At 45.9% G+C, this 255,521-nt stretch overlaps 6 protein-coding genes and 1 long non-coding RNA gene across 13 annotated transcripts; 6 read left to right on the top strand and 1 right to left on the bottom strand.

Moving 5' to 3' along the window:
- Nucleotides 1–13,235: 13,235 nt before the first annotated feature.
- Nucleotides 13,236–38,837, top strand: FXYD1 (FXYD domain containing ion transport regulator 1). 3 transcript variants are annotated; one of them, XM_083751193.1, is made up of 8 exons: nucleotides 13,236–13,788; nucleotides 27,902–27,966; nucleotides 28,781–28,825; nucleotides 29,984–30,058; nucleotides 31,997–32,033; nucleotides 34,103–34,152; nucleotides 35,260–35,298; nucleotides 36,403–38,837. In XM_083751193.1, the coding sequence occupies exons 2-7, from the start codon at nucleotides 27,909–27,911 to the stop codon at nucleotides 35,280–35,282; spliced, it is 288 nt and encodes a 95-aa protein (XP_083607319.1). In that variant the 5' UTR covers nucleotides 13,236–13,788; nucleotides 27,902–27,908; the 3' UTR covers nucleotides 35,283–35,298; nucleotides 36,403–38,837. The 3 variants fall into 3 exon arrangements, with proteins under 3 accessions (XP_083607319.1, XP_083607321.1, XP_083607320.1); XM_083751195.1 differs by lacking the exon at nucleotides 13,236–13,788 and adding an exon at nucleotides 21,096–21,373; XM_083751194.1 differs by lacking the exon at nucleotides 13,236–13,788 and adding an exon at nucleotides 21,109–21,270.
- Nucleotides 38,838–50,054: 11,217 nt separating this feature from the next.
- On the top strand, nucleotides 50,055–52,709 carry LOC310850088. The gene is made up of 3 exons (XR_014567213.1): nucleotides 50,055–51,238; nucleotides 51,329–51,416; nucleotides 51,689–52,709. It is a non-coding gene; the product is annotated as an uncharacterized lncRNA (long non-coding RNA).
- Nucleotides 52,710–53,511: 802 nt separating this feature from the next.
- Nucleotides 53,512–72,305, top strand: LOC310850077 (FXYD domain-containing ion transport regulator 7-like). Of its 2 annotated transcripts, none has more exons than XM_083751188.1 (6): nucleotides 53,512–53,701; nucleotides 67,148–67,180; nucleotides 67,571–67,645; nucleotides 69,841–69,874; nucleotides 70,017–70,051; nucleotides 71,493–72,305. In XM_083751188.1, exons 1-6 carry the CDS (start codon nucleotides 53,674–53,676, stop codon nucleotides 71,510–71,512), a joined length of 225 nt encoding a protein of 74 aa, XP_083607314.1. In that variant the 5' UTR covers nucleotides 53,512–53,673; the 3' UTR covers nucleotides 71,513–72,305. The 2 variants fall into 2 exon arrangements, with proteins under 2 accessions (XP_083607314.1, XP_083607313.1); XM_083751187.1 differs by lacking the exon at nucleotides 53,512–53,701 and adding an exon at nucleotides 61,613–62,475.
- An 11,273-nt stretch (nucleotides 72,306–83,578) lies between these two features.
- Nucleotides 83,579–100,952, top strand: LOC310850074 (uncharacterized protein). Of its 4 annotated transcripts, none has more exons than XM_083751183.1 (10): nucleotides 83,579–83,826; nucleotides 86,556–86,613; nucleotides 89,894–89,971; nucleotides 94,370–94,444; nucleotides 95,838–95,915; nucleotides 96,050–96,097; nucleotides 96,875–96,916; nucleotides 98,507–98,581; nucleotides 99,639–99,684; nucleotides 100,611–100,952. In XM_083751183.1, exons 1-10 carry the CDS (start codon nucleotides 83,779–83,781, stop codon nucleotides 100,633–100,635), a joined length of 573 nt encoding a protein of 190 aa, XP_083607309.1. In that variant the 5' UTR covers nucleotides 83,579–83,778; the 3' UTR covers nucleotides 100,636–100,952. The 4 variants fall into 4 exon arrangements, with proteins under 4 accessions (XP_083607309.1, XP_083607308.1, XP_083607307.1 ...); XM_083751182.1 differs by having other exon boundaries at nucleotides 83,589–83,826; nucleotides 94,373–94,444; nucleotides 95,841–95,915; XM_083751181.1 differs by having other exon boundaries at nucleotides 83,591–83,826; nucleotides 94,373–94,444.
- A 6,055-nt stretch (nucleotides 100,953–107,007) lies between these two features.
- LOC310850528 (uncharacterized protein) lies at nucleotides 107,008–150,179 on the top strand. The gene is made up of 11 exons (XM_083752049.1): nucleotides 107,008–107,244; nucleotides 109,418–109,534; nucleotides 111,208–111,264; nucleotides 112,425–112,598; nucleotides 113,038–113,157; nucleotides 122,364–122,507; nucleotides 126,569–126,685; nucleotides 127,570–127,626; nucleotides 129,124–129,303; nucleotides 149,548–149,667; nucleotides 149,930–150,179. The coding sequence occupies exons 1-11, from the start codon at nucleotides 107,035–107,037 to the stop codon at nucleotides 150,008–150,010; spliced, it is 1,377 nt and encodes a 458-aa protein (XP_083608175.1). The 5' UTR covers nucleotides 107,008–107,034; the 3' UTR covers nucleotides 150,011–150,179.
- Nucleotides 150,180–154,554: 4,375 nt separating this feature from the next.
- Nucleotides 154,555–164,905, bottom strand: LOC310850069 (sushi, nidogen and EGF-like domain-containing protein 1). Its single transcript, XM_083751175.1, has 7 exons — nucleotides 164,753–164,905; nucleotides 162,703–162,738; nucleotides 162,033–162,163; nucleotides 161,205–161,486; nucleotides 160,483–160,620; nucleotides 155,738–155,907; nucleotides 154,555–154,708 (listed from the first exon to the last, which is right to left on the bottom strand). Exons 1-7 carry the CDS (start codon nucleotides 164,787–164,789, stop codon nucleotides 154,705–154,707), a joined length of 798 nt encoding a protein of 265 aa, XP_083607301.1. The 5' UTR covers nucleotides 164,790–164,905; the 3' UTR covers nucleotides 154,555–154,704.
- A 19,260-nt stretch (nucleotides 164,906–184,165) lies between these two features.
- LOC310850527 (IgGFc-binding protein-like) lies at nucleotides 184,166–246,608 on the top strand. Its single transcript, XM_083752048.1, has 23 exons — nucleotides 184,166–184,440; nucleotides 186,508–186,561; nucleotides 195,729–196,967; nucleotides 198,447–199,060; nucleotides 199,805–200,366; nucleotides 201,610–202,205; nucleotides 202,884–203,454; nucleotides 204,205–204,404; nucleotides 204,636–205,016; nucleotides 206,005–206,283; nucleotides 214,023–214,369; nucleotides 220,100–220,194; nucleotides 221,818–221,868; nucleotides 222,426–223,652; nucleotides 224,874–225,086; nucleotides 226,044–226,244; nucleotides 228,131–228,744; nucleotides 236,203–236,764; nucleotides 238,342–238,949; nucleotides 239,610–240,180; nucleotides 240,731–240,933; nucleotides 242,079–242,465; nucleotides 246,008–246,608. The coding sequence occupies exons 2-23, from the start codon at nucleotides 186,510–186,512 to the stop codon at nucleotides 246,287–246,289; spliced, it is 9,855 nt and encodes a 3,284-aa protein (XP_083608174.1). The 5' UTR covers nucleotides 184,166–184,440; nucleotides 186,508–186,509; the 3' UTR covers nucleotides 246,290–246,608.
- Nucleotides 246,609–255,521: the final 8,913 nt, after the last annotated feature.

Raw genomic sequence — 255,521 nt, 5'->3', positions numbered from 1 at the left:
ATGTTTAGCAGAAATGTTCTAGTGTGTTCTAGGTAGGGATGGGTGTGAATATATCAATTTTGGATTCTCTCTCTCCCCCCCCCCCCAGTCTTCAGGTCACCACATTTCTGCATCAGTTTGCATTTTGAAAATCCTCATGATAATTTCTCAGTATTTTAGTGCAAATTTCTCCTAATGTATTCATTTTTGAAAGCAGTTTGTGTGTGTTCTATTTTCTTAGGAGCCAACTCCTAGGGGCCAAGGTCCCTTTGCCCCCCACCAATAAAATATTTGAGCCCCCGCTCCAAGTTGATGGGCACTGCCATTCAAATGATGGGTATTCACAGCATCTTGTGATTCATTATTTGGGATGGGGTAACCAGGGCTCCCCAATATTTTATTCAAGTTGGCACCCCTGTCTATTTTCACGATTATATACAGTTTTATGCATCTTTCTCCTATTGTATGCATTTTTCTATACAAAGAAGTGCAAATATTAAACAATGGCTGTGTTTTGGTTTGCATTTTGTTTTGGAAAGTGCAAATTACGTAGGTTTGCACTAAAATTCAAACTGAACCAAATTCCACCTCCTATCCCTCGTTCTTAGTGATTCAAATAGGGGTAGCAGTAGGACAGATTTCACAGTTAATGTATACAGAAATGGTGCATATATGGAAAAACAGTTAAAACAACACAAAATAATATGTATGCATGTATGTGCTGTATGTATGTAAGTAACTAATTATGTATGTATGTATATTTAAAACAACAACACATACATATATAAATTAAATTCAAATATTTGTATCCAATGCTACTCAAGATACATACATTGAAATTATTGTATATGACTAACTTAGGACCATTCATTTCACTGAGTAGAACTCAAGTTGGGTAAAGGTAAAGGTAAAGGTACCCCTGCCCGTATGGGCCAGTCTTGACAGACTCTGGGGTTGTGCGCCCATCTCACTCAAGAGGCCAGGGGCCAGCGCTGTCCGGAGACACTTCCGGGTCACGTGGCCAGCGTGACATCGCTGCTCTGGCGAGCCAGAGCCGCACACGGAAACGCCGTTTACCTTCCCGCTGGTAAGCGGTCCCTAAACTGAATTTGGGACTTCCACTGAACTATGCTCACTTCATGAACTAATGCCAACTAATGGAAGAAGCATCTTGGGAGTTTATTGGAAACCTGGTGGAATAGAGAAAATTAGCAGGGTATTGTTATAGCTGAATATAGACTCTACCGAAATATCCAAGTGCATTGAGGGTGGTTTAGCTCTATATGTCAAAGAGGGCATAGGGTTCGATGATCTAGAAAATATATGAGGAATAAACACCTTTGCTTTGGCAGTTAGCTCAGCTGGTTAGTGGTGTTGATAATGCAAAGGTCATAGGATTATTCTTCGTAGCCGAGCAAGATTGTCTTCCATAAACACGGTTTTAACGATGAGTCCGTAAGTGACTGTGGAGGTCAATTCTGGATCCACATGTCCTTCCACAGTGGGGACATAGGTTTCCAGGCAGGAGTTGATTATGATGTGGATTTGCCAAGTACGCCTTCCTCTTAGCACATTTCTCCCTTGCGTCCTGAGTTCGAGTGTCTTCAAAGCCCATGGCACCTTTGGTAAAAGCTGTTCTCCAATTGGAGTGCTCACAGGCAAGTGTTTCTCAATTGTTGGTGTTTATACCACATTGATCGTACTGTTCTATAATCACTGTGGGAACTACAGAATCACAGGAAAGGGAAAGAAACTATGCAAAGCACAGAAGCGTCACTTCTTTTTTTTACCCCGTCTGATCAGCCCAACCTCTTCAGGCTTCTGAAATTTTGCAGGCATGAGGACTAGAAACCTGCACTCTTCTCAAGACTGAGCCAAAGCAAGTGTCACCCCTTCACTTCCCAGTGCATTTCCCCATCACATTCATTACAGCAAAAAGGCCAATATTTGGAGAAGAAGCAGCTTTGTTGTGCAAGACTTCCCAAGCAACTGTTATTGCATAACATGAATTAGCTGGTATCTGATTGAATCCAACCCGAAAACAGTGACAGTCTGGAAGCCCCCGGATGATTTTTCCTGGTGCAGGGAGGCCCTCTGCTGGTGCTGCTTTCTCATTGAGGAAGATCTTTGTGTCAGTTCCGCAGAACAGAACTCATGGCAAGATCTGTGAATAACCATCATCCTGGAAGCAGCACACAAGTCTAGGTTCTCTTGAAGCTTCCAGCCATTGGAAAGGACCACAGCTCAGGGTGAAGCACATGTTTTGGTGGTTTGATCCTTAATATTTCCAGGCAGATGACCCTCAGAGTCTATTCCAACTCTACAGTTCTATGATTCTCTCTGTTGTTCGCCAGCGTGAAACAATACTGGGATTGACAAATAGACTGACCTGACCTAAGACAACTTCCTATTTTAATATGGCTAGCTCAATTTAAAAAAAAATCAAGTGTGTGCTCCAGAATCCTTTGTTATGATTAGGGATGGAGGGGAAGTTTGATTTAGTTTGTATTTAGAAATGCACTTACTAAATTCACATTTTCTGAAACAATATGCGAATGAAAACCTAGTCATCTTTCAAAATTCATGCTTCTCTGAATTTTGCAGTGCAGTTCTTCAACAAAGTAATGCATGCTAAAATGCATATGCTGGGGTGAAGTCTGCATAAAATTGCACTGCAAAAATGTGCGTGTTAGGCAGGTATGCATGCAAACATGCATACGTTAGGGGGGAATGCACTAAAACATAGGCATGTTTTTGTTTTACATTGCAAACTGATGTGGAAAAGTGGAGAACTGAACTGAAGGTTTAAAAGATGAGAAACCGAAGGGCCTGAATTTGAGATTTACCCATTCCCTACGCAGAACAACCTTGTGAGGTCAGTTAGTCTGAGCGATTGTGATTGGTCAGAAGTGGCTCATTGGGTGGGGTGAAGTTACTATGCTGTGAAGTTACTATGCTAGCTTCCCAACAGGTGGGCCACTGTTGCTCCCAGGGAGGGGATGGGTGGCAGGGAAGCCAGCATGGTGCAAACACACCAATCTGCCTGCAACAGCCATCCATCTGTGGATAAACTAGTTTAGCAGCTCCAGCCCACCCTGCCCCATCTGACAAGCCACTTCTGATCCAATTTATCCTCAGAGCTATTTGGGGAGTCCAACCCCACTCTCTCCAGTCGGAGTCTGGCAGCCTAGACACTACAGTATGGCTTTCATTGAGAGAGTTTTCGACATGGACATGTTTCTCTCCCTGTGCGTGAAACTGTTTATTTACAAACTTAGGAAAGAAATGTGGTTGGCAAGGAGTCCCGAAGCAAAATCACTGCAGACCTCGGCATACAAGAAACATCCTGGATGCTCAACTTTTTTGTGTGTGGGTTTTTTCCTGCTTTTAGAATGTTTTCTGTGCTCTTGCAAGTCCTCGGGCCCCTTCTAAAATGCAGGGATCTTGTAGGCAATGGTGACATCAGGGTAAAATTATGGGTCCACTCAGCAGAATGAGTGAGGGGATTCTTAAACTCAGCCATGCTGGCTTGTCACAGTTTGAGAAGTAAGCAGAGCCATCTGCATTGCCAACTGAAGAGGTGGCTCTCTATAGAGACATGAAGTCCAACATTTAAGGAAACTCCTTTTTAAGTCTTGAGGGCCACGTTCTCTTCTGGGCAACTTTCTGGAGGCCACATGTCAGCAGTGGGTGGGCAAACACAGGCAGAGGAATGAATGTAAATATTACTTTTGTACAGCAGGCTAGTTCCTATGCACACCCCCTCCTTGTCCTCCAGCAAGCAAGCAAGCAAGCAAAAGGCATTACTGAGAGCTCAGGGACACATTCCAGCCAGGCAAAAGCACTCAGGGACAGGGTGAAGGAAGGCCAGTGAGGGTTGTGGCCCCAGGAGAGGGGGTATGACTGGGGCAAGGATGTACCCTGGAGAAAGGCCTGAGGTCCAGATAGAGAGGCATGGAGGGCCACATCTGGGCCCCTGCACCTGAAGTTCTCCATCCCTCCTTATTTTATTTTTAAATAACTTTTTTATTCAAAATTAAAACAAAACATATTATCCAGAAACATATCATCCTTATTTTCCCCCCATTTTTCCTCCCTCCCCCCACCCCCCCCCCCACAAATCCCACCCCCGGCTTCCCTCAGTTCCAGTCTTTGATTTCTCTAAAAATGCTGTTTTCTGCATGTTACACAGTTGTATAGATCCTCAAACTATTTAGCTGCTTATTATCAATAAAAAGTTCGGGAATGTTTATTCAAAACCAGCCAAGGAGTCCAGTTCACTTTGTTGTGTCTTCAAATACTTTGTAAAGGGTTCCCATGATTCTTTAAAGTCAGTTATCCTTGTCCTGTAGCTTGTATGTCAGTTTGCCAGTTCTGCATAGTCCATCAATTTTTCTTGCCATGATTTTTTGGTTGGAGGTTCTTCAGTCTTCCATCCTTGTGCTTTTAAAACTCTCGCGGCCATTGTCGCATACATGAAGATGTTTTTCAGCTTTTTTGGCAGATCTTTCCCTACAATCCCTAATAAAAATTCTTCAGGTTTTTTAACAAATGTTAAATGGAACATTTTCTTCAATTCGTTGTATATCATTTCCCAAATTTTTTAAATTACCTCACAATCCCACCACATATGATAAAATATCCCCTCCTTTTCCTTACACTTCCAACATATATTTGAACTAGTTATGTACATTTTCCCTAACTGCACTGGTGTTGTGCACCAGTCCATCCCTCCTTAGAACTGTCTCACTCCGCCTCTGTTTTAGCTAAAATGTTTAGTTAGTGTCTCTTTGTTGAACTCCCATCCAAAACGACTGTCTGTGTCTGATTCCCAGCTTGCCTGCTGCTCTGAAGTTTTGGCATCTTAGGACAGGTCCAAGACAGGCTACTTTACCCTTCAATAGCCCCCCCCTTTTGTCAAAATACATGAGAGCTGCTCTTTGAGAAACCTGGCGAGTCCTGCAGGGTCGATGCCCTCTCTCCATCTCCCAGGAGTCTCCGGCAAGCTCCAACAAGCTCTAATAGTTTCCACTCCCCCGATGCGCCGGCCTTTTGGCTCTCTCTCACCACCACCCCTCCATCCCAAATGCCAAGCTGTAAAGCACAGCGCGGATCCCGGGCCCTCCCCCCTCCCCCGACTTGCACAATGGGTCCAGCTGTTTGGCCAAGTTCCCTAAGAGCTGGGATTCCCGCCCAGGCCTCGGCATTTCCCTTCACACAGCGCTGCTTTGTTCTTCCAAAGTCTTCTCGGGAGGGGATGGAGAAGACCTGGACTTAAAGAGCAGCTGTTTAGAATGAGGCAAAAGCAAAGCGAGGGCAAAGGAGGTTGCCGCTGGAGGGGGGGGCAATTGCTCAGGATGAATGCAGGTTATAACCAAAGGCACCTGCCTTCTTACAGTGCTTTACTGGCTCCCAGTGGAATACAGGGTCAGGTTTAAGGTGCTGGTTTTGACCTTTAAAGCCCTGTACGGCCTAGGACCCACGTACCTACGGGACCGCCTTTCCTGGTGTGCCCCGCGGAGGACCTTAAGGTCCACAAATGACAACATTTTGGAGGTCCCAGGTCGCAAGGTGGTTAGATTGGTCTCAACTAGGGCCAGGGCCTTTTCAGTACTGGCCCCGACTTGGTGGAACGCTCTGTCACAAGAAACTTGGGCCCTTCGGGACTTGACATCTTTCCGCAGGGCCGGCAAGACAGAGCTGCTCCACCTGGCCTTTGGTTTGGACTCAGTCTGACCCTTATGTTTCCCTCCCCTTATGGTCTTGATTTATCGGCTACTTTAAAAATGAGGCTGCATTTTAAATTGCATTTTAACCTGTGTTTTAAAGTGCCCCCCCATTATGTTTTTACTGTGATTTTGTTGGTGTTAGCTGCCCTGAGGTCAGCTCTGGCCGAGGAGGGCATAAATAAATAAATATTATTATTATTATTATTATTATTATTATTACTACTACTACTACTATTATTTGCAAGTCCAGCGGATGGCCCTGGCTGCCAGCTTCTTCCTCCTTAGACTCAGTGTTGCCCTTGCAGAACTGAACAGGCAGTGGAAGGATGGGGGCAAAAATAGAATGATTTGACATTGGCCTTTGCTCTGCCTGTTATTGGCTCTGACGCCACCTACTGTTGGCCTCCCTGTTTTGCACCCAGTAGTGTAGCAGCCAAGTTTCTCCTGAGTAATGCAGAATGGAAGAGGGAAGTGTTTTCAAAGATTCTGATGATTGATGCCACTGTGAGCCCCTTATGAGTGTCTGTGGGGAGGGGCGAAGACTGATCCATTAGAGTGAATAGGATACTGCCCCCCCATCAGCCTTAGCCAGCCCCTACCTGGTTCAGGAGGTGACATTGCCTGTCTTCTTACTCCTTCTTAGTCTGAGTGCTGTCCTTGGGGAAATAACTTGGGAGAAACCAAGTTAGACCTGAAGTCCCCCCATGTGTGGGAAACTGCAAAAGAAAAGTGGCTGGCTGCCTGAATTAAAAAATAGCACAGGGGGTTTGACTTAGTCTTCAGCCAAAACAGCTCCCAGCAGAGTTCAAAGCAAAGATCTGTGCAGCATTTGCAAAGTGTGGGAAATACAGATTGCCAAACCATGAGATGTGTCCCACTTACCATTTTCTCCCCCATCCTCTACCCCTCTCGGAGTGAATAGACCACAAACTTTGGTAAGTTTAAATGCTTTACTTACAGTTATTGCAGGTCTCACTCATGCACGGTTCAATGCTACAGCAGAAAGAACACAGGCAAGGAGGAAGATGGGGGCAAAGTTATAATTAGTTGGCACTGCCTGTTATTGGCTCTGGCTTTGCCTACTGTTGGGCCTCCATTCCTTCTGCCCTGCCAGCTCCAATGGGTATCATGCCACCACTGTCTCAGTGAGTTAGCAGAGAAGAATTTGAGGGGTTACTGATTTGTGGGATACATTTGCCAGGAGTACCTTCTGCATTGCCTCAGGCATGTAATGGACTTGGAGTCAGCAATTGGCATCCCTTGGGTCAAATCTGCCCTCTTCCCAAGTGCCAATCCACCCAAAACTATTTGCTGCCTGATGCAAGGGACAGGGTGGCCCTTCCTCATTTCCATTGATATAAAATGCACAGTGCTCTGGTTAGAAGAGTGCTGTTCAACCTTGAGTCCCCAGGTGATGTAGGACTGCCCCTCTCATCGTCCCCAGCCAACTTAACTAACAACATCTAGGGACCCAAGGCTGAATAATGCTGGCTTGTTCTGCATGCCTGTCTTTGTGGGTAGGTACAACCATCCAGTCAGCACTCAGAAGAACTTGTAGTGCCTGGAACAAGAATTGCATTCTGAAATTGCTGTCCAAAGGAGTGAAGGAAGAAGACGACAAATTTTTGGTGACCTTGCAACGCTGCTGAAACAATGGCGCTCTCTCTCTCTCTCTCTCTCTCTCTCACTCACACACACACACATGCACACACAGAAAGACAGCATGGGGAAAAGCAAAGTTTAGAAAATGAAATGTCTAGCTCTTCCAAACAAACAGACACAGTCTAAGCTGGGCTATCTTTGAGTCACAAGCAGAAAATCGAAATCCACCTCCTAGTGGTTAAAATAAAAGCAATATACTAAACTGACCTTCGCCCACCAAATGTTTTTGACTACAACTCCCATCAACACCACCCACTTTCCGGTGCCAATGGTTGTAGTGCTGTGTCTCTCCATCGCCTTTAGCCCTTTCTGCAAAAGCTCACTGCGAACATCTACCACATCTTTCCCTGCCAATTGTGTGTTGCAACTGGGAGCATCTGAATCAGCAAAGGCAGCTTGAGTAGAAACATCATCTTTATCACAAACATTCTACCCAGCCTGGACAATTTTACTGCTTGCAAGGGTTGCAAGTTGCGACAGACCCCAAAACAGGCCCCTAAAAAATGGCTCTGCCATAGAACATGTGTTCCATACAGGAGAAGTCTGTGCTGCAAGCGATGTCTGTTTGTGTGGTATCTTCCCAAGAACCATCGAAAACTTGGAACCAAGTATGAGAGAGCCATTCCGGGTTACCAACTGTCAGATCAGCCTTTGCAGTTATGCCTTTGTATGTTTTGTCATTTATGTTTTCTGGTGGCCTCATAACATAGTCCTGTTGCAAAGATTTAGCAGTACTTAAGCACAGATTGTTCCAGAGAATCTAGTTGCAGGAATGGAGAAATACAGTGTACATTAAATAATGTAATCATGCTACTATCCTGTACTGGTGCTTTGAGCGTGTCTGCTTGAATGATGGATGAAAGGGAGGCAGGTTCTCCCACGCATTTGTGTCACAGCACAGAAATAGCGAGCGTTCCCAGGTTTTCGACTGGCCCTGCTTCAGTGCCTTTGCCCACATCCTGACACTCAGAAATTCAGAAGGTGACTCTTTTCTTATGAGTTCTTTTTCATGTCAGGAAAAGTTCCACATGCTAAGTTTCTACGGACTTTGTTGTTGTTGTTTAGTCATTTAGTCGTGTCCGACTCTTCGTGACCCCATGGACCAGAGCACGCCAGGCACTTCTGTCTTCCACTGCCTCCCACAGTTTGGTCAGACTCATGCTGGTAGCTTCGAGAACACTGTCCAACCATCTCATCCTCTGTCGTCCCCTTCTCCTTGTGCCCTCAATCTTTCCCAACATCAGGGTCTTTTCCAGGGAGTCTTCTCTTCCCACGAGGTGGCCCAAGTATTGGAGCCCCAGCTTCAGGATCCGTCCTTCTAGTGAGCACTCAGGGCTGATTTCCTTAAGAATGGAGAGGTTTGATCTTCTTGCAGTCCATGGGACTCTTAAGAGTCCTCTCCAGCACCAAAATTCAAAAGCATCAATTCTTTGGCGATCAGCCTTCTTTATGGTCCAGCTCTCACTTCCATACATCACTACTGGGAAAACCATAGCTTTTACTATACAGACCTTTGTTGGCAAGGTGATGTCTCTACTTCTACGGACTAGGCTGCCCTTAAAGAGACAGCAGAACTACTGGTGGCAGGCGGGGGAAGTTGGAGACTCTAGAAGTAACTCCAGCAAATTCTCTACAACTGTTCCTGAAGACAATGCATCTTTAGAGACTCAGCCTCCATCTCCTGGAAAGACCTTTTAGGGTCCCATTGCTGGAAATCGGTTGCCCCCTACTGGTAATTTGTCAAATCACCCAGTAGACGTGAGTGTAAGTTGAGTGGTTGAGGTGCATAACTGGTCTTTGTGCACATTCACCAGGCCTTGTGGCGAATGTGCACACAATCCTTCATTGAACAGGGAATTGTGCACATTTCCCAGTCAATATGAATTCACCTCCCCTCTTCCTGCTGCTCTGTGGGAGCTGGGAGGGTATGTTGTAGGCAAGAGACAGCAGAGGGGACACAGAGTCCGAGGACTCAGTTAGTTGGTTGGTTAGATTGCACACTTTTATTATTATTTTATTATTATTTATTGAATTTATATACCACCCTATACATGGAGGTCTCAGGGTGGCTCATAGAGCAAAACCAGAACAGAAAACCACAATATATATTTATTATAATATTTATTATTATTAATCAAAATATATAATCAAAATAAAAAAAAACACAATAACCCCCCTTCTGAATAAGAGAAATAAAAAAGGCATGGAGACCATACATACTGACTTGAGAATGTGCATATTGCCCACAGAATGTGCAGAAATGTGCATCCCCCAAGGCCTGTTGGCTGTTGGAGATTATGCATATTGGCCAGGGAATGTATAAAAGTTAATTGATTTATGCATAATTCCAAAGGCCTGTTGGAGATTATGTGTATTGACCGCGAAATATGCACAATAGCTGGTTGTTATGCACATTACTGCTCAACTTACATTCCTCTCTTTACAGATACAAAATATATGATATGTACAGGATATCTACTGAATGTTGTGCAGTCCTTATGAGAGAAAGGCTGGCCTTTTCTGAAGCTGTGTTAATTTTCCTTTCCAGAGCTAATTTACTTTCCCAGTCCGCCACTATAATAGCAGCTAAGACTGTGTCTGCATGCTTGACACAGAAGTTAAAAGACTCACATCCTGATAAGCTTGGTACATTTCTTCACCCATCCCCCACTGCTTTCCCTGCAGATAAATTTAAACATGTGTCAAAAGAAATGAATGCTCACATTTGATGTGGGAATCTGATAAGCTGCAGAGCACTCTTCGATATGTGCTTGTTAATTGGTAGGCTATTTAGCCTGATGCCCAGCTCATGATCAAGGTCACTTGATGCATATTACAAATTAGCCCTTGAACACTGTTTATCCCTGCTGTCATGCTAACCATCAGTGGGGCTAAAGGGTGTTTTTAAAAGGCCAATCCCCACCTGCATCTTTCAGCATCTTAATGACTGTGAGTAGGGACTTGGTGTACAACACCAGCTTAAAATGCAACTTTGTTGTTGTTTAGTCGTTTAGTTATGTCCGACTCTTCATGACTCCATGGACCAGAGCACGCCAGGCACTCCTGTCTTCCACTGCCTCCCGCAGTTTGGTCAAACTCATGCTGGTAGCTTCAAGAACACTGTCCAACTATCTTGTCCTCTGTCGTCCCCTTCTTCTTGAGCAGTGGCGTAGCGTGGGGGGTGCAGGGGGGCCCGGCCGCACCGGGCGCAACATCTGGGGGTTAGGGTTAGGGGGCGCAAATCCATGGGTTAGGGGGCGCAAATCCATGGGTTAGGGGGCGCAAATTACTTGCCTTGCCCCGGGTGCTGACAACCCACGCTACGCCACTGTTCTTGAGCCCTCAATCTTTCCCAACGTCAGGGTCTTTTCCAGGGAGTCTTCTCTTCTCATGAGGTGGGCCAAAGTATTGGAGCCCCAGCTTCAGGATCTGTCCTTCCAGTGAGTACTCAGGGCTGATTTCCTTAAAAGTGGATAGGTTTGATCTTCTTGCAGTCCATGGGACTCTCAAGAGTCTCCTCCAGCACCAAAATTCAAAAGCATCAATTCTTTGGCGATCAGCCTTCTTTATGGTCCAGCTCTCACTTTCATACATCACTACTGGAAAAACCATAGCTTTAACTATACGGCTCTTTGTTGGCAAGGTGATGTATCTGTTTTTTAAGATACTGTCTAGGTTTGTCATTGCTTTCCTCCCAAGAAAAATGCAGCTTAGGTTGCTAAATTGACTCAGAGAGGGTCTGTTCTTTTAAGACTCTATGCCCCATAAAAATCTTGCTCTGAGACAGGGGTTTCCCTATCTTGGGTCTCCAGCTGTTTTTGGACTGCAATTCCCATCATCCCTGAACACTGGTTCTGCTAGCTAGGGATGATGGGAGTTGTAGTCTAACAACTGGAAGAGAACGATGTTTGGAAAACCCTGTCTGGGACTTTTCCTGCCATGGAAACAGGTGATACCTATAGCAGAGATGGGGAGCAGCTAGATGATGTTAGGAGTCTAGCTTCCATCATACCCAACCAGCAGAGCTATTGGTCAGGGGTCATGGGAGTTGTAGTCCACCCACATCTGGAGGGCTCTGCGTTCCTCACCCCTCACAGATATGCAACTCTTATGTGACCTTTTTTCCTCAAGCTGTTTTGCATCCATGCCAATGTAGGCGGGGGCAATTTTTGGCACTTAAACACTCACACAGGTAGGTCAATTGACCTCAGGTTTCGTTAGCCCAATAAAGAAGTTCGCCATCTCAGCCGTTTCGCGACTTCCAGCGAGGCTGCAATGCAATTGTATCGATGACCCTGCCTCCCGAGTAAACATGGCAAGGATCCGGAGCACAGAACAATGCGGTGGGTTATCAAACTGCGGTTTATCAGTGTTCAGATTTTTACTTTGATCGCGTGGGTGGAGGGAAGGGAACGTGCAGACGTGGCGCTCCAAGTAACGTCTGAATAGTGCCGAGTAGCGTGTTGGCCTTGCGTGTAGCGGTCGCAATGTCGCATTTAAATAGCCCGGAACAGCTGTCTAACTCCTAACCCACAATAATACTACAACCAGACTTAACACGGACACTGGCACCAGAGCCTGCAATAAACCCAGATGCCAACTTTGCTGCCACATACACCCGGACAACACCATTACTGGCCCCAACAACATCACACATACCATCTCGGGACTATTTAATTGCTCATCGTCTAACATTGTGTATGCCATTAAATGCCAACAGTGTCCTTCAGCTCTCTATATTGGACAAACAGGCCAAACCTTACGCCAAAGGATAAACGGACATAAATCTGACATCAGGAATCACAAGACAGAGAAACCAGTAGGAGAACACGTCAATCTCCCAGGACATTCTATACAAGATCTCAAAGTAGCTGTTCTATTACAAAGGAATTTCAGAAATAGACTGGAAAGAGAAGCTGCTGAATTGCAACTTATTACCAAACTTAAAACCATGGAGAGACCTGGTCTGAACAAAGACATTGGATTCTTATCTCATTATACATGACAAAGCCATTTTTCACCTTCTCACCCCTTGCTTTTTCCTGTAAGACCTATTGCAGTCGTTAAGAGTCGTCAACAGGCTCATCACAGCTATCTGCCAATCACCCATTCCCACCACCCTTTTGAGTAATACCCCTCCCCACCTTCTCACTATATAGAAGGGTCTGGTGACTTCTGTTTCAGTGTATCTGAAGAAGTGTGCATGCACACGAAAGCTCATACCAAGAACTAACTTAGTTGGTCTTTAAGGTGCTACTGGAAGGAATTTTTTTATTTTGAGCTGTCTGTATATTGGCCGTGTGAATAGGCGCTCGCTTCTGTGCGCTCTAAACTCTGGAATGAAAGAGCTGCCAAGTGGCGTTCAGAGTCCAAGAATGCGTGTTAGTGAGTTCATATAAAAGCTTGCCCAGAAAGTAAGGCGTGGCCCGATACGTATGTTGCTTTTCTTCAATGCATTTATTTATTATGACATTTATATCCCCACTATTCCTCTAAGAAATTCACTTTGACATATGTCGTTCTGTCCCCATCCATCGTTCCTCACAACAACCCTGCGATGTAAGTTAGGTTGAGAGGCGGTGATAGGCCTAAGATCATCCAAGTGATCTTCGTGGAAATTTCATAGAATAATAGAATTGTAAAGTTGGAAGGGACCTTAAGGGTAATCCAGTTCAACCCCCTGCAATTTGATCCCGGACTTCCCAGCGTTGCTATGCGCGCACGCGCACACCAACCCACGAGGACACACCACCGTGTAGTTACCGAGGGTGGGCAAAGTCTGCAGGAATGCGAGAAAGCAAAGAAAAAGGACGATCGTGGGATGAGTGGGTGGGGGGCGGCCAGAAAAAAACGTGATTAAGGGGGCGGGGCGTGTGTGCCCGACAGAGAGGAGCGTCCACGCATTCCTCAGAGTCACTTTTCAGAAACACGCGTAAAAAAACGAGGGGAAGAGAAATCGACGCCTGCCATGAACGGTCTTCGGCACGGATCTCATTCACTACACGCGTGTCCGCGCGCGTCAAGCAGCCACACGCCCGGATCTGCCGCGTGCGCCATCCACACGCAACTGCAAGGCGCGCTAGCTGTGCGCGCACGCCAACACGACGGCAGCCTGCCAGCCTCCCTTTTTCTCCTCCGGCCTTTTCCTCCGGCTGCTGACCCCCGGCCGGCCCCGCCGAGCTCCGCGCCCCGCCCAGGCCCCGCCGGCCCCCGCAGCGCCTCCCACACCCACCCGGGTTCGCGCCGGCGACGAGGCTGCTTTCCGACGCTCGGCAAGGGAAGCGCGCCAAGGTCGGGACCACCGATCGGGCCCGGAACCGCGTGGCAAGCAGCGGGGACGGGTAGGAAGAGGTGGGGGCGACAGAAAGCAACCGGTGTTTGTGTGCGTCTCTGAACTTCTGGGAAAGCGCTTTGCCAAGTAAGTTCAAGGCAACGGTCTGCTGTTGTGGGTTGATTTCGAGGTGGGTGCGATCCGGAGTGAACAGAGACGCCAGAATCTGGATAAGGGGCACGAAATCGCCTCCTTTTGGAGGTCGGGTTTCTTTTTGTGCGTGACTTTGCCTCCTGGAAAGTGCTAATACTGGTGGTCACCCGTCATTAGTTCACTATTAAATCTAAGTTGGGAGCTACTAGCAAAGTCAGCTCCAGGTTTTTGGAGGGCAGGATACCCTCCATGGTCCCACTCCTCTTGGTGAGTCTTTCCCCTCACTGTGGCAGGTCTAGGGGGCTCTTGTTAGTGTGCTAGGGTCTGGGGTGGGGTGGGGGTGGGGCTCTGACCTTTGCCAACTTAAGAAGAGTGGAAGCAGACGAGCTGGCCCTCTAGTTCTGTGTTGTCCACACTGATTGACAGCTGTTTCTCCAGGGTTTCAATCTGGAGAATTCCCCAACCCCTAACTTGCAGAAGCCACGGATTGGACCTGGAACCTTCTGCACTCAAAGCAGATGTTCTACAACTGAGCCAGGACTCTTCTCCTTGACGTTGCTGCCCCTGGTTATTGCGGTCCTTTACCTCCTGGTATGCGTGCCTCTCGGTGCTCAGTTGACGGGGCAAATAAACAGTTTTCCTTCCCCAAGCCCCATGAAACAGCTGGATAATGTGGAAGAGCGTGTGCCTGGGTTTCTCTGCATTAGTTGTGGTCTCTGAAAATTTAACAGCGTACGAAGGAGGCCGTCCTCCTGCAAAGGTCATCGGGGTGATCTTGAAATCTGCGGGAAAGACCCGCTATTTTGGAATAATCCCAGGGGTTTGGGAGGATAACTCCGAAGAGCCGCATGACTCTTATTAGAAAAGCTTCTGTGTCTCCCCCAGTGGTGCAAACAGGCACATGTTCAACAGGGGAAACCTCTCCCTCCCCCCACATCACGTTATTGGCAGGGAAGGCTTCTCCTGTTGAAGTTTTGCATGCCGCTCAGTTTGAAAAAGAGACAGGAGCCTAGGTGCTGGCGGTGGAGGTGGCTGGCAGGCAACCCTAAGTGGGAAAGGCTTGGAAATATTTCCAGAGGAAGGTGGTTGAATGGGAGGCTTGTGTTAGGTGAGCATGGCAAGTGACCCGATCGACTCATGTTGACTAGAAATATTTGCTTGGCTTCAAGGGACAAAGAATGGCCCATTTCTTTGACTGCCTTTAGCAACATTCCTAAGGGAAACGCTCTGGGCTTGTGAGAATGCTGCGTTAGTGTTTTGCAAATTACAGAATTTCTTCATGGAACTTGGTGTGCTGAGATGGCCCGGAAGGGGGCGTTAGGCAAATGGATGGAGGGTGTGTCTTATGAAGGGCTACATGCAAACTGCCAGGTCAAAGGCAGCCTGCCTCTTAAGGATGAGTTGCTGGGGAAGGGGCTTAATGCTGTCGTGTCTGGCTGGCCACTGGGGGAAATGCAGGAAGTTGCCTTCTTATACCATCTAGCTGACACCCAGCAGGAGTTTTTTCCCCAGCCTTACCTGGAGATGCCAGGGATTTACCCTGAGACCTTTTGCAGGCAAAGGAGCTGCTCAACTGCTGAAGTACAGCCTTTCTAGGATGCTGTTCGAACTAATCCCCCAAGGGCTCTTCTTATGTGCTCTGTGGTTCTCATTTCTACCAGCCTGTTTGTTACACTCAGGAATGATTGCAGTCCAAATAATCTGGAGAGCACCATAATAGCATAAGTCTTCTTCTCTGGCGATTGCTTGTAGCCGAGTAAGATTGTCTTCCATAAACACGGTTTTAACAATGAGTCCGTAAGTGACTGTGGAGGCCAATTCTGGACCCACACGTCCTTCCATAGTGGGGACATTGGTTCCCAGGCGGGAGTTGCTCACAGTGTGGATTTGCCAAGCCTTCCTCTTAGCACGTTTCTCCCTTGCATCCTGAGTTCGAGTGTCTTCAAAGTCCATGACCCCTTTGGTAAAGTCTGTACTACAACTGAATCGCTCGCAGGCCAGTGTTTCCCAGTTGTCGGTGTTTATACTACATTTGTTTAGATTTGCCTTGAGATTTGCCTTTAAACCCCTTTTGTTGACCACCAGCATTACGATTTCCATTTTTAAGTTCGGAATAGAGTAGTTGCTTTGGAAGACGATAATCAGGCATCTGCACAATGTAAGTAGAACCTGCAGGATCAGGCTAATGGTTCTGAAAACCCTAGCTTCTTGTTCTTGGCCAACCAGATGCCTCTGAGATGCCTGCACCAGGCAGCGGAAGTTGGTGGAGGTGTTTCTGAGCCAGATGGATCAAGGCACTGGCTCCACGTAGCACACGTTCCCCTTGTTCGGTTTTTCCATCTGTAGAAGGGGAACAATAGCAACTTACCGTATTTTTTGCACCATAACACTCACTTTTTTCCTCCTAGAAAGTAAGGGGAAATGTCTGTGCGTGCTATGGAGGAAATGCCTACAGGTGGCATGCCTACGGATTTTCCTCCTCTAAAAACTACGTGCGTGTTATGGTCGGGTGTGTGTTATAGAGCGAAAAATATGGTACTTTTCAGGGGGTTTTTTATTGTGAGCGAAAATCACAGTACAATTTTTAAAGTGCTTGTCTATGTTCTAAAAGGTTGCATGCTAGTGGACCTATCTTCTACCTTTAGCCTGGTGTCTTTAGCCAAGTCCGGGAAATTTCCTAGTTTCCTAATCTCTGCAGGCAGGAACAAGAAAAATCTTAGTCTTTTTAATTACTTTAACATACGAGACCAACTTGGAGGAGACGGTGTAATTAATTACCCCTTTCCTACTAGATCTTCCTTGTACGTTAAGCATATCCTCCTTCACCAGAGGTGAAGGGGCATGAACTAACTGAGTCTAGGAATACAATTCTGTGGTTTTAACTCCTTCATGCATTAACTAGCCCTAGGCTTGCTATTTATATTTGACTGCAATTTCCCACAGTTGTTGTTAGCTATTTATTTATTTATATACCGCTGAGTTGCCAAAAAGGCTTCTAACCACTTTACAAGTATAAACGGCAACAAATATATCCAGACGTGTTTAAAATGCACAATAATGCAATTTCATCCAAAAGTTGAAGACATTTGTTATTAAAAATGTAAGACAAGTTCATCAAAAAGTTATAACTATTAAAACAGTAAAAATAATAATTAAACAATATAACACTACTGACGTGGGTTTTAAAGTTTTATAATTTGCCCGAGTTTTTAATGTTCTGCTTCTTTTTTTAAAATGCAGCCACCTGTCATTTTAAATGGATAGTTTTAATTGTGAGCCGCTCTGACAACCCTTCTCAGGATCAAGGCCAGGGTGCAATGCATGGAGATATTAACTGCTGCTCCCCACCCACAAACCCAAGACAATCGTCTCCAGGCCTGTGAGTTTTGTGCAAATGGAGAACAGACTTGCGGCAAAGGTGGAATGCTGTTGCTACTTATCGTCTTTGGAAGGGCTTGGTACTGAAATGAACCCAAGCAGAGCTGTGAAGCTGGATGCCATGGGGGTCGAGTATGGGGGATATTTATAACTCCAGCATCCTGCTAGCCTGGGTATATTTAGACAGAGCTGCCAAACAACAAGTCAGGGGAGATGGCTTGGCCAAAGGGCTTAACTGAACTCCCGTGTGCTACACCCAAGAGGAATTTTTCTTGCTGGGTCGCTTCTTCCCCTGCCTCTCGCAGTTTTGTTGTCGTTGTTGTTTAGTCATGTCCGACTCTTCGTGACCCCATGGACCAGAGCACGCCAGGCACTCCTGTCTTCCACTGCCTCCCGCAGTTTGGTCAAACTCACATTGGTAGCTTTGAGAACACTGTCCAACCATCTCGTCCTCTGTCTTCCCCTTCTCCTTGTGCCCTCAATCTTTCCCAACATCAGGGTCTTTTCCAGGGAGTCTTCTCTTCTCATGAAGTGGCCCAAGTATTGGAGCCTCAGCTTCAGGATCTGTCCTTCCAGTGAGCATTCAGGGCTGATTTCCTTCAGAATGGATAGGTTTCATCTTTTTGAAGTCCATGGGACTCTCAAGAGTCTCCTCCAGCACCATAATTCAAAAGCATCAATTCTTTGGCAATCAGCCTTCTTTATGGTCCAGCTCTCACAATACTAACCTACAAAAGCGATGAGCCAATGAATGGCCGAGTCCTAGGCCGAAACCAAACCTCCCTTTCTGTCTGTATCTCCTAAGCATCCCCATCCTGCTTCACACGAGACAACAGTGTGATGCAGCAGCAAAAAAATGCTAATGCCATTCTAGGCAGCATCAGCAAAAGTATAGTGCCCAAGTCAAGGGAAGTCATAGTACCACTCTGTCCTGCCTTGGGCAGACCACACCTGGAATACTTACTGTGTCCAGTTCTGGGTGTTGCAATTTAAGAAGGCTATTGACAAGCTGGAACATGTGCAGAGGAGGGCAATTGAGATGACCAAGGGTCTCGAAACCAAGCCTTATGAGGAACAGTTGAAGGAGCTGAGTATTTAGCCTAGAAAAGAGGAGACTGAAAGGAGATAGGATAGCCATTTTCAAATATATACAAGGCTGTTGCGTGGAAGATGGAGCAAGCAGCTTGTTTTCTCTTGCTCCAGAGGGTAGTACCTGAACCAATGGCTTCAAGTTACAAGAAAAGAGATTCCCTCATTGCAGGGGGTTGGACAAAAAGACCTTGGCCTGTTCCCAACAGGTAATGTTGCGGTGGGGGGGGGCATAGACAGCTTGGCCTTATAGAGTCGGTGTCCCTGGCTGCCTTCATTATTCTCCCTTACTGCTGGAATTTAGATTTCCAGCTTCTTGGGGCAGAGATCTGTCTTCCTTTCGCTCCTTTGTTTTGAGTATATTAAAGTGAAGTAAGGTTGGAGAACCTTTGGCTTTTATCTCTGACCATTGGCCTTGCTGCATGCTGGGAGTTAATCCATATCAGGAAAGCCGTATGCTCCCCATTCCAAGTGCAAAGAGACGTGCATTGATGTTTCCACCAAAAATAATGATAAAAGGATGCCTCTCAGCGGGTTCTGGGGCCATTTTTTTTTGGTTTCTGATACCCAATGTACCAACCTGGATCAAACCACTGACCCAATAGCCCCATACAGCAAAAAGTCTAGTTAACTATGCTAGGGAACAGACAAACTGCAGTCTACATTAAATGTGTAGTCTGCTGTTGTGTATTTTCTTCTTCTTAAGATAGCAGGCGTGTGTGTTTGCGTGAGATAAGGATAAGAAGCAACGGAGTGGGCGGGCGGGGTGAGTTAACTAGCACGCAGAGAAAGGGTTAAACCTTTGCACTCCCCATTCCCAGTCCTACCCCTCCCATCCCACTCCTGCCTTGGAAATCAAAGGCAGCCTAGGGGAGAGACAGTGTGGTGTAGTGGTTAGAGGGCCAGACTAGGACCTGGGAGACCGGGGTTCAAATTGCCATTTGGCCAGTATTATTTATTAAATTTATATACCACCCTTAATCCGAAGATCACAGGATGGTTTACAGTATATAAACACAAAAATATATAGCATAATAAAACAATAACACACACATCCTATACTTAGTTTTAAAAGCCATAGATTAATTAGTCAAAGGCATGGGTGAAGAAGACTGTTTTAACCTGGTGCCTAAAGATATGTAGAGAATGTGCCAGTTGAGCCTCCTTGGGGAGAGCATTCCACAAACAGGGAGCCACTGCAGAAAAGGCCCCGTTCTCATGTTGCCGCTCTCCAGATGAAGCTCACTTGGGCCAGTCACTGCCTCTCAGCCCAACCTACCTTGCAGGGTTGTTGTGGGAATTAAATAGGGAGGGGAAAACCATGTGCACTGCCTTGATCTCCTTGGAGGAAAAGGTGGGATATAAATGCGATAAATTATATGCAGGGGTTTAGCCTCAAGTGCATCCCCTCCAGGTAAGTCTGCAAAAGGGAAGAGAGGTGCTTCATTCTCTCTCCAAAGAGCGTGGCATCAGTTTGTGTGGGCAATCTAGCTAGTTAAAAGGAATGAATCATGAGTCACGGCAAAGCTTGCAGGCAGCCCCGCAGAGGGGAAAACAAAAGGGCTGGTTTCATTTCAAGGTTTCCAAACCTGATGTACCCTTGGTTAACAGATTGTCCTCGGCAGAATGTCAGATTCAGTCAGTTGCAACATTAAAGAACAATAATACTGCATTGGCGCAGGTATTTTGATGTCCTTGTAGCTTGCTTTCCTGTGGTATATATTCTCAAAACACACACACACACACACACACAGTATACAAATGCATGAATTGTAGGGCCACTCTCTTCTGTAGACCTGCAAGGGAAAGGTAAAGGTAAAGGGACCCCTGACCATTAGGTCCAGTCATGGCCGACTCTGGGGTTGCGGCGCTCATCTTGTTTTATTGGCCGAGGGAGCCGGCGTATAGCTTCCGGGTCATGTGGCCAGCATGGCTAAGCTGCTTCTGGCAAACCAGAGCAGCTCACGGAAACGCTGTTTTACCTTCCCGCTGGAGCGGAACCTATTTATCTACTTGCACTTTGACGTGCTTTCGAACTGCTAGGTTGGCAGGAGCTGGGACCGAACAATGGGAGCTCACCCTGTGGTGGGGAATCGAACCGCCCACCTTCCGATCTGCAAGCCCTAGGCTCAGTGGTTTAGACCACAGCTCCACCCACATTCCCATAGTGGGGTTCAAAATTGGCTGCCAGAGGCATACTGTTTCTCCTGTTGCCCAGTAGCATTGCTAGCCCGGCTGGAGGCAACCCCAGCGGCCAACTCGCTTTCTTCCAGGAATGTGTTCCCTGCTGGGGTGCAGTTACTGAGCAAAGGGAGCTTGGATTTCGAACCTTCTGATCGGCAAGTCCTAGGCTCTGTGGTTTAACCCACAGCGCCACCCGCATCCTGACCTGCTTGGTAGTCCGTCCCATAGTTTGGGGGTGGCAGTCTAGCCTGATCCAACTCCTTCTCCCTCTATGGCTGAGTGCATCCCATACATATAAAGCACATTGCTTTCCCCAAAGCAGGGCTTTTGGGACTACAACTCCCATCATCCTTAGCTAACAGGACCAGTGGTCAGGGATGATGGGAACTGTAGTCCAAAAACAGCCAGAGACTAGTGTTTCAGAAACCCTGGCCCAAAGCATCCTGGGAACCACGGTTTGTTAAGGGTTCTGGGAACTGTATTTCTGTGAAGGGCAAACTACAGTTCCCAGGCTTTTTAAAAGCCATGTGATTTTAAGTGAATGGTGCATGCACAGCCGGGTTGCCTCCTCTGCTGTGCTGCCTGTGGGTTTTTTTCTTTTCTTTCGCACCTTCTGGTCAGCAGCACACGCTGCTGTTCCCCTGCAGCCTTTGTCCTGGAGCCAAGGCAGACTTAATTTAGCTCCCCTAATCTTTCCCTCTCTGCCACTAGCCAGTACCTTCCTTTTTTTTAAAAAAAAAGAAGTTTGTTCCTTTCCCTCAGCTCCAACCAGTCCTTATCTCCTCCTGAAAGGCCAGGGAGGCCCAGCAGTACGGATCCTGAGGGGTAGGTGCGAGGGGCTGCACGGGGCAGGTAGCGAAGCAATTTCCCCACTCTTTATCTGGGGAAAGGAGACCACACGACCCCAAGGGCACTGCTGTTGAGCAGGGTGAGTTTCCTGCGAGGGTGAGCCTATGGGTGGGATAATATAACACCCTTGCGTGCCAGAACCCAGCAGAATGGGCACCTCTCTGCAGAGGAACAGGGACAGCTGTGTCAGGGGCTGTAATGGAGCTGTCAACCGAGTGGTTTTGTAGGCTTTTTGGAATGGGGCAAGGCAGAATCAGGGGGCAAGTGTTTTTCTCTATTGTGTAGCAATGCTTGGAAAGCCAGTTTTTTTTTAACAAAATGCAGTTCCCAGGTTTCTGTGGTGGGGCAAGCCATGTGTTTTTAATGTGCTTTAAACATACGTTGTGATTTTTCACATTGACGGAATATGCAGAAATGGCAAGTTTATCTAGCGAAATCAGAAATCAAGATGAGGTAGAATTCAAGGAGGATTGGAGAAAGTTTGTAGATTTTTTTTTTAAAAAAACCTATTGTACACATGCTAAAACGCAAGCGGCTTTAGAGTAAAAACAGCAGTAAAATACAGATTTGAAAATACTGTGGAAAAGGTAAGATATGGAATAACTAGCATGCAGCATAAATTAGAAAAATATGATTGTACATTGGCAAATGTTGCTTCAACTTTCTCTTTGAAATATATAAATAAAATCTTATGGAAACAAAAAAATGAAATAAACCTTTGGTGTGGATGTGACATGCTCCCATGATGATGTCTAGCCTCACCCTGTGAAGGTCCGGCCGTCCTTGCTGCATTTAAAGCAGCCTTGCAAAGAACCCTGGGAACTACAGTTCCCAACGCCCTTGCTAATTTAAAGTTGCCAGGATTCTTTGTGGGGAGGGAAAGGGGCTTTAAGGGTACAGGCTTGTGTTCAACATAGTGCTAAGATTCTGCCAGCAAAAAGGTTGCGCGACGGAATCTCCTCCCCCTCACGCACCCCCTTGGCACTGGTGGGCATGCAGCCCCCAAGGAAAGGTCTGATCCAGTTGAGGTACAGTCAGTGTTAACTGGATCCACCAGTGGGTATGAGGGGGCTCTTTTCTCTCTCTGCCCCCTTTCCTCTGAAACTCAGCACTGCAATGCTGAGATTGTCCAAGGCGTTTGGGTGCTTGAACCCGAAATTGTCTGCATCATGCTCCCATCAGGGCAAATTAACAATAATGCAATTGGCTTCATTAATGGCAACAGATTGGCACATGCATCGGACCTCCTGTTTTTGCAGCCCCTCTGGCCCGCCGGATATTAGGGGGTGGCAAAGCTTGAGAAGGTGCAAGATGGTGACAGCAGTCACAAAATTAAAAGATGCCTGCCTCTTGGGAGAAAAGCAATGTCAAATCTAGACAGCATCCTAAAAAGCAGCGACATCACCTTGTCAACAAAGGTCCGTATAGTTAAAGCTATGGTTTTCCCAGAAGTGATGTATGGAAGTGAGAGCTGGACCATAAAGAAGGCTGATCGCCGAAGAAATGATGCTTTTGAATTATGGTGCTGGAGGAGACTCTTGAGAGTCCCATGGACTGCAAGAAGATCAAACCTCTCCATTCTTAAGGAAATCAGCTCTGAGTGCTCACTAGAAGGACAGATCCTGAAGCTCAGGCTCCAACTTGGGCCACTTCATGAGAAGAGAAGACTCCCTGGAAAAGACCCTGATGTTGGGAAAGATTGAGGGCACAAGGAGAAGGGAATGACAGAGGACGAGATGGTTGGACAGTGTTCTCGAAGCTACCAGCATGAGTTTGACCAAACTGCAGGAGGCAGTGGAAGACAGGAGTGCCTGGCGTGCTCTGGTCCATGGGGTCACGAAGAGTCGCACACGACTAAACAACACCAAAAAGCTTGGCAGAATAACCTACATAAATATTGGGCTCCTGCAGATCTGTTTCTTGAGCATTTATGTGGATTCGCTTGCGCACAGCTTACACAGAGGTTAGGCAATATCTAGCTTTAATTTTTATATATATCTTATTGCTTTTATACTCCCCCTTTCCTCCGAGGAGCTCAGGGTGGTGCGCATGGTTATCTCCTGTCTCCATTTTTAACTTCACAACAACCCTGTGAGGTTGTTTAGGTTGGGAGACTGTGGCTGGCCCCAGATCACCTAGCGAGCATCAGGTCTGCCTGGGGATTTGAACCCTGGTCTCCCTGTTGCTTTCCTAACCACAAAAAAGGTTTGTTGTCCGCCCTGCTCCACCTAGGATTTGTAGTTGCAGAACAACAGCTAGGCACTTTTACCCACTGGAATTCTGCAAGCCTAAATTTCTTTCTGTGCCCGAATCCCTCCCGCAAAACACAGGCAGCCCAGAGGCGACAGATGTATTGCCCCCATAAAAAAGTTAAAGGGACCCCTGACCATTAGGTCCAGTCGCAAACGACTCTGGGGTTGCAGCGCTCATCTTGCTTTACTGACCAAGGAAGCCGACGTTTGGCCGCAGATAGTTTTTTCCGGGTCATGTGGCCAGCATGACTAAGCCGCTTCTGGCGAAACCAGAGCAGCGCACGGAAACACCATTTACCTTCCCGCTGGAGTGGTACCTATTTATCTACTTGCACTTTGACGTGCTTTCGAACTGCTAGGTTGGCAGGAGCTGGGACCGAACAATGGGAGCTCACCCCGCGGCGGGGATTCGAACCGCCCATCTTCCGATCTGCAAGCCCTAGGCTCAGTGGTTTAGACCACAGCTCCACCCGCGTCCCTATTGCCCCCATAGTGGGGTTCAAAATTGACTGCCACAGGCATACTGTTTCTCCTGTTGCCCAGTAGCATTGCTAGCCCGGCTGGAGGCAACCCCAGCCGCCAACTCGCTTTCTTCCAGGAATGTGCTCCCTGCTGGGGTGCAGTTACTGAGCAGCAGGGAAAGGCAGGCGGGTGTTGCTTTGCAGCTACAGCAACAAACAATAGGGTGTGTGTGTGTGGGAAATTAAGGCTACAAGGAACCGACAAAAGAACATTCAGGCAGCTCCAAACCTGGCCGTCCCTGGATTGTCCAGCCAGCCTAACCGTCTGCGTCCCCCCCCCCATTTCAATCTCCCCAGCATGGAGAGAAGCTTTTGTACCCTTGTCCAATGGCTCTCAAAATTACGAGCTGCCTGGGCAGGCCCAAACATCTCCTGCACATTCCACAAGGCTTTGGCGACACTCTGCTCCCTGCCAGAGCCTGGCTTCCACATTTTTGGTCTTGTGCCGTGGTTGTGAGGTCCCCAGCGTCGTCCTAGCAGAGGAGGAGGTCCCCTGCTTCTTTGCAGCACCTCCCATGCTCATTGATTGACAGGTGGTTGACAGGTCCCTGCTTCTACCCACACCACCTCTCTCAGTCGATGCCGGCATCTTTGCCTAGCTGCAAATCCGGCTGATTCCAGAAGGAAGTGTTGTAGCTCGGTGGCAGAGCAAGTGCAAACACGTGGCACAGTACCTTGAAAACCCATTTTTTTGAGAGCAAAGTGGTACCTAATGTTAAGAGCAGCTCCAAATGTGTGCGCTGGGGCGTTCTTTGTTGCACCGAGAAATCTCAGAGAGCCAGTCTGGTGTAGTGGTTAAGAGCGGTGGACTCGTAATCTGGGGAACCGGGTTCGCGTCTCCGCTCCTCCACATGCAGCTGCTGGGTGACCTTGGGCCAGTCACACTTCTTTGAAGTCTCTCAGCCCCACTCACCTCACAGAGTGTTTGTTGTGGGGGAGGAAGGGAAAGGGGAATGTTAGCCGCTTTGAGACTCCTTCGGGTAGTGATAAAGCGGGATATCAAATCCAAAACTCTTCAAATCCAAACTCTCTTCTCTCTTGGCTGATGTTTGCAGCTGGAAGCGTGGCCTTTCTGGCAGAGAGTGAGCCAAGGCATGGGAGTGTTCCTATTCCCCTTTCCTGCTCGGTTAGTGATAGCAGCAGCCAAACATACAAGCCAGAAGGATGTTTGTGGAAAGGATCTGTTTGTCTGAGCACTATGGGGCTGGGGTAGGAAGCGAGGAAGTAGGGGCCGGCCTCCCTCCCAGGCAATTGGGTGTGTGCCTTCCAGCATTAGTCCGATGGTGGTGGTTGTTTTTGAACCGGTGCCTAGCAGCGAAGGCACGTGATGAGTGCCGACGCAAATTGAGGCAAATGGGACCTCTGAGGAACGGGTGGGGGAGAGGGGTACAAAATGGAGTACAGTGGTATCTCGGGTTACATATGCTTCAGGTTACATATGTTTCAGGTTACAGACTCCGCTAACCCAGAAATATTACCTCAGGTTAAGAACTTTGCTTCAGGATGAGAACAGAAATCGCACAGCGGCGGTGCAGCGGCAGCAGGAGGCCCCATTAGCTGAAGTGGTGCTTCAGGTTAAGAACAGTTTCAGGTTAAGAACAGACCTCCAGAACGAATTGCCGTATTTTTCGCCCTATAGGACGCACTTTCCCCCCTCCAAAAATGAAGGGGAAATGTGCGTTCGTCCTATGGGGCGAATGCAGGCTTCTGCTGAAGCCTGGAGAGCGAGAGGGGTCAGTGCGCACCGACCCCTCTCGCTCTCCAGGCTTCAGGAAGCTTTCCGCAAGCCTTGGGAGCTGATCTCCCGAGCCTTGCGGAGAGCTGCCTGCATCCCGAAGCCTGGGGTGCGCTGTGCAGTGTGCCCTGGGCTTCGGGCAGCTCTCCGCAAGCCGGGGGAGACCGGCGCGACTTCCCGCCGGGCTCCCTAGGCTTGCGGATAGCAGCCTGTTTTGGGGGCTGGGGTTGGGGGAAGCTCGGGCTTCCCTTGCCCCAGCCCCGCGCCGGGGGGGGGGGAAATAATTTTTTTTATTTATCCCCCCCCCAAAGAAAACTAGGTGCGCCCTATGGGCTGGTGCGCCCTATGGGGCGAAAAATACGGTAAGTACTTAACCTGAGGTACCAGTGTATCCTGGAACAGGGCTGAGCAGGTTGGAGGCCTGATATATACTGCAGCATTTTGTTGCAAGCCTCAGTTGTTTTCCGTAAGTGCCTCTTCGGCCATGGGCACTTGCAAACAGAGACTCTGAATTTTAGCTGAATTCTCCCTCTTGTTAAATGCACTTTGATCCGCATGTTCTGGTTAAGAGCACGACAGGACCTTTCTCTGCCGGAAGGTTGCGAGCTTAATTGCCTGCCAGGGCAGGCAGATGGGAAACCCTGAAATGTCCCTGAGCACCCGAGAGACAGGTTATCATTTGCAAACATTGCAAAGCAGTTTTCGGTGGCTGCAAAAAAGCCTATTGCCATAGTTACAGGCCTTTGCCCTCCCTTCCACAGGGCCACTGAGGCCATTTCAGGATGTGAAATAATGGGTCCAGCCCCAGCTGTTTGAGGAACCATTTCCTCTCCTCTCCCAGTCCATTTCCCTTTCCACCTGGCTGATCTGAACCCCCCTCCCAAACCGCCCCTCTCCCCACAGCCGTCTTGCTGACACTTCTCAGCCATCTTTTGTTTCCTGCTTGCGTTTTGAGGGATGTTCTCTAATTCTGGAACATTTCTCAGCAAAGCTCTATTTTTAACCGTACCCCCCTGGCTCCCGGTGGACTTGCTGTTTACTTTTCCGTCTTTAAGAGAAGCCGACTTTGTGTTCTCTCAGGGTTCCTGCTTGTTCAGTGGGAACTCCCCAACAGGCTGCGTTCTTTCTTCAGGGCAATGCCGAGTGAGGTGGGAAACGTTACCTGTTGAATTTCTGTTGGTTGCCTCAGATTGGTGCGTCCCTTGACAGTGCAGGAACCCTCTCAAGAGGGAAAGGCAACTACCTTGCTGAGCACTGCTGTTGGGAGAAAAGGGTGGAGGAGGGAGAAGGGGGAATGAAGAGAGGAAATGCCCTGAAGAAGAACATGTCTGAAAAGGTGGAATTTGTAGCTCATGGCAGCTGTTTTTAGTGGAAAAACAGGATAGGGGAGAAAGGTTTAGCCCCTTCCTCTTGCACTGGGATCCAGACGGACCCCAATAGGGTTCTCTTTGCATGCTGGGGCTAAGTACAGTGGTACCTCGGGTTAAGAATTTAATTCTGTTCTTAACCTGAAACTGTTCTTAACCTGAGGTACCACTTTAGCTAATGGGAACTCCTGCTGCTGCCACTCAATTTCTGTTCTCATCCTGAAGCAAAGTCCTTAACCCGAGGTACTATTTCTGGATTAGTGGAGTCTGTAACCTGAAGCATCCGTAACCTGAAGCGCCTGTAACCCAAGGTACCACTGTACACTTTTTAGAAAGTGTGCTTAACACAATGTGTAGTTGGACCCCGTAGTACAGAACCTCAGGGCTAAATGCAACCTTCCAGGACTCTCTGTGTGGTCCTCAGTCTCTCTCCAGGCAACGCCCCCTTTCACCAGGCCACACCCCCTTTCCCTCCAGGCTGCACACCTCACCAGCCTTGCTTTGTGCTCTTCCTGGGAGTTTTTGCCTTGCTGGAATGCGTCCTTGAATTCTTATAATCCTTTCTTGCCTGGATGGTGGGCAGATCGAACCCCAGAATCATAGAATTGGAAGGGACCCCAAGGGTCATCTAGTCCAACCCTTTCAATGCAGGAATCTTAGCTAAAGCATATTACATCCTGCACATTGCTCAAGCCAGGAATCTGACTATTCGTTGCTTTTATATCTCCCCAGAACAGTCATGGAGTTGTGGTTCCTTCTGCCTCTGTGTGGGATCTTGATAGGATCTGCAGTAGCAGGTAAGCTTGGGGGGGGGGCAGGGGAGGAGGAGAAACGGCTGAGAACGTCTGCTGACATTTGGGCATTTTGTACTCTGCGCAAAAAGAAAATCCAGTTCAAAAATGTACTGCACCTTATAGTAAAAAAGGATCTTGGTGAGCCAAGGTGGTGTAGCGGTTAAAATCTTGGACTAGGACCTGGGAGACCAGGGCTCAAATCCACACTCACTGGGCATACCTGTCAACTTTTTCCTTTTCTTATTCAGCATAAGGGAATTTCCCTTAAAAAAAGAAAAACGTTGACAGCTATGTCACTGGGTGACCTTGGTCTAGTCACTGCCTCTCAGCCTACTTCACAGGATTGTTGTGGGGATGAAATGGGGAAGGGGAAAACCATATACACTACCTCAAACCTCTTGTGGGGGGTGGGGGTGGCAGAAGGTAGGACAAAAATATAATAAATCAAATAAATAAACTTGAACTTGCCAGTACGTGCTTGAATGTCACCCAAAAATAGCAGGTGTCTGAAAGGGCCCCTTATATATTCAAGCCTTTTCAGTGTTGTTTTTGTTGTTATTTCTTAATTTATGTGCTGCTTAGTTGCCAGGTAGGATTGGAAATGCAATTTAAAGAGGAGGAACAGTGGGGTATAAATAAAAATAAATAATAAAAACAAAACATTTCCCCCCAAATCGGGTTTATCAAGATTATAATGCTAAGTTGTTTAGTATAAAGTGATTGATTAATGGGGGCGGGGGGGGGGAGGGAAGATTTAAGGATAACCGTATTATTAATCTCCTCTCTCTATGTGTGTGTGTTTGTTTGCCTCTTTCAGAACCACCACAACCCAAGGACATTCCACACGACCCATTCAATTATGGTGAGCCAGTTGTTACTATCTGGGGTCAGGATATAGATGGCAAGGGCAGAGACCCCCTAACAGACTTTTGGAAACAAAAAATGTGTTGTCCAATCTCCTCGTTTTTGAAATTAAAAAAACTACAACTTTAAAAGAGGTGCGGATGACTCTGACTTGGAGCGCAGCACTGATGCAAAGGAGAGGGCTTTTTGTGTTTTTTAACCTTCTGTCACCACCTGTGGAGGCTATTTTCCTCAGCCTCTGTCTCCCTTGCTTCCCACAGTGGAGACCCATCCATTTGAGCAAGTGGGGCACTGCCTCACCAAGACCAGTCTGTCCCCAGCCAGCCCTCACATGTCTGCCTACCTCTGGCTGTCAGCTTCCTATTCCTTATTCTCAGTGCTGGCCTTCTAGGACTCAGCAGGGAGGAGGAAACCTGTGCCACATTTACACCGTGCCTTAAAAGTGCTGTGATACTGCTTTAAACAGTCGTCTCTCTCTCTCCCCCCCCCCCCGAACTCTGGGAGCTGTTCTGAGAGTTCTTAGGAGACCCAGAGTGGTTTCGCAGTCAATCCCTCTCCACAGGGAACTGTGGTAATTGAAGCTCTGCGAGGAGAATGGGGCCTCCTTTCCTTAGTTGGCGTTTGCTATCATTGGCTTGGGGATGTGGATCTAAACCACTAAGCCTAGGGCTTGCCGATCGGAAATGGAGTGAATTCCCATTGTTCGGTCCCACCTAGCAGTTCGAAAGCACATAAAAGTACAAGTAGATAAATAGGTACCGCTCTGGCGGGAAGGTAAACGGTGTTTCCGTGCGCTGCTCTGGTTCGCCAGAAGCGGCTTAGTCATGCTAGCCACATGACCTGGAAGCTGTCTGAGGACAAACGCTGGCTCCTTCGGCCTACAGAGCGAGATGCACGCCGCAACCCCAGAGCCGTCTGCGACTGGACCGAACAGTCAGGGGTAACTTTAGCTATCATTGGCTTGAGAGCTCCGCCTATGGTTTGGGCTACCAGAATTTTGCCCTACCCATCCCGATGGGCACCAGCTGTTACTGATCCGGAGAGCAACGGGTTGGGGAACACTGATGCAAAGCATCACAAGAGCATCCCCTCATTCCAAGTCAGGGATGTGTTCCCAGCTGGAAATGACCACTTCTTCCTTCTCCTTCCTTCTCAGATTACCACTCACTGAGAATTGGGGGGCTGATTTTTGCTGTCGTCCTGTTCCTGCTTGGCATTCTCATTGTGCTCAGTGAGTAGATTCTCTCCTTTTCTCTCCCCCCCCCACACCGCATTTCCCTGCCTTATAATGAGCCAAGCTGAGCCATGGCACCTGCTGAATTTCCCCAACATTGCGACTGCAGAAGCTGCAGGTGTGGGGAGGAAGGGCTCCTTTCACACACCTGTTTAGTTGAGGGCTGATCACTCAGGGCGAAAGGGACACTGCCTCACCAACTCTCAGCTTGCCCTCTGCCAGACCCAACTTTGCTGTCTTACTTACATCCAGCATACATGGTATTACTGGCTATCCTTGTCCTCAATCTCAGTGTCATAGGAGTCATCAGGGAAGCGGGTGTGGACAAAACTAGAATTAGCGTGCTCTGGTGCCACCTACTGTTGACCTCCCTGCCTCCTGCCTCGCCAGTTCCAAATGGGAACCAGCCACCACTGTCCAGTTGTTATTTTTTTCTCCTCTTAAGGCCCACACAGCGGGGCTCAGTTGCACACCCTGTCTCAGATACCGGATACAGTGGTACCTCAGGTTACAGACGCTTCAGGTTCCAGACTTCGCTAACCCAGAAATAGTGCTTCAGGTTAAGAACTTTGCTTCAGGATGAGAACAGAAATTGTGCTCCGGCGGCATGGCAGCAGTAGAAGGCCCCATTAGCTAAAGTGGTGCTTCAGGTTAAGAACAGTTTCAGGTTAAGTACGGACCTCCGGAACGAATTAAGTACTTAACCCGAGGTACCACTGTACTTGTACCTTTTCTTTCGAGGAGTGAAAAGCAGCTGGTGGGGACGGGGTAGGAGGGGGGAAACTACTGAAGGGAAATGGATCAAGGAGCCCATGTGGACGTATGGCTCAGTCAGTAGAGCATGAGACTCTTAATATCAGGGTTGTGGGTTTGAGGCTCACATTGGGGAAAAATAAAAATAAAAATCCCGCATTGCAGGTGGTTGGACTTGATGACCCTTGTGGTCCCTTCCAACTCTAGAATTCTATGATTTTATATATGAAGCTGTCTTTTACAGAGTCAGGCATTTGGTCTGCCTTGTCCACGATTGCTTCCTCTGACTGGAAGTGGCTCTACAGGGACCCCAGCAGATGTCTTTCCCATCGCTCACATCCCTGGAGACACCGGGGATTGAATTTGGGGCCTTTCACAGGCAAAGTTACGTGCTCTGCCAAAACTTTCTACTGCCACCTTCTGGTGGTCTTCTGCAGCATGTTAACAACACATGCAGCTGCTAAGTGTCACCAGGCTTGTAGATAAATTGGAGCCTCTGAGATACAGGAGGGTGTGTTGGCATACTTGGGGGAATCTTGAGGTTTGCAAAAGGAAAACACACCAAGGGAAAACCCGAAGGGGAGGAATCTTCTCCAACCAAAAGAGCAACCCAATGAAAGCTGCTTGTGTCCTCAGAATGCCGTTGAGAGGATGTTTGGAATGGAGTTTTCGGGAGGAGGGCATGGCTGGCTGGAACCCCAAGCAGCCGCACTCTGTGCAACATTTTGTTGCAGGTCTCACTTGTAGTCTCTGAGCCCCATGTGGACCTCAGGCTGTTGATCTATTTAGCTCAAGACTGGCTGGCTTCAGTGCTCTTAAGTTTAGTCTTTCCCATCCTATCTTTAGATATTTTGTGGATTGGAGTTGGGACTGTCTCTATGCATTCTGCCACTGACCTGCGGGCTCCCTCTAATGTAAGATTACCAGATTTTTTTCAATGAATCTGGGGACACTTATCAACTTCAATGGATTTTGTATGGGGACTGATGTGTAAATCCCGGGACTGTCCCGGGGAAACGGGGATGTCTGGTAACCTTAAATTAGAGTGAGCTGCTTTCTCTTCCAACCACTGGGCAACACTCCCTTCCCAAAAGAATGCTGGCAATCCCAGAGTCTTTGCTTCTCGTCTGTCCGCGTACTGATTTTCTTTCACTGTTTGGGATTTCTGTCTCTCTTTCCCAGGTCGACGTTGTCGCTGCAAGTTCAACCAGCAACAGAGGTAATGCCTTTCTCCTGAAAAGCTTAAATGGGTGAGCTAGGATGGAGGGGCTATTATATACGGCAGATGCAGACAGGTGACCTAGCAAGGAGAGAAAAAAGTAGCACACTCAAATTATGAGTCTTGGAGAATGTGACATTATAACCTGAACAGGACAACAGCGCCCTCTAGAGCATCTGTGATCAGACCATTCCTCCGGAAGTCTGCAACAAACTGATATCCTGTCTTCTATTCTTCAGTATGCATTCTGAGGTTGATAATCATTTATTGCAGTACCTCATCTAATCAAAAACAGCTAAGCCTTCTTATAATATAAGTTTTAATGAATCATCAAGGAGGTGGAATCAACCTCTAAAGAAATTCTGATTGGCAAAATATACTTTATCTCATGTGCCAGTAGTCTGTTATGCAAATAGGCCCAAAACCGATCTGCCTGTGTGAACAAACAGGCTTTGCGCTCTGTCTTTGTCTTCTTGGAACCATCCAATCAGGAGGCCAAAGATATTCTCTCGTTCAGAAATTCTCTTCTATAAGGAACTTTGGACATGCTCTGAAATCCAAGACTTTGCTTAAGCAGGTAAAATGTAACTAGGTCAGGCTGATTTTTCTTTTTCTTTGCAAGTCTTGTGTATGATTTTGTTGCCTTCCCTTTATTAAATATTTGTATACCACTTCTCATTAAAACAGTACCAAGGTGTACAGTAAAACAGTTTGGTACAAAACAACCAGAAGTACAATCGGAAAAAGATCTTCCCACACACCCTTTCCTCCAGATAAAAACTATTTACACTTGGACATTTGGCTTCACTCATTTCCAAAAGCTTCCCCATGTGCTAAGACTGCACAGTTGTTAAGCTACCTCCTTTGTTTTCTTAAGGAGCTTTCACAAGATTTTGTTTATTTATTTCTTTATATATATATTTATAGCCGGCACTTTCATAAAAACATATCCAGGTGGTATGCAACATATAAGGATAAAATCAGCCAAAAGCATCCATAAATACATCAGTAAAACATAGTGATTGCTTAAAAAGAGATGGTTCGTGACAATATAGTTTTCAAAAGACATCTTAAAGAAGGAAGGGATGGTTCCTGCCGAACTCTAGTGGCAGGGAGTTCCGCAGGGCAGGGCATAACCCCACTCAAGGCTCAGTCCCTAGTTTAGACCAACCCAACCTTAGCAGCATTGGGAACCAGCCAGAAGTCATCCATCAGACAGTCTTAGTGGTTGAGGTGGACCAAAAGGAATCAGGCAGTCCTTAAGGTATTTGGACCTCAAGTTGTTTAGGGCTTTATGAATGAACACAAGTAACTTGAATCTGGCCTGGTAGCAAGACAGCAAATTGTTAAACTTGGGGCTTTGGAAAAGTAAATGCAAACTTCTCCTTCCCTGCCAGTGGCATAGCGTGGGTTGCCAGCACTCCGGGCTACCTGGAGGAGCGAGGGTGAGAAGGAGGGAAACAGACAAAGACAGAGAACGCATGCGCATTCAGCTGCCTAACAGCATCAGCGGCACCCAAGAGATTGCAGCTGTAGAGATAAGAAAAGAAGAGTCGTTCCATTGCCCGGACAGGTTCTCATGGAGAGGCTGTTTTCAACAGAGCCCAGCAATGGAATCGCGTAACTGTATTGAGACAGCACCAGGTGTTGAAATTTGGCGGCCTTAACAATTTTGCACCCGGAGCAGTCACCCCACGCTACGCCACTGCTCCCCCACAACAATAGTTGGGTTGGAAGGAGGGGTCCTTGGCAGTAGGAGTCAGACCACCAGCCCTCCAAACAGCAGAGCAGAGCCTGTCACAATCCAAAACACGGGTAGTCAACCCTTTTGGGACCCATGGAAATGTGAATAAATCCATAGTTGGCAAGGCTCATTGGCTCGCATCACCTTAATTAACCATTTCTATGGGTGCCCTGAGTAGTTATTTTATCTGTCAACAGGAGGAGCTATTGCTTTGCTCTTGTACAAAACACCGTGGTTTTTAAAAAACAGAAATCGCTGCAGGATATGAAGAGAGCAAGGCATTTTTGTTAAGTGCAGCATGACAAATTTTTTTTTCTATTTACAGGACGGGTGAACCTGACGAGGAGGAGGGGCCCCTGCGCAGCTCGATTCGGCGTAAGATTCAGCCTAATTGAGTTATCCTTCACGTTCCCCTGCTGCGCCCTTCTTTTCCTCATATTTGAGGACTAGAAACTATAAAAAGAAAACTGAGGAGCTCAGCCTTGTGCCTACGTCAGATTTATTCATTTCATTAAAAACTTTTAATTTGTTTATTTCGTAAAAATTATACACTGCTTGATTGCAAAAACAAAACAAAAGCTTTTGCAGTCATACCTCGGGTTGAATACGCTTCGAGTTGAGCGTGTTCGAGTTGTGCTCCATGGCAACCCAGAAGTAACGGAGCGCGTTACTTCCGGGTTTCGCCGCTTGCGCATGCGCAGACGCTCAAAATGACGTCATGCGCATGCGCAGAAGCGGCGAAAAGCGACGCGCGAGTGTGCAGACGTGCTGTCACTAGTTACGTTTACCTCTAGATGCGAACAGGGCTCCGGTAGGATTTCTAGGTGCGTTGGAATAGATTGGCAAGGACTCCTGGCTCAGGTGATTAACAATAGCAACCAGGATATGACTTTGCCCACCTTAATTGAGCGGCTGAAATAAAGAAAGGACTTTTGTGTGGTAGGACTGTGTGTTCAACCTGCGTCCCATCTACACCACACATTTAAAGCAGTATCATACCACTTTAAACACCTATGGCCTCCCCCAAAGAATCCTGGGAGCTGTAGTTTGTTAAGGGTGCTGAGGGCTGTTAGGAGACCCCCTATTCACCTCACAGAGCAGCAGTTTCCAGAGTGGATTAACAATCAATTCTTCTTTGGGAGAAGAACTTTGGGAATTGTACCTCTTTGACAGGATCCAGCCAGGCAAAAAAAACTTGAGGCACAAAGAAAGGCCTGTGAGGAGGCTGTGGCCTGAGGAGGGCCAGACTGAGATGTCTGGAGGGCCTCATTCCATCCCCAGACCTCAGGTTCCCCACCCCTCTGCTAGATCCTGTGCTATGGGGGAGAATGTGTTTTGGGACTGCTTTGATTTGTCGTATAACAGGACACACTGCTGGGGCAAACTGTTCCTGCCTGGGGTGGATTAGGGAAAGAAAGCTTAAAGCCTTTTAGGGAAACAACCGCTTTTTAAAAACTGTCTCTTTCTGACTCTCCTTGCTAGGTTTATCCACAAGGATGAGATAGAAGAAGCCTGAAACTGGTGAGTTACATATACCGCATGACTGGGGAGATGGACCGCTGGTTGGGACAGACTGGTTGGGCTCCGGGTCCCGCTAGCATGCTCTGAAAATCAAGTCAACAGCTTTGCTCATAGTTTACACTATATTGAAATTGAAAGTGATGATAGAACTTTCCAGTGAACACTACTGAATGGGCAGTGTGTCACAGTGGTTAGACTTTGGGCCTAGGACCTGCGTGGCCAGGGTTCAATCCAGGGGTATTGTGGGAAACGCTGAATGGCGGCTCGTACACCCTGCCAATAATGCTGATTGGAACACTAGAGGGGTTAAAGAGGGGGCTGTGGGGCAGCCATCAGTAGGGCAGGGTCTGCTGGACCCCTGGCAGCCGGTGGAGGCTCATCCATTGGGGTGAATGGGCATTCCCTTGCCAAGCTCAATCAACTCAGCCTGCCTGCCTTCTTACTTCCAGCCAGGGGTTGGCACTACCTACCATCTTCCTGCCCCCTATCCTCAGCAGGGAAGAGGCCAATGGAGAGAAAATAATAATTAGTTGCCTCTGCCAGACATTGTCTCTAGCGCCACCTACTGTCAGTCTCCCTGCCTTAAAACCTACCAGTTCTAAGAGGCACCGGCCAACAACTACTTGGAGCTGCCCAGGAATCCTGGGTGCCAACTCTGGGCCTGGCAGAGGCAGTCCTTGAGGTACCCAGGACCTGAGCTGCCCAGGGCTTTTAAAGTTGAACCCTGTCCCTTTTAATTTAGCCAGGCACCTCCAGGCTTGCAATTACAGAGAGGCCTGGAAGGCAAGTACACAAGAAGCTGCCTTTTCCTAAGTCAGCAGCTCTCCAGGATTCAGGCAAGAGTCTCTCCCAGACCTATCTGGCGCTGATGGGATTCACCTTGAGACCTTCTGCATGCCAAACACATGCTCTCCTACTGAGCTACAGTCCTTTCTTCTAAATTGACTGTGGGACACCTCACAGAGCAGTATGTCGTGGAGAACCATCTGGAGAAACTGTGACCTTATCGAGGCTTTTGGGGGGGCATCTGTTGGCCTTCTGCCTTTCTGGATTTATTTTGAACTTAACTCCTTCTGCGCCTGACTTTTCTTTTTCTCCTCCCAGGCTGCTCCTGACATGTCGTTCCCCCCATGATCCAGAGTGTTCCTGTCTCTGCACTGCACACAGCCCTCGCCTCCCTGCTCCCCAGCAAGCCGCCTGCCTGTTGCACCAAACCTGGCAAAATGCCAGGCCTGCTGTCTTTGTGGTGATCCCAGCCTAACTTGGAAGTGCTTAGCTTGCTGCGAGACTCTGAGACAAAGGGGTTGTCGTCCGGCACATTTGGCTCAAGCTTAGTCCTCATCCTAGGCGATGGGGGGTACTAAATCTGCCTTCCTGGTGCTCAAACGGTTACGATGAGACTTCCCAAGAGCGGTGGTAGAAATGCTTTTCAGACATATCTATGCATAAAGGATGTCAGCTCTGTCCTTGAAAAGAAAACAGAAGGGGTGTTCTTCTTCCAGAGAAGCTAGGAGCTCATCCAAAGTGGGGGGTTGCTTCCTTGGCCTTCCAGATTGTCACTTGATGCAATCTCAGTTACTCAGTGCAAGTGCGGAGTGCAAGGCAGCCTTTTCTGACTTGGTGCGTTCCAGATCTCGTTGGACTCCCAATTCCCATCAAACCTGGCCAGCGTGCCCAATGGCCAGAGAGGAAGGGAGTTGCAGTCCCGACGACAATTGGATGGCACTGTTTTGGGGAAAGCTGAAGGCGAACACTGTCTCCAGAAGTTGTTGACACCTGTCTGTCTCAAGAGACAATGGAGTGCGCCTCGGTGGGTGAAGTCTAATTGCTGTGTTTGGAGCACCAGAGTGACTTCCCTGGGGCGCAAGCCTGGGCAGTGTGTATGGAGGTCCCGAGCTGCCCAGATGGCAAGACCCCTCTCTCAGCCTTGCTGATGTGGCCCAAAGGAAAGCAGAGCAATGTTTTTGACAGCAGCTTGGCTGTAGGAGTTGCTGGACGGAGGCGTCCAAGGCACCACCCAACCACCTTGAGAACTGCAGATTTGTGTAGGGTTTACTCCTTAGGCTAGTTTTCTACTGAAGATATCCCTCAAGGCAGCAGAGGTCTAGGATCTGAGTCTTCCTTCTCCTAGATGATGAGGAGCCCCATTTGCCCCTCACTTCCCTCTGCAGGATGTTCAGAAATCGCCTTCTTGACCATTGGGCCCACTATTGGTCTCATCCACTCCATCTGCTGGAGCCTATCTTCATATACAAGGGAGGTCCTTAACTCATCAAGGGCTTGAGACCCATCGGCTACCCTTGCCTGGTTTAGCCCGGCCACTTTAAGCCACTTACCAGAGTGTGGCTGCTGTCATATGCTGACAGCTTCTAGGAGCCACAGGTGTGAGAGCTGAGTGCAGGGTGGGGCCCGAAGCTGAACAAACTACCCCAGAAGGAGTACAATGTGTCCCCCATCAGAGGTACTACCCCTCTCCTAACACCCCACCCCACCCCCAGGAAGAGGGTGATGAATAATGCAGCCCTAACCGTGAGGCTCCCTAAACAGGATTTTGCAATTCCCCCAGAGCCTATTTGTTGTATTTAGCAGCTGCAGCCACAAGACGTAGCGGGGAATGTTCATTTTGTTCCTGTCTGGTGGAGTGCGAGTTCCCAGCCCTGCCAAATGCACAATAATACACTCTTATAAATGGGAAGGGAGTATGAGATCTTTCTTTTTTTTATGAGAGTAAATTGAGGCCTTTCTTTCTTGAACAAAAAATAGTGACAGTTTCGACAGGAAGAAGAAGTTCTGGCCTTATTACAAGCTTGCTTTTTTGCCAAGAACTTCCTACAGTCAGTGCAGAGTATCCAGCTGTTGGGCTCAGCAAGCTGGCTGGGTCTAACCAACTAGGGATGCAGAAGCCGTAGCCCTTCCAGATGTGATAGGACTCTCAACTCAATTGCCTATGGTAACTGGCTGATGGGAGTCCAGCACCAAATTAGAGGACCACGGCTTCCCCATCCTTAGCCTAAATCTTTGCCTGTGGCATAGCAATGCAAACTGGCTCTGAAAATCCAGACCAGAACTGGAAATCTACTCCCAAGTGCCGATGCTTCAAATAATAAAACCTGGAGGCAGAAAGCAATTCCCGCCTTTGCCCTGAGTGTTGGGTGTGTAGGATGCAATAAATGAGTGTGTACGCTAGTTCTCCTGTTATACTGCCTTCACCTGCTTGGAAAAATGACTCTCAGTTATAGGCTAACCTTGCTGCGTGTGGTATCATTTGAGGTTACCTGTATTCTGTCGCAGTGTGGTTTCTTTCCAGCAGAGGGCAGTGCCATAACATCCACCTGCTTCTGTTCTGTCTAGGCTGCGTAGGAGGAGCAGGTGTGGGTGGCACCTGTCAAAGCTTAATGCCTGATGCTCTTTGTGCTGCTGGCCCTTAGGAAAGCTCTCCACTGAGCCCCGTTCCCCTGGTTTCGCTGACCCCGTTCTGTGTTTCTGACCTTTTATGTCTGCCAAGTCTCTTCCACGACATTAAAATGCTACTTTCTCCAGCTGCGGTGAAATGTCAGACTTTGCTCTCTGTGTGTGTCTGTGTGCTTGTGCATGAACGAGCTTGAGAGCAGTAAGACAGGGGTGGTATTTTCGGGAATTTCCACACACAAACTCCCAGGTGCCTTGATCGGACTTAGAACTATCTCCTTCACCAAATAACAGCTGTGGAGGGATTGGAGGAGAGCTCCACATTTCCCCATTGTGAGTTTAATTGCCTTAGCTTCCCCTAAGGCAGGAGTGACTTGCCACCTAGGCTGGGGGCCTAATCCAGCTCCTGCAACAATTCCACCCCCACCCCCTCAATTTCGACAGCAGCAACAAAAATACAGTCATACCTCTGGTTACAGATGCTTCAGGTTGTGTTTTTTCAGGTTACGGATGCGCTGAAACCCAGAAGTACCAGAACGGGTTACTTCCGGGTTTCGGCGGTCGTGCATGCGCAGAAGTGCTAAATCACACTTTGCTCATGCACAGAAGCACCGAATCACAACCCGCGGTGCTGCGGGTTGCAAATGCTGCGGGTTGCAAACATGCCTCCCGCACGGACCACGTTCGTGACCTGAGCGTCCACTGTAATATAAATTAGGGTTCACAGGCTGGATAGCTCAGTCGGTAGAGCATGAGACTTGATCCTAGGGTCATGGATTTGAGCCCCACATTAGCTAAAAGGTTCCTAGATTGCAGGGGGTGGACTAGATGACATTTGTGGCCCCTTCCAGCTCTACAATTCTCTGCTTCTATGAGTGCCATCATAGGACTGCAAGTCACCCCCACTGTGGTCATCACATTGATCATTTGATGAACAATAACCCTGCTCCTCTGCCGACCAGAGCCCCTGTTTTGCATGCAGAATTTTTCTGGCTCATTCCTCACCTACTCCAAGCAAGGCTAGGTGAGACACCCTATGTGAAAAGCTGGAAAGTTTCTGCTAGGCGCTGTAGATGGTGCTGAGCTAGATGGACCAGTTGTCCCTGACTCAGTATAGCGTGACTTCTGTCTTCCAGAATCACAGAACTGTAGAATTAGAAGGGACCCCCAAGGACCATCTAGTCCGTTCCTCTGAAACACAGGAATCTTTTTGTCTAAAGTGGGATTTGAACCCATGCCCCTGAGATGAAGAGGCTCATACCAACAGAGCTTTCACAGGTCCTGTTCTTCCTTTGGATCAGCTGAGGATGGGCTTATTGGGGGAAAAGAAATGCCTAGCTGTGTTTTGAGCTGGTAATGTGCACATAGCCTTAGTTAAAAGCACGACCTGCTGAGAAAGAGTCAGTGTTTTTTGTGTGTAAGGAAAGAGTGCCCTAGGTTCAGAACCAAGTATTGTCTTGGTTATCTGCACCATCTATGGACTCCAGTTCCAAAGGAGCCTGCTATATTCAGATGACAGATTGTTTCCGTGTAAAAAACACTGAGCCTCACAGACGTGCATCTGTTGTGTGCCCCCTACTTCCATGAGCCATAAGAAGTTTTGGGGGAAGCTCCACTTCCTTTATCTCTTCCCAAGCTTTCGCTCGCTACCTGCCTTCCACACTTGTGTGTGCACTGACGCACACCAACTTCCTCGGCTGGAATGGCATCACCTTTGCTGAGGCCCGTTGGGTATCTCATTCAAAAACGCGGAGAGAGCCTCAGCAGGCAGGAGACCATCTCTAAACCATGAGCTCTCGTTGACAAAACCTCAGCTGGTCGTGTGGGACTATTCACCAGCAATCTGCAAGGCACAAATGTGACAGGTCCAGGCCACAAGTGCCTGCAAGTAAGGAATTGTTTGATGCCACCTCCCTCATACTGATGCCCTCTTGATGTTTCTGACTACAATTCCCATCAACCCAAGCCAGCATGGCGATGGGAGCTGTAGTTGCAGACAAGTAGAGAGCACCAGGATGGGGAAGGCAGGAGTCCTACATGAGCTTGCACACAAGGCTTGATGGTTGACAGGGAGACGGTTTCATCAAACAGCCACACGTCTTACATGAAAATCAAAACTGTTTTCTTCTCTGCCTTCCACTTGTCCCTCTAGGCCTTGCTCAGGGACTGGCGCAAGTCCCCAAAGTCTTAAATAAGCTGCCCCTCGGGGGCTCCCTGTACAGCTTCCTTGAACGCTGCTTTGTCTCTGTGACTTGAGTGGAAAATAACAAAAATCTCCAGGGGAATGTAAGGTTTCCATTTCCCCGGGGCTCGGATCTCCAAAGCTGGGTTTCAGCTTCCAAAGAGGTAATCATGTTAATCTGCCACAGCAGAAACAACAGAGGTTTTTGATGCCTGAAAAGCTAATAGATTAGGTGTGGCAAAGCTGCTGTGGATCTAACTCCATCATTAAGCCAATATAAAGCATTGTCCTCAGCTGTGTATGTGTATACAGGCGTCCCCCATTTATGTGGGGGCTACGTTCTGGGTCTACATGCATTAGGAAAATTGGGCAAGTGGGGAGCAGCCTCTGAAAAAACCTCTCAATGCCCATTTTGCCCCCCCCCTGCTCCCCTGCTCTCTCCTGCTCTCTCTCTCTCTCTCTCTCTCTCTCCACACAACTCTCTCTTCAACTAGAGTTGAAGCTAGCTGGAGGATGCGCAGGAAAACACCTGCTGCACTACTGCTCATGTCAGCTGCTAGGTGGGGAGGCTGAGCAGCCTAAACAAAGCCTCTCTGCACTTCAGGTCTCTGCACTCCGCCCTTACTAAAGCTCTTTTCAGGGTCTGGGGAGGGTCTCCTCTCAAGCCATGAGGACTCTCCAGCTGTCTCCTGCCATTTCCTGGTTTGATTCTATCTATTTCCAGGCGCTGCGTGTATATGTGGTTGCATGTGAATTAATTGCGTGTAAGTGGGGGACGCCTGTGTATAAGAGTTGGATCAGGCCAACGGCCTAAATAGTCTCACATCTTGTTCTCATAGTGACCAATCGGATGCTTCTGTGAAGCCTACAAAGCAGGACATGAGCATAACAGCACTCGCATGGAATCACAGAACCATAGAGTTGGAAGGGACCCCAAGGGCCATCTAGATCGACCCCCTGCAATGCAGGAATCTCGGCTAAAGCATCCATGACAGGTGGCCACCCAACCTTTGCTCCCAACTCTCTCCAATTGTGATTCCCGACAACTGGCCTTCAGAAGCATCCTGAATGTAGAACATAATTATCACGACTAGTGGCCACTGCTAACCTCATCCCTCTTAAATTTGTCTACTCTTCTAAAGCCATGCAAGCTGGTTTCCATCACGGTTCCTTGTGGGATCAAATCCCACAGTGTGAAGAAGCTAATTCTTTCATCAGTCCTAGAATCATAGAATTGTAGAGTTGGACGGGACCCTGTGGGTCATCTAGACCAACCCCCTGTGATGCAGAAATGAGCTTCTGAAGCTTCCAATGTGCAGCTTCAATGGATGTCCACCATACAGGTCCTCCACCCCTCTTTGACTTCCTCTTTCATCCCCCACTTGAGTTATTTCCGTGGCAACTTCCAAGGTAGGCACCTGAACGGCTTGTCTCGTGGTTGACTCTGAAGAGACCTCTCTTTCAGGCACTCCCTGTCCTAGATCCCAGGTAGTCTCTTCTGAAAAAAGTAACTTAATTAACACAACATCAGACTTGGCCAGTTCGAAGCAGCCTGATCCTTTCCATCAACAGCTTCTCATCAGTAGCCTTACCTGAAAGATAACCTCTCTTTGCTTGCTCTGCTCTTGGCCATCACGTGGCTTTTGGGAACAAGGTGTCGCCTGTAAATTTGGTGTTACTGAAGGTCAGTATACTCCAGTCACCTGTCCCTTACTGGGCTTCCTTTTTGGAGTGCCTAGAAAGTGCCTGGATTTATGAAGGGCACGGCTGGGACATTTACAATGCAGCACAGGCAACTCCCCGTTTACGTATGCTCAAGGCTTGTGCAACCGTGCATGTGTGCATCGCCACAAAAGTGGCACAAAAAGAGGCAAAAACAGCCCAAAATGGCACATTTTTGCGAAAATGGCACAAAAACTGCATCTAGCAATCCCACAAGCCTTTGCAAATGCAATCCCATGAGCCTTTGAAGCCTGTGGAGACTTGGAATTTGAGCAAGGAGGTTTAGAGGGTGCGGTTGTGGTGGAGTTTGGTGGATTTTAAAAATAAAATTCAAGGGTTTTTCAAGGGTCTAGAGCAGGCGTAGGCAACCTAAGGCCCATGGGCCAGATGTGGCCCAATCGCCTTCTCAATCCAGCCCGCGGACTGTCCAGGAATCAGCATGTTTTTGCATGAGAAGAATGTGTGCTTTTATTTAAAATGCATCTCTGGGTTATTTGTGGGGCATAGGAATTCATGTTTTCTCTCCAAAATATAGTTCGGCCCACCACATGGTCTGAGGGACGGTGGACCGGCCCATGGCTGAAAAAGGTTGTTGACCTTTTTCAATGGTGTTCCCAACATACACTATTTCACTTAAACACATGGTGCCTTGGAATGCAACCCCCATGTAAATAGGGAGTTGCCTGTACTAAGCATGTTAACCCATAAGTAGCGCCCACAGCATGCAGGAACACAGAAGCTGTCTTATACAGAGTCAGAGACTGGTCCATCTGGCTCAGTATTGTCTACATGCAATGGCACTGGTTCTCCAGGGTTTCCAGCAGGAGATATTTCCAGCCCTACCTAGAGATGCTAGCCTGGATCTAGCCTGTGACCACCCACATAAGAACCTTTTGCAAAAATTAGGGGAAGAGGAGAAAGAAGAAGTCCCAGCAAAAGAAGAATGGATATGGAATACAGTGGTACCTTGGTTTACGAACTTAATCCGTTCCTGAAGTCCGTTCTTAAACCAAAGCGTTCTTAAACCAAGGCGTGCTTTCCCATAGCAGTGGCGGCCTCATTTTACAAATGGAACACACTCAGCTGGAAGCAAAACATGTTCTCATTCCAAGGAACAGTTCACAAACCAAAACACCAGCTTTTTTAATCCAAGATGTTCACAAACTAAGCTGTTCTTAAACCAAGGTACGACTGTATGCAGAAACAGTGAAACATACCGGGGGGGGGGGGGGAGAAATCAAGACAACAAACTTTTTATAAAAAAAGAATGGAAATGGTTTATTGAATATTTACAAACAGATTGTAAACAGAAAAGAACATTGGCAGGATTATTGTAATAATCTGCAGTTTTACACAAGTATATATTTAAAGTAGATGAATAAATGAGCAAATTAAGTTGATTTGGATATGCAGAAAATATTAAAAATAAATTTAAGGAACCGCAGAAAGAGGGGGAAGGAAGTCAAGTTTTGAAATGTTAAAATGATTGTAAAATTACTGAAATGTATAAAACTGAAAATCATAAATAAAAACTTTAAAACAACAACAACACACTATATACACACAGAGAAGGGGCAAGGGGCAAGCGATTTGGGGCCCGTTGCAGCTTTCCCCTCTTTGGTTTTCTTGAAATTGACGGAAATAATTCAGAGACCTGCTTTGCTCTCTGCTGCCGTCCCTGCGCAAACTCAGGGCACAGTTTGCTTAGGCTGACTCTTTAGGTTCGAACGGCCCTGGAAATGCATTACACCAAGGATGATTGATTGCTTATTCAGTGGTCTCCGGGGACCATCACCAAATGGCCCAGCACAAATGAATCACATCACCGAAGCCTCATATATTCATATGGAGTCAGTGCATCCCAGTGGCTGCATCAAAGCTATTCATAGCCCACGACGTGAGGGCAATGGCAGTGACTGAACACGTTCAATGGGCCAGAGGACTCTTATGCAAATCGAATGAAGAGATCACAGACATTTGGGCACCCTTTCTGACACATATGCCAACACTCATCAGCAGATGGATTTCTCCAAAACCAAACACCGTGAGTGTATACTTGGACGACAAAGACACAATCATAACAGCTGGGGTTTGTGCTAGAGATGGAGAAATTTGATTTCGCGTTTAAACCCGAACTTCTCAAATCCGCTCTTTCTGAAACAAGATGAGAATCTAAACACAGCTAGCCTTTGAAAGCCGCCTATCCGAATTTTGCGATGCAGTTCTCCAGCCAGTGTTTTCAAAAACACATCTATTTGGGGAAAGTGTGATTTTAAAAAGGAATATAACGTGCTAAGATGTGTTATATTGGGATTTCATTGCTTGTACAAATTTGTACATTTGTCAGAGCTGTGTACAAAATTTATGAGGAGAAATGCACACTAACAGGATGGTGAATTTTCATGAGGGTTTTTAAAATAAATGCAGATTCCTACACAAACTGAATTTAAGACTGAAAAAAAGAGAAACAGAGAGAATTGAAAATTACAGCTCCTTCCATCCTTATTTATACCTACCATAAAAGGGGAGTTGTAAGATACTGCTACATGCCCTGTGTGGACAAGAGGAGACAAGTGGCATAAACACTCCTAGTGTGCTACAAATCAAGGCCTTTCCAATGTGGTACCCTGCAGATGTTGCTGGACTCCAACTCCCATCAGCCCCAGCTGCAATGGCCATTTGTTTGTGTAGTCCACTGACATCCTTGCAGCAGATCCACTGCCCTGCATCTCCAGAGACAGTCACTCTGAACCCAAATATTTCCATGGAATTGGGGAGAGGCATCCCTTTTTATGACGCAGGTGGCGCTGTGGGTTAAAGCCTCAGCGCCTAGGACTTGCCGATCGAAAGATTGGCGGTTCGAATCCCTGCGGCGGGGTGCGCTCCCGCTGCTCGGTCCCAGCGCCTGCCAACCTAGCAGTTCGAAAGCACCTCCGGGTGCAAGTAGATAAATAGGGACCGCTTACCAGCAGGAAGGTAAACGGCGTTTCCGTGTGCGGCTCTGGCTCGCCAGAGCAGCGATGTCACGCTGGCCACGTGACCCGGAAGTGTCTCCGGACAGCGCTGGCCCCTGGCCTCTTGAGTGAGATGGGCGCACAACCCCAGAGTCTGTCAAGACTGGCCCGTACGGGCAGGGGTACCTTTACCTTTATCCCTTTTTATCCATTGCTATTAGCCATGATGGGTTGTGTGGGTGGCGCTGTGGTCTAAACCACTGAGCCTCTTGGGCTTGCCGATCAGAAGGTCGGCGGTTCGAATCCCCATGATGTGGTGAGCTCCCGTTGCTCAGTCCCAGCTCCTGCCAACCTAGCAGTTCAAAACCACGCCAAAAATTGCAAGTAGATAAATAGGTTCCACTCCAGCGGGAAGGTAAACGGCGTTTCCATGCGCTGCTCTCTGGTTTCCATCATGGTTGCACCAGAAGCGGCTACGTCATGCTGGCCACAAGACCCAGAAAAACTGTCTGTGGACAAACGCCAGCTCCCTCGGGCTGTAAAGCGAGATGAACGCCACAAGCCTAGAGTCGTCTGCGACTGGACTTAACTGTCAGGAGTCCTTTACCTTTACCGTTAACTTATTAGCCATGATGGCTATGAACTACTTACAGTGAATACCAGTTGCTGGGTTGACAAACTATTGCCACCGTGATCCTGCTTGCAGACTTCCTGTAGACATCTGGTTGGTCCCTATGATAACAGGATGCTCAACAAAAGGGGCTTTTTGGCCTGATGGGGCAGGCTGTTCTTATGTTCTTATGCAATGTGAACATGCAATCAGATTATTTAAAAAAGGGAAACTGAGGCCATGGTGCTGATAACACTCAAGGTTGCAGGTTCAATCCCTGTATGGACCAGCTGCATATTCCTGTATTGCAGGGGGTTGGACTAGATGATCCTCAGGGTCCCTTCCAACGCTACAGTGCTATGATTCTATGATTCTATGAGGCTCCTGTTCCATCCACAGTCTTCAATCTGTAAACGCTCCTAAAAAGGTAAAGGGACCCCTGACCATTAGGTCCAGTCATGGCCAACTCTGGGGTTGCGGCTCTCATCTCACTTTATTGGCTGAGCCAGCATGACTAAGCCCCTTCTGGCGAACCAGAGCAGCACAAGGAAACACCATTTACCTTCCCGCTGGAATGGTACCTATTTATCTACTTGCACTTTGACATGCTTTTGAACTGCTAGGTTGGCAGGAGCAGGGACCGAGCAACGGGAGCTCACCCCGTCGCAGGGATTCAAACCACCGACCTTCTGATCGGCAAGTCCTAGGCTCTGTGGTTTAACCCACAGCGCCACCCGTGTCCCTGTAAACGCTCTTCGTAGGGTGTAAATTCCACTGAACACGGTGGGGCTTATTTCTGAGCGACTGTGCTCAGGATGGCACAGCGAGTATCTAATGCCATTTGGCAGGTTGCAGCCAATATGCTCTGGAAATGTAAGAAACTCTTTGTGTCTGATTTTTGAAACCTTACTCAAAAGCGTAAGAACAAAAGGTACTGTGAGTCAGTCAACGGCAGCTTTCTCTGTGCTTCTGTTATCATGAAAAGAGACCTGCTGGATCAGGCCCCAAACCCATCAACTCCAGAACTCTGCTCTCATAGTGGGCAACCAAATGTCTATGGGAAGTCTGCAAGTGGGTCACAAAGCGGCTTACATGCAATAAATAACAACAGAACAGAACATCACAGTTACAACATAGATCATATAAAATACCGTATTTTTTGCTCTATAAGACACACCAGACCACAAGACGCACCTAGTTTTTGGAGGAGGAAAACAAGAAAAAAAATATCTGAATCTCAGAAGCCAGAACAGCAAGAGGGATCACTGAGCAGTGAAAGCAGCAATCCCTCTTGCTGTTCTGGCTTCTGGGATAGCTGCACAGCCTGCATTCGCTCCATAAGATGCACACACATTTCCCCTTACTTTTTAGGAGGGAAAAAGTGAGTCATAGAGCAAAAAACACGGTAATTATCAAATCATCAGTAAAATAATCACCTTCTTTGACAAAAAAAAGGCTAAACAGCACAACTACAAGAAAAATCATATTATAAAATTCACAAAGCATTGTAGCACTCTACAAAACAATATTAACAACATTAACAAACTAACAACCAAAAACAAACTAAGCCCTGCTGAATTCATATACACCCTCTCGCCACCCCCATGACTCATGGTCTTCCACTCAGTTCATCAAAAGACCCATTCACATGGAATCTTTCACCCAACATGGGGCTCAAGCCCATGACGCTGAGATGAAGAGTCTCGTGCTCTACCGACGGAGCTATGGAGCTAAATCAGCTATGGTCTGATTCAATATCAGCCATGCAGCACACTGTCCCTTTAAATCACATTCAAAGCACATGCTTTCCCTCAAAGAATTCTGGGAACTGGAGTTTACCCCTCATAGAGTTACAATTCCCAGCAACCCTTTAAAAACTACAATGCCCAGAATTCTTTGAAGGAAAGGGGAAAGTGTGTGCACTCCTTTGAACAGTAAGCACTTATCAGTAACAGAATAGGCTGCTGGGGCAGGTTGCGACTGTAAAGAGAAAGGCTTGCGACAGACATTATCTATTGGGGATAATGTGTCTTGCTGCCTTCGGGGAGTTGATGGGATTAGAGAGCCTAATGGGCTGTGCTCCAGCAGCGCTGTCATTCTTATGAGCTTGTGATCTTCTGTTTTGTGTTTTTATGAGGCTTGTCAATAGAGCGAGCTGGATGAGAAAAGCGATTCCATCAACACTATGTGTACTTGACCTTGGGCAAGATGGCTCAGCAAAATGTTAATTAGTTCTTGCATAAAACTAATTCCGCCTTAAATCACAGACTGGCTTCATTAGGGGATGGAAAGACTTAACGAGGAACGGGGACGGCTGTGAGCCACATGCGACCTCGTTTCCCATGACTCAAGGAGTCTCGTTAGAATCCTGAAAGTCTCGACATATCCTCCCAATAGATAATAATGGTTTAAAAAGGGTTTTAGCCCCCCATGGCTTCACAAATAGTTTAGTAATGTGATGGACCAAGAGGTAAAAAGACTTAGCAGCCAGAAAGGCAAGTTGTTGTTTTTTCCAAATGTAAGCTCCTCAGGGCAGGGGCCTGTCATGTTGTTCCTCTTTAAAGCACTTGTACACATTGGTGGTTCTATATAAATGGTAAATAAACATAATAAACAACAAATAAAAATATCTGATGAATTGGCATTTGATTTCGACACCCGCGTCTCAAAAGTTGATATGGTACAATGAAAGCAAGGAGAACTGCAATGCTATTTAAACATGTATTTGGGAGGGGAGTAATTGGGTGGTTTTTGTTTTTATTCTTATTATGTATTTTGTGTTTTTATATTGTGATTTTATGCTGTAACTACCCTGAGACCTGTGGGTATAGGGTGGTATGCAAATTTTAATAATAATAATAATAATAATAATAATAATAATAATAATAATGGCAGCAGGCTCTGCTGAACCCCCTGGACTTATGTATGCAGTGGGGCATCAATGGGGAATGTGTGGCCCTGCAGATGTTTCCGGGCTACAGCTTTCTTGCTATGTTATGCATTTTTGTGTTTTTATATTGTAAACTGCCCTGTGATCCTTGGAGGGAGGGTGGTATAGAAATTTAATAAATACATAAATACATTTTTAAAAATTGGCCATGCTGGATGCAGATCATGGGGGCTTGAGTACAAAAGTTCTGCTCCCCTGCTTGGACTCCATATAAGGCATCTTCCTATTTTCCTAACCTCTGGCTTTAGCAAGGCTGCAATGTAAGCTACTGCTTTTGTCACTAGCATCTGTTGCTTAGACCACTTTTCCCCTCTGCGCCTGCCCCCCTGCCTACCACTGGAATATGCCCTGAATGAGGGCATGTGGCTTCCTGGCTGAAAAATATATTTTCCCCCACCCCTAAGTAGACGGAGGTTATGGGATCCTGAATGGTACCACTTCAGAGGGGAGAGAGAGGGTGGGGAGAGCTGTTTGACTAGGTCTACCCCAGTGGTAGCTGGTGCTCATTGTGACTGGTAGGGCAGAAAGCAGGTATCCAAACAGTAGGTGGAGCCAGAGCCAGCTGACAGGCAGAGCCAAAGGATTACAGTGGTACCTTGGTTCTCAAATGCCTTGGTACTCAAACGCCTTGGTTCTCAAACACCAAAAACCTAGAAGTAAGTGTTCTGGTTTCTGAGTGTATTTCAGAAGCCAAATGTCCGATGCGGCTGTCAGCTACTGTTTGTGGGGCACCTTCACCAATCAGAAGCTGCGCTTTGGTTTTCGAAGATTTCGAAAGTCAAATGGACTTCCAGAACGGATTAAGTTTGGCGCTTTTGTTTTTGCTATTTATTTTGCGTTTTTGTTTTTGAGGCTTTTTCGGTTAATTTGTTTTTGTGCCTGTCCTATGTGGAACCCAATTCAGCTACTGACTGATTGATTGTGTGACTGCGGAAATGGATAAAAGCCCCCCATCCAAACAATGACTATCATCAGTGCAGGAGGGAAAAAGACAATACTGTCTTATTTATTTTATAGTACAGTACATTGATCATTGCTTTCATTTTATGGGTCAATGGTCTTGTTAGATAGTAAAATTCATGTTAAATTGCTGTTTTAGGGGTTGTTTTTAAAAGTCTGGATAGCATTAATCTGTTTTGCATTACTTTCTATGGGAAAGCGCGCCTTGGTTTTGGAGCACTTTGGTTTTGGAACGGACCTCTGTAATGGATTAAGTTTGAGAACCAAAGTACCACTGTAATACTTTTGTCCCCTGTTCTTTTCTGTTGTGTTCTACCAGGGCTGAGACTGAGGACTGGTTGTCAGTAGGAAGGAAGGCAGAAGTTGTTGAAGGCAATGCCCCAGTTGTCTTGATGTACCATCTCCCACTAGTCTATCCTCCATCCATTTGGCCAACCCCCTTTAAAAATAAGTTGTGCTATAGCAAAGGTACCATCAGGGCAGGACTTTCAGCCAGATGTCCAGCAGAATGAGGAGGAAGGCCCCCCAACTCAGTTAATCTGGGATAGTTCAGACAGTAGAGCACAAGACTTTTAATCTCAGGGTCATGGGTTTGAGCCCCATGCTGGGCAAAAGATTCCTGTGTTGCAGAGGGTTGGACTAGATGACCCTCGTGGTCCCTTTCGACCCTACGATTCTATCGCCAAAGGGCTGGTTTGCTACATTTGGAAAGGAATGAAGCAACATCACTATCCCTCCTTCAAAAAGATGTCTTCTTCCCATAAAGCCCAGAGACTAAATATACCTAAGCGCTCCACTGCAGCCAGTACCCATCACATTGTAGTCATGCGACCCCTCGTTCTCTAAGCTAGTTATGTTCTCTGTTAAAGAAGCCCTTTCTTTCGCTGCTGGTTCTAATCATCCTGACTTTGTTTCCTTTGAGAGAGTGAATGGTTTTTTAAATTCTTTCTCCCTTGTGGTAACAGAAAGCTGGATCTCGCTGCTCATAGCATAGATCTTCCCCCCACTCTAGTCTACAGCTTTGTGCATTTATCGGTGCTATCCTGCAAAAACCACCAATGGAAGCCACCAACCGCAACAGGGTTTTAATTTTCCCAAGCCCTGCAGGCTCTTTAGCTGCAGGGCGCCTCCAGACTGCCAGACCAGAACATTAGGTTTGCGCAGTTAAAAGTGGATTAAAGCACTCTCTTGCCTTGGATAAATAAATCAGCTTCTTTCTCTTCTTTTAAATGGACCTTCTGCAGGTTGGAAAGTGACATGGAAACGCCTTGAAAAGGGTGGGACGAATGAATGAGAGAGGAAGGCATGCAATCTGTCTGCAAACAAATCAGGGTAATAAATAAAGATCAGACTCTGGCTGCATTCACATGGCAGGTTATTCCATTTTGCCGATGTTTCCCTGTTAATTCTGCGTTACAGTTTAGCTTTCACGCAACATAAAAGACACTTCCGAAAATATAGCAGAATGTAGCACAAGTTGGGTGCTCCTTTCCATGTTATTTGCTTCCAGAATATTTGCACATAACATTGAAATGAGCCTGCCTCTATCTCTGCCTGCCTTTGCATCTCTCTCATAATATTGCTTCCTTTCTGGCTCTCCAGAGGGTGTGCAAACCCTGAATTCTCCTGACTCTCCCAGCCCTTGTCTCAAGCTTCTCTTATTGGCCTCCTTCTTCATGGAGGTAAGACTTTCCACTGTCAGATTTGCTTCACCAATCCAGTCTAGACTTTGCTCTCGACTGCACTTTTCTGTTTAGAAAAATAGCAAGAGAAAGCAATGATAGAAGTCTACAAAATCAGGCACCGTGTGGAGAAAGTGGATTATAATACCAGAGCTTGGGGCCGTCCAAGGAAGTTGAATCTTGGACGATTCGGAACAGACAAAAGAAGGTCTTTCTTCACACAGCATAGAGTTAAAATTTGGAATTTGCTGCCACAAGAGGTGGTGATGGACACTGGCTTGGATGGCTTGAAGGAAGAACTAAATTCATGGAAGTTAAGACTATTAAGGGCTGACATCCAGAATTCAGAAGTGGATACCAGCAATTGCAGGAGAAGAGGAGGAGGAGGAGGAGTTTGGATTTGATATCCCACTTTATCACTACCCAAAGGAGTCTCAAAGCGGCTAACATTCTCCTTTTCCCTTCCTCCCCCACAAAAAACACTCTGTGAGGTGAGTGAGGCTGAGAGATTTCAGAGAAGTGTGACTGGCCCAAGGTCACCCAGCAGCTGCTTGTGGAGGAGCAGGGAAGCGAACCCAGTTCACCAGATTACGAGTCTACCGCTCTTAACCACTGCACCACACTGGACGCAAGAGGTGCTGTTGCATTCAGGTCCAGCTTGTGGACTTCATATGGGCATCTGGTTGCCCACAGTGAGAACAGGATGCTGAACTAGATGGGCCCCTGGCCTGATCCTGCAGCACCCTTCTTTTCTTCTTTCTCTCTTGCAGACCCCTTCCCCTTTCATGCTGCCACAATGTGAGAAAAAGAGAGCACTGGGCCTCCAGCCACCCTGCTGTTTAACACTCCCAGTCCACCTTGCTTCCTTTCAGTCCAGCTGGAAGCATCATAGCATTAAAAAAAACAACGGCACCAGTCACACCCTGCCGGCTCTCACACTTTTTGTGCTACAGATAGGTAGCCGTGTTGGTCTGCCATAGTCAAAACAAAACAAATTCCTTCCAGTAGCACCTTAAAGACCAACTAAGTTAGTTCTTGGTATGAGCTTTCGTGTGCATGCAAGAAGTGTGCATGCACACGAAAGCTCATACCAAGAACTAACTTAGTTGGTCTTTAAGGTGCTACTGGAAGGAATGTTTTTTGTTTTGACTTTTTGTGCTGTTGATGTACCTGGATGTGGTCATGGAGAATTGTGTTCTTTTTCCCTATTAACGTTGACCTTGCATTTGCTTGTATTATTTCATTCTAATATTAAATTTGATCCGTTGACTTTGCCTTACGTACTTGTTTTCAGTTGCGCAGTGCATTTTTGAAGGATTTTTTTATTTTAAAAATCAGAAATAAATAAAAAGTAGCTGATGTCTCTTGTGAACTGCTTTGGACACTGAGGGAAAGTGGCATATCCGTTAAACGAATAAAGGCTTTAAAAAAGTTATTTGTCGTCCCCCCCCCCCACCACTCAAACCCTTTAAACCAGTGGCTACCACTACATCTTGTTTGGGGGTGGGGGAGAAGAGGAGGTGTGATTTTTGGGAGCTGGGAACTTGTGTGTGTGTGTGTGTGTGTGTGTGTGTGTGTGTCTAGGAACCACATGCAGGATTCCTGGGTTCTCTTTCCTAAGGGTCCTGGGATGGAGCGCGTGGGGCGGTAAGAAGCAAGTCCAAGGTCTGAGGTTTCCACCTCCTCCTTCCTCGATTCCTTCCACTTTCCACTGGCCCCTCCCTCCCCACGTGGAACGAAGGGGGGGGGAGGAAGAGAGGGGGAAAACACCCGCCAGCCCCGCATCTTCACGCCAGTCTTAGCGCTTCTCCCTCCCAGCTGGGCTGTGCCGCATTCGCTCTTGGCTACGGATCGGACCCGCGAAGAGGAGCAGCTGCGTCACCGCATCGACCACCACCACCACCACCATGGCTACCCCCCCGACGCCCCTGCATGGTGAGATTCGCCCCCCTCCCACCTCCGGGGAGACGGGGCAAGGGCTGGGTGAGGGGGGCTTCCGAGCGGGGCACCCCACAAGCTCATCTAGTCCAGCCCCCAATCTCCCAGCTTTGCCCAAGACTAGATATTGCGGGGCAGGAGGAAGCCTTCTTGGAAATCAGAGGCAATGAGTTTTCTGGGTTGGGGGGTAGTTTAGCTATTTGCCTGCCACATTACTATTTTTTGAGGGAGCCCGAGTTTTAGCCACCCGCTTCCTTCCAGAAGCAGAGAAAAATTGGAGGAGTGGGGCGCTGATGGGAGACCCCGCACAAAACCCACTGCTTTGCGCGTGCAAAAAAGGAAGCCCCGCTTGGTTCAAACGAGACTCGCTTCTCCGGGCAAAAACGAACCGGCAGATTTCCTTTGAAGGAGCCGGGAATGCGGAGCTGGTGCTCCTGCTCCGGAATGGCTCCGGAGTCGCTCCGGAGCGGACGGAAGAACTTCCGATTTGCGTGTCGAAAACTGCGCTAACCCTGGCTGCACTGAACTGCCCCGCTCCCCCCTTTCCCTGCAATTCCTTACATCAGGAGGGAGGAGTGTGTGTGTGTGTGTGTGTGTGTGTGTGTGTGTGTGTGTGTGTGTTGCTGGGTGGAGTGGGGCGGGCAGCGCTTGTGCTTCTGCAACTTTGAGGCACCGGGGAGCAGCTGCGATGGGGAGACGGTCCCACGGAATGAACTCCGCGGGGGCTGCAGGACCATCCCCAGGAAACCTTGGCTGGCTTGGGGTTGTTGGCAGTTTGTTGGGAACCGGCAGGTGCTCCGTGTGCGAGCGAGCACCTTTTGCCCTGGCATTTCTCTCTGTGTGGCTGTTGCTTAACTGGAGACTGCAGAGGCAGGTGTTAAGCTGTTGCCTTCCTGCTTGCTTGCTTGCTTGCTTGCTTGCTTCCTCGCCTCTCCTCCTCTTCTCCCCCCCCCCCCCGCAGAATTCCCCAGGGAGGAGTCGCTGCAGGGGCTAAATATGTGAGCTCTGTGTGTGTGTTTGCAGTCACATAGCATGTTGCCCGGCTCACTGCAGTCCTGGGAAGCCTGAAGTCATCAGCTTCTGCAGCTGCTGTTTGACTGACAGCACGGGGAGGACCAGGATGCTGCCCAGCGGCAGCGGCGGCAGCCTCTGTGCATCAAGGGGGTTGGATGCTTGGATGGAATGTGCAACTTTGCAGAAGCAGGGATGCTGCGGTTGTTTTGATGGCGGGGGTTGGCAGCGGGGTGGGAGAGGAAGAGTTTGTGCAGAGCTCTGAATGCCCAGTCAGTTGTGCTTGTGTGCTGTGTACACAGTGTACATGCCCTGTTTACTTTTCCCGGCTTCGACAGTGTTGAGAGCTGCTTGTGGTGCAGAGGAGTGTGTGTGTGTGTGTGTGAGAGAGAGAGAGAGAGAGAGAGAGAGATCGATTCTTTGCAGAAATTGTTGTAGATGATATCACTCACATCTATGATGCTTCATACCATATCAGACTGTTTGTCCACCCAGTCCAGTAAACTGACCAGCAGCAGATCTCCAAGATCTCAGACAGAGGGTCCCCTGCCCCACTGCCTGACCCTTTTTAACTGGTAATATTGGAATCCGAACTCAGGACTTTCTGAATGCAAAGCATTGGCTCCCTGCCTGAACTTTGGCCCCTCCAGCCCACACATGCTAAGATTCACTTCTTCGGACACAATGCCAAACCGTGGTTAGAGAACCTTTGCCATAGTTTCCCTGTGAAACCCACACAGAGAAACCGTGTTGCGTGGACCAGAATCAGAAACCATGGTTTGTAATGGGTTTTTAAACTATGATTTGCAGTAACTGTAGCTTGGTGTGGCATCTGAATGGATGAATTGCAATTACAGTTGCTGTTCCACCTCCAAGGGCTGGTACACCCAGAAAAGAGAGTGCTGAGCAGACAGAAAAAGGAAAGCAAGCGAGCCACTCTGAACCACGGTTTGCCTGCTGTACGTTTGAAAACACAAGCTGGTTGGGGATCTAAGTGATGGCTGGTGCAAACCATGGTTTGGCATGAAGTCTGAAGAGACACAGCCTTCTTGACATCTCACTCTCCCTAATTTACATCCATTACATTGATGTGCCTGGATAGCTCATTTAAATGGAGTATCCCCTCTATATAAAAGTTGTCTCGGTTAGGATGCAATTGTAGACAGGAGCAAAAACAGATGCTTATCCTCTTGGCTTAATTGTATAAATGATGTTGTCCTGGGTGTGTTAGGGTGCATGCTTGAGCTGATTCTATGAATGCCATGTTACCATTGTGTGTGTGAAGTTTCAGGCTAGGTGCAGATGGTGTGATTGTGTGTGTATGCTGTACCATCTGCTAGTTTTGTGTGCGTGCATGAATGGCATTTTCTCCTGGGTGTGCATGTTGTATTGAGTGGGTGTTTGCAAGAGCGCGAGATCTGCAATTCTGGGCATTTGAGTGCATGGCCATGGTATCTAAGTTTGTCCTGTACATTTGGGGCCTGGTAGTGATGGATGTTCCTAGTTCCCATGAGGAATCAGGAAGGCAATTGGCAGGTAAACATACATAGGAGTTAGGTGCTAAGGATGAGACAACAATTGACAATAGGGGCATGAATACATTCCATCTCCCCATTGAACACCCCACACCACATACTCCATTTGTCTGCCAGCCACGCTGTCACCTAGTGGTCACACATATGGTATTACATGTGCTGTGCATGTACATGCATAAGGTTCTTCTACTCAATTGAGTAGGGAGTAGCAGTAGTAACAACAACAACAACAACAACAACAACAACAACAACAAATATTTTCTGGGTTGCCCCAGCCACCCTGAGCAGCTTCCAACACATAGAAAACATTAAACCTTCACAACCTCCCTATACAGGGCTGCTTTCAGGTGTCTTCTAAATGTTGTATAGGGTTGGAGTACCCTTAAGGAAACCTACAAGCCCCACTGCGGAGTTCCTCCAATTTCAGCTAAATCATACCCCCTCAATAGATTTCTAAAAACAGAAGCTGAAATGGCCGTCGAAAAGGCTAAGGGGGACAGGCTCTCTCCCTGCAATTGAAGCACTGCCTATTTTTGGACGATATGCCTGGATTTCTGGTTCTCCAGTTTTAGGACTCCCTTCCCTGGTTCTTTTCATTACCAATCATCTTGGTTTTAAGACAAGAAAATGTTACCAGTACGTATCTTGTTTTATTGGTCTTAAAGCTTGCAACTGAATCAATGCAGTAGGCAGAGTCCATGGGGAATAGTTACTTCCATCGTCTGCAAAAAACAACCACAACCTCCCGTATATACATTTCCCCCCGCAAATGTGGATAGTTATTCTGGAATATTTTGCAGACTGTGTTTTAAGTATTAAATTATGGTTTATGCTGAGTATTATCTGGCTCCCTAATCAAATCTAAGCTCTTTTCATTTGCTTGATCCAGTTTGTAGCTGTTAAGGCTGTTGCAGCTGTGGACATGCGTGGTTCGTAGTGATGTTGAATGCTTGACCATTGGGGTGACAGGCTGGTGGGGTCAAGAGCACACTATCTCTCCTTCTCCATACATTCATTTAACACGGGGGGGGGGGGCATGTGCATAGAGCTAACTTAGAATGTGTAGATTGTTGCTGGAGGGTCTATGTAGCCCTTGGGGAAAGACCATATCTAAGTGGTAGAGGATCTGCTTCAAATGCAGGAGGTTTCAGGTTTAGTCCCCAGTATTTCCAGGTAGAAGAGGCTCCCTGCTTGAAATCCTGGAGAGCTGCTGCCAGTCAGTGTAGACCAGGGGTAGGCAACCTAAGGCCCAGGGGCTGGATGCAGCTCAATTGCCTTCTCAATCTGACCCATGGATGGTTCGGGAATCAGCGTGTTTTTACACGAGTAGAATGTGTCCTTTTGTTTAAAATGCATCTCTGGTTTATTTGTGGGGTCTACCTGCTGTTTTTACATGAGCAGCATGTGTGCTTTTATTTAAAATGCATCCATGGGTTATTTATGGGGCATAGGAAATCGTTCATCCCCCCCCCCCATATAATCCGGCCCATCACATGGTCTGGAGGATGGTGGACCGACCCACGGCTGAAAAAGGTTGCTGACCCCTGAGCTAAACGGAACAGTGGCATCACTCTGTAGAAGGCAGCTTCCTATTCCCCCCCTCCATGTGAATCAACAACCTGCAGTTTCATAAATGGATGTTCGCCAGGTACGAAGCAGGGGAACAAGCCTCTATTACACATAATGCTCAAAATGTGTGCAACCATCTCCCCTGTTTGAAGTGTGGTTGTAATACACTCTGGAAATGTGACCCTGTGGCAGGATATGTTGGTGAATAAGGCGTTGCTTGGGAGGGACTTCTGTACCAGCCGCCAGTCTGCAGGCGTTCTAGGAAAGGTGTACGTCTGTTTACTAGGGAAGGCGAGAATACAGGGTGTGCTTTTGTGTGTGTTCGTGCATGCATGCATGCATCCAGCAGTCTGCAACAGTTCCCCTCCTCCTCATCGTGATGGAACTGCCCTCTCTGCCCAGGCCAAGGTGATGTGCTTTCCTGCACGCAGGCTGGGAAGTTGGAGGGAGTCAGGAAAGGTTATTGTTTGCTATATGCATCGATCCCAGCCACAGAGGTTATGTGGCTGCTTAGTAACTTAGCTGCTCAGGGCCATTTGCAGTAGCAAACTTAAGTTTGTGTACTCTGCAGCAGTCAACAGGGAGATCCAGACAATCGCAGCTCCTTGCCAAGTGTGCTTGTATGATGAAAAAGTTTGTTGCATTCAGTGCTGGATTTACGTATAAGCTAAACAAGCCATAGTCTAGGGCCCCACCCTCCATGGGCCCCCCAAAAAAATTAAAGGAAAAAACAACCTGGATGTACATCTCCAAAATATAAGATAAAAAACAAATAAAATAAAACCTACATACATCAATAGTGTTTTGTGTTGTGTAGGCTCCTATGATGTAAGTAATAGGCCCCTCCTGCTAGCTGCTCCCTAGCCTGGTTTGCTCATTTCTATATCAATTACTTTGATAAAATACATATTTTGTTATGTGCAAATGGCTTTAGATACCTATTAGGTCCATAAATTACCATATAGCATATATTCAACACAAGAAACAGCGACAATTTGTTGTTGACAAAGGACAGCTGGACACATAAAGGGCCCAATTACCTTCAGTAGCTCAGGGCCTCATCAAACCTAAATCCGGCCCTGGTTGCATTCATTCTTTAGATGTTTAGGTGTACGCTTACAGCAATTTGCTCAGGGCTAAAATAAATATACCCGGCACAGTAGTCCCTAAATGGCTTGTGATAAGCACCTACCAGATTCCTGAATATGAGCACTGGCTGTTTGTTACTTACCTGCACATCTGTTTGCATTTTTCATGTATGCCCTGCTAGAAGTGTGGTTGCTGTTTGTCCATTGGTAAAGTCCTCTCCCCACCCCAAACCAGTAAGTTAAATAAATACTGTATCCCCTTTTGGAACTCATGCATTCCCAGGCTACCTATCCTTTGAAAATCACTTGTGTAACGTTTGAGAAAGCCTTTCCCCTCTCAGCCTCTAGGAGGAAGCTTCCCTTGGCAAGTTTGGACAGCTGCAAAACCGTACAGCCATAGATTTACCCACATATTTGTTTGCTTGATAGATGATAGATAGATAGATAGATATAGATAGATATAGATAGATAGATAGATAGATAGATAGATAGATAGATAGATATAGATAGATGATAGATAGATATAGATAGATAGATGATAGATATAGATAGATATAGATAGATATACTTCCCTTCATCAAAAGATCTCAGGGCAGCTCACAAGATAACAATACAAGATAAGAGCAAAAAGAAATAGTTAAAACAGAAGCAACAAAACAACTTAGCCAGATGGGTGGGGTATAAATAATATAATCATCATCGTCATCATCATCATTATTAATAACCCCACCTCGCACAAACACATTTAGAAGGCTGCAGAATATTACTCAGCCAAAGGCCTGGTTGAAGAGGAATGTTTTTGCCTGGTGCCTTAAAATATATATAATGAAGATGCCTCATGAACCTCCCTGGGGAGAGCTTGCCACAAACGGGGAGCCACTGCAGAAAAGGCCAATTCTTGTGTTGTTGCCAGCCTCAGAACCTCTCATAGAGGAGGTACATGAAAAAGGGCCTCAGATTTACTAGGGAAAACAGGTAGGAAGTAAATTCCATGTGAATTCAGATACCCACGGGTGCACTAACCTCCTTAGGGAATACTCTCCTGGGGTATTATTCACAGAATCACATGTATTGTTGGTTTTTAACCAACAAGTTACTGAATGTGGAAACATTTAGGCTGCAGTCCTGGGCACATTTACTTGGGGGGTGAACTCAGTGGGGTTTATTTCTGATTATAGGCTTGGAATGTGTAGGGCTGAACTGCTAGGTTTGTTTCTGCAGTCATCAATAGCCACTGAATACAGTACGTAATTTGAATTCAGGTGGGGGGGAGGGCATTCTCAGCCACCTTGATTTTGTGGTCAAACAGAATGGTTTAAAGGATATTAAAGATTTCAGAAATCTGTGGTAGTTGATCATGAGGACATGTCTTGTGACACCAACAGAGACTTCCTCTGATATTTCTGCTGCTATTTTTCACCAGCAGAGAAACCTAAGAGCTGTCACTTATGTGTAGTGCTGGATGTTTGCATATTCATGAGAAGTGGCTGCTATTTGTGCCCGATGGAGAATTATTTGAGGTGAAAAGCTCCATTGTTTGCTGAAAGGCTCCTGACAAATAGAGGGACCTATTGGACGAGTGTGCAAGTTTTTAACTGTGTGACAGAACTCTTCGATTTGCGTGCTGAAGAGTTCTGTGTCACCTTGAAGCTTGAGTCCTCCTATGCACCTAGAGCCCAATCTCCCAAAATCTGTTCCATAGCTGATCCTCTCCAGAACCTATCCAGTAAAAACTGGCTGTCTTGCTCATACCATGATAAATGAGACAGTTCCTCCATCAAAGCTCTTGCCTGCCTATCCACAATTTTAAGGAGATACTACTTTGCAGAATAATATTGGTGACTCATAATTAATGTATTACTTCTCATTTGAAGTATTTTACAGTCCTTATCTCACTGAGCCTCATAAGAAGCCTGTAGGCTCCTGCTTTATTACTTCCATTTCAGAGATGGAGAAGTCAAGTTAAACCATAGTGAGTTGTCTAGGACCACCCTCTGAGCCCATTGACGACTTTGCATTAGAGTAACAGATGAAATGAAATTCACACAAATTTGGAATTCATTAACACCTCCATATTCAGATTTGATTTTTTTAAAAAAGTTCAGACGATCCAGTTTTGCTTCTGAAATTCAAATGATTATGATATTTAAAAGAACATGAACTAATTTTTGTAGGTGAGTTTTAAGGCAATATTAAGTATTCTTGCAAAAGTCAACATCTCTGCACCTTAAAAACTAAGTATCCAACAGTCTCCATAGCTGGATGTAGTGAAAAACAATCTGATGGGCAGGTTTTATAAACAAATTCAGATTAGAATCTGCTGGAGACTAAAGTCCTCTCCAACATTTGTTTCTGCTCCACAACGAACCTTTAAACAGTATTTGCAATAGCAACAATAATAAGACTCATCACCATCACCCAAAGCTAGTTCCCATGCACAGGACAGACTTGTGATCAGAGCTTAATTTTTAAAGAGGGGCCAGACTAAAATATGGACTACACATGTAAACTGGTTTCAAGCTTAGCTGTCATGATTACCAACCAATAACTCTGGAACTATAATGTGAAGACGCATTGGGGCCCCTAAAAGGGGGTTCTTTGCACACTCACAAAACTGCAATTCCCAGAATCCTACATTAGTCACTGCTTAGTTACTGCTACATTAGTTACTACATTAGTTACTGCTCAGTTTAGATTTGTAGTGTGCAAATTGTGTCTGAAATCATACCACGCCCCCGCCAACTTGGAACTCTTCTACTTAAGCCTAGATGGCAGGCTGAGTCACTGATGAGGAAAAGGCACTCTGCACATGCTTAGGCCACTGATCTTAATTGCATTTCTAGGGCCGAGCTCTGGCATCCTGAGAACAGGCTCTGTGACTTAATTACTGGAGCCGTTTAGCCCAGAATGAAACTGCCTGTGGTCAACGCACCACTAATGCTTATTCTATCAGAGCAGATATTGTTGCCTATTAAGAGTTCCTGCCTCAGGCAGTTTTCAAATGCAGAAGTACCTTTCCAAAGGCTCACAGTCCTTAACCTACCACTGGCATTATCCTGGGCCCCTGCCCAGCAAGAATCTGCCAGCCAAAGAAATGCTGTTTTACTTCAAGGACTTCTGAGGGGCTGGCCTGGAGCCACACACACCCCACCTCCACCTTCCAACCCCGAATCCCAAATTCTGAACAGGGTCAGCACTTTAAACAGAATTCCTAGGCATCTTCAGCACTGCAGAGCATCAGCCTCATAGGCTGCTTTGATTTTGGTGGGCAGACGAGGACATTCTCAGCCTGATTGTGGCAGGAGGTGTTGTGGGGAGAAGGAGAGAGAGAAAGAAATGCTTCTCCATTTAATAAGCATCTCTGCGAAGCGCCTCTCCCTTTATCTCTGCGGCTGCCCTGGTTATTGCTGTCTGCAGGGTGTTTCCCTGGCCGGCTTCCAGAACTTTCTGGGAAACCTGCTGACTCAGCGGTGGGGGAGCTGGACCCACAGGCCAGCCTCCTGTCTGGCCCCTTGGATTCCTGGACAGGCTGCAGGGGCTACAGGAGGGGCAGGGGGAAGCAGGAAGGGTGAGAGATGGGACTCTTGGGAGTGCAAGAGGGGATCTGAGGACACGGGTGGTCGTTTTCATTCGCCAGCCCTCCACTGGCAGGGCAGTTGTGGGTTTAAAAAAACGAGGGGTGCTTGTTTCGTGGTGGGGAGCAGGAGGAGTCCCAGCCAGGAAAGTTTCCCGTCGACAGCTGGCAAGGCGCCAGCTGCGTGGCTCCCCAAGCGAGCATCCTGTCTCCTCAGCTGCCCCCTCCTAGCCCTGGCAGCGGATTAAGACACTGCGCCCGGCTATGCGGTGTCCTGTCTCCATGGCAACTCCCCATCCCCTGCATTGGAGTTTGCATTATTCATCCGCAGTCCCTGCGCTGCAGCAGCAACCGCCCTCAATCTTGCATCAAGCACTTTGGAGCCCTCTCCATACCTATATTCTGCAGATAGGTTTGGGGGGGGGGAGGGGGGAGGGGGGAGAGAGAAGGAATCACTTATGCAGGTGACCGGGATGGGTAGGGTGGGTTTGTTTAATAAGAGGTAGGGGCACTAGGAAGCAGGCCTTTCTCCCAATAACCCAGAATGATGGAGCCGAGACCTGCTCTTAGAGGAGGGGCATAGGTGGCATTTTGACTTAGGGGGGCAGTGGGAGGGGGCACTTTTGAGAATGGGGGAAGGGAGCAAGTGAAAACTGGTGTGCGTGTGTGCTGTTAACTCTCGATTTTAACATCACTTCCAGCCGTAGCAGAGAAAGCTGCCTGCTGCCTGAAGTATAAATATATATCGGGAGAAGTTGCAGCAGCTGGTATTTTCTCTTTTGGTGTTGCTCCTAAAAGACATAGCAGTTCCATTTGGAAATCGGGGGCATATCAGGTTTTGCACCAAAAGGGATGGATAGAGGGAGAGGTTGATGGTGCAGAGAATTGGGGAGGGTTTTTATGGGGGGGGAAAAATGTGGTCAAATGCCATTCCGTGTGTGAGGTGAGTGGCCTTTACAAAAAGGTGGAAGAGATGTCAGAGTGGGCAGGTGTGTATATTTGTGTAGCTGGGTTATCTTTGGCTATGCAGATGATTTTTTAAAAAATGTATTAATTTATCCCACTTTTTCCTCGAAGGAGCTCAAGATGGCCCAGGTGCTTCTTTTGCCTCCCCGTTCCATCCTCACAACAACCCTGTGAGGTAGGCTGGGCTGAGAGACAGTGACTCGCTAAAGCTCACCCAGGGAGCTTCATGGGTGAATGGGGCTTCGAATCCAAATTTCCCAGATCCTAGTCCAACACTCTAACCATTGCACCACACTGTCTTCCCAAGGATTTTCTCAAGTTGAGGGGTGTTTGACCCCTGTATGGGTTGTAAGAAGCTGGAGGATATGGGAGAGCTGCATCAGTCTGCCTTTCCTGCAAATATGGCTGAAATTACATCAAGCGGCCAAGACACCATTGGTGGTGAGGAGAATGAACACCATCCCAATGTGATGTGTCTAGACCTCTGTTGGCCAAACACCTGTGGGATGTCATGTTCGCTGGAAATGTGTTTGAAGTCATAACCTCTGGCCTAGAACCTCTTCCACTGAAGCCTAGATGGATGGCTGTGTGTAATTCGTTACTGGTGAGGGAAAGGTACTCTGTATATGCCCAGAGTCACTCTTGATGGTGTTCCTTGTTCTATGGCCCTGGCATTCTGAAAATAGCCTCTGTGGCTAATTGCTGGTGCAACTTAGATTTGCCCTCTATGTGGAATGTGATCCACCACACTCCCCATCACCATCCCCATCACCTCCCCATCACTTGCAAGGAGCTGTCAACGATGTTCCTCACAGGCAGAGAGGTCTCCCCCATCACCTGCTGGTAAATCCTTTTAACTGGCGATAGCAGGGATTGATCCTGTGGCCTTCTGCCTTCAATGCAGGTGCCTTGACACAGAGTTAAAAGGATCCACCATTGCCTGTAAGCACCCCAGACTCCCTGATGAGTCAGTGTCACTCTGTCCTGTTTTGACAGTACTGCTTGAATCATTATCAGGGCATGTCTACAACGCAAAATTTAAACCAATTTGAAACTGGTTTTACTCTCCAAGTCTCTTCTGAAGGATCATGGGAACTGGCATTTTTGGAAGATACTGGGAAGTTTGCATTAAGAGAGACCAGACCCTTCGCCAGAACAAGAGTTCACAGAGTTCCTTAGTCGGGAACTTCAGCCACTAAAGAGGTTTAGAAACTGGTTTAAGTATATAGGCTCTGCATACCCAGAACACCAAAGGGCAGGAACCTATAAGGGCCTTCATGATCCACTGAAAGTAAGATTAGATTAGATGGCAGGTTGCAGTACTGTTGGATCTCCCATCTTTGCCTTCTTCAAGGGACCACTTGCACAACAAGCAAAACGCTTTCTGTACCATTCAAGAAAGAGGTACTCTTTTGCAAGATTTATTTCCCTCCAATTGCACACCTTTTGGGGGACTGCACAAGACCAGAAGCACATTCCCAGCTCAGAGGCAGCATCCAGAATTGCATTGTTAAAAGATGCTACCCGATGTGGATGAAGACCACTGTTTGGAGAACTAGGGCCTGCCCTTCCAATAGATGCCAAGATATAGTCTGAAGGAATGTGGGCCCACCGCCTTACTGAAGTTAGACAGGTCCAAGTCTGGTTCATTTCTGGAAGGGTTCAATGATGGAAGAAACACAATACATCATTGTAAAGAAATGAACACAAATAAATAAATTTAGGAAGATTAAGGCAGTTGCCTTAAATTGTAGGCAATACTAAAGGATGTCAAACTGCCAGCTATTCACTTTTTTTTTTTTTACCATGGGGAGGGGACACCATTTGAATTTTCCAATCAGGTATCAAAACATCTTAGGATCAGAAGCAAAGCACTCCCAACCAGAGTTGCTATATATGCATGCAGAGGCAGGCACTTAATGGTCAATTCTTAGGAAAAAATGTGTTCTTCATTCTACAATGGCAGAAATCCCATCCTGGCCTGGAAGCAGCAGTAGGTGTCAATTCATACCTGCTATCTTTAAAAGGTTGAAAGCAGCTGCAGTCGCTGCACCTCTCAACCCACTGCCCATTGGTCCCACTACCTCCCCTCCTTTCCCACTTACTGTATCAAGGACAACTCATATTTTTGCTGAATAACAGGTAGGGTAGAAGAGCTTAGTGAGTGGAGGACCATGGTCAAAAACCCAGCTATTATATCATCACTCATTGCTTTAGATCTTATGAAGTTAGAAGAATGATACCTGGCAATCCTATTTGAACCCACTCATGCCACGCTCGAATCCTGTCTTGATCTACACAAGGCAGTAAAGCAGATTAGTTGTTAACACCACCAGGGAGAGCTCTTAGGAAGCAATTTGCTCCAACAGCACCAAGGAGAGCTCCCAGTGACAAGGTGTGGAAGGGGCCCTTTGAGCTTCTTTCTCCAGTCCACTCCTTTTGAAGAACAGGGGTGGGGCAAATGCACTCCTCCAAGCCTCTTTCTCTGGTCCTTGGGACTCTCCCCATGCCACACTCTCTCTCCAGGACAGATACCTCACCAGCCCTACTTTGCACCTTCCTTGGATGCTTTTGCCTGTCTGGAATTTGTCCTTAAGCTTTGATCCTGCCTCTTTCTTGCCTGGATGAAAGAGAAGAGTGTGTGCATGTGCGTATAGGAAGTAGTCTACTATTCCAAGGTAACATGCACATTCACCCACGTTTAACGCTCCACCCACGTTTGCCTCTGGCCTCTCCTACCACTGTCCCGGAAGGCAATGAGAACTTTGGCCTGAAAAATGTTCCCAAGCCCTGAACTAGGGTGAGGTAGTGTGGGAGTCAGTTTGTTCCACAAGCCCAGGGCAAATTGCTTGTGAGAGTCCTGGTTCTGGTTCTACGACACCTGATTTAGATGTAGCGATGACCACCAAGCGTGATGGTTTTCAAAGAGGATTAGACAAATTCATGGATGGTGAGGCCATCAGTGTCTACTAGACATTCTGGCTATGTTCTGCCTTTACTGCTGGAGGCAGCATTCCCAAATCACAAGTGGGGAGGGGGCTACTACATTCATATCCTGCTTGGGGGCTTCCACAGGCATCTGGTTGGCCACTGTGAGAACAGGATGCTAGACTAAATGGGCCTTTGGCCTGACCCAGCAGGTCTCTTCTTATGTGGGTTCCTGCCTGGTAGCTTTGGGTTTCAGCACCTTCTTAAGCACCAGCCAGGATCCTGGTGCAGCTCCTTGGGCAGTGATGCTTTAGCCTCCAACTCAGTGTCCTGGTCAATGCTGGACTCTCACTTCATGGCACATCCTGTATCAAATGGTTTGAAGGGAACCAGTGGCTTCAGATTCACCAGATTGTGCTCCCTAAACTGAGAAATGTAGAAGGATCATCATGGAAGGCTTAGAGGATACTTAGAAGAAGCTAGGCAATAACCTTTAACATCTCTCTTAAATAAGAACAGGACAGCAACAGGAAATGCATGGCAATACCCAGGTACAACTAAGCCCAGCGCCACCTAGTGACTAATGAGTATAATGACACTATCCACATAGTGGATGCAGGAATGAACTATACAACATTTATTTAAGCCATTCTTTTGTAGTGAACCATATTGGGTACGACATTACCCAAGACAATGATTTACCAGCCAATGAAATGAAATGTGCAATAGGCCTGGTTGCTCACTGTACTCTCACTCTCTGTTTTCTCCCCAGATAACAGCAGCCACATGGATCCCTTCACCTATGGTGAGTAATGTTGTAGAAATGCAGCACAGTCGCTGGGTCTGAGGGTTGTGTCATACCCAAAGTAGACCCACTGAAATTACTGAGCATGGCTAACTTGGGTCCACTATTGTCAATGGGATCTGCTCTGAGAAGAATTTACCTGAAGATCCTTTTGCCCCACATGAGAAGGAAGAGATATTGTAGGGAGTTGGCTGCCCCTCGGGGGTCCCTTTCAACTCTAGGTGGGGGCGGTGTTAAGATGTTGGGCTGCAAGGGTGGCAGTGATTGGGTTTTACAGGGAGAGGCGGGGCATGTCTCTGGGTGGCAGATATGGCATCTAAGGCATCTTGGTTTGGGTGCTTGGGTGACCATGAACATCGTACATTCTTACCGGCTCCATTATCCTTCCAGACTATGATACGCTGCGCACGGTGGGACTGGTCTTGGCCATCGTCATGTTTGTGCTGGGAATCTTGATAGCACTGAGTGAGTCACTTCTTTTTTTATTGATGTATGCTTCCTTTATTCCTCTCTTGGCTCCTACACTGGCCTCCCTGTCTGGTTCCCTCAGCTCCCAGTTCTGATATTTTACTTGGGTCCAATATGTGCCCTATTATACAGACAAACCACCCAAATGCAGATACCTGTATTAGCCAAAGGAATCAGCAGCTACTGAAGAATCTGTCCTTCCTTCCTTCCTTCCTTCCTTCCTTCCTTCCTTCCTTCCTTCCTTCCTTCCTTCCTTCCTGTCTATAAGGTTCTAGTCCTTAAAGTTGCTCAACAAATAAAATGCAGAAGTAACTCTCAGGAAACTTTTGATGCCAGAGGTGCCAGGATTAGGGGCCCACAATAGCTCTCTGCTCATCCCCTCCAGTGACTAGTAGAAGCAACATAAATGAGATGCCACAGTGATGCAGTGGCTAGCACATTGAACTCTGACCAACATCCATATCCCTGTTCAGCCACAAAGCTCACTGGTTGATTTTTGACCAGTCATGGGAAGGTACCTTATATCAAGTCAAGACTCTTATGCATTCCAGGGTTGTCTCCCTTGGTTGGAAGCAGCTCTCCAGAAACTCATGGAGATGTCTTTCCCATCTCCTGTTACTTGATCTTTTAAAGTAGATATACTGGAGATTGAATGTTGGGACCTTCAGTCATCAAGGCATGAGCTGTTCCACTGAACCGATGGTGTTGGTCCTTGTCATGGCCCTTCCCTCATAACTCACAGGGTTGTTGTTGTTGTGTGGTGAATCCCCAGCAATACTCTAAGCTTCATGGAAGAAGGGTGGGGCACACACGATAGATAAAATAATGTAACAAGCAAATTTAGTCATATTCTGCATCATGCTTATACATAACAACTTAAGAAGAGCTTTGCTGGGTCAGACCAAAGGTCCAACATTCTGTTCTTACAATAGCCAACCAGATGCCTATGGGAAACCTGCTTTTGGGACACGAGTGCAAAGAATTCAGCTTTTCTGGACACTTATTATTTTCATCCCAGAGCATAGACAATCTTATCCATTGTGAGATACAGAAATGCAAGTTACAGCTGTATGCGATGGGCCTGGAGCAGTGACTTCTCAACTTCCAGGGCAAATAGCAGCTTCAGGGGGGTTTCATTGGGAGGGAAAGGGTTAACCAAGGGATCTCCCTAGGTATATGTGGAAGGTGTATATATACATTTGTCACTGAAGCCATCCAGAGGAGCTCTGTTAGTTACAGACCCCTGACTGGCCTTACCTAGATGTCAGCCATTTAGTTTCTCCTCCAGTAGTGATTGAGGAAGATCGTTTTAGGCTGACAGGCCTTTGCAGCCATTAAAGACATTATTGATTACCCAATCACCTTAATGATTATTTTGTACTGTATTTAAATAGCGTTTTACGTTTTATTGTCGAGCAATACCCTGATATTTTATGACACAGCTGTAATCTTTTCATAAACAAACAAAATATGAAAAGGGAAATACTTTTTATTAGCAGCTTGTTAAGGACCTGTGTGACCTTTCAGGACTGTGCTGAATATTGAAGTGGCAGTCGAAAGAGTGGCAGCGGTGGAGGAAGGAAGGAAACTGGGATAATGAGAGAAGAGTTAATTGCCTTGCTAAAGCCCTTATTAGTTTTATCTAGACAAGGTGATAGATGGTGGGCGGGGGGGGGGGGTGATGCATGCTGTAAAGTTAACAAGCTAGTTTGCCTACATTGTGCACAGATCTTTCAGGAGTGAAAAAGGGTACCCTTCCCCTTTCTCATTATCAAGACACTCACCCACCTTTCACTATAGAGCTACAAAATGCCCAAGTTCAGCTCATCTGAATGCTCCAGTCCTAAATCAGAGACACATTTCACTACAAAGTACAGCTGAGGCCAATGGGCGTACCGTGTGGTGTGGTGTTGTTGTTTTTTTTGGGGGGTGGTCCTTTCCTCCACTCTAGACTATGCTATCCTCATGCTGAGAGCTCTGAACAGCACTACATGGCTCCTTTTCCAGCTGGGCAGCAGCCCTGAATAAGAGGGTGAGGTTACGCTGCAACCTTTTGTTACAGGCCCCAGTAGTATTTTTATTTATTTATGAATGACACTTCGTCCCACCAGATAGCAAGACAGGATCGTTGTTGCAGCCTCCCAGCCCTTCCCTTCCATTCATACTTTGCTCTTTTTTTCCTCCTGCTGCAGGTAAAAAGTTCAAGTGCAAAAAAACTGACCCCAGGTAGGTGCTTCCTGACCACTTTCTCTCTTGTCTTCATCCCTGACCTGAACTCTGCAACGCCCCCCACTTGACCTCCCTCCTCAAACATTGTGCCCTTCATCCCTATTCACTTGTTCCCTTTTCTGTGTCTTCATCTCTGCAGCCTGTCGGACCCCAGGGCATCGGGCAAGACTCCTAGTAAGTGTGATGTGGCCTTGGGAGGGAGGGAGGGAGGGAGGCAGAGGGCAAGTGGTATCTCATGGGCCTGTTTGTGTGTGTAGCCTTGTGCAAACTTAACAGGCAACACAACCTCTCTCTCTCTATTTTCAATCGACTTAAAACCAGACCAGGGGTCAGTGGTGGCTGGTGCATTGGGACTGGTACGGTAGGCAGTACGGAGGCCAACAGTAGGGGGCGCCAGAGACACCAACAGGTGAAGCCAGAGCCAATGACAAGCGAAGCCAACTAATTCTCGTTTTATCCTCATCTTCTTCCTTGTTGAGTTCTACAAATGCAACACTGAGACCATACCTTCCAGCACGGCATGGCCCAAATCTGGGACGTCATCTTCTGGGTCTCGAGCGAGTCACGTGACCTGCGTGAGATTGCAGCCCCCCTCCCAAAGCACTGTTTTCCAGCACAGCACCCAAAAACATGAGTTTTGGGGTGCCTTGAAATGCAAATTTCTGTGCGCCATGCCCCAAAATGGTGCAGCCTGAAATAGGGTGAGATCATGATGGCCATCTGGGCCTCTCGTAAAAAGAAAAGGGATGTCCTGTTTTTTCCAGGACAGTTGACGGGTATGTGAGACTAAGGAGGAGGAAGCTGACAGCCAGAGCCCTTCCCTGAACTCGGGACTGGGTGCCAAGGCAGGCAGAAGGGGGCTGTCTGAGGGGCAGACTGAGGTTGGCAGGGCAGTACTTCATATGTATGCCCTAACAGACCAGCCTCCACTGCCAGGGGTCCACCTGAACCGCCATATTTTACCCATAAGTGAGGTCACGTTTATTAGACATTCATTCTGATTTCTTCCCAGAGAGGTTAGACAACGTTGCTTCAAAAGCAGCCATTACCTCAGTTTCCAGCACATCCCTTTCCTTACTGCGAAAATAAATTAATAAAAATAAATATTTTGGGGGGAGGGGGAATGGGCCCTGTTGCAAAAGAGGGCCGAATCCATTTCAGTGGTGCAAGCTGGATTTGCCAGGATGCGGTCGGACCCCCGTAAGAACAGCTACCGCCTCAAACTGCCCAGGGTGTTTCGAAAACAGCCCCCTTCCCGCCGATCTGAGTTTGTGCACATGCGAAGGTGCCTGCTTCTCTGCCCCCTTCACCTTCTCCTTACGGAGGCATTGAGGAAATTGCAAGAGGGAGGGCGGCTTGAAGCTCCCACACCTGAGGTAACCTCCCGCCCACCTTCCGTTACCATGGAGTTTGCTGACGTCGGAGGGGATGCTGAGGACTCTATGGTGACGCCATGGCAACGGAGAGCACGATTCCTGCAGCAGCTGGGAAGCCTACAGGGAGACATTGTTTGCCAGGGCTCCCGAATGCTAGGATTCGCTTCTCTCCATCTTGCCACGGCCACTGCCACTCTTCTCTCAGACTCTCCCTCTCTCCTTCTTCTTCTCTCTTCCAGCTCCAGCCGGTGGTGTGTAGGTGCCCTCGCCAATCTCTGTTGCTCCCGACTGGCTGGGGGATGAACTGCGCCCAGGAACATTTCTCCTGAGACCTTGGCACCTTGGCACCGACTGCCCGGGAGGGGGAGGGGCTCTCCGTTCTATCCTCGACAAGGGAGGGGCAATTTTATAACCAGTTAGCTCTTGCGCTTCCATTGCATGACGGGGGCGGGCACCTGGGCGGGGTTGGGGGTGCTACACAGGCCATGAGGTAGCAAAGTCCCTCTGCCTGTCTATTTCAGCTGGCACCCACCCCGCTGGGGGCTGCTACCCATAACCCCTCAAACAGGGTCCCTTTAAACTGCAATAACGCTGCCTGCTGCCACCCTCTGGGAAACACCCACCCCACCCCATGCCATGCCCCCCCAGCGATGCCCCCTTGCTTCTGGGCATATTAACCCCCCCATAGCTGCTGCTGCTTTGCTTTCTGTGCCTCCCGCTACGCTGTGAGAAAAAAAAGAAGTCCAATGACCACGATAGCCACAAGGGGGACGGGGATTCTACCCAAGAGCCAATCTGCCCCAGTGCTAGAAACTAGGACGCTTTTTTGGGGGTGGGGTGGTGGTGTTGGGCCACCTGTGAAGCCAAGGATAGGGCCAGCCGAAGGAATAAAAAGGAGTGAGGGAGGGCTTGCTTTTGTGGCATACACTCCACTTCCCCCAGGGGGCGCTGCTCACAGCTTCTTCTTGCTGTACCATCCACATCTCCGTGTCTCTCATCCAAGCATGGAGCAAACTTTGACCAATCAATAAACGTGGGTTGTTTTTTTCTAACTAGACTCGCTTGCTTTGTTTTGTTTGTTGTTACCCTAATGGGCTCAAAAGTTCCATCTCACCACTGGGTAGCTCAGTGGGGTAGAGCATGGTGCCGATAACACCAAGGTTGCAGGTTTGATTCCCCGTGTGGGACAAATGCATATTCCTGCATTGCAGGGGGGTTAGACTTAGATGATCCTCAAGTTCCTTCCCAACTCTACAAGTCTATGATTCCAAGCTGTCTTGGGATCTGCAATTCTGAACTTGCAGGATAAGGGGCAGGAGTTGGCTCTAAAAGAGCTGGACTCTAAAAGAGCTGAACTCTACCCCTCTTTTTTTTACTGATCTTCCACTCCTGCGAGAAGTGAGGTTACAGGGAACCAGGCAGGGGGCCTTCTCAGTAGTGGCGCCTGCCCTGTGGAACGCCCTCCCACCGAATGTCAAGGAAATAAACAACTACCTGACTTTTAGAAGACATCTGAAGGAAGCCCTGTTTAGGGAAGTTTTTAATGTCTGGTGTTTTATTCTGTTTTTAATCTCTGTTGGGAGCCACCCAGAATGGCTGGGGAAACCCAGCCAGATGGGCGGGGCATTAATAATAATAATAATAATAATAATAATAATAATAATAATGCACTAGAACTAAGGAATAAGCTACACTCCAGGTTGTAGGCAGCTAAGTTCTATGTGGAGTGCACTCATAGAAATTAATGGACGTAAATTTCTCATGCTAATTAATCCCAGTGGGCCTATTGTTGGAAACAATCCTTTGTATTAAATGTGGAGTTGCACTTATGATGCCTTTTAAAATGGTGGCTTTGGGAGGGGCTGATTAGGGTCAGGCAGAAAAGGTAAAGTACCCCTGGATGGTTAAGTCCAGTCAAAGGTTGCGGCGCTCATCTCACTTTCAGGTGTCGGAGCCGGCATTTGTCCGCAGACAGTTTTCCGGGTCGTGTGGCCAGCATGACTAACCTGCTTCTGGTGCAATGGAACACCGTGACAAGTGCCAGAGCTCACAGAAACACTGTTTACCTTCCCGCCGCAGTGGTACTTATTTATCTACTTGCACTCGCATGGCTTTAAACTGCTAGGTTGGCAGAAGTAACAGGAGCTCATCCCGTTGCGTGGATTTGAACCACAGATCTTCCGACCGGAATCAAGGCCATGAGAAGGGATGTGTTAATTTGATGAAAAACTGCCCCCCACTTCTCAAAGCTGCTACTTGCCATGTGTGGAGGGGAAGCTGCAATTGGCCCCAAATGTGTCTTCCTTCCTGATACAGGTAAGAGCTGGTGGAGAAGGCAGATCTCAGCCCGAGAATGGAGAACGTTAAATAAAGTTACGGTGTGCCATGACAGCTGCTATTTTTGAAAAAATAAAATAAAATAAAAAACACAGCCCAGATATGTTAAATGCAATAATGCGTTTAATTGCAATGTTTAGTCAGGCCCTTCTGAAAAGAAAAGGCCTTGATCTTCTTATTGAGTTGCCTTCTTTTTGTTTTTGTTTTTCCGCTGGCTTTTAACACTGGCTTGGTCAGCAGAAACCAGCAGCTGAATGTGCTCCTCTCCACGGTGTGAAATGCTTCACCTGCCAACTGGCTGCATCTTAGGCTGCAGAAGAACAGCACAGGGGTTTTTGTATTTGCGGCCAGTTGGCAACCCTGGACCATCTAATCAGCGTTATTGTGGCGATGGGGGAGGCGGAAAAAACCCACCAGCGATTCTTGGAACGCTGGCGTCCTTAACTAAGGAAGGGATGAATGAGCAGCTGCCTGGGCCACGGCCTGGTAAATTGCCATGATCAGAAGAAAGAGGAACACAACACATACAGAAAGAGGCAAATTGAGAGGGTGCGTGTGGCTGCCGCGCTGCCAACAAGGGCCAATCCACACTTCCGCTTGTCTTGTGCCTAGAAAACAAGGATCTGAGCAGTTTCCTGCTTGTTCCGTACTTCCTAGGCACAGGTCTCTATGCAATTTGCCTAAAATAGAATAATAGAATTGTAGAGTCGGAAGGGACCCTTAGGGTCATCTAGTCCATCCCCTGCAATGCAGGAATATGCAGGGAGCGAACCTCCAAGCTTGGCGTTATCAGCACCATGCTCAGCACCAACTGAGTGGTTTTGCCTTTGCCCTGCCACTTTCCCACTGGAAACCTGCTCTTTAGTGCTAAATCAGAACAAACAGCAATCTGTGGGGAAACCCAATGGACATTTACTCCAGTTCAGCAAAAAAGAGCAGGTTTTCCCAGTGGGGAGGAGAGTAGTGGGGATGAGCCCTCAGTCTGTAAAAAAACCTGGATCCAGGGGCTGAGCCATGCCTCTAAATATATCCAGCGTTGTGGGGCCTCCTCCCCTGAGATTGCAAGAAAAATGTGGTGCTCTCTTTAGCGACCAGGGAAAACGCAGGGTCTCGCTTGCTTCCCTTTAGGTACCAAATTCCGACTATACTTGGGGCTTTATATGATGGGAAGTAATTCACAAATCCAATAAAGCTAATGCTCCATATTCTGAATGATCTCACCTGCTGAGCCAAGCGGAGAAACCCACGTTGTGAATGCAGCCGTGGCTGCCAAGATAACACGTAATTTTGGGGGAGTAGAAATATGAGATGCTGGTACACATATCTTGATAAAAGCGCCATGGGTGCCCACACACAAGAGTTGCCATGGGTAGCAAGAAAAGAAACAATGGTCTTCTGTACCGGTGAGGATCATCACATGCAAAGAAGCACCACGTAATTCTACCCTAATGCCATCGCAGGTGTCCAAGTTTTGCAAGCTCACATTGTGCAAAGGGGACTTTCCCAGACCCCTCCAAATGCCACTGCCTCTCAACCTAGCAACCCCATCCTCCCCATCAGCCTATAGTGAACCAGCAGGTCATTACCTAGCCAATCAGATTTGGCTGCAGGATGACCCTGAGGCCAAACAGAATTTGCCTCCTTTTTGAATTAGCTTTATTAGACCTGATTGGCTAGTCTTCCTTTCCCCACGCTGGTGCCCTCCAGCTGTTCTGGACCACAACTCCCACCAGCCTTAGCCAGCATCTGTTCTCTTGTTCTGAAGTGGGGAGCTATGGGGCAGTGGGGGCCCTCTCTGGTTTGGGGGACCATGGGCAGGAATGTCGTTTGGGTCCCCTTTAAACGTACGAAAATAAGACACGCATTAACATTTCACTTATTTCTATACAGGAAGTTAAAAGGAAAGTAGGGGTGATTGTATCACAATACGTTCCATCATGGTCAATTTTTTATTACAGCCAGGGTGGAGAATATCACTTAATGTACTCTGAATACATGAATGCAAGTCACGAAAAGAAGCAAGCTGTGACCTTTGCATGTGGTACTCGTACATAAACAGAAACAGCCCCCCCAAAAACCCAAACCTCTTAAAAAAGCATAGGAGGAGCATATGGTGAGTTGGTGATAACCAGTTCACTGATAAAAATTGCCATAGTGATTAATCCTATACGAGTACAGTGGTACCTCAGGTTACAGACGCTTCAGGTTACAGATGCTTCAGGTTAAATACTTCGCTAACCCAGAAATATTACCTTGGGTTAAAAACTTTGCTTCAGAATAAGAACAGAAATCGTGCACTGGAAGCGCAGCGGCAGCAGGAGGCCCCATTAGCTAAGTGGTGCTTCAGGTTAAGAACAGTTTCAGGTTAAGAATGGACCTCCGGAACGAATTAAGTACTTAACCCGAAGTACCACTGTAAATTCTCTAGTTCCCTATTTAATGAAACGAACTTTTTTGAGCCTTCTTGGAAGCAAAGCCCTCAGTCAAATCACTATGACCCAAACTTTCCCCAATTTTATGTTCAGCTGAAACCAATACTAATCCTACTAGACATTCTCGCAACATTTTGGAGGGCTGTTAGAGGCAGTCCTTTGCTTGAAGATCTCCTCCGTTTGAGGGCTGCCGAGCCCAAGACTAGTTTAAAAATAAGGAGCCACCCAAAGGGGAGCAGAAGGGTCTTTGAAGTTTCCCATCCTGGTCAACAGACCAAAGAGGCAGGTGCAAACGTCCCCTGGTGCCCCCCCTCGCTATGGCGGGATGCACTCTGCTTCTCGTGAAAGCACAGCCATTGTTTCTTAAATTTAAATATTTGCATGTAAATTACCACGTGCAGATATTATGCAAATGGGCACTCTCTTTTGTCCTTGTGGCTGGTGATTCAAATCCTCATAATTGGCCACCCTAAGCACATAGCGTCCCCTTTTCAGCTCAGCTGAGTTTTGGAAGAAGGAAAGCAGGCAGGGCTCTCTGTGTCCTTTCTGGGAAGACGTTCCAGGCTTAAGGAGAAGCAAGAAAAAATGGGCAGATTCTTGTGGGAGACTTCTGCATTAAAAAAAATAAATGATGCCACACATATGGCATCGACAGATGACCTGTTCAGTGAGCATTCATTCATCCAGACAAATTCATTCTGATTTGCTTGCTGGGTTTTTATACATCTTTCTGTTAATCCTGCGCTCAATGCATTTTTAGTGCATTTACCCATTGCTGTGCATTGCTGCACACTGCAGTTCTGTGCTGCTGTTTGGTTATTCTCACACGGGCTATGCCCGTTCTTTTTGTTTTCCTTGAACCATATTTTCATTTCATTTTTTCGAAACCTGTCCTGGGACCATTCAGCAAAGGGGAGGGCAGAGGCAAGAGTGGGCGGAGCAACAGATTAAAATGTCACCTTTGTACAGTAGGCAACTTTCTGTACACACACACACACACACACACACAGCTCTCTGCCTTCTATCCAGGCAAGCAAAAAGCATGGGGCACATTCCAGCCAGGCAAAAACACTCAAGGAGTGGCCTAAGCAGGGCCAGTGAGGGGTATGGCTTGGGGAGCATCCTGAGGGCCAGGTAGTGGGGCCTGGAGGGCCATATCTATCTCCTGGGCCTGAGGTCTTCACCCCTGCTGTGTCCCCAAATGCTTCCTGCCCCAGCGGCTTGCTGATCTCTGGTGCTGATACAGAAAGGGCTGCAGAAACTTCTGCCGCATCAGGGAAGGGGAGCGATCAAAGGTGCCCTCATAATACGTTTATACTCCCCAGAGCCGGCCCACTGATTAGGTAGGGTGAAGCACCCGTCTCAGGTGGTGGAAGTGCAAGTGTTTCACCTCAGGTGGAGAAATGGGATGGACCACCCCTCCCCATAGTAGTCCAGGAATAGGGATCAGATTCGGGGAGGAGGGGAATGTCTTCCTTGCTGTGATAAAGATTTGTTCCAGCTTTTAGCCACCAGAGGGCAGAACAACTCCAAAAAAGTTGGGAGTTACTCAGAACCTTATAAGAACACAACAAGGTGCCTTACACACCATCGTATTATTAAATGTGCTTTTAACTAAAGTGCTTATGAAGTTGTCATGTGTCTTCCGATAGCAAAAGCACCCAATCTGGATCACACCGCCCCCCCCCCCCACTGCTTTCCTGTGAATAATCAACACAAACCACTGTGGGCTCCCCCCTCTTCCAAACACTATCTGCTGCAAAAGAACCCATACCTTCAAAAGGGGGAGAGATTTTTAGTGGGAAAACAGCATGGGGAAAATGGCTAGTCCACTTAAATTCATGTGCTATAGGGCTTTGTTTCTTGTGCATTCATCCTGATTTCCTTGCACGAAGCTCACACAGAAATTATACAATTCCTGGTTCGTATTGGGCATTTGTTCTGACTTGTTTGTGGAGAGGTTACACATCAGGGAGCCTTCATTCTAATCAGCCTGCACAGTGTTTATATAGAATTCTAAATAATATAATTGTAGAATTGGAAGGGATCCTCAGAGTCATCTAGTCCAACCCCCTGCAATGAAGAAATCTCAGCTAAGAAGAAGAAGAGTTTGGATTTGATATCCCGCTTTATCACTACCCGAAGGAGTCTCAAAGCGGCTAACATTCTCTGTTCCCTTCCTCCCCCACAACAGACACCCTGTGAGGTGAGTGGGGCTGAGAGACTTCAGAGAAGTGTGCCTAGCCCAACGTCACCCAGCAGCTGCATGTGGGGGAGCAGGGAATCGAACCCAGTTCACCAGATTACGAGACTACCGCTCTTAACCACTACACCACACTGGCTCTCTAAAGCATCCATGACAGATGGCCATCCAACCTCTGCTTAAAAACCTCCAAGGAAGGAGAGGCCACAGTCTTCTGAGGGAGACCATTCCACTGTCAAAAGCTCTTACTGTCAGAAAGATATTCCTACCCTCCAGAGCAGGAGAAAACAAGCTTGCTTCATCCTCTATGTGGCAGGTACAGCGGTACCTCAGGTTACACACGCTTCAGGTTACAGACTCCGCTAACCCAGAAATAGTACCTCAGGTTAAGAAATTTGCTTCAGGATGAGAACAAAAATTGTGCTCCGGTGGCGTGGCAGCAGCAGGAGGTCCCATTAGCTAAAGTGGTGCTTCAGGTTAAGAACAGTTTCAGGTTAAGAACGGACCTCCGGAACGAATTAAGTACATAACCAGAGGTACTACTGTATCTAGCTTCATCCCTTGCTCATTGGTTGTGCGGGTAAAGTGCAAGCAAATTTTGAAACAGGGCACAGTAGCAGAACCTCCCGATGAAACCTGAAACAATTTAGGGAGAAAAGGGGAGCCTGTGATCAGTGGCAGACCTTGGCATCTCCAATTTCAGTGGCCTTTTCAGTGATCAACCTGTGGGTCCCCAGATGTTGTTGGACTACAACTCCCATCATGCCTGACCACTGGTCATGCTGGCTAGGAATGATGGGAGTTGTAGTCCAACAACATCTGGGGACCCACAGGTTGAGAAACACTGTGAGTGCTCCCGTAATTCCTGACCATTGTCTGCACTGTCTGGGGTTGATGGGAATTGGACTCCAGCAATATCTGGAGCATCCAGGTTCCCCTTCCATTTGCATCATCAAGAGAGTTTCAAATCAATCCAGTTGCCAAGAGGGTCCATTTCTCCGTTTCAAGGCAGGCTGGAAGATAGTGCACAAGTCATTTCTTTCTCTGGCCCTTTGTGCACTATGCACTTTAAAACACCACTTTAAACATTCCCGGCTTCCTTCTAAGATTCCTGGGCACCGTAGTTTGTGGCAGGTCCTGAGAGTTGTGAGGAGACCCCAGTCCCCACCTCCACTCCCCTGCCCAGCTACCATTCCCAGAGTGTGAAGACTATAGTACTCTCTTCCTCACAACTCTCATCACCCCTCACAAACTACAATTCCAATGATCCTTTGGGGGAAGTTGTCGATTGGATCAGGGCTTCCTAAACTTGCGTCGCCACCTGTTTTGGGACTACAATTCCCATCATCCACTGGTTCTGCTAGCTACGGATGATGGGAGTTGTAGTCCAAAAACAGCTGGAAACCCTGGTTTGGATCCTATCCCAAAAGATTCCCCAGCCAAGACGCACCAACCTGGGCGAGTGCCGATTTCTTGGAGCAAAAGGCACCCCCGCCGACCTTTTTCGACCGTCGTCTCCTCGCCCGAAATCCCACCGCAGAGGATCCTTCTCCGGGACAATCAGGAAGCCCAGAACTGGGAGAGCGAGTGATGGGTGGATCTCCTCCTCTGGAAGTCCCGGGACTAGGAGGAGCAATACGTGCAAAGTTCTTCTGCGCCATTGGAGCTCCCCGCGCAGATACGGGGGAGCGCTGCGGTGATGCAGCTTCCACATTCCCTTGTTTAAAGTCCTGGAACAAAGAGGAGGGGAAGCGGGAGAGAGAGATCATAACCTGCAACAGGGGTTCTGGCTTCCCAGCCGCGCTCTGAACCCATTGCAAGGACGGGAATCTCTCTCCTTTTCCAGTGCAACGCCTTTGGCGACCTGCACGGGCGCCGGAGGTTGAGATCTTTCTCCTCGCCTTTCAGTCGCCCCGGAGGAGCACGTGGCGCTGGCTGGAAATTTGAGATGTCCTGTTTTGCTCTCCTCCGCCCCCACGCTTCTTTCCTAGCCTCGGGCAGGAGCATCTATGCCTCCCCCCCCCCCCCGCTTTACAGCTTTGTTTATTGGGTTACTTCTTTTCAGCCAACACCAGATTCATGGGGTGCCGGAGTCTTTATTGCAGGGAGCGCGGGATTGTGGCCCGAAAAAGCGTTGCTAGACTACAATTCCCATCACCCCTGGTTATTGGCTTTGCTGGGTGAGGTTGCTGGGAGGGAGTTAGGGGCTCAGCAACAACGAGAGGGCAACAGGTACCCCAGCCCTGCTTTCCTGTTTTTAAAGCTGCCGCTACATGCTGTGCCTCATTTATATTTAGTTATTTAGCAGACTAGTATCCCACACATTTAGGCTATATAACAGCAACACGCATACACGGGCGTAGCGGGGGGGGGGGCAGAGAGATGCCCCCAATAATCAATAAGAATACATAACTAACTGAAGTTCTGCCTCCTCCCACAAAATCCTGGCTGCGCCCAAGCACACGCACACACACTCTGCCAAGGCAGTTCGCAACATACTGTATATAGATGACACACAGATGCAAATAAATCCGGGGGCTATTTTGCCCACGAGATGGCGTCCTTTCCCATTCTGTGCTCAAAAGCCAACCCAGCTCACAATTGCAGTGGCGACAGGACATCAGACTCCACTGCTTCGTTTTCAAGGGAACTTCTAACCCCATCTGCTCTTGAGGGCGGACTGACCCTGCAATCAATTGCTGACCCTGTCACTCGCACCCCCCTTGCTGCCGACCCCTTCCTCTCTCACCTGCTTGCTCCCCACTGCAAGCTGCTTGCATGCCCCTCCCCCTCATACCTTTGTTGTCTTCCGTCTCCTGCTCCTCTAGAGACACCGCACGGATCGCATGGACTGGAGCAGCCTGGGGAAGGTCACTGCGCGGTGTTGGATCAGGGCAGCCTACCAGAAGGTTCCCGGGTCTGTGTTGTGTCAGCTAGCTGCCAAACTGAGGGTTGCCTCTGTCAAATACACCTGTAGCGAGGTTTTGGGAAATGAGTCACAGCAGAGACTGCAGTGTCTTTATGATATATGGTTTATTTACACATTTCTACAACCTGTAGAATTAACCTGTAGAGTTAAAGCTATGGTTTTCCCAGTAGTGATGTATGGAAGTGTGACCTGGACCATAAAGAAGGCTGATTGCCAAAGAATTGATGCTTTTGAATTATGGTGCTGGAGGAGACTCTTGAGAGTCCTATGGACTGCAAGAAGATCAAACCTATCCATTCTGAAGGAAATCAGCCCTGAGTGCTCACTAGAAGGACAGATTGTGAAGTTGAGGCTCCAATACTTTGGCCACCTCATGACAAGAGAAGACTCCCTGGAAAAGACCCTGATGTTGGGAAAGATGGAGGGCACAAGGAGAAGGGGACAAGAGAGGATGAGATGGCTGGACAGTGTTCTCGAAGCTACCAGCATGAGTTTGACCAAACTGTGGCAGGCAGTGGAAGACAGGAGTGCCTGGCGTGTTCTGGTCCATGGGGTCACGAAGAGTCGGACACGACTAAATGACTAAACAACAACAACAACTTGAGCCTACAATGGCAGGGTTCACAGCATGAACACCTCAAGAGGTTCTGGCTTCTCCCATTGCCACAGCAGCCATGGTATTAAGCAGACCTCGGCTGTTGCTCTCAAACATTACTCTGCTTATTAACTCTGTTGCAAACTCCTAACTGCAATCCTAAAACTCTAAACTAAAACACTTGCAATGTCTTTTAAGCCAACTCTCAGTTGAGGGCGCACACTCCTTTGCAGATAAGATTTGCCCTTGATCCTTTGTGTTGTCCTAAAGGCTCATCCCCAGGCAATCGCTTCAAAAGGAAATTAGCCTGACTTAATTAGCTATTAAAACATGATGATTCCCTAGGATTAAAGAGGTGTCTGATGCACAGCTTAATATACAAGGGTCCATACCCTCCGATATTTCTCCAGTGAAAATAGGGATGTCCTATTTAATAATAATAGGGACACTGGTGGTGCTGTGGTCTAAACCACAGAGCCTAGGGCTTGCCGATCAGAAGGTCGGTGGTTCGAATCCCCATGATGGGGTGAGCTCCCGTTGTTCGGTCCCAGGTCCTGCCAACCTAGCAGTTCGAAAGCACCTCAAAGTGCAAGTAGATAAATAGGTACTGCTCTGGTGGGAAAGTAAATGGCATCTCCGTGCACTGCTCTGGTTTTGCCAGAAGCGGCTTAGTCATGCTGGCCACATGACCCGGAAGCTGTCTGCGGACAAACGCCAGCTCCCTCGGCCAGTAAAGCGAGATGAGCACCGCAACCCCAGAGTCGTCCATGACTAGATTTAATGGTCAAGGGTCCTTTACTTTTACCTTTTATATAATAATAATAATAGTAATATTAATAGGTCACCCATCTGACTGGGTTGCCCCAGCCAATCTGGGCAGCTTCCAACATACTGTATTTTTCTGTGTATAAGACTATATTTTCCCCACATTTCTAAAGTTTAAAATTGGGGGGTCGTCTTATACACGGAATGTAGCAATTAATTATTTCTTAGTTTGGGGCTCAAAAATAGGGGTTGTTTTATACACGGGGGCGTCTTATACACGGAAAAATATGGTACACATATAAAAATATAATAAAACATTAAACATTTAAAATCTTCCCTATACAGGACTGCCTTCAGATGTCTTCTAAAGGTTGTACTGTATAGTTATTATCTCCTTGGTTCAGGGGTTGCATAACGGCTTACCCTCCAACATTAAATAGGGACCTCTCAAGTGGGACATTCCAGGATAAAATCAGAAACCAGGACAGCTTCTATAAGTCCAGGACTGTCCCCGGAAAACAGGGACACTTGGAGGGTCTGCACATCTTGATTAGATTCTAACATGAGTCTGACACACAGCAGACCTTAGTTGAATTCTAACCCTAGCTTGATCAGGAATTCGCACCTACAAACTTATAGCAATACATAACTTGCTCAGTATTGCTTTCATTGCCTGACAGAGGATTTCAGCCATGGGCCTCTCCTGTCCTAGCTCTGCCAGAAGTTGCCGGGGACCAAACCTGGGACCTTTGTTACCTTTTCTATACTTTTCCTGCCATGAGTGTCCAACGCCCATTTCAAAAAAGAGAACCTAAGAATTTCTCTGCCAGGCTAACTGTTCTCAGTGTTCTCAAGTTCCTCTTTGAAACTTTCTGCCCCGCCAAGTTGGCACAATATTCTGGGCAAATTATGTGAATTAATGTCCGTGAAGGAGCCACGGCCTTTGTCTCACCGCTCTCCTAGCCGTGCAGAACAAAAAAAATAAAAATAAAAGTCTGGGTTGTGGTTTCTTTCGTTCCTCATTTGCTGCTCTGGGTTCGGTTACCGTGTCGTCATTTTACAGAGGAGCCTGTTACTTCTAAGGGAGTTCGCCATCAAAGTTTGAAACACACACACACACAAACACACACACCGATGGACTCAACGTATATATACCCACACACTCAGAAATGTAGGAACACGTGCTCATGACTCACACCGCTCCCCAGGGCCAGGAAGTGGCAAGAGGAGGAAATGACTATTGGGGCCTTTCGCTCGCTTGCAGATGCCCGGCAAACGGAACGCCTGGTGGACTGTAGCATCCGCCATGAAGGTAAGTGATTCCCCCCCCCCTCCAACTCTCCAGCATAGACCACCCAGCTCTCCTCTTTTTTTGTCATAAGAACCTTCTCTCCCCCTGCATCCTGTCTCTGGAGCAATTTGCCGGCCAGAAAAATTTTTCCTACCAGGGATTAACCCTTTGGGGTGTTGGAGATGCCAGAAAAACCAGACCCTCTGGCTCAGGGGAAATGAAAGCCACATGGCAAAAAAAACAGAGTCAGGAGGAAGGGAGATGGTCTCAGCGGTCAGCGAAAGGCTTGGGATATATAGTCCAGAATCCAGACAGGCAAGCAGACACCTTTTCCTAGTTTTCACCAGTTTGCCTTTTTCACTCCATCTTTGTTTGCATCTCAGGAAGGGTTTATTTATTTTTAAAAAAACTTCTTTGCTCTACGGACTTTGCCTTATATAGTTAGCAAGCTGCCTGCCTGTGTGGCCAGGGATGTTTGGCTTTCAAAGCCGTGGTTCTCAGAAGCAGAAGTTTGAGACCAGCCAGAAAGCATCAGACTTTTGGAGTTTTGGCATGTGTCCGTGCGTGACTGCCGGAGAGAAACAAGCAAACAAAAAAAGAATTAGGCTTCCCCAAGACAAAGCTGAAAGCGTGGGGAAGGTTGTCTGTTTCGGTGATGTTGGGACTACAGTGGATTGGAAAGGATCCAGGGGGAGAGGTTTCAAAAACAAACAGCCCAAGCCAGGCTTGGGACGCAGATGGAGTGAGAGCCCCCCCCCCCCGCTAGGTTTTTGGTAAACACCCAATAGGCTCCTCTGTAGGATGTTGGCGGGCTGACAGCTCAGAGCTGCCTCCTCAGACGGCTGCATCATGGCTTTCTCATCCTTTGGAGCAGCGTGAGCACAAGCCACAAGGTCTTCGGCAGTTGGAGTGAAAAAACTGTACCTTCCACTGAGGGGAAATGCCTGTATATTTCCAGCTCCACAGACGGGATGTTGAGAGGCCTCAAAACCTCAGCAGAGCTTCTGAATCTAAAACAGTGGCGGACAACATGTAGGGTTCTTTCTCTCCCTCTGGGTGTGGTGTTTGTGTTGTTGTTTTATTCCCTAAGGCCTTTTAATCAATTATTTTCAAAATAATGGACGTGTGCCGTGGCTCAGGACATTTCACTTGTATTTGGTGCTGCTGCAGTGAAATCTTAAAAACTGGGCAGGAGGGAGAGATAATTGAATTTGTTTATGCTGTTACAGGGGAATACATTTCCCCTATACTCTATGGCTGTTTTACTGAGAGATCTAAATTGCCGTTATCAATATAAATGTTAAAGTTTATATTGCTGAAGTTGCTAACGTTTATATTGATGTATCTAATTGTTATCAGTGCTGGTCTAAAATGTGAGGTTTTTTTTTTTAAAAAAAACGGTATCTTTTGTAATGGACGTTTATATTTGTGGGCTGTTGTGACGCACTTAGCAATTACAGTGGTACCTCGGGTTAAGTATTTACTTCATTCTGGAGGTCGGTTCTTAACCTGAAACTGTTCTTAACCTGAAGCACCACTTCAGGTGCTGCCATGCCACCAGAGCACGATTTCTGTTCTCATCCTGAAGCAAAGTTCTTAACCTGAAGCACTATTTCTGGGTTAGCGGAGTCTGTATCCTGAAGCATATGTAACCTGAAGCGTATGTAACCCGAGGTACCACTGTATCTTTGAAATATGAAGTGCTGTATAAATTAGCAGAGGAAAGAAATAACAATAAATCAGTTTTAAACACACACAAGATGGCATTTATTTGTTTAAAGAAACATATACTCTGCTTTTCACTTCATCTGGGTCTCAAAGCAGGTTGTACAGAATAAAAATGTAAGATCTACAAACTTCAAAACGTAGTTTAGAAGCGTTGGAGGAGCAAGCATCAGAACAACACTCATAGTGCAAAAACCTCCTGAAATGAAACAGTTCTAACTTGCTGCCTGAAAGATAGTGTGGACAATTCTAATGTGAAATTATGAATGTGTACACACTCTCCCTTTAAAGCCTGTTTGAAGCACTTTCTTTCCCTCAAAGATTTCTGGCCACTGTAGTTTGCTAAGGGGTGCTGGGATTGCAACTCTGTGACTACCGTAAACTACAGTGCTCAAAACTCTTTGAAGGAAAGTACATCTTCCAAAGTCATTTTATAGGTATAGAGAGTGCACAGCATAAGTTGCCTGTTAAGCCACTGCAACGCCCAGCGTTGTATCATTTCCCCCCCTGGTTGGTTGCTATATTTATCTCTGTTGTATGAAAAATAATGTGGCAGTTGATGTTAAGTTGGGGAAACGACAGAACCCTGAGTCTGATTCTATGGCTTAAAGAAGCTATGGCCAGCAGTGAAAATAATGAAAATAAATGGCAATTGATCTAGAGAAGGCTGTGTGCTTTTTATAGAATTAGATCCTGGTTCATTGGAATGCTAAATGCATAGTAGTAGTAGTAGCAGCAGCATTGAATCTTCTACAGTCCATCAATCAAGCCTCACCACAAGAGCAATGAACGCACGTGCCCAGACACATGCCTCTCAAACACTGGTATGGTTTCCTTGGCTTCTGTAAGGGTAATTGATTCAGCGTTTTGTTGGCTGAGGGATCTGTGTCTCGGTTCCAGCTGTGACTTTGTCCTGTTTTGGTTCACACCGTGGAGAAGTAGTTGCTACTCAGAGCATTCAGTGTTGGCTCTATGGGGCACAATCTGAACTAGGGTCATGATGGCTGAATTTGTGTCTTTTCCAGCTCTTTGTCTTTCTGCTGCTTGTCTGTGTGAGCCTCAGTGGTCCTGTGAATGCTCAAGGTAAGATTCTCCCTCTTCAGTGTGTTAGTCCAGGTGTGCATTCAAACTCCTGCCTCCATGACATTAACCAGTTGTGAGTTCACACCCCCAAAGTTCTCTATGAGCTGCAGTCTTTCCACCTTAGCACCTAGTGTCCTCTAGGTGTTTTGAACTGCAGTTCCCACCATCCCCAACTAGTATGGCCAAAGAAGAAGGGAGCTGTAGTTCAACATTATATGGAGGGCATCAGATTGGGGAAGGCTGCCCTAGCAGAAGTGCACAAGTCATCTGGAGTTATGGTTTAGCAAATCCATCATTTCTGCCCATTGCCTACATTGGTTGGGGCTTATGGGAGCTGAGGTCCAAAAGCACCTACAGAGCACCCCGTTGCCTACCCCTGGTCTGGAGACACAAGTGGCCTCCTAGAATATGGAAGACATCCTTTCCCACTTGGCCCATCAGCCAGCAGATTTCAACATTAGTGCCACCCCTATCTTTTGGAGACAAATGACTGGGACATTTGGGCAAACGTAGCGAAGAAATACTGTTGTGAAATATTTTCCCCTGCCAATTAAAAATAATTATCCTCAAATAAGGCAAAACATATGCCGGCATTTCCGAGAATCCAGAAATGCCATGGCGACTGTTTCTCAGCCCAGTCATCCCTTCCTGCATGTGCTGCGGAGGCAGAGCAACAGACCCTCCAGCTGCTTGGGCGCTTTCAGTCGCTGCAAATTGCAACAAGCTGCTTAAGGGAACTGCCAAGAGCGACGACTTCCTCTAAGCTTAGCTTCCATTATCTGAATGTGTCAATAAAGGTGCTCCAAGCTAGGTTTGGGCCTTGAAGTAGGCACTGCTCCTTCTGGAAGGACCTCCTCAGATGGTGCTCCTGGCGGTTTTCGAGTTCTGTAATCCAGGGTGAGGGAGAACAAAAGCTAATCTTCCCTCCCCTCCCCTTTTCATGAAGATTACCCACTCTAGATCCCACATCTTATTCTCCCCTGGTCTCCTCACTGGCCCAAATAGGACTCATTTAGCCAGCTAGCCCTGGTGATCATCTATTGTTTATTGGATGGATTCCCCCCCTAAATTGATTTTTGAATTCTGAATTTATTGTGATTCATGTTTTATACTGCATTTTATGCTGTTTTTTTGTTGCATCAATTAAGTGTTTTAAATTTGTTGTTAGCTGCCCTGAGCCCAGTTTTCTGAACTGGGAAGGGCAGGGTATAAATAAAAATTTATTTATTATTATTATTAAATAAATGACGTGTGAGAACAAATCATTAAAGTTCAGGGAATGCCAATTGTGGGGTGTAACATAACTGAAGCAGTCAAATACAACATTTCCTGTTTGCCCAGAATGGACACACAGGAGAATGTTGCTCCAGCCAGGAGGACTTCCTGTCACACCTGTGTGACCAGGTAGATGGGTGTGACCCTGGCAGACCCTATAAAAGGGCTAGTCACGTAGCCATCTTCCTCTTTTGGCTGTTTTGCTCCTTTGCTTCTCTTTTGCTCTTTTACCATCTTCTGCTGGCTCTTAGCCAGCAGCAAGTGGCTCATCCTTTCAGAAGATGTAAGCCACTAGGTGGAAAGTCTGAGGCCTAGCTCAGACTTCTTTTCTCTACAACTGTAAATGTAACTACAAGATAAAGCCTGCTTTCAGGACAATACTGTGAACTGAATGTAAGCAAACTTTACTGTTACCTTTAATGAAGACTGTTGTATTATTGTTTTAAGAGGGAAACATAAGAGGAAACTGACCAGGAACAACCCAGACTGGATTGCTTAACTCAAATGATTCTCACAAATCCATCAGCTAGCTTCCAGCAATGTGCAAGGGAACATGCTCTGCTACTTACTCACAAACGTGAGTGAGGAGAGATAATATTTAAACAACATATCTTCTCCTACCTTTCCTCAACATTCACACACCAATATGGTGCCCATCTGAAATTTGGGATTGCACCTCCCATCAGTGCCCACCACTGGCCATGTTGGCTGATGGGGATTGTAGTCCAAAAATGTTGGATACCCCTGTTTTAGTTCTTAAGTTTTATCTTGTAGCTGTTACTTTATGCTATTTTGAAACCAATCAAGCACCTTTATTTATTATTGTTGCAAAGTGTTTGCAGTGAGGAAAGCAGAGAGATATAGCAATGCCTTGCCATGTTCAATTGCATGGGCTGACTTGAAAACATTGCCGAAAAACACCTGGAGGGTCCAGACCATGGCTGGCTTCTGCCTAGAGAGCAGGGAGAAGCTGGATTCAGTTTGCAGGCAAACTTTTTTTTTTAATTTATTTTTATAAATAAATTTATTGATTTTCACCCAGTTATACATTTTAAACCAAATACAACATATTATACCTGTTTTGAACTTCCTTCAGCACCTCTGACAATCATCCGTATTTATACCTTTGATACACATTCCCTTTTTTCATATTGCCATTATTCCTCCTTACTCCCATTTTTTTTTTGATAAACAATACTTATTTGTATTTTTACAGTGCCTCTTGAAATCCCACTAACGTTGTATTTATATCACAAATGTTTTTCAGATAATCCACCAATTTTACCCAGTCCTCGATGAACTTTTGGTCTTTAGCAAACTTAACTGATTCATATTTTCTGAAACAATAAGGGAACCAAAACACAACCATCTTTCAAAATTCACATTTCTCTTGATTTTGCAACACAGTTTTCCAGCCAAGTATCATGTACAAAAATCTCAGCATAGAAGCCTGCTGGATGATACTGGACCAGTCACTTAGTCTACCTCACAAGGATGTTGCAAGGATAAAATGGAGTGCGGGGGTGGGGAAACCACTTCTGCGAGCTTCTTGCAGAAAGCCTGGGATAAACATGTACAAAATAAAGATTTTGCTGTTCATGCACGGAAAGGACTTCAACCCACTGCATTCTTGCTTTCATTCCAGCAAATGAAATGGATCTTGGGTTTGGATTTTGCTGAGAAGCATGCACTTTCAAACAAAAATTTGTGCATTTCCCTTTTGGTCGGTCATCAACAACTTGAAGTCTGAAAACCAGTCTTTGTTTTGTTGAACACAGCCATTGGCCCTTAAGACTTTAGATTTTACTTAAACTGATGTCAGCCAGTTGGTTGGACTCCAACTCCCATCATCCCTGACCTTTGACCATGCTGACTGTGGATGATGGGAGTTGGAATTGAACAACATCTGGAGGGACCCCAGATTCCCTAGCTATGCTGACACATCATCAGGCTATCTGTGCTTGCTCAGAAGGATATTTATGTGAGCTTGTGGCTTTGGTTTCAGGTACCTCATCCCCACTTGTGGGGCAGGAGGCAGATGGCAAGGATAGAACCACAACTGAGTCCTTTTTGCCTTCCACGGGTAAGTTTTGTTTGTTTAGTCATTTAGTTGTGTCTGACTCTTTGTGACCCCATGGACCAGAGCACGCCAGGCACTCCTGTCTTCCACTGCCTCCTGCAGTTTGGTCAGACTCACGTTGGTATCTTCGAGAACACTGTCCAACCATCTCATCCTCTGTCGCCCCCTTCTCCTTGTACCCTCCATCTTTCCCAACATCAGGGTCTTTTCCAGGGAGTCTTCTCTTGTCATGAGGTGGCCAAAGCATTGGAGCCTCAGCTTCAGGATCTGTCCTTCCAGCAAGCACTCAGGGCTATTTCCTGAAGAGTGGATAGGTTTGATAGGATAGGACAGTGAGTTTTACAGTTCTGCAAATGACTAGCCATACCTGAACCTTCCCAAAAGGCATGGTGATGCATTCACAATGCAGCCAAAAAAACAAACAAACAGCAAATCACTTTGCTGCCAACATCTGCCTGCCCCTTCAAAAGCACTTATGTTCTTTATTAGTTAAAGGTCAGCAGTATCAGTTTTGAACCCCCTGCCCCTGGGAGGGAAATAAAGCTAATGTAGTATGTGTGACTTTGAACAGAGAAAAATAGCAGGCAGGGCAAGGGTTAAAGGCTCCCTTCCGAAGCTCCTTCTCCATTCTAAATTCCCCTCTCCCAAAGCTGCTTTGCATGTTAAATAAATAAATAAATAAATAAATAAATAAATAAATGCAACCAACAATGGTGCAGTGTTGTAATTTTAGACTCTTGACTAAATAGTCTTCTGAGGATGACCTCCTCCTCCTCCTCTTCTTCTTCTTCTTCTTCTTCTTCTTCTTCTTCTTCTTCTTCTATTACATTTATTACCAGCCATTACAGTCCCATCATGTAAAAGCATAGATAAATAGATAAGGAGGAAGTGTAGGTGTTCGTTTCAAGGGTTAAGTTAGTTAATACTTTATATTAGAGCCGAAGGCAGGAAGGGGAGATGGTAAGTAATAAGAAACTTGACCTCCTTTACTGAGCACAGTAAGAAAAACTTGCTGTTCCCAAATACATACCATGGCTTTAGGAAGTATTGAAATGATTGACTATTTGGATTTTTCTGATTCACTGGGCAACATTTTTTTACTTTTTGAATGTTGTCTAGATTTCTACAACTGATTTAGGGTATTTTTGCACTGCTGAATCAGGAAATGGCATCCGTTTCTCTCCATCAGGTCAGGTTTTTGTGTTATGTTGATTTGAAAAAAATCAGATCTTGTGACAAAATTGATTACATTTTTGTGGCATTATCAGCTGATTTTTGTCGACACATATCATCCTAAATATGTTTTTAAGAGAAAAAATGTTTTTCCAGCAACATATATTGATTATCTGATAGAAACATCGATTACTGTAAACTGAATGGTGGGCATTGATAAAGGTAAGTACGCGTAAATTGCATGTTGATTCACCATTTTTCAGACTTCAGGGCTTGAACTTCCGTTTCTTGGAACTCCTGGAATGCTCAGCGGCAGGGAGGTCTCTCTTCAGAGTCCAACAGTACTCAGCCATCATGACTGCGTCCCAGTGACCCTGATACCTGGTCTCCATCTCTTTCATGTCCTGATGGAATCTCTCCCCCTGCTCGTCACTCATTGAACCCAGGTTCTCAGGAAACGGGTCCAGATGTGAAAATAGGTAGTGCATCTTGACACTCATGTTGCAGCCCAGGTTTCTGAAAGCAGTCAGCATGTTGTTGCCAAGTTCTGCGTAGTTTCTGGCCTTATTGTTGCCAAGAAAGTTCTTCACTACCAGAACAAATGCCTTCCACGCTTCCAGTTCCATTTCGTTCATTGAGTTTCCGAACTCTGGATCTCTGATGAGCTGACGGATCTGAGGACTGTCAAAGATGCCAGCTTTCAACTTCTCCATGGTCAATCCTGGAAAAGCCTGGCACAAGTAAGTGAAGCAGTCACCGTCCTTGTCCAGAGCCTTGGTGAACTGCTTGATTAAGCCGAGCTTGATGTGCTGCGGTGGGAAGAGTATTCTGTCTCTGTCCACCAGAGGGTCGTTGATGACGTTCCTTTTTCTGCAAGGCACCAATTCCTCCCGCACAGGCCAGTCCTTCTTCATGTAATGCTGAGCATGGTCCCTACTATCCCACATGCACAGAAAACATGGGTACTTGGTGAAGCCAGACTGTTGTCCCAACAAAAAGTTCACCATCTTCAGGTCAACACAAATAAACCACTTATGCTGATCATAACCAATTTTCTCCAGCACATACTTCACCGCTTCATAGTTCTCCTTCAGTGTACTCGAGTGAGCCAGGAGTATAGAGGCAAACTGGTTGCCGTTGTGTAGCAGAACACATTTCAGTGATCGCTTGCTGCTGTCAATGAACAGTCTCCAATCTTTGGGTTCGTACTGTGGCACTCCAAGCTTAAGCAGAAGCTGCGCAATATCTGCACAGTACACCAAGTCCTTCTCTTCCAAGAAAAAATGGAGGTACTCTTGATGCCTGTTGCGGAAGAAGCTGATGCGAGCACTGTCAGAGAGGAGGTTTTTTTCCTTCGATCTGGATGCCAACAGTTCGGCAGAGTCCTTTGACAAGCTGAGGTCGCGAACTAGATCATTCAACTCCTTTTGGGAAAATGGATGTGGAGCATCATCTTCAAGAACCACTTCTTCTTCTTCATGTTCTTCAACACTGGAGGCATCTTTGTCACTAATGTCAGGAAGTTCTCCGAAGATAGGCACTGGAATTTCATCACAATGAGCTACAGGACGACGTGCTGATTGAAGATCAGGATACTTGAGGGTGCTCTGGTTCTTTCTGTTGATCCCAGTCACATCAACAGCACAGAAGTAGCAGTCAGTGACATGGTTTGTCGGCTCCCTCCAAACCATGGGAATTCCAAAGTTCAGACTCCTCTTGCCATTGGTTCACCCACGTAGAGTCTTGGTGCATGCCTTGCACACCATGTGTGGCGCCCAAGCTTTATCCTGGTTTAATACCAAAATAAGCATGGTAAGCATGCCTTATGAAACTTGTGACTGGCTTCCTATTAGGAGTAATGGTGTATTCTCCACATATGTAGCAGAACACGTCAGGCTTATTTCTGCACGATCTTCTGGCCGAAGTCATCTCATTCACCTGCAAAACAAAACTAGGTACAAATTAGTCATAAGTTGGTGCATGCACAGGTGGAGTTTCCTATACACTTCATGGGGCGGCTGCCCCATTAACTTAGTTTTGATCCCCCAACTTTATGCTTTGCCGCACCAATTTATGGAAGATTTCGAGGTTTTATGACTTCAAACTGATCCCTTTTTGACATAATCACCCAGAACTATCGGACCTGAATACTTCTTGTCATTAAAATAATCATTTCCAGTCAAAACAATTATTTGACATGGCATTTTACCCCCACCAACTTCTTCTAAAATGCTCCACACAAGCGTACATGTGAACAAAAACGTAAAAAAAGACATGCGGCCATAGCTCAAAAACCTGACCTGATTGAGCAAAACCAATGTGATTTTTGGATTCAGCGCATCAGATTTGTCCTAAATCAACTGAAAAAACACAGACAACAAATTTGTTGTTGACCAGTTTGGTTAGAATTAATTTTATTGCTTATACTTGCTTTTATCATTTCATTACCTTGCATATATACCAAATGCAATTTACAATGTTTCCCCATCCTCCTAAAGCTTTGTGGGTTTGTTTACATGTAAAGAAAGTGAAATTTGGAATGTTACAAGTCTTGGTTGCATAACTGATTTGCACTTCAAGAGGAAAATACCTTGGTACATTTTGTTTCAATTGCTTGTCAACTTTGTTACGGCTGCTTGTTGATTCTTACTGTGGACTCGCAACTTGCAAAACATACCTAATTTATAACAACGTATTTATTGTTGCACGCAACCCCAACTGGTTTCCTTAAAATGAGGGACAGTCTTTAGAAGACATGGTTTATTTACACATATTGACAACCTGAGCCTATGATGGAGGGGATCGTGGCATTTACACCCCAAGAAGATATTGCTTCTCCCATAACCGAAGCCTGGGATTCATGCAGAAAACAAATTGCAAGGTATTGTGGAAATGTGGAAGAACTGAACTTAAGATTTGGAAAATAAGACACCAGGAGAACCTGAAAAATGCCATATTCGCCCATCCCATTGTCGCTGTGGGCCTGGCGGTTTTTGGAAGGTTCTTGAAACACTATTAAAGTCTGCAGAACTTGTTTGGCCAGAGGCATAAATGGGATGTGTGTAAAAACCACCAGCTTCAATTTGTTTTTATAAAGACACAGGAGTTCTGCCCTCCATGTTGACAGCTGGCCACCTGCAATTGGTAGTAGCAGTGTAGCACTCAAGGGAGAGGACTTGCAGATCTTTCTAACCCAACGTTTCTTCTCTATATCCTGGTCTTCTATAGCAGAGGAGCCAGAGGCTGAAAGTATGACGGCAAGCCCTCTGAATTTCCAGCAACGAGAGAATGCATCACTAGGAGGTATGTGGCTGAGAACTTCCATTAGGCGTGGCGTAGCTAATTGGTTTACGACCCCAATTAGCTGTAGCTTAAACGAACTGCAGCCCGGCACGTTTCCCTCTAGCTGCGCCTCCTGCTGCTCCGACCCTCTGTTCGCCACGAATGCAGAGTAAAACACAGCGTGCTATTGCTCCTCGGTGTTTAGAAGATCAAACACACCCAGACATTAGTGTGTTTATTTTCTCAGTGTTTATTCAAGCAGTAAAACAATAAAACAGAACTCTTCAGACTTTCCCTGGACTGCTAGCGCTCATGGCTGCTTCCTTCTCCTTCGGAAACAGAGACCAAACAGGCAGTGGAATCAAACCACTCCCTCAGTCACGCCTCAGGAGTGGAGAGACGTCATCCAGAACTCTTTAACCCTGTGAGTTCTGAAACCATCCACATCCCTCACTGCGAGAAGCCAGGTTACAGGGAACCAGGCAGAGGGCCTTCTTGGTAGTGGCACCCGCCCTGTGGAACACCCTCCCACCAGATGTCAAAGAGAAAAATAACTGCCAAACTTTTAGAAGACATCTGAAGGCAGCCCTGCTTAGGGAAGCTTTTAATGTTTTATAGGTTATTGTATTTTAGTGTTCTGTTGGAAGCCGCCCAGAGTGGCTGGGGAAACCCAATCAGATGGGCAGGGTATAAATAAATTATTATTATTATTATTATTATTATTATTATTATTATTATTATTATTATTATTTTGTTGTTGTTGTTGTTGTTGTTGTTGTAGTCCAACAACTGGTCAGGGTGGGTTCAGGCTCACCATTCCCACAGCCTGTGTGAGAGTTGTAAATCATGACATAATAGTGAAAATGGCCTACCCAAATTCTCCACCCTTGTCCTGAGCAGAGGGGGGATATTTCAGTCGGTAGAGCACGAGAATCTCAGGGTCATGGGTTTGAGCACGTTGGGCAAAAAGATTCCTGCATTGCAAGGGGTTGAGCTAGATGGCCCTTTGGGTCCCTTCCAACTTGACAATTCTCCATGGATGGGGCAGAATTCTCCCAACAGTTCAAACAACATTCCCAACCTGTCCCTGGCAACCTCAGTTCCTCAAGCCCATCGAATAAGGCATAAGACATTCTTCCCAATAGCTTTTGGGGTAGGGTGACCATTTACCCCAAAAAGCTGCTGGGCAAAGGGTCTTATGTTTTGCCAATGTCTCACCATTATCAAACAAACCAGGCCATTATCAGCCTTTTGGTTCTTCATGACCCACCCCCAGTGAGCCATTGCCAGACTGGTCTCATGAGGAAGCTAGCAGCATCAGAACTGGCAGGAAAGTTGTAGGGCCAGGAGACTGAAATTATCTACAAGGGATTTCATCCTAGGTCCAATGTAACACTCTTTTCTTAATATGCAGTAGAAGAGACATCTGTAGCTGAAGTGGAGACAACTAAAGGCACCGCCCCTAGCAGTGTGAGCTTCACCAGTGCTGCAGGTGAGCATAAGAACCATGGACCGACCACCCATAAGGGGAGGTGGGCAGAGAGAGGGAACAATCAGAAAGAATTTGCTTTGCCACATCCAAAAGAATGGAACCAGCTCACCTGTCTCCTGCGTTTTCTTTTCCAGAAGTTACCCAAGCTCAACAGCCATCTGTAGACCAGAGGAGGAGAACAGGTATGTAGAAGGCAAAAGACAAATCCATGTTCCGTGTACAGAAGTTGAGGGACTGGAAGATGAACCTTAATTCAACACCAACAGAATAGTGTCCTTTAAGTGAGGGCAGCAGGATAATTATGAGGGTGCAGGACAGGCTATGTGGCACACACAGTTCTGTCCCCCAACCAAAGGCTATGGCCAGTGGTTCAGGAAGGTGCCCTTTGCCAGTATTTGCTGCTTGAGCAGTCCCCTCATTCTGCTCTCCTGCCGTTAATCCCCATATTACAGGAATATAACTTTTAAGTACACAAACTTCTGCAAATATCAGGGATTTCGCCAAGACGAAACCAATGCCTTCAAGGAACTGCAGGCCAGCGATGGGCAGGGCTGGAGTTAAAAGTGGGTGGGGCCAGAAGCAAAAGTGGGCTGTCACGGGTGTGACTCTCACTTCCATACAGAAGGCTATAGCCCAGCCACACAAAAGCTAGAGATTTCCTCATGCACTGCAAACACTTTTCTCCATCCTTCCACCAGGCAAGCAAGAGACATTATCACATTTCAAGGACAGACAATCTGAAGCGTACAAAAGTACTTATGCAGGGTGCAGAGCAGGGGCGGGCCGGGGTGTGGCCTAGGAGAGGGCCAGATTGAGGGGCTTGGAGGGGCACGTTTAGCCTGTAGGTCTGAGTTTCCCCACCTCTGCTGTAGCAGAAGGATCAGACATGACCTCTTCTTCCTCATAGTGGCAAGCTGGGCATATTTCTCAACTACCTCACATTCCTTCTTTTTTAACAGATGTTTGGAAGGTAGATTACCAAGAGAAAGTTTTCCATTATGGTGAGTCTCAACAAACTGGAAACAGACCATTGTGTTGCATGCCACCTCCATCTCCAAGCGGTGGGGATTCTGGGGGTTCCAGGTGTTAATCCAGGACTTGTGTTTCCTTTTGGGAATGATGCACAACAGAAACTGTGGTGTCTTTATCATATATGGTTTGCTTACACATGTATACAACCTGAGCCTACACTGGAAGGGTTCAGAGCATTAACAGCCCGGAAGGGTCTTGTTTCTCCTATGGCCACAGCCTTCGATTTAAACAGAAATGAAACATTTCCCTCTGATCCTCCCTCCAGTTTGTTGCTTTACAAACTGGAGGGAGGTTACATCACTGCAAACTCAACTCCAGACTCAGGCTTTGTCTTTCTAACTTTCTATCTAACTTTCTAACTAACTATCTATCTCTGATATCACCCGTTTGTCTTCTCACAAAGAGCCCCCTTCTTTTGTTCTCTTAATGGCCCATCACCCAGGTGATCACCCCAACACAGGAAGCCAGCCTGGCTTATATATTAACACTTGCTGAATCCAGGGGTTAGAAGGATCTCGCAGACAACCTACTTCCTCCCCCTCAAACTCATAACAATAGATACATTTTCAGATACTTAAAAGGGGCTTTCAATGAAAGTTGGTTTCTCCTGAGATGTTTACTCATCCCACTATTGTCATCCATTAAGAGGTAATGCAGACTTTCTCACCTTTGGAAAACTTGCACAACTCATCTGAACAGAGGAGACAGTGGGACAAAAGAAATAGGGGTGTACACCATAGGAAGAGGTGCCTCTCTCCTTTGAGCTCTCTTAAATTCCATTATCTGGTTGTGTACACAGTACACCTTTGCAACACATTCAAGTACATTTCCGCGCCTCAGATAATTATGGGTACCAGTTTGTCAAGGGTTGCTGGGAACTGCAACTCTGTGACAGTTGAATTATGGTGCCCAGAATTCTTTGAGGGAAAGAATGTGCTTTGAAATTTCCTTAGAAGAATAGTTTGCACACAGCTGTAGCCAACATTCCATGGTCACTGAGCATGCTCGGTTTTTCACTGGTCTGTTTACCCCTACGTTCTTTTTGTATTTATGGAAACCTTGGGGGTTCTCCCAAACCTCCTTCATCCTCTTGTTTGTGGCTAGTGCAGTTTTGGCTACTTAAAGGAACAACACTCATCTCTGAACTCTGGAAACAGAGTGAAGGTATGGCGATGTACCCATTCCTGTTTACACCCAGTGCACTCCCACTGCTACTTTGGCTTACATTGTGTGTACACCATTTCCCAAAAGAATCGGAAAGGTCTGGCTGCAGATTAAACAGGAGTGTGTACACTGTTGCACATGGCTTTTTCAGGGGGAACTCACAGGAACTCAGTAGAACTAGGGAGGATTCCATGGTGAGTTCCAGCACTTCTTTTTCAGGGGGGGGGGAGCACTGCTGTTGTACCATATTTTGGTTCCTTCCTGCCCCCCACCAGCTTTGATCTTAATTGAGAAAAAGAACAACCTTGCTGTATTTTGAGCTGCTAATTTGTACACAGCTTTAGTGTGTACTTCAGGCTTGCATTAAATGTCTGCTTTTCTCCATACTCTTGCAGATTACTATTCCCTGCGCAAAGGGGGCTTGATAGCTGCTGCCATCCTCTTCATCCTTGGCATTCTCATTCTCACCTGTAAGTATGAGCAACTGGGATGAGTGGAGCTGCTTTGAGTTCTCTCCCGAAATGTGGGTGGCAAAAGAGTGGAGAAGTAGTGTTGGGTTGGAATAAACTTTCCTACAAAGTAGAAGTATAATTGTGCCTGGATATTCACATAATCGTAAGGGACACGGGTGGCACTGTGGGTTAAACCACAGAGTCTAGGGCTTGCCAATCAGAAGGTCGGCAGTTCGAATCCCCGCGATGGGGTGAGCTCCCGTTGTTCGGTCCCTGCTCCTGCCAACCTAGCAGTTTGAAAGTACCTCAAAGTGCAAGTAGATAAATAGATACCACTCTAGTGGGAAGGTAAACGGCATTTCCGTGCGCTGCTCTAGTTCGCCAGAAGCGGCTTAGTCATGCTGGCCACATGACCCGGAAGCTGTACGCCGGCTCCCTCGACCAGTAAAGCAAGATGAGCACCACAACCCCAGAGTTGGTCACGACTGGACCTAATGGTCAGGGGCCCCATTACCTTTACCTATTCACATAATCTCTCCTCTCCTCATCTGAGATCTTATTAAGGGCTCATCCACACCCAAGCCTAGAAAGCAGAAGACCACACAGTTTTCTGCATGTCCCATTCTTTCTAGACATGGGTCCAAGTGGTTTTCTGTTCGCCCTGCTGCCTTCCGTGAGAAAACCTGCTCTTTACCACTGAATCGGAGCAAATATCAATCCACAGAAAACCTGACGGACGTTTGCTTCGATTCAGCAGTAAAGAGCAGGTTTCCTAAGGGGAAAGTGGTGGGGGAAGTTGAAGTGTGGACAAGCCCTAAGTAATAAGTGCACGATTGATAATTGGGATCTGCAAAACTCTAAGCAAATCCTGCACTCAACAACTGCTTAGAGGCACTGTGCTTCCTCCAGCCCTGCCCGCCCCCATTCTAATAGTATGCCTTTTTATCTGACAGCAGGATCTGGTGGATCTTAGGAGGGGGCTAGAGAGGGGAGGCTGAAGGGCTGGGTTCAGAAAATGGGCCTTTACTCTAGGAGGAAGAGTTCAGAAAACGGTTTGTTCTCTCTCCACTTCCAGGTGGTAAACATGGAAAATCTCGATGCAGAGGGAAGAAGCGGACAAGGTGAGCAACACCTTCCCACCCACCCATTCCTGTTTCCTTATCTCTATTTAATTCCATCTTGTGAAAGTCCAGATGCTGGAATATGAATGCAGCCTACATATTTGTAATTAAGGTGTCACTATTTGTGGGAGGGATCATAATGCATACTGGAACTTTGGGGCTGCCTACACACTAATCTTATATTTATCTAGTTTGAGTCTAGATCTACAAGGGTAGTTGTGGCTACTTGATATGCATTTGAAAACTCTCCCCTTCATTAGGTTATCCAAGCCTTTTCTCCCTGCCCATACCCCAGGTGAAAAAAGAAGAAACTGGTGATTGTTATCATGTTCACTCTGGTCCACCAACACTGTCATTGGTCGGGTGCGGGGGGGGGGGGGAGAGACACCCATCTCCCCGTTGCTGGAACCATCTGCATCTGTTTTTTTAAATGAACAGGAAGTGAAAAATCAGTCTGCAACAAGCTTTTATTTTCAGAATGAAAGCAGTATCTCAAGAAGCGCAAAGAAATCCGCAATCGATCTAGATTGTGTGTGGATTTTGCAGAAAAGACAAGCCCTTGGTCTCCATTAATTCTAGAATGAGTTGGCTTGGCCTGTCATTAGCTGTGGGGCAACCTAAAGTTGGACTCCCTGCTTTCTGCTCCCCCAGTCCCAATGGACACCCATAACCAATGGGCGCAACATTATCTAACATTGCTGCACACAGATCAGAACAAAAGCTCATTAAATAGCCAATGCCATCTCATCTCCCTGTAAACAAATCAGGAGGCATGTTCAATGAAATTACTGCTTGAAAGTGCCTGAACCTCTGCGTATGCTTTGTGCAAGAGAATCAGGATGAATACTCAGTAAATAGATCACCACAAGGAGCCTAACGTGTATTCTCATTTTCCTTGCCCTGATCCCTGTTTCCTTTCTTTACAGGAACTACGACGTGACACCAGCCTGAAGCCATCTCCTATCCTCTGGAGGACTGCACTGATTGGGAGGAGCAGGGCGGGGTGGGTGGGGCTGCTTTGATTGACAGATCTGCTTTGACAGATCGTAATGTAACCTGTTATCCCCCAATAGGGGAGCACTCCCTTAGCCCCCCCACCCCAAATCCATCCATCCTCTGCCTGACACATCCTGGTTTGTCCTCCATTTGCTCCCACAACCTCCGTCCATTTTTCTTGGCCTACAAGAAGCGTTGCCTTTTCTCGTGTTACAACTGCAACAAAAGTTGTGTTTTCATTACATTAAACCAGCCTCGCTGTAGAACAAGAACATTTGTGAATTCTTTGTTCTTTCCCTTTTGCATCCTGAGGCCGGGGAGGGAGATGCTGCCTGGATCTGAGGGCCTGGCTGTTGACACTCCAGGCCAAGAAAAACCCTACAGTCCTCCATCTGCGCCAAGAAGTCTCAAATTCTGTACTTGCAATAAATTTTTGGTGTGGCTTGTTTTTTCTACGTTTGCTGGCTATATTTGATTTCATGCTTTCGCTGGCGTCTTATATGCAGTCATGTTCTAAGAGAGGTCATCATGCCAGAGGGATATTGCTGCCCCCGGTGCCATGAACTGTCAGCAAAATATTCATGGTGTTGCAACTGGCTCCATTTACTTGTGAGGACCCAATTTCCTGGCTTTGTAAAGACCAACATTACATTGCTGCTGCTTTTTTTTGTTTTTTGTTCTTTGGAGAGAGAGAGAGATATTGTTTATTTTAAATAGATTTTATTTGATTTTACAAAATGATTCACACAATAATATCATTACAAGTATTAAAATTTGCATATGATTCTTCTGAATCTCAAGACTTCCCTCCTTTGCTCCATGGGTTCTTTAAATAACTTTTTTTTAAAAAAACATCAACAACCTGTTGTCAGGGACTCAAGAGCGGGAGCACAGGGAAGGGAGGAGATGGAGAGCGAGGGGGAGCAATCCGAGGGCAGCGTAGGAGAAGAGGACAGTAGCCCGAGAGATTCCATGAGCCTCTCCAGCGAATTGGAAGATTCACAGAAGGGGGCGCCGGTGTCCAGGGCAAGGGGGGGCCCAAGGGGGACAATCCAGAAACAAGGGGCCAGCGGGGACTCCCAGAGCAGCAGTTGGAGATCAGGACCAGCTTCCCCACCAGAGCGTAGTGGGGGGGAGGAGTCCCAGGTATCGGGGCCAGCGTATTCACCACCAGGGAGAGAAGATGAGTCAGGGTTGACCACGCCTACATCGGAGAGTCAGGCAACGGAGGGGAGGTCACGTCCAGCCATCTTCCAGAAGGAAGGAAGCAGTGATAGAAGCAGTGTAACGGTCAGGAGGAGGATCACGGGGTTGGCGCGAGAGCCAAGTTCAAATGTACAGGAGTGCGGGACAGCAGAGAACGAGGATTGGGAATCAGGTCCTAAAGCCCGCAGGAGGCAGGGGGAGGAGTCAGGCGACTCAGCATCAGAAGAGTCCAGAATGGTGAATGCCCCAGCGGGCAGGAGGACCCAGAGGAGGAGAGAGGAGAGGAAGAGGTGGAGCAGGGCTAGGATCTTAAACTGGTGTCAGAGGGGAGGAGATTCAGACGGAGCTTCGCCGGTCTAGGGTTTAAGACGTAGAGCTGCGCGCTGCGGCTTTGAAATGGAAACTGAACTTCAATAAAGACTTTTGTACATAACGACAGCCTGGCGTTGGTCCTCTGTGAGCTGGGACCTAGGGGCAGCTCTGACACCTGTACATTATAAGTCCATCTAATTTACCATCCTCCATTATACCCAAAATCTCTGTATCATTGCAAGCGTTATTTAAAGCCTGCCAAAGAGTTCAAGTGTTTACAGTGGTCTTTCAAATGCAATATAAATTTGTTCCATTCCTTATTGAAATCTTGATTCTCCTGATTTCTGATTTTCCCAGTTAATCTTGTCATCTCTGCATAGTCCAATAATTTCATCTGCCAGTCCGCCCTAGTAGATATCTTCTTGTCTTTCCAACTCTGGGCAAGAATCATCCTTGTGGTTGTTGTAGCGTACATAAACAGTCTTTTTAGTTTAGTTCCTCCAGTATCTCTGCACCTATAATTCCTAACAAAAAGGCTTCTGGCTTTTTAACAAAAGTTATTTTAAACACCCCCCCCCCAGTTCATTCTATATAATTTCCCAGAATTCCTTTATCACTTAACAGTTCCACCACATATGATAAAATATGCTGCTGTTTGTGTTTGCTTTCTTAATCACTTACTTTTATTATTTATTCGCTTCCATTATTACTGCATTTCTTTTTTTTTTATAAATATTTATTAAGAATTTTTATAAGAAAAAAGCATAAATAACAAACAACATTGCTTATGTCATACACAAAATTTCATAACTTGTTTGGACTTCCTCACGTCTCCCGCTCCCACTTACATTGTTAAAAATTTTTTTTCAAGCAAATTATCATATTGTTTACAATCTTATATCCACTCGTTTAAATATAATCTGATAGTTCTCCCAAAGGATTTGTCTTTTCCTTAATCTCACTTATCATCTAATTTCAATCTAGTTTAGTGGTGGCCAATTATTTATGATCAAGCATCCTTCTTAACATTCAATCAAATTACAATATTTTTGTAAATAAGTTTTAAATTTCTTCCAATCTTCTTCCATCCTTTCTTCTCCCAGGTCTCGGATTCTGCCGGTCATCTCTGCCAGTTGCATATAGTCTATCAGCTGCATCTGCCATTCTTCCAGTGTGGGTAGATCTTGAGTCTTCCAATTCTTGGCAATGAGTATCCTTGCTGCTGTTGTTGCGTACATAAAAAATGTTCGGTCCTTCTTTAACACCCCCTGGCCGACAATACCCAAGAGGAAGGCCTCTGGTTTCTTGGTGAAGGTATACTTAAATACCTTTTTCAGCTCATTATATATCATTTCCCAGAAGGCCTTCACTTTAGGGCAGGTCCACCAGAGGTGAAAGAATGTTCCTTCATTTTCCTTACATTTCCAACATTTATTATCAGATGAATGGTATATTTTGGCAAGTTTAACTGGGGTCATGTACCATCTATATATCATTTTCATTACATTTTCCTTCAAAGCATTACATGCAGTGAAGTTCAGCCCAGTGGTCCACAACCTTTCCCAGTCCTCAAACATAATGTTATGCCCGATATCCTGTGCCCACTTTATCATAGCAGATTTAACCAGTTTGTCTTGTGTATTCCATTTTAACAGCAGGTTATACATTCTTGATAGTACCTTAGTCTTTGGTTCTAACAGTTCTGTCTCCAACTTCGATTTCTCCACCTGGAACCCTAGTTTTTTGTCATTTTTAAAAACTTCTTTAATCTGGGCGTAATGTAACCAGTCTCGCATTATTACTGCATTTCTATCCTCCCCAGAGCTCTAGGTGGCATCTAGATCATTCTCATAACAACTATGTAAAGCAGATGAGGCTGAGAGACAGCTACTAGCCCAATATCACCCAGTGGGTTGATCCCGAGTGGGGATTTGAACCTTAGTCTCCCCCTTCTTCATCCAGTGCTGTAAACATTCAAGGCTGTGAGCAAAGGAGCTGAAGAAAGAAGGCAACTGACTATGGGGGGGGGGGGTTGATGCAGGAAAATGCATCCATTCTGACTGGAGCACTCCCTCTCGAGGCTGCTTGGGAAAGCACAACTTGAAAAATAGTGATACCGGTAATTCCTTGCGAAAAGATGGGATATTTTGGTTACTTGACACCTTTTTGTCTCCCCCTGGTGGGAGCAAGAAAAGGAGAAAGGATTGGGGAGTTCTCAAGAAATATCTTGAGAACATTTGTTGTCATTTAAATTCTGTAATAGCCTTTGAATAACCTCTGTAAACAATTCATACAAAAAGAGAATGATATAATTGCCTGTAATTTAACATTAAACAAATGGACAAATTTGTGCGATAGGTTTCAATAGAACAAAATATGGAAAAGACGGGAAGTCTGACTCTTCAGACAAAAATTTATTGTTAAAATGTTAGGGTTTTTTGTATCAGTTTATTGGTGACAATGAACTCAACTTTATGTTGTACAGTTGTAAGTAAGTATAATAAAGCAAAATGAAACTGGAAAAGAAAAGAAAAGAAAAAAGAAAAGAAAAGAAAAGAAAAGAAAAGAAGAAAAGAAGGATTTTAGCCCATCCTTCAAAGTTAGTAGCAAAGGCAGGACTTTGTGCAGAAAATTTGCTCGCTTTACTGCCTGTGAAAAGGGTAGGGCTTATTTTATTTTAAGAATAATCTGACCAAGTAAATCCATTGTTGACTCCCAAACTGGGAGGGGTAGCTAATGCCACAGAAGACAGAATCGGGATTCAAGATAACCTTAACAGATTGAAGAACAGGGCAAAACTAACTAAATGAATTTCAACAGGAACAAATGTTAAATTTCTACACTTAGGCAGGAATAAGCAGCTGCACAAATATAAGATGGGGATACCTAGAATGCCAGTACTGTAATGAAAAGTACCTAGTGGTCTTAATAGACCACAAGCTTAACAAGAGTCAATACAGCAGCAAAAAAACCTAATGCTATTCTAGGCTGCATCAACAGAAGTATACAGTGGTACCTCGGGTTACAGATGCTTCAGATTACAGACGCTTCAGGTTACAGACTCCACTAACCCAGAAATAGTACCTTGGGTTAAGAAGTTTGCTTCAGGATGAGAACAGAAATCGTGTGGTGGCGGTGCGGCAGCAGCGGGAGGCCCGATTAGTTAAAGTGGTACCTCAGGTTAAGAACAGTTTCAGGTTAAGAACAGACCTCTGGAACGAATTAAGTTCTTAACCCGAGGTACCACTGTAGTGTCCAGATCAAGGGAACTAATAGTACCACTTTATTCTGCCTTGGTCAGACCAAACCTGGAATACTGTGTCCAATTCTGGGCACCACAATTTAAGAAGGATGTTGACAAACTGGAATGTGTACAGAGAAGGGTGACGAAGATAATCAAGGGTCTGGAAACCAAGCCTTATGAGGATTTTGGCTGGCAATTCATTCCAGAGAGCTGGAGCACCAACACTAAAAGCCTCTATTCCCATACAGGCTACGCGCGCCTCTGGGGGCCATCCCTGTATCATCTACAAAGCCATTAAAGGCAGACGCTTAAATTCCCTAACTACATGCTTTCAAGGGAGGTGGCTAAGATGTTGATCCTGTCTTTCTGTCTCTGCTGTTGCAACGTTCAGCCAGCAACAGCTTATTTGGCCGAGGCAGCTCTTCAGCTCGCTCGCTTCGTGCAGCCTCTCCAAGATCCGCGCCTGCTGACACGACCCGGAGGTGGTAAGGGAAGGGAACGGGGTGCCCAAAGCTCAGGGCGCGCCGGGGTGCAATTTGTAGGGGTTTCGTCCCTGGCTTTTGCAAGATGAAGGAACTGTCTCCCGGATTCTCTTCCATAATCCCGCTTGCTTCTCAGCCCCATCTTCTGGCAAAAGGAGTAACGCACAGTTAAGGGAGGCGCTACAGAAGCCTTGGGGCTTACTAGGGGGAAAGAGGAAGGTGCCGGAGGCTGGGGTGATTTGTGCCGGCTTTGGGGCGGGGGAGACGAAAGCCACGCCCTCCCTGTTTCTACGAAACTCTCAAACATCCGGGGTTGCCAAGCAGCCACCTCAATCTTTGCTCAGCGTGTAGATGATTTGAGGCGCACTTTTTTAAATGATGCAAATGACTAGAAAGAATGGTTTCCCCCTTGCCCTGCTCCTTTCCCAGGGAAAACCGGCTCTTTAGCTCTAAATCGGAACAAATTTATTGCTGGGGTTGGACTAGATGACCCTCGGGTCCCTTCCAACTCAACAAATCTATGATTCTTTGAAAATGCAAATCCGTGAGAAACAAGTCAGGTGGGTGTGGTATAGTAATAGTAGTAGTAGTAGTAGTAGTAGTACGGTGGTACCTCGGGTTACATACGCTTCAGGTTACAGACTCCGCCAGCCCAGAAATAGTACCTCAGGTTAAGAACTTTGCTTCAGGATGAGAACAGAAATCGTGCTCCGATGGCACGGCAACAGCAGGAGGCCCCATTAGCTAAAGTGGTGCTTCAGGTTAAGAACAGTTTCAGGTTAAGAATGGACCTTCGGAATGAATTAAGTACTTAACCCGAGGTACCACTGTAGTAGTAGTTCATGTGGGCCTAGGAGGAAAGCTGGGACCTAGGTACAAATTGTTCTAGAAACATTTCCAGAAGCCGTAATGATGCACTTTGCATCTCCATCCGGAGAAAAGCTGAACCACTGCTTTTCTAGATCCAGGCTCTAAATACTCTACTGCTTCCAAAATGTGACTCTTCACCATTTCTTTCTGTGTGCCTTGATCTCCTTTCCCACTCTATCCTCATGTCTCTTTATCTTCTCTGTTTCCCAGAGAGGCAGTTAAGACTAGAAAGTGGCCTCCATGGACCCCGGGGGCTCGGGAACTATTATTTCAACTCAGATCGTGCCCCACAAGCTTTCTGAGACACCGATAGGTCCAGAGGACTCTGGAGCAGGGCCTCCGACTCAGATTGTGACCCAACAACCTCAGATTTTCTCCAGCGTTGGGGCCAGTCCTTCTCTGCAGAGGCCACTGAAGAAATTTTATGCCGGGGAGCCGCTGGCACTGGGGGTGAGTGCAAACAAACAGGAGCGGCAGTGTTTGAGTCCACCATGTCTGCCCTGCGCCAATAACTGTCTCTTTGGGGGGCTTTCTTCCCCAATCAGCTTGAGAGCGATGCTTCTCAGTATCCAGGGCACCTTTGGGTTCCTCTGGAGTAAGATCAGAATGGTGAATTAGCTTGCAGCACTGCTGAGAATGTGTAAAACTGGATTGTGGACCATCCAGATTTTGCTGGACTGGAACTTCCATTATTCTGGCTATTGGTCATGCTGACATGCTGATGGGTGTTAGAGTCCAGCAATGTCTGGAGGGCTGCAGGTTTCCCAGCCTTGACTTAATGGAAGGGAAGCATGTGCATCCCAACATGCAATGAGGGCACTGCTAAGAGGTGGGCCTGCCCATTCATGAAAAGGAACATTTTGGCATCAGCAGGGGCAATAGCCCTCCGGCTTAGGGAATGGAGCCAATTATTCCCACTCCTTATAAGTTTTAGGGTTCCGTAAAGGGGTGGGCTGAGAGTTGTGGGAACAGAGCTTGCAGAGTTATCTGTCTGTGGGGCAAAATACAGTGGTACCTCTGGTTGCGAACAGGATCCGTTCCGGAGCCCCGTTTGCAACATGAACAGAACACAACCCGCATCTGCGCAGGTCGCGATTCGCTGCTTCTGTGCATGCGCGTGACTTCATTTTGAGCGTCTGTGCATGTGTGAGTGGTGAAACCCGGAAGTAACCCTTTCCGGTACTTCTGGGTTGCTGCGGTATGCAACCTGCAGAGATTTAACCTGAAGCAAACGTAACAAGAGGTATGACTGTACTAAATTTGAAGGTTGGGGTGGAGCCCCATGAAAATATGCCTGTTCACCCAAGGGGGTGAGAGAACAAGGTGGAAGGCGAACAACATGGCTGTGCTCCTTTGCTTCCTTTGCCCAATATTCAGACTGTCAAATGCACAATCCTCAATTTGGTTTCCAATGTGTGCATTTTATTTATTTGGTTTTGTCCATGGTGGCATTGCCCACAGCGGCTGGGGCAACCCAGTCTGATGGGCAGGGTACAAGTAATAAATTATCATCATTTCCCATGAAATATCCCAAAGCGATGGATAATAAAATCATCAAAAAAAAAAGGGCAGCAAAACATTTTAAAGCAATTCCAAATGCAATACAGATACAGTGGTACCTCGGGTTACAAACGCTTCGGGTTACAGACACTTCAGGTTACAGACTCTGCTAACCCAGAAGTAGTACCTCGGGTTAAGAACTTTACCTCAGGATGAGAACAGAAATTGTGAGCTAGCAGCGTGGTGGCAGCGGGAGGCCCCATTAGCTAAAGTGGTACCTCAGGTTAAGATCAGTTTCAGGTTAAGAGCGGAGCTCTGGAACGAATTAAGTAAAGGGAATCTCATTCTAAAAGGTTTGTTGGAAAACGAAACTAAAAATTAAAAAAGGGAAATGAAGGTCCTCAGAAGCTCCTGAAAAGGCCCTAGGGATGGTGCCCGACTGATATTTAATGGGAGGAAGTTCCAAACGGAAGTGCCGACACACTAAAGCTTTGATCTGTACATAATTTGGAAGATCTCCAGGTGTGATGGTACTTGCAGGAGCAGAATGCAGTGATTGGTTTGGTATATAATGGGCGGGGCAATCTTTTAGGTGTCCTGGTATCAGTACCTTGACTGTAGCCAAGCAGCTAATATGCCACTGGGACAATTGGTGAGCAATTGTTGTGTGAGTATAGGCTTAGATGAACATCCACATATCCACTGTGATAGGTAACAAAATGCATGAAACAGACCTCGGTTAAGGTGACCTGCTGCTAACGCCCTCCTAAACCTGTGCAGGATCTGAATCTGTTTTCTTGCAGCAAATCAGATCATTTTCAGAGGGGCAGTTGCATTAAAACTATTGCAGCAAAAATGAGAGTCTTGCGGCATTTGTAAGACACGTTTATTATGGCACAAGACTTCCGTGGATTAAACCCTATGCCATAATAAAAGTGCTGAGCCTTTAAGGTTCCACTAGTCAAAAAATGTTTCCATATTTCAAAAGGGAAAATGTCACCCACCTCCCCCCCACCTGCTGAAGTTTATCATCATTTAGGGAACTTGTCATGGGCAAATTGTACTTATATCATCAAGGATGAACAAGATCAGGGTAACATCATGTTTAATTCTCTCTTTGCAGATCACTCAGATACTCATAGGCATCACAGGAATGGCTTTTGGGCTTGTGATGAATGTTGCGTCTAATGACTTCTTGCTTTATGCAGTCATAATGACCCCGTATTGGACAGGAATCCCGGTAATTCTTCATATTTGTGCCTAAGAGAAGTTTGACAGGATTCGCCTTTGCTCTGTCAAATAATTCCTGTGCTAGTGCTGTGTTTTGAAACCTGCCTTCTGCTCCGCATTTGCTGAATGGCTGCCCAAAGCAGGCAGGTCTAACTAAGGACATAGGAAGAGTGTGCTGGGTCAGACCGAAAGCCTATCCAGTCCAGTGTCCTGTTTGCCACACTGGCCAACAAGATGCCTCTGGGAAGCCTGCAAGCAAGTCATGGAGGCAATGGCTGTTGGATGCTTGAGTCCCAAACCATTAGGGCCTTAAGAACCAACGCTTCAAACTGTGCTTGGTCATTGAACTCAGCTATATTAGTAGAGAAACAATGATTTGAATGCGCTATAAACATTCAGCACCAGATGGTGACAGAGAGCAGGAAATATTTAAATATGATTTTCCATAGTCCTCCCCCCTTGTTATAATGATCTAATTCATGGATAGGCAAACTAAAGCCTGGGAGCTGGATGCGGCCCAATCGCCTTCTAAATCCGGCCCGCGGACGGTCCGGGAATCAGTGTGTTTTCATATGAGTAGAATGTGTGTTTTTATTTAAAATGCATCTCTGGGTTATTTGTGGGGCATAGGAATTCGTTCATCCCCCCCATATGGTCTGGGCCCCCACTAGGTCTGAGGAACAGTGGGCTGGCCCCCTGCTGAAAAAGTTTGCAGGCCCCTGTGATTTCTGACTTACTGTATTTTTCGCCCCATAGGACACACCTAGCTTTTGGGGGGAGAAATAAAGAATTTTTTTTTTAATCCCCCCCCCCCAGGCCGAGCTTCCCCCGACCCCAGCCCCCAGAACAGGCTGCTGCCTGCAAGCCTTGTGAGTCTGGCGCACAAGGTTGCCGACATCTGCCCGAAGCACGGGGGGGGGGGGGGGCTCCACAGCTTGCCCTGTGCTTTGGGCTGCAGGCTGCTGCCCGCAAGCCTTGCGCGCCCGGCTTGCGGATAGCTTCCTGAAGCCTGGAGAGCGAGAGGGGTCGGTGCTTCAGCGAAAGCCTGCATTGGCCCATAGGACGCACACACATTTCCCCTTCATTTTTGGAGGGGGAAAAGTGCGTCCTATAGGGCGAAATATATTTATGGCACCCCCTCGCCCCGTGTGTAGATCCACAGCTTGTTAAGAAGGGTGCAATATGTTCTGTTTGGCTAGTCCTGGTCAACCATCCAGCATCAGAACAACATTCTTTTAGAACAGCTGAAGTTTCTGCCAGGCTTTCACAAGCATTGCAGCAGTTACCAGAGAGCATGGAAGCAGTTGTTTTGTTGAACACAGACCCCTGATGGAAAAATCTCCTGATTTAAGTGGATCTGTTCACCCAAACAGTGCTTTTCATTTGAAGAAAGTCAGATGATGCCCAATCTAACAGTCCTCTGATCAGAGGCGGAGCTAGCTGCTCTGGTACCCGGAGCAGCGTGCATGTTGTGCACCCAGGGGCGGGGCGAGCATCCTAGGGGTGGCGGCATGGCGATGTACCCCCCCCAGGGATGACACCCAGGGTGGACCGCACCCACCGCACCCCTTCTTCTGCAAGTGCCTCTGATTATGATCTAGTAGACAGAACCAGACAGGTAGTCCATTTGAGATTCGTTCATTGCCCCTTATTTCTCTCTGTCTCTGCGTCTGTCTCTTGCAGTACGTCATTTCAGGATCCCTGTCTGTGGCAGCTGCTAGCAACCCCAAGAAGCCGCTGGTGACTAACCTCTTATGGGATGGTGTGATGTGAGGAGTCTGATGAAAAAGAAATAGAGAATTTGTGACCTGTGTTGCTTGCCGTTTAAGGACACTTCCTAGACTTGGGGTTCTGAGGCTGCCTTGTAAAACGTAGTTCATTGCTTAGAGGTTGCTATCTTAATGGGGCCTGGCTCTTTGGGGTGGGCCAAAGAGACATGTTGGAGTTATACAGGTCAAGGATGGGGAATCTGTGCCTCCACCCCCAATGTTGCTGGACTTCAACTGCCATCAGCCCAATAGCCACTCATCAGGAGTGATGTGTTGCATTGAGTGACAACATATTATCCTCCCCCACTGTGACATACAGAACACCCAGAGATTGTTCCAGATAAAGACTCGTGTTCATGCATGTGTAAATAGGCTGGCTATATAAGAAAACCAGTTTAAAGGGTTCAGATGCCAAAAGATCTCCCCCAAGTTTTTATAAGCCAGGAACCAGAGGGATCTTCTTTGAAATCCTCCTGGTACACACAAAGAATGAGCCTGGGTTAAGTACCTTAAGGCTTGGGTTGCCAACCTTTTTTGGGGCCTGGGAGCACACTTGAAAATACAAGAAACTGTCGTGAACACCACAAAGTACCCATTTCACAGAAACGCTGGTGATGCTCAGAATTCTGGCCCTAAACAACAACGACAACAATTTCATTATTTAGACCCCGCCCATCTGGCTGGGTTTCCCCAGCCACCCTGGGTGGCTTACAGCATGTCTACAAACACAATATTAACATCAAGCATTAAAAACCTCCCGATACAGCGTTGCCTTCAGATGTCTTCTAAAAGTTGTGTAATCATTTATCTCCTTGGCATCCGAAGGGAGGGCGTTCCACAGGGAGGGTGCCACTACTGAGAAGGCCCTAAACAACAGTCAGTGTATGTATACCCTGCAAACAAATAAAACAGTGAGTGCTGGGGGGAACAGACAGCCCTGTTCCATCCCTCAGTGAACAATAGGCCAAAGAACCTAACTGTAAAAAAAATACAATCTGGAAAGGACAGGGGGCCTTGGCAGGTGTCTTGAGGGCACAGTGGGGACCTCATCTTGAAGGCTGTTCTTAAAGGTGCTCACTCTCATCAGGGTCTTTGGCCAGAGACACAATGGTTTTTCTTCTCCATCTGTAGGTGAAGAGCATGCTGGGGTTGAATGTGGTGAGTGCCATAGCTGCTGGCCTTGGGATTATCATCCTTTCTTCATCTTTGGCTATTTCAGGCCTGGAGTTTCATGGCAGGTATTGGTGCAGGAACCTTGATACAAAACTGGCTCGTAGGTGTTACGAAACCAAAGTCATCCCTGAGGTGAGGACACATCCTGGCAAGATGATGATGATGAAAATAAATTAATAATAATAATAATAATATATTGATACCATGCCCATCTGTCTGTGTTTCCCCAGTCACTCTGGGAGGCTCCCAACAGAATGTTAAAAATGAGATAAAACATCAAATATTAAAAACTTTAGAACCACTTGCAGGCCATTTGCACCCTGAAAGAAAGGGGCCGAGGTGGAACAACAAGCATTCAATATGGCGTTTCTAGTTCAAAAACTCACAGTAACATGGCCGAGGAGCAAGTGGGGGATCAATGGAAGCTGCTCCATTATGTGGAACAAAGCATTGGCCCACCAGCCTGACTTTGCCCTCAGCCAGCCTCCACCTGCCTGCCTCCTTATTTACATAGATATATGTGGTAAAGAAGAGCAATTTCTTACGATCGGGACATATCTTTCATTCACAGAATATACTGTCTGGAATGATGGCTGTTCACCTGGCATTCACCATCCTCGAATTCTGCATCTCCATCTCCACTGCTGCCTTTGGGTGCAAGACGGTGTGCTTGAAAACCCACACAGAAACGGTAACATTAGAAAGGGAGTGGAGTTTGGCAATCCAAGCAAACGAGTGGGGATTCTGGAGGTGGGATTTCTTGCTCTCCTGTCTCGTAAGGGGTAGAGGTTGTTGTCCAAATAGTATTCCACATCAGGGTTGCAATTCTTCATCTGGGATGCTCACAACCAGCTTGCCACTGTGGAGAAGCTAGCATTTAACCAGAAATTAATGACTTTATTCTCAGAACTGTGGAACTTAAATCCTCCCACCTGTACTCTGGGACATGTGTCTATTTGCACACATTTTGGAAACGACAAGTGCTCAGTTAAAATGAAGGCATTTCAGATTGCACTTCCCAGTTCCTCATTGTAGGGGAAATAATATTTGAGCCAAACCTCTGAGTGAATGACTCCTCTGCAGGCAGCTTTCTAGGCTGTTGCTATTCTGGGCAATCAGTTGATTGTTGGGCTTGAACAGTTCCACATGCAGAGCTTTGCAAATCTTCATGATCAGCTGATTGTCCAAGCAGGCAAAAATGGGTCACCTGACATTTTGACATCATGCCATTGACAGGTGGGTTACCTCGCTCACCTGTCAAACTCTGCCCAATGGGGCAGGAGAGATAAGGATGCAGTTTGTCACCCCTTTTTTAGCTCATAAAGCTGCTTAGATAAGACTGATGGTGTGTGAGTAATGCTTTAAAAAAATGTTGAGGCCAGAAATGAGGTTCAACAACATTTCTGGTGTTCAGAGGTGGGATACCCTCCCTAGTTCCTTGCCTCTCCCCATGAATAGCAAAAATTATGGAAAACTGCACAATACTATGCAAAACCTAAGAAAGTGTGCAACATCGTCATTCAGAATTTAAAACAAAAAATTCCTTCCAGTAGCACCTTAAAGACCAACTAAGTTAGTTCTAGGTATGAGCTTTCGTGTGCATGCACACTTCTTCAGATACACTGAAGCAGAAGTCACCAGACCCTTCTATATAGTTGGTCTTTAAGGTGCTACTGGAAGGAATTTTTTGTTTTGACTATGGCAGACCAACACGGCTACCTATCTGTAATTCAGAATTTAGACCTTTTAGGGGGCAAAATGGCAGAGTCCATAGTCTGGATACCAGCTCTGAGATTTACACATGATGTCAAATATGATATTCAGGGCTGGCAGGTGACAGTGAGGTATTGGAGGACATAGCTATTTGTCAGCCTTCAGGGAATCAGCTTCCTCTCCACCTTGGCAGTAGATAAGCAGAACAAAGGGAAATGAGTCTTCTTACCAGTTAGAAACTTTAATAATCACAGCGAGAGAACAAAAATCCCATCTCCTAGAAATGGTGGTGCTCCCAATTAAGGATCCCACCCCCTTTCATCCCTATTAAACCACGTCACTTCTACTTCTTGTAATCTGATCTTGCACCCTCCGTGCTTTGTGTGCTTTCTGCTCTGCCACTTTCTTAGCTCTTCTTGACCTTGGGCTGAGCGGAGGAATGCTTTCCAGGGACAGTGAATCTGTTAACTCTGTCTCTCCCCCCCCCCAGTGTTTTTTCTCCTAGCTCTTCCCCATCCAGTATTTCCCAGCTTCTGCCTTCTGAACTATGTCCCTCTGCAAACCACTGTTCCAAATCTATTCTGTCCTCCTGCTCTTGGGAAGATTCAGGATCCGGATCAGGAGCAGGGGGATGCTTCCACCATATCTCCTCAGTACAGACCTCCTCAGCATGGTCCCCGACACTATTTGGGCTACATAGCCTGCCCCTGCCCCTACTAAGCAACCCTGTTATCCTTAGATAGTTTACCAAACTCTGCCCCTTTATTCACAAGCTGAGCGGCAGACCGACACTCTCCCAGGCTGATTTTCTTCCTTTCTTCAGGTTGTGGTGGTTTACCAGAACACGATTCTGGACAGTGCTAATGCTGTCAATCTCCCGGCTTCTGGCAAAGATGCAGAGAACACCTGAATTGTCGCTTCCTCCATGCAATGGTCCTGGAGTCCTGCCTCAAAATCAAGAGCAGAAAGATTTAGACTTCTTCATCCATATGTACATATATTCCAAACAGGTTTCTTAACAGATCTCCAATGAAAAGGATAACCTGCCCAAGACAACATATACCATGAACTAAGATAAATAGGCATGGAGAATCCTGATGACAATGGGGAATGGCCTTGAGCCAGCAGAACTTTAGAATTTTGGATCAAAATCTTGGTGTGATATATGACATGCCTAAAGCCCAACTAGGGATGAATGGGAATCTTTAAAATCAATTCATATCTACCAAAGGGATCTAGGCAAAAGTGGTTTTCTGTTTTGCAAGCTGTCTGGAACCCTTAGCAATTGACTTTTGATAGATTCTCAGTAGTGCTAATTACTGACATTACTAATCTGAAGATGGTAATTATGAGGAATATACATAGTGTCACCTTGACACCACTGCTATATTTTATAAAGTCTCAATCACAATTTCATTGGGACACTTGGGCATGTTTCTTCTTCCAAATTCCATTGCAGGGAGGTGTTTTTTGAGGGTTACCATTGTTGAGAAGCCTTACTCACAAACTGTTAACAAGCCTATGACCCCAGTAAATTTGCTAATATGTCATTGCTGTCATTTCTTCTTTCTCTATGTTTGATACTAAAACCCCCCCTGTAGATTTGACGGAGAGGATTTATTTCTGTATATGATTTTATTTATCCACTCAAATATTGTGAATAAGTTGCATATCATATCTTACTATATAATAAAATTGGAAGGTGTCACCACTCTGTTTTCATTGGCTGTTTTTCACGATTCTAAAGGCAAGGGCAGCATGAGGTTGCTTTGAGAAAACATTGTGATGATGCAGGTTGGGGAGAGAATTGAGCCAGAGCAAATGAAAAAGTACTATATCCCTTAATTCTCGGGGTGCATTTATTCATTTCATAAAATCTATATATACTGCTTGGCGGTTTTTTTTGTTTTTTTAAAATGTTATATGAAAGTGTGTTCACGTTACCATTTATTCCGCATCCAATGTTCTCCTGCTGTTGATTTTTGAAATCACATTCCCATCATTCTGGTTACAGTCATCATAGTGATCCTGTAGTTTCTTCACAAAGACTTCTGTCTGATCCTGTCTCTTTCTTTCTCTCTCTCCCCCCCCCCCCCGTCCCTCCACCTCAAAACATCAGTCTGACTAGGAAACTGGATGCGAAGTAAACTGTGATGTGAACACTTCCTAAGAATGACATCTGAGTCAGGGGCAGACAGCTTCATGAAAAGGAGTTTTTTGGGGGTGGGGTGGGCATTGCAGGGCCCAGAATCCAAAAAGGTCACACGGGTCAGGTGAAGCCATCCCCACTCCCCCTCTGATGTGAATAACACCGTGCAGATGCAGTATTTTAAACAGAAGCAGGGGGGTCCACGACCTTTTAAGCTGCTAATGTAAACGGTACCCTTAGAACCTGTTCGTTTGCAAAACTCCGTTCAGAGTTCTCCCACGCAGAAAACCAGTCTCGTCCCCCCACAATCTCCTCTTTTGAGCTGCTTAGTTTTCAGTGGCGAGGTGGGACCATTGCTGCTGCTGCTGCTGTTGGGCACAAGGGGCCCGGCAACTTTTGCTGCGACCTGTCTCAAATTGCACAGGGGTCGTCCTAAACCCTGGATGGGGATTTCCCTCCCACCCTTCACCTCCTGACCAGCTCCCGATTTACTATGCCGCCTACGATTTCTTCCGGCAACGAATCGGTTAATAATAATGCCCACTTGCCAGGAGGAATGTGCTGGCAGAAGAGTAGCAGCCGCAGCTCTTGCGCTCCGGGTCCTCCGCCCGCGTGACGTGTGCTTGACCATGGGCGTCGCGGGCGGAGAAGCAGATCAGACCTCTATTCTGTCAATCATCCTCGTTCTCCGGTGGGGTCCGGCTCAGAGGAGGGCTGGGAGGTGCGTGCAAAGGGGGTGGGGGCTTGCGGAGCGGTGAGTCGGCTTTGCAGCTGGCAGCAGGGCTGGGGGTGGGTAAGCCCATCCCCGATTTCCCTTCTCCCGTCTGAATCCTCCCACCAGCCGGAGGAAAAAACAAGGACAGCATCTCTCCTCCTGCCCGTTTCTACACTTAGCCTTGCCAGGGGAAAATCTCTGGCCTCCCAGTTACCAGGACGACCAACATAGTTGCCAACTTTTTGTTCTGGCCCCTGTGATTTTGACCTCAACCATAGTTTTGTTGGTTTGCGTTTCGTCGGCTTCTCCCCGCCCCCCTCTTCATTTTTACCCCATCGCTGTGATAAATCATTAGACCAGGGGTAGGACTGGAAGTGGAGACATTCAGGTCATATATCCACAGCAGAGGAACAAAGGCTGGGAGGAGTCCAGAAGGCACCTGTAGCAGCAGAATTGGACACCTTCATTTGCCTCACCTGCAATGAAATAGGTCTTTCCTGTTTTGGTCTCTACAGCCACAGCAGGCATTGTAACTCTCCAGCTTCATCCTCAAAGGTACACCCTTCCATTGTCTCCTGAGACAGATAGATGCCAACAACAGGAATGGCCAGGGATGATGGGAATCACCCACCCCTTGCTAGTTCTGCAGATGCAGCTGTCTTTGATGGCATCTTCCCCCCTCCCCAACAGTAATGATTGACCTGTGGCCCTCCAGGAGTTGATTGAACAAATAATCATAGAATTGTAGAGTTGGAAGGGGCCCTGAGGATCAATTAGTCCAGTCCCCTGAAATACAGGAATTTGCAGTTTGTCCCATATGGGGCTCGAACCTACAACCTTGGTGTCATCAGCACCATGCTCTACTAACTGAGCTCTCCAGGCTGAAGGCCATCAAATAATCCATTTCTATGCAACTTAATTAGTAAAAAATATACCTATAAGCGATGTACAGAAAACGGAAGCAGCAACAGACAACTTAAGATATTACAAAAATGCAGTTAGGTATAAAGGTAAAGGGACCCCTGACCATTAGGTCCAGTCGTGGCCAACTCTTGCTTTATTGGCCGAGGGTACCAGCGTACAGCTCTGGGTCATGTGGCCAGCATGACTAAGCCGCTTCTGGTGAACCAGAGCAGTGCACAGAAACGCCGTTTACTTTCCCACTGGAGCGGTACCTATTTATCTACTTGCACTTTTACATGCTTTCAAACTGCTAGGTTGGCAGGAGCAGGGACCGAGCAACAGGAACTCACCCCATCGGGGGGATTCAAACCGCCAACCTTCTGATTGGCAAGTTACTAACATATATTCATTTTCCTTCTGACACACATCCTCTCCCTTGGCCTCTGGGTTCTCACTCAGGCTCCAAACAAACTCTCAGCTCACCCACAAGTCTCACAATGAGAATTGCTACTGGAAACAGTGCATTTTTATGGGCAGTCCAAAGGTGGAAGGTACTTCCTTAGCTGGCCCACAGCTGTGCCCCATTCAGCTGTACCCTCAACACCCAGTTCTAGGTGTGGCAGGTTTGTTTTTCAGGGAGTAAGAAGGATGGGAAGAGGTCCCCCTTCCACTCACAGCTCTTTCTTCCTCCAGTGTCCTATCCTCCTCCAGCTGCCTGCAGACTCTACCTGGCAAGTAATTTGCAGTGAGCACCAAGGCAGTTCTTACTAGCACCATTTGTCTGGCTCACCTGTTGCTGGACTCCAGCTCTCCCCAGTCCCAGGTAACATGCTCATTGGTCAGGTGGGATGGAGGTTCTAGTCCAGCAGCACCGGGGGGGGGGGGGCAGACAGGAACAGTTGCCCCATTCCTCAGATACAAGGACCAGTGGGATGACTGCCAGGAACAGAGGGAAAATTCTTTTTTTAAATGTTTTTATTTATATTTTTCAAGTTTATAAAAGGTAAAGGTAAAGGGACCCCTGACCATTAGGTCCAGTAATGGACGACTCTGGGGTTGTGGTGCTCATCTTGCTTTACTGGCCGAGGGAGCCGGCGTACAGCTTCCGGGTCATGTGGCCAGAATGACTAAGCTGCTTCTGGCAAACTAGAGCAGCGCACGGAAATGCTGTTTACCTTCCTACTGGAGCGGTACCTATTTATCTACTTGCACTTTGACGTGCTTTCGAACTGCTAGGTTGGCAGGAACAGGGACTGAGCAATGGGAGCTTACCCCATCGCAGGGATTCGAACCGCCAACCTTCTGATCGGCAAGTCCTAGGCTCTTTGGTTTAACCCACAGCGCTACCCATGTCCCCCTTTCAAGTTTATACATTTCATTAATTTTACAATCAATTTAACATTTCAAAATTTGACTTCCCTCCCTCTCTTTCTGTGGTTCCTTAAATTTATTTTTTAATGTCTTCTGCATATCCAAATTAATTTAACTCGCTCATTTAATTATCTACTGTAAATAGATACTCTTATAAAACTACAGGATATTACAATAACCCTGTTTTTATCTGTTTACAATTTGTTTGTAAATATTCAATAAGCCATTTCCATTCTTTTATAAACAATTTGTTATCTTGATTTCTTATTCTTCCAGTAAGTTTTTGCCATTTCTGCATATTCCATAAGTTTTTGTATCCATTCTTCCTTTACTGGGACACCTGCTTCTTTCCACTTGTGGGCAAGTAACATTCTTGCAGGGGGCAAATTCGTGGAGGGAGAGCTCTATCAATTGCTCCTAACCACAATTGCTATACAGTGGTACCTCGGGTTAAGAACTTAATTCATTCCAGAGGTCCGTTCTTAACCTGAAATGGTTCTTAACCTGAAGTGTGCTTTTGCTAATGGGGCCTCCTGCTGCCGCTGTGCTGCTGCCGTACGATTTCCGTTCTTATCCTGGGGCAAAGTTCTTAACCTGGAGCAACCACTTCCTGGATAGCGGAGTTTGTAACCTGAAGCGTCTGTAACCCGAGGTACCACTGTAGTAGCAAAGCTTCTGAATACCAGTGGCTGGAAACCACAGGAGGGTGAAGTGCTCTTGTGCTTGAATCCTGCTCCCACCTGGTTGGCCACTGCAAGAGCAGGATGCTGGATCGGATAGGCCATTGGCCCAATACAACAGCCTCTTCTTATAACTGCCTTATACTGAGTCAGATGAGCAGAGACCAGAAGAGATTGCCAGTGGTTCTCAATGGGTTTCCGACAGGGATCTCTCAGCCTTACATGGAGTGGTCAAGGATTGAATCCGGGACATTCTGCATATATTGCAGGGGGTTGGACTAGATGATCCTGGGGTCCCTTCCAGCTCTACAGATCTATGATTCTATGCAAAGCAGATGGCTCCACCACAATCGGTCCAATTTTGCTTTGCCTCCCAAACTCTAGATTCTTTCCCTCGACCCCTTGTCCCTGGTTTCACTTCTGTATTTCTAATGGAAAGTTGGTTGCAACATGACACACAGCTGGCCACATTTTGGGATTGAAGCACGATGCTATGTAAGCCCAAATTACACAAGAGTCCCGAATATAGTGTTGTGCACAAATGAACCTTCGCAATAATTTTACACATTGTTCTTTTCCGGGTAAAGAGGAAGAAGCTTCTAGTTCTGTTGGCTGACGCTGAGACAGACACACACACACACACAGAGAGAGAGAGAGAGAGAGAGAGAGAGAGAGAGAGAGAGAGACTGGGTGATGTGCTGCCAATAACAGCTGAAACCAGAAGGGTGGGTTCTCTCACGTTTCCTGCAGCTGTGGAACAGGACCTTGGAGTCCCGAAGACCCTTTCTCCTTCCCACAACTGACAAAAACCAGAATGAATGATGCAAAATGCTGTGGGTGGGTGGCAAATCGTGCAAAATAAGGGAGACCCTTATAGAAGTTAAGGTTTCAATGAACTGGAACAGTGAAAAGAATGTTGCATCTTAATGTGATGCAGCTGGGATAGTTAAACAGGAGAATAAGCCAGTGTCTGCTCATGTCCCATGGGTATATGTTTGATTCAATAAACAAGAGCCATTTTCAATCCAGTGCTAGGCCTGTGTAGAGCTTGTGTGAGGCCTGAGGTGGGTGGGGTCTTATTAGAATAAAGTTATAAACTCAAACAAAAAAGCAGATAGTCCCTTGCTGGTTTGGCCCTCCAAAGCCCAGGGCAAGTGTACCCAGCTACCACCCCCCTTGCACCTTTTGACATCAAGAGCTGTTCGACAGTGGAACAGACTCCCACAAGAGGTGGTGGACTCTCCTTCCAACCAGCAGAAGTTGGATAGCCATCTGTCATGGATGCTGTATCTGATATTCCTCCGGGTTGGACTACAGATTCTATGATTATATTCTATGAAATCTGAACTGAGCAAAATCTGCACTATTGCTCAACATCTGTCCGGATCTGGTCTGTAAGCTCCGAGGGGCTTACTTGCGACTTCCTTTTGAGTAGGCACCCATAGGACTGTGCCACCAGCTTCAGTCAAGCTGTGGGACTGGCAGGCAGAAGATAAGGAGCCAAAACTGGTTGCCCTCGATGGCCCTTTTCATTTCTAAGAATTGCTGCTGCCCTTGATGGAGCTTTTCATTTCCAAGAATTGCAAGCTTCTGGATGTGAGCTGCTGTATAGCTCTTTTGTCTCGTGCTAGGGGAAATGTTGCTCTGGGCTCCCTTTCACTTCCCTTTCCCCCCTTCTTCTTCTTCACGTTCAGTCCTGCTAGCTAACCAGCAGCCCACTTGGCCAGGACTCCTTTTACATTGATCACAGCATTCCTGGTGTCCTATGACACAATTGGTGCCCCTGGGTGTAATCCAGAAAGAGGTATGGGATCAGCTTGAGGGGTGTGTGTGTGTGTGTTTTTGTGTCGGCATTGGTAGGGTTGGCAAAACAGTGCCTTGGCTGCGGGGGGAGGCAGGTGGGTGGTTTTGCCAAGAGGAGTCTCTGCCCGCCCTGTTTGCTTCTTCATTTTGGATCCCAGAGAACTTAAACACCAGCTTGATTACTCCAGCTTCTGGTGTGTAGGATTGCATCCAAGTCAGGTGCCTGGAAACAGAATGGGAGAATTCCAAATCTGCAATATCACAAAGCCTTTATCATTCAGCACCCCCTGCCCTCACCCCAAGCAGAATGAATATCCTTTTTTTGAGCATTAAGAGCAGAAGGATAATGGGCAGTTTGGACCCCCCAGTTTGCTTGGGAGGAGAGTGCTAAGTTCAGTTGATGCTCTTGTTATCACTGCTCTCCATTATTATTATTATTATTATTATTATTATTATTATTATTATTCCAAAAGGGGGCAATAATTCACTCCCCGCTCTCCCTCTCTTATTTTCTCTTTCTCCCTTTTGATCTCCTCTTCCCGACACAGTTGCTGTTTTGAAAGTCTACAGAAGCCCACTCCCCAAACACCATCATGGATTCAACTCTGACTGCGCCACCATGGCCCTCCTCCTCGAGGGATGAGTCTGATGCTTCTGTGCCAAAATCAGTGAAGAAGTTTTATCGGGGTGAGCCATTGGCACTGGGGGTGAGTACAGAATATAGCGGGTGGATGGGTGGGGAGATCATATTTGAATATACAATGGCTAGTTAATGACTGCCTGCCTCCTTTGGCACTTCCTTCCACATGCCATATCAGAAGTCCTGTTGTTGTTGTATGAGTTGCTGTCTACACAAAAGTTTGCTGAGTTCTTTCTTTTTTTTTTGCAATGTAATAAGCTTTATTAATAGTCTTACAATACATTACAGTGGATGTCCACAACCCGCAGCAGTCGCAACCCGCGTCTGCGCACCCCTGAGTTGCGATTCGGTGCTTCTGCGTATGCGCAAAGCGTGATTTAGCGCTTTTGCGCATGTGGGACCACCGAAACCCGGAAGTAACCCATTCCAGTATTTCCGGGTTTCAGCAGTCCGCAACCTGAAAAAACACAACCTGAAGTGTCTGCAAACCGAGGTATGACTGTACATATATATAGTATATCTCATAGAGTTGAGATTTCAATCATATACATGCGTGCGCGCGCGCACACACAAAACATATACTTGTCTTTTCTTACATAGTTATAAACCTTAAGCTTCAGCTATGTTTATGCTATTTCTTATGCAGTTATTAACAAAGATTATTAACAAAAATTAACGTCTGCTGAGTTCTACGTGACATGCTCACAGGTAAATGGGGATTGGACTGCAGCCTACATGAACATTAAAAAGAAGAAAGATATTGTTTTGACATAAGCCTTCCTTAGGCATATTAATCCTGAGGCAACATAAAAGTTTATAGGGTTCCCCACTCCTGCTTTTTAAAAAAAATTTAATTGAACAAGCGGTGTCTTAAAATACATGCAATACCAGCAAACATAGAAATTATTGAGAGTATACATACAAAAGAACAAAAATAAAGCAAAAAAGAAAAAGGGAGGGAGAGAAAGAAAGAAAAAGAAAAGAAAGAAGAATAAAAGTATGAATAGAGTAAAAAACATAGTAATATCTCATATTTCAGTCAGCAAAGAAAAGAAACTTCCGACTATACCCATTGTACTAATTTTCTTGGTTTTTTGTTTATTCAATTTAAATCCTGCTACCTGACCAAAAACTCGGATTAGTTCTAAAACTCTTTTTGTACTAGTGTCTGGCTCCTGCCATTGTACTAATTTTCAAATAAACTTTTATTTACACAGTTACACAACACTGTTTTTCGTTAACTTAATTTAACTATATCTAACATGTACTTTGGATTACAAGGCTCATTCAGTATCTGCCAGAAAACTTTTACTATTGCAGTACCCTTTGAGATACTCCTTAATTATAAACCAACCCTTATTTACTTCTTGTATTGTGTTTCCTCTTACTGAGCCCGTTCTCCTTGCTAATTGTAAGTACTCTATCAATTTGGCTTGCCATTCGATCTTTGAGGGGATGATGTCACTTTTCCGTCCTCTTGCTATTAGAATCCTTGCTGCAGTTGAGGCATACATGAATAGACCCACCCCTTCTTTAAACGCAGAGATGTGGCACTATTTGGTCTATGTGGTTAAATACACATTGTGCATTTATGGGACAATGCAGCACTGCACTCTTCCCAATCTGATGCATTACTGCATTTTGATATTTTGTTGGAAGCCGCCCAGAGTGGCTGGGGAAGCCCAGTCAGATGGGCGGGGGTATTATTATTATTATTATCATCTGAGTGGGCAGGAGAAAACCCCATTGTATTCGTGGGAGTCCCTGCACTGGCTTCCACTAGTGCCATTGTTCTCCCCCCCCCCCCCCAAAAAAAAAAAATCCTGAGAAATGTAGTTTACCTCTCACAGAACAGCATTAGAAACTGAGATATGAAAGCAAGGCGCTAAATGGCACCTTAAACCTAGGTTATGGACGCAAGAATGAAATGCCTAGATGCCTTTTTTATAACAAGAATTCAAAGCCAAAGATGAACTGCAGCTAAAATTTTGTGCTCATTTTTCACATGGTCTAGTCCTTCCCCTTCTTCCCACCACCCTGATATTCTTAAGAGAGTCTCTTCCCCAGTCTTCAGAGAGTGCAGTAGCTGGAAGTGGGGAGGCAGAAAAAGCTCCTCCTTTGCTTCCACTTTGCAGTTTTAATCCGATATTTTAGGCACGATACTGTGCCCAGAGCTCAGAAACTGCTCATGCTAATGAAATTCCATGTCACGGAATGCGCCTAGAACAATGGGAGCTTTGAACGCTGTCACAGAACTATAATTCCCTGCACTCTTCAACTTGGCTTCAAATGTACGGTGCTTCTTTATGCCGGAACGAATAATCCTTCCATGTAACGAGTCAATCGAGAACCTGAGTCTGAGAAATGGGCTAGAAAGGTGCTCCACTGCAGTTGCTGTATATGTTGCTAATAATAATAATAATAATAATAATAATAATAATAATAATAATTCTGCCCCGACCCTGGTACATTTCGTTAAAAGGCCATGCTATGACCACAGTTACAGCTGACGACTGTCCACTGCTGCATAATGAAGCACAAAAGACTTAATGAAGCTTAAAAATACTGAAGGACAGGCAGGGGTCAAACTTAGGTGAAACACTGGTGGGTTTGTACTGGACCTGTGACCTCAGTAACTGCCCCAGAAATTCAGCCAATGTCTGAGACAGTCCTGTTCCTAATTTGGCAAAGCTCGAAAGAGCGCTCAGCCCTGCCACCCTGGCTATTAGACCAGTGCCTCTGTTTCCGTTTCTGAGTGGAAATTCCATCCTTATCTTCCTGTCTTTTGCTCCACACAGCCACCAAACGCTTCCCTCCCTCCCTTTTTGGCTTTGGGGCAGCTGCTACCAAGGGTAACCCTGCATGATCGGAAATTTGCATCTCCACCACTCCCCTCATCTTCAAGGCTAACATCAGTACAAGGGGTAATTTGAAGCCTGGAGCCAGTGGCTGCCTAAATCATGGGTAGGCAAACTAAGGCCTGGGGGCCGGATCCGGCCCACTCACCTTCTCAATCTGGCCCGTGGATGGTCCGGGAATCAGTGTGTTTTTACATGAGTAGAATGTGTCCTTTGATTTAAAATGCATCTCTGGATTATTTGTGGGGCCTCTCTGGTGTTTTTACATGAGTAGAATATGTGCTTTTATTTAAAATGCATCTCTGGGTTATTTGTGGTGCATAGGAATTCATTCACCCCCCCAAAAAAAAATATAGTCTGGCCCCCCTCAAGGTCTGATGGACAGTGGACTGGCAACCTGTGTGTCTTAGTAAGCAACTTGTGACATTTTAAGGGTTTAGGATACCCCCTAAAAACCCAATCTGGAATGAGTTGGCTCTGCCTGCCATTGGCTCTGTGCAAGGTTGGAATAGATGACTTTCAGGCTCCCTTCCAACGCTACAATTCTGTGATCCTGCCTTCACCTGCTGTGGCCTTTCCACCTTCTGCCCTACCAACCACCTACCAACCACCACACCCCAGAGCTGTCCCCGTGAGCCTGTTTATTTGCCTTCCCCTGTCTGATGTTTGAACTGCAACCACCAGGAAGTCCAAAAAATCTACTGCCTGTCTCCTCAGACTGAGTTCAGAGGGACTTCCTCCCAAGTAAGTGCATTGAGGATTGCAGACCTTGGTCCTGATTTCCCTGGCCATGAACTGTAGGTGGCTCCTTTGAGCATTTCTGTTTTGTTCTAAAGACTCAAGACTACCTTACACGTTATGTTAAGTTTATCCAGTGGCAAACTTTGGCCTTTAAAATTTCAGTGTTGCCCAATGTCGCGCAATGCTAAAATTCAGCTCCCTGCTGCCTCTCATCTTCCATGGCTTGTTATTGTTGCAGCATCCTTTGCGGGCTGCCTCTGGTTTGGCCCTTGGAAGCTCTTAGTTGTAGATATGTGATGATTATAAGGATATTGCTGGAGTCCATTGATGTTTATAGGCACCCTGTAGGTTAGTTATCCTATGGGCAGCAAACAGGTAGCATTCACAAAGAAGAAGATTCACACCTCTTCTGCACCCCTTGGAGAAGGCATTCATGCCAGAAAAACATCAAGATCTGATGTGATCTTTATTTGCTCTGTGGGTAGAAAGTGTGGTGATGCTAAAGCCTGGTTTTATGTTTTCTTTGCAGATCACACAGATCCTCCTCGGAATCACGCACATTGCATTTGGAGCTGTGTTTAACCTAATGGGCGATCACAGAGGATCTTACATTGCTATAGAACAACCACTCTGGGCTGGAATCTTGGTAATTCTACATATAATATCTCTCTGTGTTAACCCCCCCCCCCCCAGCAACCTAAAAAAGCAAAACAGTTCCTTCAGGATTCACCCGAGAGTAAGGCAGAGATGAAAATATCAGTGACTACATTATTACATGAGCACTGTTCCACAGCATTTGATATTTTCATTTACATATTCATTCGAAATAAGTTGGGTTTATGAAGCAATTCTATATCTTCCCACCATGCTGACGAAGAATTCTACGAAACAGTAGTCAGTATCCGGAATCACTGTTCTTCGCTTCATTTAAAGGTTTTCAGAGACTTTGAGACTAAAGATTTCATTTTGGACTTGTTATGGTTTGAAGGAATTCTATAAAAGATTGACTAATGCGTATGTACATGGTCATTGTGTTGCCTAGACATTGCTGACGTTCTCTTTGCAACACATGGGTTTGTTTGGTAACTTACATCTTGCTTTCTAGGCAGGGACCCAATGTAGAAGCAGGCAGTGGCATCTGGTGCTCCACCCTCTCCCACTCTCCGTTGTTTGGTCCAGTGTGGCAGGTAGCTGGATGCAGCAGTGGTGAGGAGGAGGAGGTCCAGGGGCCTTGTTCCGACATGACCCCTGCTAAGATAAGAGCTCTTGGAAGATGCCTGAACTTGCCAACCCTTGATACCAACTATTGATGCCTGCCGTGTAAGGAAGTGTGCTGAGTTAGAGGCAGAGAGAGATTGGAAGAGAATGGAGAACTGCAAACTACAAGAGCCTCCCTGCCACAGTGATTAGTGTGTTACACTAAGACTGGGAAACTGTGGTTTGCATTCAACTTACCGGTACCTTCTACATATGAGAAAATGCCTTGTAATCTTGTTCATTGTTTCTGTCTTCCTCTCCCATGTCTTACAGTACATCATTTCGGGATCTCTGTCTGTGGCAGCTGCCAGGAACCCCAAAGTGCCAATGGTAACTAATTTGTTTTCGGGCACGCACATCTGTGTGACATGACGGGAGGTGAAGCACACAGTTGGTGACGTCTTCTGCTTGCCATTTAAGGCTCCCTCCTGGAATTCCTGATCTGAAGCTATCATGCCCAACCTCATGCGTTTTCCCCGAGGAAGTTCTGTGGATTACTTTATGAGGTTTAGGATCTTGGCTCAGGCCAAGCGTCAGATTGGATTGACACAACGTTAGAAACGGAGAGGAAATTTGATTCAGTATGCACCAAAAGCTGAATGTATAAAATCGGCACTTTCTGAAATGATATGCATTTGAAAGCTACAGATATCCTTTTAAATCTGCACTTAGTTGAATTTTGCAATGCGCTTCTCCAACCACCCAGTGTTTACGAAAATGCATTTATTAGGAGAATGTGCATAAAGATGAAGATATTAGGACATTATCAGCTTTTCAATCACAAACAATGATTTCCCTCTACTCCATATTTTGGGTTCAACTACACACTTAAAAAATGAAATCCTGCCCCGATCTCAGACAACTCATAGCTGGTCAGCTGCAGCTGGTTAGAATCTGATAGTTTTTAACATTTAAAAAAAAAATATTGTGGGATATTTCCAAAGCAAAGGATATTTACCCATATAAGTCCAAAGCTGAAATGGGTGCTATTGTCCCACAATGGAACCTGCCCTCCCCACCTTATGTGAAACTCAAGGGGTGGGGCTCTGCATCAGTGTATTGCAACACCATAGGATGTCCCCAGAAGCCCCATCTGGGTCCTGTTCTGGGCACCACAATTTAAGAAGGATATTGACAAGCTGGAACATGTGCAGAGGAGGGCAACCAAGATGATCAAGGGTCTGGAAACCAAGTCTTTTGAGGGAGTTGGGTGTGTTTAGTCTGGATAAGAGGAGATATAATACCAGGCAGATTGTTGTTTAGTCATTTAGTCGTGTCCGACTCTTCGTGACCCCATGGACCAGAGCACGCCAGGCATTCCTGTCTTCCACTGCCTCCTGCAGTTTGGTCAAACTCATGCTGGTAGCTTCGAGAACACTGTCCAACCAGCTCATCCTCTGTCATCCCCTTCTCCTTGTGCCCTCAATCTTTCCCAACATCAGGGTCTTTTCCAGGGAGTCTTCTCTTCTCATGAGGTGGCCAAAGTATTGGAGCCTCTCAGGGCTATTGTCACCATTGTAGAGGTCAACAGAGCTAGAATTGCTTAATGCAGGAGTAGGCAACCTAAGGTCCAGGGGCCCGATGCGGCCCAATCGCCTTTTAAATCCAGCCCGCGGATTGTCCGGGAATCAGTGTGTTGTTACATGAGTAGAATGTGTCCTTTTATTTAAAATGCATCTCTGGGTTATTTGTGGGGCATAGGAATTCGTTCTCTTTCCCACAGCAAAATATAGTCCGGCCCACCACATGGTCTGAGGGACTCTTGGCTTAATTAAATAATGTTATATCATTGCTTAATGAAATAATGTTATATGTCACCATTTTTAGGTGAAAGGCATGCTTGGAATGAACGTGGTGAGTTCTGTGGCAGCCGGCATTGGAATTGTGTCGCTCTGTTTCCAATTGGAATTTTATTCACCAGGATGGGAAGCAGAATACTTTTGCCATTATGAGTATTCAGGCAATAATACACTGTCAGAGTGCATTAAAACTCACATACTCCCTTGGGTAAGTGCAGGTCTCACCAATACTGAGGGTGCTAGCAAACTGTTGTTATTTTGGGGCGATATTCCAGGAGCACCCCGGCCAATTGAGGTTGTACCATTAAAGTGGATTTAGAGTTCACAGGCCACAAACCCACTTCCTCTAAAGATGATACTTTGCAAGAAGGAAAGCAATGGATAAACGTACTGGGAAGTGTGGGGAAACACTTGCTTGAGGCAAAGTTTGAGTGAATGCTGAATAAATGGCCAACATTGTCCAATCTCCCTGCAAAGGGAGGAGGAGGGACACAGAACAGGGTGAAACAGGGTGCCTTAGCTCCTGGAGGGTCCTGTCCATGAAGAGAGGAAGTAATTTGTGTCACTAATATAATCTCTCGTAATCATTAGCAGAAGTGAAACTAGGCTTTCTTTCACCCAGGTCAAAGACCCAGTTTGGCACACACAGACCCCACATGCATTTGTTTACACACACAGGCTGGGAGCCTCTGGTGGCTTCAAAAAACCTGGCTTACCGCCCTGTAGCTACAGCACTGGCTTTGAAATAACCAGAACAACAGATGGGGAATAGTGATTACTTTGATTTTGGAATTACGTACGTTTGGTGCATTTTGCATTGTCCCAGCAACACTTAAGCAATTGCAAGCCTTGTGGGTTCTTGAGGTAGGCAGCCAAGTTAGGCAGCCAAGTTAGTCTGCTGCCCCCCGGTGTCCGGGGGCACTGGGTATCTGTGTGCATTATTATTTTTGCTCTTGTATCCCACCTGATCACTAATAATAACAATAATAATAATAATAATTAATTATTTATACCCCGCCCATCTTACTGGGCGGCTTCCAACAAAACACTAAAATACCGTACCACAACCTATTAAACATTAAAAACTTCCCTAAACAGGGCTGCCTTCAGAAGTCTTCTAAAAGTTTGGTAGTTATTTTTCTCTTTGAGAAAAATGTGGGCGTTCCACATTTTGGGTGCCACTACCGAGAAGGTCTTCTGCCTGGTTCCCTGTAACTTGGCTTCTCACAGGGAGGGAACTGCCAGAAGGCCCTCGGCGCTGGACCTCAGTGTTTGGGCAGAACGATGGAGGTGGAGACACTCCTTCAGGTCTCCAAGGAGCTTGAGGTGGTCTACATCCTCACAACAACCCTGTGGGGTTGAAGGGCTGGGCTGAAAGAGATGACTTGCCCAAAGGCACCTGGCAAGTGGGGATTTGAACCCTGGACTGCCAGGTCCTAGCCCGAGACTCTTTGAAATACACCTATAGACAAGCATACACCTTGCTGGAGGGTAATTCCCTTTGCTGGGCTCTCTGCTTCATCGACAGAACATGCTGTATGGAATCCTGGCTGTCTTGCTGGTATTCAACATCCTTGAGTTTTGCATCGCCATCTCCACCGCTGCATTCGGGTGCAAGACTGTTTGCCAGGACAACTACACCGAGACGGTAACATTGAAAAGAGAGTGGGGTTTGGTAACCAGAGCAGGCAAAGAGATTCAGGGACAGGGGCCTAAAAAAAGGGGTATTGTAGAATAACGATATTCCACATTGGGGCTGGAAGTCTGCCACTAAAACTCTTAGCTCATTTCCTGAAATATACTCAGAGTCCTGTAGTGATTTTACAAGCTCTTTATTGCAGAGCTTGCAATAAAGCTTGCAGAGTGATTGAATTGCCCCCCAAACCTCAGGCTTTTATATACATTATTTACACAATGAGTCCCGTCTGATTGGCTGATTCTGCTTCCCTCCTGGAGCCTGATTGGTCTTCTCCTGCAAGCCAATCAGTTGTTGCATTCTAGGATCCTACTTGCCTATTGTTCTAGGATCCAAGCTTAGTACATAACAGCTCCTAAGCTCCCATTGCAGGGTGAAACAGATGTATCTAGCTAGAAAGAATTGGTTTGCTGTCAGCACTATGGATTAGAAAACCACCTAGCTGCACCATCAGGATCCTGAAATACCCGGGGAGCCTCCAAGGATGCAAAAGACTTCCTGCTGCAGATGGTTACCTTGAAGGCAGCTGAAACAGCAATGGAGCTGAGGGCTGAGCTAGCAGACTCACCCTGACAGCCTCCCTAGGTGCTAATTGTGGGTGGAAGGGCTGTGGCTCAGTGATATAGCATCTGCTTGGCATCTAGGAGGTCCCAAGTCCAACCCCCCCCAGCCCTTCCCTTATTTATCAAGAACCAAACTTTGTTGTTGTTATTCAGAAGCTGAGCATCACAGTACATGCACAGCAAGGCTGATTTTACTCCTGGGGTGTTCTTTTCTGCAGGTTGTGGTGGTTTACCAGAATGCGACCCCAGGCGATGCTCTTGGTCTTCCAGCTGCTTGCAAGGATCCCGATTCCCCCTGATTTGCTTCCTCTTCCACCCTCCTTGACTGCCATCTCCTTCTGCAATGTTAAGAGCAAAAAAAGGATCAATGTGTACTTATGCGCCAAGCAGCTTTACTGGCTGAACGAAGATTGTCTTCGTAACCAGAGGAATACAATGGAACTATTTTGATAAGACTATAAGAAACCGATCAATGGGAGCCCTTAAAACAAATGGGGTCATTTTTAACAAATACAGTAGCAAGGATTTTCAAAACAAACTATAGCGAATGTTGCATTGCCTAACTATCCATCACCTGAGGAGGAGAAGAAATATTGCAAATAAGATGTGGGCTGATTGGACAAATAAATATCATTGAAATTGCACTAGATATCTTGCAGCAAGATATGAATGGAAAAAGGAAATATTATACAAACGTATTATGCTTTGTTCACTGTTTCTGGTCTTCTGTTTTCAGATAACTTTGTGTGTTCCCAGCATCTAACACAGGGATTCCGACATGCTAGAACAGAGGTGTGGAAGCTCTGGTCTATAGGCTGATGTGGCCCACCAGAGCTTTGAATCTGGCCCTCAGGACTTTCCCCAGGCTACTCCTCCCCTCCTCTCTTCCTACAGCACCCTCAGCTTCAGCCCAGCCTTGCAGAGTGTTTTTGTCTGGCTGGAATGTGACAGCAGGGGTCGGCAAGGCTTACCGGTCATGGGCCAGATCACTCTCACAGAGATCCTCCATGGGCCGGACCAGTGCAGTGCAAGACCAGAAATTGCGTCTGTGCATGTCTGTGGCACCAGAAATAGCTTCTGCACATGCCCAGACACCAAAAACTATGCCTGCACAGAAGTGATTTTCGGCATCTGAGCATATGCAGAAGCTATTTCCAGCACCACGAACATGCACAGACACGTTTCCGGTGTCTGGGCATGCGCAAAAGTGATTTCCGGAGCTGCGGAAGAGAGTCCCCACGCCATGCTGCGCCGGTTTAGTGCAGCATGTGAGACTCACCGAGCGGGCAGCTCAGTTCAGGGGTGGCTCACAGGCCGGTTAAGCGACCCTCATAGGCTGCTTCCGGCCCATGGGCCTTAGGTTGCCGACCTCTGCCTTGGAGCTTTGTTAGTGCCTCTTTGGTGTGTGATCCCATCTACACATGGACGTGGGTGGCGTTGTGGGTTAAACCACAGAGCCTAGGACTTGCCGATCAGAAGGTCAGCGGTTCAAATCCCTGTGACAGGGTGAGCTCCCGTTGCTCGGTCCCTGCTCCTGCCAACCTAGCAGTTCGAAAGCATGTCAAAGTGCAAGTAGATAAATAGGTACCGCTCCGGTGGGAAGGTAAATGGTGTTTTCGTGCGCTGCTCTGGTTCACCAGAAGCGGCTTAGTCATGCTGGCCACGTGACCCGGAAGCTGTATGCTGGCTCCCTCGGCCAATAAAGCGAGATGAGCGCCGCAACCCCAGAGTCGGTCACAACTGGACCTAATGGTCAGGGGTCCCTTTACCTTTACCCGTCTACACTATTTATTTAATGGAGCATAGTAGTGTTGTCTATTTGCAGTATGGTAGCGCTGCAGAGAGCTTGCTGGGGAGATCATGCATTAAAAAGGGACTCAAAAATAACTTAAACAAGGTTTTAACAACAATAACAAAAACTCCTTATACACTAAACATATCAACAAACCAGACCCAACCACCAACCCATCCTCCAGGGTAATGGGCGAGCTGGGTGCTGCTCCTTATATACTACACCCAATTGCTGACACAGCTTAATCAACACAACTCAGCAGCACCTGCTATGTTTCACAGCTGTAAAGCTGGGTTTCGTTAGTTTGCTCTGGCCCTTGCTCTGGCCCCATAAAGACATACACATCGGGTGGAACAATGATGAACCTTTACCTTTAAAGAAACCATTCTACAAGTAGCACTTTGCAGCCTGCTACCACCATGCAAATATATTGTTCCCAAAGTTGGGTGCCCCTCTTTCTGCCTAGCAGTGGCAAAAGCCCATAGAGCCCAGGCACCCACACAGGGTCTATGTCCCTTTGGAGAATGGAAGATGCAACAGAGACCATTTTGGCTTTAAGAAATTTGCTTCATTCACCTATTTACACCTTCAGTGTGCATGGAGCTAGTCCAGATCTTATGGCACAGTCATTCCAAGAGGCATCAGTGTAAGCTGACTGCAGGCAGCCTCTCCTATGATCTACCTCTGCTCTCCCTACCCCTTCTTCTTCCCCCAAACCCCCTCCCCTAGAGCGGTTACCCAGGCCACCTCCCGAATCCCCAGTCTCTGTTCACACCTGGAGCAAGAGGGGAAGGAATTTCCTTGTATTGTTAATGTCCCTCAATTGCTCCCTATCATTTATAGCTCAGCCACAGGAATTCCTTTGCAGCTTGCATTCTCCTTTCATATCACAAATAACCGAAATCACAGATTTGGTCTTGCACAGTCAACCCTTCCTGTGAGTCCTCGCTGGAGCACCCCTGCCCTTGAGGGAGGCCCAGCTGCGGCTCGACTGTCCAGATTAGGAGCCCTAATTTGCACAGGTGGTGGCTAGGGAGACATCCAGCCCCATCTGCTTGGGGCAGGTACAAAGTAGTCAGAGAGGATGATGGCCCAAATGCTGTTGAGGCTCCCTATGGCTGAATCTGGTGCTGTATGTGGGTGAAGTTCTGGTGGAGGAATTGTGTCTTTGGAATTGTTCCTTTGGGGTTATTTCTCAGTGTTATAGGGTTTTTTATTGCTGTTTAAGAAGGTTTACTGTTTGGGTTTTGTTGTTCAGATAAAAATACCTTTCCCCTCATATATTTTCTACCTTTTAAAGAACCTGCAGTGTTAACTGGCAAAACACCTAGCATTTATTAATTTCTAGGGCTTGCCCTAAATCTATAACAATATGGTAAACAAGATTCAGAAATTGGTCCCCAGATGCATGTTTGGGTCTGAGCTACAATTCCCAGAGGGGTTTAAGCATCCATGCCTCATCCCAGAGAGCAGTGGTTAGGAGCTGTGTTCTCCACTCTCCTTGAGTGTCTTTGCCTGGCTCACAGCAGATTTGATTGTAACAATTTCTGTAGCTTGACTGGATGGAGGACGAGGAAAGGGAGGTGTATGTGCACATGGAAAGCTCCAGCATTTGCAGGGCCACAAGGAAGTCTGCCCATTTTTGGGTCTGGCCCCGCCCACAATGGGCAGGAGGCCCCTGGAAGATTCCCCACCATGAAATGCAGCCCTCAGGCTGAATAACAATGTGGGCTAAGTCCTAAGAACCAATCTGAGGTGGCTGTGCGGGAGCTTAGCAAATATTTTCTAAACATGTCCTCGGTAGGTATGTTGACGTGCCAGTCGTGCTGTTTCTTCTCTCTCTGTGATTCTAAAATAACGCAGCAGCTTTGGCTTAGGAAATCTATTTAACTTATCCATGCATTCAGGACAGATCCTGAAGCTGAGGCTCCAATACTTTGGCCACCTCATGAGAAGAGAAGACTGCCTTGGGAAAGATGGAGGGCACAAGGAGAAGGGGACGACAGAGGACGAGATGGCTGGACAGTGTTCTCGAAGCTACCAGCTTGACCAAACTGCAGGAGGCAGTGGAAGACATGAGTGCCCGGCGTGCTCTGGTCCATGGGGTCACGAAAAGTCGGACACGACTAAATGACTAAACAAACAAAACTTACCTGTGGAAGGCAAAAAAGACTCAGTTGTGGTTCTATCTGTTGGTTTCTGCTTCCTTCACTGAGCAGCGAAGTGCTTGTCACAAGACAATGTTTACATTCCACAGTCAAGTGCTGTTGGGTTTTCTCACGGGAAAGGAGACTGGATGTGACGTACACTGGTTTCCTGTTTTTCACTGTTCTTTGCAGTTCAGCGTGATTCTCTCCGTGCTTTAGAGGAGAGAGGATGCCTTTCTCTGCTCCGGCAGAGGGAAGATGTTTTTCTGTAAATTACCAGCTTTGAAGTGTAAATAAAGTAATATAGAGCATGTTGGCACGTACTTTTCATCATTCCGCTGTGCACTGGACACTGCTTATCTCCAACATTTGGTTCCGGGCCCAGAAAAACGCAGTGTTTTGAGAATGGACTCCAGAAGTCGGGCTCCTGGCAAAGGAACAAAGGAGCAAAGAATTGGAGTGCCGGCAAAGGATCGGAATGCAGAGGGCCGGATCGGACGATATCTCTGCGCGTCAAGATGATTTGATGAGGTATGTGCTACAGCTCCGGGCAGCCTGCCAGCTTCTAATTAATGGCTTTATGGCTGGACTTTGAACTTTTATAGCCGGTTTTGCCGTGGCACAGGCAAAAGGCTAGAAGGATAAATTTTTCCTATGCTGGGGGAAATCGAAAGTAAAGCAGCTGCAGCAGTGTCGCAGCATGAATTTAAGACAGCAGAGAGAACTTTCACTTTTGAACTTGCCTTTGGAATGCGGTTTGAAGCAGCTGCAGATAAGCAAAGCAGTTAAGCAGAAAGGCACAGGTTCACAGGCAGAGGCTGTTTTGAATTTGCTTTTGGATTGAAGCAGCTGTACACAGACGCAGCATGTATAAAGCAGCCTGATTTAAAGCAGCAGAGATGACGCAGAAGGCTAATGCCAAAGTCATGATGGCTAGCTGCAGAAGGCTGGATGAGGCAAGTGGGGAATTTGATGCCAATCAGCCAAATGCTCAACTCACAGTAGCCAGTGATACTGCCGTGATATTGAATGAAGCGGATCGCCGGGGTGCTAGCTGCATCAACAAGGGGGAGACTTCACAGACGTCATCCCATAGTGCAGTGGAACCACCAGATGGCGCCAAAGCTTTGAAGGCAGTGAAATGCTACACGTGTGGACGTCTAGGCCATATGAAGAGGGAATGCAGATATCCCAGGGCCAAGACAGAGCAGCGCAGCGAAAGCTCATCGCGTGGAAAAGGCCGAGGCAAAGGCAAAGGTCCGGTGTCCAGGACAACGCAGCACAAGGCAATGGTCTCACGCTTCACTCCAAAGGTTGCAGAGGTCCAGAAGACGTCTAGATCTTTCTTCGTTGTTGATTCAGCGGCGACCCACCACATGTGCAACGATAAGCGACTGTTCGTGTCTTTTACACCGCAGGAAGGTGCGATTCACCAGGCGGATGACCACACAATTCCCAGTAAAGGCTACGGAACTGTTGTTCTTCACAGTTTGGACTTATCGATACAGGATGTGCTTTATGTGCCAGATGCCAAGCATAATCTGCTCAGCGTTGGACAGCTGAATGAGCGGAAAATTGACGTTTCCTTTAAGAACAAAAGGTGCATCATCACAAAGAAAAATGATTATGTATTGCATGCTGAATATGTTGATCGTTTGTATGTTTTGTATTTTGATGATGTTGTGCAGGATGACACTTGTTGCATTGCAGGTTCTAACAAAAGTTTGCATGCAGAATGTATTCACGATTTTCATCGAAAATTTGGTCATTTGCATTTTGAGGCAGTATCTAAAATGCCTGCCTTGGTTGAAGGTATGACTATTAAACCCTGCAGGTACCACATGAAGTGCAAGGCATGCGCAGCAAATAAGGTAAAAATGGCTGCGAAAGGTAAGGTGTCTAGTAGGCAAGCTACAGAACCATACCAGGTTGTTCATGCTGATTTGGTTGGACCACTAGCGCCCTCTTTGGGTGGAAACAGGTACTTCATGGTTCTCATTGATGCATTTTCCAGGTATATTTATGTGTACAATCTCAAGCAGAAATCAGAGGCTTTTCCAAGGTTCAAGGAATTCTGTGCTTGGTTGGAAAATGTGCATGGTAAGAAGATAAAAATTCTTTTCACTGATCGCGGGGGAGAATTCACTTCTCAGCAGTTTGAAGCTTTTCTGACTGAGAAAGGAATTCAACACGATTTGTCTAGTCCTCGCTCGCCATGGCAGAATGGACTTGCGGAACGAGCAAATCAGACATTGCTTCAAGGGTTAAAAACCTTGCTGCATGATGCCAATCTTCCAGAGAGTTATTGGGCCGAATCTCTCTCGTGTTTTGTTTACAGTTATAATCGCAGGTTATCTTCAGCGATTGGTTGTACCCCCTATGAGAAGATGTTTGGCAAGAAGCCATACATCAAACACATGAAAATTTTTGGTTCTGACATGTGGGTTCACTCACCACAAAACTCCAAGTTAGACAAGCGTGGATTGCATGGTATCTTTCTAGGTTATCAGAAAGGGTCTTACAGAATAATGATGACTGACTCTAAGACAATTAAGCTCACAAGAAGTGTTGAGTACAATGCCAAGTGGGGGGAGAATGTGGGAATTTTCCAATGTTATCCTGATGACAGTGATGAAACTGAGGATAGTCAAAAGCAACCGCAACAACCCACACCCACTGATGAAGGTTCTGATTCTGAGTCTGAAACTGAATCGGGTGATTCAGAGGATTTCAAGAGTGCGAAAGCCTCTATGCGACCCTCTGAAAGCTCTGATCAAGAATTAGAGGAACCATTGTTCACAATAGGTCACTTTTCTCCTAAGAAGGAAGAGGAGAGTATTGAAGACTTAAGGCTAATTCGCAGGTCACAGAGAGCAACAAAAGGCAGACCTCCAAAGAGATTTGCTGATGAGTTTGCTAAGATAGCAGTAACAGCTGTTAAAAGCTCCAAGAAGGTGTTTGAACCTTCAAGTTTCCAAGAAATCCAGGATTTGGATTCAAAGGAAGCTGAGCCATGGTTAAATGCCATGAAGGCTGAGCTTGATTCCTTGGAAAGGAACAAAACATGGGACCTTGTTCCAGTAGTTCCAGGAATGAAACTGCTTGGAAGCAAATGGGTCTTCAAAGCGAAGGCTGATCAAAATGGCAAGATAGTCAGACACAAAGCCAGATTGGTAGCCAGAGGTTTTGCACAGGTACCAGGTGAAGACTATCACGAGACCTACTCACCCACCGTGAGGTATGAGAGCATTAGGCTTATGCTCAAGCTAGCTGCAGAAGAGAATCTACACATTAGTCACCATGATGTGAATACAGCTTTTCTGTACGGATCTCTAGATGAATCACTTTATATGCTTCCACCTGATGGCGTACAGGTAAAACAGGGATTTGTTTGTGCTCTGAAGAAGTCCCTTTATGGTCTCAAACAAAGTGCACGGTGTTGGCACACAAAACTCACTGAAGTATTGTTTTCTCTAGGTTTTAAGCAAGGGAAAGCTGATCCATGTGTATTTGTCAAAGAGGAGGAGCAAAAGAAACTGTATTGTTTGTTTTATGTTGATGATCTTTTATTCTTTTGGAAGGATGTCACAATGTACAATAATGCCCTAGCTCAATTGAAAGAGCACTTTGACATGAAAGATCTTGGTGAGGTAAACAACTACCTATCTCTGGAAATAGAGAGAGATCAAGATGGTAACATTCTAGTACACCAGTCACGTAAAATTGCTGATGTGTTAAGAAAACTAAACCTGATGGATGCTAACCCTGTAGACACACCGATGACAACAGGTTATCAGGTAGATGACACTGGAGAAGCATTTTCTGACACTACACTGTACAGAAGTGTGCTAGGCAAGCTAAACTTCATTGCCAGATGTTCAAGACCAGACATTGCTGTTAGCTGTAATTTGCTAAGCAGACAAGTCAACAATCCTACTGTTAAGGATTGGAAAGCTCTGAAACGCATAGCGCGGTATTTGAAAGGCACTATGCATTACAGACTGAGATTTAACAATCAGAAGTCTGGTGGTCTTGAGATATTTGCAGATGCAAGTTTTGGAAGTGACACTACAGACAGGAAAAGTACGTCTGGAGTTTGCTATAAGTACAATCAGGGTCTATTTGATTGGTCATGCAAGAAGCAAACAACAGTTAGCTTAAGTACTTGTGAAGCTGAACTGAATGCACTGTCTTATTCACTTAAGGATTGTGAATGGTTGTTACAATTGTGCAAAGACATGAAAATTCCTGTCAAATGTCCAATCCAGGTTTACCAGGACAACAAAGCATGTTTGGCTTTGCTGAATTCTGAAGGTTGTAAGCAAAGCACGAAGCACTTGCAATTAAAGTTGCAACATGCTAGGGAACGTATTCAAAAGGGACTCGTAACGGTGTCCTATATGCCAGGTAATGAAATTCCTGCTGATGTATTGTCCAAGATTGTATCAAGGGATCAACACTGTACCTATGTGCAGAAGTTGGGTTTGTACTGATATTGTACGAACACGCTGCCCAGTGATGTTCACAGAAAGGGGGAGGATGTTGGTTTCTGCTTCCTTCACTGAGCAGCGAAGTGCTTGTCACAAGACAATGTTTACATTCCACAGTCAAGTGCTGTTGGGTTTTCTCACGGGAAAGGAGACTGGATGTGACGTACACTGGTTTCCTGTTTTTCACTGTTCTTTGCAGTTCAGCGTGATTCTCTCCGTGCTTTAGAGGAGAGAGGATGCCTTTCTCTGCTCCGGCAGAGGGAAGATGTTTTTCTGTAAATTACCAGCTTTGAAGTGTAAATAAAGTAATATAGAGCATGTTGGCACGTACTTTTCATCATTCCGCTGTGCACTGGACACTGCTTATCTCCAACACTATCACCATCTGCCTCCTGCCACACAAGTGGGGATGGGGTACCTGAAACCAAAGCCACAAGCTCCTTCTGAACATGCAGGAGTGCCTGGCGTGCTCTGGTCCATGGGGTCACGAAGAGTCGGACACAACCAAACGACTAAACAACAACAACAACAACAACAACAACATGCACTTAAATAGGGTGAATAAGCTGCTATTACTAAGGAATGTTAATGTTGGGAATAGATACTATATCTACCTTCCTTCCTTTGTTCTGAATTATATTTGGAGTTCTAATTCCCTCATCCCATATAAAATCTGATACCACGTTCTGACCACATTTTTAGAATTAAGCAAGATGCTATGTTCTCCCAAATAGCATAAGGGTATTGAATGTGGTCTTGTGCATGAAATACACCTTCCTAAGAATATTGCCTTCTTCCTTTTTGAAAATGAAAAGCGAGCTTCTTGTTTTGTTGGCAGAGAGAGAGAGAGAGAGAGAGAGAGAGAGAGAGAGAGAGACTGGGTGGAGTGCAGCCAATACAGGAGGAATCTTCAGAAACCAGAAGGGTGGCCCCTCTAACTTTTCCTGTAGTTGGGGAACAGGACCTCAGAGTTCCGCAGACCCCTTTCCTCCCCACAGCTAACAAAACCGGACTAAACGATGAAAAATGGGGCGGGTAAGTGGCAAAATCGAGCAAAATAGGGGAGACCCTTATAACCCTTAACTGGACAAGTGCAAAGTGTTTTGAATCTTGATGTGTGATGCAACTGGGAGAGAGTGGGGCGGAGTCGGAGTATCCGGAGAGGAAACGTTGACGTGAACAAACAGAGCCAATTAAAAGCCCGCGTTCTCATCAAACTGGAATTCAGCAAAATCTAAACTGTTACCCAATATCTGTCCGCATCCATTTCTGAAGCTCTGATGAGATCAGCTGACACTTCTTTCGAGTAAGCACCCCTAGGATTGCACCGTCAGGAAAGGAGCGGCAGCTGAGAAGCAAGAATTGCAAGCGAGATCTCTTTCTGAGCAGGTCCGTGACAAGTTCGCACTTCCCCCCATTCCCCCCTCCCCTCCCCAATCTTCTCCCCAAAGTTCAGCCCCGCTAGTTAACCATCATCCCGTTTGGCCGGGACTCCTCGACCATCCCGCAGATCCCAGCGGCGCAGGGACGTCTTTTCGCGCTCTTGGGGCCAGAGGAGGCGAAGGATCCATGCACCACGGTCTGTATTCTGCGTGACAGCCTTGACGGGTGGTTGCCTTTGCCTAGAGGGGAACCGGGTCCCAGCCAGAGGAACCAGCTCTTTCCCACTCCTTTTTCTCCGAGGCAGAAGGAAGAACCTGTCGCTGAGGAGGAGGACGGGCAGTTTGGAGTCCCGGGTTAGTTGTCATGGGCGTAGCCAGGATTTATGTTAGCTTTGCCAAGTGCGCCTGCTGCTCTCAGTCTCTCCGCTCTCCTGCAAGGGAAGGGAGGGAGAACGTCTCCTGTTTCCATCCCTCGCCATTGGGATGCCAATTAGGACACTTCCAGCCTGCCACTATTTTCAACTGTCGTAAATTTAGGGAAATCTCCAGCGCAATGCGAAATCTTCTGGTTCATAACCCTGCTCATCCCGAGAGGCGGCGGCTCGTCTTTCTGCAGGATAGCTTCCTCTTGAGGTCCTTTCCAGCTGTTGACTGAGAAATCATCCTGATTTGAAGGCACAGTTTTCAGCCTGTCGTAAATTCAGCACGAGCCGTTAAAGGTCACTTCTGAACGAGTCGTTTTATGGAGCACAAATCCTGATGCGTTTGCACAAAGCTCGTGCGCGAAGGTTAGGCAATGGCTGCGCGCGCACACACGACACTCTGCCCCGGCTGGCAGGGCGCTCTCACAACTGGGATCTGAAGCCGAGTGCGCAGCACGACTTCAACCCACCCTGCGTGAGATGCTAAAAGCAACATGAGCCACTGGTGCCCTCGCCGGACACTCAGTAGCGTAGCGTGGGTTGTCAGCACCCGGGGCAAGGCAAGTAATTTGCGTCCCCTAACCCTTTGCGCCCCCTAACCCTAACCCCCAGATGTTGCGCCCGGCCCCCCTGCACCCCCCACGCTACGCCACTGCGGACACCCTCTGAAAAGTTTTTATTTTTATTTTTTTTAATAATCTGCAAGCCTATTCATTAGCCCCAATTGTTCCTGCCACACCAACCTCATTCAGCCTGAGAAAGAATTCTGTGGAACTCAAAAGTTTGCTCACAAACTTTGGGACATTTTGCTTGGTACAAAGTAACAAAGTTATTGCTATATTGTGGCGTTTGGATTCTCTCGTTCAGTTTCAAGGCACCTCCATTTCTCTTACTTTGGGAGCATAGCCCAGGTGTGCTGGGAAGTTGGCAGAACAACCAGGGATCCTCTGGATCCTACATCCCTGTGCGTCTTCCTCTAGGACAGTTCCCTAATTAGTTTATTCCCAGCTGACCTATTTCTCGAGATTTCATCCTGATTTGATTGCACCAAGTTTTCAAAGGAGTCAGATGCCTGCTGTTTAGCAATCATTCCCACTCTCTTGTATGAACTCCCCACAAATAATTTTGCAGTTGTTACTCTGGACTTTCCAGTGCATTTTCCGTCACTTTCCTTACTGTGAAATGTAAGATTCTTATGATCTGAAATCAGTTTTCTTGGGCAAGCTTGCCAAACCCAGTTTAATTCCATTACTGAAATTTGCAAGTATGTCCTGGAAGCCCACCCAGAAAATAAGGACAGTCTGCAAGTGGTCAACAGAGTTGGGATGTCCTTTCCTTCCAAAAGGGGGCAATAATTCACACTCCCCCCTCTCCCTCCCCTCTTTGTGGGAAATCCAGAAAGAGGAGTCAGCTTCAACATTTTCTGTTTGCTGGAATGGGCACCCAGCGAAATGTGGATCTAGCAGGGAGGACTTCTGGGCATAATTTACCTGTAAACTGTGATACTGATCACATCCGCATCTCTCACTTACTCCAGCTTGCTGACTTGCCATCGCCGTGCATCTTCTACCACTGCAACTCTACTCTGCAGAGATGTAGCGAGTTGTTGAGTCTGAAGTCCAAAGTCTCAGGACTCAGCTAGATTGGTAGAGAAAAAGCGATTTATATGTGTTGTATACAACGTGGGTGGCGCTGTGGGTTAAACCACAGAGCCTAGGACTTGCTGATCAGAAGGTCAGCGGTTCGAATCCCCACGACCCGTTGCTCGGTCCCTGCTCCTGCCCACCTAGCAGTTCGAAAACACATCACAGTGCAAGTAAGATTAATAGGCACCGCTCCAACAGGAAGGTAAATGGTGTTTCCGTGCGCTGCTCTGGTTCACCAGTAGCGGCTTAGTCATGCTGGCCACATGACCCGGAAGCTGTATGCCAGCTCCCTCGGCCAATAAAGTGAGATGAGCGCCGCAACCCCAGAGTCGGTCACGACTGGACCTAATGGCCAGGGGTCCCTTTACCTTTTTATAGGTGATATAACATTGTGCCACCAGATGGTGCTGTGTACTCCCGTTTATTTCTTTACCTGTTTTCCCTGTTTAAATTTACCAGGCCTTTAACTGAAACGCTTCTTTGATGTGTCTAGATTCAGCCTCAGACTCCATGGTCCTTTTGTACATACAAATGCACCTGTAACTGCAGCCTAAGACTGCCTCCAGATTGCTACTGCATGTGAACTGTGAGTAAACTGTATTTTTTTCAAAGAAGACTGGTTTTTGTATGTGCTGCTGTTGTTTTAAGGGGGATAAAAGGGGGAAACACCAGGAAAACCCAGTCTACACATCAAGGCATCCTGGATTGCTTCATCAAAAAGGCTGAACAAGCTGAAACAGCAGCTTCCTAGTTTTGTCGCAAAAGGGTTGTGCTCTGCTAAACTCACAAACGAGTGTAAGGAAGGGTAATATATCCTTTCCTAATTTCTATACACATCCCCACACTATTTCCCTTGTCCCATTTAGATCTCCTCTTCCCGATACAGTTGCTGTTTTACAAAACCACTCCCCAAACGCCATCATGGATTCCAATCCGATCGCACCAATGACCCCCCGATCCTTCTCGAGAGATGAGTCAGATGCTTACATGCCAAAAGCAATGAAGAAGTTTTATCGGGCTGAGCCATTGGCACTGGGGGTGAGTATGGAATATAGGGGAAACCTAGAGGGTCTGTGTTCCCCTGCCTGCTCTATTTGAGAGCCCTCCCACTTCCTTCCTCATAACATTTTAGACCTGCCTACCCTTAGGCAACTGCAACGCCCTCTTCTCAGCTTCCCAGCCCTGCTTCTGAAGTCAGTTCTGTCTTCTCTTCTGCACCTAGAGTAGCCCCAGCCAACGTGGGAGTTGTAGTTCAGCAATGTCTGGAGTTTAGCATCCTACATTCTAATGCCTGATCGGTTTCAGCGAAATACATACTCATCTTTCTGAATGAAACCTTTGGATTTTTGAAGTGCTTAAATGTTGACTGCATCATGATCTATTCTATTCATTTTTTTAAAAAAAGTTCTATACTGTAGGAAGAAAATTCAGTTTGTATACATAGGAGTAAATCTCACTGAACTCAGTGGGAATGGCTTTTGAGTGGATGTGCGTAGAGTTGCGCAAGACAGGTCCCTATCTCCTGCCCTCCCACATACAAGTATTTTAAATAACATAAATAAGTTAAGTTTGTCAGGGTCCCCAGGGAAGGCAGAACCACTGCTATGAGGAGACGGCTAGCCACACTCTTCCTGCCTTTCCTATGCCTATCCAAAGAGATTTTTAAAGAAGTTGGGATGATACCTTGCATGGTATAATGGTTAAGAGTGGTGGACTCGTAATCTGGTGAACTGGGTTTGCTTCCCTGCTCCTCCACATGCAGCTGCTGGGTGACCTTGGGCTAGTCACACTTCTCTGAAGTCTCTCAGCCTCACTCACCTCACAGAGTGTTTGTTGTGGGAGAGGAAGGGAAAGGAGATGGTTATCCGCTTTGAGACTCCTTAAGGGGGAGTTAAAGGCAGGATATCAACTCCAAACTCCTCCTCCTCCTCTTCTTCTTCATCTGAGGTTCAGACCGCAGACTATATTCTCTGCCTCTTATTCTCTCTCTGGAGATATTCTGAAAAATAAGCAAGCGTCAACAATTGCAGCAAGATGCATGTCTGCCATGTTCTAAGGACATGCAGCCCAGCAGTGCTGTTTTTCTAGAAAAATAACTTCCAGAACTCACCATGAATACCTCAGTTCCTATGAGTTTCCCTTGACAAAAAGCCCTGCAGCCGAGAAATAAACAACACTCCACATACTCACAGCTTGTATGTTGAATGGCTGTGCACAGCCATAACCTTGCCCGACATCTCTGCATACATTGGTTTCCTTTGCTTCTTTCCTGGAGGCAAGACCTTGAGCATATCCAGTGCCGATTTACGTATAAGGTAAACAAGCTATAGCTCAGGGCCCCACTCTCTCTCTCCCCCCATTATACCGAAAGAAATAAATAAATACCGTCTTTTACACTCACTAAGTGTAACAGGGTACAAAGGTCTGCGGTCCCAATGAACAGTGTGGACTACTATGGGGATATTGATATTATATTAAAAATGCATTGTATTAACTACAATTGCATTGTACAGGTTAAAACACCTAATTTCATATTAATAAAGCTATTATTATTAACAGTTTGCATCATATAATTATAATTATTAGCAGTTTGCACCATATATTCACACCTATTATTACCGTATTTCATGTTATAGCAAGTTCCTAGAGACTAGATTATGAGTCTTTGCAAACTGTGTTTCTAAAGGAACTTTTGTTATTTCCAATGTGTTTGCATTATTAAGTTTGTTATGAATAAAAAAAATTTTAAGCTAGAGCTTAATAATTATTTCACTATTAATATACTTCTTCTTAATTGTATTTCATTATTAATATACTACATCTTGACTGTATTTCAGTTAAACAATTACTTTGATAAAATACATATCTTGTTATGTGCAAATGGCTTTAGATACCTATTAGGTCTATAAATTACCATATAGCATATATTAAACACAAAAAAAACCTAGTGGCAAAGTGTTGTTGACAAAGGACAGCTGGACATATAAAGGGCCCCATTACCTTCAGTAGCTTTGGGCCTCATCAAACCTAAATCTGGTCCTGAGCATAGCAATGGTTTACTATTGGATAGCATTGCATTGGCTCCACCCATTTAGGCCTTCAGCCCTGCTCACCTCAACATGTGCCCACCCCCACCATGTTTGAAGTAACTTTCAGTTGGTCTGCAGCTAGAATGTGTGGTGATAATGAGACCTGGTTTTATGCTGTCTTTGCAGATCACGCAGATACTCATCGGAATTATGCAAGTTGGTCTGGGAGCTGCCTTTCACACTGTGCCTTATTATTATTATTACTCTTACATTGTAATTGAAGTACCAATCTGGAGCGGAATCTTGGTAATCCAACACACATCTTTGTGTAAAAAAAGAAAAAGTTCCTTTGGGATTCAGCTTAGACTAAGGGAGAGATGGAGAGGTTGGGAATGTCCCTGGGTGATTGGACTGCAACTCCCATCAGCCCCTGCCTGCCTGGCTAAAGTTCAGGGGTGATTGGAGTTGTAGTTCAGCAAAATCTCTAGGGCTGAAGATCCCAAAGCTCTGCAACAGTTGAATACCAGAAGGCAACACCGACCAAGGCTGAGCATCACTCAAAGATCCCACAACTGCTACTGTGTAAAGGGGGGGACTCAGAATTATGCCTCATGAATTAAGTGGAAAATAGAAGCCACTGGGGAGGGGGAAACCACACACCTGACCTGTGGGCAGAGAGTCAGTACTGCTTAATTGAGCGTGTGTTCTGGGGTGTTAGTGGCATGTGGGTGCAACGCCAGGAGCACAGGATTGGCTCTGCACAGTGCCAATCTCTATACCACCTGACCTCACTCTTCCAGTAAGAGGCAAGGACTCCTTTGCCAGGAAATCAAGTACAGTCCTGCCACTTCCCACCAGGCACTACTATTGAGAAGTTCAGCTTTTTTGGGAGGGGGGGGATAGACAGTTTCTCATCTTCAGGAGACATGAAGATGGCATGTATGTGGGGTAGCTGGTGAAAATGTCAGAAGCTGGAGAATGGCTGAAGAGGTGTTCCAGTCATTATGGGATGGGGGCTTCATTGCTCTGCATAGGCCTTTGCCCTTCCACATTGCTTGTGGAAGCTAACTGTCTGTGCAACCTTGCACACCCTTGGATCCTATTTCAGAGTGTATATGCAGTGCTGACATGGGGCCTTGGAGGTGGTTGTGATGGGGTGACCATTCTAGGGAGCAGGGAAGGCGCAGCAACAGTGCCAGATCCAGCCTTGGAGGCCCCTTGTGCCCTGGACCTCCTCCCTCAAAGAGAGTCTGTTGGGCAGAATTTGTATGGACAAATCCCACGATAGTTGTGGAGCTGTCCAGCAGAAAGGGTATCTTTGCTTCAGTACTTTTGCTTGAGAAACATCAAGTAATGCTCCATTAATATCGTTTTCTGGTTATGACCTAATGGACTGGAAGGCAAGAGGTGAGAAAAATCCCTTGGAATCTTGTTCCTAGCTTCTGACTTCCTTTTCCTTCTCTTACAGTACATCATTTCAGGGTCCCTCTCTGTGGCAGCTGCCAGGAACCCCAAAATACCAATGGTAACTAATTTGCTTGTTGGGAAATTGCGATGAAAGATGGAGCACAGAATTCATGGCGCCTGCTGCTTGCCATTTAAGGGTCCCTCCTAGAATTCCTAGTCTGAAGTTACCTTGTCCAACTTCATGCATTTTCCAGAGGAAGTTCTGTGTATCTCTTATGGGGTTTATCATCTCAACTCAAGAACCATATTGGTCTGCAGCTACCATGTCCAAAATCATGCATCAATTCAGATATGGCTGGTTAGAATCCAATAGTTATTTAACTCTATATATAGCTTGAATTTGTGAAACTCAAGGGGTGGTGCTCTGCCTCTGTTTATTATGACATTATTGGATGTCCCCAGAAGCCCGTTCTGCACTATACATTTAAAGCTGCATCAAAGCACTTTAGACAATTATGACTTCTCTCCAAAGACACATGAGAACTGTCATCCAGGGTGCTGAGAGATGTTAGGAGACCTCTATTCCTCTCACAGAATTACAGCTCCTGGGGAGGTTTATACCAGGCAGTTGCTTCAGGATTGCTCAATGAAGGCATGATATCTGATTGTTTGTCCCCACTGTTAGGTGAAAGGGATGCTGGGAATGAACGTCGTGAGTTCTGTAGCGGCCGGCATTGGAATAATTTTCCTCTGTTTTTCACTGGATAGCTACCATTTGCATAGGCAGGTGAGAGAGCTGCAATGAGCATCATCCGAAAAAGTATAGTGGGTGTAATAAATCCCCATTGTTCCCTTGGGTAAGTGCTGGTCTCATCATAGGGAGGGCTCTTCCAGACTGTTGCTATTTTGGGGCGGGATTCCAGTTGCATCCTGGCAAATCCAGATTGTGAGATTAAAGTGGATTCGATACGCCCTTGTGCAAGAAACACCAATCTCCTGCCGAAAACAGACCCTTTTTGGATAAGGAAAATGACTGGAAAATGCAGCAGAAAGTGTGTTTAGACAACCTTGGCAGGACAGGATGGAAGGATGAACAGAGCAAGTCATGGTGTGAGCAGAGTGATGCTTTGACATAAACAGAGCAATTATGGGATTACTTGAATTGCTTAAGTCTGCTGCGTTTGGCTTTGACCAGGGGTCCCCAAACTAAGGCTCGCAGGCCCGATAAGGCCTGAGGGACTCGTTTATCCAGCCTGCAGAGACCCCCATCTCCTACTGCCATCGCCTGCTCTTACCAGCGCTGCGCCGCTGCCCACTTCCTGGTTGGAGGAGCACTGGAAATAGCTTGTGCACATGAGCTAGTGTTAATTGCGAATGTGCAAACGTTATTTCCGGTGCACATTGGGTCGGAGGAGGCCCATTCACATGCACACAAGCTATTTCCGGTGCTCCTCTGACCCAGAAGTACACTAGAAATAATGTGTGCACATGTGTATGGGCACGTGCTCCCCTGCCCTCCGGCCCTCCACGCAATCAGCGCTGGAGACACCAGCCCAAGGCACAGTAAGTATGCTGACCCCTGGCTTTGACTGAAGGTCTTTTAAGCAAGGGGAGCCCTTGAACACTTCAGGGGGGCAGCCAAGTTAGGCAGCTCTGCCTGGTCCCCCAGTGTCCAAGGGGCACTGGGTGTCTGTGTGCATTATTATGTTGTTTTGCATCCTCACAACAACCCAAAGAGGCATCTGGTTGTCAGCAATGGGAACAGGGGGCTGGACTATCTGGTCCACTGGTCTGATTCAAACTCTGTTCTTCTCACATGCACACACATTTATAAATGGAGAGTAATCCCCTTTGCTGGGCTCTCTGCTTCATTGACAGGGCATATTGTATGGAATCACGGCTGTCTTCCTGGTATTCAACGTCCTTGAGTTTTGCATCACTATTTCCACCGCTGCGTTCGGGTGCAAGACTGTTTGCCAGGACAACTACACTGAAACGGTAACACTGAAGAGAGTGGAGTTTGGTGACCATGGTAGACAAAGATATTCTGGGGTGGGGCCTGCTTCCTTGCTCCCCAAATAAGGTGTTTGTTGTCAAAACAGCATTTCACCTTGGGCCTAGAAGTCTCCCTCTAAGTTCAATGGTCTAGAGCTCATCCCTTAATACTGATAGCAAGCAGAGTTAGTTGCTCAGGAGCTGAGCAGCACTGTAAACGCACAGCAAGACTGATTTTTTCTCCTGGGGTGTTCTTTTCCTGCAGGTTGTGGTGGTTTACCAGAACGTGAGCCCAGGCGACTCTGTTGCTCTTCCAGATGCTTGCAAGGATGCCAGATCTCTCTGACGCTGTTCCTTCATCCCATCCTCCTTGACTGCCATTTCCAATGTTATGGGTAAAAAATACTAAATGTGCACTTAGGCACCAAGGAGGTTTCTTGGCTCATCCTAGATCATCTTTGAAGAAATCTATGTCTGTCATTACCCATACAAATAAAACACTGGGATTTTGATAAGGCAGTGTGGCCTGTTGTTTGTTGGGAAGACTGGCAACTTTTAACTTAAGAGCAACGTTTTAAAAGTAGATCGGGGAAATGTAAGAAGCCAATCAATGGAAGCCCTGAAAATGAATAGGACCATTTTGAACAAAAATAATGAAATAGATTTCCAAAAGAAACTACAATGGATGCTCAGGTTGCGAACGTGATTCGTGCGGGAGGCACGTTCACAACCTGCAGCGTTTGCAACCCGCAGCGCCATGTCTGCACACGCGCGGGTCACAATTTGGCGTTTCTGCGCATGTGCAAAGCGCCGAAACCAGGAAGTAACCTGTTCTGGTATTTCTGGGTTTGGCATGGTGTACAACCCAAAAACGCACAACCTGAAGCGTGTGTAACCCGAGGTATGACTTGACTGCATAGCAAATATAATGTTGCTGAACTAGGCCTTACATGAGAATAAGAAAAAGAAAAACTGCAAGCAGGATGTGGGTTGACTGGACCAATAAAGATCCCCCTAATTGCACTAGATATCTTTCAGCAAGATATGAATGCAATACAATAAATATTATATAACGATATTATACATTACTCAAAATTTCTGGTCTTCTGTTTTCATATAGCTTAGTGCGTTTCCAGGGCTTCTGACATGCTAGATCAGAGGTGAGGAATGTCTGGTCTGTAGCCTGATGTGGCCCCCCAGGGCTTTGAAACTGGCCCTCAAGAGTTTTTCCAGGCTACTACCCTCCTCCTGCATCATGCCAATCACCAGTCCTGCCTTGCAAGGTCTTTTAGCCTGGCTGGAATGTGTCTCTGAACTTCGATAATGCCTCTTATTTGCCTGGTGGGAGAAGTGTGTGGTCCCATCAGAACTATGCATTTAAAGCAGTATCACAGCACTTCAAACAATCATGGCTGCCCCTCAAGCACTGGTCTTCAGCTGATGGATTGGAACCCACTAGAACATCACAGTTGTCAGAGTTGCCTCCAGGTCCCAGCTCACAGAGGACCAATGCTAGTCAGTAATAACGTATAAAAGTCTTTATTGAAGATTAGTTTCCATTTCCAAACCGCAGCGTGCAACTCTACGTCTTAGAACCTAGACCGGCGAAGCTCCATCTGAGTCTCCGCCTCCTAGACACCAGTTTAAGACTCTAGCCTTACTCCACCTCTTCCGTTGTTCTTTCCTCCTCTGGATCCTTCTGCCCCCTGGGGTTTCCTCCTTCCTGGACTCTTCTGACGCTGACCCCCCTGAGTCTTGCCCCTCCTTCCGGCGGGCTTTAGGACCTGGCTCCCTATCCGGGCTACCTGCTGTGCTGCTCGCCTGTACATTTGAACTTGGCGCGCGCGCCCAGCCGGTAACTTTCCTCTTGACCGTTTTCCTGCTCTCCGATGGAGGCGTGGTCAATCCTGACTCATTTCCTCTCGCTGGTGGTGAAAACACTGGTCCCGATGCCTGGGACTCCTCCCCCCCACTGCGCTCTGGTGGGGAAGCTGGTCCTGATTTCCAACTGCTGCTCTGGGAGTCCCCGCTGGCCCCTTCCTTCTGGGGTTTCCCCCTTGGCACCCCCCTTGCCCTGGCCATCGGCGCTCCCTTCTGTGAATCTTCCGATTCGCTGGAGAGGCTCATGGAATCCCTCTGATCACTGTCACCGCCTACGCTCCCCTCGGATTCCTCCCCCTCGCTCTCCATTTCCTCCCTCTCCTGTGCCTCTGCTCCTGAGCCCCTGACAACAGTCTTATCCAAGTTGGTTTGCAACATGGCTGGAGCACTACCACCATGTGAATATAGGGTAAAAGGTTAAGAATTGGGTCCCCAAGTGCATGTTTGGGTAGGGTTGCCATATATCTGGGAAATCCCAGGGGAGTCCTGAATTTGGTTCCTTTTGGGGGGTGGTTTTTTAAAAAATAAAACTGTAGCTAATGTCTGGGTTTGGGTGCTGTGTTGGTGGCGCAATTGGCGGTGGTGCGGGGGTTAGTCTGAACAACTTTTTGGGGTGGGCCTCCTAAGAAAAGCTCAACAACCGAATCAACCCTGGCGATCAATGGGGTGACAGATGTCGCAGCCAGATCGCCCTCACATTTGGTGGACTTGCCCGAGGATTAAGGCCTTCTGGGAAATGATTTATAATGAAATTAAAAAGGTACTTAAATATACTTTCCATAAGAAACCAGAGGCATTTCTCCTGGGCATGGTCGGCCAATTGGTGCCAAGGAAGGATAGGACGTTCTTTATGTATGCCATCACAGCAGCAAGGATTCTCCTAGCAAAGTATTGGAAGACACAAGAACTACCCACGCTGGAAGAATGGCAGGCGAAGGTGATTGACTATATGGGACTGGCAGAGATGACTGGCAGAATTCGTGACCAAGAGAAAGAGACGGTGGAAGAAGATTGGAAGAAGTTTAAAGTATATCTTAAGAACTGTTGTAATATTGATGAATGTTAAAATGTCAAGGTAAAGGAAAATATGGAATTACAGCTGTAATTGACTGATAGATTAATTACCAGAAGAAATTTAAAAAGACAATAAGTGATTAATTAACCGATCTGAAGGGCTGTTGAAGATACATTTAAAATAGGGAAGCAGAGAAGGGGAGGGAGGGGGAAGTCCGAGAAGTAAGGTTATGAAAAAAAAAAGATTTGAAATTATACATGTTTATATGTTGGTGTTTGTTTGTGTGTGTTGACTGTTTTGTTTTTATTTGTGTGGAAAATTAATAAAAATTATTTTTAAAAAAAGAAGAAAAAAAAGAAAAGCTCAACAAATTTGTGGTGGGATCTGGATTTTTATCTTTTGAAATATGGGAAATCTATGTATGGGTTAAAAGCGGGACCTGGGTCTGGGTCTGAATGCTTGGACATGGAGTGTTAAAGTGTGGACTTCTGCCTGGGATGATCAGGGCAAAACGTTACCAACATTGCCTTGTGTGGCAACCAATCAAGATCACATGACGCTTCCCATTTCCCACAGTGTATTTCTCACCGGCACCCAGGCAGTGGCGCTGTTGCATCACAGATAGATTGTAGCTGGAACAAAATTTTAAAAATTCCTTCCAGCAGCACCTTGTTGTTGTTTAGTCATTTAGTTGTGTCCGACTCTTCGTGATCCCATGGACCAGAGCACGCGATTTCTGGTGTCATGCTGTGCTGGCCCGGCCCACAGAGGATCTCTGCGGGAATGATCTGTTTCATGCCCAGTAAGCCTTGCCGACCCCTGTTGTAGGTGCTTCCATTCAGACTGTCACTATTTTGGGGTGGGATTCAATCACATAATGGCAAATGGAAGAAAAATATGGTATGTATTTGGCCACAGAATTAGAGTTGATGGGGAGGTCTTGTGCAACAAAGTGGTTCTCCAAAAGACTCTCTTTGCTAAGAAATAAGGATGAGTCACGGATCAGAGATGAGTGGAAGTGTTTTGAAGAGTATCTCAGAGGGTATAATAGTCATTTAACCTACAAGTAGGAATGAACATGTGAGCAGCAGATAACATTAAATAGAGGAGGATTTGAGATGAAAATGGGTAGAATAATAGATTATGCAGCAGACAAAAGGCTACCCAGAATGCCACGGAGAGATGGATTGGAAGGTCTGAGGATAAGAGATAATGATGAATATTGTTTGGTGTTTCTTGAACTTGCAAAAATGCATTATTATTATTATTATTATTATTATTATTATTATTATTATTAACAACAACAACAACAGACTCTCTTTGCAGAGAACAGCAGCTGACAACATAATATCTGCCACTGGCTTTAAACATGTGAGGTGTGGCTCATTTTTTATCTCATGCACCTCGTCTCTGGTCTTTGCACAGCGGTTGCACATCCTGCTTAATCTTTACATGCTCTGCAATGTAAATGTTAGCACACTGGTGACTTTAAAACACACACAGAGGCCACACATCCAATTCAACTGGAGCACAATGATTTGAGTTTGCAGATGCTGGTGGGGCTGACTCAGCACCTGGAACCAGTTTTCGAAGCCAGAGTTCATAACCTGGAAGGAACTGGGTCTTTCACACCCCAAATGGCCTTGTCTGCTCTGCATGACAGGCAGAAGCTCAACAGGTGCAACTTCCCCCACACATGGAAAATATGCATAGCAGTGTTGAGAGGAAAGTGCCATGGTCTGTATTTCTGTATTGCTGAGGCTGCTGCTGCTTGAGGCATCAGGGCACTGCCAGAAGAGTCTTTGCTTTCCACTGTGACAGTGAAGGGGGTCAAGATTCAGAAGGCATGACTTTCATGTAAGATTAAGCCTTAGACCCTCTGTTCATCAAAGGCACATATGCACACACACATGCACACACACATCCCTGCATTTCTTGACTTCAAAAAGCACGTTCAGCTCCAGTCACTCAGGGAACAGACAAAGGAGAGTAGCAACGAGAGCACAGCCATTTTATTGGTACGCCATTATCAGCCATGGCTCCAAGCCTATAGGGGGCAGCAGAGGGATCTTTGCAAAGATTTGAGTACATCCTATCTTGACACCGGTGGATGAGGAGGGGGCTCTCTTGAGTTGCAGGTGGTCTCATCTAGCAAAAAGAGACAGAAACATTTGTACTGAACAGCAGATCCCTACTCCTGCCCGTTTTAGCAACTTGCTAATTTTTTCTTAACAGCCTCTGCCACATCCCCACCCACACATTATTAAGGGAACATTGTGACAGCTTGAAAGATTAAAACACCAGCCTAGAATGAGCATGTCACCTGACCCGGTAGAGGCAGCTTCCAGTATCCTTGTCCATAAAGAACAGTGCATGTGTGTAGGGATCTTTTAAAAAATGTAATACAGTGCCGGAATTACGTATAAGCAAAACAAGCTATAGCTTAGGATTCCACTCTCTTGGGGACCCCCTAAAAAATAAAAGGGGAAAAAACTGGATGTACATTTCCAAAATATAAGATAAACAACAAATAAAATAAAACCTACATACAGCAACAGTCTTTTGTGTTGTGTAGGCTCCTGTGATGTAAGTAATGGGCCCCGCTTGCTAGCCTGCTCCCTAAAATGTCACTCATTTCTATATATAGGGTGCCTACATTCTGCTATTTATAATTATTAGTAGTTTGGATCATATATTTATTTCATGTTATAGCAAGTTTCTAGCGACTTGATTATGAGTCTTTGTAAACTGTGTTTCTAAAGGAACTTTTGTTATTGCCAAATGCCAGTGTGTTTGCATTTTTAAGTTTGTTATGAATAAAAAAATCGTTTTAAGTTAGAGCTTCATAATTATTTCACTGTTAACATACTTCTTAATTGTATTTCACTATTAAAATGCTTCTTCTTAATTGTATTTCAGTTCAGCAATTACTTTGATAAACTTTGTTATGTGCAAATGGCTTTAGATACCTATTAGGTCCACAAATTACCATATAGCATATATTCAACAAAAACAACAAAAAACAGCAACAATTTGTTGTTGACAAAGGACAGCTGCACATATAAAGGACCCCATTACCTTCAGTAGCTTAGGGCCTCATCAAGCCTAAATCAGACCCAGTATTATTAAAATAATCCACACAAAAACACCCCTCTCAAAGGACACTCTGGCACTTACTCCAAGCATTTGCTCTTCTCCGTTGTGTCTCCGATCACAATCTCATCCACTTGGAACACCCATCGCCCCGGAAACTGCACGTTGGTGGTTTGTGTGATATTGAGGACACTGGGGGTGCGTGATGCTGGGATGTTGTAAAAGTTTTTCTTGTCTCCACTGTCAAATCCAGCCTAGGGAGTGGAGAAAGGATAAAAGCAACATACTGTACTGTCCAACCCCACAGAATAGGAAACATTCTCCTCAGTCTCGATCCCTTTCTGTATATTCATGTATGTGTGGAAATGTTTGGTTGGCTTTAACTCCTAGTAAATTCACGAAAATGTATAAAACATGCTCAAATGTTTGCTGGAAATGTAAGTAAAAAGAAAGCACCTTTTATCATATGTGGTGGAATTGTAAGGTAGCAAAGGGATTTTGGAAAACGATATATAATGAGTTGGATTTTTTTTAAAAAAACCCTTTGTTAAAAAAGCCTGAAGCCTTCCTTTTAGGAATTCTAGGTGCTGAAGTCCCACAGGAGCAGAAAAGGCTATTTATGTATGCGGCCATGGTTGTGCGGATGTTACTGGCCCAGAGATGGAACAGAGATAAAGTTCCTACCAGAGAAGAATGGTAGATGAAGTTAATGGACTATGCTGAAATGGCTAAAATGCGGAAAGAGTCAGAAATCAGGAAGACAAAATTTTCAATAAGAAATTGGGATAATTTATAACTTATCTTAAAGACCATTGTAAACAGTTAAAGTCGTTAGTAGGATTGGAATATCACTTGTAGTTTAAGGTTGAATGCTGCACATAATGGAGAGGTAAAAGATTTGGCTTATCATAAAAGATATGGGAGGAAAGGATTAATAATAGGACCCACCAAGGGGAGGATGGAAGTCCAGGAGATTCCTGGGAATCTGGTTTTTATGTTTGATATATTTTTGTAAAATTTTAAGTTGAAAAACCAAATGTATATATATATATTTTAAACTGTTAACCCCTGATGCTGCCTTTTTCCCGCCTCACGGCTCAGACGTACTAGAAGAAGAAGAAGAAGAGTTTGGATTTGATATCCCGCCTTTCACTCCCTTTAAGGAGTCTCAAAGCGGCTAACATTCTCCTTTCCCTTCCTCCACCACAACAAACACTCTGTGAGGTGAGTGGGGCTGAGAGACTTCAAAGAAGTGTGACTGGCCCAAGGTCACCCAGAAGCTGCATGTGGAGGAGCGGAGACGCGAACCCGGTTCCCCAGATTACGAGACTACCGCTCTTAACCACTACACCATACTGGCTACCCGTATGCATAAGAATGTAAGGTCAGTGGCTCATCAAGTCCAGCAAAATGTTATCACACTGGCCAACCAGATGTCTATGGGAAGCCAGCAAGCAGGTCCTCAGCACACAGCACCTGCAGTTCCCACAAACTGGTCTTTGGAAGCATGAAGTGGAGGTAGAAAATAGGCATCAGGCTTAGGAGAGTTGCTGATGGCTTTGCTCTCCATCAGAGGCCAACTTGTGGAGGAGATTTGGAGGGGGGCGATGACGCATGCATGTGATGTCAGGATGTTGGGAGGAGCTAGGAGGTGGAGCTGAATGTGGCGGCAGTGTGGCCTCACTGGCCAGTGGCTCCTCCTCTCTGGTGCTCAGCCTCCTCCTCCTCTTCCGACTGCCGCCAGTGGCTGGGGGCTGCTTCCCCCCACCTTCTCCTCCTCCTCTGCAGCAGCAGGAGGAGAAGAGTCCCAACCAAAGAGGAGTGGCAGATTAAATTAATGGATTATGCTGAAATGACAAAATTTACTGGAAGAATAAGAAAACCACGGAGAAACAACTTTTAATAAAGAATGGGGAAGATTCATGGACTATCTGAAAAACCTTTGTAAACAACAAAGCTCATTAGCAGGATTAATCTAAAACAAGCTGTTAAATAATAATAATATATAATAATAATTTATTATTTATACCCCACCCATCTGGCTGGGTGTCCCCAGCTACTTTGGACGGCTTGCAACAGAATATTAAAATACAATGACCTATTAAATATTAAAAGCTTCCCTAAACAGGGCTGCCTTCAGATGCCTTTAAAAAGTCTGATAGTTGTTTTTCTCTTTACATCTGGTGGGAGGGCGTTCCACAGGGTGGGTGCCACAACCAAGAAGGCCCTCTGCCTGGTTCCCTGTAATTTGGCTTCTCATGGAGAGGGAACCGTCAGAAAGCCCTCAGTGTCCAGTCAGAACAATGGGGGTGGATGTATTTGTTAAGGAAAACACAGGGAGTAACTAATCAATAGAATTAATTGGGAGGTGCATGGTACCAGCATGAGTTTGACTAAACTGTGGGAGGCAGTGGAAGACTCTGGCGTGCTCTGGTCCATGGGGTCACGAAGAGTCGGACACGACTAAACGACTAAACAACAACAACAATTGGGAGGTGCAGTAATGAAAATTAAAGCATAAGAAACCACAGAAGGAGTGGGGAGGGAAGTCATACTATGTGTTTTTATTGGAAAACTTATTTAATTTGTATGATTGTATGATTGTTAACAATTTCAAAAATTGAAAAATAAAATTTCTTTTTAAAAAGGAGGAGGAGGAGACACGACTGGCCTCCCTCAGCCCCTGAATTTTTAAAAAAAATATTGAGGGGTCCTCAAAAGAATGAGGATTAGACACTCTTTGAAAGCCATCAAAGTTGGTGGCCATCATTGCCTCAAACAGGGAGGGATAGAGAATCTGGAATGTCATGTTGAGCAGCTTGGGAGAAGGGCAGGACATATATGTAAATAACAACCACCCAGGCTCCAGATCAGGGCAGATATCTGTATGACGGCGGGATAACTGCAGCAGAATCTTCAAGAGTGGGTTTTTAGGTTTGTTTGTTTTTGCACTGGCAACTGAAAGCTGATTTAGCAATAGCCAGATGTGATTGTGTGGTTGCTGTGCAATAGCCCTAAAGCACGTTATAGCCACAGGAATATGGAACTAGCTGCAGAATTCGGTTACCGAGAATTTCAGCTTTCATTTAGAAAACATAGAAACACCACAAGCAAACCCTCAACTTCCCTTATTGTTGGATGCCTGCTTCCTGAAATTGTTCAAGCAAAGCTTTGCACATTTCAAAAGCTAGAAGCATTAATGAATCAGATTTCCAGCGATCAGAGGTCAGAAATGAAATGCCAGTGCCACGTTCCTCCCTCGAGTTGCAGAAGCAGAATATATGAAAAAGCAAAACCTTCAGAATAAATTCATGGATAAGAGGAGCATGCAATTTCCCTCATTCTGCGTAATTAAAATTGGGTTGTGGAATCCAAGTTCATTGCCACAGCATTTGGGGTGCAAAATAGTTATTGGACTTAGCACAGGAAAAGTAAAGCCCTGGCAGTAGAGACCCCTCCTTTGCCAAAAAACCCATCACAATGAAAATCCAGGACCCGCCCCCCAGATATCAGCAATTAGTGCTGGGCCAATCTTTGCCATAACTGCTGATATAACTGGAACAAAAATACAATAACACCTCCAATTTCTTTCCAATTAGTGAGTTAATGGGCTGACATTCAGATAGTATTTTAAGACAGCCTTCCTTAACCTGGTGCCCTCCAGCTGCTTTTGGATCGCAACTCCCATCAGCCCCAGGCCACATGGCCAGTGATCAGGGATGATGGGAGCTGTAGTCTAGTGGTACGCGGAGGACACCAAGTTGACAGAAAGCTGCTGTAGGTTATGCATTGCACTTTACAGTACAATTTCAACATTCATGAAATCACTCGGGATGGAAATATTGATCTGTTGGACTGTTCACGTGGCAGTTTAACTCTGTACATGGATAGCCTGCTGTTTCTGATTTCAGCAAGGCAGCTTATACCCATCACCCTCAGGTGGTTTCTCCCATCTGATCACTTACAAAGCTCAGATGCATACAAAGCATATCTGGATATCATGGTGAAGCATCCTTTGCAGGGAGTTGGGTCCCTTCCAACTCTACAATTCTATGATTCTAAAGTTACATGCTAAGGGCTTAGCCACACCTCCGTTTACTCTACTGCTGAATTGGAACAAATGGCAGGTTTTCCATGGATTGCTGTTTGTTCAGATTTAGTGCTAAATACAGGGTTTTCTTGGGGGCGGGGGGAGGTTTGGGGCAAAGGCACAACCACTTAGATGCATGCCTAGAAAATGAGAGATGAGCAGAAAACAGCTCAGACCCATGCTTCCTAGGCATGGGAGAAGCAGGAATGCGGACGAGCTCTTAATCTGTCCATTAAGAAAAAGAAGAAGAAAAATCTGACCCCCCTCCATTCATACTTAAGGGTTGTATCCAAGTCAAAGTCACTTGGCTGTATACTTGTTCCCCAGGCAAAATATTTTGCAGCAGCGAGAAATTGTTGCACAAGAGAACACAGAAGCAAGTTGCTGGTAATTTTGCTGAGCAACAAGTTCTCACTAACGCAACTGTTGCACTGGAGTTCTCCCTTGTGTTGCAGAGTCCTCCATCGCACAGAATGAAAACTCGTCCACCTGCTTGTGCAGACAGAGAACATTGGATACAGCCCATAATGATTATCCCAAACACCTTTTGTTTTGTTTTAATCTCAATTTAAAACACCTATTTTGATACTTTTGGTTTTGGCCAAAAGCTCTGGAGAAGCTTGAAACCCAAAGGATGTTCCGAACCACATGCTGGTCTGGCAGGTCAGAGACCAGGTCAGTTTCATATCGGAATCTGCAAAGGTCAGATTCCCTCAGTGTTCCTATTCAGATCAAATACCTGTGCAGGGGTTCCCCCAAGGCCTGTCCTGGGATGCCCACCACTTGCTATCCCGGTTGTCCACTGGATATCAGCATAATTCAAAACGATGAAAGCTATTTCGTTATTGGTGGTCAAGACAGCCTGGAAAGTGTTGGTCTGCAGCAAAAAGGAAAGAGACATGGGACTGTGGAGCTACGGACAGTACAAAGAGATGCAGCTCTGTCTCTGGGGAACACAAAGTAGGAGGGCGCCATGGGGGAGTCCTGCTCTTCATTGAGAATGATAGGGAAACCATGTAGATTAGGGACAGAGGAACCTGTGGCTTTCCAGATGTTGCCACCCCATTGACCACACTGGCTGTGGATGATGGTGGCTGGAGCCCAACAACAGGTTTCCCATAAGTTCCTCTTGTTACCACATTTTCACATTGCATATTAAGGGCTAGGGCGGGGGGGGGACCTCAGACCCAGGGACTGAACGTTACAAACCTCTGACTTTTGTGTGGATGTGTCATGGGCTGGCTGGATGCAGAGGAATGGTAGGAGGCACCAGATGGGGAACCCCCAAGCTGAAAAGGGTCAGAGGGATGGTGGTGGGACAATGCTGAGTGGTCAGGGAGAGTAGAGGCATTTTTGGCAAGTGTTGCTTGTAAGTTTCATCTGCTGAAAGTCCCTTTTCTGCACCACCCAGGGCCCTATCATCTCCTGCGGCTGGCTACCCTAGGTCAGGGAGAGGCCTACCTTTTTTGAAGCACTTCCAAAGTAGGCGACACGGTCCCAGGTAGCAACCAAGGCCCAGACAGCCGTGAAAGACATCTCTGGGAAGTACTGGTTGATATCTGCGGTGCAGCGGCTAAGCACTGCAGAGTCCTGAGTCTGTCTCCAGAGGACATCCCCGCCTCTAGTATTGTCAACATCCCCCCAATAGGGGGCGACAAAGGGCGACCCCAAATCCAGAGGGAAAGGGTCGGGTGTGTACTGTGAGACATTCACACCAAAGGAGACCACCCCGTTGTTGTTGACCTGAAGAAAGGAGAGAGATACAGGTGTGAATGACAGCAGGTAGGTAGACTGAGAGATATAGGGTTGGCGTCATAGGAGCCAACTCCTAGAATCTGAGGTCCCTTCAGCCCCCCATTAAGATATTTGAGGGGCTTGGGCTCCCCCAAAGTTGATGGACATTGCCATTCAAATGGTGTGTGTGTGTATGTGACATCATGTGATTTATCATGCAGGATGGGGCTTACTCCCCCCCCCCCAACATTTTATTCAAGTTGGCACCCCTGGTTGGTTGACTGAACACCTGCCAACACTGACCTCAGAAATGAAGAGAATCAGTAGGGGGCAACAGTGATGGTGAGGAGGTAGAACCTTGCTGAAGGTTCCTTGAAACCTGGAACCAGCAATGGATGGATGCATAGATGGACAACTAGATTAGATAGCAAGACTGAAGATGGGCCAGTACAAGGCAGCCTGCTAGATCCAAATGACAGGTGGGCATAGATCTGCACCACCCACTCTTCTGGTCAAGAAACATGTAGACTGGGGCTTTGGCCAGGCATTACGTACGTAGAGTGAGCTGTACTTTTTGCCATAGAAGCTGAAGGGCACTGCAGTGATGATCTTTGTAGATGTCCCATCATCTGACTTGGGGTTCTTTGTGTCACCCTGTGCAGTCCCATAAGGGTACATCAAAGATTCTAGAGGAGAAGGGAGCATCTTGTTAGAGCCCAAGCCAGCAACTCATTTTACAGAAGGCCCCCTGGGGAGGAGGGAGGGCTATGTGTTTGGCAACCTCTCCTCCCTCTATCTGGGTCTGAGGCTGCATAAAGCGCACAAACGTCACCCAAAGGATCTTGGGAACTATGGTTTGTTAAGGGTGCTGGGAACTAGCCCTGCAATGGGGTGAACTGCCATTCCCAGGATTCTTTGGGGGAAACCATGTGCTTTAACATACGGCATGTATACCGCCTGAATGTGTCCTTTATAAGAAAATGCTTAGGATCTCCCCCAGGGTAAGGAAGCCAGCAAAATTCTTCTTCAAACCTTCCCATTGAACATGGGAATTGGGGGTGGAATCAGTGGGGGTGGAGGTCTTAAGGTGCCTGGAATCCTCCACCACACATTCTTGCAATGTTTGGTGGAGTAATGCCTGGATGTTTTATAAGTGCCCTGCCATTCATTTGTTCAAGGCAATTCCTCAGCCCACATTCAGGCTCATGAGTCAAATGGATCTTACCACTGGAGGCATCGGCTGGAGAGGTCAGGGTTGACCCTAAAGAGAAGCAAGAGAGAAACCATCAGATCTGTTTCATGTTTACAGGCATACACAGGGAGAGACAAGAGTTTTTAATGCAGATTCCAGAAGTGTCCCATTGAGTTTCAAATCGAGATTTGATCTAGGGGGTCTTAGTTGACCACAAACGTAACATGAGTCAACAGGGTGATGCGGCAGCGAAAGAGAGAGAGCCCCAATGCTATCTAGATTGTACTGTGCGTCTGCTGGTGCATTTCCACCACCCTGACCTTTCTGCCCCCCTGTTCCTCCTCTTCCTCTCTCTGCTGGTAAACAGTAGCAATAAGATTGATGCCCCCACTACTGAATATGCTATCTCATCCAAAGCTTGCTAGAAGACAACGCAGCCATCTAGCCACACGTATACCCTGTAACAAATCAGTGAAGCCCAAGCTACCATGGCTGGCAAGAGAACATTTTCAGCGTACTTCACAACTGTGGGACATATGATTCAGATACCTAAAACATTGCCTCACCCCTTATATACCCAAACTGGCCTCTGTACTTTGCAGGAGAGGGCATTTGCAAATATTATCTCATCAGGAAGCCCATTCCATAATAGTTAGGAATTGGTCTTTAGTGCAGTTTCACCTACCTATTGGAACTCCCATCAGACAGATGCTGTTGTTAATTGTCTTTTCGACCCTTTCCCAGCAAGATTTTTCAATGGCTATTTCTACCCTGTCTTAATTTTGTGATAAGAATGTATCTGTAAATTCTTACCACGGTTTTAAAATAGTGTTTATATGTATATTTATTATTGATGAAGTTTTTGTGGTTAAACCTTTTGGGGATGTTGTATTGGAAGGGATAGCTCAGTCCGTACAGCATGAGACTGTTAATCTCGGGATTGTAAATCTGAGCCCCACATTGGGCAAAAAGAGTCCTGTGTTGCAGGGAGCTGGTGACCCTCGCAGTCCCTTCCAATGGTTCGATTCTATAAAATGAAATGATAAGAAGAGCCCCACCCTTCACAGGGTTTGAAGAAGACCTACCTTTATCAAATGATTTGATCTGAGACACAAAACTATATGGGCTCGTCAGCAGGATCACACCAGAGTGCCGAAAGTCCAGCACCTTGGCTCAATCCTGCTGATGAGCACAACATGCCTTTGCATCTGGCACTGGTGCTCTGGGTTCATGGAGAAAGTCAGCAGTCAGGAAGGCTGACAGACATTGAGAAGGCCCAGCCCCTTGCCCAGAGATTTTAAGGAGGCTAACGACACCTTGGCCCCCTGCGGGTGGGGCAAGTAAAGATGCAGATAGGAAAGAACAACCAGGAGACTTGAAATGTGTTCCCAATAGTTCCATGAAAATCAGGGCTTGTATTCAAGTCCTTTTAAGTCTGGCGCCAATTTCAAGGCCAACCGGGATTGATTCCACACTTGGGAGCTTCTGATCAGAGCTCTGGAGTGGAGATGATCCCTGCCATAAAAGCATGGTTTGAATTTAATGCCAGCTTCTAGACCCACTGGGTCGTCGAGCTCCACTGGGATCAACTGCTCCACCACACTGCAAAGGAAGAAATGTCTCACTGGACATTTTGGTGACCTTAGGTGTCTGTCATGCATTCCACCTGTCAAAGTGGCCCACCAGGAGTGGGGGAGCTAAGGAATTGGCCCACCGGGCTGAAAAAGTCCCCCACAACTTGGTTTCTGTACTCCTGATTTTGTACAATATCCCCACCCCCACCCCCAGCCACTTCCACAATTGCTGCATTTCCTTTTTGTAAAATGGTTCTTCTAAAAATAAATTGATAGTTATAAGTCACCTGGTCTATTTTTAACTGAAAAGTACGGCAGAAACGTTGAACGAAACAACAAACTTTTAAAACTCCTCCACGCATTGTGAAGGTAGCTGTAGTAGACTCCTGCCAGGTCAAGTCAACACAAAATTGAACCTACTTTTACAATAAGTTAAGATGAGGCTTGATCTGCCATTAATGGAGAAAGCAGCCCAAAGCAAAGAGCTGGCTTCTGCGTCTCCTACTTACCTACTGCCAGCAGAAGGAAAACAGATATAGTTTCCATCCTGGCCGCTCCTTTGCCCTGGAACTGCAGCGTCTTAAGCGTATTTCAGGTGCCTTCTATGCCTCCTCCAGCCAAGAAAGGATGTGTGGGGTGGATCTACACCTGATATTTATCTTGACCCTGCCTTCCACACCTAGCTTGACAAAAAGAGAACAAACAGTTCTCATAAGGAAAGGGGACCTTAATCAAATAGCAGGCCGTTTCAACAGTCTAATCCCATTGAATTTCTTTGCACAACTTGTTTTTTTGTGAGAAATGGGCCAACACCACAAAAGGCACAATAGTCTCCTGGGTGGAGTCGGAGTGGGGGGAGTGGGATACGTTCACAATTGTGTGCATAGGCAAACAAACCTAGCACCAAGAATGTTCTAGGTGCTACTCAGTGTGGCAAAATGATGCAGAGCATTTGAGCATCCGGTTTATTTTTGATGGGCAGAATAATGATGGGGGGTGAGGTAGTGTTTGGAACATGGATGCCACACAGACCTACATCCCATCCCAGCTAAGTTTGGAGGCTCAACATATGGGTTATTTGAATGTGTTTTCTCAATTCTCTGACTTCCTCTACACTAATCTGCCCTAAACCACAGGTTTAGTGGGTGGTGCTGTGGTCCAAACCACTGAGCCTCTTGGGCTTGCCGAACGCAAGGTCAGCGGTTCAAATCCCCATGACAGGGTGAGCTCCTGCTGCTCCGTCCCAGTGCCTGCCAACCTAGCAGTTCGAAAGCACGCCAGTGCAAGTAGATAAATAGGTTCAGCTGTGGCGGGAAGGTAAACGGTGTTTCTGTGTGTTCTGATTTTCGTCACTGTTCCATTGTGCCAGACGCAGTTTAGTCATGCTGGCCTCATGACCCGGAAATCTGTCTGTGGACAAATGCTGGCTCCCTCGGCCTGAAAGCGAGATGAGCGCCACAGTCCCATAGTTGCCTTTGACAGGACTTAACTGTCCAGGGGTCCTTTACCTTTTTTTACCTAAACCATAGTGAAACCATACTCTCCAACATTTCTCCGATGAAGATAGGGATATCCTATTCCACACCAGGAAGCTTCTCCTGAGTTTGATCTTGCTGCACACATACATGTCATATAAATGTCACCTTGAGCCAATGACAACCTCTCTGCCTCCCTTACCTCGTAGAATTGTTGTAAAGAAAAGAATATGAACGGAAAGGGATAATGCTCAACACCTTTGACAGATAAATGGAATGAAATAATTTTTTTAGCTGTAAGCTATCTTGAGTCCCTGTCAGGGAAAAAGGCGGAATAATAATAATAATAATAATAATAATAATAATAATAATAATAACAACAACAATAATAATAGAAACTGGGAGCATGATCAGGAACAAACTAGAGAGTAAATCCTATTGAACTCAGTGGGACTTAGTTCTGAGTAAAAATGCTTAGGATTGCTGTGTAAGCAGGCTGCCTAGTCTTTATGCAGTTACCTGGCAGTAAACTACATTGAATACAGTTGGGCTTCCTTCTGAGTAGACAGTGTAAGACTCCATTTACAAGAAAGGAATCAACACTCCACGTGTTTCCTAAAAGATTGCTGGCCACTGAAGCATTGCAATTAGAGAATTTAAAGTGGATTGGTGATGTTTTCCTTCAAAATGATTGGAAGGGCTTTCTGCGCCAGCTTCACTAATTCCTTCATTCATTGCAAGTATTTTATTTTCAGTAAAATCAGGACTCCACTTTTGCACCTCCACATACCACTTTTAATTGTTCTCCAAAACGTGGAGGGGAGGAAAAAGGAAAAAAAAACCCAGACATTCCAGGATGAAATCAGAAACGAGGACGGCTTCTGTAATTCTGGGACTGTCCCTGGAAAATAGGGACACTTGGAAGGGTATTGGTGAAACATGAAAGCCACGGTACCTCATTCACGTGCCAGAACATCTCCCAAATACTGGAGCAAAAGCAGATGACAACATCACTCCTGCTTGGAAAAAAGTCATGGACCTTTGTTCTTCTGCTTCTGTAGCACTGCAATGGAGTCAACATCCAAATGCAAAATGACCCTAAATTTACTAAAAACAACAACAACAAAAAACAAACAAAACCCATGCAAATTTGTGAAACAGCTAGCAGGTTTGGTAATGCAAAGAGTTTTATCTTTATTTATCATCAGCCTAGATCTTTACATTTGAGGATCCTGTCTAGTCGTTTCTATCATCTGGATCTGTGTGCCAGGAAAGCAAATTTGCCTGCTTTCTTTTCAAAAGAAAGAAAAATGAAGCTTGTTTGATCATGTCATCGCATGTGTTGACACATTCTTAGTCATCAGTGAAGTTTTTGTCCTCATGTCTCACCTGACACCTGGACTTCAATCCCCAGCTTGTTCTTCGGTTAGCCCTTAATGCAAATCCAATTGAACACCATGAAAATCAGTGGACCTTATCTCAGCTGAGCCTCAAAACCTTTATGCTAATATTAACCAACATTTCCCTAATTCTTGCAGGGTGATAGATGTGCCTTTATCCCCCAAATGCCATGATGTCTCCTTGCCCGAGTCATAGGAGGTTTTGCATGCAGAGAGTCCAGTAAATGACATCACCAGGTTAGGTTGAGGAAGGTTCTTGTCAAAAACCCCACAGAGCTGCTACCAGTTGTGATGGAAAAGTTTGTTTTTGCTGGGCAGGTTGGTTCACAAAGTGTTTTTGAAATATACAGTGGTACCTCAGGTTACATACGCTTCAGGTTACAGACTCCGCTAACCCAGAAATAGTGCTTCAGGTTAAGAACTTTGCTTCAGGATGAGAACACAAATCGTGCTCCGGCGGTGCGGCGGCAGCAGGAGGCCCCATTAGCTAAAGTGGTGCTTTAGGTTAAGAACGGTTTCAGGTTACGTATGGACCTCCGGAACGAATTAAGTACTTAACCTGAGGTACCACTGTACTCAGAGTCGAGAGTGGATTTCATGCTCTTTATTCAGCTCATAGTGGTGAGGAGGAATGAATGTTTTCCCCAAATATCTGCTTTATATACATTAATTACACAATGGGCTTCACGTGATTGGCTAATTCCGGAATTCTCCTGTAGGCCAATCAGGTTGTGGATTCACTTCCCCCTGGAGCTGGACTGGGTGGCTCCTGCGGACCAATCATACTGCTGCATTGTTCTAGGACCAATCAGACTGCTGCATTCTGAATCCTATTGTTCTAGGACCAATCAGACTGCTTCATTTTGGATCCTATTTTTCTAGGACCAATCAGATTGCTGCATTTTGGATCCTATTCAACTCAGTACATAACACCTTTCTTTTTCTTTTTCCCTGCCAGCAAATCATTCACGAATGGCAGCTTATGATTGAGCGGGGTTCCAGGAGGGGGAATTGAAAAGGAGAGGATTTTGAGAGACAGTTTTGTAGGTTGGGAGATACAGAGAGTTGGTTCTGGGTAGAAGCATCCACTCTGAGGAATATATCACAAGCTAGAGAAAGGAGTCTCTGAGCTTAGTGTGAAGGACAGTGTGTGGTGTCCTATTAGGGTAATTAGACCAGGAATTAACTGGGAGGCTGAGCATGAGCCAGGAGAAGTAGAAGCTGGAAAGATACAATCTACTTAGGTCTCATTCCAGTCAAGGGGTTGGACTAGATGATCCTCTGGGTCCCTTACAACTCTACAGTACTATGTAAGAGGGGAGAGATTCTTCTACAAAAAGAGAAGACTCCCAAACCAGTGATCCCTTGGGCCTGTTACTTGGAGTACCTCAGGAGTAGGGTTGTCTAAGGCAGTGTTTCCCAACCTTGGGCCTCCAGCTGTTTTTGAACTACAATTCCCATCATCCCTGACCACTGGTCTTGCTAGCTAGGGATGATGGGAGTTGTAGGCCAAAAACATCTGGAGGCCCAAGGTTGGGAAACACTGGTCTAAGGGGTGTGTAACTGACAGGAAGTAACACCTTGTTTAAGAACCAAAGTATTAAGTGGCAACAGCTGTGCAACAACTGAGAAAGTGCTGACGTGAAATAACATTATAATCTGAAGTATCCTATGTTTTACCCACTTGTGTCATAAACTTCCTTTGTTAAATAAAATATTTATTGTTTATTTGATCATATCCTGCCTGAGACTCCAAATTATTAAGTTTCCCCTCACACAAGTCCCCCACAAGATAATCTGGGGTACTTTGTGGGAATTGGTGGAATTGGTGTTCTGTGAGGTGGGTGCACTATATTTAAGTGAGGGTGGGCCCAAGGGTGCCAGGGGAAAAAGTGCCGTTGCACCAGTCAGTAGTAAAACCTGTAATTTCAAGGCTACTTGAAAATTGCAGAGTGCCTTGACAGTCCTGCCTGTTGTAGCAATTGTGGCACACTCTGCTTGATGCTGTATGATCTTTAATGGTGTTTCTCTTTCTTCTTTTATTTCTTATGTTGCATTTTACCATATTTGCAATTTGAAAACCACATCCTTCAAATTGTAGGTGTACTTCATAGATGTTCTTGCACCATATGCACCACTACATATCAGGAACTGGGAAGGATGAATAGATCCATTTTACAGAATCATAGAATTGTAGCGTTGGAAGGGATACCAAGGGTCATCGAGTCCAACCCTCTGCAATGCAGGAACCTAAAATGAATCATTCACAACAGATGGCCTTCCAACCTCTGCTTAAAAACCTCCAAGGAAGGAGAGTCCACAACAGCCCAAGGGAAATGGTTCCACTGCCAAACAGCTTCTTGTAACTTGAAGCCATTGGTTCAAGTCCTACCCTCAAGAGAAGGAGAAAACAAGTTTGTTCCCTCTTCCATGTGACAGTCTTTGAGATATTTGATATTTGAAGATGGCTATCATATCTCCTCTCAGTCTCCTCTTTTCCAGGCTAAACATACCCCTCTCCTTCAAGTGCTCCTCATAAGGCTTGGTTTCCAGACCCTTGGTCATCTTGGTTGCCTTTCTCTGCACACATTCCAGCTTGTCAACATCCTTCTTAAATTGTGGTACCCAGAAATAGACACAGTACTCCAGGTGTGGTCTGACTAAGGCAAAATAGAGTGGGACTATTACTTCTCTTGATCTGGACACTATACTTTTTGATGCGGACTAGAATAGCATTAGCTTTTTTTGCTGCTTCATCACACTGTTGACTCATGTGAAGCTTGTGGTCCACTAAGACCCCCAGATCCTTTCACATGAACTACCAGTAAGCCAGGTGTCCCCTCCTCTTATATTTGTGCAGTAGAGTTCCAGAACAGTTGATCTTATAGGTCCTGTTTTGAGCAAAATCTCAAAATTGTCCCTATCTATAACCAGTGAAGGGACGTGGTGGCACTGTGGGTTAAACCACAGAGCCTAGGACTTGCCGATCAGAAGGTTGGCGGTTCGAATCCCCACGACGGGGTGAGCTCCCATTGCTCGGTCCCTGCTCCTGCCAACCTAGCAGTTCGAAAGCACGTCAAAGTGCAAGTAGATAAATAGGTACCGCTCCGGCGGGAAGGTAAATGGCGTTTCCGTGCACTGCTCTGGTTTGCCAGAAGTGGCTTAGTCATGCTGGCCACATGACCCGGAAGCTGTACGCTGGCTCTCTCGGCCAATAAAGCGAGATGAGTACTGCAACCCCAGAGTTGGTTACAACTGGACCTAATGGTCAGGGGTCCCTTTACCCTTTACCTTTATAACAAGTGAAGGGGAAGGAATTTGTTTTAGTTTGCATTCAAAGGTGCATCTACCAAATTTGCATTTTTATATACCTATGGCACTATTCCAGCAAATCTCTCCTCTCTCCTGGCTGCTTCAAGTCCATTTTTTTCATGTCCTGAGAAACTTCGGGCCTACAGGAATGTTAATTGCAAGCAACAAGCTTTTGCAGGCACTCTGTTCAGAAACAGACAAAATAAAAGTGAAAAGTAGCACAAATCAGAAGAATTCTGCAGAAAGGCCAACTGCCTTTGGACTGCAGAACCAAAGGGAGACACACTCTGCCCTCTGCAAGTGACCAGGGCAGCAGGGGCCACTGGAGACCCAGCAATATGCAAATAGAACATTTTAAATGTGTTTGTAAAGTGCATTATACAAATGTGACACTAGATGGTGATGGTGAGCTATTGCAAATTCAATATACAGTGGTACCTCGAGTTAAGTACTTAATTCGAACTTAAAGCTTTTGCAGATGACCTAGTTTTGACCCTGCAGGAGCCAGAATCTAGTACAAAAAGAGTATTACAATTGATTCAAGATTTTGGTCGGGTGGCGGGATTTAAACTAAATAAACAGAAAACTAAGGTGTTGGGAAAAAATCTGACAGATACAGAGTCGGAACGGTTTCAGAGAGAAACAGAACTAACTGTGGTTAAAAAAGTAAAGTACCTAGGGGTAAATATAACAGCAAAAAATCTGAGTCTATTTAAGGATAACTATGAAAAATGTTGGTCTGAAATTAAGAGAGACTTGGACAGTTGGACAAAATTGAAGCTTTCTTTGTTAGGCCGAATTGCTGCTATTAAGATGAATGTATTGCCAAAGATGTTGTTTTTGTTTCAAACATATTTGTTTCAAGCAGATTGTGGACAAGACGGAGTGCTTCCGGAAGTGGCAGAGAGATATATCTAAATTTGTCTGGCAGGGCAAAAAGCCCAGAATTAAGTTTAAGATACTAACTGATGCGAAAGAAAGAGGGGGCTTTGCCCTGCCAGACTTAAAGCTGTACTATGAAGCCGCAGCTTTCTGCTGGCTAAAAGACTGGCTACTTCTCGAAGACACTGATGTACTGGACCTGGAAGGTTTTAACAATGCTTTTGGTTGGCATGCATATTTATGGTATGATAAGGTTAAGGTCAATAAGGCCTTTAAGAACCATATTGTCAGGAAAGCAGTATTTAATGTCTGGACAAAATACAAAGACTTATTGGAAAACAAAACTCCGAGGTGGCTTTCACCTCTGGAAGCTAAGGCCCGAAAAAGACCCAATATGGAGGTCAAATGGCCAAAATATTGGGAAATATTAGAAAAAGATGGAGACAATTGGAAATTGCAGAGCTTGGAAAAAATGAAGGATAAAGTGCGAGACTGGTTACATTACGCTCAGATTAAAGAAGTCTTTAAAAATGATAAAAAGTTAGGGTTCCAGGTGGAGAAATCGAAGTTGGAAACAGAATTGTTAGAACCAAAGACTAAGGTTTTATCAAGAATGTATAACCTGCTGTTAAAATGGAATACACAAGACGAAATGGTTAAATCGGCTATGATAAAGTGGGCTCAGGACATTGGGCATAACATTATGTTTGAGGACTGGGAAAGGTTGTGGACCACTGGGCTGAACTTCACTGCATGTAATGCTCTGAAGGAAAATGTAATGAAAATGATATATAGATGGTACATGACCCCAGTTAAACTTGCCAAAATATACCATTTGTCTGATAATAAATGTTGGAAATGCAAAGAAAATGAAGGAACATTCTTTCACCTCTGGTGGACCTGCCCTAAAGTGAAGGCCTTCTGGGAAATGATATATAATGAGTTGAAAAAGGTATTTAAGTATACCTTTACTAAGAAACCAGAGGCCTTCCTTCTGGGTATTGTCGGCCAGAAGGTGCTAAAGAAGGACCGAACATTCTTTATGTATGCAACAACGGCAGCAAGGATACTCATCGCTAAGAGTTGGAAAACTCAAGATCTACCCACACTGGAAGAGTGGCAGATGCAGCTGATGGACTATATGCAATTGGCCGAGATGACTGGCAGAATCCGAGACCTGGGAGAAGAGAGGGTTGAAGAAGACTGGAAGAAATTTAAGATTTATTTACAAAAATATTGTAATTTGGTTGAATGTTAAGAAGGATGCTAGATCACAAATAATTGTCCACCACTGAATTAGATCTGAATTCGACGATAAGTGAGATTAAGGAAAATATAAATCTTTTGGAGAACTGCTAGATCTTATTTAAATGAGCGGATATAAGATTGTAAACAAGATGGTAATTTGCTTGGAAAAATTTTTTTTTAACGATGTAAGTGGGAGCGGGAGACGTGAGGAAGTCCAAAGAAGTGACGAAATTATGTTATGATATAAGTAATGTTGTTTATTATTTATGCATTTGTATTCAAAAACTTTAATAAATATTTATTAAAAAAAAATAAGTACTTAATTCGTTCTGGAGGTCCGTTCTTAACCTGAAACTGTTCTTAACCTGAAGCACCACTTTAGCTAATGGGGCCTCCTGCTGCCGCCGCACCAACGGAGCACCATTTCTGTTCTCATCCTGAAGCAAAGTTCTTAACCTGAGGTACTATTTCTGGGTTAGCGGAGTCTGTAACCTGAAGCGTATGTATCTTGAAGTGTATGTAACCCGAGGTACTACTGTATTTTTCAAACCTTTTTTTTTTAAAAAAAAAAAAACATATTCGCAACATTTTTTATATGTGACTAGATTCCAGCTGGGAGTCAGTGATAGGAGTCAACTCCAAGGGGCTCAGTCCTCTTCGCCCCAAATTGACTGTGCCAACCCCCCAGCCTTCAGCCACTGCTGCAAGGGAGCGCAGGTAAGACTCCCGATCAGCCACCCGCCTCCCTCTCTCTTGGGGTGCTCCCACTCTTCTCCTCCCCTCAAGTGGCCTTCGCCTGGATCTGAAACCCTGCAAGCCCACCAAGGAAGGGACTTGGCTGCCACCACCTGCTGGCATCTGGGCAGGAAGAGGAAGGGCAATGTGGGGGCTGGGCCTGCCATCATCTGAGCCCCCTGGATCAGCCCCTCAGCACTGAACCCAGCCCAGGAAGCATCACCTCCTGTGCCCAGACGCTACTGCTTGGGCCTCAGAATCACTAGACGAGGGAGGAAAGTGATGCAGCCTCCGCCGGGCCAGGGGCCCTCTGGATTTGCTCTCTCCATCTGTACTTCCAGTGACCTTCGGGCTGGGGTGGCAGGATTGCAGCCCCCCCCAATATTTAACTCAAATTGGTGCTACTGGAGTCAATATACCTCGGCTCCTAGGGAGAACATGCCAAAGGAGAGACTAGTTGGCTGGGAGTCATGAGAAACCATCTAGAAGAAAGGTGGAATATAAATTTAAGATGTCACTTTTAAAAGGATCAGCTGCAGGGACCTTCTCTCTCCCTCCCTCCCTCCCTCCCCCCCCCTCTCTCTTCCTCCCAGTTCTGCTCTCGCTACCAGAAAACAAAACTTGATGGAAGAAGAGAAAGTGCCCGCTAGTCCAGGGATGGGAACTCCTGACCTCTCTATCTAGTCATTTTGATTTCTGTCCAGACCCCTCCCTTCCCCAGACATGCTCTGTGCATCCTTGAATTCTTTGGCCTTCATGGAATGTATCCTCAAATTATGATAAAGCCTCTCGCTTGCCCTGGCAGAGGGTGGAGTGAAGTTAAGTGTGTGATGGGAAAGAGAAAGCTCGGCTTGTTCCTGGCTGGAACATAGCCCACTCCTCAAAGGGAAAAAAAAGTCCCATTCATTGCTTCACCCACTTTGCCTCTAGCCACACCTCTGGGACCACTGGCAAGTGTCCCCCCCCCCTCAGTTTTTCATTTGGATCATGGGATGAAAAAGTCCCTCCCCCCCAAAGCTCTAGTCTCTGCCCACAGCCACAAGGCAAGCAAGACCTCCAGTATCAGAAGATGAGCCTAGTGGCCATAAGGGGATATAAAAGACTCCTTATAACGTCACCACTTTGTCAAGCTTATCTCTCCATCTGTCCCACCTGCTTCCTTTTCCTCCTGAGATTTCTGTGTTAACTTGCAAGCCTTTGTTCTGTCCGGTTGTCATGCTTGCCTCTTGCAGCAAAACCAACAGAGAGTCCTACAGCATTTGCGGGACGTGGGCAGGGGAAAGAGAGTTGGTTTGGTTTGCATTTTTATGCAAACCTACCTAATCTGCAAGCCTGGAAACAATACGCAAACTTAAACACAGCTATCTTTCGAGATATGAATAGGTAAACATTTTTTGGGGGGATGCAGTTCTCCAAACAAAGAAAGCATATGCAAATGAGTATTTTGACTAGTGACCCCTATCCCTGCCAAGCCAAGCATGGGATTCCAGGGGTCTTGGCTCTCAACCAGGGACTGTGGTCCTTTAGAGAAATGAAGATGTGGTGGAGGCTGTCGTACATTTAAGAAATAGGATTTATTCACGTAGTTACACCTGAGTTTAGATGGAGGGGAGTCCAGATCTTACAGCATGGTTTCGTTCCCCACAGCACTGGAGTCCAAGGCATCTCTACCAGACAGTCTTCAGCCAACCTGCCCAAAATGGATCTCAGTCGTTGCTCTCAACTCTTTTTCTTCCCAGCACACCTTCCGAATGACCTTCTTTTTCCTGCCACCTCACGCCCAGTTACCCTGACAATCTTCTAAACCCCCTATCTCTGTTCACACCTCAGGGCAAGGGGGAGGGGCGAGGACAGTTCTTTTGTATTGCCAATGGCCCTCAGTGGCCCTATATTGTTTCTTACTGGGTTTAGCTTGGCCAGGTCATTTTAAATTTTTTTTTTGCATAGGCTAGCCCAGGAATTCCTACTTTCATTTCTCCCTTCACATCCCAAATAATCAAAATCCTACCATTTATTAATTTCTAGGGTTTAGGGCACCCCTGCAAACTTATAACAGTATATTAGGGGAAAGTGCACATAAAAATGCCTATATCCCTATTATATTAGGGAAACTTAGGCCAGTTTGCAAAAAGGAAATAAAAGGGGGGGGGAAAACAAATTTGTCAACAAATACTGACAAATTTCGGTGAGGACTTAGGCTGAAAAATAAGAAAAACAAAAACCAACCTATTCCTCTATCCCTAGTGGCACCTTAAAGACCGACAAAGTTATAATGGTGTAAGCTTTCAACAACTGCAGAGGATTTAATCAGATGCATGAAGCACGATCCTGAGTTGCAAAACAAGCGCACATATACAGAGTGTGCATGGGATGGTCAGAAGGAGATGAACTGCTGAAAAGTACAGATAGTGGTTTTTTACAGGAGCCTTCCTAAAAAGAAACGAAAAAGAGAAACTGTTACCGTGAAATTGGAAGGAAGGGTGAGAGATCTCCACCCCTCCCCGTGCCTTGCCTCTCCACACTATGAGTCAAAGGCAAAGAGCCTCTGCTGCACATTGCCAAATGTAGCAATTCACTGATAAAAGTGTCTATGTACTGGCTCAATGCGAAAACTTTAGAAATTCATAAGAAATCTGAAAGTATCTGAAGAAGTGTGCATGCAAACGAAAGCTTATACCCAGAACAAACTTAGTTGGTCTCCAAGGTGCTACTGGACAATTTATTTTTATTTTTATAAGAAATCACATTGTTGTGTCAATCATCTCAGTTCCAATGGCATTTAGGACCCAGGGAAGTGAGGTATAAGGGGAGGGGTGAGTGATCCCACCATGATCCCTGAGATGTACAGTCACTTTGGCAGGGCCTTCCTAAGGAGTCATGTCCGGTGATATCCTGCCCCAAGAGTGTCAGACAGACAACCATCTCAATCACAATGCCTACCCAGTCAGGGACCAGGGAACTGTAATTGATTTCCTTTGTACAGTGGTACCTTGGAAGTTGGACGGAATCTGTTCCAGAAGTCCGTTCAACTTCCAAAACAGTTGGAAACCAACGCTCCTGCAGCCAATTGGAAGCTGCTTCGGATGTTTGGGTTCCAAATAACGTCCACAAACCAGAACAGTCACTTCTGGGTTTGTGACGTTCGGGAGCCAAAATGTTCGACTCATAGGGCGTTCAAGGTACAACTATACTGTGATGGAGTACATGTGAAAGACTATATTTGAGTGACAGGGGCATGCCTGGAGCTCAGGTTCTACCTTAGACCACAGCTGTTCTGTGACATATCTATGATGTCTTGATGATGCTTTGGGAAACGTATTATGGAGCTCCTTCCCAGGGGAAACCTGGCAGTCCTCCTCTTTAACTGCACTCAGGAGAGCTGCCAAGACATTTTTGTATTTGTCCAGGCTTCTGGAAGATACTTTAATGAAGGTTTTGCACTATGAACTGCTCTTTGCAGTATGGCACAGCAAGGACGGGGGAACATCCTCAGCCTGAGGGCTGTGTTTTCTCATGGGCAACCTTCTGGGTGTGTGTTGGCAATGGATGCAACTTTTAATGCAGAAGACCAGCCACACAAGAGTTGGAGGCATCAATATGCGCAGCCATCCATGTAGGTAAGAGGCACTATTACAACGGACACGTTCCAGCCAAGCAAAAGAAATGGAGGCAGATAAAGCACAATCAGTGAGGGAAGTGACTTGGGGAGAGTCTATAGAGCCAGAATGAGAGGCCTAGAAGGCTGCATAGGTACCCAAAGCCTGAGGCTTCTCACCCTTGCATTGGCCAGTGTGGCGGTGTGGTTAGAGTGTTGGCTTAGAACCTGGGAGTCCAGGGTTCAAATCCCCACTCAGCCCGATAAAAGAAAATGTTATGAAAATGATATATAGATGGTATATAACTCCAGTGAAACTTGGAAAGAAGTTTAAAGTTAGTAATAAATGTTGGAAATGTCAGGAGAAAGAAGGAACATTTTATCACATGTGGTGGGAATGTAAGAAAGTGAAATGCTTTTGGGAAATGATTTATAATGAGATGAAAAAAATGTTGAGATATACCTTTGTTAAGAAACCAGAAGCATTGTTACTAGGTATATTAGGGAACGATGTTGAAAAGAAAGATGTGAAGTTATTTAGATATGCAGTTACAGCAGCCAGAATTTTGTTGGCCCAAAAATGGAAACAGGAAGAAATGCCAACGAGGGAAGAATGGAGAATGAAACTGATGGAATATGCAGAAATGGACAAATTAACAGGGAAAATTCGAAACCAACGCGATCAGAGATTCACCGAGGACTGGAATAAATTTACAGAGTATATCAAAACTGTGTGTGATCAGGAAATAGCGCTTGTTGGATTTCAGGAAGCTCTGTGAAAAGAATAGATAGGAATGTCGCTTAAAAGAGAAGATAAAATAAGGATTGTTAAAGTGCAACATAAATTTAGGAAATGTGAGAAGTTGTGATAAATATGAAAATTGTCAGATAGGCTGATGGAAGTCTAAAAGTTGTATAAGTTAAATTGGATGTTAAATTATAAATGGAATGGTTATTGGAAATTTGAATAAAAATTAATTAAAAAAAAATCCCCACTCAGCCATGAAGCTCCCTGGGTGACACTGGGCCAGTCTCTGCCTCTCAGCCTAAACTACCTCACAGGGTTGCTGTGGGGATCAAATGAAGAGGGGGAGAACTATGTACACCATATTGAGCTCTTTGGAGAAAAAGCTGAGATGGAAATGCAAGAAATAAACGAACTGGAATGTGCTGACCAGGATGCAAGTTTAACACATCCAAAAACACACTACTTGCTTTTATGTAGTTTAATTGTTATGTGCCTTGGGGAGAGTCAGGCTGGGATACAAATTTAAATAATCATGCAACAATTAATCTTGATTTGAACTAACCATCCAGAACTTTGGCTTCAGGTCCCTGGTCTCTTCCTAAGAAATGGCAAAGGTTCCCGATAACGCAGTAGTCCTCTGAACTGGATAGAGCACGTTCCCCAAACCACACCACACTTCTGAAGGTGTTGCACAATGCCAAAAACTGAATCAGCCCTTTTGCATGAGAGACGTGGTCCCCTAAGACTGCTCCAGCCCCTTTACAGGGACTTGCACAAACTCTGATGTTGCAAGAGGCCAACGGAATCTGAAACATTTACTTGAACTACACAATGCCCTACGGTTCACCCTGCTGTTAAGCACCATATGAAAACATGCAAATTCAAATTCTGTATTGCTTTTGCCTGCAACCCCAGGTCCTGCACTGTCCTGCACTGCAGATGCTAATGAGAAGCATCTCATTTTAAAAAATTAAGGATGATAAACAGAATATTTAGTTGCACAGCAGAGCTCTGAAGCAACAGTGGAAGAGGACTGAGGGCAACCTCAGTCTTTGAGTCTGTCTCCCTCCTCCTCACATCTCCAGCAAATGAAACACTGCTAGGTCAATATGCACAGGCAAAGACAAAGTAGGGACCACAATCAAAGCAGGTACCAGAAAATAGTTTTGTAACATAGGAAGATGCTTTATACTCAGTCAGGCCATTAGTCCATATGGCTCAGTATTGATCACACTGACAGGGAGTCGCTCCTGTCAGGCGGGGTGTCTCTTTCCACCCTATGTGGTGATATCATGAACGGAACCTGGGACTTTCTGCATGCTAAGCATGTGCCGTGCCGTGGAGAAGCACAACCACAATCCATTGCAACACACTCCTGAAACGGACACCACAGTTCCCCAAAATTGAACCACAGGTCGAAATGAACCACAGCTGCCTAAAGTTGCTTCATCTCCATAATGTACAGTTCCCTAAAACCATGCCAGTCCTTTTCAAGCAATGGATTGAGCAACCCCCGATGTTGCAAATAACTGAAATCAGAGGTGTTTTCCAATGCACACTGTGTCCTAGGGACTTGTGCCTATGCAAATCCTACCTCGCAATCTGCAGTAAAATGGCACGACTCTTTTATTGACATGTGCACAAATCTGGGGGGTGGGGCATGAATATATTGTCCTCCAGATCTTGTGGATGACAAGGCCTGTCGTGCCTTACAATTGGCCATGCTGGCTGGGGCCAGGGAGCGTTGTAGTTCAACAGATACCAAGGGGAGCTAGAAATTCCCAATTGGAACTTCCAAGTGGAGCCCATTGCTGCACAGTGCAACTGATGCCCTGCTTTCATCAGGAATCTATGCTGCCACAGCTTGACTTCAAGCCAGGACTGCAAAGGCAGAATTCGGAGTGCAGCTGGAGTCCGCACCTGATGCTTCCTTTGAAGTCGACTCACCTGATATCAAGGCTTCAGGAGACCCTATCCCTCTCACGGTGGGATGCCAAGAAGCAGAATAACAAGAAGAGTTCTTACCATGTAGTTTATTCAATATTCACAGAGAGAGAGATATGAAGAAATGCTGTCTCTCTTAGATAATGGCGTTGCTCCAAGTAAAGTCCTACCCTCTCCATCCCTCCTATTCTACATCACCCCTGCACTGGCTGATCTGTGCTTTCTGCCTCTGAGTTTTCTGTTCTGTTACTCTCAAGTCACGCCTTGTTCTGGGAGGGGGGAGCATCAGGAATGCTTTCAAGAGACACTGAGTCTTTTAGCTGTGTCTCCCCTGGTCTCCTCCTTCCTGCTGCTCTCCAAATATTTCCCAGCTCCTCCCCTCTGCAGCCTCTGAACTATGCCCTTCTGCAAACCACTGTTCTAAATCTATACTGTCCTCCTGTTTTCAGGAAGGTTCAGGAGGAGGAGGGTGGTCCCCACCATTATTCCTAAGTCCATCCCTTGACACCTGACACTATATGCATGGCATTGACAAATGGGTGAGCAGAAGCGAAGCTAACTGCTCTGGCACCTGGAGTGGTGCACCCGGGGTGGGGCTAGCCATCTGTGGGGGAGGGGCTAATGACACTCGGGGCAGGCCACACCGACTTCACCCCCTTCCTCTGCCGGTGAGGGTGGGCCAGTCTCCCATCAACTTGAGAGCAGGGTTGGAAAGTTCATTCCTGCAGTGTTGAATACCCTGTGTGCCAGTGTGGTGTAGTGGTTAAGAGCAGTGGACTCGTAATCTGGTGAACTGGGTTTGATTCCCCGCTCCTTCATATGCAGCTGCTGGGTGACCTTGGGCCAGTCACACTTCTCTGAAGTCTCTCAGCCCCACTCACCTCACAGAGTGTTTGTTGTGGGGGAGGAAGGGAAAAGGAGAATGTTAGCCACTTTGAGACTCCTTAGGGTAGTGATAAAGCGGGACATCAAGTCCAAACTCTTCTTCTTCTTCTTTTTCTTCTACCCTGTCCAGCAGCTGTTGTGCAGAGGCATCAAGGCCAATAGGTGCTGCTTCAGGGGTGGGGCATTGCGGAGGAAGGAGTTTCTAGTGGCATCAGGCAGGAAAAAGGAGAGGTCAGGCGGAAGAGAGCACCCTGCCTCCCATATCTAAAGCATCCACCGCCACCCGTCTCAACCCACCTCCAGAGAAGACACAGCTGACCTCTTGTGGTTTCTCCTTTCTTCCTAACTTCTCCTTCCTGCCTTATGAGAGTCCCAGATCACTCTGGGTACCCAGCCTGACCTACAGTGCTCCAGGGCTGTCTCAGTCTGAGTTGGCCAACACCCAGATCACCCCAAACCTGCCTGATTTGGTTTGGGCCTCGGGCAATTCCGGCACACAGCTCTAACGGTTTGTCAGATGTATGGTCCCCCAGCCCATCAAATGTACTGTGGAGAGCAGGAGGTTCAGTCCTGCTGAGTGCTGCTTTGCCAGTGCATTCCCATCTGCCTGTGATGGAATGTGGCACTCAGGATGAAAAAGAGTTCTGTACCCCTATATTAAGGTCATGCCCCCCGAAAAAGGATACACCATAACCCCTCTTTTCCGTGCCTGACCCCACATACATTTGTACTCAACACCCATGGTGGGGAAAGGGAAACACTACAATTCCTGAGAAACTCCTGCTATTTGCCAAGGGGAAAAACAAAAGCTTTCCTATTAAGCAGCTGGGAAATCCCCCACCAAGGACCACTTAAAGATTTGTACTCTAATCTCAACAACTGCTTTGTTGCACAAGAATTCCCCTTTGTTATTTTTCACCTCCAAAGTTCCTGCTTGCCCTTCATAAGAGCCCCTCTTCCATTTCCCACCCTCCCAGTCAAATCCCCACATTCTTATGTTCGAGAGATCTCGGTTGAGGTCCACTTCGCACCTCTTGAGCAATAGCTCCTTTCTACTGACTCTGGATCAAACCTGAAGGAGGCTGGTAAAAAAAAATGTTTTTTCTTGGTTTCCATTAAGCTCCTCTCCCTCTCCCTCTTCTGTCTTTATTATTTCCCCACTGTTTTTTGGTTTTTTTTACACCATCTGCATGATCCATTTAAAGCATGCCCAGTGCACTTTTAAAGCACTTATTTTCCCCAGAGAATCTTAGGAATTGTAGTTTGCCAAGTGTGCTTGATATTGTAGCTTTGCGTTGCTTCTGAATGCTCAACATGTCTTTTATTGCCTATATTGGCAATATGACATGCATTCAGGTACTTGAAATTCTAACCTGGTGCCTTATTGCTCATTTGCCGTCCAGGAAATCGTGTTAAGTGTACAATACAGTGGTACCTCGGGTTACATACGCTTCAGGTTACATAGGTTTCAGGTTACAGACTCTGCTAATCCAGAAATAGTACCTCGGGTTAAGAACTTTGCTTCAGGATGAGAACAGAAATCGTGCTCTGGTGGTGCAGCAGCAGCAGGAGGCCCCATTAGCTAAAGTGGTGCTTCAGGTTAAGAACAGTTTCAGGTTAAGAATGGACCTCCAGAACGAATTAAGTTCTTAACCCTAGGTACCACTGTATAGGACAGGACACAGCCCATGGCCAGAGATTATGTGAGTTATAGTTGCAAACATCTGGAAAGCCAGTGAAAGGTGACGTCAGGATTGTTTAGCTACCAGTGCGCGCTTCAGTGACTCCCATGCATGCATAGTGTGAGGGTGCAAAACAATGGCTAGTGCCTTATGACAGACTTGCTATGGGTGCTGTAGGAGGGTTGGATCCAGATTAAGAGGAAGGGTAATCATTTAGAGGTAGAGCAGCTGATTTCCATGACAAAGGACCCAGGTTCAGACTCCAGCAGCTTCAGGTAGGCCTGTCTTGGTGTAAGGCAGCTTCCTGGTTCACCAAAAGTTGAACTCAGTTCCCACTGTAATTGATATGGTAAGTGAGTCATGACAAAAGCACCATATGTTGCAACGGGAACAAAGCTCAATGAACTTAGTGTGGATCTAGCCTGGAGTGTTGCTACCAGTGTTGCTATGATCTCTCTTCTTTCAGGTGGCATTGTTTAGTTTCCTGTTTTGCAGATGGAAGTATGCAGGTTGACCACACACACACACACACACACACACACACACACACACACAGGGTTGGCCCTTACAAGAGAGAGATGCAGGTGATGCTGAGGTCTAAACCACTGAGCTCTTGGGCTTGCTGATCAGAAGGTCGGAGGTTTGAATCCCCATGACGGGGTGAGCTCCCATTGCTCTGTCCCAGTTCCTGCCAACCTAGGAGTTCAAAAGCACACCAGTGCAAGTAGATAAATAGGTGCCAGTGCAGGAAGGTAAACAGTGTTTCCATGTGCTCTGGTTTCCATCACAGTGTTCCGTTGCACCAGAAATGTTTTAGTCATGCTGGCTACATAACCCAGAAAGCTGTCTGTGGACAAACACCGGCCCCCTTGACCTGAAAGCGAGATGAGCGCCACAACACCATAGTCACCTTTGACTGGACTTAACTGTCCAGGGGTCTTTTATCTTTCTTTTTTTTTTAACCTTACAAGAGAGTTACTGTTTTATAAATGCATAAATTAGATCTCTAAGATGTATAACAGCCTGCAAATCAGAATGCTTCTGCTAACATCTGAATAGTGATCTGCAGGTATTTACCTTGGACTAAACATACACAAGATCATTTTCGGCCCTGAAGATGTGTTTTGTGAGAGGTTGGCCGCCATGGTGAATGGTTTAGAATCTGCAACCACAGAAGACCTTGTTGTTGTTGTCATCAAATATATACACTATGATATGCAGTGGTCAGCCCTGAGTGCTCACTGGAAGGACAGATCATGAAGCTGAGGCTCCAATACTTTGGCCACCTCATGAGAAGAGAAGACTCCCTGGAAAAGACCCTGATGTTGGGAAAGATAGAGGGCACAAGGAGAAGGCGACGACAGAGGACGAGATGGTTGGACAGTGTTCTCGAAGCTACAAGCATGAGTCTGACCAAACTGCGGGAGACAGTGGAAGACAGAAGTGCCTAGCGTGCTCTGGTCCATGGGGTCACGAAGAGTCGGACACGACTAAATGACTAAACAACAACAACAACATGCAGTGGTACCTCTGGTTAAGAACTTAATTTGTTCCGGAGGTCCGTTCTTAACCTGAAACTGTTCTTAACCTGAGATACCACTTTAGCTAATGGGGCCTCCTGCTGCCACCGCGTTGCCGCTGCGCGATTTCTGTTCTCATCCTGAAGTAAAGTTCTTAACCCGAGGTACTATTTCTGGGTTAGCAGTGTCTGTAACCTGAAGCGTATGTAAGTCGAGGTACCACTATATTGTATTGGGATAAGCTTTCCAAGAGGTTGGCTGTTTAAATTAAAACTGAGCAGCTTATCTCTTGACAGGCTGCTGGCTCCTGGCACCCTTCTTCTGGAGAAGAAGTGACTTCTTGAAGCTGGAATCACGCAGGGCCTGCATGTGTTTAGGTCAGACGGATGAGGTGGATGGAGGAGCAGGGAGGCGGTTCTTCAAGAACTTACAGTCAGGTGGAATCTGGAGGACTTCAGTCTTTCAAAACTCTCAAGCTGTTCTTGAGAGTTGCATAAATCAATCAGAGGAGCCAGAAATACAGATTTATATAGTTGTAGCTCACCGTCTCTCGCTTGGCTCCTTTGGGAGGGAGAGTGGGGGAGAAAATCAAACAAAACAAAACAGATAAAATAACTGCAGCTGCCTTCCTGGCACAGACAGAGCTTTCAGACCAGTTCTGTGGAATTTCACTTTTTGAGCCCTTCTCTCTATATAAAGGGGAACAGCAGCAGAGAAAGAGTTTTCCTCTCTCCTACAGCAAGCCAAGTTAGAATTGCTGAAAATTGGAAGGTAAGAGGTTTCTTTCGATTCAGAGTGTTTTTATTGTGATCATTTTCTTCCATTTCTCCCCTGTTATTCATCTAAGGAGCTCAGGTACCTTATTCTTCTCCACCGTCCCATTTTACCCTCACTACAATCCTGTGAGGTGGGTTTGGCAGAGTGCATCTTTCTAGGGGTGGATGAATCTGTCAATTCTGGTTTCTCTTAGTTTTCTGGTCTTCTGTTCTCCACATTTCTGCAGCAGTGTGCAATTTTAGTTTATTTTTTGTAAGTTCCCATGAAAATTCGGCAGCATTTCAGTGCAATTTTTTATACACCGTTTTGCATGCAGTTTCCCCATATATAATACATTTTTGCATGTTATTTTCACTAATATATGCAATTCTCCTAACATATGCATTTTTTTATTACACTTTGTTTGGTTGGAGAACTTCAATGCAAAATTCAGAGGTACAAATTTCAACAGGGAGCTGTGATTTGATTATTTAGGGGAAGTGCAAATTAGGCAGGTTCACATCAAAAATAGGGCTGTACACTGGATTTGGCAGAAGTCTGAAGTCTGACGCTTGAACTGAATCAGGCCAATTTGGTGAGATCTGTACTTTGGTCACATCAAACAGCCCCCCTTGGCTGAGCCTCCCAGAGTGATTTGAGGCTGTCAAGGGTCAAGGCATTGGGCAGGAAGAAGGAAGTTTGGCTGTGCATGCCTGTTCAGTCAAAATGAGCAGTCTTGCCCCAGTGAGCAACTTCGCCACTGAATTCTGCACTAGCTGTTTTGACTAATAAATTTGCATCTGCCTTTAGTATGTCAACATAATAGAGCCTCTGCATGTTGTAAGGGGTCATTATGTACATAGAATTCCCCATTTTTTAGTTTGATTCTGTCTAGTATCTCTCTCTTTTGGAGTAGGAGTGGGTTAAGTCTCCAAGTAGATCTCTGTTTTGTTTCTAGTTGGTAGTGCAGGGTAGCATCTAGGGTACTGGGACCCGAGATTACTATTGGTCCCATTGAAACCTGCTTAATATTTGCAATAAAATCCAATGAAATTATTAAATAACCAGTTCTATTATATGAGCTATTACGGTTTGAAAAGAAAGAAAAAGAATCCTCTAGTGGATTTAGCAAGGTTCAAAAGACATTCTAAATTACTTGGATTGTATACAGAGGAGCGCCTTAATTTCCCCCTCCAATCTAGTTTCCAATCTAGTGGCCAGTTCAGGTCTCCATCTGATAACAATTTGCCTTCCTAAAAGTCTTTTCAGGTATTTAACTGGCCTGAGCATACCCAGCTCCAGGAGGACAAATGGCTGGTAGTTTAATTCTTTAATTCTTTATCGACTAACCACGAACTTACAGTAGCTCCTGAGGTGCACTAAGCGCACATACACACACACGCATGCATAATGAACCACAAACACTTCTGGTACCTAAGTAGCTGTCACACCTCCCTGGGCTTATGCTCTGGTGTTGGAGCAACAATTGGCCACTCCTACACTTAGACTTAAGTACCCTTGCCTGACCACCACCCAGTTTTTAATAGAACCTCAAGCTACACCAACCACAGCCAGCTGCAAAAGACATACAGACAGAATTAAAAGAACAGGGTGCTTACTGTATAAGCACATTATGAACCTAGGGATTTGTTTTCAGTACCTGAACTGAGCTGAGCTCACAGTCCTTTCTGGCGGAAGTCCCCTCCTGGCTATCTTTCTTCATTTCAGCAGCCCATCTAGGGATGGGTGGGAAATTATTTTGTTATTGCAGTTAAGCAATTAGAAGAGAGGAGCCCCTTGCTCCTCCACTGCATATCTGGCAGAGATCTACCTTTTTTGGTCCACTGCTGCTCTATGGGCCTTTGGAGTTCTTGCAAGAAACAAAGTCCTTTTCCATCACTGCACCTCCATACTGGGAAAAGCTGCTGCTGTTGATTTTTGTTATAGGTGTAGTGCCTACTTCAGCTCAAAGGTTATGTTTCTTCAAAAATCTCCATCATTGCTACCATAGCTTTCTGAATCGAGAAAACCCCGGTCCTGAAATCATGTTTAATATTTATTCCAAAATTCCTTGTTTTGCAGCCATGGCGATGCTGAGGCTCCTCACCCTTCTGGCTGGTTTGATGCTCCTGAGCGGTGAGTAACCTGGGATCAGATCCCTTTTCCTCTTCAGGTTACACATGCAGTTATCAGTATGCATTGTTAGGCAGCACAGCAATGAGGAACCTGATCACCCTCCATATACAACTCCCATCATCTCTCACCATTTGCCATGCTGGCTGAGGCTGATGGGAATAGGAGTCCAGTAACGTCTAGAGGGGTCACAGGTTGCCTAGACCTAATGGCTAAATTACATCCCACATTAAATACAGTATTACACATTAACTCAGAAAAAAGCAAGCTATGGCCTCCACTGCAATTAGTAAAAACAGATGCACCACAATGAGAATCAAAATATTTTGTAGAAAGAAGCAGTTTCATCAAGATGCCTCCCTCCCTACATCACCCTTATCTCTGCTGAAGGCATTTGTTTAATCACTACCAGATTTCTGCAAATATTGTGAAATCTATTCTTCCACTGAAAACCTTTGAACAGTTTCCCGGCACTGAGTAATCCGCTGCAGCCACTGGATGTACCTGAATCTGGCCACAACTTAAGCACATACAGCAGTGGCCTGTTTTGTTTACTTCACTTCCCATAAACACTCCACGGTGATTTAACAATAATAAGCAGCAACAATTTCAAGTCCAGTACAGAGACAGATTGCAATGGGGTGGATGGAGAGACTGCACTGGAAAAACGTGCTGGAACAAGAAGCTCTTCCCAAATTGATAATAGAGATGATGTCTTTCTGATAGGTAACAGGAGTGAGTTCAAGGGGGTTGGTGCCAACACAGCAAATGCCCACTTCCTATATTACGTGGTGCAGAGCTTCTGGTGAGATCTTCTCTGCAGGAGGTTTCCTCTCGCAGACCACAATGATGGGCTGAGGGGGAGACAATACATAAGGCTACACTGGTTTGGCCCACTAACATCCCCTGGATGGCATCCAATTCACTCATTCCATTAGTGCAAGGTTTACCCTTGTGCATTGAAACACCCCCTCTCTCCTTGCTCTGAACCTGTGCCTTCCCCAAATCTGCTCAGGAGAGTTCAGGGAGCCCCTAACAAATTTAGGTGAGGTTTGGGAGGGGGGGGGAGAGGGAGAACCTTCCATTGTACCCAGCAGCAGTGCATGCACAGTCGTGTGTGAGGAGAACCAAAGCTCACAGGGTTAATAGCTCATGGAGTGATGTCCTGTCCATGGGGGTGCGCACATATGGGGTTTTGACGCTTTGTTATGTGAGCTGAGATTACTTTAGTTTTTGCTATGAGGGGAGAGACAGCATGTCTGCTCGCTCACCCGGACTGCTGATTTATTTTCTCTGCTATAAATAAAGCTTCTTAGATTAGAAAGAAGCTGTGTACGGAGTGTTTTTCTGCAGGCCTGAGATTCCTCCACACAAAACACACACCGCTGATCGCAACACTCTGCTATACGTCAGGAGCAGAGCTGAGGCGCAGCTGAAGCATGCCGGACTTTCAATTCCACATCATGCACTTTTTTAGAGGAAGAAATCACGAGGACAGAATCTAGTCAGTCAATGCCCAGCCACCCCCCCCCCCTTGTTTTTGCAAAAGGGGTGACCGACATTAGTACAAAAGCAATTAAGATGTATATGCATTCCTCACTTCAGCTGCTGGGTGTTTTCTCTCTCTCTCTCTCTCTCTTTTCTATAGCTTAGGAAACTGCACATAGAGCACCCATATTGCTCCTGCTTCTTTTTTTTATAATATTTTTTATTAGTTTTATGAAATACAGAAAAAAGAATAAAGAGCATATTATAAAAGTAGAGAAAGAAAGTTACAAGTTTTCTTGTTCTTTTTTCCAAATCTACTGGACTTCCCCGCGTCCTCCCAACCCTGCATTCTCTGTGATACATAACATCTGCAATTTGTTAACTTGTTTCAATACTTATTGTATCTTCCATTTTATCATGTTACCCAATTTCAAATATATTATGACCCAAATCATGTACGTTTTCATTTTAACACAATAAAGTTGTTTCATTATTCTATCTCTGACTTCTTGTACCTTAATTTCCGTTTCTTTAATTTAACATTACTGAAGCTAGAATTTCCTAAAAGGTGTGTTTTTTAACATTCATACAACTTATAATATTTTTCCAAATAGTCTTTAAATTTTTTCCAGTCCTCCTCAATTGTTTCTTCTCCCAAGTCTCGGATTCTGCCAGTCATTTCGGCCAGTTCCATGTAGTCCATCAACTGCGTGTGCCATTCCTCCAGTGTGGGTAAATCTTGTGTCTTCCAATGTTTTGCAATCAGGATCCTTGCTGCTGTAGTAGCGTACATAAAAAAAGTTCTGTCCTTCTTAAGCACTCTCTGGTCCACCATGCCCAGGAGGAAGGCCTCTGGTTTCTTGGGTAAGGTAAATCTAAGTACCTTTTTTAGTTCATTATGAATCATTTCCCAAAAGGCCTTCACTTTCGGGCAGGTCCACCAGAGGTGAAAGAATGTCCCTTCCGCCTCTTTACATTTCCAGCATTTATTATCAGACAGGTGATATATCTTAGCAAGCTTGACTGGGGTCATGTACCACCGGTATATCATTTTCATAATGTTTTCCTTCAAGGCACTACATGCCGTAAATTTCATTCCGGTGTTCCATAACCTTTCCCAGTCTTCAAACATAATGTTATGCCCCAAATCCTGCGCCCACTTTATCATGGCGGATTTGACTGTCTCATCCTGAGTATTCCATTTAAGCAGCAGGTTATACATTCTCGAAAGTAGTTTACTTTTTGGTTCTAACAGTTCTGTCTCTAGTTTCGATTTTTCCACCTGGAATCCAACCTTCTTATCTACTTTAAAGACCTCTTGAATTTGTGCATAATGCAACCAATCTCGCACCTTGTTTTTTAGTTTTTCCAAGCTCTGCAACCTCCAATTGTCTCCAATCTTTTCAATAATTTCCTCATATTTAGGCCAATTGGCTTCCATATTAGGTCTCTTACGTGCCTTGGCCTCCACCGGTGAGAGCCACCTCGGAGTCTTACTCTCCAATAAGTCTTTATATTTTGTCCAGACCATTAAAATTGCTCTCCTGACAATGTGGTTTTTAAACAGTTTGTGCACTTTAACCTTGTCATACCACAAATATGCATGCCACCCAAAAGCGTTGTCAAACCCTTCCAGATCTAGGACATCAGTGTTTTCCAGTAAGATCCAATCTTTCAACCAGCAGAAGGCTGCGGATTCATAATATAACCTCAAGTCTGGCAGGGCAAATCCCCCTCTTTCTTTCGCATCAGTTAATATCTTAAACTTTATTCGGGGCTTTTTGCCCTGCCAAACAAACTTAGTGATATCCTTCTGCCACCTTCCAAAGCATTCCACCTTGTCCACGATCTGTAGGGTCTGAAACAAAAATAACATTTTTGGCAATACATTCATCTTTATAGCTGCTATTCGGCCCAACAAGGAAAGTTTCAATCTTGACCACGTTTCCAAATCTCTTTTGATTTCTGACCAACATTTCTCATAGTTGTCTTTAAACAAATTCAAATTTTTGGAGGTCAGATACACCCCTAGGTATTTTACTTTTTTAACCACATTTAATTCTGTTTCTTTCAGGAACTCATCTGTTTCTGCAGTTGTCAAATTTTTTGCTAAAACCTTAGTTTTTTGCTTGTTCAACTTGAATCCCGCCACCCGACCAAAGTCAGAAATTAATTCTAGCACTCTTTTAGTACTAGAGACTGGCTCCTGTAATGTTAATACCAGGTCATCTGCAAATGCTTTCAATTTGTATTGTTTCACTCCGACCTCAATTCCCTGTACCAACCGGTCCTTTCTAATCATGTTCAATAGCACCTCCAGAACTGAAATAAACAATAGAGGGGATAGAGGGCACCCCTGTCGTGTCCCTTTTTCAATTTTAAACTCCTCTGTCACCACATTGTTTACTATCAATTTAGCTTTTTGTTCTGAATATATTGCTTCTATTCCATTTTCAAACCCCCGCCCCACTCCCATCCCTTCCAAATTTTTCTTCATAAACATCCAAGAAATGTTGTCAAAGGCTTTCTCCGCATCGATAAAGATTAACACCGCTCTAGTGTTAAGCTTTGTTTGTAAAAGTTCCAAAATGTCGATGATGTTTCTTGTGTTGTCAAACAAATGCCTACCAGGGAGAAAGCCTGCCTGGTCCTTATGGATCACTTCATTAAGCACTTTTTTAAACCTACTTGCCAAAATGTCTGCAAAAATTTTGTAATCCACATTTAGGAGTGAGATGGGGCGGTAGTTCTTAAGCTGGGTCTTCTCAGTTTCTAGTTTGGGTATCAATGTGATGAAGGCTTCTTTCCACGTTTCCGGTGCCTTCCTCCCCTCCATAATCTGGTTACAGACCTCCAACAAAGGTTGTATCAAATAGTCTTTCAGAACCTTATAGTATTTGGAGGTAAGTCCATCCGGGCCTGGAGATTTGCCTAATTGGAGGTTCTGAATGGCGCTTTCAATTTCTTGCTGTGTGATATTACTATTCAGGATTGTTCTCATTTCCTGAGGTATTTTCTGTAATCCATTGGTTTTGAGAAATTGGTCCACCTCCGAATCTTTCTGTGGCCCTTGTGAATAAAGTTCTTTGAAATATCTCTGGAAGCACTTTCTAATTTCCTCGGGTTTCTGAACCATTCTCCCTTCAATCTCTAGATTTGTAACAGTATTAAGTTTTTGTCTCTTTTTCAACTGCCATGCTAGCAGTTTCCCACACTTATTTGCTGATTCAAAAGATCTTTGTTTCATTTGTTTAATTTTCCATTCCACCTCTTGATTTATCAGTTTCAAATATTGTGCTTGGAAAAATTTCACTTCTCTCAGCACCTCCTTCGACTTAGGCCTGGATCTTAGTTTTTTCTCTCCATCTCTTATTTTTTCCAATATCTTCTCCTTCTTTTCATTCCAGAGTTTTTTCTTGATCGTATTTTGTTGTATTAGAAACCCTCTCATGACTGCTTTACTTGCGTCCCAGATTGTTCTTTTTTCCACAGTGGTATTTAAATTTATCTCAAAATAGTCCTTCAAAGTTTTTTTGGCCTTTTTAACAATCTTCTCGTCCCTTAATAAGGTGTCATTCATTTTCCATCTGAAGGATCCGGTTGTATTTAGTCTCAATTCCATTTTCAAAGCATTATGGTCGGAGCAGGTTTTTGGGCAGATTTCCACCTTTCTAGTCTTGGGTGCCAGTCCTCTAGTTATCCATATTTGGTCGATTCGTGTCCATGTCAGATGAGCTTCAGAAAAGAAAGTCCCTTCTTTTCCTAGGGGGTTCTTAACCCTCCATATGTCAATTAAATCCACATTGTCAGTCATTTCAAAAAAAGTTTTAGGTAGTCTGCCATCTTTCGTTATGTTAGCACTTTGCGACTTATCCATATTTACAGACACAACCCCATTCATATCACCCATCATGATGATGTTGTTGTAGTCTAAGTAATCCAGCATAATCTCATGCAGCTTCCTGAAAAATTCCGATTTTCCTTCATTTGGGGCATATATTCCTAATATCAAAATTTTTTCTCCTTGTGTCTGAATTTCAATCGCCAAAATTCTGCCGTGTTCATCTTTAAATAAGAATTTCGGTGACAGGCTCTCCTTTGCATATATCACCACTCCTCTTTTCTTCACTTTGTCCGAAGAGATAAATTCTTGGCCTAGTCTTTTATTAATTAGCACTTTTCTGTGGAGCCTTGTCACATGCGTTTCTTGCAGGCAAATAATGTCCAATTGTTCTTTTTTCAAAATATGAAATACTTTTCTTCTTTTTTCCGGAGAATTTCCGCCATTTATATTCCAACTAAGAAGCTGCAGCGACATCCTGGTCTAATTGGTGGGTCTACAATGGGGTGTCTAGGTTTCCCTCCGATCCCGGAGGTGGTAATGCTGGTCCAGATCCAGACGGTGTAGGCTTTGGAGATGGTCCCGGTGGTGGTGGAGGCCAAGAAGCTGCAGCTCCTTTCTGGAGGTCCTCCTCATGGTCGTGTAGGAACTTCTGTTGGTCCTCCGGTGTTTTAATTCTTACTTTCCTTCCTTTGTAGGTAAATGATAGTCCTTGTGTTGTATCTCAGCAGTTTGGTCAAATCTGTATAAGTAGTCCTAAGATCCAAAAGGTGTTTAGGTATGTCTCTGTAAATTTCAGCCTTTTTACCTTCTATCTCCAAAGATTTTTTGAAATGTAGGCCTAGTATCTTGTCTCTTTCCTCTCTCGATCTCAGAATAACCAAACAGTCTCTGGACTTGTCCTTCTTTATCAATTTTCCCAGTCTAAAGGCAGTCACAATTTTAAAATCCTTATCTTCCTCAATCCCCCAGAATTTGGAGAACAAAAGTGTTAAAAATCCCTGTAGATTTCCTTCCTCCAGTTCTGGGATAGCCCTTAATCTGAGATTATTTTCCTTACTTTTCAATTCAACCAATGACAGGTAGGCTTGTTGTTCCCCTACCTGTCTTTTCAGAGGCCTTACTTCCCCCCTAATCTCATCAACCTTTTTGTTCGCCTGTTCTGCTTTTTGACTAGCTTCCACAGCAAGTTTATAATTTTCAGTCGTTGCCCCTTGCAATTTTTCAATTGCCTGAGTGTGATGAGAAACTTGCTCGGATAATTTAGTAATAGAGGATGTAGCTTGGTCAATTTTTGATGATTGATTGTCCACTTTTTGGTTTAAAATTGCCAATTGTTCCAAGATTTGTTTCAGGACTATTTCAGATCCTCCAGTTGCCATATCTTCTGCAGCAGGCTCTACAGCAGGCTCTTCAATTTCCACCTCCTATGCTGTCAGCACAGTTGGGACGGATGATCTTCGTTGATGAGATAGGGTTGTTTGAACAAGTTGCCCTGGTTTCTTTTCTTTTTCTTTAGCTTTAGCTGCTCTTGTTCTCCCTGTGCCGCTCATTCCACACCTGCCTCTGTTCAAGGTCAAATTTTCTTTTGTTTCATAAGTTAGACAAGACCAGAGTGTAAACAATTTAACCACAGAGAATCACAATAAAGTACAGTTCCCAGGCCTCTATATCTCCACAATCCTCTAGGTGGGGGTATTTCAAAGTTTCAAGGAAGGAGAGAGCTCTTGTCCGCCATTGAAGTTCTTATATTCCCTATGTTAAATCTTTAGTAGTTCCAGAGCACAAAAGGAAGTTTCCCCAGGCTTTCTTTTTCTTGAAGAAAGGCCACAAGGTGTCAAGAAAGGTCCCAGCAACAATGTTTAAACTCTAGTGTCTCAGTCAATGTATCAGTTTAAGCTCCAATAACAGTATCAGCAGTTTGACAGTTCTCTTTTGCACACTGACAGCCCGATAGCTGGGTTGTCCCTTTTAACTCCACATAGCTCAAAATTAGGAAGAAGGTCCCAAAAATAAGATCCCCAACTTTTGGAAAGATTTCCAGCTTATCTTTTCACTTCTGTCAAATGCACCCTCGTTTTACTTTTACAGTCCCTTTTAAGCGCTTCAGCGCTCTTCTGCGCAATTGCTTTAATCTGGTTAGCAGGATCGGGAGGCGGACTTCCTGTTACTCACCTCCCGTTTTCAGCCGAATTTCAACCAAATTCCCAAATTTTTCCGATGTTTAACTCCCCTTACTCACGGGTATGTAGCAGCCAATTTTCATGTTTTCAAGAAGAAAGGTCGGCGCTCATCAGCAGCAGCAGCGCGGCTTTGCGTCCACGAAAAGAGCGATGAACTCACAGCGCCGCTCCCCCTTTCGCGTTCCGGAGCCCCTTACGGAGCTCCTTCTTCGTTTCCGGGGGGGCTTTGGGCGCCCGCCGAGTCCCACGGCCGCAGGCTCGCTCTGCCTGAGGTTTTTCTTAATGGGTCTCCGCTTTGCCGTAGCGGACGACCCTTTTTCGCGGAGCCCCTCTTCACTGAGTAAAGAGGACCGCCATTGCTGTTTTGCGCCGCCTCCGGAAGTCTTATTGCTCCTGCTTCTTTCTCATGTGCTGATGATGCACATACAGAACATTCATATCCAGACTGGGGATGCATTTATTTCTGAATCTGCACCCTATTTTTAAAAAGACAAGCGACAACAACAATGCAATTTATAGCCTGCCTTTCACCAGCGGGTCCCAGGGCAGGTTGTAAGAATCTAAAATTCAACATTAAAACACTTAAAACAAACCAGGAACAGGCGAGTGCAACCAAAGGAAGCAGAGATGTTTTTCCATATGCATTGGCTGAAAGAATGAGTTCTCACAAATAGCAGGGTTTTTCCTCCCCCCCCCCCCGCCCACATCAGTTGATGAGGAGGTAAGAAAGAATCACTTTTCCAGTCCCATGCTGGGCATTTTGCAAAGCACTGAGCATAGGGTTGGCAATGCCGCTTTCACTGCACTCCCCATGCGCATGGACGCTTCAGACCCCTGTGCAAGGGATTTTGACAGATGGGCAGGACAACTCGCCTGCCAATGGTGATGTCATAATGACATCATATGATTGGCATATGGGTTTTCTCCTAATCCAAAGACTAGACACAAAGAAAACCAAGCAGAACCAGGGAGGTTTTGCTGCAAAGCAGAATGTGGTGCCGTGGAGCAGATTGTAGGTCAAATGTTTTGTGCTTAAACCAAAGGTGGGGAGCCTGTGTCTTTTCAAATGCTGTTGGGCTCAAATTCCCATCCAAACCCAGCCAGCATGTCTAATCGTCAGGGGCGATGGGAACTGCAGTCCAACAGCATCCTTGATATATAATAAGTTTTCTTTTCATCTGATTTCTTTTTTGCTTTGATATTTCATTGCTATTGTTTTTTTTAATAATAATTTTTATTAAGTTTTCCATTTTAACAATCCAATTAGATCACATTAAATATTCCAGATTATACAAATACATATCATAAAGTCCAAATATTTTGCCAAATTATAATTTTTTTGTTGGGGCTTCCCATGCTTCAAGTTCAGTGGGGTCCAGTCATCTTATCTTTTTACTGCCTTGAGTTTCCAATAGTCCTTTGTTTAAATCCTCCTGTTGTTATCCTCCTTTTTTCATGGCCTCTGAGTTATTTCCACAGGCGAGTTGAAGTGAACAATAATATACTTCTGTGTGAACTTTATATGACTCTCCTTTTTTTTTTTCAGCTATTAAGTCTGTTATTTGCAGTATGTCCTCACACACTGATGTTTACGCCAATATTTCATTGCTATCATTTTCCAAAATCTCTTTGTGAATTTTATGTCCTAACCTCTTCAGGTCACGCCAGCGCAAGGTACTATGGGAAACAATTTGTCACGGCCTTCATGCAAAATTTTGAGACGAGCCGAGCCTCCGAATCAAACTTTCAGCTGCTCCTCACTGGCCACCACAATCTGACTGAAGTAACTGTGTCAGTGAGTCGATCGGCCTTCCGGAAAAGTTATTCAGTTGCAGAAGGTGAAATGGTGCCTGTTCAGATCCCAGCGACTGCAGAGATGAAAGGCAGCACCACATTCGATCAGTCTGTTCTGATTCAGGCTGACAAGGACATTTCTGCTGTCTTACTGTACCGGAAGTTGTATTCCGTGGCAACCACAGCTCTGTATCCATCCCATGAGCTTGGCACAACCTATTACGTCGTAACCCCGTCAAGTACCAAACCACCCATCTACTTAAAAGAATTCGCAGTCATTGCTTCACAGTCTCCTGCCACAGTTCGTATTTACCTAAAAGGGAATGTGATCTTTGGTGGGACATCATACGCCGCGGGGACAAGAATCACAGTTTATCTCCGGGCATTCCAGGTTGCCCAGCTGCAAAGCTCAAATGATTTGTCGGGCACCAGGATCGAGTCATCAACACCCGTGGCCGTCTTGAGTGGGCATGTCTGTGTGGTGCAAAACTACCAGTGTGACCATGTTGTTGAGCAGCTGCTGCCGGTCTCCAGTTGGGGCAGCACCTTTGTCGTCCCCCCGGTGTTTTTCCAGACCAATCCTGACATTGTGTATGTGGTGGCTTCCCAGGACACTCATGTTGACTATCAGCTGGGAGCACAGAAAGGCTCTCAAGATATGGTGGCTGGCGAAGTTAGACAGTTTGAGATCCAGCTCCCTAATGCCTTTTACATCTCTGCTAATGCTGGGATCCAGGTCCTCTTCTTCTTCACTGGCCTCAAGTCGGGAAACACAGGCTATGACCCATTCCTCATCAACATCCCAGCCATAACAGCTTATGGCCTATCCTACCACGTTGATGGGATAAAGAATTTTGAGAACTATGTCGTTATCATAGCAAAAAGCTCTGAAACCCAAAGGATTACCCGAGATGAGACCGCTATCACAGGCGTTCAATGGAGAATGATTCCCAGCTCACCTTATTCATGGGCTGTATACAACTTGGGCCCCAGGCATCAGTCCATCTCTGTAGCACATCCTCAAACTCCTTTTGGCGTCTTGGTCTTTGGTGGCCGAAACTATGAAGGCTATGGCTTTGCTCCACCACCTTTTGTCTTATCAGGTAATTTAAGTTTCATGTTGGGTTTACATCCTATGTAGATGTATTGGGGTTTGTGGGAAACCAGCTTGCAAGGATAATTTCTCCAGGAGATCCTTAATCTGTATTTGCCACCTATCCAGTATAAGTTCCTTTTACAGAGATCTCCAGTGCTATGGCCAATCATCTCTTTGCACAACACAGCCAATCATAAAGCATCACTATAGACAGGTCCCTCCCACATCTATCTCCATGCAGGGGTGAATGTGTATATTTGCGTCTCCTCCAGAAAAGCTCATCATAATCTGGCAGTTTTGCTATCCCCCCCTCCCCACTTCTTTCTTCTTGATTGCCTAACTGTAACATTGCAAATTTGTTTGTATATTTAGAATAGTTTTTCTAAAATTTTACTTTTTAGGAAAAACGCGTCACATAGCAAATGTAGCATAAGGTAATTTAAAACATCGCACTTAAAAAAAACACCCCTAAATACATTAGAATTAGAAACAATGATCTGTCATAAAATCACAATTATCAACAGAATAAAAGCAGTAGCAGCTGCAAGCCAATAACCTGCTTAAAATCACCCCATAAAAGTGATATGTACCTCTAGGGCCCACTGAAAAAATCCCTGAAAAAATTGCAGGGATCTCACTTGGAAGCAAATTCCACTGATGTGTGGCCACCACCAAGAAGACCCTGCCCCATATGCCTAGCAATTTTATTTCTGTCACAGGTGGGAAAACAAATGAGTCCTCTGACACAGATGTATCAAAGCATACGTGACTCTCCAAAGTTCTTGGGATGGGAGTGTTTACAATAAGATTGCTTTTCAGTGATTTTATTTATTTGATGCATTTCTATTCCACTTAATTCTTGGTATTTTGAAGCAGTATACGTAACGGCAACCATACATAAAATGAAGCCATAAAAGGATAGCAAATTATCAGAAGGGCCTGTGGGTAGCCATGTTGGCCTGACGTCCCATTTGATGGTCCTATCATTTAATTCCAAGTCAGCTGACAATAAAACAACTCATTCCCTCTTTAAGTGCATTTATCTCAGGATGTGGGTGCCTCTGCGGTCTAAGTCACTGAACCTCTTGGGCTTGCCGATCAGAAGGTTGGCGGTTCAAATCCCCACAATGGGATGAGCTCCTGTTGCTCTGTCCCAGCTCCTGCCAACCTAGCAGTTTGAAAGTACACCAAAAAAGTGCAAGTAGATACAGGTAAATGGTGTTTCCATGCGCTCTGGTTTTCATCATGGTGTCTCGTTGCACCAGATGCAGTTCAGTCATGCTGGCCACGTGACCCGGACAAATGCTGGGTCCCTTGGCCTGAAAGCTAGATGAGCGCTGGAACTCCATAGTCACCTTTGACTGGACTTAACCATCCAGGGGTCGCTTACCTTTTCCCTTTACTTATCTCAGTTAGCAAAGATATATTGATAGACCTATAGACCTGAGAAATGACTTGAATGGGTTTTAATCCTTGTTTCAATCAGATTCTGAACTGGCTCCAATATCCTGCCCTGAGAACAGCCACTATGAGTCCTGCGGAAATGCCTGCCCAGCCACCTGTTCTGACCGAACCGCTCCCGAAACGTGTGATGACACCTGTGTGCCGATCTGCCAGTGTGACGAGGGCTACATCGTCAGTGATGAAATGTGCATCCCAGTGGAGAATTGCAACTGTACCTATAACGACAAGATCTATGGTCCTGGGGAGGAGTTTTGGACTGATGAAAGCTGCCGTAGTCGCTGCAAATGTAACCCCACATTAGGGAGGGCTGTGTGCCTGCAGGATTCCTGTAAGGCCAGAGAGAGATGTGCCCTAGTTAATGGGAACTGGGGGTGTCATACCATCAGCTATTCCACCTGCATAGGAACTGGAGACCCTCACTACACCACTTTTGATGGAAAGAGATTTGACTTCATGGGAACCTGCATTTATCAAATGGCTGGAGTATGCTCCAAGGACCCCACTCTCACCCCGTTTTTGGTCACGGTGGAGAACAACAACCGAGGCAGCAAGGCGGTGTCCTTCACCAAAGTGGTGACATTAGAGGTCTATGGCATGACCATCAGCCTGAGCCAAGAGCATCCACGCAAGATTAAGGTATATATGCTAGGCGACAAGAGAAGATTGGGGGAACTGTTGATTACATACTTTGCTGTGAGAGGACCAGCTGGTACAAGGGTAGGGAGTCAATCATTCATCACCAATCATTCTCCTCCCTCCACCCTTGCAGACTTGTTTCCCTGGCAACAGTTTAGGGATGGGAGCTGAAGAATTACTCTGTGCTGAGTGGCTGCTATGTTATATCTCATACACATGCAATGCTGGATGTCACTCAGCTCCTATCTAAAAGTGTCTCTACAGCCATCTACATAGGACCAAGAGGGGAGGAGTATGAGTGAGCAAGGACCAAGAGGATGAGTGAGCATAGGACCAAGAGGGGAGGAGGATGAGTGAGAGGACTTTGCAGCTGCAATGCAGCTGAGTGGCCGAAATGGCAATGCTGTTTGGGCTGTAGGTAGGATAGCTACCACCCCTGGCATCTGGTGCAGAGCCAGACCCGAGGGGAGCACAGTAGAGGATTTAGGAAGAGATGGCCAAGTCCGCCTAAAAGCCAGTGGAACATAGAGGCGCTGCCTTCATGCAATAGATTTGTTTTAACTGTCCATAGGAGAAATGTGTTTTTCCTTGTGCCCATAATTTTAGCCCTCTCATCTGGCAACTAATCTCTTTCACCAGGTTTGAAACCCTGTATAACATAATTCTACATTTGTATATCAGTTAATCACCATCCTTTTCTGATTTAACTGAAAATCCCTGGATGGTCACTTCCATGTTTTCCAGGTGAATGGAGTCTTTGTGGACCTGCCGTTCTCCTACGGAAAGAAACTGAAGGTCTACATCAGCGGAGTCCATGGCTTCATCAAAACAGACTTTGATCTGAGAGTCAGCTTTGACTGGTACAGTTATGCCAGGGTCATTATTCCCAGCACTTATGCCAATGCTGTGTGCGGACTGTGTGGCAATGCCAACCAGGACCCCAGCGATGACTTTGCTATGAAGGATGGAGCTCAGACGACAGATGAAATCCAGTTTGCAGACAGCTGGAAGTTGAAGGAGGTCCCAGGATGCTCTGCAGGATGCAGTGACTGCCCAGTATGCAGTGAGGCAGAGAAGCAGACCTACAAGGGGGACCAGTTCTGTGGGATCCTCAAGAGAAGGGATGGGCCGTTCAGGCAGTGCCATGAGACCATTGACCCAACACCTTACTTCGATGATTGCGTTTTTGACACCTGCCAATACAAGGGTCATCATGACACTCTCTGCAGTGCCATCAGTGCCTATGTGACAGCTTGCCAAGCTCTGGGCATCGAGGTTGAGAAATGGAGATCAGACTCTTTCTGCAGTAAGTATTACTTCCTGAATCTCAGTTTCATTTTTGCTCCAGAAATGAGTGTGGGCATCCTCTGTGCAGATATTCTGCATAGACAGAATTCATGGATTTCAGGGCATTTCAAGGGACCCAGACGACACCAGAAATTGGGCAAGCAGAATCATCCTGTTGCTCCTTCTACGTGGGGAGCTTTCTTCAAGTGGCTACTGTGAGAGCGGGGTAAAATTAATGGCTTGTCTAGCTCCCTAAGCTCTTGGAAAAGGACTGTAGCTCCACAGTAGAGCTTGTCCTTTGTATAGAGAAGATCCCAGGTTCAATTCCCAGCATCTCCAGGTACCACTGGGGGAGAACCGTGCTTGAAATCCTAGAGTATTTTTGCCAGTCCGGGTAGACACTGCAGAGCTAGATGGATCAGTGGACTGGCTCATAGGAATGTAAGAAGAGCATGATGGAGCCGGCCAATGGCCCATCCAGTCCAGCTTCCTGTTTTTGCAGTCATGCACCTATGGGACACTCTAAAGTAGGACTTGAATGCAATAGCATCTCCCTACTTGTGATTCCCAGCAATGTACACTGTCTCTGTGTCAGGGACTGGGCAGAGGAGAAATGGTGGAGACTACCACCCCCCCCCCCAATCTCCCAGAACCCAGCAAGCCTTAAAAGTAGGAGAGCAAAGAGCTCAAAGACAGAGGGCATGTAGCAGCACCCATAGAAGTGACAAATGAGGAAGTGGGAGAGGTGGGGGGGAGGGGGGAGATTCACTCAGGACAACAGCATTATCCAAGCGGCTGGGCTTTATAGCAGCTCTGTGTAATAGTGAAATAAAAAGGACGGTAGGATACCTTTCCTTTCCTTTATACCTTCCTGAGCAGCCTGCTGGGAGCCGCTGACAGTATCCCGACACTCTGACAGTAGAGGTACAATAGAGCCACAGTGCTTAGTAGCCATGGCTTGGCAGATACGAGGCAGTTTGTATTACAGTCATACCTCGGGTTGAAGTAGCTTCAGGTTGAGCATTTCCAGGTTGCGCTCTGCGGTGACCCGGAAGTAACAGAGTGTGTTACTTCTGGGTTTCGCCGCTCGCGCATGCGCAGACGCTCAAAATGATGTCACGTGCATACACAGATTGCATTCGCTTCAGGATGCGAACAGGGCTCTGGAACGGATCCTGTTCGCATCCAGAGGTACCACTGTATATTACAATGGTCAGGGGGAAAGAAAATAATACACCTCTCTACTCATTCTCTCCTTCCAGGCTTTACCTGTCCACGCAATTCCCACTATGAACTCTGTGGAAATGCCTGCTCTGATACATGTGGGAGCGTCTCCTCCCCAATAATGTGTGATGCTGCATGTACCGAAGGGTGTGCCTGTGATCCTGGATTCGTGCTCAGTGGAAATCAGTGCGTCTATCTTGCAGAGTGTGGCTGTATGCACCAGGGCAGATACTACAAAAAGGGAGAAGAGTTTTATCCCAGTAGCTCCTGCCAAGAGAAGTGCCGCTGCCTGGACAATGGAGCCACCAAGTGCCAGCCGTTCTCCTGTGGAGCGCATGAGGAGTGCAGGGTGGAGAACGGCATCCAAGGCTGTCACCCTGTGGGATATGGTACAGCTATAGCACTTGGTGACCCCTTTTATATTTCCTTTGATGGACAAAGCTTTCGCTTCCATGGCTCCTGCACTTACACTTTTGTCAAAGTCTGCAGCACAGACCCTCGGCTACAGAATTTCTCCATTTTGGTGGAGAACGAGAAGCTTGGAAATGGACACCTTGCTCAGATAAGGAAGGTTGTGGTCTCTGTTCATCAGCACACTATCGTCCTCGAAAGGGGAAGGAAATGGATAGCTATGGTATGTATGGGCCACACATATCAGATTATTATTACTATTTGAAATAAAAGGGATGCGGATGGTGCTGAGGTCTAAACCACTGAGCCTCTTGGCTTGCTGATTGGAAGATTGGCGGTTTGAATCCCCGCGACGGGGTGAGCTCCCATTGCTCTGTCCCAGCTCCTGCCAACCTAGCAGTTCGAAAGCACGCCAGTGCAAGTAGATAAATAGGCAGGAAGGTAAATGGCGTTTCTGTGTGCTCTGGTTTCCATCATGGTGTCCTGTTGTGCCAGAAGTGGTTTAGTCATGCTGGCCACATGACCCAGAAAGCAGTCTGTGGACAAACTCTGGCTCCCTCGGCCTGAAAGCGAAATGAGCGCCACACCCCATTGTCGCCTTTGGTTGCACTCAACCGTCCAGGGGTCCTTTACCTTTTACCTATTATTTCAAATGAATAACATTTCCTTCTTATGCAAAGAGAGTCCAGGGCAGCTTGCAGTCATAAAATTACAGGAAAACCATTTGGTATAATAATTAAATTGCTTTTAAGTAATGATGACATTTCTTTAGATCACTGGAATGAAAAACAGCATGTGCAAAAGGAAATGTGTGTGTCTTTTGTATATGTGTGTGCATGAGAATTTGCGTGTGCTCAGAGCTGACCCCATGAATTTGCTTCTTTCTTCTTGGCTCATGCAGGTGGATGAAGAATTCTGCACTTTGCCAGTGAATAGAGATGAGGGGAAACTCTGGATCACTCAGGAGGGGATCAATATAATTGTCCAGGCATCCTTTGGCCTCACAGTTCTTTATGATACCTCTTCCTACGTCCATGTGTCTGTCCCCAGCACCTACCAGGGACACATGTGTGGTCTGGGTGGCAATTTCAATGGTGACAAGAGGGACGATTTCATGCTGCCTAATGGGGAGTCTGCACAAACGGTGGATGAGTTTGGGGCCTCCTGGCAGGTCCCTCTGGATGGTGCCATCTGCTCCAATGGCTGTGGTGAGGAATGCCCCACTTTTGATACAGTCCAGACAGCACCGTATGAGAACGATGACTCCTGTGGAATGATCACGTCTGAGACAGGACCATTCAAAGACTGCTCCTCATTAGTAAGCCCCTCAGATTACCTTGAGCAATGCCTGTATGACTTGACTGCGGCCAAAGGGGAGCAGGAGTATCTCTGCCGGAGCCTTCAAGCCTATGCAGCTGCATGCCAGTCTGCTGGAGTCAAGATTGGAGCCTGGAGAACAAAGTCCTTCTGTCGTAAGTTGGATGAAAAGGTTTCTTCATCTCTGCCTTTTTGGTAGTGAGTCTCTCCAATACCTATAGTAGTATGAGCCTTTGATTGAGCTATGTTGGTTTCAGTGCTATGAGTTTACTTGTCTTCTGCATTGTTTCCTCAAGCCTTTCTCTCCCTCTTATCTTTCCATCCATGGAGAAGACACAAAATAGATGAATATATTAAAACCCGATGTGAGGAATATTAAGTTCTCAAGATGTTGCTGGACTACATCTCCCACCATCCCCATGTATTGGCCATCCTTTCTGTGTCTGATGGGCATTGTAGTGGAGCAACATCTGGAGAAGGTTCCCCATCCCTGATAAGAAGCAACAAAGGAGGAAGGAAAAGTGAGAGACAGAGCTTTGAGGTTTGGAAGTCTAGAGACATCTTGCAGGGATTGCGTACCTCACTGGGTATCTGATGAGGGCAGTGGACTTCCAGCTTTTTACAAAGACTTTTCTGTCTCTGACTTCACCTATGCTTGACATGCATATTTGTAAAGAAACCCAACTATTATTTAAAAGCCATAAATATTTGGTGACCTCTCCTCCAAAGGAAACCTGCTGTTCCTGGAACTTCTCATAACTTGGGGAAGTGGTGTGTGCATGTATAACAACACAATACAGAGAATAGAAAATAGCTGAAAAGAAAACCTGCTTCTTAAGAAGACTCTTTCCTATTTTATGTAATGAAGAATGTCTGGTAAACATGGCTTTGATTTGTCTTCTCAGCCCTCACCTGCCCAGCCAACAGCCACTATGAGACTTGCGCTGGATCTTGCGATTTCACCTGTGCCAGCTTGTCCACTGTTGTGCAATGCTCAAAGAACTGCTTTGAAGGCTGCCAGTGCAATGATGGCTATGTGTCTGATGGGGATGCATGTGTGCCTATGAACAAATGCGGCTGCGTGCATAATGGTCTGTACATTAAGGTAAGGCCAGCTTTGCTGGTGGAGCATCATGAATGTTGAAAGAAAACTGGTGTGCCTATGGTACAAGCATTTGCTGGAATTAGATCACTGTCTCTTCCTATTCCTACATGTAGATCTTGGAAGGATCACAAATAAATAAAATAAACAACAACAAAAAAGCAGTGTATTTGAATGTTCAGTCTCTTTTCCAGATCTCACAGCTATGTCCCTTGTTCTGGGATTTCCCTACAGGTTGGAGAGGACATCTTCTCAAGCAACTGCACGGAAAAAATAACTTGCAATGCCACAGGTCAACTTGTTTATGAGAAAACCAGATGCCAGGCTGAAGAGATATGCACGCTTAGAAATGGTGTGCGCAGCTGTGAAAGCAAGGAATACCAGTGCAAACTCACTCCAGGAGCCCAACTCTCTACCTTCGATGGTGCTTTGCGCAAGTACCTCTGCAGTGGGGTTTATGACATTGCCACCGTTTGTGATGAAAGTGTCCCCTACTGGTTCAGGGTGTCAGTGAGCATCGGAAAGGACAGCGACGGTGTCTTGGTAGTTGGGAGAGCGGTCCATGTTTTCTTCCAGAATGCATCCATCACTCTTAAAAGGGACCACAGGACATGGGTAAGAGAAAGACAGAAGGAACAGTGTGTTAAGCTCTGGGAGCCATTAGTAAAGTATTGGGCTCGATTGCTGTTCCCTCCCGTTCCTGCACAGCCAGGAAGAGGAATAAACCTTGATTCAGTTGTATGTCCTGCTGTGCCTGGCCTCTCATTATGTACTAATTGGGGATCAATATATTTTTGCTGAAGAAAAAGATTCTTGGCAATTGCAAAACATGCCAATTTCAAACAATGGATGATGAAGCTGGCTTGTTTAATGAATCTCAATTCCTGGTAGTGAAAATTGCAGGTGAATTTATTCCTTCTCCTGAATGAATGTGGGGAGAAGAGGGTAACACTTCAACATGAGGCTTAAAAGATCTGAGCACAGTTTAGTATTACATGGGAACTGGTCCAGTGTGGGAGGAATCTCCTGATAGTTTATGCCAGGGCTGTAGATTCAGAACCGCTGAGAAACCCTCGTTTTTTAAAGAAGCATTTCTTCTTTATTGTAATCAAGTGTTGTGCTTGCTTCTTCATCCAATGCATGGACTGATGGGGCACCAGCAGATTCTGTGCCTCAGAGTTGCCCTATGATTCTGTGGAAGGATCTCTGCATCGTTGACATTAGCTCTTTTGCTCTGCAGCAGTGCTAAAGCGAATCGATGGGGAGAATTCATAATCATATAAGACTTTTGTTCTCAGAACTTTTCACCTCATCTCTCCAAGACCAACTTCTGTGGGAATTCAAAGGCAGCATCCATTGGCAGTTTCTCTTCATTGTATTCATTTAATATTACCTGAGCTAGAGCATGCAACTTCCGTTTATTCATAACAGGCTCCCCTGTTTTTTGACTTCCAGTTGCAAAGTTTGACAGCCTCTGGGGTGTTCCATCTGATAGCATGTGGTAGCATGTGGGGTTGGCGTGGATTTTGGTTCTCAGGCTGCTGCTGGCTTCTTGGCATTTACTCGGCGCCAGATCTCATGTCCCATTCTTTATGTGTTCCAGGTAAATGGACGCCTGGTAAGGCTGCCATACAGGATTTCCCAAACCATATCTGTGAGCAAAACTCAGGACGGGATCCTAATTAACCAGGCCTCTCAGGTGCAGGTTCACCTTCGCTCTGATGGGGAGGTGACGGTGGGAGTCAAGAAGACCCTCGCAGGAAAGCTGTGTGCCCCATGCGGAAACTTCAATGGCAACAGCTCTGATGACGTGAAGCTGCCCAATGGGATGGTCGAGACAAACACTGCTGAGCTCCTACATGCCTGGGAGGCCAAAGACTTCTAATATTAGTAAGATCGCTGTAACTGTATTATTATTATTATTATTATTATTATTATTATATTTTAATTAGGAACGCGGGTGGCGCTGTGGGTAAAACCTCAGTGCCTAGGACTTGCTGATCGCAAGGTTGGCGGTTCGAATCCCCGCGGGGTGAGCTCCCATCTTTCGGTCCCTGCCCTGCTTTTTCCAAGGTGAAGTTGTGGCAAGGGTCAAGTGACTCACCTGGGAGTGTGTCCCGGAAGATGTGTGTCCCGGTTTTTGAAATGAAAAAAATGAACAGTATGCATATGCAGCGAGGCAAACACATTAAAACAACGCAGCAATTAAAGCAGGAGGCCCAGGCGAAGAGGTCAAGGGAATGCCCATGTAAACAGGTGTCTTTTGAAAAGCTGGCAGAGTGCCAGGACAATTGGGTCTGTCATATTTAAGCAGGGAGTTCATTCCACAATGCCAATGCAGCCAGTGAAACCCACCTCCTAGTCATCACAAGCTGATAATTACTGAGCTAGACAAGTTCCATTTGTTGATCTTAATTCCCTTACTGGGCAACAGAGGGGAAGGACTGAGCCACGCTTACCTTTTGCCTTGTGCTTTCCAGGTACAGCTCTGTGCTTTAAAGCTCCAAGTCTGAGTGTGCTCTCTCTCTCTCTCTCTCTCTCTCTCTCTCTCTCTCTCTCTCTCTTGCCCCTTTCCTGCTTTCATCCATACATCATCTACTGGAGGAGGCTGTTTCATAGCCCAAGCCTAGTCATGTTTATTCAGAATGATTTCAGCTGGAGTTGCTTTCACCTATGTATGTTTAGAGTGGCAGAGCTTGCACATCACAATACGTCTGAATTTCTGGCTTGTGGTGGTTTAGACCAAAAAGAGGATGTGGGTGCCCATGGCCCAGTCACTCCTGCTTTGCTTTTCCACTGGTGAGAATGGGGTAAACCAGCCAGAAAATCTGGGCTTCCTATTAACGTTCAAATCAGGGATTGTGGTTTGTTGCTCCCACACTTAGTAAGAGAACGGCAAGTCATGGTTTGTGTTTGGCTAGTGGTTGTGGCTTACTGGAGAACAACAAACGATGACAGCTGAATTGGATGTTATAGGAAGTCAAAGTTTCCTGGTTTATTTACCGTATCCTGCTCAAGCCAGCAGAGGGTAAAGTTGGAGCAATTGGGCACCAGAACACCACTTGCTCACAATGTACTATGATGTGTAATGTCTCTCCCGCATTGGTTTCTACAGCCACAAGGTATCGGCCACAATGTATTCCCCCGGGAGTGGGCCCAGCCAGTACTCATTGGCCAGCTGGGCCTGACCCCTAACAAATGTCCACAGGTTATTGGTTGGCAGCCCCATTGTAGCCCACCCAGCTGCCAGTTTACTAGCCTGGCCCGTGGTCTGGTCCCAACACTGCCCACCTTCAAAGTTGTGCAGACATGTCAGCATGAAGACAACCTTTGCTTTTGGGCAGTATAAGCCAAAACAGTATAGGCAGTGTAAGCCAGCGTATAGGATCAAGCTGTAAGCCTTTTAAAATCTCCTTTCTTTGTAAATTCCAGAACTGTTGCATCCTGGAATGATTCCATACTCATTTCCCACCCTCTTCTCTGACCTGGACCTATCTCCTGAGTCCAACACACAAAGCAGAGTGAAGGGACGCCATTTTGTTCAGCATAATCACAGGAGCAGGGAAATTATTCTAAACCAGTAATCATCACATTCTTGCTCGCCTCAGCCCCCTGGATGCTGCTGGATGGAAAAAGAAGATTATTAATGCTCCTGCAAACTGAAGAAGAAAATATCAGAAGCCATAAAGTTCTCAAACTGTGAACTTACCAGCCATCCACTGGAATGGATAATTTTGTCCCAAGAGCATCATTTCTGGAACATTATGGCATTTCAAGGGCAACAGCAAATATCTGAATGCAATAAAGGAGAAAAGTTAGCCTCCAAACAACAGAAATAAAATAGTCTGGAGCTATTAGTAGCAGTGCAGAAAACTGCAAAGACCTTTAATGTTTTGTGCTGTTTTTTTAAAAAAAATAATTGTTATTTGATTTTACAAATTCATTCACATCCAAAATAAAAAATAATGAAAATTACACAAGATTCTTCTGGATCTCGGGACTTCCCCCCTCCCCTTCATGGGTTCTTTGGTTAACTTTTTCAACTGCATACCATAAATCCTCCTAAATTTCAGGCCTCCATTGTATCCAAAGACTATGTAACATTACAAGAGTTATTTAAGGCCTTCCAAAGAGTTCAGATATTTACAGTAGTCTGTCAAATATAATGTAAATTTCTCCCATTCTTTATTGAAGTTTTGACCCTCCTGGTTTCTGATTTTCCCAGTCATTCTCACCATCTCTCCATAGTCCAGTAGTTTAGTCTGCCAATCCACTCTGTAGGGACCTTGTCATCTTTCCAACTTTTAATGTTTTGGGTCATCTTGGGGCCCCAAGGCCTTCAGCTGCATTGTTCTGATTTTCCACCAAAATAACCCATGCCACAAATTGCCTGCTAAATAATTACCACTGTTTGCAAACAGACTGTAATTCCATTTTTAAAAAATCATTGCTAAAAACTTTATCATTTTTATTAACTGTATTTGCATACAAGAAACAACAGATAGTTTTAAAAGGTGTTTTAGTTTCAGAAGATGCATGGACCTCAAAAGAGGTATTCCCTTCCATCTGGGAGAAGCAGGCAGACCTCTACTGAGGCTATGTCTGCCACCCATAGATTTATTGGACTTAGATTAAAAATAATTAACATTTTAAACTCTTTTTTTAATGGCATGATTAATTGGAGGCACATTCTTAATTCAACAAATGTGTTGTGAATACCTCCACATGTGGTGGGAGTGCCCCAAAATCCAACTCTTCCGGCCATCAATCATACAAGAAATATGCAAAATAACTAAGCAAGTATTAGAAATCACCCCAGAACTGGCCCTACTAAACATCTCAGCACTCAGAAGCATCATAGCCAGACACTGGAGAGACCTGTCAGGAGTAAGCATGGATCAGACCAATGGTATCACATAGAAACAGCCTTATTAGAAAAACTTACCAACAAACTGAAACTGACACGGGGACAAATAGACAACAAGACAACAAGAAACCACCAACAGCATACAAATCAATCTGGCTAAACTGATCCAAACACACAAACATGAAAACAAATTTCACTACAGCCAATCAAAGACAACCAACCACACTCTAGGCCTAGGCCACCCTCAACCTCTCTCATCACCAAAGAAATACAACAAGCAAATAGTAAAGAGAATCCACACAAGTGACGCTGACACAAAACCCCACACATACACTAAGTAAAATAAAAGCATTGCGTGGCTATTCCCTCCCCCCCCCACAGGTGTAAAGAATAAAGACACAGGACACAAGAATTTAAGTTAATGGGCGAAAATGGCCACAACTTTATTGATTACAGGTAAGAGAGGTATTGGCTTTAGGCATTGGCCCCTAACCGACTATCCGGTCTAACCGGGAAGGGTTAAACACCAACAGGGGGAGCTACCTGAGATGCGTATCCCTAGGCGCTCCCCGAGGGGTTACCGCTCGGGGGCGCGCTTTAGGCCCTAGCCTCCGTAGGTTTCGGACGAGGCGTCGCCCCTCGGAGTCCTTTAACGAACTACCCTTCAATCATTGGGGGAGGTGATGGCGCTCCTCCCCCCCGACCTCATTTGCATGACAATACCCCGGCCAATGCCTACCGCCACACGAGCCGCATTAAGCAGGCTCGCCGCCAATACCCTCAGACCTGTAACCAATCCCTAATTCCCCTAAAAATGTCCGCAAGCCAGATATCGTTGCCGGCATCAGATAAATGCACGCCATCCCAGCGATAAAGCGTATCTTTGCAATATTGAATTTCGGGGTGTTTGATAACTCGTCCGCCCAACGCGGCCACCCTGCGCCCGACGTTGCGCTCCACGATTCGCCTGGCTTTATCCACCGCAGCGGGTTTCACCGCATCCCGCCAATGCCGCCTTTCCAACAAGGAAGACCAAAATAATGTAGTGTTAGCGTGAGACGCCTGTAACCGTTCCAAATCATTTATAATGTTCCACATTAAGTTCACCCCTTTCCTATATGCCAGGTCGTTCTCACCCAGTTGTATGACCAAGGCATCCGGGGCACCCTCATCCGCGATTTTTTGGGATATGACTGGGAAGAATTCTTCCCAACGCATACCCCGCCTAGAGATCCATGAAACTTTAACATAGTTAGGTAGCTTGAGGTCAGCGTCCCAACGCCTAAATTCCGCTCGGCGTTTCGCCCAATGAACGATACTGTGACCGATAATCCACAGTTGCACCAAGGCAGCACCTGGAAGAATAGAATAAGAGAGCCGGGTAAGGGGAGAGTAAAGACTAGCGGGGAATTAAAAGGGCTTACGAATGTAGCCCTTATATGCGTTGGATTTCCAGCGCCCCATTTCCATAATCCTCTCAGCAGGGAAGCCCATATGTACGGCGGTAGTCGCTGCCCCAATGCGAAAGGAGTGTGCGGCGTACTCCTCCTGTGGAAGACCAATGGCTGCCACTGCCTTACGCATGACTCTCGTGAACTGATGTTTGGAAAGAAAGGAGCCATCAGCATGAACGAAGAAAGGGCCATTAAAATTCGGTCTCACGCACAGATATTTTCTAGCATCTTTTACTGGGCAAGGGCCAGCCCTCTGGGTTGCCTGGAGGCGGATCAAGGTTCCCCTGCCAAGCTGATCGGTTTTGGAACTGCGGATTTTTAGCAACACGTGCGAGCTGGCAACTGTTACGTCCCCCAACAACAGGCCCCTATTGGCTGTAAGGTGTTCGCAGACCACCTCGCCAATGCGTAACGCCCCGAAAAATGCGAAGGAAAATGCTGCGGAGAATAATCTGGCCTCATACCTAGACCAACAAAGGACCCTAAGCTTCCTGCGTATTTGGGTAAGTATGTCAAGCGTTATGGGCCTTCTACCATCTTGGCCCTGCGGTCTGGCCCTGCACCAGCCCTCCAGCATTTTGCAAACTACAAAATGTGAACAGGGATCAACAGAGAATAAAGCTTTAGAAAAGAAAGATATCGCTGCCGAATGGATGTTGAGGGTTTTGGGGGCCCGACCCAGATCGCGAAGCTTAACCATATACTCGATGACTTCTGACTTAGATGGCGGCCTGCCAGGCCTAAACCTCTCCTTCTTCCTGCGGAAAGACGTAAAGTCTAGCCATGCCTTATTGTAAGATTTAAGGGTGGAAGGCGCCAGCGCAGACAATACTCCCTTTATTGCTTCTCGTTCCCAATACTCCAGAGGTGCTCCGGAAACGGTTGCGGCTGCTGCTGCGCATCCGGCGCCAATGAGCGAAAGCGTTCCATCTGGAAACGAGATAGAGCATCCGCAATGTTATTGTCTATACCAGGAACGAATTTGGCGGAAGCGTGGAGGTTCAACCGCAGGCATGAAAGAACGAAATACCGCAAAAGCGAAGCAACCCTTGGGGAATGCGCGGATTGCCTATTTAAGACCGAGACCACCGCCTGGTTGTCCGTCCAGAAACAAACTCTATGATTTCTAAACTGCTCTTCCCAGATGTGGATTGCGACAACTATTGGGAAGAATTCCAGGAATGTCAAATCGCGCAGTATTGGTTTACCTTGCCACGAGGGAGGCCAGCGCTGGGCGCACCACTGACCCCTGAAGTAAACGCCAAAACCTAGGGACCCGGCTGCATCCGAATGTACCTGAAAGTCCGATTGCAGCACCAAAGTATCCTGCCATAAAGATATGCCATTAAAACCATCTAGGAATTGCAACCAGACTTGCAGGTCAGACTTCACAGCCTTAGAAAGGCGAACCCTATGATGCGGAGACCGTAAACCCGCTGACAGCTTAGCTAGACGGCCGCAAAAGGGGCGGCCAGGGGAAACCACACGGCAGGCAAGGTTGAGGTGCCCCAAAAGGGATTGAATTTGCCTCAAGGTGACCTTCTTTAAGGGGAGCATTTGGCCAATAAGTTCTTTTAAGGCAGCCAACTTCTCGGATGGTAGCCGCGAAGTTTGGGCCAATGTATCCAGTTCGATCCCCAAATAAGTCATGGTCGTGACTGGGCCCTCTGTTTTTTCGTTCGCCAGGGGGACATCCAATTCGCTGGCTAGGGCTTCAAAAGCATGGAGCAGGGTCCCGCACTCACCGGTGCTCCTTGCCACCAGAATAAAATCATCGAGGTAGTGCCCTACCCCTTCGGAGCCAGTCCTGAACTTCAAAGCCCATTCTAAAAATGTACTAAAGGTCTCAAATGAAGCACAGGCAATAGAACAACCCATAGGCATGGCTTTGTCGATGAAGAAATCACCCTGGAACTTGAATCCCAACCAGCGGTAGTCATCTGGGTGAACTGGGAGAAGGCGAAATGCCGACTCAATGTCGCATTTTGCCATAAAGGCGCCCGTACCAAAACTCCTCACCAACCGCACAGCTTGATCGAAAGATGCATACTTCACACATTTCTTGGGGGATGGCGTCATTGACTGAGGCACCCTTAGGATAAGACAAGTTATGTATCATTCGAAATTCGCCGGGAGCCTTCTTAGGGACAATACCGAGGGGAGAAATATGCAAACCTTCAATGGGAGGGGAAGAAAAGGGACCGGCCACCCTCCCAGCCGCGATCTCTTTTTGGATCTTTTTTGCGGCAATGTTGGGTCGTTCAAGCACAGACTTCTGGTTGGGAGGACAACTAGCGTTGTTGGGAGGACAACTAGCGTTAGGGGTGAAGGTAACTGGGATTCTAAACCCCTTAGAGAACCCTTCATCTAACAAGCAGGCCGCTTGTCTATCTGGGTAAAGCTTTAACAGTGCTCTCAGGGGCTGTAATTTTATCGGGGAGTACGCCAGGCTGAGGGAAACGTTAGTACCGGGCCCCAGATGGTCCTTGTGCGGTACCAGCAGGTCCCGCGGGGGCACCTCGATTACCCCGTGTGAGGTGACCCCTGCCTCCACGAAAGGGCTGCTGCCTCCCTTTGTAGCAGTTGATTGCAGGGTGGCTGCCCAAGCACTTGTCACATTCGTGCATGTACTTACAAGCTGTGCGCAGGCAGGTACCCTTGTTGAAGTCCCAACACTGTCTACGGCGTTGCGACTCAACCTTACCGGACTTCGGCTGCCCAGAGGATTTCTTTTCGATGTTCGGTCCCACATGCTCCAACCAGCAGTTGTTGTCCTTTTGGTCCCAGCGCGTCGAGGAGAGCGTTGAGGCGTTCCTCCGGAATTCCTCATCATACGCCAAGGCGGCCTCATCGCCTGCCAACTCCCGAGCCCGCCTGACGTGCGCGAGATAAGCCGCGAGGTGCATGCCTCGCTTCGGATAACAACCAGCCACTACTGCCATAAAAACTTGATACCCGTTAAGCCAATTCTCGAACGTTCGTTCAACCCGAGGAGCCCTGTACCTCTTTTTACCGTAATACCTTCTTTTCTCACCCTTACCCTTAACTTGAGCTGGGGGTACCAATGAAAACATGTCAACGTAATCGCCATTCAATATCTTATTCCGCTTCCTCTTAGAGAGGAGATTCCCCAGAACAAAGTCTGTGGCTGCATGGGTTGAGACTTTAACGTCCTGGACCAGAGCGCCATCCTTCCAGTCAAGGGTGCCGTTAAAGGCTTTTCTGTGAGAATTGGCCCTCCTTTCATGCATCCACCGTGGAAGACCTGTGTCTTCGCCCTCCCCCCAATATGTCTCCAAGGGAGCATCACTATCCCCTTCCGAAGAAGAAGTACCTGTCTCATCGTCAGAATCTGAAGTATCTTCCTTCCTGCTCTTCTTCGACCGATGCTTCCTCTTCGACTTCCGTTTACGGTTCCGTGAGACCCCATCACTATCCCCTTCCGGAGAAGAAGTGCCAGTCCCATCGTCAGAATCTGAAGTCTCTCCCTTCCTGCTCTTCTTCGACCGATGCTTCCTCTTCGACTTCCGTTTACGATTCCGTGAGACCCCATCGCTCGGGGCGGGGTCATTGGTGACCTGGGTCGCCTGCTGTGGCAGTATCTCCTCGTCCGATGACGAACCCTCCGAGGAGCTCTGCCGCACTTGGTTGTCCTGGAAAACACTAGGCACATCCATTATCTCCTGACTTGGACCTGCAGAGGTGGCAGCCGGGGGTCTTGGCTTAGCCCTAGGCCTCTGAGCAGGTGCCTTGCCTTTTTGCTGGCCAGACTTAGGCTTTTGAGTACGCGCAGTTTGTTGACGTGTACGAGGCCTGCTAGGGACCTGCTGGGCCGTGGAAGCTGCGCTGGTAGATGGCCCATCCTGATCCTGCTGACTGGGGAGAGTATCCGGGATAATATCCTGAGTCACCTCAACAATGTTTGGAGAGGGAGTGATGGGTGCCCTACACTGGGCATAAAAGGATTGCAGAGCGGAAAGTAACTGGGCTATGGCCTGAGGATTGCCCGGACCTGTTGGCACCAGGACATTACCGGGCTGAGGTGCCTGAGGGTTACTGTTGCCCTCCATTGCAAACAGGAAGGCAAAAGCCAAAAGGCTGCGCGGCGCGCCGGGTTAGATTAGCACACCACCAGAGGCAGAACGATATTTAGAAAGAATCTCAAGCTGATTGTTTCAGGCTCGAAAACGTGACGGGGCGTGCTTGTCCACTTGGCCTATCTTAAAGTGATATAGTACAAAATAAAGGTAAAAGGAATATCAATATATATAAATTTATTTTTTTTTTATTTTTTTATTTTTTTATTATTATTATTATTATTATTTATTTATTTTTATTTTATTTTATATATATATATATATATATATATATATATATATATATATATATATTATTGTAATTTTTTTTTAAATTTTTATTTATTTATTTATTTATTGTATTTATTTATTTTATTATATCTCTATTTTTTATTTATTTTATTTTATTTTTTATTAGTTTTATTTATTTATTTATTTACCTATTTTTATAATCAAGCCCCAGCAATGACAATTTGAAAAAATTGCGTCTACCAGCGATCAGTGGCTGCAACTGAAAATAAGGATCTAAATTGAGCTAGAGAAAAGGGCTGCAATTATATTTTCTGCCGCTAGATGGCAGTGTCCGCCAAGAGTTTGGTAAAACCCCCGCAAGAAACTGGAGCTTAAGTCTCAGCACGCCACATAAAATAAAATTTAAAGCACACACCACACTAAATAACAGTAACTGGCAAATGCAGAAGCGATGCAATATGAATTGTGTATCAGCTTAATATAAATTAACAGCTAGGGGTGTAGGAATAAGGCTGCCCAGCTCCCGGCTAGCCGCGCTGGGAGAGCGTCCCCAGTTGGGGCTAGGGGGCGTGCAGCTAGGAAATCACAGTAATAATTCAGGCAGAACCACAGCAATATAAGTAAATTCCTAAACAAAAGGCAAGAATATAGAAAAAACGTTCTAAATGCAATTGCCAGACCCCTCTCCCTTAAACAAAATGGCTGCCGTAGCTTCTCCTGAGGCCTCCCAAGATGCTGGGAGAGCGTCCCCAGTTGGGGCTAGGGGGCGTGCAGCTAGGAAATCACAGTAATTAATTCAGGCAGAACCACAGCAATATAAGTAAATTCCTAAACAGAAGTCAAGAATATAGAAAAAACGTTTCAAATGCAATTGCCAGGCCCCTCCCCCTTAAACAAAATGGCTGCCGTAGCTTCGCTTGAGGCCTCCCAAGATGGCGACTGGCAAAACGCTACTCTGCCCTCACTTAAAATGGCTTCCCTGCCTTCACCACGTGGTTCAGAACTGAGACGCTCCTCAGGCAACCGGCAATGGGCAGAGACCCTCCCCCAAAGCGCTGACGACCGGCTGCATGCAGTATACAGGGGTTGCAGATGCCGCCTCTAGCACAGCGCCCAAACACCCCCCCAAAGGCGCCCACCGAAGCTCCCTTTTTCCGCCAGAAAAAACCTCAAGCAAGCGCTGAAGCGGCTCGCTGCTCGACGGTCCTTGGCGATGCTCCCCGGAGGAGGAGTAGCTGTGCTGGTAAGGGGGAGAGTAGCGTCGACGATTTGAAGGAGGCGCGGGGGGGCTAGAGGTCGAAGGAGAGTCTCCTGAATCCCAGCCGAGGCACACGGAAGAGGGAATCCAAATTAAGGCAGCCGCGCTAAGAAGACGATCCAAGTATTTGCGCTCGCTGCCAGGGAGAAAAGGGGCGAGCCAGTGGCTGCCCCGACCTTATGTGGCCTCTAGGAGGCCCGCCCCTGCCGCCAGCCGGTTGGCTGGCGCGCGGGGGTGTGACTGGGGAATCCCTGAATCGCGCGAGGCTGACCTCAGCCTCGCCGGAACGTGGGGGGTGACTGGGGAAACCCTGTAATCCCGCGAGGCTGACCTCAGCCCCGCGGGAGTGTGGGAGGGGTCGTGAGCCCGCAACTCCACCCCCTCCTGAGGATCGGTAGTGGCATAATGGCAATGGTGCCCACCTGAGAGGTGCCAGAACTTGAGTTCAGACTGGAAAAAAGCCCTGCACAAAAGCCCTGTAATTTGTCTTACATAATTATGGAAGTTACTTTGTAATTACCTTATCAAAGTCCATTCAATGAAAAGAAAGGCAATGCAAATGGGGGAAAATACACAATCAATTATATATCACTCTCAGACTCAAAGCAACAGCAGCAGCAAATACAAGTCATGTTTGCTGGATTGATTTCTCTTCCAGCTATCACCATCGTTTTCTTTATAAGCTGCTTTTCCATTGCTAAAGCTAGAGAGTTCCAGAAAGACATCTACTTCTGCTTCATTGACTATGCAAAAGCCTTTGACTGTGTCGACCACAGCAAACTATGGCAAGTTCTTAAAGAAATGGGAGTGCCTGATCACCTCATCTGTCTCCTGAGAAATCTCTATGTGGGACAAGAAGCTACAGTTAAAACTGGATATGGAACAACTGATTGGTTCAAAATTGGGAAAGGAGTACGGCAAGGCTGTATATTGTCTCCCTGCTTATTTAACTTATATGCAGAATTCATCATGCGAAAGGCTGGGCTGGATGAATCCCTACCCGGAATTAAGATTGCCGGAAGAAATATCAACAACCTCAGATATGCAGATGACACAACCTTGATGGCAGAAAGTGAGGAGGAATTAAAGAACCTTTTAATGAGGGTGAAAGAGGAGAGTGCAAAATATGGTCTGAAGCTCAACATAAAAAAAAAACTAAGATCATGGCCACTGGTCCCATCACCTCCTGGCAAATAGAAGGGGAAGAAATGGAGGCAGTGACAGATCTTACTTTTTTGGGCTCCATGATCACTGCAGATGGTGACAGCAGTCACAAAATTAAAAGACGCCTGCTCCTTGGGAGAAAGGCGATGGCAAACCTAGACAGCATCTTAAAAAGCAGAGACATCACCTTGCCAACAAAGGTCCGTATAGTTAAAGCCATTGTTTTCCCAGTAGTGATGTATGGAAGTGAGAGCTGGACCATAAAGAAGGCAGATCGCCGAAGAATTGATGCTTTTGAATTATGGTGCTGGAGGAGACTCTTGAGAGTCCCATGGACTGCAAGAAGATCAAACCTATCCATTCTGAAGGAAATCAGCCCTCAGTGCTCACTGGAAGGACAGATCGTGAAGCTGAGGCTCCAATACTTTGGCCACCTCATGAGAAGAGAAGACTCCCTGGAAAAGACCCTGATGTTGGGAAAGATGGAGGGCACAAGGAGAAGGGGACGACAGAGGACGAGATGGTTGGACAGTGTTCTCGAAACTACCAGCATGAGTTTGACCAAACTGTGGGAGGCAGTGGAAGATAGGAGTGCCTGGTGTTCTTTGGTCCATGGGGTCACAAAGAGTTGGACACGACTAAATGACTAAACAACAACAACAACAAAGCTATGTTGAAGGTGGCTTACAGCAGAAAAAGATTTACATAATTACAAAAGTAGCCATAAAATAAATAAGACACATCAAAAGGTACACAGCAAAATCAAACCATTTCCATATAAATCAAAACAACACTTAAAAATAAAAGAATATATATAAATAACAACAATATATTAATAACTCCCTCAGTAATACCCCAGCCCAAGAGTGTGTTGAGCAACCTCAGCTTTTGTAGCTGCAGTCAGTCAATGCCCTGTCCTCCCAGACCAGGTGAGAAAAGGCTAGCAAGGCAGGGAACAGATCTTCCAGGACTCACAGCTAGGATGGTTGATGGATATAGGATGAATAGCCGAAAATTAGCAATTTCAACTGCCATTTCAATTTTTGTCAGATTTCTCCAACAGGCAGGCCCAATACATTTTGGCACCTGAGGCGAACTACAGAATCATGCCTCTCCCACCCCTCAGTTTAGGATGCATAGTTGTCAACTTTTCCCTTTTCTTGCGAGGAATTCTATTTGGAACAAGGGAATTTCCCTTTAAAAAAGGGAAATATTGACAAGTATGTTAGGGTGAGATGCAGGTGATGGTGTGGAAGAAATTTGCTTTATCTGAAAAAAGTACAAAGCCAGACTTCTGAGCACAACTCCAGTGCACACCACTCTGTAGCCAGCACACAATGAAGCACACAAAAGTCAAGCTGTAGTGTTTCGTGCCCTCAGGAACTTTCAAGAAGTCACCTGCTTTTAGCATTCCAATTTTCAGACCCACCCCACCTACCCAATGCACCCAATAACACGCTCAGATATCAGGTTCAAATCCCAGCTTGTAAAGCTCACATGGTCGCCTTGAGCCAATTGCAGCCTCAGCCTAACCTAGGCCACATGATTATTGATAGGGGGGGAAATGTGCAAGCGAAGGGACCCTCTCCATGAGCTGCTTCTCTCCCCTGAGCAACAAGAGAGGCAGCTGACAGGCAGGGAGTAGGCAAGCAGTAAAGGATGTGCACAGGAGAGCTCACAGACAGAGGAAGAGGCAGCTATGGCAGAGGCAGCAATGGGTGGATCCGCCGCCACTCGCAGGGGGTCTAGATCTGCCACTGAAGCAGCATGCTTCATTCTGCGTCATGCAAACTATCCCTGCTAGTAAATAGCACTGATTTTAACCCAGGCTTCCCGGACAGCCTTAAACTGAACTGGGCATGGCCCAGAGAACATGCAGTTAGCTCCACATGCCCAGTGGTGCATTGGCCTTCCTCTTTTGCAAACAGCAGTTTCCAGTTCCCAACTCAGAGAAGTTTCAAAAGCAGTCTCGGATATGGAGATAAGCTGTTCAAAGCGGGAAACTAAAATGTCCCATTGAACTGTTCCCTAAACTAGCTCTCTGGATTTTGGCCGAGAAGAGCATTCCAAGGTCAGTTTCACTTTCTTTTTTCTGATTATGAAGAAAATTCCCAGAGGCCAAACTCTACTTCTCTGGAACTTGCTAATACATCTGCCTGGCAGTAAGATCCACAACATGTTAGTTTCCTATCCAAACAACAAGTCAGGTCAAGGACACTTCGGTCTTCTACCCCTGAGCAGCAGAACTGCACAAACAGAAAAAAGCTTGCTGTCTAGCTTGCCAGATTTTGTTGATAGCAAGTACCATAATTCTTACAGAATAATGTCTAGATAAAGCTGCCTCTTTCATTGATGTCCTGCTAATTATTAAGAACAACAGCAGCAAACAGGAGGAAAAGTTTGGCTTCACCTATTTCAATATTCAAATACATTTTAGAAACATTTGTTAAATGCTAACCTATAAGGCACATTGCCCAATCCAGTCAGTTGCAATGTTTTTCTGGGGCTGAGAGGATAGGCAAAGGTTCTCTGTTTTTTTATTTGACTCTTGCATTTTCCCAAAGCCCAGCCCTTATGGACTGTTGCTGCTTTCCTAATAGTTAATCGGGAGATGGGCTTTGACTCCTTCCGCCTATAAAAAGGGAAAGAGCAGCTGAGAGAAAAGGAGAGAGGACCAAATTCTTCTTCATCCAGCCAAGACAAGCTTACTTAGGGGCACAAGGTAAGATATTGTTTTGAACAGTGCCTTGTGATTCTAATCAGCTGCTGATCAAGGGAAGGATCTGTCTGAGATAAACAAGGATCCTTCTTGCCCTTTGTGTGTTTGGTGCCACTAGTATAGTGTTGGATGAATCTCTCAATTTTTGTTTCTCTTTCCTTTCTTTTTAAAAAAATCTTCATGAAAGGTTTTATTTTAATGCAATTTCCCTCGAATATACATATGCTTGAATGCAGTTCTGCCTCATATACATTTCCCTTAATGCAGTGCACTTTTGTATCTTATTTTCACTAATATATGCTATTCTTATGTACACTTTATCCAAGTATATGCATTTTTGTACATGCCCCTTAGCTAGAGAAGTGCAAAATTCAAAGAATGGTTGTGCTTTGGTTCATGTATTGATTTGGAGAGTGTCAATTTAGTCACCCGTAAATGAGAACTGAATGGAATTTCTCCTCCATCCCTGCACTAGTACTAGTTAGTACAGAAGACATTTAACTGAAGAGGGGCTGCAGTGGGTGGGCGGGCCTGCAAAAAGCTGCTTTAGGGGAAATAAGATCTGCCAGCTCTGATTGCTGTATCTTCTGCTTTGCTATTCATGTGATCTCGTCCCTTTGATTTTCTCCTGATTGGTTTCTCTCTTAAACCAAGCTTTCTGCTTCTAATTTTATTTTAAATGATGTCTGGGTGCAAGCTTCTCTGGGGTGAACCACCAAGAAAACTTTTCTCTAGTCACCATTTGCTTTAGCACAGATAGTGAGGGCTTAGAAGACTGTATCTGTGAAGAGGCAAAACAAAGTTGGGCAAAGTAGTCTTTCAGGAATGCCTCTAGGTTCCAAACTGCTTGGTGCTTTAAAGGCAAGCTTCACTACTGGAATTATGCCACAAACCAGACTGGGAGCCACAGTGATTGTTTACACACAGCCACAAAAGGTTGCCATCTGCTGAGCATGGTGGCTTAATTTTGAACCAACTCCAGTTCCCTTCATGCAATCTGATTCAGTAGGTTAATGAATCAGAGGCAGTTTTAGGGCGGTACAACCAGTTTGGATGCACTGGGTTGCAGGTGCCACGGGGGTGGGGGGGCGGGCATGGATCCGCAACAAGGATGTCAAATTGAGCATGAGAGATGGGGGGCACCGAATCTTAGCACTACAAAGGGCGCCGCTGAAATTTGAGAGCCCAAAGTTTGCCACTGAATGAACGCCTGGCGGATAGTGTTCTGAAAAAGGACTGTTAAAGGACAGTTCACACTCTTGTCAAGTTTCTGAAAAGTTATTGTTGCGACTGCATAGTTGGGAGTTCCCAGTAGAATTCAAAGCAGTGTTACGTGAATATCCTATCAGTGCAAGGCTTTCTGCTTGTGCAAGGGAACATTCTCCCCCTCTCCTGCCCCTGCCCCATCTCTCACAAATCTGTTCTAGGCATTCATCCAATCTCTAGGGCAGATTTGTGGGGAGGAGGGGAGAGTTTGGTTGCACAAACATAAATCCGTGTGGCGACGGAGGAAGTGCTTTGGAAACTGCCCTGCGTTTCATGTTGTAGGAAAGGCAACGTGGTTGGGTTTGTATTTAGAGTTGCATAAAACAATCTGTCTTAGTTCTTTCCTATATTCTTTTGCAGCTATGGCAATGAGGTTATTGTTCCTCTTGACCGGTCTGACACTATTGAGTGGTAAGTAAACTGGAACAAAGGCCACCTCCTCATTTTGGGGATGGCCAGTAAGGGAGCATGCGCTTTCACATGGCCTGGCATGGAGAAAATTTACTACACAAATGGATGTGAAAAGGGGATGCTGGTATACGTTCAGTATGAGCCACTTCCTTAAAAGTTATTTATTTTTTTTAAAAAATATTTCTTATATAGAGCTACACAGTCATCATTGAAAGACATTTGCATGAACTGTCCCCTCTTATTGTTTATACTAATTTGTTGCACCATGAGGGGAATACTGGCTGCCAACGTGGGGCTCAAACCCATGGTCCTGAGATTAAGAGTCTCGCACTCTACCAACTGAGCTATCTCTCACGACAAGCCTGTGTTCTAATTTTATGAGAGATGGAAGTAAATTTCACTATCCTCTTTCTCCATGTGATTATTCAGATGCTCATAGCTGTATGGGGTTCTTCCCCAGTATATATTATTCCAAATGTGGCCACACCATTCCATATATATTTGTGAACGATACTTGCGATACTATTTTCAATCTGTTTCTATTTTCCTCCTCTCAGGGCCATGTACAGCAAGTTCCCAAGGAAAGGAATTTGTCACAGCCTTCATGCTCAACATCAAACAGAATCGACGCAATACTAAGCTTGAGTTGCTCATCACTGGGTACCATCCTGCAACCACCGTCACGGTCACATCAAACAAAGCTACATTCCAGAAAACCGTTCCTGTCAATGAAGGGGAAACTGTGTCCATTGAGCTTCCAGCTTCCGCAGAGATGGTGGGGACGGACACCTTTGACAGGGCTGTGGTGATCCGAGCAAACCATGACATCTCTGTCTTTTCCCGCAGCCACAAGGACTATTCAACTGGTGCCATGGTAGTGTACCCAGTCGAGCAACTGGGCACGTTGTATTATGTGGTAACCCCAGTGGGTGAAATGGCAGACACTTTCAAGGAGTTTGCGGTTGTGGCCTATCAAGCAGCCACTAGGGTCAACATCCATTTGACGGGGTCTGTGACATTCAAAGGACGTGTTTATCCCGCCGGGAGCATTCTGGTTGTTAACCTCAAGGCCTTCCAAGCAATCCAGCTGCAAAGCTTGCAGGATCTATCTGGCACCAAGGTTGAATCAAGTGGACCTGTGGCTGTCTTGAGTGGGCACAGCTGTGCCAAGAACCACACACACTGTGACCATGTTGTTGAGCAGCTCCTGCCCGTTTCACGCTGGGGTGCCGCCTTCCTTGTGCCCCCAGTGTCCTTCCAGAGCAGATATGATATGGCGTATATCGTTGCATCCCAAAACACTTCAGTCACATATCAATCTGGACCCACAGCAGGAAACTATAATATGAGAGCTGGAGAAGCTATTCAGTTGAGCGTCCAACCCTCTCGGGCACTTTACATCTCAGCCGACAGAGGAATCCAAGTCCTTTTCTTCTTTGCTGGTGCATCAAGAGGAAGCACGATCTATGACCCATTCCTCATCAATATTCCTCCACTGACAAGCTACTGTAGGTCATACCGCATTGAGGGAATGGCCGGATTTGATAATTATGCAGTTATTATAGCCAAAACCTCAGAAACCAACGAGATCACATTAGAGAAGAGGGCTATTGAAAACATCCAGTGGAGACCAATCCCGGCCACAGAATACTCCTCTGCTCAGCTCAGCTTGGGCAGAAAAGCTAGTTCCCTCTCCCTGGAGCACCCCAGCACTCCTTTTGGACTCTTCATTTTTGGAGGCTCATTCCGCGATGGCTATGGCTCCATAGCCCTTTGCTCATCTGGTAAGTATTGAATAGGCTATTAGGGAATGAACAAATAGTTGACAATAGTCTTGACCAGGCTTCTTCAACCTTGGCCCTTCAGATGTTTTGGCCTACAACTCCCATGATTCCTAGCTAGCAGGACCAGTGGACAGGGATGATGGGAATTGTAGTCTCAAAATATCTGGAGGGCTGAGGTTGAGGAAGCCTGGTCATGACTCTTGGATAGGTGGACTTGCAAAAAATTCTGCATTGTTTTTCTGCCTCAGAAATGCCCCCCACAGCCACTGCTTCTCCCTTCTACTGCAACTCTTTTCTTTTCCTGCCCTATTCTTGACTGTAATCTGTATGTGGCTCCTTCACTTTGGAATCCCACACATGAAATTATTGCCACATTTGAACTAGGGATGGGGGGAGAAATTCAATTTGATCACACTCAAAGATGAACCCACATAATTTACACTTTCCGGAACAATACATGAACCAAAACACAACTACCCATTGAAATTCACACTTCTTCAGATTTTGCATTGCAGTCCCCCAACCAACACATGTTTACAAAAATGCATAGGGTTAACTGTACACAGAAGTGTACACATGCTTTTGGTGATACAGTATCATTCCCGAAACCTTCGTTTGTAGCTAGGTTCTGTGGAAAATGTGACCAAATTTACAAAATAATACTAAGGGTGAAAAATGTACAGTGAGCTGTCCAAACAGTTGCCACAAATATTCCCATGCCACAAAAGCACAAATGACATAAAAATAAGGCCAATGTCACATTTGATGACTGCTAATTGGAACCCATCTGGCAGTTCCTGTTTGTACCCAGTTTATTTCCTGTGCCACTGGGCTACAATGAATTAAAGTGCTGGGGCACAAAACTACAGTCATACCTTGGTTGAATATGCTTCATGTTGAGCGTGTTCAAGTTACGCTCTGCTGCAACCTGGAAGTAACGGAGCGCGTTACTTCCGGGTTTCACCGCTCACGCATGTGTAGACACTCAAAACGACATCACGCGCATGCGCAGAAGTGGCGAAAAGCAACACGCGCGTGCGCAGACGTACCGTCACTAGTTACGTTTGCTTCTGGATGTGAATGGGGCTCCAGAACGGATCATGTTCGCATCCCGAGGTACCACTGTACAAGCCACTATGTCAATAGAAAAATGTTCCTCAGAAGTGAAGGAATTTTGAATCATTAATTGACCTGAGAACAATCCTGACTTTTTTTTATCAGTGTTTGATCCAGACACAACCGTGGCTCCATTATCCTGCCCTGAGAACAGCCACTTTGAGGCCTGTGGAAGTGCCTGCCCAGCCACCTGCTCTCACAGAGCTGCTCCCTCTGAGTGCACAGAGACCTGTGTGGAAATCTGCCAGTGCAATAGAGGCTACGTCCTCAGTGCTGAGAAGTGCATCCCAGTGGAGAGCTGCACCAACACTTCTATGGGTATGAACTGCAATGCAGGGCGGGAGTGCTGGGCTCATGAAGACAGCCAGACTCTCTGTAAGCGTTATGCCAAATTACATAGGGAGTATAATATTTGACTGCTGAGACCATATAACACCAGTCTTTGAAAGACCTACATTGGCTCCCAGTACATTTCCTAGCACAATTCAAAGTGTTGGTGCTGACCTTTAAAGCCCTAAACAGCCACATCCCTGTATACCTGAAGGAGTGTCTCCACCCCCATTGATCAGCCTGGACACTAAGGTCCAGCTCCAAGGGCCTTCTGGCAGTTCCCTCACTGCAAGAAATGAAGCTTACAGGGAACCAGGTAGAGGGCCTTCTCAGTGGTGGCGCCCGCCCTGTGGAATGCCCTCCCATCTGATGTTAAGGGGATGAGCAATTGCATAACATTTAGGAAACATCTGGAGGCAGCCCTGTATAGGGAAGCTTTTAAAGGTTTAATGTTTAACTACCGTATTTTTTGCTCTATAAGACTCACTTTTTCCCTCCTGAAAAGTAAGGGGAAATGTGTGTGCATCTTATGGAGCGAATGCAGGCTGTGCAGCTATCACAGAAGCCCAAACAGCAAGAGGGATTGCTGCTTTCACATCATAGCAATCCCTCTTGCTGTTCTGGCTTCTGAGATTCAGAATATTTTTTTTTCTTGTTTTCCTCCTCCAAAAACTAGGTGCGTCTTGTGGTCTGGTGGGTCTTATAGAGTGAAAAATACGGTATGTTTTTATATATGCTGGAAGCTGCCCAGAGTGGCTGGGGCAACCCACTTAGATGGGTGGGGTGTATAAACAACAACAACAACAATTATTGACTGGAAGGAAAGAGGGGCTTTTACTCCCTCAATCTTTTCCGTCCTTACTGGAGCCTTGAATTACTTTGCTTTTCTTGATTTTTAAAATATGTAATCACACCTGACTACTTTTGAACATTGCGTTCCTTCAGGTCCCACTGACCCCCCAATAGACTGTCCTGAGAACAGCCACTTCGAGACCTGTGGGAATCCCTGCCCAGCCACTTGTTCAGACAGAACTGCTCCCAATGAATGCACAGATGCCTGTGTGGAAATATGCCAGTGCGATGAGGGATACATCCTTAATGATGAGAAATGCGTCCCAGTCAAGAGCTGCCCCAGCACTTTGACAGGTATGGACTGCAATGCAGGGCAAGAGTTCTGGGCTGATGAAGACTGTCACATTGTTTGCAATTGCTACCTCAAATTAGAGACGGTTGTGTGCAGAAAGACTTTTTGTGAGGCCAAGAAGAAAAGCCTCAGGCACTGTAGGGGATGGATGCTGTGAGCATTCAGAAGTAGCTCTGCTGCCAGAGCTGGGTTAGGAGAGGCGCATATGGAGGTGTTCAAAGAATCAAGTGAGGCCAATTTGAGCCCTTGCGGGTGTCAAGCCTAGCCTGCAATTTAGCTTGATACCAGTGGCTCTCACGTTTTCAACTCAGTTGCTGCCTCGCGGACCAAGACACAAAAGACTTTTTCACCCTGCCATCCTTAATTAGAGCAGCAACTGCATGCAAGGGTTTTGCGGGTGGCAAAAAGGAATCAACTTTGAGGTCATTCTGTGGGTGAAGATGCAACCTTTTCTTACAAATCCCATCTCCTTCCAAGGTCAACAGGCTTCATTTTGGGAAGATGTCAACTCATGCCCCTGTCCCTGAGGTCACATGGCTTCCCCTGTCCCCAACCTCCATGAGTAAGGTATGAACATCTGTCTGATGCATGGAGATTGTGGTGTTCTGTGACCACAGGGGAATAAAGCAATAGGCATTCCACCATCCCTGCCTAAATCTAATTGTTTTTTTTTTTTTTACAGTCCTGAGCCACATGCAAATCAATTTCATTGAGAAGGCCTAGTTTCACTAACATGGGAGATATTTTTTTCTCCCCACTTTCCCTGCATTTTAAAAATAGCAAATATATCATGTCCTCATATGCAAGGTCCAGTGGTACCTTGGGTTACATACGCTTCAGGTTACAGACTCCGCTAACCCAAAAATAGTACCTCGGGTTAAGAACTTTGCTTCAGGATGAGAACAGAAATCGTGCTCCGGCAGCGCGGCGGCAGCAGGAGACCCCATTAGCTAAAGTGGTGCTTCAGGTTAAGAACAGTTTCAGGTTAAGAACGGACCTCCGGAACGAATTAAGTACTTAACCCGAGGTACCACTGCACTTCTGACAGTTCAACCGTTTCAGCTGCCGCTTTTTGTCCTTTTCCTTGCTCCAGGATGGCCCTTTTGTGACACGGCAACTAGAACACTATTATGCATTAAAAATCTATCCCACCTATTTCTCCAAAGAGACCCAAGAAGCCTAAGAAACAATACAAGAAACAGAGCAGAACAAAATTCCTAATATTCATTCCAGTTAATAAATTAGCAACCCTTTTAACAAATCTCAATAACCCCAAAACAATGTAGAATGGTGCTAGGAAATTTTATGTAGTATTTTCAATGGCCTAATATAAAAGCCAGGTTCTTACCTCTTGCCTGACACAGTAGAGCGATGGGACCTAATGGAACTTCCTCGACAAGCCATTTAATAAGGCAGGTGCCACAACAAAAAAGACCCTACTAATGGAGCTTTAAGGGACTTGGAAGAAGGCCCTAGATGATTGCAGTACAGTTGTACCTTGGTTGTGGAACAGAATCCATTCCAGAAGTCTGTTCGACTTCTGAAAATGTTCGACAACCGAGGTGCAGCTTCTGATTGGCTGCAGGAGCTTTCTGCACACAGTCGGAAGCTGTGGAAGCCACATCAGACATTCAGGTCACAAATAACATTTGCAAACCGGAACACTCAATTCTGGGTTTTCAGCATTCAGGAGCCAAAAAGTTCAATTCGCAAGGCGTTCGGGATCCAAGGTATGACTGTATAATAAAAGGTTTGACTTGGAAATTTGCTGCAGAGAGTGTGCCCCAGAACAATTTCATTCCTGAATGCAGCCTTGAATAAGCTTTGTTTTTCCTTAACTTTGTTTTTTATCACACCTGACCAGCTTTGATCGTTCTTATTCCTCCAGTTCCCACCTCAGCCCCAGTACCCTGCCCTGAAAACAGCTACTTTGTGTCCTGTGGAACTCCATGCCCAGCTACCTGTTCCGACAAAACTGCTCCCGAAACGTGCAATGATACCTGTGTGGCGGCCTGTCAGTGTGATGAGGGCTACGTCCTTAGTGCTGAAGCCTGCATCTCAGTGGAGAAGTGCCCTTGCATTTACAAAGGGGTGAGCTACAGTGCAGGAGAGGAGTTCTGGGCTGATGAAGGCTGTCATACTCACTGCAAGTGTGACTCCAAATTAGGAAAGGTTACGTGCACCAAGTCCTCCTGTAAGGCCAACGAGAAATGTGCCCTGGTGAATGGCATTTGGGGCTGTCATCCCATCAGCTATTCCACCTGCATAGGAACTGGAGACCCTCACTACACCACCTTTGATGGAAAGAAATTTGACTTCATGGGAACCTGCATTTATCAAATGGCCGGAGTCTGCTCCAAGGACCCCACTCTCACCCCATTTTTTGTCACGGTGGAGAACAACAACCGAGGCAGCAAAGCGGTGTCCTTCACCAAAGTGGTGACACTAGAGGTCTACAACATGACCATCAGTCTGAGCCAAGAACATCCACAGAAGATTAAGGTACATATGCCGGGTGATAAGAAGATTGGGGCAGATTTAAATTCAGCATTTGATTTTTGGTTCAACCAGCTCTTCAATGTGCAATGAAGTCCTCAGGCAGGGCCATTGCACCTGATTCTTAATGTTAGAATGTCAATAGTCTTTCTGTTGTGGTTTACAAGGCTAAAGGATGTGAGGCTAGGACAGGAAAATGTGCTGAATGAGGAAATTGTGTTCTGTATTGTGTTATACTGGATACCAGCAACAAAGCAGAAAGATACAAGGCAGTAGCACCTAGGGATGCAGAAATGTTTTGAATTAGTTCACATTTAAAGGTGAATACCAAATTAGGGACGCGGGTGGCGCTGTGGGTTAAACCACAGAGCCGAGGACTTGCCGATCAGAAGGTCAGCGGTTCGAATCCCCGTGACGGGGTGAGCTCTCGTTGCTTGGTCCCTGCTCCTGCCAACCTAGCAGTTTGAAAGCACTTCAAAACGCAAGTAGATAAATAGGTACCGCTGTGGCGGGAAGGTAAACGGCATTTCCGTGCACTGCTCTGGTTCGCCAGAAGTGGCTTAGTCATGCTGGCCATATGACCCAGAAGCTGTACGCCGGCTCCCTCGGCCAATAAAGTGAGATGAGTGCCGCAACCCTAGAGTCAGTCACGACTGGACCTAATGGTCAGGGGTCTCTTACCTTTACCTTACCAAATTAGCAGTTTCCGAAACAATATGCAAACTGAAGCACAGCCATCCTTCAGAATTCACACTTCTCCAACCATATAATGTCTTTAAAAATGCATTTAGTAGGGGAATGTAAATGCAGATAGTATTGAAAATAACATATGGAAACACATCATATTAGGGAAAATTACTTGAAACTGTGTACATTATTCAAAACTGCAAACAAAAATGTGTTTATTGGGAGAAGTTGGCACGTAAATTAGCTTTTTCTTTAAAGACCACAAGTTGCTGCAGAAATGTAGAGAACTTGGCATGCTAACCCTGCAGATGTAATGAGGGCCAAAAAGTTGTGTGAGGAGGGAACTATGATTAATATCATTTCACTGATGTGATTCATAGATTCATAGAATGATATAGCTGGAAGGAACCACCAAGGTCATCTGGCCTAACCCCCATGCAATGCTGGAATCTTTTGCCAAATGTGCAGCTTGAACCGACTGAACTACCCCAGATCTAACAAAGCAATTTATAAGCTGCTGGTCTCAAGTTCAGCTCAGACATGCAAATCGGCACCTCTGGTTGTTGCCTAAAAAATCCACAATCAGTAGTCTGAATGACTACAGACCAGTTGCACTGACTCCAATCATCATGAAGTGTTTTGAGAAACTGGTGCGCCGTCACATTATTTCCTGTCTTCCATCAACTTTTGACAACTACCAGTTTGCATACAGGGCAAATAGATCCACGGAAGACGCTATCACTACCACTCTCCATGCTGCTCTGTTCCATCTGGAGCAGCCGGGGAGTTATGTGAGGCTGCTGTTTGTGGATTTTAGCTCTGCTTTTAACACTATCCTCCCCCATAGACTGGTGTCCAAGCTAGAGGCGATTGGACTCTCCAACTCCACCTGTCTCTGGGTTTTGGACTTTTTGTCAGAACGTTCTCAGAGGGTTAGAGTAGGGTCACATATGTCCACAGCCCTTAGCCTTAACACCGGCTCACCACAGGGTTGTGTGTTGAGTCCCCTGCTCTATACTCTCTATACGTATGATTGTACAGCCATTTATTCCAGCAACAAAATCATCAAGTTTGCTGATGACACTACGGTGGTGGGGCTCATTTCAGGAGGGGATGAGTCCGCCTATCGGGACGAGGTGGAGCGGCTTTGTGCTTGGTGTGGAGAGAACAATCTGGCTCTTAATACGACTAAGACCAAGGAATTGGTGGTGGATTACAGGGAAAAAAAAGGCGGACATTCAGCCCTTGTATATCAACGGGGAACGGGTGGAGAGGGTGGCGGAATTCAGGTTTTTGGGAGTGACTATCGATCAGGGCATGACTTGGAGCGCAAATACCACTGCTCTGGTGAAGAAGGCCCAGCAGAGAATTTATTTCCTCAGACTTTTAAAGAAGAACAATCTGAGTGAGAGACTGCTGGTGTCCTTCTACCGAGGCTCCATAGAGAGCATTCTCACATACTGTATTTGTGCCTGGTTCTCCAGCTGTACAGCTAGGAAGAGGAAGGTGCTCCAGAAGGTCATAACCACAGCCCAAAGGATTATTGGTCATCCCCTCCCATCTTTGGAAGAACTGTACGGTTCCCGTTGTCTTAGGAAAGCAAACAATATCCTGCAGGATGCATCTCACCCGGGACACAGTCTGTTTGTACTACTGCCTTCTGGCAGGAGATACATAAACATCAAGTCAAGGACAAATAGACTGAAAAATAGTTTCTATCCAAGAGCTGTGGCCTTCTTAAATGCAGTAACTCGATAGTGTGACCTGGGAGTTTGATGGGTGTGGGTGTGGGTGTGGCTGGAATGTGGTTTGTTTGGTTGTTGTTGTTGTGTTGCTTTTGTTGTTTTTAAGGGATAGCATCCAATTTCGTTGCACTTGTGCAATGTTGCACTTGTGTAATGACAATAAAGAATCTATCTATCTATCTATCTATCTATCTATCTATCTATCTATCTGTCCCATCTCTTGTAGAAATTGCTGATTTTAAATGACTCCTTCATATGGTGATTATAATGTGAGAGACATATCGGCTTTCTGCCTCAAGCATGCATGCTACTTTCCCAAGCTGAAAAGGCATTATACATAAAATCTGTTTTCGGTGCATGTTCTTAATAGGCAGGCCATTCCATGGCTTCTTGAAATTGCCATATGACAAATTTTGCCCTGTAAATCTGTCTTAAGTGGGACGTTTTTTTCCAAGGTACTAGAGAAGAGCAGTAGATAATCTTGGGTTGGGGGAGTTCAAGCTTTCTAAAAGTCAGTGGCAAAGTGATATCAGCAACAAGGGATTGGCATCTGTTGATGACCCACAACCCAGCCTGGGTCCACTGACAGCTGCCTCCTGGACCTGCTCCACCTCCTCACAATGGCTACCTACTTGTACACCCACCTCACTGTGTATCTGGCCGAGACAATAGTGGTGATTATTAAGAGGAGCAGTAGACACCACCATTGCCTGATTGCTCACTGGCTCTCTGTCAGACAAGCAAGGGAGAGGAGCAGCAGTTGGCAACAACGGAGATCAGGTCATATAGTACTTGGAGGTCAAGCCGTCTGGCCCTGGAGATTTGCCCAATTTCAAGTTCTGAATGGCATGTTCAATCTCTTGTCGTGTTATTTTGCTGTTCAGGAGTAATCTATTTTCTTGTGACAATTTTTTCAATCCGTTTTTCCTCAAAAATTGTTCAATCTCAACTTCATTCTGCGGCCCTTGAGTATATAATTTTTTAAAATATTTTTGAAAACACTTTCTAATCTCCACGGGGTTCTGTATACTTCTTCCTTCAATTTCCAGATTTGTTACTATGTTCAATTTTTGTCTCTTCTTCAACTGCCAGGCCAGCAGTTTCCCACATTTATTTGCCGATTCAAACGTTTTTTGTTTCATTGATTTAATCTTCCATTCTATTTCCTGGTTTATCAGTTTTGAATATTGTGCCTGATGAAGTTTAATTTCTCTCAAAATCGGCTGTGACTTCGGATTGGCTCTTAGCTTCTTCTCTAGTTCTTTAATTTTCTCCAGAATCTTGTCTTTCTTTTCATTTTGTGTCCTTTTCCTTATGGCATTCTGTTGTATCAAGAACCCTCTCATCACAGCTTTGCTTGCGTCCCAAATTGTTCTTTTTTCCACCGCGGTGTTCAGGTTTATTTCAAAATAGTCCTTTATAACTTTTTGGGCCTTCTTAATGATCTCCTGATTTCTAAACAAATTGTCATTCATCTTCCATCTAAAGGAGCCGGTTGGTAATAATGTCATGTCCATTTTCAAGGCATTATGGTCGGAGCAGGTTTTTGGGCAGATTTCCACTTTCCTGACCTTAGGTGCCAGACCTCTAGTAATCCAAATTTGGTCGATTCTTGTCCAAGTCAGTTGAGCCTCAGAGAAAAATGTTCCTTCTTTTCCTAGGGGGTTCTTGATTCTCCATATGTCAATCCAGCCCATATTTTCTGTCATTTCAAAAAAGGTCTTTGGTAGTCTGCCATCTTTGATAACTTTTTGACTTTGCGACTTATCCATGTTAGTTGATACAATCCCATTCATATCTCCCATCATTATGATGTTGTCATAGTCCAGATATTCCAGCATGCTTTCATGCAACTTCTTATAAAATTCCGATTTCCCATCATTTGGTGCATAGATTCCTAATATCAAAATTTTTTCTCCTTGATATTGTATTTCAATTGCCAAAATTCTGCCATGTTCATCTTTAAATAAGAATTTAGGTGAAAGGCTCTCTTTTGCATATATCACCACTCCTCTCTTCTTCACTATGTCTGAAGATATAAATTCTTGGCCAAGTCTCTTATTTATCAGCACTTTTCTGTGGAGCCTAGTCACGTGGGTTTCTTGCAGGCAAATAATGTCCAATTGTTCCTTTTTTAATATGTGAAAAATTTTCCTCCTTTTCTCCGGAATGTTGCAGCCATTTATATTCCAACTCAGAAGTTGCAGAGACATCCTGGATAGATCTGGTTATTTTTCTGGGGGTGGTACCTTTTTCGCTGAATCTTCAGAATCCAAGGGTGCAGGTACCTCTGGTGTTTCGAGCTCCGATGGTAATCCAAGTTTTTTATGAAGGTCCTCTCCGTATTGGTTCAGAAATTTGTCTCTGTCTTCCAATGTTCTAATTTTGATCTTCCTCCCTCTGAAAGTAAAAGATAGTCCTTGTGGAAAATCCCACCTAAAGATGATGGCGTTACTCCTCAAAAGTCTTGCTAATTCCAAATATTCCGATCTCAAATCCAAAAGCTGTTTGGGAACGTCCTTGTATAACTCAATCCTCTTATCTAAAATGTCCAGTGACTTTCCGTAGTGTAGGCCCAAAATATTGTCCCTCTCCTCCTTTGATCTCAGTGATATCAAACAGTCTCTGGGCTTGTCTTTTTTTGTCAGTCTTCCAAGTCTGAAAGCTGATGTAATCTTAAAGTCCGTCTCTTCTAGGTTCCAGTGCTTGGAAAATATTTTGGTCAGAAACTCAGCCAGGTTGTCCTCTTCCACTTCGGGTATCGATCTAATCCTTAAGTTGGTCTCCCTACTTCTCAGTTCAATCATCGAGAGATAGGTCTGATGTTCACCAACTTGTTTGTTGAGTGGCCTCACCTCTTTTTCTAACTTTCCCAGCCTTTGGCTGGTGTCTTCAACCAATTTTCTGTTCTCCCCTGTAGCTCCCTTCAATTCTGCAATTGTTTCCACGTTCTGTGCCACTTGTCCAGCTAATTTATTTAAACATTCGGTGTTTTGGTCTATTTTAAAAGTTTGCTCATCAGCTTTTTTATCCAAGGATTCCACTTTCTTATCCAAAGATTCCAATTTTTCATATATTTTTTCTAAAATGGAGGCAGCTGTTCCTGAGGCCATATCTTCCAATTGTAGTTCCTCTGTTTCTCCTTCCCCTGCACGTGGCAGAGAAGCTGCTGCTTCCTCAGAGAGCACAGTGGGTACCGAAGATCTGCGTTGCTGCAAGGCTGAGGCTAAAGTTGTTTGTCTAGTTCGCGGTCTTTGTTCTTTTTCCTTTTCTTTTGGCTCCTTTTTCTTTGCGCCACTCATTCCAAATTTATCTAAGGCTCAAGGTCAAGCTGAGTTGTTCCCATGAGAAAAAGACAGCCCAGATGGTAACATTCAACCAGGAGACCGGGAAACAGAAAGTATGAGGATGTCACTGCTGTAAAGTCCAAAACCTCTAGGGGGAGCTTAAAAAGTCTTTCAGAAGGGAATCAATGAATACAGTTCACAGAGAAAACAAAACCCATATCCAAAAGCCTTCAAATGCTAAATCTTCAGCAGAGTTGGTTTTACAAAAACACAATGTTTCAAGCCGTGCTTGCTGGTACCTCATAAGATGTCAAAGTAGCAAAGTCCAAGCCCCTCAGATTTTTTCCAAATTTTGTTTCAAAGTATTTATGTCTGCAGGCTGACTGCTACTGTTGCCAGGCAGTTCCAGCACCTGGGTTTCCTTTTTTAAAATGTAGATTCCTCAGAGAAAGATCCTACAGTCCAAATCTTAGCATAAATCCAATGCTTAAAATCCTTTTCTGCATTAAAGTGATGCACTGAATGCTCAAATCCAAATTGTAAAAGAGTTCATTCACTGCCTCCACTCCTCCTGCTCTTTGCTTTGAAGTTTAGTGTGACTTCCTTTTTTTACGTCCTCCGCTTTCAGCCAAATTCAGGAGCTTTGATCTTTAAGCTTTGATCTTTAAGCTTAATTAAAAGTCCTTATTACTCACGGGTTGCTGCTTTCCAAGGTGCCAATTCAAGGAAGAAAGGTCAGCGCTCACCGGCAACGGCTTTGCGGCTTCACTCCGCCGATTGCGGAACGACCCTCAGCGCCGCAGCCTCCTCCACGATCCAGAGCCCCTTACGGGGTTCCTTCTGCGTCTTGGGGGCTGCTTCTGGCGCCCGCCGGGTCCCAAGACCGCAGGCTTCTGCCGCCTGCGGTTTTCCGATGTGGGTCTCCGCTTCGCCGTAGCGGACGACCCGTTTTCGCGCGGAGCTCCCTTCCCGGTTAGGAAAGGGCAGCCATTACCCTTCGCGCCGCCTCCGGAAGTGAACGGAGATCAGGTCAAAGACTCATTGAAGTAGGACACACTGAGGGAGAGGGGTGTGAGGAAGCCATTTTGCCTAAGAGCCTGTAGAGCCTGGAACCAGCACAGTGCAATAGAACACAGAGGGTTTACAGTAGTACCTCGGGTTGCAGACGCTTCAGGTCATAGATGTTTCAGGTTACAGACTCTGCAAACCCAGAAATAGTACCTCGGGTTAAGAACTTTACCTCAGGATGAGAACAGAAATTGTGCGGTGGCAGCGGGAGGCCCCATTAGCTAAAGTGGTACCTCAGGTTAAGAACAGTTTCAGGTTAAGAACGGACCTCCAGAACGAATTAAGTTCTTAATCTGAGGTACCACTGTATCTCTAAATGACAAATTCCTGTTTGAACATTCCATAGTAGAAGCAGTTTTCTTTCTTAGCCTCAGGGTTCTGATGATGTCATACGGGGGCAAGTCATTTCTTTCTCATTGTTGGGCCAGCAAAAGTGAATAAAACTCATAGATTATACAACATATAGCAAGGGTGGAAAATACGTAGCCTGCCAAGTGTTGCTGAACTACATCCCCCATCATTCCTTACCACTGGCAATGCTGGCTGAGGCCCCATGCTCCCCAGCCTGGCATACAGCACAGATTGTGCCTCTCACCAGTGAAAACATGTGCAAGTTGCCCCCCCCCCCCGAATTTACTGAACTCCCAGTGTGACGGTCACTTCCATATATTTTCCAGGTGAATGGAGTCTTTGTGGACCTGCCGTTCTCCTACGGAAATAAACTGAAGGTCTACATCAGCGGAGTCCATGGCTTCATCAAAACAGACTTTGATCTGAGAGTCAGCTTTGACTGGTACAGTTATGCCAGGGTCATTATTCCCAGCACTTATGCCAATGCTGTGTGCGGACTGTGTGGCAATGCCAACCAGGACCCCAGTGATGATTTTGTCATGAAGGATGGAGCTCAGACGACAGATGAAATCCAGTTTGCAGACAGCTGGAAGTTGAAGGAGGTCCCAGGATGCTCTGCAGGATGCAGTGACTGCCCAGTATGCAGTGAGGCAGAGAAGCAGACCTACAAGGGGGACCAGTTCTGTGGGATCCTCAAGAGAAGGGATGGGCCGTTCAGGCAGTGCCATGAGACCATTGACCCAACACCCTACTTTGATGATTGCGTTTTCGACACCTGCCAATACAAGGGTCATCATGACACTCTCTGCAGTGCCATCAGTGCCTATGTGACAGCCTGCCAATCTTTGGACATTGAGGTTGAGAAATGGAGATCAGCCTCTTTCTGCAGTAAGTACTGTATTACTTTCTGAATCTGGATCTGAGTTCAGTTAAATATTGGGTGTTGATTGTCGCAATGCAGTCTTAGCATTTGGAAGAAAAAAAACCAACCCACCATGAATCATTTGATAAGGATTTCAGGGTACTGTGTAAAAGCCAACATTGTATCAAGGATTGCTTAGAGAGTTGCAACTCTGCAGGAATACTAGGTGGAATGACTCCCTGTGCTTTGGTTTTTTCCTGTAGTGCCTCACAGACATGGGGCCGTATTCCACATAGCATTAAGGAGACTGTCCCATCAGCCTGATGGTATGATCTCCCTTCTTTGCCCCAGGGTTCTCCCAACTCCCTAGAAAAGATTTGGGGGGAGTGTGGTGGCATGCAGAGGGAAGAGAATGAAGAAAAGTCCCATTGTCCTAGCAGGCATTGCACTAGAACGTTGCTTTAGTTCTGCACATCCCAAGATGCCCAATTTGTGCACATTATTTTCCAACACCAAATTGAATGGAAGTATGTTTTTTTAAAAAATGAAAGATTTCTTGAACTGCTGCATGAGCACAAAGAAGGCATTGCATTGTTAAATTAGCAGTTACCATTCCCCCAAATACATAGGGGTGCTTCATTTCCACTCATCTCCAGAAATGAGTGTCAAGGAGGGGGTCACTTTCCTAAGTCCTCCCTCCAAGCTACTAATCAATCACACGCAGGCACTGAACAGGTTGCCAAGCTTTATTGACTTCTTCTCTGGCACCAGCCACAGAACATCAAACAGCAAGTTGAAAACATGGCATGTTCTCTCCCTTAGCCAGAAGGTTAGCTCGAAGATTTATAGGGGTTGGGGAATGCTGGCAAGAAGCCAGCCCCTTCAACTGCTCCCACTTTGGGAACTAATTGTTACCACCTTCCTGAGGGGCCCCACCCAGAGATACTTGCTCACAGGATCACTTCTTCATGACAAACCTAAGTTTTTTGTCCCTCATCCAGCCAACCACTGAATCTAGGCACCAGTTCAGAACAGTCACAGCCCCTCCTGACTCAGATAATAATAATAATAATAATAATAATAATAATAATAATAATAATAATAATAATTTATTTATTTATAGCCCACCCATCTGGCTAAGTTTCCCCAGCCACTCTGGGCTGCTTCCAGTCAAGTGTTAAAAACAATACAGCATTAAATATTAAAAACTTCCCTAAACAGGGCTGCCTTCAGATGTCTTTTAAAAAGAAGATAGCTGCTTATTTCCTTGACATCTAAAGGGAGGGCATTCCACAAGGGGGGTTCCACTACCGAGAAGGCCCTCTGTCTGGTTCCCTGTAACCTCACTTCTTGCAATGAGGGAACCGCCAGAAGGCCCTCGGTGCTGGATCTCAGTGTCTAGTCTGAACGATGGGGGAGATGCAACAGAATAAGCACTAGAATAAGCAAACCACAGGTATTTTTTGTGGTGTGTGTGTTAAGAGGACATTTTGAATCACATGGTGCCCAAAAGTCTTCACATAATAACACTTTGGTGGTGCTTTTGCTGAGTCTTAGTTATATTCCAAAGGCTGGTATAATTGTCTTTATTCTTTAATTCCAGGACTTCCCTGTCAACCCAATTCCCACTATGAGCTCTGTGGAAGCGGTTGTCCCAGCACATGCCAGAACCGTTCCTCCACCATAAAGTGTGGTGCACCATGCGATGCACCATGTACTGAAGGATGCTTTTGTGATCCTGGATTCGTGCTCAGTGGGGATCAGTGTGTGCGTCTTGCAGATTGTGGCTGTGTGCACCAGGGCAGATACTACAAAAAGGGAGAGGAGTTTTATCCCAGTAGCTCCTGCCAGGAGAAGTGCCGCTGCCTGGACAATGGAGCCACCAAGTGCCAGCAGTTCTCCTGTGGAGCGCATGAGGAGTGCAGGGTGGAGAACGGCATCCAAGGCTGTCACCCTGCAGGATATGGTACAGCTATAGCACTTGGTGACCCTCTTTATATTTCCTTTGATGGACAAAGTTTTCACTTCCATGGCTCCTGCACTTACACCTTAGCCAAAGTCTGCAGCACAGACCCTCGGCTACAGAATTTCTCCATTTTGGTGGAGAATGAGAAGCTTGGAAATGGACACCTTGCTCAGATAAGGAAGGTTGTGGTCTCTGTTCATCAGCACACTATTGTCCTTGAAAGGGGAAGGAAATGGATAGCTATGGTATGTATGGACTACTAATATCATATTATTTCAAATAAAAGGGACGCGGGTGGCGCTGAGGTCTAAACCACTGAGGCTCTTGGGCTTGCCGATTGGAAGGGCAGCGGTTTGAATCTGCTTGGTGGAGTGGGCTTCTGTTGCTCTGTCCCAACTCCTGCCAGCCTAACAGTTCGAAAGTACACAGTGCAAATAGGTAAACGGCGTTTCTGTGTGCTCTGGTTTCCGTCACAGTTTCCAGTTGTGCCAGAAGCAGTTTAGTCATGCTGGTCACATGACCCGGAAAGCTGTCCGTGGACAAACGCCAGCTCCCTTGGACTGAAAGCAAGATGAGCGCCACACCCCATAGTCACCTTTGACTGCACTCAACCGTCTAGGGGTCCTTTACCTTTACCTATTATTTCAAATTAATAACATGTCCTTCTTATGCAAAGAGAGTCCAGGGCAGCTTGTAGTCATAAAATTACAGGAAACCCATTTGGTGTAATAATTAAATGGGGTTATTTTATTTTAAAAAATGATGACATTTCTTTAGATCACTGGAATGAAAAACAGCATGTGCAAAAGGATGTGTGTGTCTTTTGTATTTGTGTGTGCTTGAGAATTTGTGTGTGCTCAGAGCTGACCCCCATGAATATGCTTCTTTCTTCTTTGCTGAGGCAGGTGGATGGAGAATTCTGCACTTTGCCAGTGAATAGAGACGAGGGGAAACTCTGGATCACTCAGGAGGGAATCAATATAATTGTCCATGCATCCTTTGGCCTCACAGTTCTTTATGATACCTCTTCCTATGTCCGTGTGACTGTCCCCAGTACTTACCAGGGACACATGTGTGGTTTGGGTGGCAATTTCAATGGTGACGAGAGGGATGATTTCATGCTGCCTAGTGGGGAATCTGCACAAACAGTGGATGAGTTTGGGGCCTCCTGGCAGGTCCCTCTGGATGGTGCCATCTGCTCTAATGGCTGTGGTGAGGAATGTCCCACTTATGATACAGCCCAGACAGCACCGTATGAGAACGATGACTCCTGTGGAATGATCACGTCTGAGACAGGACCATTCAAAGACTGCTCCTCATTAGTAAGCCCCTCGGATTATCTTGAGCAATGCCTGTATGACTTGACTGCGGCCAAAGGGGAGGAGGAGTATCTCTGCCGGAGCCTTCAAGCCTATGCAGCTGCGTGCCAGTCTGCTGGAGTCAAGATTGGAGCCTGGAGAACAAAGTCCTTCTGTCGTAAGTTGGATGAAAAGGTTTCTTCATCTCTGCCTTTTCAGTAGTGAGCCTCCCCCAAACCCAAAGTAATCTGAGCTACTGGTTGAGTTATGTAAGTTTCAGTGCTATGCAATCACGTGTTCTCTCACCTTTTTCCTCAACCTTTTTCTCCCTCTTATCTTTCTACGGGGTTCCTGTTTTTCAACCCACTGCCTTATTTTGCAATCTTTCTTGACTCTTAGTAAGAGGGCCTATGAATGCAGCAGATCTGGTTTACATTGTTAAGTAATGCACATTGCCACTCTGCCTGGCATGGGATATCTCAAGCCAACATAGGATACCTCAAAACAACAATTACCTAATATTACCAATATTTATGATTTACATATTTAGTCCCTGAGAGGTTGGAATGTTTGCGAACATTTCCAAGTCAGCTGTAGTGTCAGAAGCTTCTGTGCCATAATACTGATGAAGCAAAATAGTTGAAAATAGTTGTTTTCATTTTTGAAAGCCTCCCTATTCCATGCTTGTCAAACATTACTTTTTCTGCTCTCTCTCTCTCTCTCTGTAGCCCTCACCTGCCCAGCCAATAGTCACTATGAGACATGCACAAAACCAGTTTGCGATTTCAGCTGTGCCAGCTTGTCCACTCCACTCCAGTGCACCAGAAAATGCTTTGAAGGTTGTCAATGTGATGATGGCTACTTATTTGATGGAGATACATGTGTGCCTACAAACAAATGTGGCTGCGTGCATGATGGTCTCTACCTCAAAGTAAGTCTTTGTATCCCAGTTATTGGGGTTCCCATATAGAGGGGCCAGCACAAGTGGTTTATAAGGATGGGAGAGAAATTTGATTCAGTTCACATATAAAGGTGAACCTACTTTCCAAGACAATGCGAGAACTGAAACATTGCCATCTTTTGAATTTCGCACTTCTCTGAATGTAGTTCTCCAGCCAAGTAATGTGTGTATAGAAATGCATATATTTTTGAAAACAACATGCAAGATGTGTGCTTTGCAAAGTTGTATATATTAGGCAAAACTGTGTTAAAAATGTATAAGAAGAAATTTTCACTAAAACGCTGATGAATTTTCACAAGGACTTTTATAATAAACATTCACAAAGTGATGTGGAAATGTGGAGAACTGATAGGGAAATGGAGAGAAACCAAAACAGATTGATCAACAACGAAGGATATGATTTTACAAATAACACACATACCTCTAATGGAAGGGATAATGCGACTGCACTCATGTCATGCTTATGGCCTTCCTGTGGGCATTTGGTTGGCCACTGTGAGAACAGAATACTGGACGAGATAGTCCTTTAATCTAGTAGTGATCTTACATTCTTAAATAAATAAAACACATTTTTATAAGATGAAGTAGTTGTTACTGGTCTGAAGGAGGTAGCTGTGGATCCAATGCTGAAAACCCTCTTCAAGGCACAATCTAAACCCAGGATCCATTTGGATGAGTGAATTTGGAATAGGCAGATCTCCAGCTGAGCCTCAGCTAAGCCCAGGGCTGGCTAGGACATTTTGCTGCTTAAGATAAAACTTCCCAGCGCCACTTGGTCAGTCACATGACTAGTGTAACCCTGTGCAACTTAACATTGACAAAAAGGGTGGTGTAAATGAAACTCTGCTTCAAAGTCTTGTTTTCTCTCTGCCAGTCTCAGGCCAGCTCAGCCATCAGTAGCCTTGCTACTGAGTGGAGTTTGGAATGGGGTAACGTACACTGGGTTAGTTTTCCTTAGGTCAGAAATAAACTTGTGCATCTTTTACATGGGGAATCAGCATGTGAACATTCTAAATAAGCTAACACCATTAAATAAAAAGAAATTGCTGTTGGAATGTTTGCATTATTTTCCAGCTCCCCTAACTTTCTTTCTTCATCCGGGAATTTCCCAACAGGCTGGAGAGAGCATCTTCTCAAGCAATTGCATGGAGAAATGCACTTGCGGTGACTTGGGCAAACTTACCTGCGTTAACAGCAGCTGCCAAATAGACACCTGCACACTTAAGGATGGTCATCGTGCCTGTGAGAGCATGGAACGACTGGAGGGCGAGTGCAAACTCACCCCTGGAGCCCAGCTCAGTTCATTTGATGGTGCCTCAGGGAAGTACTTCTGCGATGGAGTTTATGACTTGGCCTCTGTTTGTGACGAAAGTGCCCCCTTCTGGTTCAGGGTGTCTGTCAGCATTGGAAAGGACAATGAGGATGGCTTGGTAGCTGGGAGAGCAGTCTATGTTTTCTTCCCTGAGGCATCCATCACTGTCAAAAAGAACAACAGGACATGGGTAAGTAGAGTTCAGGATGGAGTATGCCATGGGGAAAAATATATCTAGTTCCTAATAATATATATATCTTCTTATGACTTGTCTATGATTTCATCACTAGTCACTGCAGCTTATTATTTGCTTACGTGATGTGTGGGCTTATCATAAAAGGTAAAGGGACCCCTGACCATTAGGTCCAGTCGTGGCCGACTCTGGGGTTGCGGCGCTCATCTCGCTTTATTGGCCGAGGGAGCCGGTGTACAGCTTCCGGGTCATGTGGCCAGCATGACTAAGCCGCTTCTGGCAAACCAGAGCAATGCACAGAAACGCCGTTTACCTTCCCGCCACAGCGGTACCTATTTATCTACTTGCACTTTGACGTGCTTTATAACTGCTATGTTGGCAGATGCAGGGATCAAGCAATGGGAGCTCACCCCGTTGCAGGGATTTGAACCACCAACCTTCTGATCGGCAAGTCCTAGGCTCTGTGGTTTAACCCACAGCGCCACCCACATCCCAGGGCTTTTAAATGAACAGAGAGGAAGAAGCCCCCAAATAACTTGGACCCCCCCCTAAATGTTTTAGTTTTTAAAAGTCAGTTGTTCAACTCTGATTGTTTGTGAAGTCTGAAAGTATACATCAGGGATGGTAGTTCTGTGGCCCTCCAGATGTTATGGGATGACAACTCGCATCATCCCTGACCATTGGCTTTGTTAGTTGGGGTTGATGGGTTGTTCACAGGGTCCCCACCCCTGGGACATATCCACAATAGTTTGACTATATTGGGGAGTTTAGAACTTACAGGAAATTCACAGTATTTTCAAAATGACCTGAGCCAATTGTCACGTGGTATACCTGTGAAGCCACAACCCCTGAAATAGCCATAGATTATTCAAAGTAGTCCTTGTTTACAATAATCCTACTTGAGGCTTCCTTCACAATAAAGTGCAGGACCACAGCTCAGTGGCTGTCAGGTTTGAGGAATCCTCCCCTCCCCCCGATGGCACCAAGAGGCAGGAAATAAAGTTCTTACGTATTATTTATTCAGTCATCACGATAAAAGACAAAGAATTTCGGCCATAATGGAGCTGCTCACACTGAGCTCCTCCCCCTTCCCTCTCTAGCAACAACACCTGCTTCTACGATGTCTGTCCATGGACAATTGTCTATGTGCTCTTTGTTCTAGCGCTCTTAACAAAAGCTGCATTTTGGGAGAAGTGGGCTTTGGGTATGCTGTCCAGTGACGTGTCAGGTAGTTTCTCTGCCTCCATTCCTCCTTCTCCTAACACAACATAACTCTGTCTCTGAGCTGCTATCTTCCTCAAAGCCCTGCTGTAATTCAAGGCTGCCTTCCTCCTCCCTGGAAGTTACAGGAGAAGGGGGGGGGGCGGAGATCTCCACCATTTCCCCTCCTCTTCAGTGACAGTGGCAGAACATTTGCTTTGCATGCAAAATGTCCCAGGTCCAGTCCCAGCTAGAACTGGGAATATTCCCTGCCTGAAACCCTGGAGAGCTTCTGCTACTCATTGTGGACAATAATGAACTAGATGTACCCAATGGCCTGACTTGGTCTAAGTCAACTTCCTATGTTACCAAGTGGATTGGCTGCTTCCTATCATAAAATAGATTCTCTGGACTTTTTATATACTAATTGGCATTTGCTTGGTTGGGGAAATATACAGTAATTAATCCATGGAAATAATTTAAAGTTGCGCAGTCCGACTAGCTGGAAGATTAAGGTAGGTCCTCTTAAATAATTGCCTCTGATCCTTCCAAGACTGTTTATAGAGGCACTCACAAGACAGAGTCCCCTGCCAACGCGAAAAATGAAATGCCTGCTCATTTTTAATAATATGATACTGAAGAGTAATGGGGGCAATCTCATGGTTTATGACAGGAAACCATCATTTTTGGATAGGCAGAGGTTTTCCATCACTGCACCTCCTTGATGGAAGATTACATTTTTCATCCATTTTTGCTTGCTTAGCAGCTGTTAAGGCACAGGGCCTAATTCAACCAAAAGGGCGTATTTCTCAAGAAATCTTCTATCTCATTCAACAGTGGAAGGCTAAAGCAAAGATAGCTTCCAGATGTTCTTGTACTGTAGCTCTCATGATTCATTGGCCATGCTGGCTTGGGCTGATGGAAGTTGAAGGCCAGCATCTGAAAGGCCATAGGGTTATGATGATTTCTTTGCTGATCCCTTTGCTCTTCAACGGTGGATGAAATTCGGCTTCTCCACATATACCTTTGTGTTCTTTTAATCAAGATTAATGGACAACTGCAGAATAACTACTTGTCCCCAGTTCTGTGCTCTCATTCGCTATAAGAATACCTGCACTCCTGTCAGTCAAAAAGTTGGGGCAATCTATCCTTTTGTTGTTGTTTAGTCGTTTAATAGTGTCCGACTCTTTGTGACCCCATGGACCAGAGCACGCCAGGCACACCTGTCTTCCACTGCCTCCCGCAGCTTGGTTAAACTCATGTTCATAGCTTTGAGAACACTGTCCAACCATCTCGTCCTCCATCGTCTCCTTCTCCTTGTGCCCTCCATCTTTCCCAACATCAGGGTCTTTTCCAGGGAGTCTTCTCTTCTCATGAGGTTGCCAAAGTATTGGAGCCTCAGCTTCATGATCTGTCCTTCCAGTGAGCACTCAGGGCTGATTTCCTTAAGAATGGATAGGTTTGATCTTCTTGCAGTCCATGGGACTCTCAAGAGTCTCCTCCAGCACCATAATTCAAAAGCATCAATTCTTCAGCGATCAGCCTTCTTTATGGTCCAGCTCTCACTTCCATACATCACTACTGGGAAAACCATAGCTTTAACTATATGGCCCTTTGTCGGCAAGGTGATGTCTCTGCTTTTTAAGATGCTGTCTAGGTTTGCCATTGCTTTTCCCCCAAGAAGCAGGCATCTGCAGTGATCATGGAGCCCTTTAAAGGTAAAGGTAAAGGTACCCCTGCCCGTACGGGCCAGTCTTGACAGACTCTGGGGTTGTGCGCCCATCTCACTTAAGAGGCCAGGGGCCAGCGCTGTCCGGAGACACTTCTGGGTCACGTGGCCAGCGTGACATCGCTGCTCTGGCGAGCCAGAGCCGCACACGGAAATGCCGTTTACCTTCCCGCTGGTAAGCGGTCCCTATTTATCTACTTGCACCCGGAGGTGCTTTCGAACTGCTAGGTTGGCAGGCGCTGGGACCGAGCAGTGGGAGCGCACCCCGCCGCAGGGATTCGAACCGCCGACCTTTCAATCAGCAAGTCCTAGGCGCTGAGGCTTTAACCCACAGCGCCACCTGCTCTGGTTGTGAATACCTAGGGAGTTACTAATATATGAATTGTGAAGTTGACTTGGTGTTGTTATTTAGTAGATGTAGCTTAAGTTTATTTAGAGTTGGTTCTAATGTTTTCTTGACTTTAGATGCTTAATGCAAAGTTAGCCTCTGGTGTATTCTACATGTTAATTGGCTTTTGCCTTTATTAGTTGGTGTGAATTCTGAGGTTCTTGCTGGCTTCTTGGCCTTCATCAAAACAAGATCTCATGCCCCAATCTTTATGTGTTCCAGGTAAATGGACGTCCAGTAAGCCTGCCATACAAGGTCTCTAAAGAGGTGTCTGTGAGCAAAGTTCACAATGGGATGCAGATTGACCAGGCCCCTCAGGTGCAGGTTCTCCTTCATCCCAGTGGAGAGGTGAGAGTGAAAGTCAGGAAATCCCTCACAGGGAAGCTGTGTGCCCCATGTGGAAACTTCAATGATGACAGCTCTGATGATCTGAAGATGCCCAGCGGGAAGGTGGAAACAAACATTGCTGAGGTCCTACATGCCTGGGAGGCCAGAGACTTCTAAAAGGAACATATTTCTCTGTGGGCGGCTGGTCTTTCTTAATGCACAAGGACTGCAGATCTGCTTATTTTCAACTTATTTCTGAGCAGAGATGTAGGCAATTACACCATAGTTTCTCCTTTGGAAAACAACAACAAAAAACACAAAAATGGATTTTGTAAAATTATATTTGTAGAAGCAATCCTGAGCTGACAATAACAAGGCTGACTCTTCAGTGACCCATTAGTTACATTAATACTTAATTGCACTGTTTATGATGAACACTGTAATATTATCAACTGAAAAATAGTGAACATCAGATATAAAATTATTATCCATGGCAGTGTGGGGAAACAGTTTTGTGGTACCTTAAAGACTAAAGCTGTATATACACAGTATGTTATTGCACACATGGGTCACAAAGATCATGTTTTTCTGTGTGGCACTTTTGTCTACAAAGGAGCACCTCCATTTTAAACCATTCAAATGTTTATTTATTTTTTAGAAACCCTATATTTAGCTCTATTGAGCTTGCTTCAGCATTTTAGTGTGAATTTCTCCTAAAACAGATTTTAATATAGACTTTTGACTGGTGTCACATTTTTGCAAGCATTTCCCCATAGTATAATGCATTTTGTATGTTATTTTCACAAATATATTCATTTTTATGCACAATTTGCCCTAATGTATGCATTTTTATTAACATTGGTGCGTGTATGAACTGCGTTGCCAAATTTGGTTAAGTGTGAATTTTGAAGGACAGTTGTTTCTTGGTTCTCATATTGTTTCATAAAGTGTGGATTTGATAAATTCAGCTTTAAATGTGACTGAATCAAATTTCTGCCTCGGCCTTGGGTGAGTTAGCAGTGGTAACAAGAAAGGCACTGAGTCAGGACAAAAGTAAGAATGATATGTCATAAAAATTTATTTAAATCACTGCAGAAAATAATAAAATCACATCAACTCAGAAGTAACTGAAATGTAAGAATAAAAACAATATATAAATACAGTGGACGCTCGGGTTGCGAATGTAATCCATGTGGGAGGCACGTTTGCAACCCACAGCACTCACAACCCACAGCGCTGTGCGCATGCGCGGGTTGCAATTTGGTCTTCTGCGCATGCGCAAGCGCTGAAACTTGGAAGTAACCCATTTCGGTACTTCTGGGTTCGGCGAGGTGCACAACCCGGAAACGCACAACCTGAAGCGTCTGTAGCCCGAGGTATGGCTGTAAAATGAAGGGCAATACAGTGGAACCTCTGTTGTCGAATGCTTTGGAAGCCGAACAATTTGGAACCTGAACACCGACAACCCAGAAGTGAATTTCCATGAGACTTTGATTTTTAAGAAAATCACAAACTGATTTGGAAATGGGGAGAACTGAACTAGCAACTGGAAAATTAGAGAAATGACAATAGACAGATTCAGCCTTTCCCAGTCTGTTTCCAACAAGCATCGCTAAGAGGAGGACACTTCAGAGCCGCTATCCTTCTCCATTTCATTAATTCTTTAAAGTCTAGTTCTCAGTATTGCCATTTAGCCCTTGTCACATGCCAGCCCTGCTCATATTAAGGGGGAAAGATAGTGGGAGATGGTGTCACAATTAAAATGCATTTTGTATCTTTGAACATGGTTTTAGTAAGCTGGCATCCCTAATAAACAGAAGCAATGGGTTAACCTGAGTATCTGGGAGCCTAGCTGGAATCAACACACATATAAAAAATGCTGTGGGGTTTTTTGTGTGTGTGTTTTTTAAAAGTTTTGAAAAATACATTGAATTTTGCATAGCTCACTGTCACCATCTAGTGTCTCATTTGTCTATTGCAGCACATTTTAAATGTTTTATTTGCAGCTGTGTAGCTGAGTCCCTAGTAAATTAATCTTTGTTAGAAGCATTGATGCTTATGATATAGTCATAAATAATGATGTTTAAAAATATGTATCAAACTTCTTTATTCTGTTCTATTATTTTTTAAAAGTTAAATAAAGTTCTGTTTTTAACCCAGTTAGATCGAATGTTCACCTAATTTTCAGAAGGATTTGGCTGCGTTCTAAGAACCTTCCCTGCTCCTCTGGATTCCTGTAAAAACAGTACCACTTAATTTCAGCCTGATTTACAAGTTTTGCATGTGTTTGATGACTGCAACATAGCATGTGAAAGTCTGGTTTTAAAAACGTCCACCAGAGGGCTGCTGCTTTGAATGCAGTATTTTCACTTTATGCAAAGAGCAGGCAAAAAAGCTCAACCCTGATAAGTTTATCATATTAATGACATGAGCTGCATTTATAAATCCACACAATTTCATAAGGAAGAGCATAACTAAGTGGATGGTTTTTGGAAGTGCATTCCATACGGCATAACTAGTTCACCAGTTTATTCTAACCAACACACATCCCTTACTGAATTCACTGAAAACCCTTGGTAGTCCCTTTCACATGCTTTCCATGTCAACAGAATCTTCGTGGATCTGCCTCTCTCCTATTGAAAATAAACTGAAGGTTTACATCAGCGGATTCCACAGCTTCCTCAAAACAGATTTTGATCTGAGAGTCTGCTTTGACTGGTGCAGCTATGCCAGGGTCATTATTTCCAACACTTGTGCCAATGCTGTCTGTTGACCTTGCGGCAATGCCAGTCAGAATAACAGTGATGGCTTCGCTATGAAGGATGGAACTCAGGCAAGGAATAAATCCCGTTTGCAGGCAGCTGGAAATTGGAGGAGGTCCCAGGATGCTCTGCAGGATACAGTGAGACAGAGAAACAGAGGGGGACCAGTACTGTGGCATCTTCATCAGAAAAGATGGGCCATGCAGGCAGTGTCATGAGGCCATGGACCCAACTTTCTACTTGGATGCCTGTGTTCTTGACACTTGTCACTACAAAGGTCACCATGACATTCTGTGCAGGGACATTAGAGCCTATGTGGTCACCTGTCAAGTTCAGGGCATGCAGGTTGGTCCATGGAGATCAGTTTTCTTCAGCGGTAAGTGGTGCTTTCTACTAGTGGTGGATGAATCTGTCACTTCTGGTTTCTCATTTTCCCAGTCTGAAATTCAGTTCTCCACTTTTCTACAATGGTTTGAGAACTGTCCTTTTCAGAATACTCATGCTAATTTATCCTAATGTACATGCAGTTTTGACTAATATACACATTTTGCAAGCAGTTTCCCCTAATGCTTATTTGTATGTTGTTTCCCAAATATCTGGATTCTTGAGGGGAGGGTATACTTTCCTCTAACATATGAATCTTTTTACACATCAGTTGACTGGAGAACTGCATTGCCCTGTTTGGAGAAGTGCCAGTTTTGAAATACAGCTGTGTTTCAACTTGCATAATGGTTCAAGAAGTGAAAATTAGGTAGCTTCTCATTGAAATGAAAACAAAATCAAATTTTGCCTCTGCCTCCCATACTCAGCAAAGTGTTTGCTGAGCCAACTGCAGCCACACCTGCAGTGAAGCACAGATGGCAGCAGATTAACATAGCCAAGGTGCTGCCACAGAACTGACTACAGTGGTACCTCAGGTTCAGTGGCGTAGCGTGGGTTGTCAGCACCCGGGGCAAGGCAAGTAATTTGCGCCCCCTAACCCCCAGATGTTGCGCCCGGTGCAGCCGGCCCCCCCTGCACCGCCCACACTACGCCACTGCTCAGGTTATGAACTTAATTCGTTCTGGAGGTTTGTTCTTAACCCAAAACCATTCTTAAACTGAGGCACGCTTTCGCTAATGGGGCCTCTCGTTGATGCTGCGCCACCAGCGTGCAATTTCCATTCTCATCCTGGGGCAAATTTCGTGACCCAAGGTACTTGTAGTAATGCTCGTCCCCAACCTCTTGCCCCTCCCTTCTCCTGTCTCTGCTCTCCGGCCAGACCAGGACGCCCAGGACAGGGTTGGCGGACGAACATACGTTTTTGCAAAACAGAACAAACAAAACCCGGTAGGGCTGCCACCACTCCCTCTAATCCAGGGGATCCAGAATCACAACCCAGGGAGAAGGCCGTGACCCATTAGCCTGGCTGTCCCCTTCTCTACAAGCTGTATCCACAGACTTGCAGGCAGAAGTTCTACGGTATAGCGTAACTAAGCGTAAGGCTAGGACTTAGCTATTCCCTTTTGGAAAGGCACACAACTAAAACAGTTTCATCTTTAAAATGTTTATTTTAAAATAACATAAGAAACATGCTAAAATAGCAGGCACATCTTTTAGAACGTTACGGGTAAGAAAACAACAAAGCTACATAGACTAACTAAGATTACATACTTACAACTCTAACACAAAGATAGGCTAGTTGCTGTTCTTTAAGCCTCTGCAAGTAGAAGACGATCGAAGATCTCCATTTCAAAAGATGAATAGCGGCCTATTAAGCTGGAACCATAGAGCCGGGCATCTTTGCGATTTGCAGGGCAAAGGCAGAGAGGCCAAGAGCAGAGGATTCTCTGATCTTTTATTTCCAATTCGCAACCTGCGTCGTAACTTTCAAGCCAATCATAAACTCAAATTATTTTTTGAATGCACCAATGATCGGCTTGCTAGTCTATCAATTTACCTCTTGACAGCTGGGCCAATTTGGAATTCAAACTTTTAAATCAAAGGGTTTCCTCCCTTCCGCCAGAGACACATTCCCAGGCAATTCAAGGGCAGATAACAACACTGGGAGGGGGGATGTTTACATCATTGAACTCAGGTGTTAGATCCTTCATTAATCAAGACATCCTGGGTTCTAATAAACCTTTCAGCTGAGGAGTCAGTTGTCTAGAATTTTAAAGATACACAATTCCTTTCCCAGGGTCCTCGTGGCTGATGAAACTCCCACAAGGCCTCACTCTCTTTTGCTTGGCCAAAGAATAATTTTCTAAATATTCCTACTTTACTACACCCTCCCCTCTAGAATGAAATTAAGGGTAAAGTCCCCTAATTTCATCAAAGAAAATTATTTACACACTGAGGTAGATCATCCAGTCCAGGGGGCTTTAGCAGCTTTTAAAACCATACATCACTAGCAGCACCCCCTTAATCCGATATTTACACAGTTTCATGGCACAGATTGGTACATTCTAGACAAAGTATCAGCAACAACGTTGTTCTTTCCTGCAATGTGAGTGACATTAAACTGAAAATCTTGAAGGGCCATACTCCACCTAAGCAGTTTCTGATTGGATGATTTTACCCTTTCCAACCAACACAGGGGAGAATGGTCCGTTTGAACCTCAAAGGTGTTACCCCACAGATAAGGCCGCAGTTTGGTTAGGGCCCAGACCAAAGCAAGACACTCTTTCTCTATGGTTGAATAATTTTGTTCAGCAGTGGACAACTTTTTACTTAAGTAAACCACAGGACGCCAATTCCCTTCTTCATCTTCTTGAAGCAAAACTGCTCCTAGCCCTGTTTGACTGGCATCAGTTTGCACTACAAACGGACGTCTCTGATCAGGAGCCAGCATGACTTGGGAGCTCATAAGGGCGTGCTTTAACAAATCAAAAGCCCTCTGACACTCCTCAGTCCAATTTACTTTGACTGGCAGGGATTTCTTACAAAGGTTAGTAAGAGGCGCAGCTAGAGTTGAGAAGTGATTAACGAAGCGCCTGTAATAATTCACCAACCCTATAAAAGACTGTACATCCTTTTTCACGATGGGGCGAGGCCATTCTTGAATGCACTGCACTTTGGCCTCTAAGGTCTTGATGTTTCCCGACCCCACTCTGAATCCCAAATACACCACTTCTCCTTGGGCAAACTGACATTTAGATATTTTAACAGTCAGGTTTGCCTCCTGCAACCGGGCCAAAACTCTCTGCACATGCTTAAGGTGTTCTGGCCACGTCTCAGAAAATATTGCCAGGTCATCCAAATAAGCACAGCAAAACTCATTTAGGTCATGAATCAAGGAATTAATTAGCCTTTGGAAGGCTGCGGGAGCATTTCGCAATCCAAACGGCAACACTTTGAACTGGTACAAGCCTACATGAGTGACAAAGGCAGACTTCTCAGAAGCTTCTGGGGACAGCGGGATTTGCCAATAACCTTTCGTCAAATCCATGACTGTGATGAATTTCGCCCGTCCCAGCTTCTCAATCAATGTGTCAATTCTAGGCAAAGGAAACACATCAGGAACAGTGACTAAATTAATTTTCCGATAGTCCACGCAAAAACGAATGGATCCGTCGGGTTTTGGAACCAGCACTATGGGCGAAGCCCAAGCACTTTTACTAGGTTCTATAACTCCCAACTCCAGCATTTCTTTCAGCTCAGTTTCAATATTCTGCGCATGTGCCTCACCGACCCGATAAGGACGTGAGGAAATAGGGGGGGCGTCCCCCGTGACAAAATGATGCTGAGCCAGATGAGTCTTACCAGGTTTGGTGCTGAAAGTGTTGCTATAGGGTTGCAGTGCCTCATAAAGCTCTTTAGCCTGAGTCTCACTTAAACTCGGCAACTGCAATACATCAGAAAGGCTTCCAGCCTGTTTGTACTCAGTTAAAAGATCCACAGGCGAAGCAGGCACCTCTTCCTGACTACGCGTAATGGCCAGTACAGAGATCTTTTGTTCAACACATTCTTTCAAGGAATTAACATGATACTCGCGAGCAGTAGGGTGCAATTCCTTGCAACTTACAAGGTAACGCACAGGACTCAGCCTTGCTTCCACAACACCAGGACCTTGCCATTTCACATCTAACTTGTGGGGGCGAGACGGTCTTAAAATCCATACTTGATCTCCCACCTCAAACTGTTTGCACACCGCTCTGGCATCATGTACTCTTTTTTGTTCTAATCGGGCATTCTCTAAATTCTCTTTGGCCAATTGCCAAACGTCGGCTAGAGTTCCTTTTAGTTGAGCAAAGTACTCACTGACAGAAGGCAGTTTTATCTCTTCTTCTGAACCTTCCCACTCTCTTCGAAGCATTGAGAGGGGGGTATTCAGAAGCCTTCCAAAAATTAGCTGGTTAGGTGCAAACCCAAGGCTTCTTTGATGGGCATCATTGTAAGCAGCCACCACCAAAGGCAAATCTTGGTCCCAACTGGAACCATGGGCCAGGGCATACTTGCGCAGCATTTGAACCAAGGTCTTTTGCACTCTTTCCACCAACCCATTTCCTTGATGTTGATAAGCAATAGAGGTATGATGGCGCACCTCCGACAAACGCAAAACCTCTTGGGTGACCTTAGCCATAAAATTAGTTCCCAAATCGCTCACCAAAACCTTAGGAATTCCTAGGGAACAAAAGGCAGAAATTAAAGCCTTAACCAGACTATTAGCAGAGGTATTGGTCAAACTTGTGGCATACACATAACGAGAGGCATAATCAATGATCACGCATAGATACTGCTTTCCTGAGCGGGTTTTTGGTAAGGGGCCCACTAGATCAATTCCCCATTTTTCCAAAACATTTGCTTCTAAGGGGACACTCTGTAACTCATTGGGCAAGTTATCACGGTCATTCCCCACCTTCTGGCAAATCACACAAGAACGTACAAATGCTTTAGTTGTTTGATACACCTCAGGCCAGTAAAAATAACGAGTAAGTCTTTCTAAAGTCTTTTGCAGTCCCATATGACCTGCTAAGCCGTCTTCATGGGCTAAGCTAAGAACAGTAGATCGCTTCTTCTCTGGAACCACTAGCTGCAAAACAAAATCCTTGTCTTTCACCTTTTTTGGTACAAATTGCCGATACAAAAGTCCCTTTTTATACACAAATTGGGCCTTCTTTGATCCTCGAAGAGGGGCTCCAACCACCTCCCGACATCCCTGCAAGGAGGGGTCAGCCCTTTGTTCAGCAGCAAACTCTCCCAGATCTCCCAGTTCAATAGAACCACCAAGGTCCTTCTTGGCATCCTCATCCAAGGCAGGTAACTCTCCCTCCCCTCCGGGTTTTTCATTCAACCCAGTCTCAGACTCCACCACATCCTTCCCTGCCGGGGTGGGGGAGGTTGCTACAGTTACCGATTCCCCATTTAGCTGTTGTTGCAAGTAAACTTGAAACCCAAGATCATTCCCAACCAAAACTGGGCTTTTGCAAACTTCTGGATCATGAACAATTACCAGATGGTCCCCACTGTAACCTTTGTATTTAAGGGGGACTATTGCTGTGGGCTGCAAAATTTCTTCTACCCCATAAGGACTGATTTTTAAGGGTCTTTCCTGCATCTGACTAGGCAAAACCAAATCTTTTGAGACACTAGTGATGTCAGACCCAGTGTCCCGGTACGAGTTCACAACAGTTTTATTGATTTCAATAGGAGCAGAAAACTCCAAGTTCGCCCAATTCACATGGGGTGATTTTCGAGTTCCCCGGGTGCAAACAGGACCCACGGTGATACTAGTTTTTTCAGGTTTGTTCCCAACAGGGGTCACCTCACCCTCCTCCTCCGGAGCCAAGCTCTCCACCACTCCAGATTTGGCCGGCCCCTCCTCCCAATCTTCTTCCTGCTGCTGTATCATGCGAACAGCAGGCGTGGAGGTAAGGACGGTGGACTTTTTCCCAGCCAACTGGGGACATGCTGCTTTCATGTGCCCCGGTTTTTTGCAAAAGAAACACAGTCCAGAACTCGGGGGCACTTTAGCACGCTCTCCCCCAGCTGCAACAGAGTCTTTAGCAGGTGTAGACAATCCCTTGCTGGATTCTTTAATGGGGGGGGCGGTCCTTCCCGATGACACTGTAGCTTTATACATATTACTCTGTCCTTTATTAACAAGATGGGTGCGGTTCAGCCAAAAAGATTCGGCAAGAGCAGTAGCTTCTGCTAGTGTCTTTGGTTTTTTATCAGCCACCAGGCTAACAATTTCAGGGGGCAGGGAGCGCATTAGTTGTTCAATCAGCATCAGCTGTTTGATTTCTTTCACATCCTCCACCCCTTCAGCCGCCAGCCACAGTTCGAAATTTTGGGCCATTTTTGCAGAAAAAACCGCAATGTTGTCAGTAAGCCCCCCCTTTTCCACTTTCCTGAAAGCTTTACGATAATGTTCAGGGTGCAAGCCATGCCGCTGCATGACTAGCCTCTTGAAGCTTTCATAGTCATTTATTTCTTCCAAAGGGAGATGTCCCATAAGTTCTGACAAATCACCACAAACTAGGGGCCGAAGCACAGCCATGTAAAGTTCTGGGGCTACACCCATGTCCCGGCACGTCACCTCAAACAAATTTAGGTAACTAAGGACATCAGTGGGGGGGTGGTATTTCTGGAACACCTTCCAGTTGAGATTACTTAAAGTCAGTCCTGGAGGGGACCGTTGGTTTTGATCTCCCCCCCTTCTC

This window comes from Podarcis gaigeae (assembly GCF_964106915.1).
Source record: "Podarcis gaigeae genome assembly, chromosome: 8".
NCBI lineage: Eukaryota > Metazoa > Chordata > Lepidosauria > Squamata > Lacertidae > Podarcis > Podarcis gaigeae.
The sequence above is the reverse complement of the archived record's forward strand: the minus strand, read 5'-3'. Positions and strand labels throughout refer to the sequence as shown.

What these genes read in the sequence shown, in the direction of transcription:
- LOC310850074 (XM_083751183.1), top strand. Translation starts at nt 83,779, where the DNA reads ATGCCCGGCAAACGGAACGCCTGGTGGACTGTAGCATCCGCCATGAAG. An exon ending in AGAGAATGCATCACTAGGAG is followed by an intron (nt 94,445 to 95,837) that starts GTATGTGGCTGA and finishes CTTAATATGCAG; the next exon opens with TAGAAGAGACATCTGTAGCT. An exon ending in AGAGGGAAGAAGCGGACAAG is followed by an intron (nt 99,685 to 100,610) that starts GTGAGCAACACC and finishes CTTTCTTTACAG; the next exon opens with GAACTACGACGTGACACCAG.
- LOC310850077 (XM_083751187.1), top strand. Translation starts at nt 62,244, where the DNA reads ATGCTTCTCCATTTAATAAGCATCTCTGCGAAGCGCCTCTCCCTTTAT. An exon ending in CATGGATCCCTTCACCTATG is followed by an intron (nt 67,181 to 67,570) that starts GTGAGTAATGTT and finishes TTATCCTTCCAG; the next exon opens with ACTATGATACGCTGCGCACG. An exon ending in TGCAAAAAAACTGACCCCAG is followed by an intron (nt 69,875 to 70,016) that starts GTAGGTGCTTCC and finishes TCATCTCTGCAG; the next exon opens with CCTGTCGGACCCCAGGGCAT.
- LOC310850069 (XM_083751175.1), bottom strand. Translation starts at nt 164,789, where the DNA reads ATGGAAACTATATCTGTTTTCCTTCTGCTGGCAGTAG. An exon ending in AAAAGTACAGCTCACTCTAC is followed by an intron (nt 161,487 to 162,032) that starts GTACGTAATGCC and finishes TCCTTTCTTCAG; the next exon opens with GTCAACAACAACGGGGTGGT. An exon ending in TTGGAAGTGCTTCAAAAAAG is followed by an intron (nt 160,621 to 161,204) that starts GTAGGCCTCTCC and finishes TTTTTGCTGCAG; the next exon opens with ACCAACACTTTCCAGGCTGT.
- FXYD1 (XM_083751193.1), top strand. Translation starts at nt 27,909, where the DNA reads ATGGAGTTGTGGTTCCTTCTGCCTCTGTGTGGGATCTTGATAGGATCT. An exon ending in AAGTTCAACCAGCAACAGAG is followed by an intron (nt 32,034 to 34,102) that starts GTAATGCCTTTC and finishes TTCTATTTACAG; the next exon opens with GACGGGTGAACCTGACGAGG. An exon ending in CCTGCGCAGCTCGATTCGGC is followed by an intron (nt 34,153 to 35,259) that starts GTAAGATTCAGC and finishes TCTCCTTGCTAG; the next exon opens with GTTTATCCACAAGGATGAGA.
- LOC310850527 (XM_083752048.1), top strand. Translation starts at nt 186,510, where the DNA reads ATGGCGATGCTGAGGCTCCTCACCCTTCTGGCTGGTTTGATGCTCCTG. An exon ending in CGGTCTGACACTATTGAGTG is followed by an intron (nt 221,869 to 222,425) that starts GTAAGTAAACTG and finishes TCCTCCTCTCAG; the next exon opens with GGCCATGTACAGCAAGTTCC. An exon ending in CTGCCCCAGCACTTTGACAG is followed by an intron (nt 226,245 to 228,130) that starts GTATGGACTGCA and finishes TTATTCCTCCAG; the next exon opens with TTCCCACCTCAGCCCCAGTA.
- LOC310850528 (XM_083752049.1), top strand. Translation starts at nt 107,035, where the DNA reads ATGGACCCCGGGGGCTCGGGAACTATTATTTCAACTCAGATCGTGCCC. An exon ending in GCAACCCCAAGAAGCCGCTG is followed by an intron (nt 111,265 to 112,424) that starts GTGACTAACCTC and finishes CTCCATCTGTAG; the next exon opens with GTGAAGAGCATGCTGGGGTT. An exon ending in AAACTCACATACTCCCTTGG is followed by an intron (nt 129,304 to 149,547) that starts GTAAGTGCAGGT and finishes CTTCATTGACAG; the next exon opens with GGCATATTGTATGGAATCAC.